Source organism: Schistocerca cancellata, chromosome 2 (assembly GCF_023864275.1).
Source record: "Schistocerca cancellata isolate TAMUIC-IGC-003103 chromosome 2, iqSchCanc2.1, whole genome shotgun sequence".
Classification (NCBI taxonomy): domain Eukaryota; kingdom Metazoa; phylum Arthropoda; class Insecta; order Orthoptera; family Acrididae; genus Schistocerca; species Schistocerca cancellata.
In genome coordinates, this window is record NC_064627.1 from 1,098,346,491 (window position 1) to 1,098,634,848 (window position 288,358).

At 41.2% G+C, this 288,358-nt stretch overlaps 1 protein-coding gene across 1 annotated transcript; it reads left to right on the forward strand.

Annotated features, from left to right (window-relative positions):
* The first annotated feature begins 34,609 nt into the window (after positions 1-34,609).
* LOC126161252 (uncharacterized) lies at positions 34,610-232,435 on the forward strand. Its single transcript, XM_049916991.1, has 6 exons — positions 34,610-34,740; positions 119,533-119,725; positions 152,834-152,976; positions 159,596-159,788; positions 170,729-170,871; positions 232,284-232,435. The coding sequence occupies exons 1-6, from the start codon at positions 34,638-34,640 to the stop codon at positions 232,433-232,435; spliced, it is 927 nt and encodes a 308-aa protein (XP_049772948.1). The 5' UTR covers positions 34,610-34,637.
* The last annotated feature ends 55,923 nt before the right edge of the window (positions 232,436-288,358 follow it).

The following is a 288,358-nucleotide window of genomic DNA, read 5'->3' on the forward strand; positions in this document are numbered from 1 at the left end:
CAGAGTTAACACTACCAAAGATCCTACACACTTTGATTCTTCACACGACCTATCGACGTAATCGTTCGATAGCAGTCTTCTCTAGGCAAGACCCAGCGTAAAAATACAAATAATATTTACGAAACAAACCAATTATACATCGACATAAATGTATAAATATATATATATACAAACAGTAAAACAATTACAATATACAAAGAGACTGAAATGTCATATCTTGAGGTAACAAAGCAAGGAAAAAAAATAGTACAATAGATGGAAATAGGAGGCTATGCATTTCCGGCGTTACACGTGCCCCACATTGTCTGAGGATGTTCGTGTAACGTAAACAGACTCAGAAAATGTCCCAAAAAAGAAACAGAGGAAATGCATACGCTCAAAACATCAAAAAAATTTAGCATTCGTCTAATTAATCATAAACCAATTTTTATACAATAATAATTGAGTGGAGATACTCCTAATCTTATTCCAACTGTCATCTTGCACAAAATAAAACAGGTTGACAACATATCAAAATTCATAGAAAACATAGAAAAGGGTTTAGCTATTCCAAAATCATTAAAATTCGTAACACTATAAGAAATGGAATACTATTTGCAAAATTAATCAGAGTACATGGTCATGAAAAACAGGTATATCAAAGGACGCAAATTAATGATTAATTACATAGAATACACATTTTTATGTAACCTTTTCATAATTAATTTTCTCGTCATGTCCAATTAACGCTAAACAAGAAAATAATATACAGCAGATCGAAAAAAACATAAATATTGACAGTTGAATTCTTTCAGCTGTCCAGGAAGAAAAACAGTTCCGCCTTCCGTACCCGCAAGTACAAAGAATGCCGACAGCGGCACAAGAGCCGACAGCGGCACAGAGCCGACAGCGGCTTCGCCTCGCAAGTATTGTTGCGCCCGCCTGTGCGGCACGCTTGATCTCACCTGCCTGTGTGACGGCATTTCCAGAACGTCCGTTTCACTGAATTCTTTCGGAAAAACTCACTCCCGAGTAATCTCAAGGAGTCCATAAACACTATCACAGCGGATAACTCAACACTGTCCATCATGACACGCATGTACTAGCCTGAAACTTAAACCAGCGTCTAAGTACATCGGCAATGCCTAATAAAACACACATTCATGAAATCTGACAGCTAGTTACAAAAGCATATTTACATTCCTTAATCTACTGTGACTCAGCTGAAAACTTAAACTAGCAGCTTAGATTTTTCAGATGATTACTAATCAGTTACTCTTAAATCATTTAGTCAAAATTAATTTCTTATTAATTAAAACTTCTTTAATGTCCTCTTGGTCAGGCAAAAGCATGGAAATCTAGCAAATCGTGAAATATTACACTCTATATTTACATACTGTACAAATTACCCATTCTGTGGTATTAATCAATCCTAGGTTGGTACAATTTCAAGTCTACAATGTTCCGTATACCTAATAGTTTTCCAGAGTTTGGATGCTCTAAGCAATAAGCATTTGTGTGAGGTATACCAATGACTTTATATGGTCCATTATAAACAAACTTAAATTTAGAGATTTCATGGTCTATCTCGCTCGATTTCTCATGAGCTTTTACAAGTACTAAGTCTCCGATTGCAAACTTAGCAAAACGCGCTTTAGCGTCATGACGACGTATGCGAGCATCGGCTTTTAGCTTCATTACTTCTCGCAAACGATCCTTTTTCACACCAATACTAATGTCAATCCGTGGAGGGAATTTGATTATCTCTTCCACTAAACTTTTACTTCTGTCATCCAACAGGATTTCCTCGGGAGAAAATCCCGTCGATTCATGTCTCAAGGTGTTCATAATTCTCTCAAATACTGCTACATATCTGCCCCATGCCCTATGGTTGTGATGGCAATAGGTACGGCAAATTCGGCCTCGTCTTTGTTCGTGTGTTACGTTTGACACACCGTCTACAATACTTTCCAAATCACTTTCTACAATATTGTCAGTGCCGAAATTCCTCACGTTACGGCAGTTCAAATTCATTCCTACGTCAATGTCATCCGGCCAGTTAACAATGTGTATAGGCTGGTATTGCCTATGCACACCGTCTCCTGCCTCGTCAAAACTAACTACTATTGTTTTATCTTGTGACGTACATGTCAAAGTTTTGCTTTCGCAATTAATCACTGCACGGTACTTTAATAGCCAATCTAACCCGATAATTACTTCTGTAGTCAAGTCTGGCACGACGACAAACTCTTGTTCAAATCGTGCCCCACATATCTCGAAGTTGACAAAAATCTGTTTTGTGACCGGTTTACTGGCCTTCCCAGTAGCAACGATAATTTTCACTCCTGTTACTGGCATAACTACGATGCCAGGTCTGTCTTTCAGTAACTCAAATATTTTCCCAGATACAGCACTCAATTCTGCACCGGTGTCAATCAACACGTTTAGTTGTAGGTCGTGCATATTAACAGACACTACTATCTGTCTACACTTGTCCTCGACTGTTTCTTTATTTTCCCACAGTAAATCCTCGTCTATATCCAGGTCATTCCAGAAAAACCCATCCGGCTTTGACCCTAAATCCGGCTTATCTGGCGGCTTTTTCAGCCTCTGTTCAAATACAGTTTTAATTTCAACACGTTTGTCCTGAGGCTTAGTCTGTAGCTTCGCCTCCAATACCGAAACCTTTTCCTGTAACTCGTCAACTAGTGATTGTCGCTTTGCTATCAATTCATTAACTGTCACCTTCGTTGATTCCTCTTTGGTCAGATTGATCTCATCTGCCAATCTACCTGGAGAAATGTGCCCAGTAGTATCTGCAATTACTTCCTCTAGATCTGCGCAACCCACACTGCTATCGTCTGACCGTATAATGTCAGCTCTAACCTCATACCCGCTGTAATCTATGTGCTTTTCTACCAATCGTGTCCGGCTATCACTAAAATTTTCGCAATATTTCTCCTTAATACTCTCGCAATGTTTAAACTGGAGTTTTGCGTCGGATGGGTCGGCTACTTCTACCACTATAACTTTCGGTAAAGTCTGCCGGTTAGGGCCAGAACTTTCCGTTACTACTTCAACATCCAACTCTTGCAGGACGAAACACGACGAATCTTGCTCGTGCTCCCCATTAACATGAACTATTTCTGGTAAAGTCTGCCGGTTAGGGCCAGAACTTTCTATCACTTCACAAACACTATCTTCCTGCGGGACGAGACGCGGCAAATCCTGCACGCGCTCCCCATAAACACTTCTCCCATACAGGCCCCTATAATCTCTTAGTTCGTCGTATAAGCGACCGAACTGCCTTAACCAGACCTCATCCCTCTCTGCATCCCCTCGCTCGATGACGGACGTTTTATCCGACATCTGATCTTCTCTCAACACTTGCGAATCATTCTTAAACTCAATCTCCAGTTCCGCTGTGGGTATTACAGCTGCCACTTTATAATCAATTTCCGGAACACTACTTAAATTGTTCTCACTGACAGTGAATGTACTTCCTACTGCCATGTATACAGCTGATCTACTACTTGTGGGCGCACTCCTTTCTCCTAACACTGGCACACTCTCCCGCCGTTGATTATTCCACACGGAATTTTCATAACGGCGACACCTGGGTTTTCTCCTGTTATTGGGCCGCCAAAATTTCTCCACGCCCGGTCGGCCCCTCACCGGCGCGGCTAATGGTTTCCCTGTCTCGTCCCAGCAGATACGGTCCCCGGATGCTGCTGAGGCGGCTGATCACACCCTCTGGCGTTATTACTATTCTGTGAAGCCCGTATCACGTTAGTACGATACTGGTTTCCGTCATTCCTGTTATTATTTGCATTGTACCGATTGTTATTACGGTCCGAACCATTATTGTTATTGCTGCCATGGTTGCGGTATGCATTATTCCCATGGTTATCGTTGTTGTGGTTGCTGTGGTACCCGTTGTTGTTACCACGGCCTCTACCACTGTCGCGATTATTGCGCCAATTGTCCTCGTCCTCAACTCTTTCCAGGAAATCATTGATTGTCCTGTAATTGCTTCCTACGTAGCGTTTTGTGTCATCTGGAAGCTTCCTGTAGAGTTCCCAGACTATTTCGGATTCTGTGCGGCGATCACGCAAGTATTCCAACTTGCGGATCCAGCCCTCACAAAACTCCTTCATCGAACCGCGCGAATTCGCATCGAAAGGCCTCGATACGACAAATTCGCGCCAGACACTTTGCTGTTTTTGATCTGACCAGTATTCAGCCAGAAACAAATTTTTAAACTCGTTAAAAGTCAGGTTCGTAATGTTGAGGTTTAAGCCCCAACGCTTGGCATCACCAGCCAACACATCAATAACCGCATTAATTTTTCTCTGATTAGTCCATGATCTGGGTAAAACTCTTTCACAATTTTTAATGAAATCCGTCGCGTGTATACCGCCTTTTTTCAAGAGGTCGAACCGCTCCTCTTTCGTCAACAATTCCGAACTATGTGCATAGATTGGCACATAGCTCTGTTTTTCGTCAAGTTTCCTTTCTAATTCCGACACTCTCGTAATTACTTGGCAAGTGGTTGTCGCAAGCGTTTCTACTTCCCTTTTTTTCTCTTCGCAGGTATTAGCCTGCTTCGTCACTTTGGTATCTACTTCGGATACTAAAGCCTTTAATCCACCTTCTTTTGATCTTCTTTTTTCACTAATTGAATTTGTTCCGTCACCTTATTCTCGATGATCGGAGCAACTGCTTCTCCTACACTTTTCTCGATTCTGCTAATTTCGGAATGAAAACGAGTATTTACGCTCGCAATTTCCGCCTGAACGCTTACCATTTCCTGTTTAAGATTACCGATTTCGGTATTAATCACAACAATATCTTCCTTGATTTTATCAACTTTTGTGTTAACAACTCCAACCTTGTTGATAACAACGTAAATAGCTTTGTTCTGATTGTCTAGCACCCGTTCAATTTTTTCAGACTGAGCTTCTTGCTTGGCAGCCTGATCTTCTTGCTTGGCAGACAGAGCTTTAATTTCTGCCGATTGACTCTTGATTTCGTTAATCAAAACATTCAATAAATCAGTTAAATTCCCGGAAACTACCGGTTTTACTTCCGTAGCGGCTTCCTCTTTAGTTGTCCCCCGTATTCGTCATCAAGGGATTCAGATTTGATTTTCACTTCCGATTCCGAAACATTTTCTAAAGTTTGGAATTCCATTTCTGCTCTTTGTTGCGTTTCGGCGGTCGCGTCTTTCATGCTAGCCGCCTGCCCCTGAACAATGGGTACCGCGGTGCGCGTTTCCCACTGTTCGACCGATTGTTCCGTACCCAAGTCTACCAAATTTTGACAATTGTTGCCTTCACTCATTTTAATAATTTTCAATATAAATGCCAAATCTCAAATATAATTAGGATTACTCACACTACTTATTCTCGCTGACATAACGGCCTGTACGTAACCAATACTTTGTTACGAGATTTGCACAATGCAAAATTCGTGTCCAGAACAACCTCAAATCTGAAGATTGTCCTGTCACCAGGTCGCCACGTGTAACCTCCCCCTCACTTACCGACCTTAATGACAGTGAAAAATGAAACCGCGTGTACCTAATGGGAGTTTTGGAAAAGCAATCGTCACCGAAGTTAACCTGTCGGTAAAGAGGGAGGAAAGGGTTACATCTAAATGAAAGGAAATGTGCTAATGAAACTGGTGGAAATTAATTTTGAAAAGGGGTAAAGTTAATAAAGAAAGTAAATGTGCAGCCGTTACGTTAACAATTAACTAGCGGTAATTAGGTATTTGAGATTTGGGGGAAATCACGGTCGCCAGTCCTAAGGACAATTACTATAGTAAATGAAAAAGAAAGGTTATTACACATATAATTAGCACTAGAAGCGTGGCAACTGAAGGTTGACACGTGTAGTGTGAAAACTGAAAGTTTGTCAGAAGTAATAAATTTCGCTACACCCTGACTTAATTTAGCAAAAGAATTAATAAAACCGGAAAATCGAAAGTTAATTTAGTGACTGAAGTTAATAGTGAGCTTTCTTTCTGAAGCACATCGAAATTCAGTAAAATACGGTTAGTCTTGGACTACCTCAACAATCATTTAAAAAACTACTTGAATCTACGCAATTTAGAAATAAGAGATTTAACTTTGAACTTGAATTAAATGATTCCAAACAATTAACAATAGTAAAATTTAGTACGTACCAAGCTGAGCTGCAGTCACAGGTAAGCTAAAATATGGTAACAAAACTCGCACTCTTAATTTGTGCTTGTGTAATCTAAATAGTGTAGCCAGCTATAAATACTTTAACCGAATTTTGAAACTAAAGCAGTGAAAACGAGTTAGCTATATTACTTTAATGCTGGCGTTTGAATTTCAACGACACTCGGGTTCATTTCGGAAAAGGAAGGGACTCTGCTTGGTAATGCAATTGGGACAATGAGCAACAAACGTTCATGCTAAGTTGCTGTAATTATAGTGACGAAAATGGAACAGTTTGAAAAGCTGAGGTCTGCCATACAGTTCTAAAACTTTACGTGCGTCCAGTCTTCCTTGTCGGTTGATTGAAGGTTTGAAGCCGTCGGTCGAGGAGGTGGCGACAGTCACTCATTGTCGGCCGTCGCTGTTGCAGAAGCTGGATGTTGGCGTGCCTTCTTCTCGACATGGTCACCAGACGAAACGGGCTCTTGATGTGCGCTAGTTAATGTTTCCCGTCCGCGACACCATGTCAGAAACTATCATCGCAAGTCGAGCGCAATTACATGCTGCCAAACCCCGAAAGCGCGGCAACTCGCGAGAGCGTCACACAACACACCTGCTCCACTCGCTACTCCCGCCACACTCCTTCTGCTCAGCCCGCGCTCCACGCGGCAGAGTTAACACTACCAAAGATCCTACACACGTTGATTCTTCACACGACCTATCGACGTAATCGTTCGATAGCAGTCTTCCCTAGGCAAGACCCAGCGTAAAAATACAAATAATATTTACGAAACAAACTAATTATACATCGACATAAATGTATAAATATATATATACAAACAGTAAAACAATTACAATATACAAAGAGACAGAAATGTCATATCTTGAGGTAACAAAGCAAGGAAAAAAATAGTACAATAGATGGAAATAGGAGGCTATGCATTTCCGGCGTTACAAACACACACTGGAAGCGTGTACTCGTCAGCGCCATACTGGCGTATCATCCGGCGTGATGGTATGGGGTGCCACTGGTTACACGTCTCAGTCACCTCTTGTTCGTATTGACAGCACGTTGGACATTACATTTCAGATGGTTTACGACCCGTGGCTCTAGCCTTCATTCGATCCCTGCGAAACCCTACATTTCAGCAGGATAATGCACGACCGCATGTTGCATGTCCTGTATGGGCCTTTCTGGATACAGAAAATGTTCGACTGCTGCCGTGACCAGCACATTCTCCAGATCTCTCACCAAGTGAAAACGTCTGGTCAATAATGGTGGCCGAGCAACTGTCTCGTCACAATACGCCAGTCACTACTCTTGATGAACTGTGGTATCGTGTTTAAGCTGCATGGGCAGCTGTATCCGTACACGCCATCCAAGCTCAGTTTGACTCAATGCCCAGGCGTATCAAGGCCGTTATTCCGGCCAGAGGTGATTGTTCTGGGTACTGATTTCTCAGGATCTATGCACCCAAATTGCGTGAAAATGTAATCACATGTCAGTTCTAGTATAATATATTTGTCCAATGAATACTCGTTTATCATCTGCATTTCTTCTTGGTGTAGCAATTTTAATGGCTAGTTGTGTTAAACACTTAATTTGCCGCACTGCAGATGTGTATCAGCCAAGAGCTGAAGCCTCGCTACACAGTTCATTCTCTTGTGTGTCTTTAACAGTGTTCGTCTTTACGTTCTAGGTTGCAAACGTTGCTCAGTGTGGCGACCATATACATCGACAGCAGCCCGGGACCGTACTAGAGCTGCAATTTCACAATTGTTCGCAGCAATATTCGAACAGTGGACCACGGAAGGTCAGCTGTCGCGACACATCCCGCTCCCTGCTTTAAGATCGTACATTGCGTCCAGCAATCTCATCCGTGGCGACAATAACACCTTCAGCAATCTGTGGCGAAATAGGCCGTCGGCCTCTCCCAGGAGTATTCCCAAATCGCGAGTTAATTCCAACTTCCGAATCATGTTCTTCAGCAGCAGTACAGAATGAGAACCACTCCATATGCCTATAATGCGTTGATACTCTCAAACAGCATCAGCTCGATTGCTATTCTATTCATAAAACGACTCTCAGAGTAAGGCCCCGCTAACGTTGTCTAGACTCACGCTGACTGTCTGCACCTTTAATGCACACCGTTGCTTGTGTTTGAACCCTACATCGCTGTACCAGAACCGGCACCTAACGGCAAGTGGTGACACTAACAACGCACATCCTGCGACGCACAATCTGAACATCATTCCATTAAAATTAGGTATCCATCTGGTAAGTAGTTCTCCGTCTCCACTGTCGCAAGTAGAGAAAGTGGAAATATAACCACACTCTCTATAGATATTTTCTTTCTTCACTTTACCGAATTTTCTCTGTTTGATCTTGAATGGGTGATCATTCAAATGTCCCTCGGGGTAAGACGCAACTTTTGCATGGGAATGTCTCATACCATTGTTTCTGGACTGAGTTATTTGTTTTCTAAGGATATTTTCGAGTAGTTCTGAATTTTCAGTGTCACGGACTTCTCTTGTTAGTTATTCTATATGTCTCTTGTCCTTAATGTTTGCACCGTTATCTGACTCATAAAAACATTTCGGTCTTTCAGTTTAGCAGCTGTTACTGCCTCAACGTAACTGTGATATTCAGACTCTGCCTGCAATCCTGAATGTTTTCTTTAAACAATTTTCCTCATTCAATCATACCTTCAGATACATGAATTTATCTTCTCACGGCTTTGTCGACACGGTGTGAATTGCCTTCCTAGAGAATACGGTGTTGCTAAAGAACATTTACATAATTCCGTTTCCTTGCATAATTTCTGTTTAGAAGGTAGAATAAGTGCACATCAATGTAAGATATATTAACTGTGGCTTTGAATATCGAACAACCTGCTCCAGCATCCAGTAACTGTATGTGACTTCATAGGCTTTCCCAGTGTAATAATTCTTGATACTCTTCTCGAGTTTGCTGCTGGATCCTGAAAGCAACATTATTCGATATTTCGACGATCTATTTGTCCTCTATCTTGAGGAGCACGCTGCTGCTGCTGAGTCTCAGTGAAAACTGATGCCAAGCCTGTTTTTTTTTTTCTTTATTGTTATTTCATCGCCCACGCCCCATATGGGGGGGGGGGGTCGGGTGGCAGCCAGTGGCACAATACTCTGCTCTTCAGCCAGGAGCATTCATAATATATAGAAAGAAGAGGGAAATTAATGTGAAGACTGTTTATGTTTTAAACTAAAAAAATTAATGACGAACAGCTAAAATGATGAAAAATGTATACAATTTAAAGAACATAATTGCAATGAGTTGATACTCTTCTATGAGAAAAGCAGTGTAGCTTTGCACTTTCGCTTAACATCTAAAGGACCAGCACTAGGTGAGAGGAATTGTGGGAGGAGACAAAATGTTACATAGGGGTTAAAGGGTTTGGGTACAGAGATACGGGTCTGTTAGGTGGATAAACTACGGAGATGTTACGTAGGAAATGAAGTGGATAGTGGAAACACAGACGGGGGGAAAGGCAGAGGGTGAGAAGGAGTAGTGGTGTATGACGAGGGCAGTGGTACAAGAAGAAGGAATAGGGGTGGGTGGAGAGAGAAAAGGAGAAAGGAGCCCTTATGTGGAGTGGGAAAGATGGGGAAGCTTTTGGGGTGGCGCCCGCATCTCGTGGTCATGCGGTAGCGTTCTCGCTTCCCACGCACGGGTTCCCGGGTTCGATTCCCGGCGGGGTCAGGGATTTTCTCTGCCTCGTGATGGCTGGGTGTTGTGTGCTGTCCTTAGGTTAGTTAGGTTTAAGTAGTTCTAAGTTCTAGGGGACTGATGACCATAGATGTTAAGTCCCATAGTGCTCAGAGCCATTTGAACCATTTTGGGGTGGCTTACCAACACAAATACAAGGATAGTGTACCAATAGGAACAAGATTGGAGGCATGAAGGGCGCCAAAAACAGAAATATTAATCACCCATTTATTGCACCATTACACACGCACATCATGATTTATGAGACATTATAATTGCCATACTCAAATCTATTATGACAAACAATATGTATCACGAAGGGCACACACAATGGAGTTTAAGAAATTACAATGGCACCTCAACTCCGCTCTGACGAACAGTGTGCATAATGAAGGTCGCACAATTTTACTAATGTAAGAAATTAAAATTATACTAGCATAAAATTAACTAAAATGCCTTGAAGAAAACGTTTATGAGAAGAACACGACGGGGCCGCAAGGGAGGAGGCAACACAATACTTAACTCAGGTGCACCAAAAACGAACAACGGAGACCAGGCCGCGCCAACAACGGACACGTAAGGCACACAACTATTCTCTCCGTTGCGTTTCTGCGCGTCCCACCCAAGTAATAGCTACCTGAAACATTTTAATACTTGGAGCAGTACAACAGTGATCAGCAAATTAAAAAAAAACAATAACATGACATAAAAATACAATAATTCAAGAATATCACATCATATGACTATGAGCTTAAGGTCTTTCGGTAATTAACAGATTACGAAACAGGTAAAGGGGCATGTGCCACTATTAAATCTTCCGTAATTACACTACTAAATTTCTCAGTGCCAAAATTGCAATTAACGCAACAAGAATTAAATCATTTAAGTGATAATGTTACTTTAAAATAATAATAAAATCAATTCATACAGCAGAGGACCAAGAATGGCCCGATCAGTACTCCCCAGTGAAGCAGTTCACACAAATGCTACCCCACGGCTCCGAGCACACAGCCCCATACAAAATGGAACACAACCACAGCGACCCGGCGTACTAACAGAACCACCAGGCAGTAAACCAAAATCGTACTAAGCCGAAACAAGGACCGACTTTTAAAATAACGAGACCTAGCCCGGGCCGGACAACCGACCAAATGCCGGGAAATCCATAAGAAACCTCAGTCAACTTAATACCAAAACAACAAATTTTGAACAACATGCAAAACACAAGACCTCTCCGTCCAAAGGCTTCCGTTTAGTCGCGAAGGTGGCTCCGATCCGCCTGCTGAGGTGCCAAGCGTCGTACGGAGTGCCGAATCAAGCTTAACCTTCGTTATCGGAAAGCGGAAGCACCACAATACGAAATAAACTCCAATCTAACTGCGCAAGGCAAACTCTAAGGAGTACCACTCGAAGACTATGCACTTGAAGATCAAACGTAAAGCACCCAGACTAGCGTGCCGCTGAACGACACACTTCCATCACCAGAGTCTAGTAGAGTACGGAGAGCAGCGTACCCCATCGATATACATCCATGGGACGGTAAACGAGGATAGCAATCCCAGCGACGAAGAGACAGGAGGACGAAATGACATCGCGCCACACATAGAAGGTATTTCAAACTCAGGCTCGACAAACTACAACAGGCGAGGTTTTGCTCCCCTTGCGAATCAAGTTAAACGGCACACCACGCCGCTGTCCACACTATTAACCGTAAAATCACGGTCCGGTCTTCCCAGCGGGCGCCACTCGGCGTCCAGACGCAAACAACCGCAGCCGAGCCGAACTGTCTCCACGCCAAGGCAGCCACCTCTCTCCTCCTCACACGTCTCCAGCTAAGCTGCGGCGAGCGATGACACACGGAAACAACCGCCTAACGCCAAAGCGCCTTCTGAGTGAAAACTCAGCACTAAGATCGATACGGACTTGGAAATAAGCGAGCACCGTAACAGGTTTAAAGTCAGTAAGAGGGATAAATAGGGCAGATCTCATTGCCTAGGGGAGGGAGTTGGTTGAAGCTGCGTTGAGATAGAATATGGAAGTGTAGGGATGGAGGTTTGTGTTTGAGAATGCGTGGCAGCATACCAAGGTTGGTGATAAGAGACTACACAATGGGGTTATTGGAATCTAAATTGCGGATAATATAGGGGATGAGGTGGTGTTCAGTGTGGGTGAGGAGGGATGAGGACTTGACGAGATGGTAAGGGATCCATGTGGGGGAAGGTAAACAGATGCAGGCAGCAAGACAGAGTGCATGGCATTCAAGGATCTGGAGGGACTTATAGAAATATGGTAGGGCAGATTCTCATGCATCATTTGCATAGTAGAAGATGAGTCAGAATAGTATTTTTTAGGTGCAGAGAATAGCAGAAGGATGTAATTCCCACGTTTGGCCAGTTAATAGTTTTAGTCTATTGTGCGATTTCTGTCGGGCTGTTAGTAGGTGAGGCTTCCATGTTTGTTCCCAGTCAAGGGTTAGTCCAAAATATTTTAATGCGCTAGTTGACTGGATAGATGGTCATAAATGGTGAGGTAGAAGTCATGGAGGCGAAGGTGTAGGTGGTTCATCCTATAGTTAGTGCTTGGGTTTTGGAGGGGTTGATCTTGAGAACCGATTGGTTACAACAGCATGTAAACTCATTGAGGTGTATTTGGAGGTATTGTTGGGACTACTGGGGTGTAGTGCAGAAGGTGAGGAAAGTGGTATCATCAGCATACTGAAGGAGATGGACTGTTGGGGAAAGGGGGGGCGGGGTGTATATCAACAGTGTAGATGAGTTAAAGGTGAGAAGAGAGGTCGGAGTCTTGGGGCACTCCTGCAGTGGGACAGAAGGTACCAGAACTGGTTGTTGCAAAGGATGGGCTAATAGATAGGAAATACGCAATAAGGTGAACATAGTTAGTTGCAACTGTGTACGTCTGGAGTTTTAAAAAGTGACCAGAATGCCATACACAGTTTTAGGTATTCTATTTGTCAGAGGCCACAAAAATAGCAGATTTACGGATACATCAGTTAGGGTTTTGTGGGGTTTGAAGAAAAGTAGGATTTTGGAGGTTTCCTAGAGCTCAGGGTAGTAACGTGTGGAGGTGATAGTGGTATGAAGGTCGCAAGGGTGACAGAGTAGGAGAGGGATCATTCTTTAAGGTATCGATAGGTGATGCAGTCCTGACCAAGGGATGTGTTGCGTTTTCTGTGAAGTATATGCGCTGTGCTGTGTATTTACTTCTGTTTGTGGTATGCTGCCCAAGTACTAGAAGCTGGAAGTCAGGAGTAGGGCAGCAGTGTTAGTACATTCGTGGATGGCATGCAACAGGAAGTAATGAAAATAACAGTAATCAGGAATGGAGAAGACGTCGGAGATATAGGATGCAAAAGGTCAACTTTCCTCAGGCTATCAGGTGAGGGATTGTTGTTGTGGAGGATCAGATAGTGAGGTATGGGGTTATTGCTTGTGAGTCGATAGAATGCTTCCCAATACTTGGAAGAGTTTATGAGGAGTATAACGTACAGTCTGGTGCATGTCTGGCACCAGTCCCGGCTTTTTTGCATTTAATAAATTCCTAATGTGTCTCTGCGTTTGCCGTTGTCGTGTGAGCGTATCCCAGTCACGAATTCGCAGGAAGGAGAGGTACATGCGATGGGATTCTCCAAGGAGGATTAGGGCGTATGGGAGAAGGGTGGGACGGAGATGATGCAGGCTCTTTGTAGGAATGTGGATAGATATTGCCTCCGACACGGTCTGCCTCAGGGAGGATGTGGCGTGAGGAATATCGTCAAGTTATAGGAAGGCCTTGGGGTGACTTCCAGTCTGGGGTCTATGAAGTCCCGGTAGGCATTTCTGTTGGTAACGGGAGTAGTCTTGGATAACTCTTGGGTGGAAAGTTAGATGGGGTGCACAGGAATGAGATTGTGTGAAGGAGATGGTGAGGAGTACTGGTAAGTTGTCACTTCCAATCGGATCGAGGACTTCTGCAGTGAGGCGTCAAAGGAGATTGGAGATGTTAGGATACCATCGAGGTGGTGTTGCTTTCATGATGCCAAGGCTGTAAATCGTCCTATATAGCCCTTCGCACCTTAACATGTGTAATATTTCTGGCTTAGTCAGCCATCATATTAGGCTCCAAGAAGCTGTTCCCAGAGCAGTGGAGATGCAAGAAGTATACAGATGACGAAATGTGGTGTGAGGTACCAGTAACAGATGTTAGATTCGGTACCATTCCCGTGAGAAAGACCGCCTGCATAATGCTACTGCTCTGTGATTGGCTGCTGTGTTCGGAGCAAGGGCGCGAAAACGTTAAAGCATAGTTATTATTATTAGTTAAACTACTCATTGGAATGACTTCACTTTTTAATATATATATCTCTCAACAGTTGACTATCAATCAGTCATTTTAGAATTATTAAGAACAATTTAAATCAAAAACAAAAGACTGACGAAATTTCAGACGAAGCACTTCGGAAGCGTTCCGGTCACGCCTTTTCTGGTATGGCGCGCGAAGTGTTTCGGGCTGTTCGTCACTCTGGAGTAGGCAGTCGAGAAGGACAGACATGTTGTCTGTCGTAGGATGTGTTTCCAATTTTTATTTAAGTTCCTGTTCGTCACTCTGGATTAGGCAGTCGAGATGTACAGTCATGTTTTCTGTGGCAGGACGTGTTTGCCAGTATTCAGTATTAAAAGATTCACTCCGGTGGTCATGAGGCACAGACACGTGCCACAAATACTGTAAAGATACATTTTCGTAAACATTGTGTTTGATCATGTACTTTGCTGTATCAGAAGGTGTTGTATTAAGATCGTGTAGTCATCTCGTGTGGCTATATTAAAATACGCGAGTGGCATCCCAAAGAAGAGATACATTATTTCAGAACAGAACCTCGCTAAAAGTCAGTTTCAGCCTCAAGATACAGAACCTACGACCTGCGTGCTGTTTTCTACACTGGGGACATCAACTTGAAGACAGCAGGTTAGTGAACTATAACAGAACCTTCGTATTCCACACAGTGCAGTGGAAACAACTAGGCGCCTCACATGTACTGCATGAACAGAACAAATGTGCTCAGTGACACGTCATCTGCAATAATGCAGAGGAGGTAAACGAGGATGATCGTTATTAACACCAACAATCAATTCATTCTTCCTTTCTTGCCGTACATGGAACATGCGATGCTCACCACAGTTGCCGCACTCCAATATTGGACCGGTCGCACCGCCATTAGAAGAACACCGCCGGCAACGGAATATTGTACTCAAAGATTATTTTCGAACACTGGCTGGCCGCAGCGAAAAACGTTTTTGATGCGGGACAGTACAGCGTTTCACGTCCTACTAAGAGCAAAACCACTGTCTCTATTAATTAGATAAATATATACTTCCTCTCCTCAGTACTGATGTTTTTAATTCTCTGTATATTAACTTTGATAACTTTCTTTTCTTTCCAGGAGCAACTGACACGGAAACTGCGCCCTCGCTGCAGGAGGAATTTGCATGCTGACAAATGCTTTTGCAGTCTGTGAGTCACGCAAATGTGCGAAAGCAGTGAAGGGCGAAGCGAATACCTCATTTCGTAGAAGAGGAGCTGTAGGCCTGATTTCGCCAATATTTTAGAATACAGTCCAAAAGTAAGGTACTTGTTTACGGGGTTCTTCCTGTGCGATTTCGTTTAACTGTTCTCATTTTTGAATGGTAGCTGATGATAGTTAAAGTCGTCTTTCTTTGGAGAGATAATTAGAGATGAATAACAACGTCATGGCAGATACAAAATGCATTGTAAACAGTAAAAGAAATTGGAAATTCGTGGGAAGTTCCTATGGGACCAAACTACTGAGGTCATCGGTCCCTAGGCTTACACACTACTTAATCCAACTTAAACTAACTTACGCTAAGGACAACAGACACATCCGTGCCCGAAGGAGGATTCGAACCTCCAAAGGGAGGAACCGCTCGAAGCGAGGCAAGGCGCCTAAACAGTGGAACAGTACGCGTTGCTTCGATGATAGTTCGTAGAGTTTTTGACAACGTGGAAGCTGCACTAAAAAAAAAAAAAACCTCGTATTGAACTATCAACTGTAATGTAGAAGTCAGACGGTGACATAAATTCATGTGCTGTTAACTAACAGAAAGGGAGCCTTTATGGATAGCTGATCTTGCCTGCTGCAATCCGCATGATGCACAGAAAGTTAACTCCTGAGGGTTGCTTTGAAATGCACCTTGCACCCTGTCAACACGTGCTTGAGATAGAGGGGGAGACCCGTATCTAGGCGGGTCATTGACACTGCCTGTCTCTTTACAGTTTTTGACTCATCTCACTGTATTTGTTTACTGACGGTGATGACCTTCCACACTGATGTCGAGAACCTGCGTACCAGATGAGACACTGCGCTTTCTCCTGGTCTGTACCCGTATTGATGCACAACAAACCAAACCCGCAGCAAAAATTAAAGAAACTTCCAGCTCTACTAACCGTTTAACAACAAACCACTGTCTCCATCACTAATAGTTCCCAAGTTAGGACTTTCTGAAGTGATAAAGGGACTTTTTGGAAACCCTGTACTGCGATCCCTACAAAATGCTACAGAATTTCAGGATTTACTTTTTTAATGCGAAACAAAAATAGTTTTCCACGAAGAGATTTTTCTTCTGCAATGAACAAATGTAGCTGTTTTCAGCAATTGCAACGTCACCCAGAAGTATTGGCTTATCTATTTTGTTACGTCTAACAAAGTAAATAATGGTTGCTGCCGATTTTATGTCTTTGGATGCTACCATTGTCAAAACACCTTGGTTAAGTTTTGAATTCAGTTCTGTGTGTGTCGAAGTAGCTGAATTGTGTGTCGAGATAAGTGGGTTTTGTGTCAGAATCGTTTCTTGCTTTTTGATCTTAATATAGGTACGGTAAATTTATGTTTTTACGCGCTCTGTAAGATAAATTGGAATGAAAAAAGCGGTAATCGCAGATAAGGCAGTTGATGGAAAACAGTTTAAAACGGAAATCTATAAAGAGTTGCACTTTTCTAACTCTATACTGTTAACGGTAATTTAAAATGGAGATCAAGTTGCGGCAGTATGTTCAACCCAAGGAGAAAACATATGAAAACGTCTACAAACGAAGACGTGCAGAGGGAATGGAATAGTATTAAATAATGTTTGTAGTAAAGCTGTTAACAAGTTTCGCCACTGTGACCAACCACTGACGGGTTGTAGTCTACGTTGCATTTAATACTTGGCGCCAGGGAAGGGAAGTGGTGGAGCACAACGCTGCACTGGTACTAAGCATTAGGATCCGAAAAACTACCTCTATTTGTCATGAGGGAAAATATGACTGAGCCAATTTAAAATTTAGGAACGCCGGCAATCAAATATACAGCGAGAATACGAGGTGTGACAATAAAGTAATGAGACTGATTTTCTTTGCAAGATATGGCAACCCTGCAGGCTTGCGTAAGCACAATATCTTTGACCTTGATCTATAAGCTGCTTCTAGTCCAAGCGACACATCGATGCAACTGCTCAGTCGTGAGTTGTACTGTAATAAGTTAACACGTGTTTGTGTCTCTCGTCACGAAAATGGAACCGCATAATATTGCGCAACGGTATGCCATATCTTTTTGCGTTAAATTGGCTGAAAACGCGACGACAACTTATGGTAAGCTTGAGAAGGCTTTTGGAAAGGAGGTTATGCCAAGAGCTCAAGTTTTTAATGGCATAAAATGTTTAGTGAAAGCAGAAGGAATGTTGAAAATGAAGACCACAGTGGACGATGGTTCAAATGATTCAAATGGCTCTGAGCACTATGGGACTTAACTTCTGAGGTCATCAGTCCGCTAGAACTTAGAACTACTTAAACCTAACTAACCTAAGGACATCACACACATCCATGCCCGAGGCAGGATTCGAACCTGCGACCGTAGCGGTCGCGCGGCTCCAGACTGTAGCGCCTAGAACCGTTCGGCCACCCCGGCCGGCACAGTGGACGACCATCAAGCTCAAGGACGGATGTCAACTTGGCCAGGGTGCGTGAACTCGTACGATCTGATCGAAGATTATCCGTGAAAATGATTGCTGAAGGACTGAACATCAATCGAGAAACAGTTCATCTAATAATAACTGAAGATCTTGCTATAAGAAAGATTTTTACAAAAATGGTCCCCAAAAATCTCACACCACAACAGCGAGAAACACGGGAAAATGTGACAGACGACCTGTTAGAGCAAATGGAAATCAATGCAGAATTGTTGAGCTGTGTTATCACTGGTGATGGAAGTTGTTTTTTTTTCAGTACGATTCAAAGACAAAACGCCAGAGTTCGCAATGGTGCTCAAAGGGATCACCCAGACCAAAAAAAGCTCGCATGTCAAAGTCAAAAGTGAAATGTATGCTTGTGTGCTTCTTTGATTCCAAGGGAATTGTTCATAAAGAGTGGGTGCCTCCTGGGCAAACAGTTAAGCAGTATTACTACAAAGAAATTTTAGAAAGACTTCATAAAAGAGTTCTTCATGTCCGTGCCAACACTGCTGATAATGGATTCTGCATCACGATAATGCGCCATCCCATATGCTCTGTCAGTACAGCAATTTTTAACCTCAAAACAAATTTCAGTACTACCACAGCCACCTTATTCACCAGATATCGCTCCGTGCGACTTTTTTTCTGTTTCCAAGAGTCAAAACGGCGGTCAAGGGACACCATTTTCAAACAACAAAAGATGTCCAAAAAGCTGTGACGAGGGTCTTGGGGGATATTACAGAAGATGAGTTCCAGAAATGCTACGATCAATGGCAGAAGCGCTGGAAAAAAGTGTGTGCAATCAGAAGGGAACTACTCTGAAGCAGATAACACTAAACTTGACTAAAACGGTAAGTAACAATTTTTTTTCATATCAGTCTCATTACTTTATTGTCGCATGAAGATTTTTGTGTACGTAGTGGTGATGGTCCAAGTATAGCAGTTTAACGATAATCCTGTGCGGTACACATCTGGGTGTTCCATATTGGTCACCATGCAAGATAGTCCTCTGCGATATGCATTTGCATGTTCCATGTTGGTCATCATGGATGCTGATGATGACTAAGTGCCTGTTTTCAGATGAAGCAGGTTTTACACTTCTGGACATGCGAATCGACAAAACAAAAGGGTCGCAGGCTCCGAAGACCTACATGACACCCTTAATCATATCTGTTGCGGTCTAATGCACGTTAGGGTGATGTATCCATATTTCTTAGCTGAAAAAGAAACCATAACGGGAAGTGTTTACCTGGTCTACATCTACATTTCTACATCTACATTTATACTCCGCAAGCTACCCAATGGTGTGTGGCGGAGGGCACTTTACGTGCCACTGTCATTACACTTTCCTGTTCCAGTCGCGTATGGTTCGCGGGAAGAACGACTGCCGGAAAGCCTCCGTGCGCGCTCGGATCTCTCTAATTTTACATTCGTTATCTCCCCGAGAGGTATAAGTAGGGGGAAACAATATATTCGAGTCCTTATCCAGAAACGCACCTTCTCGAAACCTGGACAGCAAGCTACACCGCGATGCAGAGCACCTCTCTTGCAGAGTGTGCCACTTGAGTTTGCTAAACATCTCCGTAACGCTATCACGCTTACCAAATAACCCTGTGACGAAAAGCACCGCTCTTCTTTGGATCTTCTCTATCTGCTCTGTCAATCCGACCTGGTACGGATCCCACACTGATGAGCAATACTCATGTATAGGTCGAACGAGTGTTTTGTAAGCCACCTCCTTTGTTGATGGACTACAGTTTCTAAGGACTCTCCCAATGAATCTCAGCCTGTCACCCGCCTTACCAACAATTAATTTTATTTGATCATTCCACTTCAAATCGTTCCGCACACATACTCCCAGATATTTTACAGTAGTAACTGCTACCAGTGTTTTTTCCGCTATCATATAATCATACAATAAAGGATCCTTCTTTCTATGTATTCGCAATACATTACATTTGTCTATGTTAAGGGTCAGTTGCCACTCCCTGCACCAAGTGCCTATCCGCTGCAGATCTTCCTGCATTTTGCTACAATTTTCTAATGCTGAAACTTCTCTGTATACTACAGCATCATTCGCGAAAACCGCATGGAACTTCCGACACTATCTACTAGGTCATTTATACATATTGTGAAAAGCAATGGTCCCATAACACTCCCCTGTGGCACGCCAGAGGTTACTTTAACGTCTGTAGACGTCTCTCCATTGAAAACAACATGCTGTGTTCTGTTTGCTAAAAACTCTTCAATCCAGCCACACAGCTGGTCTGATATTCCGTAGGTTCTTACTTTGTTTATCAGGCGACCGACCAATTTCTGCTACTGCAGACCGAAGAGCTGCAGCCATTCATCGTCGTCCAGAGTGATGGTGCACCCCGACATTGAACTTTGAATGCGTGGAACGTGCTGTATGAGACACTTCCTGAAAGACGGATGGATCGTGATGGTCTCGTTGTATGGACCCGCTCTCTCCCGATGTCAGTTTTTGTGAGGTTACGTCGAAGAGTGAGTGTACAATCAGAACCTTTGATTCACCACTGCTGACGCGCACAAGGGCAGAACACGAATACCGCTTTGATGTTCTACGAGCGACGAGTGGGGCACGGATTGCAATTTTGGCATAACAGAAAAAAAAAACAATCTGAGTTGCTAAACATTTTACAACAAACCACGATATGGGAACGAAGTATTCTTGTCGCGTCAGTTCCGGATAAAATCTCGAGCTTTCGACGATTACCTCCATCGTCATCGTCAGGAGCTCACTGTCATCGCTGCTGCTGTGGTAGCCTCTATATAACCCGAAGACGGCTTCTGATTGGTCGGCGATTACGTACTGCTGTCGCAGACGGTGTCACTGTGTGCGCCGGTGGCGCCACCGCTTCCGCTGGAACGTAAACCGTGGAAGGAACGTCTCTGCTGCTTCTGTGCATCAAGCGCTCGTTTCCATGCACAGCTCAGATGGTATCCGCTATCGAGGTTAAAGTTCTTCTTTTGGCTCATTCTTATTTCAACAGCCTCCTTAATAACAGTATCCCAGTAAGTGGAGGCATGGGACAGAATTTTAGTTTCATCGAACAATATTTTATGTTTGTTCGTGAGGCTGCGCTCCGCAATTGCCGATTTCTCCAGTTCTCTATTTTTAATATGGCGTTGGTGCTCTGCACAGCGGTCGGAAACGGTACAAATCGTCTGACCTATATAACTGCTTCCACACTCACAGGGTATATTATAAACTCCAGGGACCCTGAGGTCGAGATTGTCCTTAACAGGGCGCATAATTCTCCTTAATTTTCTTAGGAGGTCGAAAAATCGGTCTTTTACTTCGTCTATCCAGGACTCTTCCTATTTTGCTGGAAAACGCGCCACAAAAAGGAAGAACCGCAATCGGTGTTTCATCCTGTGAGGTTGCAGCATTTTCACGTTTCCTTCTTTTGGAGAACGCTGCCTTTATATCTCGTGCACCATAGCCATTCTTTCAGAACGCGTTCTTCAGATGGTTAATCTCGGACCTTAACTGCTGGATGTGGTCCTGTGGAATGGCTTGCCATGCCATTTCCACCTGGCGCCTTAGTTGGACCAGCGTTCGTGCTGGACGTGCAGACCGCGTGAGACGACGCTTCATCCAGTCCCAAACATGCTCAATGGGGGACAGATCCGGAGATCTTGCTGGCCAGGGTAGTTGACTTACACCTTCTAGAGCATGTTGGGTGGCACGGGATACATGCGGACGTGCATTGTCCTGTTGGAACAGCAAGTACCTTTGCCGGTCTAGGAATGGTAGAACGATGGGTTCGATGACGGTTTGGATGTACCGTGCACTATTCAGTGTCCCCTCGACGATCACCAGTGGTGTACGGCCAGTGTAGGAGATCGCTCCCCACACCATGATGCCGGGTGTTGGCCCTGTGTGCCTCGGTCGTATGCAGTCCTGATTGTGGCGCTCACCTGCACGGCGCCAAACACGCATACGACCATCATTGGCACCAAGGCAGAAGCGACTCTCATCGCTGAAGACGACACGTCTCCATTCGTCCCTCCATTCACGCCTGTCGCGACACCACTGGAGGCGGGCTGCACGATGTTGGGGTGTGAGCGGAAGACGGCCTAACGGTGTGCGGGACCGTAGCCCAGCTTCATGGAGACGGTTGCGAATGGTCCTCGCCGATACCCCAGGAGCAACAGTGTCCCTAATTTGCTGGGAAGTGGCGGTGCGGTCCCCTACGGCACTGCGTAGGATCCTACGGTCTTGGCGTGCATCCGTGCGTCGCTGCGGTCCGGTCCCAGGTCGACGGGCACGTGCACCTTCCGCCGACCACTGGCGACAACATCGATGTACTGTGGAGACCTCACGCCCCACGTGTTGAGCAATTCGGCGGTACGTCCACCCGGCCTCCCGCATGCCCACTATACGCCCTCGCTCAAAGTCCATCAACTGCACATACGGTTCACGTCCACGCTGTCGCGGCATGCTACCAGTGTTAAAGACTGCGATGGAGCTCCGTATGCCACGGCAAACTGGCTGACACTGACGGCGGCGGTGCACAAATGCTGCGCAACTAGCGCCATTCGACGGCCAACACCGCGGTTCCTGGTGTGTCCGCTGTGCCGTGCGTGTGATCATTGCTTGTACAGCCCTCTCGCAGTGTCCAGAGCAAGTATGGTGGGTCTGACACACCGGTGTCAATGTGTTCTTTTTTTCATTTCCAGGGGTGTATATATATATATAGTCGAGGGACGTGAAAGGGAATCATTGGTTGGGAAGGGAGTGAGACAGGGTTGTAGCCTCTCCCCGACGCTATTCAATCTGTATATTGAGCAAGCAGTAAAGAAAACAAAAGAAAAGTTCGGAGTAGGTATTAAAATCCATGGAGAAGAAATAAAAACTTTGAGGTTTGCCGATGACATTGTAAGTTTGTCAGAAACAGCAAAGCACTTGGAAGAGCAATTGAACGGAATGGACAGCGTCTTGAAAGGAGGGTATAAGATGAACATCAACAAAAGCAAAACGAGGATAATGGAATGTAGTCGAATTAAATCGGGTGATGCTGAGGGAATTAGATTAGGAAATGAGACACTTAAAGTAGTAACGGAGTTTTGCTACTTGGGGAGCAAAATAACTGATGATGGTCGAAGTAGAGAGGATATAAAATGTAGACTGGCAATGGCAAGGAAAGCGTTTCTGAAGAAGAGAAATTTGTTAAGATGCAGTTTAGCTTTAAGTGTCAGAAAGTCTTTTCTGAAAGTATTTGTATGGAGTGTAGCCATGTATGGAAGTGAAACATGGGCGATAAATAGTTTAGACAAGAATAGAATAGAAGCTTTCGAAATGTGGTGCTACGGAAGAATGCTGAAGTTTAGATGGGTATATCACATAACTAATGAGGAGGTATTGAATCGAATTGGGGAGAAGAGGAGTTTGTGGCACAACTTGACTAGAAGAAGGGATCGGTTGGTAGGACATGTTGTGAGGCATCAAGGGATGACCAATTTGGTACTGAAGGGCAGCGTGGAGGGAAAAAATCGTGGAGGGAGACCAAGAGATGAATACACCAAGCAGATTCAGAAGGATGTAGGCTGCAGCAGGTACTGGGAGATGAAGATAGAGTAGCATGGAGAGCTGCATGAAACCAATCTCAGGACTGAAGACCACAACAACAACAGATACACTATCTGATCAGAAGTATGCAGATCCCTCTGTGTAATGCGCAAACGACCACTACGTGTCAACCAGAGGCGAAAGCGCCCGTATAATACGAGGCAGGGACTATTGTGTCAACAACAGAGAAGCAGTAACAGAACAGTGGGTCGCTCAGTAGAGCCCAAGTGTCTTCGAACGTGTACCTGTCATCGGATGTCACCCATGTGACTAATTCACCGGGGATACATTCAACCCTTCTAAAACTTCCAACGTTGGTGATATGACTGTGAAGTGGAAGCGTAAAGAAACATTCACAGCTAAACGAATACAAGACTGATCTCACGTACTGACGGACAGCAACCGTCGAGCGTTGTGGAGGGTGGTTGTAAGAAATCGCATTGAATCAGCAGAAGAAATCACTCGTCAGTTCCAAAGTGCTGCCGGCAATCCAGCTAGTACGATGACTGTTCCTACGGAGCTAAAAAGGATGGAGCCCAGTGGTGGATCTCCGACTCATGAGCCACACATTCCTGCCGTCAGTGCTAAGCGTCGCTGGAAGTAGCGTAAGGTGCGAGCTGCTGGACACGGGGTGCTTGGAAACGAGTGATTTGGAGTGACGAATCACACTGTATCCTATGGCAGTGACATGGAGCGGTAGGTGGATCCAAACAAAATGTCGAGACACTCCGTGACCACAATGGTACTGAAACAAAGGATGACAGGCTAAAAGCCGAAATACTAAATGTCTTTTTCCAAAGCTGTTTCACAGAGGAAGACTGCACAGTAGTTCTTCTCTAGATTGTCGCACAGATGACAAAATGGTAGATATCGAAATAGACGACAGAGGGATAGAGAAACAATTAAAATCGCTCAAAAGAGGAAAGGCCGCTGGACCTGATGGAATACCAGTTCGATTTTACACAGAGTACGCGAAGGAACTTGCCCCCCTTCTTGCAGCGGTGTACCGTAGGTCTCTAGAAGAGCGTAGCGTTCCAAAGGATTGGAAAAGGGCACAGGTCATCCCCGTTTTCAAGAAGGGACGTCGAACAGATGTGCAGAACAATAGACCTATATCTCTAACGTCGATCAGTTGTAGAATTTTGGAACACGTATTATGTTCGAGTATAATGACTTTTCTGGAGACTAGAAATCTACTCTGCGGGAATCAGCATGGGTTTCGAAAAAGACGATCGTGTGAAACCCAGCTCGCGCTATTTGTCCACGAGACTCAGAGGGCCATAGACACGGGTTCCCAGGTAGATGCCGTGTTTCTTGACTTCCGCAGGGCGTTCGATACAGCTCCCCACAGTCGTTTAATGAACAAAGTAAGAGCATATGGACTATCAGACCAATTGTGTGATTGAATTAAAGAGTTCCTAGATAAAAGAAAGCAGCATGTCATTGTCAATGGAGAGAAGTCTTCCGAAGTAAGAGTGATTTCAGTTGTGCTGCAAGGGAGTGTCGTAGGACCGTTGCTATTCACAATATACACTCCTGGAAATTGAAATAAGAACACCGTGAATTCATTGTCCCAGGAAGGGGAAACTTTATTGACACATTCCTGGGGTCAGATACATCACATGATCACACTGACAGAACCACAGGCACATAGACACAGGCAACAGAGCATGCACAGTGTCGGCACTAGTACAGTGTATATCCACCTTTCGCAGCAATGCAGGCTGCTATTCTCCCATGGAGACGATCTTAGAGATGCTGGATGTAGTCCTGTGGAACGGCTTGCCATGCCATTTCCACCTGGCGCCTCAGTTGGACCAGCGTTCGTGCTGGACGTGCAGACCGCGTGAGACGACGCTTCATCCAGTCCCAAACATGCTCAATGGGGGACAGATCCGGAGATCTTGCTGGCCAGGGTAGTTGACTTACACCTTCTAGAGCACGTTGGGTGGCACGGGATACATGCGGACATGCATTGTCCTGTTGGAACAGCAAGTTCCCTTGCCGGTCTAGGAATGGTAGAACGATGGGTTCGATGACGGTTTGGATGTACCGTGCACTATTCAGTGTCCCCTCGACGATCACCAGTGGTGTACGGCCAGTGTAGGAGATCGCTCCCCACACCATGATGCCGGGTGTTGGCCCTGTGTGCCTCGGTCGTATGCAGTCCTGATTGTGGCGCTCACCTGCACGGCGCCAAACACGCATACGACCATCATTGGCACCAAGGCAGAAGCGACTCTCATCGCTGAAGATGACACGTCTCCATTCGTCCCTCCATTCACGCCTGTCGCGACACCACTGGAGGCGGGCTGCACGATGTTGGGGCGTGAGCGGAAGACGGCCTAACGGTGTGCGGGACCGTAGCCCAGCTTCATGGAGACGGTTGCGAATGGTCCTCGCCGATACCCCAGGAGCAACAGTGTCCCTAATTTGCTGGGAAGTGGCGGTGCGGTCCCCTACGGCACTGCGTAGGATCCTACGGTCTTGGCGTGCATCCGTGCGTCGCTGCGGTCCGGTCCCAGGTCGACGGGCACGTGCACCTTCCGCCGACCACTGGCGACAACATCGATGTACTGTGGAGACCTCACGCCCCACGTGTTGAGCAATTCGGCGGTACGTCCACCCGGCCTCCCGCATGCCCACTATACGCCCTCGCTCAAAGTCCGTCAACTGCACATACGGTTCACGTCCACGCTGTCGCGGCATGCTACCCGTGTTAAAGACTGCGATGGAGCTCCGTATGCCACGGCAAACTGGCTGACACTGACGGCGGCGGTGCACAAATGCTGCGCAGCTAGCGCCATTCGACGGCCAACACCGCGCTTCCTGGTGTGTCCGCTGTGCCGTGCGTGTGATCATTGCTTGTACAGCCCTCTCGCAGTGTCCGGAGCAAGTATGGTGGGTCTGACACACCGGTGTCAATGTGTTCTTTTTTGCATTTCCAGGAGTGTACATAAATGACCACGTGGATGACATCGGAAGTTCACTGAGGCTTTTTGCGGATGTTACTGTGGTATATCGAGAGGTTGTAGCAATGGAAAATTGTACTGAAACCGGCCGGTGTGGCCGTGCGGTTCTAGGCGCTTCAGTCTGGAACCGCGTGACCGCTACGGTCGCAGGTTCCAATCCTGCCTCGGGCATGGATGTGTGTAATGTCCTTAGGTTAGTTAGGTTTAAGTAGTTGTAAGTTCTAGGGGACTGATGACCACAGCTGTTAAGTCTCCATAGTGCTCAGAGCCATTTGAACCATTTTTTTGTGCTGAAATGCAGGAGGATCTGCAACGAATTGACGCATGGTGCAGTGAATGGCAATTGAATCTCAATGTAGACAAGTGTAATGTGCTGCGAATACACAGAAAGAAAGATCCCTTATCATTTAGCTACAATTTAGCAGGTCAGCAACTGAAGCAGTTAATTTCGTGAATTATCTGGGAGTACGCTTTAGGAGTGATTTAAAATGGAATGGTCATATAAAGTTGATCGTCGGTAAAGCAGATACCAGACTGAGATTCATTGGAAGAATCCTAAGGAATTGAATCCGAAAACAAAGGAAGTAGGTTACAGTAAGCTCGTTCGCCCACTGCTTGAATACTGCTCAGCAGTGTGGGATCCGTACCAGATAGGGTTGATAGAAGAGATAGAGAAGATCGAACGGAGAGCAGCGCGCTTTGTTACAGGATCATTTACTAATCGCGAAAGCGTTACGAAGATGATAGATAAACTCCGGTGGAAGACTCTGGAGGAGAGACGCTCAGTAGCTCGGTACGGGCTTTTGTTGAAGTTTCGAGAACATACCTTCACCGCGGAGTCAAGCAGTATATTGCTCCCTCCTACGTATATCTCGCGAAGAGACCATGAGGATAAAATCAGAGAGATTGGAGCCCACACAGAGGCATACCGAAAATCCTTCATTCCACGAACAATACGAGACTGGAATAGAAGGGAGAACCGATAGAGGTACTCAGGATACCCTCCGCCACACTCCGTCAGGTGGCTTGCGGAGTATGGATGTAGATGTAGATGTAGATTTGTGTTTGGCGATTTCCTGGAGAACATTAACCGTGTAGACGTCATGTTGCGGTATGGGGTGTCTTCCGTGGTCAGTTTGTGATCCCCTCATTATGCTAAGGGCAAAGCTAAATGTGGGAGGGGATGAACCATTTTACAGTGCTGTGTACTACATCTAGCAAAGGAATGGTTCAGTGCTTGTACCACTATGACAGTGCACCCTATCATTACAAGGTGCTACAAAGTAGTGGGCGGACAGTAAAATTCCTGAAATAAAGTGGCTACTTAAGAGCAATGTGTTAGAACGTCGACTTCGCTTCAGACCCCAACATCCGATCCACTATCTTCTCTGGTTTCGGCTCTTGAGGAAGAATGGGCTGCTATTTCTCCACAGACAATCACTCTTTGAACATTCCCCAGGAGAGTTCAAGCCTTCATAAAGGCGAAAGGTGGACAAACTTCATATTATTATCCACTACAAGTTGTCCGAATGCTTTTCTTCGTGGTATTATAATTTCTTTGGGAAATGCTAGTCCGACTTCGCTGGACGAAGTGCCACGCTGAATAGTGTTCTCTGAACGTCAAAGGAGCCTCTGCCGGCAGCGATAGAGCGCACTGAAGGCACTAACCACTCTTGCCCCTTGGGTTCAGAGACCAGCCTCGGTTCCCACAAGCGGATGGCTGATTTGGTGAAGACAGCTAGATTCACCCGGGGGTGGAAGCAGAGCGATGGTTTTGCAACACTGCTTCCTGAGCAACCGTGGCCCTCTGGTTTGGAGCAAAGTCGAACGTAAAAATCAGAAGCTTGCATGATTCTGCGACGGTTTTGAATGCAAATTTCTTGACATCCGCTATCGGGTGGAGAATTTTAGGGTTCCTTATAACAGGTCAGGCGTGCACTACACGTGGGAAGCTGTTACTGCGGTAGTGGAGTATGTGTGGCGTGCACATGTGAGTCTTTCAGGACAGAGAATTCTCTCCACAAGATCGATAAGACTTGTTCTGATTCGTCAAACAAAACAAAATGTTTATACAAATGCACCTATGCAAAGGTCCCAGAACTATTCTCGCTTATAAATGTTAATAATGCACCCAAAGTACAAGGGATAAAAAGTTACTCAGTCGAGAAGGCAATAAAATGGATAAGATCTATTGTAGCACAACTTATACGCATAATAGTCTCGTTTATTTACTAAATTTCAATCAGATGAAGTAACTGATGATTACCAGTAGGTGGTTCTAATGCTGTAGATTGTGACACAGCCTAATTTGATGATCTTGTACGGTGCCACTGGTAGAGCGAACGAGAGGGTGATCGTCTGGGGACACAGTGCTCGACCCTTGGAGAATGCGGGATGAGAGAGAGGTGTCGCACACGTCCGCATGCTTGAACAGTGTTCTTGTTTCAGTGCCAATACGAATCATCACTTCACTAAAACTGCGATTCTATTTCGCTTTATTTGGTTGAATCATATAGCTACACTACTGGCGATTAAAATAGCTACACCAAGAATAAATGCAGATGATAAACGGGTATTCGTGGACAAATATATTATACTAAAACTGACATGTCATTACATTTTCACGCAATTTGGGTGCATAAATCCTGAGAAATCAGTACCCAGAACAACCACCTCTGGCCGTAATAATGGCCTTGATACCCCTGGGCATTGAGTCAAACAGAGCTTGGATGGCGTGTACAGATACAGCTGCCCATGCAGCTTCAACACGATACTACAGTTCATCAAGAGTAGTGACTGGCGTATTGTGACGAGTCAGTTGCTCGGCCACCTTTGACCAGACGTTTTCAATTGGTGAGGGATCTGGAGAATGTGCTGGCCAGGGCAGCAGTCGAACATTTTCTGTATCCAGAAAAGCCCGTACAGGACCTGCAACATGCAGTCGTGCATTATCCTGCTGAAATGTACGGTTTCGCGGGGATCGAATGAACGGAAGAGCCACGGGTCGTAACACATCTGAAATGTAACGTCCACTGTTCAAAGTGCCGTCAATGCGAACAAGAGGTGACCGAGACGTGTAACCAATGGCACCCCATACCAGCACGCCGGGTGATACGTCAGTATGGCGATGACGAATACACGCTTCCAATGTGCTTTCCCCGCGGTGTCCCCAAGCACGTATGCGACCATCATGATGCTGTAAACAGAACCTGTATTCATCCGAAAAAATGACGTTTTGCCATTCGTGCATCCAGGTTCGTCGTTGAGTACATCATCGCAGGCGCTCCTGTCTATGATGCAGCGTCAAGGGTAACCGCAGCCATGATCTCCGAGCTGATAGTCCATGCTGCTACAAACGTCGTCGAACTGTTCGTGAAGATGGTTGTTGTCTTGCAAACGTCCCCATCTGTTGACTCAGGGACCGAAACGTGGCTGCACGATATGTTACAGCCATGCGGATAAGATGCCTGTCATCTCGACTGCTAGTGATACGAGGCCGTTGGGATGCAGCACGGCGTTCCGTATTACCCTCCTGAACCCACAGATTCCATATTCTGCTGACAATCATTGGATCCCGACCAACGCGAACAGCAACGTCGGGATACGAGAAACCGCAATCGCGATAGGCTACAATGCGACCTTTATCAAAGTCGGAAACGTGATGGTACGCATTTCTCCTCCTTACACGAGGTGTCACAACAACGTTTCACCAGGCAACACCGGTCAACTGCTGTTTGTGTATGAGAAATCGGTTGGAAACTTCCCTCATGTCAGCACGTTGTAGGTGTCGCCATCGGTGCCAACCTTGTGTGAATGCTCTGAAAAGCTAATCATTTGCATATTACAACATTTTCTTCCTGTCGGTTAAATTTCGCGTGTGTAGCACGTCATCTTCGTGGTGTAGCATATTTATTGGCCAGTAGTGTACAACACTTGAGCACATTCCAAATGGAATTGCAGAGATGACTACGATTTTAGGAGAGCTTCAAGGTGTAGACGTCCACGTGGCTGCAACTGATGCTAGACGTTTTCCCAAGTAACGTCACTATTCGTCATCTGACTGACATAGCCTGGAGGTAGTTACGTCGTGTACGTCATAGTAATGGATGCCGGGAAAATTATAATCGAGTCGTAGCCGTTCTTGTTGTGGTACAGCTATATCCTCATATTAGTTCACGACAAATTCAAGCTGATCTAGTATTATCGAAGTCTAAGGTTCAAATGGTTCAAATGGCTCTGAGCACTGTGGGACTCAACTGCTGAGGTCATTAGTCCCCTAGAACTTAGAACTAGTTAAACCTAACTAACCTAAGGACATCACAAACATCCATGCCCGAGGCAGGATTCGAACCTGCGACCGTAGCGGTCTTGCGGTTCCAGACTGCAGCGCCTTTAACCGCACGGCCACTTCGGCCGGGTGAAGTCTAAGGTTCTCAGAATCCTAAAGGCGCAGAGATTTCATCCATTCCACATCATAATGCCGCAAGAACTAACGCTTCGGAAGCTCGAAGAATGCCTTGCATTTTGCCGCTGAGCTGTACATCATCAAGAGGTGTTCACGTCCTTTCCAGATGAAACCTCATTTACAAATTCCGGTGAATTAAACAGGCACAACTGTCATTATTGGTCGGATGTTCATCTACATTGTACAGAACTGTTAACAATCAGCATCGTTGGAGCCTTAATTTTTAGTGTGGAATTGTCAGAGGCTATCTGAGAGGTCCATTTTTTTTTAATTTCTTAGAAATCTTGACAGACCATTTACCGCGCTTACTTGAAGATGTTGACTTACAGGTCAGACAAAGAATTTGGGGCAGTTCGATGGTGCACTGACACATTACTCACCGGATCTAAAGGACATTTTGAAATGAACGATATCCGCACCAATGGATTGGACATGGTCGTACCACTGTATGGCTCGCTTATTCACCTTACCTAACTTCCCTGATTTTTGCCTGTGTGTATATTCAAAAAATATTTGTGACGAGCAGCAGCCAACGACAAGAGAAATCATGACCAAAACTGTCCTGAGACCTTGTGCAGCCATTCCAAGAGATATGCTGCTTTCCGCTGTCAGATATTTCTTACGGAGGATTATTTTATAATTTGAAGCAAACGCTGGTCACTCAGAGCATATATTCAATGGTTAATTTCCAGGTGCAAAGTGAAAGGGATGGGAACTCTTTAAATTGAGTATCACGAGGAATGAGAGGCGACAGGACTCACTCGACGTCTTTTAAACAATTATCTACGTTTTATTTGTTTCTTCTGTCTCACAAATGTCAGAATAACATTTAGGCGTTGTGATGTGTTGATTTTTGCCAGTAAATTAGTTAATTAAAACTTAAAGTTCAAATCTCTCTTCACTCTTTCTAAACCAGATGCCACAAATAGGGGTCACTATGAAACAAAACTCAACCTTCGAATAACCTCCAGTAGTCACCTTTAACATCATGGTTATTGGTAAGATATATGACTCCTTATGACTCTTTCAATTTGTATCTAACATTGTATTTTGCTGTATCCCTCTTGTATTTCGAGTTAATCCTTACTAGAACTAAAACCATATTTGCTCATTTGACCTTCATTGGAACTTGCTATGACTTTGAAAAATGTACGGTTTTATACGTAAAATTTGACACTCTTTCAAATCTTAATCAATACAAGGGTTTCCGTTTTAAAAATCACTTTAACCTCCGAATCACTTTGGCACGGTACTTATTATCAGTGCGTGCCCCTCTTTGCCACCTACAACAAACATTTCGCTGTATCTCATCTCTGCCACGAGTTTCTCATCACTATGTATTAAAATGGTCCACCCCGTATGTAAATTAAATAGTAACAACATCTGGACTTATATGAGGCTTTTCATGGATTATACTGCTGCTTACAGAGAAGTCGCTAGTCCAGAAAATTGTAGCGAAATTCAGGAAGACATGCAGAGGGTCAACGTTTGGTGGAACGCGTGGCAGTTGCCCTCAGCATAAACAAATGTAGCGTGCAGGTATTGCGACTACTTAGACAGAATGACTCTTCATTGTATGATTAAACGATTGCAAAACAATCAGTGGAAGCAGTTGCGTCCATGAAATAATAAAGAGTATGCGCATGGTGCAATTTAAAACGGAACGGCCACATAAAACTAATAGCAGGAAACGCTGATGCCAGGCTGAGGTTCATTGGAAGAATCCTCAAAAAATATAGTGCATCAACAAAGGAGGTATCTTACAACACTCGTTCGACCAGTACCTGAGTACTGCATGTCATTCTAGGATCCGTAACAACAGCACTGATAGAGAAAATAGAGCAGGTCCAAAGAAAAGTAGCGCGTTTCGTTGCAGCGTCATTTACTAACAAGGGAAGCTCCCCATCGCACCCCCCTCAGATTTAGTTATAAGTTGGCACAGTGGATAGGCCTTGAAAAACTGAACACAGGTCAATCGAGAAAACAGGAAGAAGTTGTGTGGAACTATGAAAAAATAAGCAAAATATACAAACTGAGTAGTTCATGCGCAAGATGGGCAACATCAAGGATAGTATGAACTTACGAGCGCCCTGGTCCTGTGGTTAGCGTGAGCAGCTGCGGAACGAGAGGTTCTTGGTTCAAGTCTTCCCTCGAGTGAAAAGTTTATTTTCGCAAAGTTATGATCTGTCCGTTCGTTCATTGACGTCTCTGTTCACTGTAATAAGTTTAGTGTCTGTGTTTTGCGACCGCACCGCAAAACCGTGCGATTAGTAGGCGAAAGGACGTGCCTCTCCAATGGGAACCGAAAACATTTGATCGCAAGGTCATAGGTCAACCGATTCCTCCACAGGAAAACACGTGTGATGTATTCTATACGACACTGGTGACGGCATGTGCGTCACATGACAGGAATATGTTGTCGACCCACCTAACTTGTACACTTGGCGAATGGGTAAAAAGATCCTTCTACCTTGCCCGATTTAGGTTTTCTTGTGGATGTGATGATCACTCCCAAAAAAGTGATGAAAACATAAGAGTTTTTCACATAAACTGCAACAAATGAATGCAACAGCTTCACAGTCGCACAGTTTTCCCTGTGCTCTGTCAAAACATATGTTTTTAACGTTTTCAAATTTTTCCGTGTGTATACCGTCAAATCCTGCATGTGTCCAAGCAAATCTGAACATGTCCTGGAATTTTGGAGAGCGAAGTTAATTATGTGTGAGTGCCTGTACGTTAATAATTGTCTGCAATTAAAAAAAATTAAACTTTTCACTCGAGGGAATACTTGAATCAAGTACCTCTCGTTCCGCAGCTGCTCACGCTAACCACGGGACCAGGGCGCTGCTGAGCTCACATTCTCCTTGATGTTGCCTATCTTATGCATGGACTACTCAGTTTGTATATTTTGCTCATTTTTTTCATAGTTCCACACAACTTCTTCCTGTTTCCTCGATTGATCTGAGTTCAGTTTTTCAAGGCCTATCCACTGTGCCAACTTATAACTAAATCTGAGGGGCCTGCGATGGGGAGGTTCCCTTGTAAGCACTAAAGTGTCTCGCAGTAGATCAACCAATTCCAGCGACAGGCCCTGTAAGAGGGGCGTTTTGCATCGCGGTATGGCTTACTGACGAAGTTCCGAGATCATACGTTCCCAGAGGAGTCAGAAAATGTAATGTTTCCTCTTATGTACATCTCGCGGAAGGACCATGAAGATAAAAGTGGATTGATTCAAAACCACACGGAGGCTTTTCGGCCATCGTTCTTCCCGGGAATTACTCGCGACTGGAACAGGAAAAAGAGGGAAGTGTCGCTGATACACAAAGAATCCTCGCTCACACACCGCAAGGTGACTTGCTTAGTATAGATGTAGATGTATATTTACGTATAGATGAAGAGACAACCTGTGGAAATAACAACTAACCCTGTACCGGAATCGCGAAGATCACGGTGATAGGAAGGTAGTGTCACCGGCAGTGAGACAGAACGGTTTCTGAGGAGCTGCACCCCAACAACAAGGCTGGTACTTCCGGGTGGTAACGGGACAGCTTTCTACACGCGTGAGCGGGCTTCAAAACTGTGACGTCAGCCCAGTGCGCAGCCACCAACCGGGTACCGTCTGTGGGGCGCTTCAGTCGGCTGATGACATCCGCGGAGTACGACGTGCCATGTACACGTTCGGTTGTTAGCGATATGACAGCGCGACGTTTTCTCTCCCGAGCGGGGCCCTCGATGTGGCCGTCTGCTACAATCGTGCTTTTGCTCCTCGTAGCGGCAACCAACGCCGGAAGCAGTGGTGAGTCTATATCTGAATCCACGAATAATTAATGTTCTTGTGTGTGCATATGGCTAAACAGGGAGAAAATGTGACGCCTGTCACTAACGCGATATGTGAATATTATCACTGCGCTATGGTAATGTTGACTGGAATACTCTCTTTCAAATTCTAAAGGTGGCAGGGGTAAAATACAGGGAGCGAAAGGCTATTTACAATTTGTATAGAGACCAGATGGCAGTTATAAGAGTCGAGGGCCATGAAAGGGAAGCAGTGGTTGTGAAGGGAGTAAGACAGGGTTGTAGCCTCTCCCAGATGCTATTCAATCTGTATATTGAGCAAGCAGTAAAGGAAACAAAAGAAAAATTCGGAGTAGGTATTAAAATCCATGGAGAAGAAATAAAAACGTTGAGGTTCGCCGATGACATTTTAATTCTGTCAGAGACAGCAAAGGACTTGGAAGAACAGTTGAACGGAATGGATGGTGTCTTGAAGGGAGGATATAAGATGAACATCAACAAAAGCAAAACGAGGATAATGGAATGTAGTCGAATTAAGTCGGGTGATGTTGAGGGTATTAGATTAGGAAATGAGACGCTTAAAGTAGTAAAGGAGTTTTGCTATTTGGGGAGCAAAATAACTGATGATGGTCGAAGTAGAGAGGACATAAAATGTAGACTGGCAATGGCAAGGAAAGCGCTTCTGAAGAAGAGAAATTTGTTAACATCGAGTATAGATTTAAGTGTCAGGAAGTCATTTCTGAAAGTATTTGTATGGAGTGTAGCCATGTATGGAAGTGAAACATGGACGGTAAACAGTTTGGACAAGAAGAGAATAGAAGCTTTCGAAATGTGGTGCTACAGAAGAATGCTGAAGATTAGATGGGTAGATCACATAACTAATGAGGAAGTATTGAATAGGATTGGGGAGAAGAGAAGTTTGTGGCACAACTTGACCAGAAGAAGGGATCGGTTGGTAGGACATGTTCTGAGGCATCAAGGGATCACCAATTTAGTATTGGAGGGCAGCGTGGAGAGTAAAAATCGTAGGGGGAGACCAAGAGATGAATACACTAAGCAGATTCAGAAGGATGTAGGTTGCAGTAGGTACTGGGAGATGAAGAAGCTTGCACAGGATAGAGTAGCATGGAGAGCTGCATCAAACCAGTCTCAGGACTGAAGACAACAACAACAACAACAACATGGTAATGTATGTCAGTAGTCGCTCATATGACTTAATAGGATTGTTAATTAACGCACTGCAAACAACCGTGGTACCGTACTCTTCTTCTCTTCTTCTGTAGTGGTCAATCGAAGGATGGTTTGCAACAGCTACAATGGCAGCTTGTCTCCATTCTGTGCGTCTTTCAGCTTTTCTCTTCATTTCTTTATAGGTGTTACATCCCACATCTTTCACGATTTGATCCATGTACCTCAGCCGTGGTCTCCCTCTTGGTCTTTTTCCCTCGACACATCCCTCTATGATTGTGGTCAGGAGTCCTTTATGTCTTAATAGATGACCTGTAAATTGCAGTCTTCCTTTAACAATGAAACTCCAGACGCTTCTCTTCTCACCTGCTCTTTCCAGAACCACTTCGTTTGTGACCTTGTCGATACTTTTGATTTTGAGCATGCGTCTATAGCACCGCATTTCAAAAGAATTTAGCTTCTGGTCTTGCTCTGTCCCGAGAGTCCATGTTTCACACCCATAGCCTGCCACACTCCACACATATGATTTCAAAAAATTTTCCTGATTTCAAGGCTGATGCTCTTAGATGTTAAGATGCTGTTAAAAGCAGCCTTTGCTTGAGCAATTCTACTTCTCACTTCTGCCTTGCTCCTTCCAACCCTGGTAATATTACTGCCCAGATAAGTAAATTTATCAGCTTGTTCAAGCAGTTCATTGCCTACATGAACTTGGACTTTCACTTGATCTTTTTTGTCGCATGCAATTACTTTTTTTTTTTTTTGCTTTATTAATTCTCACATTATATTCTTCCCCCATAACTTTATCCATTGTATTCAGCAGGACTACAAGATCTTCTTCACTTTCAGCTAGGACAGCTATATCATCGGCATATCTTATCATATCTATTCGTTGGCTATGAATTACTACACCTGTCTGTGAATTTTCCCTTACTTTTTTCAGCGCCTCTTCAATGTATAGGTTAAAGATAACGGGGGATAGTGCGCAACCTTGTCGGACACCTTTCCGTATCTGCACTTCTTCTTGTTTTGTCTGTCCACGGATAACTGCTGTGTCGTTTTTGTGCAGGTTCCATATCATTTTTCTATCTTTATAGTCTATTCCTACTTTTTGAGTACCTCAAACATCTTATCCCATTTAACATTATCAAAGGTTTTCTCTACGTCTACGAAAGCTACGTATGTTGTCAGGTTCTTATCTAGTCGTTTCTCTCTTATCAGTTTTAGAGCAAATATTGCTTCTCTGGTTCCTCTACTTTCCGGAATCCAAACTGGTCTTGGGAGAGTGTAGCTTCGACTTTTTGTTCTATGTGTTTTAGGATAATTGAGGTTACTATTTTAGAGGCGTGAGTAACTAGGTTGAGCGTCCTATAATTTTCACATCTTCTAGCATTTGCCTTCTTTGGAATGGGGATCATAATGTTTTTCTCAAAGTCTGTAGAAATTTTACCCTGCTCGTACATGTCGAAAACAAGATTATACAGCTCCTGATTCAGTTTCGCTCCTCCAGATTTCAGAAGTTCAGCTGGTATATTGTCTATACCAAGCGATTTGTTGTTTTTCAATTTTTTCAGAGCTAGTCCAAACTCTTCCTTTAATACAGGTTCACCTATGTTGTGTGCATCTACTTCTGTTTCTTCTTCCGTGATGTTTTCAGGCAGTTCTGGTCCGCTGTACAGTTTTCCTATATATTGTTTCCATCTTCTTGCAACTTCATCATCGTCATCCCACATATTGCCATTTTCATCCATCACAGCCCTACACTTGTGTCTTCTGTCTCCAAAGAAATGTCTCACACGTTCATAGGCCTTGCCAAAATTTCCATTTCTCATGTTGTCCTCAACTGAAATACAGAGATCATCAAGATATTTTTCTCTTGCTTGTTTTGCCTCTCTGTTGATTCTGTTTTTCAGACTCTTGTATTTCTCTTGGCCTTCCCTCTTCACAGAATTTTTTAATTTCCTTCTTTCTTCCATCATATTTAGTAGGTCATTAGTAATCCATTCCTTCCTTTTCTCTGTCCTTTGTTTTCCTATTACTTCTTCTGCTGCTTCGAAAATACCAGTTTTTATTTTTTCCCAGCTGCTTTGGATGTCATTGCAGCCCTCTGTATTTGTTTTCTTGTCTATTTCTAGTTGATAGTGCTTCAGTGTACCGTACTCTAATGCAGTTTAAAAATAAGGGCTTACACGTAGTAGAATCGACCTCGCCTTTTTGTGTGTGGGGGTGGGCTGCGGAGTTGTGGGGGGGGGGGAATGAGAGTGTGGCAGTGGGTGAATGATCGAAGTGTCTGGGGTAAGTTCGGCAGATTTTCGCGCTTTATATTTCGCAGTATGTAGCCCTGGAGACAGCCCAAACAAATTAATTTCATCACTCCCTTCATGCGATGCCCATTGTCGAGGGAAAGTGCCTGTTTGTTTCCCATTACAAAGAAAGTGATTTTTAAAGAGGTACTTCAAGTGCCCATTCAGATTAGACTAGTGCGGTATTTGTTTTATCTGTGTATTAACAGGGCAGTAAAACACGAACTGACGCGCGACTACTTCAACCGCCACGGAAGAGTGCTGTTCAGTTACTGCTGGATTACTGGTCATTTTTACGGTTTTGCTGCCCTGTTAACACATACTGATAAAAACAAATACAGCAGTAGACTACTGAATGGACGGTAAAGCTTCGCTTTAAAAACCATCTGTAAAAACCAATTTGTTTGTAATCGAAAACATACCCATGTTTTCTGTCGTCATGGACGTCGCATTAAAGACGTAGCGACGCCAGCATCATGTTACAAAAACGAAATTGCAAATTTTGAATGATTTATACAGCTAAATGGTTACAAATAACTGTCGAAACATCAGAGTAAATGCGCATGACGATTCTTAGAAGGAACATCCTGTATATTTTTCTTCGCGTTAGAAGTGGATTGAAACGTTCTTAGGCTGTCGTAAATATTTTAACTTCTGCCGCATTTTATCTATGCGCTTTTTGCATTTACCGATAGTCTGAGGACCAAAATGGATTTCATTGTATGTTTTAAAAGTTTAACATTGAAGGTACACAAACTCTTCGTGCTAGTCACTCAACGCTTCATGTTAAGCTTCATATGTCTCCTACGTGATCAACGAACTGATATCTAGCATCGGGATGAATATTTTCTCATAAACGAAACGTGTGTATTTTCGGACTCTATCAGTTCACGCTTCAACCAAATTTACTGGTATGTTTATGTGTCGCTTTGCAGAATTTTATGGATATTTCCATCAGTTTACATTTACTATTTGATGTAAGCATCATCTAGAACGTCTGTAGTCGCCTCAATCCAGGGAAGATGGTTTACAGCACTTAGACAGCTCACTTACCTGCTCGTAGCGTCAAAAGCAACGGTCAGTGACAAACATATGCCTCGTAACTCTGCGTCATTCGTTATATTAGCAATCTTACTTAATAGCTCGAGGGGCTTCGTTCAAAACTGGCTCTGAGCACTATGTGACTTAACATCTGAGGTCATCAGTCCCCTAGAACTTAGAACTACTTAAACCGAACTAACCTAAGGACGTCACACACATCCATGCCCGAGGCACGATTCGAACCTGCGACCGTAGCAGCAGCACGGTTCCGGACTGAAGCGCCTAGAACCGCTCGGCCACCGCGGCCGGCGATGGGCTTAGTAACATGCTTCTTCCAGTTCAAAGAGTCATCAGTATGTTCACCTAAAAATTTGGAGCATTCTGTCCTATTTATTGACTCCAATAATGCGCTTTATCAATTGTTGGTCGCCCTCTCTTCGTTGCAGATAAGTGAATATAGTGCTTTTGTTCAAAATTTAGGGAGAGTGCATTTTCTGAGAACCAGTCAATAATTGTTTGGAAATCATGATTTACAATCTCTTCTGTTGCTCTTCAAAGCTTGTGTTCAATTATGTAAAGGCTATAGTTATCTCCGTTCGCTAAATGTTTTGTATTTGGTCTCTGCAGTTGGCCATCGCTGTATTCTGAAAAGGTCTGGATTCAGAGCACCGTCTCTAATGACATCTACACCCAAAAGACTTTAAATTCCAGTCTTCCTTTTCCAACTAAATTGGACGATAGCATTAACATTCAGCTCTCAACAAAAAGTCGGAAGTTCAACAGTTGCTTGTGTAAAAAATGGGAAAAGTAAGGTATAAAAACAACATTTTGTGTGAAGTAGAATTAACTGCTTTGCGACATATTTTTAATGTAAAGTAGGTCTGAAACTCATAAATGACGACTCACCTCGGTCATGCTGTGACTGTTTACTAATATACGCACTACTGCAAACTCAACTGTCGAAATCCTTAAACTACTGCAAAGCGACTTCGAAACGCTTAAAGCGGAGATTCCAGCATAAAGAAAAAAATTGGGTAGCATAGTTTCTCCCGAAGTACAAAATTTTCATTGCCGCCAGGTGATGTCGACAACCGCCGATATTTCGACTGGAGCACACACTGCCATTTACAAAGCAAAACTGAAGCATGTAAGCGCTGTGCAATCGCATTTAGTAACTCGGTTTCAAAGAAACTACGTAAACATCACACACTGCAAGTGAATTTAGTACCTTGGATTTCATAGAAACTTCGTAAACATCACTCACCCACGCACACACAAAGACACGCGCGCGCGCACACACACTTGTGCTCCAACTTACCGTAAAGTGAAACACCTTGTTACCTTATAGTAGGTTGTGTGAGTACCACATTAGGAATTCTGCGACTTTCTTACGCCGATCAGAGGGAAAGCTTTTGAATTACTCTGATATTCTAGTAAGTTTTGACGTGGTATCTCTCTTCACTCGTGTTCGTATGTCTGACCCGTTACGGTTGATTGAGGTTAGGTATGGAGCTGAATTAACGGACCTATTTCGACATGGCTTTACTTCCACTTACTTTTTAATCAATGATCAGTACTACGCGCAGACAGATGCAGTTGCGATGAGAAGCCCGTTGTCACCTATACTGAGAATTTGTGTATGGAAGATTTCGAGAAACGTGCCTTGGAGTCGGCGTTTTGAAACCTTCATGGTTCTTTTTTTCAGATATGTGGACGATACTTTTATTGTTTGACCTCATTGCAGCGAGATTTTGAACGACTTTTTAGAACACCTGAATTCAATCCACTCGGATATTCCTTTCACGATGGAGGTGGAAAAGGATGACTATCTTCCCTTCCTTGATCTGATGGTCAAGAGGAAGGTAGAGAGAACGTTGGGACATGCTGTTGTAGGAAGCCTACTCACACTGACTTGTATCCGCAGGCAGACAGTTGTCACCATCCGGCTCAACGTTTGTGAGTACTTCGTATCTTGGTTCACAGGCCCCAAGACAACTCGAACCCTGAAAGTTTGTCAGCTGATGTTGCCCATCCCGAAGGCACCTTTCTTCAGAATAGTTAGAGTGAAAGACGTGGGTTGCATTGTCGACCAACTGTGCACCGGATGTGTGATAATAATATCGAGGTGGCACCAAAGTCTACAGTCTTTTTGTCTTACGCAGGGAGTATTTCGAACAAGATTGGTCGTACTTAACGGAAATATGATGTGAAGTGTGTTTTTTGACCACCATCTAAGATCAGAGTACTTTTAAGTTTCATAAAGGATGATCTTTGTTTGCGTTAGGCGGATGTCTACCTATTCCTTACAGTTGCGGCATGTTGTATATTGGTCAGAGTATCAGGACTGTGGAGGACCGGTGTACAGAGCATAAGCGGCACACACGCTTACAACAGCCGAGCAGATGCGCCATTGTAGAACATTGTCTTCGCACCGGTCATCGTATGGAATATAACAATACGGACATTCTGGCTTGCGCTTCCAGCTACTGGGATAGTGCTATTAAGGAAACTGGAATATCTTTGAAAACCGAGGTTTTACATTCGCTTCTACAGCGCTTACTTGCTGCAGATTTGCCTTGAAACTCGTGTAGTGTGTTCCTGTAGAAATATCGGCGGTTGTCGACGACGTCACCCAGCTGCATTCCTGTATGTTACTTGAATACAGAGAAAAATGATTAACTACAAAAAAAAGTTCATAGATGCCATTTAGTCCACCTGTGCTGAACCTCCATGTTTCGCGTTCTTCCTATAACCCACAACACGTTCACAAGTCGTTTATTTGTTCCTTCGACCTGTTGCCCGGTCGTATTAAGCCAGTGACGGGAACTTTTATTTTTAGTGTACAGCAGTGAGGATAAACTTGTATCTCGCCGAAATTACTACGAAAGACTACAATTTCTCAATAACAGTATCTACAAAATACTGAAGATGGCTGTAAATTGCGCTAAACGCATCCTCTGAACCTCTGAACATTATTTCAAGCAGTTAGTTCATGAGGTCTCTCCCCCCCCCCCCCTCCCTCCTGTCTGTGGTTTAGAATGGACCCTAGGTACTCCTGATTTTCGTAAGAGGCGATTAAAAGGAGTCTCGAACCTTTCGGCTTGCTAAGTCATGGTCCCCTTTCCGGGTTTGACCTTCATCATACCAAATTTTTCTGAAGTGTAGGTTATTTGGGGAGGGCACCTTACATGGTGCATCTTATGTCCCTCATGCATTAAGATCCCTACACACATTATTGTCATGGCACTGACTCTCCACCAACATTCCAGTTATCTGGGCGAGGACCCTTATGTGGTGCACAATTTCCATCCATAGGCTATTGGCCTCTTTTGGTGCCTGGAAATACTGGATTTCTACACACTCAGTATCTAGCTCGGTAGCCAGCCCATCATGGTGGGGTCGTTATGAACCCTCTTTGTGGCAGTACCATGCCTGCACAGGGATCACAATACTGATGCCTGAGCTGCTCCTTGCCACATACGCCAAGGAATAGATTTCCATTTTCTTGGGGCATCGGGACTTCCGGCCATGTCCATAGCACTAGGTGGGCTTTGCTGTGGCTGGGTGACGTCTATGGGGAGAACCCCTGATCGGAGTTGGTGATATCAGAGAGGATGACCAGCAATGAGGCAAACAAAGTCATCTTTCGCTGGGGATCGAATGGGCCCAGCAGTCTGGAAGAAAGGGAAGCGAGAATACAATGCTGCGCCAATGACTCCAAGTCGTTCCCCTCCCTCGCTACATCACGGGACAAAAGTGGGGCTACATAATGATGAAACCATGTACGCCTCGTTATTTAGTGTGCAGCAGAACCAATGGGAACTCCTTTCTGGATACAAATAATCTATTCTTTATTTTTTATTTTTTATTTTTTTGAGCAGCTGGAAGGTAAGTTTGGGTAAGTGACAGTCCTGTCCAAAATGCGCAATGAATCAGTCCTGATTCAGATGTCATCCCCAGCCCAGTCCAGGCGTTATTCACCTGTGACAAGCTGGGTGATATTCTTCTGTTTCTGACACTCCCCATAAGAGCTTCAACATGGTCCAGGGCATTACTTTTCATCATGTCTTCCTGTTGCAGTCCGACGTCTAGCTACATGCCAATTTAGAACAACAGGGCGTTCACTTCGTCCAGCATATCTATAGCGAGCCTAGAGACAATAGGGTTGCCCAGTGCCTTCATTTGGCCTTTGAGGGTGATTCGTTACCTGAAAAGGTCAAGTTGATGGTATACCTATGTGATGTCAAACCATATGTCCCTCCCTCTACATGGTGTTTTATGAGCTGAAAATTTGAGCACATGTCCTCCCAGTACAATTCCAGCGCCACACGTAGAGACTGCAGACGTTCGCTGCATCCAAATACCCCTTTTGCACCTCCTCCCTCCTGTGTCAACTGTAGTGAGCACTACACCCTCTGCTCGCCAGATTCCTCGGTATTCCAAAAGGACCTAAAATTATGGAGTACAAGACCCTAGACAGGCTGTCTTACCATGAAATATGAAAGGCTGTACCCTGTTTGAATGCTATCGTCTTATATTGCCATTATGATGGCGCTGCCAAGATTGATGCCATTAAGTCCCTTGTCTAAGCTTACTCCTGTGGGTTCTCAGGACCACCCATCTTCATCCCCCATCCTGGTGGCTGGGGACACATCTTCTTCTGTTGCTCCCAGACCTTCTACTGTGAGACATCTTCCCCCCCCCCCCCCAAACGCCAGGGACATCAGTCCCCTTCCCCCAGCCACATAAGCAACAGCCTCCTCTGGCTCCTCCGTGGAAGTGGTCCCTTCGAACTCTACCTTCTGCAGTCTCCTCCCATGGTCAAGCTGACACCAGCCATTGGCTGAAGCAACCACTAGCTGCTGGTTGAAGGGCTTCATGGCCTTCCTCTGTCCCTGAAGCTCCTTCCAAGAAGCTCTCTGAGCAAGGCCCTAAAGAGCAGCTAGATGTCAAACAAACAAAGAAGAAGTCTGTTAGGAAATGGGAGACTCCAGTGGCCACAGCACCACCACTCGCTAACATTTCTGTGTCCAAGGACTAGGTGGAGATTCTTGCATCCTCTGAGGACCTAGATCCTGGTGACGCCTCAGACGCAATGGTACTGGTTGCGAAAACTCAACCAATGATGATGGGTGACCCTGAGGCGTAATCTGCCTCCATGGTCCCTTCATGCCTTCCCAGATGGCAGAAAGCGTCGTTCTCCAGTGGAATTGCGGTCGTTTCTTCTCCCACCAGGCTGAGTTATGATAACTTTCAAGCGTAACACCTGCTCATTTCCTTGCCCTTCAAGAATCCTGGTTTCCCATGATGCACTCCCCCGCCCTTTGTGGCTGTTGGGGGCACTACAAAAAATTGTAGTGACTGTGACAGACTGTCAGGTGGAGTTTGTGTCTATGACCTTACCTCTGTCTGTAGCGAACCTCAGTCCTTTTAAACACTTTTAGAAGCTGTGGCTGTCAGAGTGAAGACAATACAAGAAATTACGATATGTAACATCTACTTCCTTCCAGATGGTGTATCGCAGCACCATGTATTCCCTACACTAATTTCCCATCTCCTCCCAAGTTTTCTACTTCTATATGATTTTAATGCCCATACTCCTTTGTGGGGTGGAACCAAGATTATTCATTATGGTAAAGATGTGAGGACCTACTAACTCAACTCAATGTGCGCCTCCTCCCCCTATGGGGCTCACCACTCTTTGGAGGGGTCGTGCTTGGCTAGCACAAGCCCCAGACTTTGCAGCATCTTTTCCCTCCCATGATGCATGTCTGTCCACTTGCTATTCTTTTTCCACTCCCTTGAGGAACATGTCTGTGGTGTTAATGGAATGTTCGATATTACCTGTCGCTGATATAAGAACAGCCTCACCACTGTCTTTCATTCCATTTTCCTTTCTTTGTCCCCGTTCTCCTCTCGTTCCTCCGCTTTGGCGTTTGAAGTTCCTCCTTTTCTTCTTCCTCCCTGTACACTCCTGACGGACAGCCCACGTGTGTGATGCATAACAGGAGACTGGGTAATACGAAATTCCTAGCCCCGGGTCGGCAGGTAGGGTTCGCACCCCATGGTTCAGGCCAGGCCCCGGGAGGGGTGAATGCCTGAACTGCTATCTTCCCAAATTACCGCTTGATTCCTCTGTCAGGTGTTCAGAAGGTGTGACCTGAGGTGTGAACAATCACCTAAGGCAGTATCGTCTCCTTGTGAAGGGGTCCCCAGTTGGAAGGAGCTTGCCATTTGAGATGCTGGCAATCATGGTGGATTTTCTCACAATGAATCAATCATCTTGACAATCAGCGTCTACGAAACGTAAACGGAATGAGGCTAACGATTCAAAGACCCATCTAGTTGCACCATGATTCCATGTCATTTCACGTACTGAAGACTGTCAGCCCTTTGCAACGGTAAATACATTAATTATTCAGAAAGGTGTAAATGCTATTGCTGGCTCTGTGAAATCCTGCTCTCGTTTATGGAGTGGTACTTAGCTTTTGGCGACTACTTCTGAATCTCAAGCCCGACAACTGCTTGCTGCCTCGCTTCTCATGGCTATTCTGTTCATGTTGAGGCCAACAGAACTCTGAATTCCACGCTAGGTATTATTTACACTAAGCTGCATGATGGTCTGACCGAGGCCGAAATCCCGTCTTACCTCTCTGATCAGGGTGGTATTACCTTTCAGTGGGTGATGAAAAATGTATATTCCTCCTTAGTCCTCACCCACACTCTTTTTCGCGCCTTTGATAGAGTGGTGCTTCCATCCAAGATCAAAGAAGGCTATGAAATTATCGCAGTCCAACCGTAAATTCCAAACCTGATGCGCTGCTACCAGTCCCATCGTTTCAACCACGCTAGAACATCTTGTCGAAACTGAGCAAAATGTGTCACCTCTGGTAGGGATGTGTGTGAGGGTGACTGTCCACCTCCTTCTCCCTGCTGTGTCAACTGCAATGGTGGCCATGCCGCCTCTTCTCGGGTTTATCTCGTGTATCTCGATGAGCAGGCTGTCCAGGAGATCCAGATAAAGGGAAGAATGTCTTACCCTGTCCCCCGCAAGTTATTTTCTAGTTGCTAAACCTGTATCCCTCCGTCTGGCATTTACAGTTCTGTTCTTGCTACCTCTTGCTCCATGAAGGACATAACCAAGCATACATTCGACCTCAAATTCAGCTCTGAGATTGACAAAACTCCAAGTGTCAAGGTAGCATCGCCATCCCCCCATCCAGCTGTACAACAAGCCATCAAACTCTCGCCTCAAGAGGTGAAGCCACCAGCTACACAATTGGTAGGCCAAAAAGGACAGAAGGATTACGCCTGTGAAGTCTTCCTATGTCCCTCCTGTCAGACAACACCTGAGTCTTCCTCTGCTAACCCGAAAGACTCGAAGAAGTCCAACAAAGGAAAATGGTCTTCTCCTTCACTGACTTGAATATCCTCTTCAACGGTGTTGTCACATGAAACCTTAGCCTGGCTGGCCTCCGTTTTTCTATGTTGGACTCCACAGACCGACAACATAGGCAAGCCAATCCTTCTGCGGACTTCTTTGAGCAGGATCCTCCTGCTTCAGTTCCCTGTAGCAGCGAGTCTTCCCAGACTGTCACTCGGCAGCCGCCGAGACGACCCCTCTTCTTCCTCCTCAGGACTCTTCTCCAATGAAACCTTCGCGGCCTTTGGTCCCACAAAGAGGATTTACAGCTGCTTTTAGCATTGCAGCGTCCCCTTGTACTCTTCCTCCAGGAAACAAAACTGTGTCCTCATGACCACTTTGAGCTTTCACGTTTCTTCCCAATTCGTTTTTGACCTTCCACATTAGGTTGGTATGAAGCCGTTATGCTTCTCATGTGGGATAACATTTATAGCCAACCTATCTCCCTGACTACCCATCTTCAACATCTTGCAGTTCGCCTTTTCCTCCGTAACTTGACGTTATCCCTTTGTACCATTTATATCCCTCAATCATTCGATGTCACCAGGGCAGACTTCCTTCAGCTTATTGGGCAGCTACCTCACCCATTTCTGCTACTTAGTGACTTTAATGACCATCATCACCGTTGGGGTTCTCTGAGAACCTGTCGGAGAGGTGCCTTCTCGGCTGATCTTTTTAATCAACTCACCTCTTCTGCCTTAACATTGGAGCACCTATTCTCATTGGGAGCTATCCTTCTGCACTGCCCAGCTTGCCCACCATCTTGAGTGGTCTGTTCTTTCTGACATCTACTCGAACGACCATTTTCCATGTGCTATCCATTTGCTGACTCCTACCCCATCTGCGTGCACACCCAAATGACAGATTACTAAGGCTGACTGGCGGCTTTACTCCTCCTTGACGACCTTCAAAGAACAAGATTTCCCCACTTGTGATGACCAAGTGGAATATCTCACAAACGTTATCCTTACAGCTGCAGTGCGTTCCATTCCTCCCACTTCCTCTTTACCACACAGTGTTGCAGTCCCATGGTGGACTGACACATGTCGTGATGCAATTTTTAACCATCATCCTATGAAGGCAAACTCAGACGTGTGCAAAGTGTCGTCACGTTCTATGGATAGCAAAAAAGCTAGCTGGATTTCATTCATTAGTTCTTTATAAATTCCACCCCTTTCTCTGTTGTGTGGACCAACCTCCGATGGTGCTCTGGGACCAATATCCATTCGCCAATTTCCTGCTGTAGCGGACTATGTCACCGTGAACCTATTGCTGTCTCCAACACCTTGAGTCGCCATTTTGCGGGAATTTCTCAGTATTACCCTGCCTCCCTCCATCGCAAACGAGTGGAGGAGGCTCAGTCGATATCCTTCTCTTCTCAGAATCATGAGTGCTACAATGCCGCCTTTACTATGAGGGAGCTAGATCATGCTCTCAGTTCACCGCGATTCTACGCCCAAGAGCCAGACGCTTTCCACATTCAGATGTTGCAGTACCTTTCCCTTGCAGGCAAGCACTATCTGATTAATATGTAGAACTGCATCTGGGCAGAGTGAGCATTTACTGGACGTTAGCGTGAGGCCACTGTCATACCCACAGCTAAGCCCAGTAAGGACACAAACCTTCCTTCTAGCCCATCTCTCTCTCAGCATCTGTGTCTGCAAGATGAAGGAACATATGACTCATGCCTGGCTGGTATGGTGGCTCGAGCCTTGCAATTTACTGAAGACTGCACAATGTGGATGTCGAATGCGACGTTCTTCACTTGACCATCTCGTCACTTTACCTACCCATGTCATGAATCGCTTTCTGCGGAAATCCCAGAATGTGGCCGTGTTTTTCGATTTGGAGAAGGCCTACGACACCTGTTGGTGAACTGGTATCCTCCACACTCTTCAGATGTGGGGCTTCCGTGGCCGCCTGCCCTGTTTCCTTCAGGAATTTTTAAAAGTCCGAGTTTTCAAGTTGTGTGTGCGTTCTACCCTGTCAGACACCTTTATCCAGGAAACCGGTGTACCTCAGGGTTCCACCCTGAGTGTCATCCTCTTTGCTATCGCAATTAACCCTATAATGGCCTGTCTCCAACCAGACATCCCCAACACCCTTTTTGATGACGCTTTTGCCATCTATAGCAGTCCTCCACAGACCTGAATCGCTGAGTGGCGTCTTCAGCGGTGTCTTGATCGTCTTTACTCCTGGATCATCGACAACGGCCTTCGTTTTTCCACTGAAGAAACCGTCTGTATGGATTTCGGGCAGTGCAATTGGTTTCTCCCGCCTTCTTTACATCTTGGGCCCGTTGCTCTTCCTTTTGTAGATCTACAAGATCTGGGTTCGAGTCTTGGTCGCAGCACAAATTTTAATTCATTTCTTCTGTTTCGATTATTCTTAAGAAATCGCAGAAACTGGGTGACTATGATATCATTATATAATTATAAATTTTCAAAGTTGCTTTAGAGGAAGACAGAGATTGGAACACATTCAGCAAATAACTGAGGACATAAACTGCAGGCGCTACACTGAGATAAAAACGTTGGCACAGAATGGGGATTGGTGGCTGGTAGCGCCAGACCAGTCAGTAGACAGATGACTAAAGAAAAACGAAAAAATTACAAGCTGTACACTCGCTTGTATAACGCTTCTGTATCGAGTACGTACGTAAGCATGGTAGACAAAAAATGGTTCAAATGGCTCTGAGCACTATGCGACTTAACTTCTGAGGTCATCAGTCGCCTAGAACTTAGAACTAGTTAAACCTAACTAACCTAAGGACATCACACACATCCATGCCCGAGGCAGGATTCGAACCTGCGACCGTAGCGGTCGCGCGGCTCCAGACTGTAGCGCCTAGAACCGCTCGGCCATGTGAATGAAAATTCCCTTAATATACGCATGTTTTTTACTGTCCTGATCAGTGAATCTAAATCAGGCCGGTGTGAGAGAGGTTTTTAAATTTTAGATCCCACAAAAAATATTAAATCTGGCGACCGTGACAGGCGACCTCTCTCACACTGGCCTGATTTAGGTTCACTGATCAGGATAGCAAAAAAACATGGGTATATTAAGGGAATTTTCATTCACAAAGCAGGCTTATCACATTCACACAGTTCAATACTGTTCTATCCTGATTAAATTGAGCTTAAATTAAATTCCATAAGGCAGTGAAGCAATTTCGAAGTCTCGGTGCGACGAAAATTGTCAGTCGAGCTCCTGAAAACATTTGTAATAATTATTAACTTTCGGTGATCATATGGAGAAGACCGGAGATCTGCTGGTAAGACAGTGTTAGCCCATTTATTGAAAGTAATAAATTGGCTATCTTGACCATACAAAACGGCAGGTTTGTCCAGTGTAAATCAGACGTTCCCGACTGATCCCGTGCAACACAGCGTAGTAAGCAGACACTGTCAATAATAATCAGTAAAATAATACGCGAACACACTTACTTTAGTTCACGTATTAAATTCCTTCTCATACAGAGTCTCATCAAGATGGCGACTAGCTCAACAATACATACATATACATCTTCGTTCTTTCACGGCTAATCGGCACGATCCGAATCCTTGTTTTCATAAGAGAAAACATACATAGCAGATAAGCTATTCCATGGAGTAAATGGCCGCTCCAAGGAATAATAGGGCTTGAAACTACTTTGCATTGATAATCATCGTATATTAAAGTTTAGGAATCGGTAAGATAAGAAGAGATATTTCGAGATATGTACTGAGTTATAAAATTTATAAAATTTCTGAAAATATCGCGGAGAGACATCTGCAAGAGACATTACACTCTCTCCCTCCCTCCCCCCCCCCCTCCCTCTCTCCCATCAATCCTACCTTGTAAGGATCCCATATTGATGAGCAATGCTCAAGAATAGGTCGAACAAGTGCCTTATAAACCACATCCTTCTTGGACTTGCTTATGATTCTTCCTTTGAATCCGACTGGTATCTTTTTCTCCTAGCATATATTTTGTGTCGTCATTCTTCACAAGTTCGCTCTGGATAGCTACTCCTAGATATTTTACGGCATATATTGTTTCTAGTACTTTCTCTTCAGTAGTGTAATAGTACATTAGTGGCTTCCTTTTCCTAGGTGTCGCAGTATGTTACATTCATTTGCGTTCTTAGTCAACTACCAGAGCCTGCAGCATTCAGAAATCCTCTGGAGGTGATGCAAATTGATACTGTCTTCTGGCGTTGCTACTTTGTCGTAAACAACACCGGCCGCGAACAGTCTTAGAGGATTCGACGCTTTCTGCTAGATCGTTTACACAAGTTTGCAATACTAACGGTCCAGAAATTACCCTAATATCTGTCGGTTTTGTTTCTTTGAGAGCGGCATTTTGAGTTTTATCTCCAAGGAAGTCTTGAATTCGGTCTCAGATTTGGTCCGATACTCCGTAAGACCGTATTTTATTCACTAAGCGCCACTGCAGGACGGTGTAAAATGCTTTCCTAAAGTCAAAACGAAATCAACCTGAGCGCTATTGTCTACATTGCTTAGGGACTCAAGGAGCAAAAGTGCAAGCTGACTTTCTCAAGATCTCTCTTTGCGGAATCAATGCTGATTTTTATAGTGGAGATTTACGTTCTCTAGAAACGTGATGATTTTTGGAGGTAAAACATGTTTCATAACCCTACAACAGATTGGCGTCAACGATACAGGTCTTTAATAATGTATGCACCTATCCTTCTTGAAAACGGGAATGACCTGTGCTTTCTTCCAGTCTCTAGGTACCCTTCGTTACTCCAGCGGCCTACGATGAACTGCTGGTAGAAGAGGAGAAAGTCCTTTCGCATCATTTTCGTACAACCTTATAGGTATTTCATCTGGTCCTACTACTCACAAGGGAACCTCCCCATCGCACCCCCGTCAGATTTAGTTATAAATTGACACAGTGGATAGGCCTTGAAAAACTGAACACAGGTCAATCGAGAAAACAGGAAGAAGTTGTGTGGAACTATGAAAAAATAAGCAAAATATACAAACTGAGTCATTCATGTGCAAGGTAGGCAACATCAAGGAAACTGTGGGCTTACGAGCGCCGTGGTCTCGTGGTTAGCGTGAGTAGCTGCGGAATGAGGGGGTCTTGGTTCAAGTCTTCTCTCGAGTGAAAAATTTAATTTTTTATTTTCAGACCATTATCAAAGTTCAGGCACTCACACATAATCAACTTCGCTCTCCAAAATTCCAGGACATGTTCAGATTTGCTTGGACATATGCAGGTTTTGACGGTCTACACAGGGAAATATTTGGAAACGTAAAAACACGTTTTGACAGAGCACAGGGAAAACTGTGCGACTGTGAAACTGTTGCATTCATTTCTTGCAGTTTATGTGACAAACTCTTATGTTTTCATTACTCTTTTGGGAGTGATTATCTCATCCACAAGAAAACCTAAATCGGGCAAGGTAGAAGAATCTTTTTACCCATTCGCCAAGTGTGCAAGTTGGGTGGGTCGACAACATATTCCTGTCATGTGACGCACATGCCATCACCAGTGTCGTATAGAATATATCAGACGTGTATTCCTGTGGAGGAATCGGTTGACCTTTGACCTTGCGATCAAATGTTTTCGGTTCCTATTGGAGAGGCACGTCCTTTCGTCTACTAATCGCACGGTTTTGCGGTGCGGTCGCAAAACACGGACACTAAACTTATTACAGTGAACAGAGACGTCAATGAATGAACGGACAAATCGTAACTTTGCGAAAATAAAGAAAGTAAAATTTTCACTCGAGGGAAGACTCGAACCAAGGACCTCTTCTTTCGCAGCTGCTCACTCTATCCACAGGACCACGGCGCTCGTCAGCTGATAACGTCCTTGATGTTGCCTATCTTACGCATGGACTACTCAGTTTGTATATTTTGCTTGTTTTTTCATAGTTCCACACAACTTCTTCCTGTTTTCTCGATTGACCTGTGTTCAGTTTTTCAAGTTCTATTCACTGTGTCAATTTATAACTAAATCTGAGGGGGGTGCGATGGGGAGTTCCCTTGTAAGTGATTGTAGTTGCTTTTTTGTTCTGCGATCGGTTATCTCAGTATCCGCCATTTCGTTGCACGAACGATGATTGACAGAAGGGACTGTGTTACGATCTCCAACGGTGAAACAATTTCGGGAGACAACACTCAGTATTTTACAGCCTTCTCTCTGTTATGTTCCTTTCTGGTAGCAGTGTAGTAACTGAGTGAATGAATAGATGATTTCGACCCGCTTACTGATTTCAGTTTCGACGTGTAGTCATCGTTTCCCTCTGGACGACAGCAGCTGCTTATAGAGAAAGAATACTTTGATGGTCTCATCGAAAAATTTTAGTACCGCCAATCCAACGACCAGTCCACCTGCCTCACGAAGATGCGTGAAGATTACTTTACCGAAGAGGTAATTGTAGCAGCGCTTAGGAACATGTTATTACTTTCGAATATATTAGTTCAAGAACAGCCGTCTAACCGCGGAAAAAAGCAATGCGCCCTGCAGCGTTGAAAAAGAACGCCAACGGATATCAAGACTTCATAGTTCACCAGCTTGATCTAGTACTCATGCCGAGAACTCTCGCTGTGGGCTTGGACGAAATAATCTTGATAAATTTTGAACTCCACAGTTGACTATTATTAATGATTTATGAGAACCACCACTTCTGTATTGATATTCATTCCGTCACAAACGGTTGGCGGTTTGTGCCAATATAATTCAAGAGGTGTAGTTGTCTTATGCAACGTTAGTGGCAAAATCGGAATATGACGATTATATAAACATTCTCCTTAATGCCTCGCAGAAGGTTTGCGACCAGTGCCACACTAGAGATAAGAAACCTATAATGTAGTAGTCTGATGTTGCGGGTTGCATACATTAGAAATCAAGGCTGAGCTATGACGTTAGCGCTATAACGGCTTCCTTCCCTCCCACCCCCGTAGTTCAGCTAGTATGACAAGTCCGGTAACTGGCGCTGGGGTTGCTTCCTACTCGGCGATTATTTCTCTCTTACTGGAGTCTGCAGTAGTGAACGGCTAATCGTTACTTACTAAGACCGACTGTCGGGATCAGATGGCCTCTAACGAAGCTGATATAAGATTAAATCTACTTTAATAATAAGTTGGTAAAACCGCCGGGTCCGTCTATCTTTGAGCACGCTAATATCCGAAACTACATCCTAGACGGATTTTTATGAAGTTTCCACTGTTAAGCGTAGGAAGGTGCACCGTATATTTGACCAAAATCGGATCGCTGAGAAAAGATATTCATAAATGTCACAAAAATGTGTGTATATATGCTCCACATGTCTTCCGAAACCACTTGACCGGATTCAACCAAATTTGGCAAACATATCGTTTACTGTCCAAAGAATCCCTGTGGGGGGTTAGACCACCAACATATCAAAAGGATAAGGGTCGAGATGAGAATTTGTAGGCCACGAGGCGCGAATACCCAGATTTTATTCAACCAGTATTTGGGAACGAAAGCATTTAGTGACTTGAAACAAATTTTACACATAATTTCAAACCTTTACGAGACTATTTCTGGTAACAACTTCCACATAATGAAGAAAGAAAAAAGTTTATCTCTTACTATGTTTTCGTAGTTCGTGTAGAGAAACTGACCCATGAGGCAAGATGTTTTAATTTATTATTTCTTTACTACTAATTGTATACGCGACAAATTTTGCAGACTGTGTCCACATATAGCACTGAATGTGCCTCCAAATTTATATCAACACACGACATATAGTTCAGGATATGACGTCACAAACGTTGAGCTGAGTGAAAACGAAACTGCAGTGCCAAATTCGCTACAGATTATAATGGTCGCCTAGTCGTAGATATTGCTATAATCGCACTATTTCACTCCCATTTACGGAGCTTGTTAGCACTTGATGTTAGGTTGGCGCCATTAAAATGCACTATGGTAATCGCTGCTGCTTGCTGGATCGATGCTGTGTCTCGATGCTAATGTTGGCTCTAAATCTGGTTGTCTAGGGGTAAAAAGATGAGGTCCCGTGTTTTTGATGTGCTTTTGATGATAAATAATGAGCGAAACCAACAAATATTTAAACTTCAAGTATTTATTACTCTGGTGGCTATCTTAATTCCACTGTCAAGCAAAGACAATGACACAACACAAAGTAACACTTCTTTTACATGTTCTTTGCAACGTTTATCCACCTCGAACAATAACACGCATACACTTTACCAAAGTGACATTCAGACTCCGCTGCCGACCCTTCTTGCTGCTTGTATTTATAACCTTGTCAAAGAACTACTAAAAAGAGATATAGTTTATAAGTCACATGTACATCTGTTATCGTAATTTGTGCAGAAAAAGTTATTAATTTATATCGAGTGACATAATTTAACAGGTTATTAAAATGACAGACAGATTTGTTGACTTGACAGAATAATTCTTTGTTACAAAAAGGCCGTTTTTAGAAGTTTGTCAACTGACTTCTCTAATTTGCATAAATAAGTAAATAACATGAATTATTAAGAATTACATTGGTTTTCGTCTAAACTAGGAGTGTTTACGTGAATACTGAGTGAAAACGGTCCTAGTGAACAAATAGGTTTCACTGGGTGATTTTTATTTAAGGAGTTCCAAAATACGTAAGTTGGCTACTATTTTTCGTACTTCATATTAATTATTTAAGATGAACTTAGTGTTTTTACATGATGACATTTGCTGTATCAGTGGTCAAGTGATATTAACTTTTGTGTGGGTCAGTTATTCAGTATAATTTAATGGGATGACTGTTTATGGAGACATGTTATGCAATCATTGTTAACATACACAATAACTTTTCTATAATCATAAATACTCATTAAACTGGTTGAATTTGGAGGGTATCGCATACTTCGGTAAAGTAAAGCCTTTAATAGGTTCCGTTACAAGATACACTGAAGTATTTGAACAAATATGTTATTTACGAAATACATGTGACAAGATGGTGCACGGGAAAAGCCATGGGTGAAAAGCTCCCCCTAAACCCCTGGGTCGATTTCAACCTAACTTGGTACATGTACTACTCACTATCTGGAAAGAAATACTGTGTGGGTAAGAACCAGGTGGGGATAATAATGTGGACAGACAGAGAGGGAAGGAGGAAATGGACAGAGAGAGTTTGGAGACGAGGAAATGGACAGAGAGAGAGGGGAGTAGTAGCAGTGGTGGTGTGGTGGTGTGGTGGTAGTAGTAGTAGGAGGAGGAGGAGGGGGAGGAGGAGGAGGAGGAGATGGACAGAGGGGAGGAGAGGGGACGAGGATGAGATGGACTAACAGAGGGTTGGAAAAAATAAGTACTAAGGGAACGCCAGGTACCTAGCTAGTTGATAAAAAGTAATCGTTACACCCAACAGTTGCGTACGTAGTGGCAAAACAGCGATCCGCGGTTGTAACTGCGAATTTGTGTATTCGTCCCCTCTATAAGCTGGCAGAATCCACTTACACTCGATATCAGAGTGACGAGTTTTCGTTTAAACATGCAACGGCAGGACTTGAGAGTCAAGTCTTCGAGCATACAGAAAAGGCAAGTTGGAGACGATAGCGAGTTTGAAGTAAGTATATGGAGGTCATTCCTGATCTCTATGCGACACGGCGAAGACTCCATGACAAGACAAGGTGTAACAAAAGGTATGGCTGTACTTTGAGGAAACTTTCCTCACACGTCGAGGAAAGACAAATAGGTACTATATGGACATAGGTCTGGTAACGCTTTATTACCCTTTTAGAGCTTAGTTACTACAACTTTTCAACACGTTATCTACTTTGAATCGAAGCCTCATCCGTAAACAGCACATCTGCTCTAAAGTGAACGTTGACACATTACTGAATGAACCATTCGCAGGAGGGTGCCTGGGCGGAAAAATTATGCGCTGGTAGTGCCTGCACGAGCTGTACCCGGTGAGGCTACAGCAGGCTCTCACGTAGCACTCTCCAGACAGACATGTGGTCAGTATCATTTGTTGCAGGTAATACTCTTACGCTGATATTAGGATTGTCCACAATTTCACGAAGAATTTCCTCTTCCATCTGAGGTGTCCTTGTCATACCAGCCCTCCCCCAGTTGTGAGTAGCTGGTTTAAACATCCCTTGATCCCTAAGACGATCATCAACTGCATCAAAGGTCCTCCTGTAGGGACACTGTCCTTCTGGACACAAGTGTTGAGCGCCATGGCCATTGCGGTATACTAAGCCCTACAGCGAAAGAGCATGTGCCAACTGCGAATTTGAGTACACTTCCATTGCAGTGTACCGGAAACCAAGTCCATGATGAACTCTGACGGTGAACCTAAGAATTACAATTTTCTACACATTCTAACCAACCGTAACCCCCAAGAGGATACTACGAAAAATTTGATGTGACGAAACGTTTCATGTAATTGTGATACAATCTGTTTCTGTGTATTTCCCATGATTAATGTGATTATGAAGAGAAATAGGAAATTAGCTTTAACATGGAAATTAAGCATTTCTGGATCATTTTTCTGTATAACACACTTTATTCCTCTAGGGCTTGGTTCAAATGGCTCTGAGCACTATGGGACTCAACTGCTGAGGTCATTAGTCCCCTAGAACTTAGAACTAGTTAAACCTAACTAACCTAAGGACATCACAAACATCCATGCCCGAGGCAGGATTCGAACCTGCGACCGTAGAGGTCTCGTGGTTCCAGACTGCAGCGCCAGAACCGCGCGGCCACTTTGGCCGGCTATTCCTCTAGGGGTGAGGAATGTCTTCTGAAGGTTTGCCGATACCTTTATTACTCCGCTTATGACTGAGAAGTAGGATCAGTGGCCACTAGTTAATACCGTGGAGGCCTGCTGACTCAACAGAGAACAGTTTCGTGGCAAATATTACTGAGCGCCAAATTGGGACTGAAACACGGTACATCGCCATTCACGGGCACTGCTCTTACCAAGGGAACTATCTAGGAACGACTCATACTCAGCTCTCACAGCTTTATTTCTGAAAATATCTTTCTATACTTCGCAGATGCACTCCTTGAAGAAAGGATGTTGCAGAGAACCTGCATAGCAGCAGAATAGAAAATTCATTCCAAGACGAAAATTTTACTCTGCAGCGGAGTGTCGGCTATTTGGAAAATTCCTGGCAGACTGAAACCTAGCGCCAGACCGTCCATCGACCCTGGAACATTACCGTTCGTAGGAAATGCTGTTACCATCTGAGCTACCGACGCTAGCCACTCAGATCTTCACTACTGCCATATCTATGTCCTCCTCTCCAAGATCTCCACTGTACTATGCTGAATTAGCACAAATGCAGGACGGAATGTCATGGACAAAACACAGAACCGTTGCCTAGAGGTTGTGAGTGACGCCTGTATACCTCGATCAGTAAGAACACTGACTGCGAAGGCAAGGTTTCGAGTTCCAGTTCAGCCTGCATTCAGGTGTAACTTGCCGGTAGGGTTTATAAAAGCACAGTGATAAAGATTCATCCTGGAAAACACTTCTTAGCGGTGGCTGAGATACTTCTTCACGACATCTTTTCTTACACGGGGTGCTAATTTTAATCTGCGGGGAGTTTCCGGTCTTACACTGTAATGTGTTAGCACCTAACTTGCAAACTTCAGTGAGCAATACTTTATCCCCTATAGAAGTGTGGAAATAAAATTGTTTTTGACAAGAATCGTCCTGAGCCATTGTCTGCAGTACTAGGACTCTAACCCAGGCACTTTACTTCTGCGTCAAATGTTTTTCGTAAAGCTCTTCATGCGGGAATCGAAAGCCGCTCTCACATTTGCAAAGATCACACTTTCCTCTCCCCAATGAAAGAATCGGGCCTCAGTTTTTGTGTCTATGAAAAATTAACCTTTAAATTACTTATTACAGCAATGGAATATTTGTGTCCTATATAAATGATAATATCTGACGCAACGATATGGGATATTGTTGCTAGAAACTGTAGAGTGTTATCAACCTGCTGAAGATGCGTACAAATATTACAATATTATGTTTCACATCTGACGTGTTTTACGCTTTGGCTTAGGTTCATTATATTCGACAAACAGATATGAGGGGTACCGTTAAGATTTTCTCAGACTCTGGAAGTTGGATAAAAATGTGACTTTGCAGCCACGGAACTCGCCTCGCCGCATTTTGTACAGTACAGGAGAAGTGTGAAGCGTTCTTCGCAGATATCTTCAGCGTTAGAGACTCGTGAAGGGAATTGTGAAGTGGATTTATCTGATCATCATCACTCAAATTACGATCTACAGTACTGTTCTCGAAAATTTCAACACCTATACAAGTGGTTACAATGAAATTTATTCCACAGACTGTGGTTCATATACGCGTCTGACCACCCAGATGTAGATTTTCCGTTATTTTCTTAAACGGTTCCTTTGAAATGGCACGGCCAAATTCGTTCCCCATCCTTACGGCAATCCCAGTTTGGCTCCGCTTCTGACGATCTCGTTGTTGACAGGAGTTTAACCGCTAATCTTTCTTCCTTTCTTCCTTCCTTCCTCAGATTAGGGCCAAGGCAACTGAAACTTTTGAGTCTTTCTAATTTGTGCGTGTGCAATGTGCTAGTGACGCGCTAGGTCTACGGAATGGAGTGTGCAACCTGTCTACCATGCTTACGTACGTACTCGATACAGAAGCGTTATACAAGCGAGTGTACAGCTTGTAATTTTTGTTTTGTTTTTCTTTAGTCATCTGTCTTCTGACTGGTCTGACGCTGCCAGCCACGATCCACATTCTGTGCCAAATTTTTTATCTCAGTGTAGCGCCTGCAGTTTATGTCCTCAGTTATTTGCTGAATGTGTTCCAATCTCTGTCTTCCTCTAAAGTATCTTTGAAAATGAGTTTAAAAATATCAGTATGTCGCATAAATATTACAGATCCAGATGGCATCGAATCCTTTATTGTGTTCATGACGCATTTCGGGCAAAGCTCATCATCAGGTGACCTGTTGACAAAAACGAAAAAAGAGAAATGCACATAATGATATCATACAACACAGCTTTACCAAAGAAATAAGCTTATATAAATCTCAAATGAAATTGATTCTGCACAATTTTGAAGAACATATATACATACCATCTGAGAACATTACATGCATTGGCAAGGACGTTGAATAATGTACGTGCAAAGGCGAAGCAAAACATATGCTGCCGTGTACTAGAAGTAGACTTAACCAGCAGTTGAATACAGTTACAATGTCAGTGAACTGCTAACGGAGCCGTAACGGAAACTGGTACCGCTAGAGCGCAGCACTCCTGATGATGTGTACAGTAGAAATAGTTATATAAAATAATGAAGCTCAATCAACACAAATGTACGAGAAGTTCATTTGTAAATATAGTATGATAGTGCAGGACATTCCGTTTACAATAACGTGATACAAAGCCACATACGGTCTGATTTGCTCGTAATTGCAGTAGAGGGCGTCCCATCCGATACAAAGTTAATTTTATTTCTCAATATAACAAGTTAATTACATAATTACTACCAACACTGTTCTGCAAGAAAGTCAACCCCTCTGTGGGTTCGGGGTTAGAATAGGACCGAGATATTCTTGCCTGTCGTAAGAGGCGGCTAAAAGAAGTTTCACACGTTTTGGCCTTTCTGTGATGTTTCCCTGTTGGGTTTGACCTCCATTCTTCAAAATTTTTCCGAAGAGCGAGCCAATTGGATGGTGATTCTTAAAGCCGCCGTAGGTTCATTTTGATGTTACTGCATCGCCACTCGGGAATCATACAATAATTTTAAAAGATTCCAGTATTTATTGTTCACAAACAGTTTTATTGCACACGCTAGATGTTCGGCGGTGAACTACATGCGTAAAATTGACTTAATACTGTCTGACGACTAACGTAAGATTGACTTCAAACTGAACTGAACTATGGCGGCGTACAAGTAGCCTCTATTTATATGATTTTAAATAATTACTGGCGTTGTTATATATTAAATTTGCATATTTAAAAATTAAAACTTTTACACACATTCTCAAATTACACAGAAATTTACGTGAAATAAAAGTGAATAACTTCGTACAAAGACAGGAAAGTTTCTGTTTCTATAAAGAATATAAATTACAAGTTTTTCATTACAACAATATATTTCGTTAATTTTCATATATTATTTTACTTACTCAAAGGATAATCACCCTATTATTTTCAGGTGAACAGAGGGACTAGTTTCTTTGAATGAAAGGCCTAGGTTCAATTAATTAAATTTTGTACGAGTAAAATTTTACATTTCTATACAGTCGTAATTACAATTCCATTAACTAACACCAATTAAAGCATCAGTATGCTTAATTCTGTCTGGAAAATTATCATGTCATTTTTCTATTAGTGATACAATTTGTTTTTAGCTTGAATACATAAAAATAGCTGTCTTTCGATGACTAAAAACATTGGAACTGAACTCGTTAATTACTCCATAATTACAATAGCAAAATTACTCCTACCATGTGCCTGAAGTTTGTATAATGTACAAATTGTGATGGTACATCAACTTTTAATTCAACATGTTTCCTTTATTCTGCACACTGGTGAGGCCCACCGTAAACAATATCAAAACAATAGTTGAAATTAGTGCAAATTACAATTTGCTGCAAAAGAAAACCTTTAATGTATTCGAATCCAGATAACCAGAAAAGACAAAATCAAAGAAGCAGCTAAAATTTTGTAGATTACTGATATTACACATATGCCCTCTTTGGGAGAGTGGGGATGATACTTGAAAAGGATGCAGGATCCCAAAAGGGTTGTGGTATTACACCGTCTCCCTGGGGCATCGGGACTCCCGGCAATGGTCATCCTGCCAGGTGGCCTATGCTGAGATTGGGTGGCGCCTGTAGGGAGGGCCCCTGGCCATTGTGGGTGGCATCAGGGTGGATGACGTGAGATGAAGTGGACGACATCATCTCTTGCTGGAGGTCAAACACCAGCAGTCTCTAAGGGTTCGAGGTCTCACTTTAATGGTCTGAAGTGTGACTACAAATCATTCGCCTCTCTTGCCACGCCATGGGAGGAACGTCAGACTATGGAAGCGAAGCTTATTGGCCCCAGTATCTAGTATGTACGAGAGGTAATGGGGAATCCTTTGTGTCTATGTAGCCTCCAGTTTTTTGTGAAGCATTTAGAGGATAATTATGGGGAGGTGGAGGGACTGTCCAAAATGCCATCTGGGTAAGTCCTGATAAAAACAGCATCCTCTGCTCAGTCACGGGCACTACTCGCCTTTACAAGCTCGGGGATATTTCTGTTTCCATCACGGCTCATAAGAGCTTAAATACAGTCCAGGATATTATATTCCACAGGGATCTTCTTTTCCAGTCTGATGATGAGCTCCGCGCCAACTGAGAGTGACGAAGTGTTCATTTCAACCAGCACGTCTGTAGCGGTCCAGAGGATAATCAGGATGTCACTAGTACCATCATATTGGTCTTTGAGGGTGACACAGTACCTGAGAAGGTCAAGGTTATGATATATCGCTATGATGTAAAGTCATATATCCCTCCCCTGATGTGGTGCTTTAAGTGCTGGAAGTTCAGGTATATGTCTTCCTGCTGTATCTCCAGCGTCACATGTAGCGATTGTGAACGTCCTTCACATCCCAATACTCCATGTTCCCCGCCTCCCATCTTTGTCAACTGCATGGAACACCTTTCCCCTTGCTTGGTGGACTGCAGGATTCTCCAGAAAGAAACGAAAATCATGGAATACAAGACCCTGGACCGACTGCCCTAGACTGAGGCCAAGAGGAAAATTTGAACAGCTCCATCTTGTGTACGACATCATCTTCTGCCACTGCTACAACAATGGTTACAGTCCCATCAGTTCCGCCGTTTATAGTTGGCTCTCAAATCTGTACGACTACACCTACCCCCTTGATGGTGGGGGGCACTTCTATCACTGTTGCTCCCATCCCACCTACTTCAGAAGCAATGCTCCCAACCATCAGGGGTATCAAATGGTTCAAATGGCTCTGAGCACTATGGGACTCAACTTCTGAGGTCATTAGTCCCCTAGAACTTAGAACTAGTTAAACCTAACTAACCTAAGGACATCACACACATCCATGCCCGAGGCAGGATTCGAACCTGCGACCGTAGAGGTCTCGCGGTTCCAGGCTGCAGAGCCTAGAACCGCACAGCCACTTCAGCCGGCTCAGGGGTATCAGTCCTCACTTCCCAACCAGAGAAGTGTAAGTCTTCTTTGACTCTTCTTGCTAGGAAGGGGTCCCTTGGGTCTCTTCCTTCCCAGGGTTCTACCAGTGGGAAAGAGGACACCCACCAGTGGCTGAGGCACCCACAGGCAACTGGCCATAGGGCTTAACGATCCTCCTTAGTCTCTGAGACTGAAACAGTGAGTCCCTCCCAGCCAGAGAAACCTAAGGAAGAGTGAGGAAAACCTATAAAGAAAGAGACTCCCAAGAGCCAAGACATTGTGGTTGCGCCCACACCACTGCTCCCTAAAAGCTCTGCATCTGAGGATGGGGTGCAAATTCTGGTGTCCCCTGATGATCTAGATCTCGCTGGACCCTCAGACACAATGGATATTGATTGCACAGATACTCAGTCGGTTGCAGCAGGTAACCCTCAGGGGTAAACTGCCTCCTTGAGCGCTTTGTGCCTTCCCAGCCTCCCGATAATATCATCCTCCGTTGGAATTGCTGCGTTTTTTTCCACCACCTGGCTGAGCTATGACAACTGTTAAGCTTTACACCTGCTTTCTTCATTGCGCTCTGGGAAGCCTGGTTGCCAGCAATAGGGACCCCTGCTCTTTGCTGCTACAGAGGATATTACAAAAGTCGAGGCGAATATAATAGAGTGCTGGGTGGAGTATGCATCTATGTTCTGAACTCAGTATGTAGCGTACCAGTGCCCCTTCAAACTAATCTCGAAACTATGGCTCTAAGGATAAGGACAACACAGGAAATAACCATGTGCAATGCATATCTTCCTCTGGATGGTTCAGCACCCCTGAAGATATTTGACACATTGATTAATTAACTCCCTAAACCTATTCTAATTCTGGGAAATTTTAACCTCCATAACCCCTTGATGGGTGACACCATGCTTACTGGCCGAGATAGAGATGTCGAAAATTTGTTGTCTTAACTCGACCTCTGCCTCTTAAATACTGGGGCCCACACACATTTCAGTGTGGCTCATGGTACTTACTTGACCACAGATTTATCGCTTTGCAGCCCAGGATTTCTCCCACCTGTCCACTGGAGAGCCCACAATGACTTGTGTGGTAGTGACCACTTCCCCATGTTCCTATCAGTGCCCCAGCGTCACTCCCCAAGACACCTACCCAAATGGGCTTTAAGCAAGGCAGATTGGAAAACTTTCACCTCTGCCACCACCACTGAGTCTCCTCCACGTGGTAACATAGGTGTGGTGGTTGAGCAAGTAACCAGAACAATCATTTCTGCGGCGGAAAACGAGTACCCTTCTTCCTTTTGGGCCCTCAGGGGCTCAGCATTTGTTTGCTGAGTACGGGCTTGGCGACCTCAGAGTTCCTGCGCTGGGGACTGGTAAGCGCCGCCAGTCCTCTGCCACCATAAGCTCTGAGCATGCTACAGCGACGACGATGCGGCGTGGCAGTGGAACGTTTTGTTTCAATGGGGATGGGGATGTTGGCTTGACTGCCCGGGTCATGAGAATGGAATAAACCTCTACAAAAAAAAACCTCAATCTCAAGATGTGCTTCACACTGATGAGATGTAGGGATGTTGAGGTGGAGCAGTTGCTAGCGGGCCACCTCTGGGAAACCTGCCGCACCTCAGTTGTGTAAGGCTTACCCAGGCATGCGGGGCTCTGTCTGAGTGGACCCTAATATACATAGCTGCTTGTGGGACCGAGATGGAACCCTCGAAATCTTCTCCTCCCAGTGGGAAGGGTGTACTGCCTGGGAGTACTCACACGCAGTCATAAAAAAGAATGAGGGAGGCTAGTGCTCCTGATAATCAACTTGTTGTCAGTAATGGGGCTCAAGGAGCCTTGAATCACAATGCCTTTGTAGTGATCAAGAGTAAGGATGGGACGTTTGAGAAAGTGTCCCCCTTCTGTATCGATAAAGTTTTAGAAGGGCTTGCTGGTACCCTAAAGTCTATTAAGCGGTTGTGAAATAGGTCCTTGCTGGTCGAAACTAACTGGGCTAAGCAGGTGGAACTACTTAAGAAGTCACAGAAATTGGTTGAGTATGACATCATTGTTGAGTTATGTAACACCCTTAACTCCACCAAAGTTGTGGTAACCTGCCGTGATATTATGGACATAGACATTGTTGAACTAAAAAAAGAATGGGCACCACAGTGGATATTAGAGGTGGAACACAGGACACGTAAGAACAATGGAGAGGTTGAGAAGACTGCCACCTTTATTGTGACCTTCAATTCTCTGACGCTCCCTGAACACATCATGGCACGTTTCCTCCGACTTAGAGTTAGGCCCTATGTACCTAACCCTATGTGCTACTTCAAATGCCAGCATTTTGACCATAGAACGCTGAATTTCAAAGGCGAAGTGACTTGTGGGAATTGTGGAAAGCTAGCCCATGAAACTGGGACTGACTGTCCATCTCCAGCATTCTGCATTAACTGCTCTGGGAGCCACACAGTCTGGAGCCGAGCTAGCCCTGTTTTTGCAGTGGAATGCAAAATTCAGGAAATCAAAGTGACTAAGCGGATCCCCTATGCAGAAGCCAAAAAGGACTGTCAGGCGATGTAACCCCCTGTCTTTGCCACTTTTTATGCTTCGTCGATGCAGAAACCTGTTACTAAGGTCGACGCTTCGACTCAGACGACGCCCAGTGTACCATTACCCACCTCTAGCACTTGTACTTGCACCTGTATGTGCCAAAGCAAAGTGAAAGACATAGCTTTCTAGGCACCTACGACGGAAGAGACCAGTAATGCTTCTACAGTTTGGAGCCCAAAGGCACCCCAAAAGCAGAATGCCCCTCAACGTCAACTTTCTTCAAAGACAAGTGGCTCTCAACGTCCCCTTCCCCCCCACCCTTGCTAGGAAAGGAAGCAGGGAAAAGACCCCAACATTCGGTTCGAAAGCTGACCCAGGCACCATCAGATGTCATTTTGGTACATCTGACAGATGATGAGGACATCATGGATTTTGATGCTTCATCACCAGATCCAGTCAGCCCCACCACCCCACCTCACTTTACAAGCGCCTCATCACCCTGGCGCAAAGACAGGGGTAAATCAAGACCACATTGACGAAATGGCTCCTATACTCCAATGGAATGTGAATGGATACAGGACTTATCTGAAGGAATTGAGACTCCTTGTACAGTACAGATCCTTTTGCCTCTGCCTTCAAGAAACTCATTTTAAAGAGACAGACATGCCTGTACTTGGAGTCTATCACCCTTATAGAAAAGACGACCTTACTGGTGACTGGGCTAAAGGTGAAGTTGCAGTTCTATCCCCTTAATAACAACGCTACAAGCGGTTGCCTGATGGAGCAGATCCCAAATGAAAGCCACCGAGATGATTGTTCAAAAAGGATAACTGGCTGCTTTACAGGCGGTTGACTGTTTTTGAGGAGTGTGACGGTGTACAAGACTGGGTGGATGACATTACAGCTGTGATTCACCATGCTGCTGATGTATCCATCCCAAAGTCTATGGAAACGCCAGTCGCTTGGTGGAACGATGAGTGTCGTTTTGCAAACTGGCACAGGAGGACAGCTATGCACAGAGTGCATCGATGCCCTACAGATGGGAATCCTGTAAAATTTGGAATAAAGGCGAGGAGAATAATTCGGGAGAGTAAGCAGAGGTCTTGGCAAGAGTTCCTAAACTCCATTAATAAGTCCACACCCGCTAGTAAAGTATGGGAAGCCATCAGGAGGATCTCAAGGCACAACTCTCGACCACCAATAGCAACTGTACGAATACAGGGGTCTCTTCTAACATCGACAAGGGATATTGCTCAGACAATGGCTGAATCATGTAAATCCATTACGGCCAATTCTATCCAGGATCCCACTTCCATCCCTATCAGAAGGCACCGGAGAAGGCTGATGTTGATTTCCGTTCCACCAACATGGAAGAATACAACCAGCCTTTCTCTCTGTGGGAGCTGGATTCTGCACCGTCTGTTGCTTGTGATACGACCCCTGGAAACGACCTGATAACCTACAGCATGTTGCAACAGTTAGACCAACGATCGAAGGAGGTCCTCCTTCAGGCTTTCAATAAAATTTGGATAATGGGTGACTTTCACAACTCATGGAAAGAATCTATTTTAATCCTAATTTTAAAACCAAGCGTCAAACAGACCCAAGTAGTTATCATAGTATTAGCCTGACAAGCTGCGTAGGAAAGACACTGGAATGTATGGTCAACCGGCGCCTAGTGTGGGTTCTTGAAACCAGGTCCCTACTCCATCAATCCCAGAGTGACCTTGCTCCAAGCTGCGATTCAACATGCTTTCCTTCGTAAGCAACACCTTATCGATGTTTTCTTTGATTTGGAAAAAGCCTAAGATACTACATGGAGGCATACTATTTTGTTGCAGCTCCGTCAGTGTGGATTCCGTGGACGTCTACCGACCTTCACATAGTCCTTTCTCTCGGACTGATATTTTAGATATAAGGTTGGGAATGTTCTGTCTGACCGTTTTAAGCAGGAGAATGGTGTCGCTCAAGGGAGTATTTCAAATGCCACGGTTTCGCCATTGCAATCAACAGTATTACGTCCAGTACTATGTTCCTTGTTTGTGGACGACTTCTCCATCTTCTGTTCATCCTCCAGCCTCGCCACGATTACTCGGCAATTGCAGCTGACGATCAGATGGTTGGAGGAATGGTCTTGCACCACAAGTTTTAAATTCTCATTAGAGAAAACAGTTTGTGTTGATTTTAATCATTCTCAATTTTAAGGAAAAAGTGAAGTATCTGAGTCGCAATGTGCTTCCACGGCTCTAGTGACTACTGCTTCCCAATATATTTGTACCTTAATGAAATCTCTCATTAAATTTTTTTGAGTCATCATTCTTCTTAGTCGTTTGATGTGGCTCGCCACGAATTCGTCATTTGTGTTAATCTTCTCATCTTAAAGTAGCACATGGAACCTACATCCTCAATTGTTTTCTGGATTATCCCAATCTCTGTCTTCCTCTACAGTCTTTACCCTTATAGCTCCCTCTAGTATTATCAAAGTTATTCCCTGATGTCTTAATAGATGTCCGTTAATACCACCCCTCCTTCTTGTTAGTGTTTTCCATGTAGTCCTTTCTTGCTAATTTGTAGGGAACCTACTCATTCCTAACCTTATCAGTCCAACTAATTTTCAACATCCTTCCATAGTACATCTCAAACGCTTCGACTGTCTTCTGTTCCGCTTTTCTGACAGTCCACGAGTTGGACAGTAGTAGGTATTTGGATGCAGACACATCTCGTGTCACGTTACACAAGTAGTGTCAGGTTACACACTGGGGCTCCTTGAGGTCCCCAGTCCCTCTCCCCAACAGAACCACTGGGATCTGATCAAGATCACTCAGGAGAATTTGTGCGACTTATATTCAAGTTTATGACGTAACTCTGTAATCATCATATGGCATAAAATGTTGAGAAACCTCTCTCAGCCAGTGAGAGCACAATGAAATGGAGGGATATCCCTACTCTCACCCTGCACGTCCCATCTCTCTCCATCATCTTCTTTTATAGCAGGAACGCTTTACTTTTTGTAGTTAACCCAGGAGCGGAGCACCATAGGGTGAACATCTGGATGTGTATATCCGTTAATACCAATTTAATATTTCCTCATCTGAGACACCAGCAGACACCACAATCAGGCAGTTATGTAAGTATGTCCATTTATTCACATTTTCCACAATTTTATGCATTTTGCCCTGTTCAGAGAGTTGTGCGTGAATGTCACGTAGAGTCACAAGGTTGTATCAATGTCAGCACCATGATGTTGTCAGCTAGTCACAATGCAGTATGGGTACCGATTTATTCATCATTACTAAACCACCACTCCACCACTTGTGTGTGTGTGTGTGTGTGTGTGTGTGTGTGTGTTTTATCAGTTTCCCTAATCACTACCAATTTCTAACAGTAATTATTGTATGTATAAAAGAAATACCACACTACACTAGATAATACACCGCTGTATTACTACACTCTGTGACGAAGGATTAAAATTCTGATACTTCGATTGAAACATTCTTTATGTATAGCACTGCGCTAGAAAATATGCCTCTGGAGTAGCTAGTAGTACTGCAACTACAACAACGAATAACATGTCGCCTACAGAATGGCCCATCCCTCAGACTTCGACATGTAGGATGCAGCCGTGAACTCTGCTACCCGTCACCTGCCCCTCCCCCCCCCCCCCCCCTCCCAGTCAAAAAAGAAACATCACTGGCTGAGAACATTGTTATGTTTTCCTCTACGGCCTGGTGCCTGACAGTGCTGCTGTATCTGGCCGAAGGATCTCCCACCTGCTGCAACAACGCCAGACGGACCCCAAGATGTCGGTGGAAATATCAAAGACTGCTACAAATACATGGGTAGATTTCTACGAACTCTCACCAGCATTCGCAGATTGAATGAGCCACGTCAGATGATTGCAAGGTATGGAAATCGTAGAGCAGCCATGGACTGCCACCGAATCCATGACTACGAATGAGAGACCTCCACGTGCTGACCCAATACTGGCCAGATCTTCTCCCCAAGCATGGTAGAGAAATTTGTGTTATTGAAACAATACGTATGTGTAATCATCTCTGCGGCACAGAAGACAATAATTCAAGGAGGGAATATCTCACCACTGGAAACTGTCTTAACTAGCCTAGCCTTTTGGACATAAATTACGTCAACATTCTCCTCTCCAACTCCTTCCTCTTTACACCAACCAGAAACAAACTCGTCCTGCTCAAAAATGGTTCAAATGGCTCTAAGCGCTATGGAACTTAACTGCTGAGGTCATCAGTCCCTTAGAACTTAGAACTACTTAAACCTAACTAACCTAAGGGCAACACACACATCCATGCCCGAGGCAGGATTCGAAACTGCGACCATAGCGGTCGCACGGTTCCAGACTGTAGCGTCTAGAACCGCTCGGCCACTACGGCCTCCTCACCCCAACTATCAGTCTTTTAAAACTTGGGCGTGTAGCTCCATTTCGCAGCCAGCCAGCACTGTCAGGTGGAATAAAGACACACAAATATAATCACGATGTCTAAGCCAAATAAACCCTGCAATGATATTAGTATATGCTACATTACTATGAGACGTTAATTAACTATAGGAAAGTCCGAGTATGGTCACTGGTATTAACGTATTTTCGACTCATCCGCGGAATTCCAAAGACACAGGCTGGATAGAAAACACATTATAGTATTTGGCGATGTTACAAAACCTGTAAATACAATCGTGCAAGAACACTGACTGGACTAGATCTGTCAGAAAGACTATAAAGACGTTTAACTCTTGCAGTGTTAATGTATGAAGTCACTACGAAACTCGTAACTAGATGCAGAAATCATCTGAAGTACATGTTTCCTCGCCACATACAAACGATATTCAGAAATGGCTACAGTACAACAAAAATAAACTCTTCCTGCGTAAGACGTGAGATTCATGGAGGTCACGATGCCTATCTCGATATATGACAAACAATGACCTTAGATATAGAGCACCGGTTACACAGGTTACATGTACTTGATAACAGTGCTATCATTCCTATGATGTCGAGCATTTCTATCGATGCTAACAATCCAGGGCTGCAGGTGGTGACTCCTGAGGAAGCTGGACCCATATTATAAGCCGACAGGGACATCCATCAGCCCTTCTGCCAATCCCAGAAAAGAGCAATCTCATTGGCTGCAAGTTAGGCCGGAAAAATGGCCTACACAAACTGATAAATGGGGAATCCCCAACCTATGAGAGTCCATCGAGTTAACGGACAGAAAATTCCACCCCCCTCCGCCCACGATCGGAGTGTTCAGACGACTGTGGTCGCAGTGCAGTCGTTAAGAAGTGATTTGTGAGCAGCCCCCACACGGTAGCCACAGCGACGGCGCCTGTAATCGCCAGGCTACCAGCGTGGCATCTCTCGAAACGCGAAGCAATGAGAGGTGTCGGCATGAATAAAACCATTCCAATATTTTTTTATTGCGCTCTTGTCAGCTGCTGGATTTATCCATACAGTCTTATTTACAAAAATGCTTCATGTAGTAGCGAAAACACGCACTACTTGTACTGGTTACAGTAATGTCATCAGGTGTATGGTGTTGGACATCAAGATTTTTCGATGAATCCTCCTCCCTCCAGATTCCGTAGTATCTTTAGAGCTCCGACAAAAGCCCATCTATGACATAGTTCTCTATGACGAATCGCATATCAGGCAATATTGGAGTAACGTTCAGTGTTGGATGCATCTGAGAGAGGAAAAAGGTTGTAGAAAGGATGTTGCTAAATGTTTTTATCGTTCCCTTTTAAGATGGTTCATCTACCACACCTATTAAGCCAACGTGGTATCGGTATTAGCGTAACAAGGAAACCCCATAATGTGGTTTTATAAAATTTCTGATCTCATTTCATAGCAAGCTATCCTTTGTCACTGTAGTACACAACTTATTAGAAGTCGAAGACTTTTCCAAAAAATACCGATGACGTAATGCCAAACTTGGTACCAGTAGCTTTGGTCAACGTGCTGGTGTTGTGTAAAGTCAAATCGGACTACGTACTTTTTATGAATAAACATTATCGAAGAAGTGACATTTGTAGACATTGCACTTTTGGCATAAGGTAAATAAAACAAATTAGGGATCGTCAGAAATGTTCCTCTGTAGCATTGTTTATTTTTACAATAGCTTGCATTCAAATTGTTTAGCACACAGACAGATACAGATGTCTGGACGACCCTGACGATTCAGCTGCGAGATACCCTTGACCTACTGTACAGCCCTGTAGAGAGGAGCAAACACGAAATGGCAGTCAGGCAGACAGCTCCTGAGGAGTCGCCCATCTCTCCTCCAAAGCACTCAGTTGTACATGTGTTTAAAACAATAATTTTCTCGCCACAGATATCAGCTGAGGGAACAATAAAGAACAAGTTTAAATCTACAATAAAAATTTAAAAATTAGACAAACACCAAGCAATATTATTAGGAGCTAATGAAAGTTACATAGATAAAAGTTATGCTATCCATGTTTTCCAAGGAGCCTCTACTTATCGTCTATATGAGAAATTCTCATTATTTCCTCTGTGTAATGTCAATAAGCAATCAGTCTGTTTCGATTCTTACACATCTCAAGTCGTACCTGTTCTGGCGTTACATCAACCGCCGGCACGTCGCCACGGAACGATATGGCAGAGAGGGCTGTTTGACGACGTCGGCCAGTAGCACGCTGACTAGAACGACACCACGACAGCAGCGGGCCCTATACGACGAGAATATAAGCGCCGCTCCGTCTAGCCGACCCCCCCCCCTCCACTTCGTTTTTCCTCTCCTTCCCCCCTTTTTCTTTCCCATCATCTGTCAAGGTTCCCCCCGTCTGTCGTCGGCTGTGGTATGTCGTATTTGTGGCAACTTTTTAGTGCAGTGTTCAAGTGAGTGTTCAGTGTTGAGCGTCTTTCCAAAGTGTTGCGAACAGAAACCAGACTGTCACGGTATATTTTAATTATCCGTCTATTATTTTATCTGACTGCGTTTGTTAGCACCATCAACCCTTTGTTTTATGTTTTAAGTTCCACAATTTTCCGCCATTTTACCATTTAAGTCACCGATTTTATCGCCTGCTTTTGCTATTTATTATCTTCATCTTTTTAACACAAATTTCTGTGGGCTGAAGAGCAGCGTACTAAGCTGCTGCCAGCCTGCCCCCCACGGGGGGAATCGAAACGCAACAAAGTAAAAAAAAAAAAAAAAAGGAAGCCGCGGCCGCATCGGAAGGCGAGCCGCAATCCTAACATGTTAGCAGGGGCTTGTGAACTGTATTATTCGCTTGCATGGAAATTGCATATATTGGTGGACATTGATTATTTGCATGTCGCCATTTGCTTGGGCCCTCTTTGTAAATAAGGAAAGTTAGGTACAAGCCAAGCTGTACATAAAGTCTGGGAACACTTTCAATTATTTAATGCCCAAGAACCAAACATTGTACAGATATACAGGGTGTCCCAGCTATCTTGTCCACCCAAAATATCTCTTCAACAATAACAGCTATTGGGAAACGACTTTCACCGGTATCAATGTAGGGCTGGGGCCCATGAATGTACATATTTGGAAACATTCTAAAACGAAAGCACATGTGTTTTTTAACACAAACTTATGTTTTTTAAATGGGCTTCCTATATTTCTTCTTCAGCGGTCCATAGCATGGCAAAGCCCATACACAATGGCGTTGATTGCATCGCATTATTCCCATTACATCCCGAGATATTAAGACGCGAAGTTGACGCTTGCAACACCCGACATGCACTGCTAGCTCACGTCCTGAGGCTCAGGCGTGAACCCCATGCTGCCCGTAATCGCGATGTGATTGACATGCGTAATCACACTTCCATACTTATCAAGAGGTACGAAACGAATAATACGGTCTGCTGTCATCCTGTATTAACGTCGTACATTCCAGCAGGTATTTATCCCATAGGCTAGGGGTGATGCGGTTCTGTAACATATCTGTGTACTGCAACGTTAGTCACAAAGTTAACTTCGCTTATCGTTAATCCGGTACTAAAAAGGTAATGCCGTTCAACGTTAAAACATTACTTTACTATAGATCTAGCGCAAGTGACAGTTAACCATTCACTCGTAATAGTAAAATTCATGTTGATGGTTTTAATGAAACGAGCACGTGGACTAAAAGCTTTACCGTTGTTTAGGTAAAAATGTTTTGATTTGGAAAGTTCAGGTAGGACATAGAAGATTAATGTAAACATGTTTAACAAATTAGTTTTATTATCACATAATTATCAATGTTATGTTTATCTAATGCGTTAAATGACAAATTGTTGCAAACAAATGTTTCTTAACATCACTGGTTAAAATGGCCCTTTGTAAAAACTTCCACTGTGATACCAGCACTACATACTAAACATAGCGTTCACATCTCACGCTCAAAGTGATGCCCATTGGCTTGCATACATAGGGTCACTCTGCAGATGAAGGATGCCCTACTTCGTGCTACTGTTTCCTCTTTGATGGCTGTACAAGCATCAATAATGCGTTGTTTCATGTCCTCTGGTGTTGTTGGTTCATGTTGGTAAACAGCATCCTTCACTGCTCCCCAAAGAAAATAATCCAGCGGTGTAAGGTCCGGAGATCGGGCAGGCCACCTAACTGGGCCACGTCGTCCAATCCACCTACCAGGGAACTTACGGTTCAGAAGTCGTGCTCGTAAGGCGTTATGTGCAGGGCATCCGTCATGCTGATACCACATGACCATTCTCCGGTTCAGAGGTACGGTGTCCAAGAGAACAGGAAGATTGTGTCGTATAAGTCTGGATTATTGTCTGCCATTTTGGATGCCATTTATAAAGAAAGGTCCGATAATGGTATTTCCAATAATCCCACACCAAACATTAACTTTCCACGGACATTGATGCTCTACCTGACGGAGCCATTTTGGATTGTCTGCGGACCAATAATGCATATTCCTCATATTGACAATTCCTTTGTTGGAGAATGATGCCTCGTCGGTAAAGAGAACATCTGCAAAAAAATTTGGATTAGTCAGAAGTTTTTGCTGAGCCCACCGACAAAATGTTACCCTATTGCGGAAGTCATTTCCATGAAGATACTGGTGTAAATGAACATGGTAAGCATGAAATTTATGACGTTTAAGAATACGCTGTGCACTTGATTTCGACACACCAACTTCACGTTCAATTTGACGTGTGCTGATTTGAGGATTCACAGCTATGGTAGCGAGCACAGAAACTTCAGCACGTTCATCTGTGCGTGTTCTAGGACGATGTCTAGGTCTTGGATTTAAGCTTCCCGTTTCACGTAGACGAGATGTGAGACGACCAAACATCCGGCGCGAAGGCGATGGCTTGTCAGGGAATCGTTTTCTGTACAGTCGTTCTGCCAGAACAGCATTTCGTCTACCTACAACAGGGTACAGTACAGGTATGTAGAGTAGGGTAGAAAACAGGCATATTATCTTAATAATCATAAAGTTCGCTAACAGTACTATCAACAAACAAGCAATCTCATAACGTATTTCCCGTCAACGTACATTCTACACAGATCAGCAGCATTTCTACCATTTCTTCATGTGTACGTTATACTGTACAGTATAAGTTCCACAACACAACGTTTATTCACAATGTGTACTACCTCCGTGCCGTCACTAGATTACTCTGATGCACGACTACACTGGCAAGCGGTGTACTGCACGCCAAAGCAACAACAAATGGGATGCTCGGAGGGTGGTGGAGTACAGGAGTTTGCATGGGTCGCAAATCATAAACAAGGCGAAGTGGTAACTGTGACAGTAGTGGGAACTACGTTGGACACTTGACTAGGTAGAGCCAGGCCCGGCGCGACAGGCACAATGGGTCATATAACGCATTAGATAAACCTTATTTTGGATGTGCAGGATAAATAAGACAACCTGACGGGTGTACACCCCGATCGGTACTGGTTCATACTGTGTACGTAGATGCGTAAAACGTGCAAGAGGGAAACCATTATGTGCTTATGAGAGTTGATAGCAGCAGACCGTATTGTTCGCTTCGGACCTCTTGATAAGTATGGAGGTGTGATTACACATGTCAATCACATCGCGATTACGGGCAGCATGGGGTTCACGCCTGAGCCTCAGGACGTGAGCTAGCAGCGCATGTCGGGTGTTTCAAGCGTCAACTTCGCGTCTCAATATCTCGGGATGTAATGGGAATAATGCGATGCAGTCAACGCCATTGTGTATGTGCTTTGTCATGCTATGGATTGCTGAAGAAAAAATATAGGAGGTCCATTTAAAAAAACATAAGTTTGTGTTAAAAAACACATATGCTTTCGATGTAGAATGTTTCCAAATATGTACATTCATGGGCCCCAGCCCTACATTGATACCGGTGAAAGTCGTTTTCCAATAGCTGTTATTGTTCCAGAGATATTTTGGGTGGACAAGATAGCTGGGACACCCTGTATATACGTCATTTTGAAGAGAAACCCTGAAAGATCTTTTTCCGTGTATACCGCAAGAGCGTAGTTTTTCCGCCGACTGTCAGCGCCAGTCGCAAACATGGCGAGTTCAGGTGCGGAGCGAGCTTTCTGTGTGTTGGATTTCGACAAAAGCAAGTTTGCTACAGCTGTTCAACGGATGTTTAGAACCAAGTACGGTAAGAAGCCACCAACAAGGAAGGCCATTTACCACTGGCACAACAAATTCGGTACGACGGGTTGCTTGTGCCCGGCAAAGAGAAGCAGAGTGTGAGTGAAGTGAATGTGGAGCATGTACGAGAGACATTCATAAGGAGTCCAAATAAGTCGGTGCGTCGTGCTTCCCGTGAATTCGAAATGGCTACAATGACAGTGTGGAAAGTTCTTGTTACAAAAGCTGTCTATGAAACCACTCAAATTGGAGCTAGTGCAGAAGCTCAATGACGACGACAAAGACAAGCGTTTTGAGTTTTGTTCGCAGTTGTAACAACTGAATGAGAATGGGGATGGCATTGTTGATCGCTTAATTTTTAGCAATGAAGCCATTTTTCACACTAATGGGAAAGTGAACGGGCATAATTGTCCTGTCTGGGGTGCAAAGCATCCACTCGAATGCATTGAATTTGAGTGTGATTCTGCAAAGGTAAATGTTTTCTGCCCCTTGTCACGTCGAAAGCTGTACGGGCCATTCTTCTTCGCCGAGAGCACTGTCACTGGATATTCCTACTTGGACATGTTGCAGCAATCTGATTCTCCGTTCATCTTTCAGCAGGATGGGGCCTCACCCTATTTTCATCGTGAAGTTCATGGGTACCTGAACACGGAACTGCCGCATCGATGGATCGGCCGTGCTACAGAAGGGGGACAACTGTTTCATGAAATGGCCTCCCCAATCACCAGATCTCACTCTGTGTGACTTTTCTCTGTGGGGACACATTAAAGTTCTGGTGTACGTACCGCCTCTACCACGTGATGTAGCAGAGTTCCAGGAGAGAATACGGGAAGCGACTGCCACAGTTGACGATGCCATTCTGGGACGCATATGGCAAGAATTCGATAACCGTATTGCCTCTTGGTTCGCATATCGAATGTTTGTAAGAAAAACTTTCGGAGTTTCTCTTCTAAATGCAATATGTATGACATCTGTACAATGTTCAGTTCTGTACAATAAATAACTGGAAGTGTTCCCAGACTGTATGCACACTCTGCATTGTCAGTTTAATTTACTGTAATAAACGCCATTAATAAGATTTGCTTAAATGTGTAGCTATCTGAGAAAACAGCTACCTAGGCACCCTGTATTAGACGAGAGGGCAGGACACGACAATATCACATTATGAAATGTATTTGCAGTTGTGAATACAAGCACCCATCAGTTGTATAATGAAAGTTTGTGACCGACAGGGACTTGTATGTGGATTTCCCGCTTTACACGAGTGGTCTCCTCAACTGCCTTGGCTATCCATGCACGGCTCGTAGCCAAACCAAACTCCCATATGTCGTTTCTGCATCACAACCTGTACTCGTACACATGTTACGTAATTCCCAACACAGATACAGGGGACAGCATTTTTTGACCGAAAGTTGCTGCCCGGTATCGGCGGATAAATAGAATATTTCAGTACCTGTGTTGTTAAGAACAACGATACAACGTTCCTTTGGACATGCGTGCATGTCGGAAGGAACAGACACTGTGGCGACTGCAGCAATTACGAAATATACGAAATTATTTGCAGTTGCAAATACAAACAACGATCAGCTGTGTAGGGGAATGCATACGTGACCAAAGAAACATTGCATTGTTCTTCTCAACAACACAGGCACTGCAATATACATACCACTTTATACTGCATCCAAATCTTTTTTATGATTCCAGATAAATATGACTTGGTTGGAGAATGCCACAGCATTCTGAATATAATAACACTACCGTTCCCTCACACACAAACGGAAGTAGTGGATGTATGACAATCCCATTTTGTCTCTCAAAAATTCACTATTGTTCCACTGCTAAGACATATGTTCTGTCACTCCCCTCCTCTATCTATTCATTACAGTCCTCAACTGATTACCACATCGGTATAATGATTCCGTTTTTACTAAGTATATCTCTGATGTGATCTATCCCTCCCTCTATATAAATTATAAAATCCACATCTTTCTTCCAAGGGCCTCTTGACAAGCCACCCCCCCCCTCTCTCTCTCTCTCCTCTCTCTCACTCTCTCTCTCTCTCTCTCTCTCTCTCTCTCTCTCTCTCTCTCTCTCTCTTTCAACCTCCTTCAGCGCAGAGCTCTGTAAATTTTACATTTACATTTCATATTTATATATGGAAAAAATGACATGTATCAAAAAATGAAAAGATGACAAATTGGATATAATTTTTTGATACAGTATGGTCACCCAGGATACCTGCAAATGCTTAATGCAGTCGAATTGTGACATAAGCACTAGATCAGAGTCTGGAGAGATCTCTTCGATGCTTTCCTAGAAAACAACATGTATGTGTGGCTTATTACAATCGCAGCACCATCTGCTTCTGGAGGGAGAAAGAGAGAGAGAGAGAGAGAGAGAGAGAGAGAGAGAAGGAGAGGGAGGGAGGAGGGAGGGAGAGCTAGTCATAGGCCTCTTGGAAAAATACATCGATTTTGTAATTTATACAGAGGGAGCGATAGACATGGCATCACTACATGCTTAGAAGAAAGAAAATCATCTCGCAGATGCGATAACTGGTCGAGAGGGTGTGTAACGAGTAGATATGAGAGAGGGAGCGATATCACTAAGGCCTTAATAGTGTAACAATGGTGCGTTCTTGAGTGACGAGACGAAATTTCAATAATCTTACTAGCTTTGTGCTTCTGTGAGAGAACAATAGTGTTGTTTCATTCCGAATATTGTGACATTCTCCATCCAATACGCGTTCGTCACAAGTGAAGTGTATTTGGAATCATAAAGAAAAAGTATTTTTATGCAGTATAAAGTGGTATGATTCCAGAGGCGAAAGAATCGACACACATTACTGCATACTGACGTTACCACAGACGAAATAATGGAAAGTTTGCTGACAGATGATAAAACGGGACGCTCTGGACAACGTGGATAGCATAATTTTTATCTACATAATTTATATTAGCTTCTAATAATGTATCTTGGCTCTTGTATAATTTTTAAACCCGTTTATCATACAGTGGTATCAGTTGTGGAAAATTGACAACTTTCAGTACAAATACAAGGAGAGAGTATATCTGAGATGTTGTCAGCCCGATTGCCATTTGTCAAATCTCCCTCTTCAGTACTATCAAAAGTACAATCCAACGGTTTCTATTTATTTTAATAGGAAATGCATGTCCAAATGATTTTATTTATAAGTAGCTTAATAAAAAATGTGAATAGTGTGGTCACAGACATTTTAAAACACAAAAGAACTAGAAATAGTTCTCTATTTCTTCAGAATTTAGTACAAGATCGCCACGATTGTAGAAATGTGGAATTCTAACTTGAACAAAAGTTACAGTTATACGGTTAGAAAGGGAGTATGTAAGAACTGTAGTACTGAAATAGCAACGCTAAACGAACGAATTTCAAGATTACAATTCATAGTCAGTGCTTTAAGAAGAGACATTCGCACACTCAAGAAACAAAATCAGGATCTGCGATCGAAGCCAACAACAAGTGAAATTTCACAAGTCAAAGGTAATATATCGTCAGAGTAGATAAAAGTGTCGCATGAAGATAGTTTTTCAAATGCAGAAAGAACAGACCTGGCAAAAGCTGTTACTTTTTCCTATAAAAACAAATATCATGTTTTGCAAAAAAATTATGGTGATATCAACTATCCAAACGCTTGTGAGGCTGTAACAATCAGTGAGCTGAAAATGAATGGTGTTCTTGCAACTACTATGCATAACAAACACGAATCATCAATGGAAAAGGGTAGTGTACTTTCACTAACAGACAGTCATGGCAGAAATCTATCCAGCATTTTTCGAGACAAAAATCGTGACATAGAAGTGACTAGTGTAGTGAAACTCGAAGCGGGATGTGAAAATGTTGTACACACTAACATACAGACGAAACTAATGCAGGAAAATGACTTTAACGTCTGTATAATGGAATAAAATGATGCGGAAAAAAATGAAGCTGAGGTTTGCGTGAAAGCACTGCAGAATTTTTTAGAAGCTAACAGATTTAGGAACACAACAGTTGGCACACTGACTCACAGCCACGGTCTAATTTATAGTTCATTTGTAAAGAAAGAATTTCGGAAAGCAAACTTTAAAATAAGGAAACTGTATACACAATACGACAAGTGCAGCATAATGGATGCAAGCAAGCTGCATCAGAATCTGCTCACAAAGCAAAATATGCATTTAACCTGTGAATGGCTGAAGTGAAAGCTGCTACCCAAGTAGCAGAAACTTGTAAAACAGCTTTAGATCAATTTCTAGTCAAGAAAGGTTTACACAGAACATCAACAAAAATTTTCAGAGCGAGACTTAGTGACTGTCTTGCTCAAATATTAAGCTTGAAAATGAAAGGTAGTGTTATTAACAACATGTCTTTAAAAGCCACAAGTAAAATGTATAATCAGGATAATGTAAACTACTTCAACATTTTATTACAGAAAGAAAAATGGTCACAAGTATAAAAAAAACTAATGATTTCCCTGAAAATTTCAAGGTTTTCATTGATACAGTAACCCATTTGATTCAAATTGCCGTCCCACTGAAAACTGTATCCATAAGGAGGAATTCTAGAACAAACAGCTGGATCACATAGGGAATAAGGGTTTCATGCTAGAAAAAAGATTACTCAATGAAAAGTGTAAATCAAAAAATTCCGGGTGCATGGGGTGGGAGTGTGGTCTGAGGCATGAGGCGTCTTGCCATGGTTCATGCAGTTCCCCCCATTATAGATTCGAGTCCTCCATCAGGCATGGGTGTGTGTGTACTGTCTTCAGTGTAACTTAGTTTAAGTTAGATTAAGTAGTGAGTAAGCCTATGGACCTATGACCTCAGCAGTTTAGTCCCATAGGAACTTACCACAAATTTCCAAATTTCAAAAAATTCCTCACTTGACATTCAAATATACCATAAAAATGCTCCAGCATACTGAGAAGAGTAACAAGAGCAACAAAAATAATGCATAATGGCAAATACATTTGAATTTCAGACAAAAAAGTGAATCCTATGTGGAATGTTTTAAAAAAAGAACCTGGTGAACACAAACCATCCTGCAAAAATACAACACTCACAAAAATAAAAAAGTGACAAATGCCTTAAAAGCAGCTAACACTTTTAACAATTTTTTCACATGTGTTGCGGATAATATAGGGCAATCAGACTTACATAAGAACACCCAAGCCAATGAACACAAAATAAGTGCTTGCAGAGTGTCAGTATACAACAGTTCTGTGTGACAAGATGAAGTAGATAATGCAATAAAAGGAGAAAAAAAAATCCAGCTCTGCTAGCTTTGATCGTGTCCATGCAACAATCTTGAAGAACAGTGCATCAAACCTAACTGAAATACTTACACACGTACGTGACTGCTCGCTTCAGGCAGGCACTTCCTCTGACATATTGAAATCATCTAAAGACATTCCAGTACATAAAAAAGCGAGAAAGATCATGTAAATAACTACAGATCCACCACAATTTCCTCCTGCATTTCAAAAGTATTAGAAAAAATATATATTTAGCAAGCCATTGAAATTTGTAAATAAAAGCAATTTGCTATGCAATGAACAACACTGATTCAGAAATAAGAGGTCGGTGACCACTTCTGTTTATGAGTGGATCGATTCCCTATTAAGCCTGATATACAAAAAACAGGAAACAATTTGAGTATTTATTGACCTGTCAAAAGTTTTTTAAATGATGGATCATAAGATTCAGCTTTCAAAGATTTAAAAATATGGTATTCGAAGTCTATCTAACAACTGGATCCGTTCTTCCTGAGTAATCATAAGCAGACAGTGTCCATCACACACACAGATATCCACCTAAAACTGTATCTGAAGAATTATCAGACTTCAAACAAATTTAATATGGTGTACCCCAAAGATCAGTAATGAGACACCTTCTGTTCCTTGTATATATAAATATCTCAACTTCAATGTGGATGCATATAAAACAATTATATCTGCAGGCAACACCACAATCTTCAAAAAGGAGACAGTAAAGAATAGTATTAAAGCAATCAGTAAACACTGTCACAAAACAACTTAGCAGCTGGGCACAGAAAAATCAGCTTGTAATAAATAGTAAAAAAAAAAAAAACATTGCCCAAAAATTCCACATTGCTCCAAACAAAGACATATTTATCCCATTGGTCTCTATCAGTGATGAACTAGTTACTAACAGTACTGAAACCAAATTCGATGGACTTTGGCTGCAGAGCAATGTTAAGTGGAAAAGCATATTGAACACCATAACGCAGAACTGCACAAGATATGTTACATTCTTCGCTCACTAAAATCATGCTGTACTAAGAAAACAGTATGAATGCATACCATGCTTACTATCATTCTCTCCTTAAATATGGAGTCACGTTCTGGGAAAGTCTAAAATAGCTAATAGCACTTTCAACCTACAAAAAAGGGCTCTTAGAATCACATTTTGATGCAAACTTAGAGATTCTTGCAAACTTCTGTTTAAGGTATCTGATATTATTTCATTAATATTTGTATATGATATGGAAACCCTTGTGTTCATTAAAGTAAATGTAATAGGTAAGGAAAGCAGACTTAATTTTACCAGAAAAAAACAAAAATTTACATATAACCCGAATCAACACATCTTTACGCCACAAAGGTATTTTCCAAGTGGAAGTTACGCACTATATCAAACTTCTGAAAACATTAACGTTATTACTGAGGTCAAAACCTTTGGAAAATCTCGAAAGCCATATTTATGGCATCACTTCCTTTACTACATTGAAGAATATTTAAATTTATGAAGAGTGCTATATAAATAAATAATGCACAAAGTGTTTTGTTGTAACCTTAAATACAGATGCCTGGAAATCACTTTCAGTAGTGTCCAATGTGTGTCCACTGTGTTACGCAAAAGCTGCTTTTGTAGACAACAGGAGCAATAAATAGAATACAATATGTCTGCCTGCATTTCCTAACATTAAGTTTCATGACACACTATGATAATAACCAATATGATTACAGATCTAAATTAGATTACGGAACTAAATAAAATGGATCTTGTAAAGAAAATTCATTATCATAAAAACGATTTATTTCCTTGGTTTTAATGATTTTAATAGACAATTTATGAAAAGAAACTTAGATAATCTAGTCCCTAGAAGTCTGTTTCTTTGCTGGGTGATGGTTGCCCCAGCCTCTGACAACAAGCGTTCACTCGCCAAAAATGTGGCAATGTTGGGAATACCTTTGAAATTTTTTCAGCTTGCGAGAAAAGTGACTTCATTGTCTTCTATTTTGGTGTACTAAAGAGACAAGAGGCGGAACAGAACCTCATTTTCACCAATGTTTCCAGCAGATTGTGATAACTTACTCGTCGTAATTTTGTGTCCCAACTACTTGCGGTGTTTCCAGATGTCCGACTCTGAATTTTCTTTATCCGACACATCTGATTAGTAATTCTTGATCGTAAATACGTTGAATTCTTGTACATATTTATTTAAATGACTAATTATCTTCGATTTAGAGATGGCATCTTTGAATGCATTCGTATATGAATTTTACTGCTTTCATTAACCCCAAAGTTAAAGCCTGTTTAGTTTTTCCGTTAATTGCAATATATTCAAAATTACAGTCCGATACCTTTATCCATTAGTCACACGCGCGGTCAAATTTCCCGAATCCTCTCAGAGGGTAACATAAGTTTGTACCACAGCAGGCTAGTGTTATAGCTGTTCGTAGCAATATTGCCGTGCTATAACGTAATCCAAGGGCTTGTTCTACACTTCCATGATTAATATGGCTGATGGATTTTAGGTCTAAACTGACATCTTCCAGAGAATTAAAGTAAATACTGCTGATTTCTGTGGCTGTGCATACATTCCACATAATCAGAGTCGGTATTTAGTTATAATGTTATGCTCCATAGTTTTAATTATGTAACCTGGAAATCGATCACAAGAGTCACCAACCTGCAATGCTGACAATTCTACTGTAGATTATAATGGTATGTAGGTTGGATGACTGTCTATGCCTCATACCTGTAAGCAAACCTTCCTAGTGGTTTTTTGAAAGTGTTAAAATATGAAAAATTCTTGCGAGATAAATATGAGAACACACAGGGCAACTATATGGCTCTAGAAGGTCTGACTGTATGGCTGGCAGTAATACAGAACAAATTATACTTTCGTAATACATGAAGGAGGCAGTGTGGTTGAGCCAACATGTTAAAATTATCTAGTATGTAACCCTAAAATCGTTCTGCACTTTGTCTGCTGGTGAAGTAGTACTAGCTCAGATGGTGTTGACCACGATGTCTTTTTTGTTTATGGCTCCTAAAATTCGAACACGTTACTGTTATATATTTAACTGGTCATGTGAACCTATGTAAGACTGTAGTTTTAATGGTTTATTCGGAAATGTAATACCTCGATACTCCACTTACAAAAAGACAACCAAGACATATAACTGTCTATAATATTATAAACTGGATGCCAACAAATGGTCTGTGAACCAATTATCATTAACCACATACATAACATGTTTAAGACTTCCGAGGTGTGTTACGACATAATACGCGATTTATTCGACAGTCTGACACACTTACCAGGTTGATGTGAATGCTGTGGGTTTTTATTATTGCAAGCACTACTTCCATTGAAACTTATTATTTTGACAGTCTGGTGTTTACATACGCATACATAAACGTGAAAAAAAAGTAATGGGATAGCCATATGCACGTATACAAATGGCGGTAGAACTGCGTACAAAAGGTAGATAAGAGTACTCCATTGGCAGAACTGTCATTTGTACCCAGGTGATTCACGTGAAAAGGTTTCAGACGTGATTATGACCGCTCGACAGAACATTGAACGTGGAGTAGTATTGGAGCTGGACGCATGGGACATTCTGTTTCGTAAAGTGTTAGGGAACGAAATATTACTATTTCCATGGTATCAAGAGAGTGCCGAGAATATCGAGTTTCAGGCATTACCATTCGCCACGGACAACACTGTGGTTGCTGGCCTTCCCTTAAAGACCGAGAGCACTGTTGACAGTGTGAACAGATAAGCAACACAGTGTGAAATAACAGCACAAGTCAATGCAGTACATGCGACAAACGTATCCGTTAGGACAGGGCGACGGAATGAAGTGTCAATGAGCCACGGCTGCAGACGACTCAAGCGAGTGCCTTTGCTAACAGCACGAAATCAGCTGCAGTGCCTCTCTTGAGCTCGTGACCATATCGATTGGATCCCAGACGATTGGAAAACTGTGGCCTTGTCAGATGAGTCCCGATTTCAGTTGTTAAGAATTAATAGCAGTTTTCAGTGTCGCGCAGATCTCATGAAGCCATGGAAACAAACAAGGCACTATGCAAGCCTTTCGTAGCTGCGTGCTGTTGTGTTTACATGAAATGGACTCCGTTCTCTGGTCCAACCAAACTGATCGTTGTCTGGAAATGGCTATTTTCGGCTACTTGATGGCCATTTGCAGCCATTCATGGACTTCGGGTTCCCAAGCAGCGAAGGAATTTTTATGGATGGCAGTGCACCATGTCAGTGGGCCCCATTTGTTCGTTGCCAGTTTGGAGAACTTCATGGACAGTTCGAGCGAATGATATGTCCATCCAGATCACCCAACATGAATCCCATCGAACATTTGTTAATGAGCTATGGCAGCAGACGACTCACGTGAGTATCTTTGCCAACAGCACGAAATCAGCTGCAGCGCCTCTCCTGTGCTCGTGACCATATCGGTTGGACCCCAGACGATTGGAAAACTGTGGCCTTGTCAGATGAGTCCCAGGTCAGCTTAATGACAATATCCTGCTCTTGCAACAATTTCGCAATTAATGGTAGCTGTAGGGGCTCTATTAGTCAGTACTTTCGCAGATGACTTCCAACGACTCGTTGAGTTCATGTCAGGTCGAATTGCTGCAATATACTGGGCAAAAGGTCTGACACAATATTAGGAATTATCCCATTACTTTCTTTACCTTAGTGTGTGTGGTTTCCTTCAGACATGAACCAGACTTGCATAAATTCTCCCAATAAACCAAAGTCGTCCATTCACACTCTCGTTCCATTTCGTATCACTTTGCAACCCTATTTCCAGATATTTAAATGACTTGACTGTCAAACACAACAGTACTAATGCTCTAACTAACTAACAACTTTGTCTAAGACATCTTGTGTCACCCTAATCTTCCAGACTCATCCTGGAAAGAAATTTCAGTAAAACCCCTCCATGATACAGAATGCCTCTTGTAACGTCTGGTAAAGGACTTTGTTGAGAACTTACTAACACTTTCACGCTAACTAAACGATTCGAACGGACGACACTTTGCTCTCTCTCTCTCTCTCTTTCTCTCCCTCCCTCTCTCTCTCTCCCTCTCCCTCCCTCTATCTCCCCCTCCTAACTGCTCTTCCCTCTCCCCCTCTATCCCCCAATCCCCCTATCCCCCCACCCTCTGCCCTCTCTCCCCCTCTCTCCCCCCAATCTCACCCTCAATCTCTCCCCCTATCTCTCCCCCCATGTCACGTCCCCTATCTCTCTCACACCTCCCATCTCTGTCACCCACTTCCCTCTCACCCACTTCCCTCTCACCCACTTCTCTCTCACCCCCGCTCTTTTTCACCCCCCCATCTCTCTCATCCCCTTCCCTCTCACCTCACCCCCAATCCCTCTCATCCCCCATCTCTCTCACCCCCATCTCTCTCACCCCCCATCTCTCTCACCCCCCATCTCTCTCGCCTCCCTCCAGGGCCCCCCTCCTTGGCCCTCCTGTCGCCCCTTCTGGTGCCCTTCTGTCACCCCTCCTCTCACACCTCCTCTCTACAATTCATAAATCCTCTGCAGGTCGTTCACTATCTTCTGGCATTTCTATTTGTTTATATCTAGTCGCATTTGATCAGTCTTATCGAGTATCTGGTGCTTTCTAATAGATCATTAACAGAAATTGTAAACAACGATGGTCGTATTATACTTTCTTGGGGTGCTCCAGACGTTACCTTTACACCTGTCGATTTTGTTCCGTTAAGAGCAACGGTTATAGTCTGTCTCCAATGCAGCCTTGAATCGAGTTGCAAATGTGGTTCGATACTCGACAACCTCGTATCCCTTTTTTGTATTAAACAGCAGTGCAGGATGGTCTCAAATGCCTTACTGAAGTACAGGAACATGACATCGCCCAGAGCTCTGTTCTCCATAACGCTATATTTGTTCTCAAAAACCTTAGTATTCTCGGCCATGAATATAATCCATAAGCCTATAACAGTTGTAGTTGCTTTAATATTCAGCGATGGGTTATCTCAATATTTGCCATTCCTACATTCCTACGATGATTGATAGGAGGGACTGTGTTATAATCTAATGTGGTGAAACAATTCAAGAATTTCTGTTATTTTCGGTTTCAGTGCCAGTATGGTCTATGAATGAATGAAAAATTCATTTCAAGCCACTTAATGATGTTGTATAAGAGCGAAACCTCTTAGGGCTTTTACTCATATTGGTTAGCAAAATTTTACTTTCACAGCCACTGGACGTTTCTCTCGTGCCTCTCCTTGCGCTCATTTTCACTTCTTTCAGCTTTTGGCAGTCAGGTAGACCTTGACTTCCCTTGAATTTAAGATGAAGTTCTCTTTGTTTATGGCTATTAAACCATGATGGGTCTTTCGCATCCCTTAAGATCTTGAACCTCAAATGGCTCGCAACTTTTTGGTGAGTTCATGCTTGGCTATCAAGGGTGCCCCAGCCTTTGCAGCATCTTTTCCCTTCCGTGGTGCACGTCTACCCTCTTGCTATTCTATTTCCCCTTCCATGGGGAACATGTTCAGGATGATTTTTGGAAATACATTATGCATTTTCAGTAGCTGATATTATGACAGTTTCTCCATTGTTTTTTGTTCATTTTATTTCCTTTGTTCACCTTCCAATATCCTTCCTCCACTTTGGCGTTTGAGGCTGCACTTTTTCTTCTTCTCCCTGTGTGCTCCTCAAGACCAGCCAACATGTCTGATGTGTAACAGGTCACTGGGTAACACGTAATTTCAAGCTGTGGGTCGATAGGTAAGATTCACACATATCTCCTGGTAAGGGCCAGGCCCAGGCCCAGGGAGGGGTGATTGCCTGAGCTGTTACCTTACTAAATTGCCGATTGGTCCCTCTGTTAGGTGTTTATGAGGTGTGACCTTAGGTGTGAACAATCATTTAAGGAGGGAGCGCACCATTGGAGATGCTAGCAATCATGGGGGATTTCCTCACAATGACCAATCACCTTCTTCACAGTCAACGTCTACTAAATGCAAAAGGAATGAGGTTAACGATTCAAAGACCCTCCCAGCTGCACCACAGCTCCTCAGGATTTCACACACTGAAGACAGTCAGTCTTTGCTATGGTAAGTCCGTTCATTTTTCAGAAAGATATTGATGCAACTGCTCGCCCTGTCAAATCCTTCTCTCAGTTATGGAATGACACTTTGCTTTTGGAGATTACTTCTGATTCTCAAGCTTAACAACTGCTTGCAGCTTCGCTCCTCCACAGCTGTCTCATTTGTGTCGAGGACCATCGAACACTGAATTCTTCCATATGGTGTTATTTACACCAGGCTGCTCGGTGGTCTGACTGAGGCAGAAACCCAAACATAACTCTCGGATTGGGGTGTCATTGCAGTCCATCAGGCGACAGAAAAGATGTATCCTTTGTAACCACACACACTCTCGTTTACGCTTTCGACAGAGTGGTGCTTCTCTCAAAGATGAAAGTGGGCTATGACGTTATCACAAACCGACTGTACATTCCGAACCTGATGCGTAACTGTCAGTATCGACGTTACAGTCACACTTGAATGTCCTGTCGACACCTGGCCAAATGAGTTACCTGTGGTGGAGATGCTCACGAGGGCAATTGTCTGCCTCCCTCTCCCACTGTACCAATTGCAATGGCGATCATTCCGCCTCATCTTAAGATTGTTCCATGAATCCCAATGACCATACCGTTCAGGAAATCTGGGTGAAGGTAAAAGTACATTACCCAGTCGCCTGCGAGTTGTTGGCTAGTCGGAAACCCTGCATTCTACCATTTGGCACTTACAGTACTGTTGTTTTTACATCTCCCTCAGTGAAGGACATGGCCACCCAGACATATGACCTAAAATTCAGCAGCACGGTTGTAAACTCTCCCAATATGTTGGTAGCGTCCCCATGTCCTCCTGCAGCTGCCCCACCAAAGTTCGCCTCATGCGACAAAGTCATCCGCTACACAACAGACAGGTCAGAAAGGACAGAAGGAATACCCCCCCCCCCACACACACACACATAAACACTTCTTACTTCCCTCCAGCCAACAAACATCTGAGGTCTGAGTCTTCTTCTACCAACAGAAAGGATCGAAGAAATCAAACAAAGACAAACGATTTCTCCCTCACCAAATCAGTGATCCTCTTCGATGGTGTCACCACGAGATACCATCTCCTGCCGACCACTATATCACTGGTGTGCACCTCCACTGATGCATGTGTAGATATCACAGAACAGGATCCTCCAGCCTCTGCATCCAGTTGCAGTAAGTCTTCGAAGACTGGCACTCAGCAGGTGCTGAGGTAACACCCCTTCATTTTTTCTCTACTCCCCTTTCCTCATCATGTCTCTCCTCCAATGGAACATTCAAGGCCTTTCATCCAACAAAGCAGACTTGTGGCAGCACAAGGAATTGCAGTGTCCACTTGTTTTGTGCCTCCAGGAAACAAAATTGCCTCCTCAAGATTGCTTTGAGCTCTTCTATTTCTTCCTGGTCCATTTTGATCTTTCCCCTGAGGATGGCCAATCTCAAGGGGGAGTCACGCCACTCATCCGGGATAACGTTCATAGTCAACCAATCTCCTTGACTATCTGGCTTCAAGCTGTTGTAGTCCGCATCGTGCTTCTTAACTTGACCTTTTCCATCTGTACCATTTGCATCCCTCCCACATTCGGTGTCACAAGGGCAAACTTCCTCCAGCATTTTGGGTAACTCCCTCATCCCTTTCTACTGCTATCTCCAACACCTTGAGTCGCTGTTTTGCGGAGATTTCGAGCTCTGCCTTTCTCTTGTGGGCAAGCACTTTCTCTTTCAGTTGCACAATTGCATCTGGGCAGACAGCGCATTTCCCAGATGCTGACGAGAAGCCACTGTCATGCCCCATACCAAAGCCCAGTAATGACAAACACCTCACTTCTAGTCATCGCCCCATTTCTCTCACCAGCCGTGTTTGCAAGGTGATGCAACATATAATTCACACCCGGCTGGTATAGTGGCTGGGGACTTGCAATTTGCTAACCACTGCCCAGTGTGGATTTCGAGCGCACTATTCTGCAGACCACCGTCTAGTTGCTTTGCCCAACCATGCCATGAGCAGATTTCTGCGGGAACACCAGACTGTGGCCGTGCCTTTCGATTTGGAGAAAGTCTGTGACACTTGCTGGAGGCCTGTTGTCTTCCATAGTCCCTACACATGGGACTTTTACGGCCACATGCCCCTTTTCCTACAAATTTTAAAAAAAGACCAAGTTTTCGAGGCATATGTGGGTGCTGCTTTGTCAGACACCGTTATCCAAGAAAACACTGTTCCTCAGGGTTCCGTACAGGGGGTCGTGCTCTTTATTACTGCCATTAACCCTATTATGGCCTGTCTCCTGACAGGCATCTCTGGCCCCCTTTTTGCTGATGATGTTGCGATCTATTGCAGTTCTCCAAGGACTTGTCTCTTTGACCGGGTCTTCAGCAATGCCTTGATCGTCTTTACTCTTGGAGCATTGACAGTGGCTTTCGCTTTTCTACTGACAAAACCGATTTTGTGGATTTCTGGATGCGCAACTTGTTTCTTCCGGCTCTTTTCGTCTTGGGCCTGTCGCTCTTCTATTCGTTAAAACTACGAAATTCCTGGGGCTCATGCTCGATAGGTAACTTCATTGGGTCCCCCATGAATTTTACATGGGTGCCCACTGAACACAGTCTGTCAGTGTGCTACATGTCCTCAGCGGTACTTCCCGGGGATGGATGAGACCACCATCCTCCGTTTCTACCGGTTCCTTCTTTGTTCGAAACTAGACTATGTGCATGTTGTTTATGCATATGCATGTCCATCCCTCTTACGCCACCTGAACTCTGTCTACCACCTTGGCGTCCGTTTGGCCAGTAGCGTCTTCTGCAGTACCCTGGTTGAGAGTCTGTATGCAGAAGCTGCTGAACTACTGCTGTCATACCGCCATGACTTCCTCCTCAGCAGATACACATGCCGTTTGTCTACCAAGCCTCGCCACCCATCCTTTGCCTCCTTCTTCAATGACTCCTTTCATCACCAGTATGGGGCGCATCCCTCTTCTGTTACCTCCTGGAGTTCACTTTTGGGTCTTGGTCTGGCAGCTTATCTTCACGCTACCTGCTACTGGCGTATCGTCGCTACTGTACGACTCCAGAGAGGAGTAAATTGGACTTTGATTCCAATGATTCTGAAACTTACAACTCTTCTTTCTCCATGTGGGAGCCGGAATTAGCTCTGTCTGAGACTAGTGACACAGCGTCTGGTCACGACCAGATCCAGTACTGCATGCTAAGATATTTGTCAACAGCATTTTAAAAAATCCTCCTTGAATGTTTTAATCTTATGTGGTAGACGGGTAACTCCCGCAACTGGTGGAGAGAGGACATTTTGATACTTTTCCTCAAACCAGGAAAGGACCGTTATCAGAATATCGCCATAACGAGCTGTGTAGGAAAACCCGGGAGCAAATGGTTATCTGGCATCTGGTCTGGCTGTTGGAGACCACGCAACTCCTTAGCCGCTCTCAGTGTGGATTCCGAAGATTTCGGTCTACTGTTGACAACCTGACTCTGCTCCAGGCGGCTATTCAGCAGTCTTTCCTACGTCTACATCACTGCATTGGAATATTCTTCGATATCAGTAAGGTGTAGGATACTACTTAGCGACACTGTATTCTCGCTCAACTGCGTCACTGGAGCTTTGATGGCCGTCTCCCCACCTTCATTCGGTCCTTCCTGTATCAGCAATTTTTTAGGACCTGAGTTTGTGATACGCTGTCTGACCGGCTTGAGCAGGAGAATGGTGTCTCTCAGGGCAGTGTTTTAAGTGTTGCAATAGCCATCAATAGTATCACGTCTACGGTACAGAGTCCAGTACAGCGCTCCTTATTTGTGGACGATTTTTCTGTTTTATGTTCCTGCTCCAGTGTTGCATCTGCAAGCCGTCAGTTGCAACTTACTGTATTGCTGTTACAGGACTGTGCCACGAAGACAGGTTTCCAGTTTTGTGGAGATATGAGTGCCTGTGTTCATTTTAATCGTTCTCGTAGTATTTTTCATTTATCTGCCTTGCAGATGAGCAATACCTTCCTAAATTTTAGAGATTCTGTGTGGTTTCTGGGCCTTATTTTAGACTCCAGATTGTCGTAGTTGCCACACCTGTAAGACCTTAAAGTCAGAACCCTACTGAATGTGATCAGGTGCCTTAGTCACAGGTCTTGGGGAGCAGACAGAGAGAGTCTCCTCCAGTTTTATAGGCCTTTCATGCGTTCACAGCTGGACTTTGGGTGCACAGTGTACGGATCAGCGAGGTCCACCATGAGGGGCTTTGGCTGGCCAAGGGCTCTTATCGGACAAGTCCCATGCACAGTCTCTGTGCAGAGGCAGGGGAACCGCCACTTACCAACCGGCGGCAGCTCCTACTGGTGCGCCAAGCGTGTAAGTTTCTCGCAGCTCCAACTTCACCTGCTCGCCATATTGTTACTCATCCGCCTCTGGACCGTCTTTTTTCCCACCATCCCCAGGTTACGATGCCGTTTGGGATCTGTGTGCACTATGTGCTGGAGTCCCTCAGTGTGGAACCCGTACAGCCCCAAATCCAGGGTTTTAACCACCTGTCATCCTGGTTACTGGAGAGGCCCAGAGTGATTTTAGATTTGGTGCGGTACAAGAGAGATTGTACTCCTGCTTCCGTTTTTAATGCAACATTTTCTGGCATTTTACCCGAGCACCGCGACTATGTAGCAGTTTTTATGGATGGGTCGAAACAGGGGGATTCTGTTGGTTACTCTGTTGTTTTTCCAGATTGTGTCATCAAGGCCCAACTGCCTCAAGCAGTTACTGTCTTTGATGCAGAATTATATGCGATCTTGCAGGCACTGGACCAGATGAAATACTCTTTCCGTCTTACATTTCTTGTCTGTTCCGATTACCTCGGCGCCCTTCACTCGTTGCAACGTTTGTATCCAGCAGTTAAAATGGTCCAGACCATCCAGGATGGCCTCCTCCAACTGCAACGACAAGGGAAGGAGGTTGCTTTCTGCTGGGTTCCAGGGACATTGGCATTGCTGGAAACGAAAGGGCAGATCTCGCAGCCAAGGAGGCGTGTCTCGATCAGCAAGTATTTCAGTGTGCCAACCCCCTGCACGCTCTCACCTCGCTGTTGAGCTCAAGAGTCTTGCGTCAGTGGAAGGGTGAGTGGCTGGAAGTGACAGACAATAAGCTACGTTTACTCAAGTCCACAACGCGTGTGTGGTGTACTTTCTTCCAGCCACATAGACAGGATGAGGTTCTCCTCACTCGTCTTCGGGTATGCCACAGTCCTCTGACGCACGGCTTCTTGTTCCGGCGGGAGGACCCTCCAATGTGTGGTGCATGTGGCGTCCAGGTCACTGGGAGCCACGGTTTTTTCATTAATTGCGTTTTAGTTTCTGACTAGCAGGCTGCGGCTGGCTTGCTGGCGGATCTGTTATCTCTTTCAGGAAATATTCAGACGAATGTGGTTTAAGTTTTCAATTTCCACGACTTGTCCAATGTTTTTACCGAGATTTTAGGGAGAGGGTTTTAATTTGTTCGCAGGGTGACTGGCTCGCCCATATTTTATGTAAGTTGCCAGGCAGTAACAATTTCCTGTGGCGTCCTTGACGCTCCCTTCTCGTTTCACTTACGTGTTTTTCTCTTGTACAGCATTTCTTGTCTTTTCCCGCTTTCTTTGCGTGTATGCTCCCGTTTTACAAATTTTGTCAACATTCCTTTCTTTTAACGTGTGTCAGGGTGCTGATAACTTCGTCGTCGAGCACCTCTAAGCGCTAACACACACACACACACACACACACACACACACACACACACACACACACACTCATCCAGACACACACGTACCTCAGCTCGCTACTTCTTCCATTCCCTCAAATGATTTCTGTGTTGCCGTCTGTCAGCAGGTGGTGTCAGTTTGGTATCACCACTGGTCGGCCCCTCATGGGAGCAAGCTCCAGAGAAATAAGCCTCTCCCATCGTCTTGGACTGCCTCCTCTCGGCCCTCTCATCATGAGGTTGCGTGTTGGGCACTGTCTTTTTAGTCATCGCCGTCTGTTAAGTGGTGCTCCCTCACCACTTTGTGCTCCTTGCCCTCAGCATTTGACAGATCGCGGTTTCCTAACGAAATGCCCTTTTTTTTAACCATCTATATTCTCATTTACAGCCGGCCGGAGTGGCCGGCCGAACGGTTCTAGGCGCTACAGTCTGGGACTGCGAGACCGCTACGGTCGCAGGTTCGAATCCTGCTTCGGGCATGGATGCGTGTGATGTCCTTAGGTTAGCTAGGTTTAAGTAGTTCTAAGTTCTAGGGGACTTATGACCTCAGCAGTTGAGTCCCATAGTGCTCATAGCCATTTTTTCTCATTTACGTCTGTTGTCTAAGTTATTGGCCATTTTGTCAATCGTGTTTTAGTTTTATCTGTCGTAGAAATATAGCGAAGGAAATTTTAATTTTTAGTTCAGGACCTTCATTTCTCTAAGGGGTATTTTACAGTCCTTTCTTCAAGTCCGTGATTTTATCTGTCCTTCCTTCCATCGATTGGGCTTAACATGTAGTCGTTTTTAACTTCTTTTTTGTCTTCGTGTTCTGCAGTTCTGACATGGGTGCATATGACCCCAGTTGTTTCTGCGCCCTAAAACAAACTTAAATCCTTGCTCGGAACATAATTGTCTAAGGCATATTAAACAATCCTTTTGATTTTTTTTCAATTTGGCTTCACGTTTTCGTCCTCATCACTGAATATATGATGCTGACTATTCAGATTCCCTGCATCCTGTCAAACTTTCTAAGCAGAAATGAGTTGGTTCTCGGCCGACCGTTGTGGCCGTGCGGTTCTAGGCGCTTCAGTCTGGAACCGCGCAGGTTCGAATCCTGCCTCGGGCATGGATGTGTGTGATGTCCTTAGGTTACTTAGGTGTAAGTAGTTCTAAGTTCTAGGGGGTCTGATGACCACAGATGTTAAGTCCCATAGTGCTCAGAGCCATTTGAACCATTTGAATTGGTTCTCGACTATCTGCTTCAAGTAATTTTCGGACAACATGTTCAAAACAATGTCACACGAATCGCTCTCGCTGCTACCAGTTTTGGTAGCATGACCCTCACAGTCTATATACGCGGTAAGTTGACGTCACCAACAGTTACAACAGAATGATCAGGAAAATTACTAATGATATTCCGTAAGTTACCTTTGAAGCGCTGTATCGGTACAGCTCCTGACCCAGGCTGTCTATAAAAGCGTCCCATTACCAGTTTTGGCCGATCTTTAGTGGTAAACATTACCCAGATTTATTCACATTCGGAATCCATGATAACCTTGCTCAATATTATCGAGTACCTTATTGGAATAAATACGCCACCACCTCTAGTGATTATAATGTTAGATTATTGAAATGGAATGATCGTATGGCATTGTTGGCAACGAGGCCCCATGCGGGGGAGCTCGGCCGCCGTATTGCAAGTCCTTTCTAGTTGATGCCACTTCGGCGACTTGCGGGTCAACGATGATGAAAATGATGATGATGGACACACAACACCCAGTCCCCTACCGGGAATCGAACCCGGGCCCCTTGTGTGGTAGGTTAGATTACTAACTTCATGCAACAGTTCCTGTAATTCTTTTTCACTTCCATTGAGGATAGCCATGCCATAAGTGAATATTGTCACTGATGTCCTTTCATCTTCAATTTAAATCGCACTCTTCAGCTTTTCTTTGATTTCCGTCATTGTTTCCTCAGTGTCTAGATTGAACAGCAGGGGATGAAGACTACATCTCCGTCTTACACTTTTTTTGCAATCCACGGACTTCGTTCCTGGCCTTTCAGTTTTATTGTTCCTTTTTGGTTCCCGTTCTTGTAATACCGTCTTTCCACATAGATTACCTCTAATTTTCTCTGAAATTTGAACATCTTGCACCATTTTTCGTTGTCAAAAGCTTTTTCTAGGTCGACAAATCGTGTGAACGGGTCTCGGTTTTTCTTTGATCTTGCTTCCATTAGCAGTCACAGCACTACAACTGCCTCTCTGGTGCCGTTGTCCTTCCCAAAGCCAAACTGATCCTCATCTATCAGATGCTCAGTTTTCTTTTCCATTCTGCTGTATATTATTCTTGTCGCTAACTTGGATGCATGAGATTTGAAGCAGATTGTGTGAATTCTCCCACTTGTTAGTTCTTGTACTCTTAGGAAATATATGGATAATGCATCTCTGCAAGTCTGATGGTACTAGGGTGGTTTGAAAAATTCTCGGAATGACCAGTCAAAAACTCCCGACCATGTTCCAAAACTTTACATTTTAGGAGATAGCCACAGCCACGGTATTGTCTCAGGCATAAATAAAACTTCAGATGTGAAATCGATGAGCTTTGTAAAGCCTAGGGCGCCCATCTCAGAAATAAGAAAACTAGTTTTTTCTGAACAAATTAAAAAGCTGTCTTCGAAAGATTTTGTAGTTCTTGTAACTGCTGTAATGTAATATTTGCGGCAGTTCCCAAAAGATGTTGCTTGACGATATTTAGTCTAATTTTAAATCACCAAGAACACACGCCACTTTGCCTGCTTAAGACTTCTTTATTGACTTCTGCTTAGCAGCCATCTCAGAATCATCACATCTTTGCTACCAAAGAATAAACAAAAAATAAAATAAAATTTTAAAGATATTACATCATGTTATCAGTAATGAACTATAGCTATTAATGGTCTTGGCAACTTCATAAAATATAAAAATTCCATTTAGATTCATCACTGTTGCCTGTACACTACTTCCCCACCAGAAACATGGTTACGAATTAATACATGGTGATGAAGGACTTTTCTTTAAAAAATCAGCACAACATTAACATAAAACAATTAAAAAAACGTATTGGAATGACAAAAGATATGATACAAAATAATTACAAAAACTTTTTACAATGTCTAGTATGATATTTGATTAATTCTCCACAGAGACAACTGCTCTAAGAATCAAGGTGGGAACCTTATAATCCGTCCTGACCTGGACATTCTGATATTTGGAGATGGTTCCTCTGTGGGATGTTGTGGTTCAGTGTCCTTGGAAAAGTTTATAAGTTCCTTCTCTGATTCCCATTTTTCTTGAAGGAGATAAGCTGGTTTAAGTCTGTCCACTGACACATTTATGTGTTTGCACTTCCTTTTAATAGTGAAATATTTTTCATGTCTTGAAATGACAGGAAAGGGACCATCATATGTAGGTTCTAATGGTTTTATAACTCTGTCACATCTCAGGAAGACATGGGAACAGGTTTGCAGATCTTTTGGAACAAATACTTATCTTGATTTGCTTTGTGTACGCCTACTAGGTTTCAGATGAAGCATTTGCTTTTGCAAATTAGATGCAAATGAATCAAGGTCAATCTTTGTAGCGGGCTCTTCAAAAAATTCACTAGGAAGTCTTATATTTTTTCCATATACCATCTGTGCAATGGAATGGTTCGGTGTTTCTCGCACTGCAGTGAGCAACCCCAATAGAACAGTAGGCAGAATTTCTGTCCAATTAAAACTGTTATGGGCCTTGATTGCAGACTTCAAAGTTCTATATAGTTGCTCAATTTTACCATTGCATTGAGGATGATATGGCGTTGTGTGCTGAATTTTCATTCCACATACTATGCCCAAATTATTAAACAACTGCGATTTAAACTGTGTTCCTTGGTCAGTGATCACCTGTGATGGTGCACCAAATCTTGCAATCCAGTGCTGTTAGAAGGCTGTTGCCACTTTTTCAGCTGAAATGTCTTCAAGTGGTATGACTTCCATCCAAGATGTGAAACGGTCAATACAAGTTAAACAACAAGTCATGCCATTAGAAGGAGGAAAAGGTCCGATGAGGTCACTGTGTACAACACTGAAACGTTCATCAGGTTCTTCAAACTTCTCTAGCGGTGATTTTGTGTGGCGAGTGACCTTGGTTTTCTGACAACTGATACGGGATTTAGTCCACTGTCGCACATCACTTTTGATGTTTGACCAAATGGCTCTGCTACTCAACAGTTTCACTGTTGTCTTTATGCCAGGATGAGCTAAACCATGAAAATGATGAAATATTTGATAACGAAAAGGTTGACGAATGTAATGTCTGATATTTGCAGTGGATGTGTCACACTACAATGTTTTCCCTGATGGAAGTTGATATGACTTGAAGTTTAAGGAGTTGTTCCCTGTTCGGAGTTGCTGTAGTTCTTGATCTTGTTCCTGGTTTTTGGCAATTTCATTATAGTCCAGTATTACTACTTCATCAACTCTGGATAGGGCATCTACAACAATATTGTCATGGCCACTGACATGACTAATATCGGTCGAAAATTGTGAAATGTACTGCAACTGTCTCATCTGCCGAGCAGATGCCTTATCATTGTTTTGCTTGAAAGCAAATATGAGTCACTTATGATCAGTGAAGATTATGAAGTCTCTTCCTTCCAGTAAATGCTTAAACTTTTTTTTACAGAAAGGTAAATTCCCAATAATTCTCGGTCATAGGTACTGTAACCCTTCTGTGATTTACTCAGATTCTGTGAAAAGAATGCAACAGGTCTCCAATTTCCATTTTCCAGTTGCTGGAGCACAGAACCAACAGCAATATCAGATGCATCTGTACATAATGCTATCGGTAACTCTGAGTTAAGAAAAACCATTAATGCAGCATTTGCTATATCTTGTTTAGATTTCTCAAACATTTTCTTTGCTTCTTCAGTACACTGAATTTGTCTTTTATCCTTCTTTCTTGCTCCCTTAAGATAGTCATGCAAAACAGCTTGAGTCTGTGCCGCATCTTTAAGGTAGCGACGGTAGTAGTTGACAATGCCAAGAAATCTGCGGAGCTCATGCAGCTAGTCAGCTAATTTATACTCTAAAATTGCTTGCACTTTCTCAGGTAGTGGACGGGATCCCTCTGACGTTATCCAGTACTCCAGGAATTCAGTTTCATTTACTCCAAAGGTTGATTTTGAAATGTTGACTCGAAGTCCATGATTAGACAATCGATCCAGGACCAGTTTCAGGTGTGTTCGGTGTTCTTCAATACTGGATGAGGCAATTAAAATGTCATCGAGGTAAGGAAACACAAAACTTCATTAATGAATCGCTGGAATGTTGAAGGTGCATTCTGCAGGCCAAAGCTCATGACATTAAATTCATACAGTCCAAATGATGTGATTACAGCTGTTTTGTGCTTATCTTCTTCAGCAATAGGTATTTGATAATAGGCCATACAGAGACCGATTTTAGAAAATATGTTTTTGCCTTGAAGAATACAATGGAAATCTTCTATTCTAGGTACAGGATAACGGTCTGGCATTGTTCTTTCATTTAGCCGTCTATAATCTCCACACGGACGTATTGAGCCATCCTTCTTAGGTACAATATGGAGAGGACTTGCCCATGCAGATTTAGATGGTCAAATGATGCCATTGTCTAACATGAATTTAAATTCTGGTTTTGCCATCGCCATGCGCTTTGGGTCTAATTGTCTTGCCCTAGAAAACACAGGTGGGCCTTCAGTGCTACTATAGTGTTTACAATTTATATGGTGAATCACCATTAACATTTGCGTGAGCGGGAATTACAGAAACATCCGCCCCACTGTCGACTAAAAATTGCAATCCCGTTTTTTTGTCGGTTACAAATAAGCGGGTTTTGCGGCAATGGACTTGGGCAGCAGAACTTGCCGCTAATTCAGCTGCTGGGTCTCGTTTCCCTTTTCAGTCCAGCTGCATGGAGGTGTGCATTTTACAGGCTTGCAGTTCTGCCCAAAGCGGAAGTGGTAATAACAGTACTTGCCCTTCGGGTTGTACTTATTTCGAGACTTGCTACGACTTCTTTTACATTGACGCTCACAGCTTCTGTTACGAGACCTGCCTCGATAACCAGTTGACAACGCGGCCATTTGTTGCTCTAGCCCCGAAATTCTTGTCATCAAGTCACTCATGGTTGTCGAAAGATCCTGTTGGCTACAAGCACCACTTTTTGTGATGAACAATTCGTTACGGGGACTTATTTCTGTTATTGTATCAGCCATTGTAGCCACCTTTTCGGGTCCCTCTTCACTGACAATTAGAATGTTCCTTATAGAATCCGGAAGTTTTTCTAGCCAAAGTGTCTTTAGGACTTTTTCTGACACATCTACTCCTGGCAAAGCTTGCATTTTGCGTGATAACTGACTAGGTTTTTGGTCTTCCAAATCAATGCCAGTAACTAATCTCTTAATACGCTTATCTTCACTTTCTTTGAAAATATTCAGTAGACGTTCCTTAGCCAACGAATATTTTTTCGCATCTGTGCCGCAAATAATGTCCCAAATATTCACGATGTATTTTGGTTCTAATTGTGACACAAGGTGGTTAAATTTAGTTTCTTCTGTGACAATTTTGCAAATGCTGAACTGTGCTTCTACTTGATAGAACCAAATTTCGGGGTTTTCACTCCAAAAAGGCGGAATTTTGATGCTAACATTGTTTGCTTCCAGGCGATCTTCGGAACTCCCGTTTGTCGTCATATCTTCTTGTTATCACGTCGGGGTCACCAAATATAAATGCTGTAACGTAATATTTGCGGCAGTTCCCAAAAGATGTTGCTTGACAATATTTAGTCTAATTTTAAATCACCAAGAACACACGCCACTTTACCTGCTTAAGACTACTTTATTGACTTTTGTTCGGAATCATCACAGCTTTACTACCAAAGAACAAACAAAAAAATTTTTTAAAGATATTACATCATGTGAAATATAACTATTAATGGTCTTGGCAACTTCATAAAATATAAAAATTCCATTTAGATTCATCACTGTTGCCTTTACATTCTCTTTGGTGGGATCTAATGACATTTACCAAAATGATACATCTAAAGCCTGCTGCGAATTAAAGAAGTGTTTATCGGAACTAAGTCATACAAATGTCATCCTCGTAAATATACCACAAAGGTACGAACTGATGCCCTTGTCGTGTGTAAACAAGGAAATTAGTGCTGCCAATTAACTTTTTTCCAGTATATGCAAGCAATATAGAAACATTTTTATTGTTAATATTAATACCATTGGATGCAGATTCCACACTACTCATGGCCTTGGAAAGAAACTTGTTACATTAAAACTAATGTAAATTATTAAGAGACTGCAACACTCACGAACAACATCATCAGGGGTACCAGTACCATCACAACAGAAAGTATCTCCACGAATGACTAAGGCAGAATCAGATACAGTAACAGAAAATGCAGCAGAAGTACCTGAGGCAGCAATACTAACAGCAGTAGAATCAACAGCAGAGTCATAAGAACCACCAGCAGTAACAGCAGAAGTAACTCCTCCAGCACTAGAACCAGCTCTACAGCAGCAACACCATCTCCCACACCAGCAGTAGCAGAACAAACTCCTTCACCAGCAGTAGCAGAAGAAACACCATCAGCAACAGCAGAAGCAACTCCTCCACAAGCAACAACTAAACCAACTTCTCCACCAGCAGAAACAGAATCAGCTCCTCCTCCATCATCTTCAGGGGTAGCAGAAAAGAATAGACCAGTCACAGTAAGTACGGTAAAGTATCATCTTTGCCTCAAGATGAAGCGGTACCAAATGATTTGGGAAAACAAGTTCTTATAAAACTTGTTAACAGTGAAGTGAAACAAATTTCCAACTCTGTTTCATGCAGGCTCAAAAAATCAACAAAGAGCAATGAAGATTTTTTATGGTTTATTCCAAGGAAGTCCAACTGCCACCTAACATAGATTCCAGGGCTGGAAAAACAATTAAATGTTCTCCGTTGCCCCATAATACTGTACTCCTCCCCTCCTCTGACAGAAACTATATCTTATTTCTGCACTTATATGTCACGTCTCTGAAAAATAAAGCTGATGAGCTTGGTGTTGTTGTTGTGGTCTTCAGTCCTGAGACTGGTTTGAAGCAACTTTCCATGCTACTCTATCTTGTTCAAGCTTTTTCATCTCCTAGTACATACTGCAACCTACATCCTTCTGAATCTGCTTGGTGTACTCATCTCTTGGTCCCCCTCTACGATTATACTCTCCACGCTGCCCTCCAATACTAAATTGGTGATCCATTGATGCCTCAGGACATGTCCTACCAACCGATCCCTCCTTCTAGTCAAGTTGTGCCACAAACTTCTCATCTCCCCAATCCTATTCAATACCTCCTCATTAGTTATGTGATCTACCCATCTAATCTTCAGCATTCTTCTGTAGCACCACATTTCGAAAGCTCCTTTTCTCTTCTTGTCCAAACTATTTATCGTCCATGTTTCACTTCCATACATGGCTACACTCCATACAAATACTTTCAGAAATAACTTCCTGACACTTAAATCTATACTCAATGTTAACAAATTTCTCTTCTTCAGAAACGCTTTCCTTGCCATTGCCAGTCTACATGTTATACCCCCTCTACTTCGACCATTATCAGTTATTTTGCTCCCCAAATAGCAAAACTCCTTTACTACTTTAAGTGTCTCATTTCCTAATCTAATTCCCTCAGCATCACCCGACTTAATTCGACTACATTCCATTATCCTCGTTTTGCTTTTGTTGATGTTCATCTTATATCCTTCTTTCAAGACACTATCCATTCCTTTCAGCTGCTTTTCCAAGTTCGTTCCTGTCTCTGACCGAATTACAATGTCATCGGCGAACCTCAAAGTTTTTATTTCTTCTCCATGGACTTTAATACCTACTCCGAATTTTTCCTTTGTTTCTTTCACTGCTTGCTCAATATACAGATTGAATAACATCGGAGAGAAGCTTCAAACCTGTCCCACTCCCTTCCCAGCCACTGCTTCCCTTTCATGTTCCTCGACTCTTATAACCGCCATCTGGTTTCTCTACAAATTGTAAATAGCCTTTCGCTCCCTGTATTTTACCCGTGCCACCTTCAGACTTTGAAAGAGAATTTTCCAGTCAACATTCTCAAAAACTTCCTCTAAGTCTACAAATACTAAAAACGTAGGTTTGCCTTTCCTTAATCTAGCTTCTAAGATAAGTCGTAGGGTCAGTATTGCCTCACATGTTCCAATATTTCTATGGAATCCAAACTGATCTTCCCCGACGTCGGCTTCTACTAGTTTTTCTATTCATCTGTTAAGAATTCGTGTTAGTACACTCCTGGAAATAGAAAAAAGAACACATTGACACCGGTGTGTCAGACCCACCATACTTGCTCCGGACACTGCGAGAGGGCTGTACAAGCAATGATCACACGCACGGCACAGCGGACACACCAGGAACCGCGGTGTTGGCCGTCGAATGGCGCTAGCTGCGCAGCATTTGTGCACCGCCGCCGTCAGTGTCAGCCAGTTTGCCGTGGCATACGGAGCTCCATCGCAGTCTTTAACACTGGTAGCATGCCGCGACAGCGTGGACGTGAACCGTATGTGCAGTTGACGGACTTTGAGCGAGGGCGTATAGTGGGCATGCGGGAGGCCGGGTGGACGTACCGCCGAATTGCTCAACACGTGGGGCGTGAGGTCTCCACAGTACATCGATGTTGTCGCCAGTGGTCGGCGGAAGGTGCACGTGCCCGTCGACCTGGGACCGGACCGCAGCGACGCACGGATGCACGCCAAGACCGTAGGATCCTACGCAGTGCCGTAGGGGACCGCACCGCCACTTCCCAGCAAATTAGGGACACTGTTGCTCCTGGGGTATCGGCGAGGACCATTCGCAACCGTCTCCATGAAGCTGGGCTACGGTCCCGCACACCGTTAGGCCGTCTTCCGCTCACGCCCCAACATCGTGCAGCCCGCCTCCAGTGGTGTCGCGACAGGCGTGAATGGAGGGACGAATGGAGACGTGTCGTCTTCAGCGATGAGAGTCGCTTCTGCCTTGGTGCCAATGATGGTCGTATTCGTGTTTGGCGCCGTGCAGGTGAGCGCCACAATCAGGACTGCATACGACCGAGGCACACAGGGCCAACACCCGGCATCATGGTGTAGGGCGCGATCTCCTACACTGGCCGTACACCACTGGTGATCGTCGAGGGGACACTGAATAGTGCACGGTACATCCAAACCGTCATCGAACCCATCGTTCTACCATTCCTAGACCGGCAAGGGAACTTGCTGTTCCAACAGGACAATGCACGTCCGCATGTATCCCGTGCCACCCAACGTGCTCTAGAAGGTGTAAGTCAACTACCCTGGCCAGCAAGATCTCCGGATCTGTCCCCCATTGAGCATGTTTGGGACTGGATGAAGCGTCGTCTCACGCGGTCTGCACGTCCAGCACGAACGCTGGTCCAACTGAGGCACCAGGTGGAAATGGCATGGCAAGCCGTTCCACAGGACTACATCCAGCATCTCTACGATCGTCTCCATGGGAGAATAGCAGCCTGCATTGCTGCGAAAGGTGGATATACACTGTACTAGTGCCGACATTGTGCATGCTCTGTTGCCTGTATCTATGTGCCTGTGGTTCTGTCAGTGTGATCATGTGATGTATCTGACCCCAGGAATGTGTCAATAAAGTTTCCCCTTCCTGGGACAATGAATTCACGGTGTTCTTATTTCAATTTCCAGGAGTGTATTTTGCAGCCGTGACTTATTAAACTGATAGTTCGGTAATTTTCACATCTGTCAACACCTGTTTTCTTTGGGATTGGGATTATTATATTCTTCTTGAAGTCTGAGGGTATTTCGCCTGTCTCGTACATCTTACTCACAAGATGGTATAGTTTTGTCATGACTGGCTCTCCTAAGGCCATCAGTAGTTCTAATGGAATGTTGTCTACTCACAGGGCCTTGTTTCGATCCAGGTCTTTAAGTGCTCTGTCAAACTCTTCACGCAGTATCATATCTCCCATTTCATCTTCATCTACATCCTCTTCCATTTCCATAATATTGTCCTCAAGTACATCGCCCTTGTATAGACCCTCTATATACTCCTTCCACCTTTCTGCTTTCCCTTCTTTGCTTAGAACTGGGTTTCCATCTGAGCTCTTGATATTCATACAAGTGGCTCTCTTTTCTCCAAAGGTCTCTTTAATTTTCCTGTAGTTAGTATCTATCTTACCCCTAGTGAGATATACCTCTACATCCTTACATTTGTCCTCTAGCCATCCCTGCTTAGCCATTTTGCACTTCCTGTCGATCTCATTTTTGAGACATTTGTATTCCTTTTTGCCTGCTTCATTTACTGCGTTTTTATATTTGGTCTTTTCTTCAATTAAATTCAATATTTCTTCTGTTACCCAAGGATTTCTACTAGCCCTCGCTTTTTACCTACTTGATCCTCTGCTGCCTTCACTACTTCATCCCTCAAAGCTACCCATTCTTCTTCCACTGTATTTCTTTCCCCCATTCCTGTCAATGGTTCCCTTATGCTCTCCCTGAAACTCTGTACAACCTCTGGTTTAGTCACTTTTTCCAGGTCCCATCTCCTTAAATTCCCACCTTTTTGCAGTTTCTTCAGTTTTAATCTACTAATATATTGTAGTCAGAGTCCACATCTGCCCTTGGAAATGTCTTACAATTTAAAACCTGGTTCCTAAATCTCTGTCTTACTATTATATAATGTCTCTGATAGCTTCTAGTATCTCCAGGCTTCTTCCATGTATACAACCGTCTTTTATGATTCTTGAACCAAGTGTTAGCTATGATTAAGTTATGCTCTGTGCAAAATTTTATCAGGTGGCTTCCTCTTTCATTTCTTACCCCAATCCATATTCACCTACTACGTTTCCTTCTCTCCCTTTTCCTACTCTCGAATTCCAGTCACCCATGACTATTAAATTTTCGTCTCCCTTCACTATCTGAATAATTTCTTTTATTTCATCATACATTTCTTCAATTTCTTTGTCACCTGCAGAGCTAGGTGGCATATAAACTTGTACTACTGTAGTAGGCGTGGTTTTTGTGTCTATCTTAGCCACAATAATGCGTTCACTATGCTGCTTGTAGTAGCTTACCCGCACTCCTATTTTTATTTTTATTTTTTCATTATTAAACCTACTCCTGCATTACCCCTATTTGATTTTGTATTTACAACCCTGTATTCACCTGACCAAAAGTCTTGTTCCTCCTGCCACTGTACGTCACTAATTCCCACTATATCTAACTTTAACCTATCCATTTCCCTTTTTAAATTTTCTAACCTACCTGCCTGATTAGGGGATCTGACATTGCACGCTCCGATCCATAGAACGCCAGTTTTCTTTCTCCTGATAGCGACATCCTCTTGAGTAGTCCCCGCCCGGAGGTCCAAATTGGGGACTATTATACCTTGTAACCTCCCCCTCACTTATCGACCTTAATGACAGTGAAAAATTAAACCGTGTGTACCTAATGGAAATTTGGGAAAAGCAATCGTCACAGAAGTTAAATTGTCGGTAAAGAGGGAGGAAAGAGTTACATCTAAATGAAAGGAGAAATGCCAATGAAAGTGGTGGAAATTAATTTTGAAAAGGGGTAAAGTTAATAAAGAAAGTAAATGTGCGGTCGTTACGTTAACAATGAACTAGCGGTAATTAGATATTTGAGATTTGGGGGAAATTACGGTCGCTAGTCCTAAGGACAATTACTATAGTAACTGAAAAAGAAAGGTTATTACACATATAATTAGCACTAGAAGTGTGGCAACTGAAAGTTGACACGTGTAGTGTGAAAACTGAAAGTTTGTCAGAAGTAATAAATTTCGCTACACTCTGACTTAATTTAGCAAAAGAATTAATAAAACCGGAAAATCGAAAGTTAATTTAGTGACTGAAGTTAATAGTGAGTTTTCTTTCTGAAGCACATCGAAATTCAGTAAAATACGGTTAGTCTTGGACTACCTCAACAATCACTTCAAAAGCTACTTGAATCTACGCAATTTAGAAATAAGAGATTTAGCTTTGAACTTGAATTAAATGATTCTGAACAATTAACAGTAGTAAAATTTAGTACGTACCAAGCTGAGCTGCAGACACAGGTAAGCTAAAATATGGTAACAAAACTCTCACTCTTAATTTGTGCTTGTGTAATCTGAATATTGTAGCCAGCTATGAATACTTTAACTGAACTTTGAAATTAAAGCAGTGAAATAGAATAATATTGCTTTAATGCTGGCATTTGAATTTCAATGACATTCGGGTTCATTGCGGAAAAGGAAGGGACCCTGCTTGGTAATGCAATTGGGACAACGAGCAGCAAAGGTTCATGCTAAGTTACTGTAATTTTGATGCGACAATTTTAAAAGTTTGAAAAGCTGAGGTCTGCCATACAGTTCTAAAACTTTACATGCTTCCAGTCTTCCTTGTTGGTTGATTTAAGGTTTGAAGCCGTCGATCGAGGAGGTGGCGACAGTCACTCATTGTCGGCCGTCGCTGTTGCAGAAGCTGGATGTTGGCGCGCCTTCTTCTCGACACAGTCACCAGACGAAACGGGCTCTTGATGTGCGCCAGCTAATGCTTCCCGTCCGCAACACTATGTCAGAAACTATCATCGCAAGTCGAGCGCAATTACATGCTGCCAAACCCCGAAAGCGCGGCAACTCGCGGGAGCTTCACACAACACACCTGCTCCACTGCACTCCTCCGGCCAGACTCCCTCTGCCCGCGCTCCATGTGACAGAGTTAACACTACTAAAGATCCTAAACACTCTGGTTCTCCACACAACCTATCGACGTATTCGTTCGATAGCATAGTTTTCCCTAGGCAAGACCCAGTGTAAAACACAAATAATATTTACAAAACAACCAGTTATACATCCACATAAATGCATATATATATATATATATATATATATATATATATATATATATACAAACAGTAAAACAATTACAATATATATAAAGAGACAGAAATGTCATATCTTGAGGTAACAAAATAAGGAAAAAAAATTATAGTACAATAGATGGAAATAGGAGGATATGCATTTCTGGCGTTACAACCTCCAGAATATTTTACCCAAGAGGATGCCATCATCATTTAACCATTCAGTAAACCTGGATACTCGCAGGAAAAATTACATTTGTAATTTCCCCTTGCTTTCAGCCGTTCGCAGTACCAGCACAGCAAGGTCGTTTTGGTTAGTGTTACAAGGCCAGATCAGTCAATCATCCAGACTGTTGCCCCTGCAACTACTGAAAAGGCTGCTGCCCCTCTTCAGGAACCACATGTTTGTCTGGCCTGTCAACAGATACCCCTCCATTGTGGTTCAAAAATGGTTCAAATGGCTCTGAGCACTATGGGACTTAACATCTTAGGGCATCAGTCCCCTAGAACTTAGAACTACTTAAACCTAACTAACCTAAGGACATTACACACATCCATGCCCGAGGCAGGATTCGAACCTGCGACCGTAGCACCTCCATTGTGGTTCCTCCTACGGTACGGCTATCTATATCGCTGAGGCACGCAGGCCTCCCCACCAATGGGAAGATCCATGGTTCATGGGGGGCGGGGGAGGGGGGTGAAAGAGTTTGGTATACTATTAAAAAGTAACAAAAGAATGATTTGATGCATAAACGAATATTGGTTAAAGGAAGAAGATATATACTGTATATACCATCAGGTTTCAAATTAGCTACTTACTACTGCAGACCCAGTGAATCTTATGGTGGTTCATCCATACATGTTAGCAATGATCTAGGCTTAAGGTTTTCTGTTCTTGAAGTTAGTGACTTATGCATTAAAGGTGTTTTTGAAGCAGCTGCTTTGATTATACCTAGCATACAGCTCATAAATTTTTCTTTATATCACACTCCTGAAAGTAATGTAGAACAATTTCTAGAATGTTTAGAAAAACTTGCCATCAGTATAGAAAAGAATGCTAAATACAAAGTATTAATTTTTGGGGATCTAAACATAGACATTAGGAAAATAAAAGCCAGTAATGTTAATTTAATAAATATGTTAAGATCCTATAATCTCTTCTGTGCTAATGAAGTCCTACAAGGCATTTCTCCTGTCTTGACAATCTAATAACAAATGTATACAAATGTCATTTCGAGCTAGGCTTATTTAATATCGATTACCTGTCGTACCATAGAGGTATATGGGTGAAACTAACTACTGCAAAACCAAAAGAAGACCAGAAACTAACTCAGTGTGTGAGACTATTTACAGATAGAAATATTAGCAAGTACAGAGAAGAACTTAAGTCTATAGATTGGAATACTGTTATACATTCCTCCAGAAATGTGGATGAAGCCTTCAGCACATTCCTCAAAATGATTTCTGAAATCTTCCATACATGCTGTCCACCATTTAAAAAACAAAAAAAAAAAAACAGTCAGGAAACCTAGCCACTCAACTTAAAAGAAGTGGTTTTCACCTCAATTACAAAAACTAGGACTATTGGTAACTACTTATCACGATAAGGTCAAAAAGGGAGCAGTAGATAAAGAAACTTACAAAAATCTGAAAAGAAAATAGAGATCTGAAATTAAAATAGCCAAGTGTAAAGCAAATGGTGATTTCAATAAAATATCACACAATAAATGTGAGGCTCCATGGAAAGTAATAAAAGCAGAGCTAGGTATTGATATAAACTATAAAGACAACACAGATGCTGCTAACATCACTGTTGATGATTTCAATCACTTTTTTGTCAACTCTGCCAAACTTAGTCTCTCAACTCAGGACAACCAGAACTCCAATTCTACACATACACCTATCTTTCAACCAACATCTGGCAGAAGTTTTCAACGAAATGTTACAAACCTACTTTCAGCTTGTAAATGGAGAGAAGTACAAGTAATTCATATAATTAAAGCAACCTCTAAATTAGGATACTCTATATCTGAAGATGTTTATGGCCTGTCAAACTTTACATTAAAAAACTTGTAGATCTTATATCATATTCTCGTTGTGTACTGATAAACTGGATGCTCTCTAGTGGAAACTTTCCAAAATGTCTCAAAGTCAGTTGTCATACCGTTTACAAAAAGGATGACAGGTCGTGTATCAATAATTATTGCTCAATTTAGCTTGTGCATATTCTCTCAAAAATAATAGAATATTGCATACTGCAGCAAATATGCATACACCTATCTGACAATAATATATTAAATGATTCTCTGTATGGATTTAGGTCCAACTCACCAATAGTCAAGCAGTTGTACTAAGTTGTACTAAGCTCATTCAAGTCAGAATTATCTGCTGAAGCCATTCTTATTGACTCAGTTAACCACAAATTATTATTAGATACTGTGTTGCTATGGAATCAGACACTTGGAACTCTCACTAATTGAATCATACATCAGCAACAGAAAACAAATTGTAAAACATAATGGCCAAAAGTCACAGACTCTAAGTATAAAATGAGGTGTTCCTCAGGGCTGAGTGCTTGGCCCTCTAGTATTTATATTATTTGTAAATGACTTTCCAAGTAACTTACCCTGTAAATCTATCCTCTATGCTGAAGAAAGTGAAGATGTCTCAAAATATCTAATATATGGTTCAATGCTAACGAGTTAACTATGAACCATGAAAAGACTGTCAAGATAATCTTCAGTCTATCAAATAGCAACACTGAGTTATCATCTGTTAAACTACTAGGGATATACATTGACTTGCAGTCAACTTGGGACACACATACAGATTATGTGTGTCGAAAGTTATCACAAGTTATCTACCTACTACCCAAACTACACACATGTGTTACACAAGATTTATTACTTCATTCATACTACACCTTCTTTCGCTGTCATCTACATCGTGGCATTCTTTTATGGGGTAAGGGGTAACTCCCTAGGAGCCAAAAATATTTTCACTTGACAGTAAAAAGCAATTAGACGTCTTTATGGAATCAATGACAACAAGACCTCATGTACACCTTACTTTAAGGACTTAAAAAATTCTGACAGTCCCATCTCTTTACATATATTGTTGCCTATTAAACAGAAAACTTAAACCACTTCACTATAAGGGAATCTGTTCATCAACACAATACTCAACAAACAAATACGATTGATATACCCACAACCAGGCTTAAGAAAACCCAATCTAGCTATGACTACACAGGCAAAAATTAATCAAACTTTACCCGCACAGGCTCAATTGGTTTCACTGGATATTTTCAAAACTAAAATCAAAGTTTGGGTGAAGGAAAATACTTTCTATAGTACAGAAGAATTTCAGAATAGTTGTAAAGATGACCTAATTTATTGATAAATTAAGAATTACTGTTGTGTATAGATATGGGTGTAGAGGCAGCTGTAATCTAATAGGGTACAACACTGCTATATTTTTTATCATGTAATATTTTGTTATATGAAACATAATGTACAAATAGCTATAATTCCTCTGACGACATCGATTGCATGTTAATGCTGACAAATTAAGGCTTACTGTTGTGTACAGATATGGATGTAGAGGCAGTTATAAGCTAATAGGATAAAACACTGCTATACTTTTACCATGTAATATTTTGTTATGTAAAACAATGTACAAATAGCTGTCATTCTTCTGACAACATCGATTGCATACTAATGCTGAAAGATGGATAAAATAAATAACAGAGTTGTTCACATGATATTCATTGGACTGTTGCCTGTAAACACGTGCCACATCAGTGCTCTTGGAAGAGAGCTGTGGTGGTGACATCACTTTGTTCTAGTTCCCGTGTAGAGTTTGCAAAGATGGAAAATAATTAAGTACTTCGTAAAGAAAGGTATGAAAGCAAAGCACATTCAAGCCTGTTTCCAGAATACACTTGGGGAGTCTGCTCCTTCTTAGTTAACTGTTGCCAAGTGGACAAATGAATTTAAATTTGGTCAGGATAGCTTAGATGGTGATTCGCCAAGTGTTCAGCCAAGATGTGTCACTACTCCAGAAATAATTGCAAAAGTGCACGAAACAGTCATGTGCTATAGCCAATTGAAAGTGCATGAAATTGCTCACATTTGCCAAATATCATCTGAAAGGCTACATCACATTTTAACTAAAGAATTAGAAATGAAAAAATCATCTGCAAGATGGGTGCCATGACTCTTCACGCTGGATCAAAAACGCATAAGAATGGACATACTGGGACGATGTTTGGTCCGTTTTAGCAGAAACGAACAAGATTTTTTGCGCCAGTTTGTGACCACAGTTGAAACTTGGGTGCACTGCTATACCCCAGAGACAAAACACAGTCGAAGGCAGTGGAAACATGCTGATTCTCCGCCACCAAAGAAATAAAAGGGAATTACTTCAGCAGGAAAGGTCATGGCATCAGTGTTCTGGGATGTGAAGGGAATTCTGTTTGTGGATTATCTCCCCACTGGGCAAACAATTGCTGGAGAATACTATGCTAACCTCCTGGATAAACTGCAACAAAAAATACGCCAAACAAGACCAGGTTTGTCAAGGAAGAAATTCATCTTCATTAAGACAATGCGCCCACACATGTGCTATCGCCACGGAAAAATTACACAGACTAAGGTGTGAATTGTTACCTCATCCATATTATTCACCTGATTTGTCTCCGTCAGTAGTCCATCTCTTCCCAAAACTGAAAATTTTTCTTGGTGCACGAAGATTGACTTCATACAAGAATTGATAGCTGGAGTTGACAATTATTTTGCAGGCCTGGAGGTAACTCATTTTCAAGATAGGATCAAGGCACTGGAACATCGTTGGACCAAGCGCATTAATCAACAAGGAGACTACATTGAAAACTAAAAAATGTTTCAGTGATGTAAGTACTTTTTTCTATTCCATTCCGAAAACTTTTTAAACTACCCTCGTATATCGACAGTCTCATACATTCTACACACCAACATAAATAGTCGGTTTATTGCCAGTTTCCCAGTGATTTTAGAAATTTCAATGCAATGTTAACTGTCTCTTTTGCCCTGTGTGGTCTTAAGTGTTCAAACCTCTGTTAAATTCTGATTCTAATACTGGATCCCTTATCTCTTTCTTATCAACTCTCATTGTTTTTTCTTCTATGATGTCATCATATAAATCTTACACCTCACAGAGGCCTTCAGCATACTCCTTCCACCTATTCATCCTCTCCTTTGCTTTTAACGGAGGAAACCCCAATGCCCTTGCTTTTAGTTTCACCAAAAGTTATGAGTTTTATTGTACGCTGGGTCTGTCCTGAAAATGATTTCTTTTCGATATCTTCACTTTTTTTTCATGCAGTCATTTCGCTTTAGCTGCCCAGCACTTCCTATTTATTTCATTCCTTAGTGACTTCCCTTAAGTTACCTGAACGTTTTTGTACTTCCTTCTTTCGTTGTTCTAGCGAGGGTACCGACTTTCCAAAATTTCTGTGGGTGCATACCAGGGGCAGAATGTAGTATATCTTTTCTTGGGAGCCTCATTATTTTTTTAAATGACTACCTTTCATTTATAATCTTTTATAAACACTGCCTGTGTCATGAAGAATTGTGCTTTGATCAAGTAAAATATACCAGTACTACAAGCTGCTCTTGCTCAGTCAGTATCACAGCTGACTTTCAAACAACAAAAATGAGATCAAACTCTGGTTCAAATGTATTTGGACGAATTCGACACAGGCCCACCTGCAAAAATAAATTTCCATAAACCGGAATTTCCAAAATATGAAATCTACCAACTGGCAAAAAAATATGGGCATACAATCGTCAGGCTGCCACCGCACCTCTGTCACTTGAACCCTATAGAGTTGATGTGGGTCCAAATTAGAGGTTGCATTGCCAGGAACAACCAAAAATTTACGCTCTCCGCGGTAGAAGCACGTACTAAAGAATAGCTCACGTTATCTCTGAAGACTGGAAGAAAGCCGTCAAACACACACGCAACATTATGGAAAGAGCATGGCGGGATGAAGGTGCTTTGGAGACTTCAGTGGAATAAATGATTAACTCTTTAAATGACAATAGTTACAGCGAAACTTCAAGTGTCTGTAATAGCGACGAGAATGATGTCAATGGAGTTTTACCATTATCCACATAGAGATGCAGCACAAACGGATTCAGCTACACGTTTGGAGTGCGCAGTTTGCACTTGTAAGTACTGGCATAACAAAATTAATTCACACTAAGTTTTGAAATTTGAATATGACGGCGTTATCAAATATTAATTCCAAAGAAAGTACATTTCTAGAATTCAATCTGTGCATACATTTTACAGTATACAAAATAATATCTGCACTACTTTTGTCGTTTTTGTATTGTTTTTGTTTCTCAGAATAGATGTTGTCCAATTTAAGATACCAAACAAACATTATTTTATTTTTTGTTGTGCTGGAAATAAGGATGCATATAAGAAGTATATCAGGTGTTTACAGATATAGAGATCTGTTGCCTATCTTTACTGTACGCAAGCAGACGTTTGTCTTCATATTATTTACAGTCGTGTATCTCGCGTTAGAGATCTTCGACACAGTTAATGTTTGAAACAGCTGAAAATTTCATGTTTTCTTGACATTTCATTCGCATGTCGAAAATTTGATAACGTCATCGAAAAGTTGTTTCTTGAAAACTGTCGTTTTATTGTCTACATAAACATTTTAAAAAACTAAAAATGAAACCATCTCATAGTGAATCTATTTCACAACGAGCTACCATCGGCTCCACATTTAAAGATCTAATACTTAGCGTGTGTGAGCGAGTTGAATGAAACATGCGATTACGCAGAAGTTCCGTGCGGGACTTAGCAACTCTGTCCCAGGCTCACCAGTGCTACTTCCGAACTGTCAATCCTAAAGTAATTCTGAATGCACTATAGCTATTAATGTGTTAACAGCCCTTCAGTCTACAATATTACCTACTGTGTCCTCCAAAGTCATCGTCTCAGCAAACAAAACAACAAGAGTCCAGATTACGTGAAAACGATTTCACTGAGATCAAAAATGTCGCCGTTGTTACGTTACAAAAAATTACTATTTAGGTAGCCTGTAACAATCGGCTTCCATATATCTCAGATCATTCCTTATTATTGCCCATTTATGGCAAGCAGATATTTTAAAACAATCGTTGGTGAATAAAGTCAGCATTTGTAACATGCCACTTGAAAGGAAACATGAAAGCAAGCTGAAAAGATGGAACTCCAATCATGGTACAGTGCAATTGTTATTCTTGGGAGTGCCTCCATCTTGGCCAGAGAAAGGCTTGGTTGCATGTGCTCAATGACATCTCAGACAGACAGACATGTTTTAGAGGGCAGGAATTTTCACTTCCATGTCAGCATTTTAATAGTTCATTACGTTTTGAGAGAGACACATGAGAAATATTTATGTTATTTTGTTTTTATCTAACTAAAGATTTTGTGGATGTGGTGCACCCACAAGATTATGTATGCAGATGCCCAAGCCCAGGCGCACCCATGTAGTCAGCACACATGTGATCAAGTGAAGTGGTTATTCTGTTACTCATGGTTTCTTTGCAGTTCCCTTTCTTGGACCTATGCTCTTCTTTCCAACTTCTGTGACCACTTTTTTGGAGATGTCCATTCCTCTTCAACTGAACTGTCTATAGGGCTCTCTGTTATCTTGGGGTCTATGGACACAGAGGTATGAAAGCATGTGTCTTCATTCCTTAATACTTTCATATCTCACTTCTTTGCACATTGATTCTCCCTAACTAGTCTCTTGAACTTCAGCCTCTTATCATTATTAATAAATAGTGATCAGGCTCTGTATCTGACCTGGGTATGCCTCACAATCCAGTAGCTTAGTTTGATATCTTTGCCTGATCAAAACACATTCTACGTGGAATCTTTCTGTCTCTCCTGGCCGTTTCCTGAGTATTCACTGTCACAAGCTAAAATGTATGGCAGAATTCAATTAGTTTTTATCCTCTCTTGTTTCTACTGCCAAGCCTATATTCTCCTATAATCCTTCCTTCTACTGCTTCCCTACAACTGCTTTCCAATCTCTCATGACTATTAGACTCTTATCTCCATTTACATGCTGAATTACCCATTCTTTACCTTCATACTCATTTTCTATCCCTTCATCGTCTGCTTGCAACATCAGTATATATACATGAACTATTGTTGTTGGTGTAAGTTTATGTCGATTCTGATAACAACCACACTGTCACTGAACAGTGAATGATAACCCACCCCCTGGCCTACCTTCATATTCATAATGAATTCCACTTCCGTTATACAATTTTCTGATGCTGTTAATATTTTCCTGTACTCATCTGATGTAAAATCTTTGTCTTCTTTCCATTTAACTTCACAAACCCCACTATATCTAGATTGAGCCAGACGTTTTTTTTTTTTTTTTTAACTGAGCGAAGTGGTGCAGTGTTAGCACACTGGAGTAACATTCAGGAGGAAGGAGGTTCAATCCTGTGTCCAGTCATCCTGATTTAGGCTTCTCGTGATTTCCCTAAATAACTCCAGGTAAATGCCGGGACAGTCCCTTCGAAAGGGCACAGTCGATTTCCTTCCCCATCCTTCAATCCGATTAGATCGATGACCTTGCTGTTTGGTCTCCTCCCCCAAACAACCCAACCCAGATTTCTTAGCTTCCTTAGCTTCCCTACCATTTAAAACTTCTGACATGCTGATGTTCCAAGCTCCAGCTCTTAGATTGTTATCAAATTGTTTATTATTCGCTGTTTTTCTCAAGGTCAACTCCCTCATGGCGTTCCCACTCCCCCCCCCCCCCCCCAGAGATCCGAATGGAGGGCTAATTCAGAATCTTTTTCCAATGGAGAGAGAATAAATACAGGGCTATTACAAATGATTGAAGCGATTTCATAAATTCACTGTAGCTCCATTCATTGACATATGGTCACGACACGCTACAGATACGTAGAAAAACTCATAAAGTTTTGTTTGGTTTCTGCCGCCAGAGCGCTCGAGAGCGCAGTGAGACAAAATGGCGACAGGAGCCGAGAAAGCGTATGTCGTGCTTGAAATGCACTCACATCAGTCAGTCATAACAGTGCAACGACACTTCAGGACGAAGTTCAACAAAGATCCACCAACTGCTAACTCCATTCGGCGATGGTATGCGCAGTTTAAAGCTTCTGGATGCCCCTGTAAGGGGAAATCAACGGGTCGGCCTGCAGTGAGCGAAGAAACGGTTGAACGCGTGCGGGCAAGTTTTACGCGTAGCCCGCGGAAGTCGACAAATAAAGCAAGCAGGGAGCTAAACGTACCACAGCCGACGGTTTGGAAAATCTTACGGAAAAGGCTAAAGTAGAAGCCTTACCGTTTACAATTGCTACAAGCCCTGACACCCAATGACAAAGTCAAACGCTTTGAATTTTCGGCGCGGTTGCAACAGCTCATGGAAGAGGATGCATTCAGTGCGAAACTTGTTTTCAGTGATGAAGCAACATTTTTTCTTAATGGTGAAGTGAACAGACACAATGTGCGAATCTGGGCGGTAGAGAATCCTCACGCATTCATGCAGCCAATCCGCAATTCACCAAAAGTTAACGTGTTTTCTGCAATCTCACGGTTTAAAGTTAATGGCCCCTTTTTCTTCTGCGAAAAAAACGTTACAGGACATGTGTATCTGGACATGCTGGAAAATTGGCTCATGCCACAACTGGAGACCAACAGCGCTTACTTCATCTTTCAACAGGATGGTGCTCCACCGCACTTCCATCATGATGTTTGGCATTTCTTAAACAGGAGATTGGAAAACCGATGGATCGGTCGTGGTGGAGATCATGATCAGCAATTTATGTCATGGCCTCCACGCTCTCCCGACTTAACCCCATGTGATTTCTTTCTGTGGGGTTATGTGAAAGATTGTGTTTAAACCTCCTCTACCAAGAAACGTGCCAGAACTGCGAGCTCGCATCAACGATGCTTTTGAACTCATTGATGGGGACATGCTCCGCCGAGTGTGGGAGGAACTTGATTATCGGCTTGATGTCTGCCGAATCACTAAAGGGGCACATATCGAACATTTTTGAATGCCTAATAAAACTTTTTGAGTTTTTGTATGTGTGTGCAAAACATTGTGAAAATATCTCAAATAATAAAGTTATTGTAGAGCTGTGAAATCTCTTCAATCATTTGTAATAACCCTGTACATTTAATTATTTATTTGCTGGCCTTTTGTCCTATGGGTGCACATTGTGTATCTTTAATGCAGCAGTTTCCATTGCCTTCTGCATTCTCAGGCATCTGATCAAAGCTGTTTCTTCTGCCTTTTAAGTGCAGTATCCTATCCCAAGGTTTAAAGAGTCACTGAACCTTTCTCCATATCCATCCTCTTTGACAAGTCTTTTCGCAGATTGGGGGTGACTTATTATTCTGGAAGCCTTTAGCTACCATTGCTGATGATTTTATTCAAAATTTAAGCAATTGTGGGGTTTGAAACTGGGATGAAGGATGTTTTGATAGCTAGTCAAAGACATTACCCCTAGACTACAGGTCTCTCTTCAAACCAATAGCTCATTTCAAGGAATCAGTAAAGTCATTTACTTTAGTCCAAAAAGGTGTCCAGTTTCAGTAACTTGCAGGTAGCCACAAGAAGCTTAACTACTAATAAAGTGCAGTTTAAGAGGTGTGTAAAGGATTTGTTGGTGGCCAACTGCTTCTGATCCGTTGATGAATTTCTTAGTAGATAAAACTGCTGTGTATATGTTACTAATAATATCAAATAAGGCTGTATTACATCAGCTGGAAGCATCTTGCAGTTCAGGCAACAGTCACAATAGAACAAGCAAGAGTCAACATACATATTTAGTTTACATTAATACAAGTACTAAACTATCTCCGTATGCCAGCAGATGTGATAGTCATATGGTTTGTGAGTATTGTAACTGATGCATTGAGTGTTAAAATATACAAAACATAAAGTGACAGTGCACTGGGTACTCCAACCTGTTGCTGATTTCCAGATTATGACAGAGAACTGTGTGGTAGCTATCAAAGTTTCATATTAATGTAGTTGAAAATATGTCAAAGCGCTTCCAAAACTATAAGAAATTATGGCATGTTGTAGTTACCAGTGACAGCTTACATCAATTACATTAGTGGTTCCTACCCTATGTATCACGTAGCTATTGCAAGGCAACATTGTTTGATGATCTCTATTGAAATTTGGTCCACAGCTGTGTTGAATTATTTATGATTTATGATTTACTATTGCATGAAGCTGTCACATTCTTCATTACTTTTGATGCAACTGCACAACTTTCATCTTAGCCCTTAATTAAATGTATTAACAAAACATTTGTTGATGGCACATAGTCATAATCAAATTCATATCCCTAGCATCGTTAGTAATGGTGATTTGTACAATGAACAGAGAAAAAGGACAACTGAAGGTGGCTTTAGATCATTTAAAGGAGCATTGTTACTTCAGTTGCACCTATTTTTATTGTTACAGAAGATAAACTGTGCCAGCCAAAGAATGGAGGCTCTGGGAAGTGCATGCATATCAGTTTATGTCCATCAGCTATCCACAAGGTGTTCCAAGGTATCATGCCAGACATATGTGGCTTCCAAGGCAGGGTAGCCATAGTGTGTTGTGAAGATTCTGCTGCCTCCAATCAACCAATCACAGGAGATCAACCATCCAGGTAGAAAACCTTAACTTGTAACTCTTTTTACATGTTGCACCTCACTGTTGTTAAAAGAGTGAACTCTAGTATATATTAGTATAACTGAGTGACAGCTGACACAATTAAGTACATCATGTGCAACACTCTTGGTGGATGTGAATATCCTGCATTAAAATTATATCCTGGCTGCAGGAAGATACAATTGTATTAACAGTGCTGACAAGTTGTAATGAGTACTGTAAGCATGATTGACACACCAGTGCCATACATCAAAAAGGCAGCTCTGACTAAATATTGCTGCTTACTTGATACAACATGATGGTTAGGTATCTCTTGTACCATAATGTTCACACTGCAACATATTTACTGTCTATTGTGAACATAAATGCTTTCTCAGAGTACAAAATCACCAAGTCTACATTATTTCTCATTAAATCTTCATTGATTGAGAAGACCCTTAGGTAGGAGTAGGAGCTAGAAATGTGCAGCATACTTAAGCTGATATTAGAAAGTTTAGAGATGTTCAGAGTGTTGGGAAAAAGAAAGTACTCCTCTTAGACAGTAGGCATGACTGAGGTTCAGGTCGTCAGATGCAGGAAAGCTTAAGACCAGTATACAAGGGCACCAGCATTTTCAAATGATATTCAGGAGTAAGTCAAGTGATAGAGGACTTAGCGTTTTTATGTAAGGATTTTTTGAAAGAAGACCATATATTGATAGTGAGTGCGCTGGAAAATCAGATAATACACATAATGTGTCGTAAAGAAAAAACAACCATTCGGAAAGTAACATGAAACATTTTGCAGACTAAATAATCTGTCACCAAAACAAAAATTCAATAAAAAGTAAAATACAACAATTGGAAATTGAACTCCAATCTTTGAACTGCACAGTAGTTAGTGAGTTAGTGTCACAGAAATACAACATATAGTGTTATCATTCTAAGAAAAGACAGACTTACTGAAGGACTATTTAAAAGGATGGAAGACCATGCATTTATGTCAGAAAAAAAAACAGTTCAAATCAAGGCATGAAATTAGTCCTGTAAGTGGAGATTTAAAATATCAGCTGTGGAATTAAAAGGGCTTGATACTACCAAGACATTGATGGTGGCAAATAGTAATGGTAAAGTTGCTAACTTCCGTAAAAACTCGTGTCTTGACGGGGAAAAGTGTAAAAAAATGTGGAAAAGTACTGAAAACCGGAATCACTTGCAAGGAATGTAATAACTCGTATCATTTTCGATGTGTAAAAGTGGAATCATCTGTGAAAGAAAATAATGAATTTGTGCGGATCTGGATATTACGTATGGTAATATCGAAACCAATATTAAGTATTCGCTCGTTTACAATGAATTAACTTTATTTTGATCATGTCGGTACAAACACATCCGCTCGAATACAGAGTTTGGAACACAGTCTAACATAACAGTCGATTTTGTTGCCTACAGCACCAGCAGCGCCCCAAGCGGCCGGTAGGTTGAACTGTGAGTTCAACAGGAAGAAGACACCACAGCCGTCTTCTTTTAGGTTTCCTAAGAATCCTGAGAGATATATACCTTCATGTTACTAAACTGTATCATCAGGCTTCACTTGCAAACTATATGTGTGTAAATGATGAATGTTTCGATTTAGAAGCAGGAAACGGCTAGTTAATAGGAGACGAGAAGACCTTATGAAGAAAGACCCAGTTTACCTGTATAATAATATTAGGTTTTGTTCGCTACATTTCGAACATAACCATTTCATGAACGCAGACAATAACAAACTCGTGTAGAATGCAGTACCCACACTGTTTGCCATTCCAAATAAGCGACAACTGACAATGAAGAGGAAACTGCCACAAAGAATAGACCGTTAATCTAAAGCTGTAGAACAGTCCTATGACACAGAAGCAGCCAGTTCAACTCTCCATGTATCAGTGCCAGATCCGTGTAAATCATCCTGCTTTGACGATGAAGTGGTTAGATTAAGTGCAACTGTTTCTGTCCTACAAAAGCGTGTGAAGTGTCAGAATGTGCAGATCGCTAGACTTCGAGCGAAACTGTTACGGGACAAGGAAAGTGCCTACAGACAGATTGTTTGAAAATTATTCAAATATTTGGTTTTTCGTGAAATGTAATGTAATCAGCTCATTATAATGTTTTCAGCATATTTCTCCCACTTTCTGGCAGTTGCTTATCCCGCATAGAATAATATAAATACGAAGGTCGTACCTGTGGCAACAGGCGACTATGACAAACACAGTAGGCCTACAGAACGATAATCGTGCTGTCGATCGCTTTTGCATGTAGAGGTACATGTCTGTGCTTCTTACATGTGAATCTGTGTGTTTATATTCTACAGGCGTCTAAAGCTAGCGAAATGAGGGATGCTCAACTACCGGACCTACCGATAGATGGCTCTAGCGCGTGCCGGCAAGAGATCATATCATTGAGTGTCCGCCATATCTGAATTTGGCAAAAAACAATGATTCAAGATTCTTTATTCAAGATTCTTTATTAGCCATTGATCATGCAAGATGAAATAGGCTTCGTCAGTACATAAAATAATATTAATATTCCAGACACTATATATAAGGCATAGATATAATTAGCATATGAGTAACTTACAAATAACATAAACCTTAAGCAGGTGACTACAATGCTTAATACATATTCTTGTTTCAGATACATACAAAGGTACCAAAAATGAGTTACATTGTAGTAGCAAACACAGTAGTTACGTAACACATCATAACACTGGCAAATAAAGTAGTTACCTAACACAGTTGAAATACAAAGGTATTAAATATGAAATATTTTGTAACAGTATATATAGTAGTTAATTAAGTTAATTATGCAATTACAGGTTTATCTCTGTGCTACTCAGATCATAATATTCTTGCATAGAATAAAATGGATTGTCAGATAACCAATTGTACAAATTTTGTATAAGAATTTTTGTGGGCATGTCCCGAGCAGATTGCGGTAGTTTGTTGAATATTTTTAAGGTATTCACTTTGTGTGAGTTACTACTTTTTGTTAGTCTCTGTCTTGGTATATCATAATCTGCCTTCCTTCTAGTGTTGTAGTTATGAATTTCTTCCCTGACAACACCTTCCATACCATTGTTTTTAATGTGTAACACACAGATATAAATATACAAGTTTACAATGGTCAACAGTCTTAGCCTTATAAAGAGAGGACGACAGTGCTCCATGGGACCGACTTTACACATTATGCGCAGCATTCTTTTCTGCATCAACAAAATTTTGTTACTGTGAGAGCTGTGCCCCCATATGAGAAGGCCATATGTAATATGTGACTGGAAGAGTCCACAGTACATTGTTCTCAGAAAGTTCATGCTAATCATGTCCCTAAGTTTCCAAAGGAGATAGGAGACTCTTGAAAGCTTTTTGCAAACCTGATTTACGTGTTCTTCCCAGTTAAGTTTGGAATCAATATGCATTCCTAATAGTTTTACAGTTTTGTTTTCTATGGTTTTGGGTAACCCTAAGAGAAGCTGTTGTGTTTTCTCTGAGTTACACAGTAATTTATTGGATGTGAACCAGTGGATGGCTGATTTGAGTGATTCCTGTGTGTTATTGTCCAAAGCTGAGATGTTCTGATGTGAGGTGAGGAGGGTTGTGTCATCTGCATAGCATATGGTAGTACTATTTATGTGATGAGGTAGGTCATTGATGGCTATGATGAAGAAGAAGGGTCCCAGAACCGAGCCCTGTGGTACACCAGTACTAACTGCTGCTACAGGGGAGTAATTATTTTTAACTGAGACAAACTGTCTTCTATTATGAAGATATGACTCTATTACTGCTAATGCTGGGTTACATACACCATAAAATTCTAGTTTTGCAACCAGGGTGCCAAAGGGAATGCAGTCAAAAGCTTTGCTCAGATCACACAAGACAAGTGACACCATATTCCGGTCTTCAAAGGCTGTTAATGTCTGGTCAACAATTTCCAGGATGGCCGCAGTGGTATTTCTGCCCTGTCGGAATCCGAACTGACTATTGCTCAAAAGGTTGTGTGTCTCAAAATAGCTACTTAATTGAGTGTACATAAGTGACTCAAATACTTTAGAAAATATTGGCACAATTGAGATTGGGCGATAACTTTTAGGAAGATGTTTGTCACCCTTTTTAAACACTGGAATAACTTTGGAAATTTTGAGGGAGTCGGGAAACACTCCTGACTGTAAACATTTATTAAATATGAATGCCAATGGTTTAGCGATCGAGTCTACAGTTTTTTTTACTATGTAATTGGAGAGCCAGTAGCAGTCCATACTTTTAGAATTTGAAAATTTTGTGACTGTTCTTTTAATCTGAGCAGGTGTGATACTATACCAGTTAAAGACATGATCTACTGGTGGAAGGGCATTAAGTAAATCGCTTGCAGATGTATCTGTTTTTTCTATCTTACTTTCAATTTCTTTAATTGAGCTAATGAAGTAGTCATTTAGTTCCATTGGAGTGAGCTGAGTTTCATGTGTGTGACGTGTGGGATTTTCTTGTGCTACAATCTGCCATGCTGCCTTGCACTTGTTTGTTGCACCTTCTATGTACCCTTCATAAGCAGCCTTTTTTGTCTGTATCAGCTTAAGTTTGTAGAATTTTTTACATTTTTGGTATGCTGCATAAAAGGTGCCCTCCTGCTCTGATCTTTGTTTACATGCATTTTTATATGCTGTGTATAGTACGAGCATGTTTTTTCTTATCTGGACCAGTTCGTCTGTGTACCATTCCAGCTTTTTATTTTTATATGTTCCAGAAGAGTTGGTTTTAATTAGTGGTGAGCATGAATACCATAATTCTGTATAATTTTTAAGGAAGTTTTCAAAGGTAGTTTCAACATCAGACTTCTCAGATGAACACTTATAGACAAAGTCCCAACTTGCATCCTCTAGTATACGAATAAATGACATAATGTATTCTTCTTTTTGTCTTCTTACCCATGTCATATTGTGCACACTAGTGGAATTTGGTTGCTTACTAAAGAGATTGAGAAGCAATGGGTCGTGGTCTGCAAAGCACCCATTTGCAAGGCTAACAGTGTAGCTGCCACGGGGAAAATTCACAATAATATTGTCTATGCATGAATTTTTACGTGTTGGACACTGGATGGTACAGTACAGATTAAGGGACCTTAATAAATTAAGAAAAGTTCTTGAGGGCTCATTACTTGTGTTTACCATTTCTATATTAAGATCACCACATATGGCAATCTTTGTTTTATGCATTAGTATTTTTCTAACCAGTAGTTCAAATCTTTCAAAAAATGTATCAATGTTGCCATTGGGAGATCTGTATAGGCTTACAATTATTAGATTTTCATCAGTCATTTTTATACAACTAAATTCTGCATCTAACTCTGTACAGTAAGATGATACATATATTTTTGTAAAGTTGAAATTATCTCTGATAAAGATCCCAGCCCCACCATTTCGCCTCTGCTTTCTGCACATTATGTCTGCAGTGACGTATCCTTGAGGTACAAACATATCTACCTCATTTGCAACTAACCAATGCTCACATACACATATTACATCAACATTCTTAATCTTACAGAAATGTTCCAATTCTAACATCTTATTTCTAATACAACAAATATTAACTTGAAGTAATGTCAGCATATTATCTCCCTTTTTGTTTATCTGGATACAGTTTGACTTTGAATCACAGTTTATATTTTTTACATTACCTACGAGTGGTGTGCTTGTCAGATTGTTGATCCCCATGTCTGTTATGGTGTGCTGTTGCTGATCTGGGGCCAACAAAAATCCTGACTTCTCGCAGGTGGTTGCCTCTTGTGAATTGGTCAAAACACGGATGAAAATGTTTTTCGTTCTGCACCCTCATAAGTATTTTATATTGGATGTTCTAGATATCTACACATCAACATATTGAAGTGTTTCTAATCTAGCGAGAAAAAACAGTGACAATTCTGCTATGAAATTCCTAAATTCGAGTGTGTTTTGAAAGTTTGACAAGCTGACCTATGAATTGTTTACTATTTTATGGCTTTACTTATTAGCCCCTTGTAAAACACTATTTAAGATTCAATGAAGGTCAAAAAATTACCTTACTTACCGAAGCTTTTAACTACTGGTATAATTCGGAAAATCAAGTGTGGACAACAGTGAAGACGTCTCTTGAAAAAAAGTTGTCATCGTTTGCTTAGGGGTATCTTTACTGACAACAGAAATTACAACTGAACTATTAAAGTATTACTTACGTATAAACGGAAAAAATCGTTATTTTTTCTTTGTCTGATGTGATGCATTACCGATCTGCATATACGCTGACACTGTAATTGCAACATGCACTTACGAATTTTGCCCTCTTTGATCAGTAATTTAAATGCCATGATTTTATTAACGCCTGTGCATGACACAGTGTATTTAAACTGAGTGATATGGTAGAAGCACCAGTTTTTAACAGTGCTTCAGTCTTTGATACGAGACAATAAATACTTTTAAATGAGACAAACACAAAACCCAACGTTAAGGCCCCTCTTAAATGCATGACTTGTATCATTTGGAAGTTAAGTCTAGTAATAATATTATATTGGACTGATCCATGATGATGTACGAAGTGAAGGAACTAGTTGAAAATAACCTCAATCACAGCTGTTAATTTTAAGGTTGGGGTGTCTTAAAATTGTAATTTTCCAGTCTGACACCCAAACAATTTTAAAATTGAATTCAAACAATGTCAGTGAGCAAAATTAATTACACTTTGAATTACAATCATAGAATTCTATTTCTGTGAATCTTGGTTCCAGTCTTTGACATGGTGTCAATCACTGGAATGACTGGTTGTCAGTATACGGCCCAAGCAAAAAACAAACTTGAAAGTGAAAGCAGCAGAAGCTGGCCTTTACAAATGTCTGCTTGTGTCTGTGTATATGCGGATGGATATGTGTGTGTGTGCGAGTGTAAACCTGTCCTTTTTTCCCCCTAATGTAAGTCTTTCCGCTCCCGGGATTGGAATGACTCCTTACCCTCTCCCTTAAAACCCAAATCCTTTTATCTTTCCCTCTCCTTCCCTCTTTATTGACGAGGCAACCGTTGGTTGCGAAAGCTAGAATTTTGTGTGTATGTTTGTGTTTGTTTGTGTGTCTATCGACCTGCCAGCGCTTTTGTTTGGTAAGTCTCATCATCTGAAATTTCCTAGATTTCCACGTGTACCTGTAATCACTGTATTCTGTACTTTGTAGTGCTAGAAAGATAATTCTATATGATTATTTGCATTCTCTTGCCCCCCCTCCCCTCAATATAGGAAAATATAATAGAAAGACATCCTAGCAAAATAAAGACAAAATTCAAAAAATTAGGTTTTGCCTGACTGAGGCCCCCTTATTCTAGAATGGTTACAAAGTAATATGAATGCTTCTGATCAACTGGAACATTGTGTTCATTATTTATTTATTTATTTATTTATTGTTTGCTCATGGACTCCAGCTGAAAATCCAGCTGAGAGTATTGGGTGTGTCATACAATAGCCTATTAACCTCAGACTTGATTTCATTATATATAAATGAAACAAATAATTAAACAGAAATAGTCCATAACCATACAAAGGTTTTACATGTTTCACATTATATGTACACACAAATCCAAACAACATACAGAAATTATAATTTTTAAAGGTATATTTCAGTAATGATATATTTCAACACCATCTTAGTATTCACTCAAACTGTATATACATTTCTCTGTGAGATATAGTTTCAAATGATTTTTAAAACATTTTAAATCTGTTTCTTTTTTAATGATTTTGGGGAGTTTATTAAAAAAACCTTTTGCCTGCTTCTTCTGGGGCAGTCATAGCCAGTTTTAGATTTCTGTTTATCATGTAGTAATTTTCGTTTCCTCTTGTGCCGTGTTTGTGTACATCTTTATTTAGGAGGTGTTTATCACTTTACCTTACCGCCATTATGCTTTGGTATATGTACAGTGAATGCATTGTCATAATATTATAGTGTACAGAAGCTTGCCTACAGGTCTGTCTTGGTGGTATTTTTGCAATGCATCTCACTGCCCTTTTCTGAATTGTGAATATTCTTTTTAGGTAGCCAGCTTGTGCATTTCCCCATATATGAACTGAATAAGCAAAATAACTGATGATGGTCGAAGTAGAGAGGATATAAAATGTAGACTGGCAATGGCAAGGAAAGCGTTTCTAAAGAAGAGAAATTTGTTAACATCGAGTATAGATTTAAGTGTCAGGAATTAATTTCTGAAAGTATTTGTATGGAGTGTAGCCATGTATGGAAGTAAAACATGGACGATAAATAGTTTGGACAAGAAGAGAATAGAAGCTTTCGAAATGTGGTGCTACAGAAGAATGCTGAAGATTAGATGGGTAGATCACATAACTAATGAGGAAGTATTGAATAGGATTGGGGAGAAGAGAAGTTTGTGGCACAACTTGACCAGAAGAAGGGATCGGTTGGTAGGACATGTTCTGAGGCATCAAGGGATCACCAGTTTAGTATTGGAGGGTAAAAATCGTAGAGGGAGACCAAGAGATGAATACACTAAGCAGATTCAGAAGAATATAGGTTGCAGTAGGTACTGGGAGATGAAGAAGCTTGCACAGGATAGAGTAGCATGGAGAGCTGCATCAAACCAGTCTCAGGACTGAAGACCACAACAACAAGACAAATGTGGGAAGAGAAGTTCATAATACATTGATCTGAGGACTTTATCATCCACAGTCTTAGCTGTTTTATGCATGATGAAGATCTGTTTGTTTATCTTTTTACACAGTGCATCTATGTGCTCCCCCCATGCCAAATGTTTGTCTATTATAGTTCCTAGAAAATTTGTGCTGGTTACTTCTTTAATAGTCTTTCCACAACAACAAGACAAATGTGGGAAGGGAAGTCCATAATACATTGATCTGAGGACTTTATCATGCACAGTCTTAGCTGTTTTATGCATGATGAAGATCTGTTTGTTTATCTTTTTACACAGTGCATCTATGTGCTCCCCACATGCCAAATGTTTGTCTATTATAGTTCCTAGAAAATTTGTGCTGGTTACTTCTTTAATAGTCTTTCCATTTATATTAACATTTATATTATAATTTTCACTATGCTTGGTCTGAAATACTACGTTCATTGATTTAGACTGATTCATAAACAGGTTGTTTTGTGTTTAATATTTATTTGCATTTTCAATAGTCAGGAGTGCTTCCTTCTCAAGCTCCTCCTTTGTGTCAGCTGTGCAAATGATTGTTGTGTCATCAGCATACCTTATAAGTTTCTGATTTATATAGATAGTGAAGTCATTTACATAGAATATAAATAGTATTGGCCAAAGCACAGACCCTTGCGGCACACCGTGTTTAACTGTTTGTAATTCTGATCTGTAGTTTGTTATATTTCCCCCACTAGTATGTCTGATTTCTGTGCATTGTTTCCTATTTGTAATGTATGATTTAAGTAAGTCATAGCATTTTCCTCTAATTCCATACTGATATAATTTCATCATTAATTTTGAGTGGTTCACACAATCAAATGTCTTAGATAGGTCCATAAAAATCCCACAAGTCTTTTGTTGCCTGTCAAGTAAATTAAGAATGTGGTCAATTATATCTGTTGATGCTGTTTTTGTTGACTTCCCTTCTCTGTTGTGATGAATGCAGTATACTGTACTTTGTTATAAAACTTACAATTCTATTCTTTATTATCATTAAATAGATTTTAGCAAATGTTGAGATCAATGATATTGGCCTGTAATTTCCTAATTCATCCCTGTTCCCTTTCTTAAATAGTGGCTTCACTTTACTTACTTTCAGTGAATCTGGAAATATACCTTCTTCTATCGCAGCATTCAGCATGTGTGTCAATGGTTTTAATATACATTCCCTGCATTCCTTTATGAGATGTGATGTGACACCATCCAAGCCAGATGAGTGTTTAATTTTAAGTTGTTTTATTAGGATTGACACTTCTGCATCTGTTGTAGGTATGAAAACCATAGTATGATTTGTATGTGGGGGGTTTAACAATTTACTTACTGCATTTGTTTTATTTTGACTTATTAATTCGTCTGCTACAGTAATATAATATCTGTTAAAAGTATTGGCTACTTCGAGAGGGTTTGCGTTGCTTTTCCCACTCATCAGTGGGCAGATGACCTCTGCCCGATTTTTTACTTTCCCTCTCTCTTCATTAATGAACGACCATAAACCTCTTGAGTAGTTCTTTCCCTTATCTATAGAGATCCTGATGAATGATGCTTTAGTTTCTCTGATAAAACTACAGTTCTCTTTCTTTTTTATTTTATACAGTGTGTTGTAGGCCTCAGTATTTTTTTGTTTGGAGAGGTCATAATACACTCTCAGATTATTTCTGGCATGGATTACTTCTCCAGTCACCCAGCTTTTCTTTTTTTGTTGCTGTTTGACAAGCCTTTTACTAACAGGACATGTAACATCATAATAATAATTGAATAAAGAGTAAAACTGGTTCCATTTGGTGTTTGCATCTTTAGCTGCATATAATGTTTCCCAGTTTTCTGCCTCTAACATCTTATTTAGCAGATTTATGTTATGTGGGTAGTTCTGTCTTCTCATCTCCCATATCTTCTGCACTGAATCACTAGTCTTTATATTTATGTCTATCATGATTGCAAAATGGTCTGCTAATGTGGAGTTTATTACCTGTGTGTCACAATAGCATGTAGGAATATTTGTTATTACATGATCAACAATAGTTTCACTATGCTTTGTTACTCTGGTTGGTTTATCTATTTTTATTTTTAGATTGTATATGCACAATAAGTCCAGTAGGTTCTTAGTATTGTCTGTATTTTTACTCGTGTCTATGTTCGGATCTCCTATAATGATCAAATAAGCATATGTTTTTGAGAGGTGTTGGATTATATCTTCCAGCTCTTCAAAGAAGGTTCTAATTACACCATTTGGTGATTGATACAAACCTAATACACAACATAATTTCCCAGCAATTTTAGTTTCCAGTGCTGTAGCTTCAAAGCTCAATTCTACAGCATATTTTGTTATATTTATGGCTTTAGTTGATTTATAGTTAGAAAAAATGGCAACCCCCACCACCTTTATAGGAAGTTCTGCAAAAACTGGCTACTTTCACATAATTCTTCAAGTTGTACATTCCTATGTGATTTTCTTTTAGCCCATGTTCTGTAACTACTAGAATGTTTGGCCTATACTCCTGTAATATTACCTCTAGTTCCTCTGTTTTATTGTTTATGTATTGAACATTTTGGTGAAGTATTCTAACAGTTGGCTTTAAATGTAATAGTTCCCCTTCCTGTAATATACTAAGCACTGCACTTGCTCCCTTTGCTTCTGGTACTATGCAGTGTTTTTTTTTTTTTCAGTTTATGTCATTAAACCTGGATCGTATCTTTGTCCACTGTTGATATTCCTCTCACTATTGTCACACTGGTATTTAAGATGGACAGTTTTACTTACATCTTTTTCCATGTTATCTTTCTGCTTACTCGGTACCATAAAATATCCTCACTTAGTGTAGCAGGTCTCCTAATTCTCAGGCATCTGTCTTGACTGCAAGCTGCTTCTGCTGTTGCTCTCCCAGGCCTCAGGTACCTCTTCTGTGTGGTTGCTGCTGCTGGTGGCTCCTGTGCTCCCCGACTTGGTGACTGCCCTTCTTTGTTAGCTGCTGCGGCTAATGACCTTTGTATGTTTTCCTCACATGCATTTTCATTGCCTTGAGGTAGTATTATGGGGTCTGCTGTTCTGGATGCTGTTGCTGATGACGACAGCTCTGCTGATGATTGTGGTGATTCTGCTGCTATTGGTTTATCTGACACTGCTGCTGAGAATATCTGAGCCTTTGCTGCTGCTACTGGTGTTTGTTGTATCTCTACTGCAGATAATGATGGTTCCACTGTTACGGACAACTCTTGTTTTGGCGGAATTTGGATTGGAGACACTTCCATTACAGATGACTCATTAATAAATTTAAGTATTTCGGCACTAATAATCTTTTTCCCTTTTACGTTCATCTGGAGACCATGTCTTGTGAAGTGCTCTCTGTGAACACTGTTTATCTCTACGAAAGTCGTATTCTGGAAACCTCTACATATTTTCTCAAATAGCCTGTTTGCTGTAACAATCTCGCTGTTTACGCACGAGTTTTCCATCAGATCGTGTCTCCTGGGGATACTAACAATGTAGAAATGCACTCGAGGCATCCTTTTGATTGTTTCCTTTAGGATTGTCGTTGCACGCCAAGTTTCATTACAGTAAACATCATTTGCGCCTCCTATTATGATGCAGCTGTTACCCGTCGTTAATATGTTGTCACTGTTTTTCAGAATTTCGCGTAATGGCGCGCCTGGTTTGATGATGCCTGTTACATTAAGGTCTGGGTGATTTCTTCTCATAATTTCCGTAACTCCTCTCCCATGACTATCTGCAAAAATATATGTCTGTTGCTTGTGTCCTTGCTTATGCATAACGTGGTTGTTTACTTTTTTTCTTTACAAATATTTACCTTGTGTTTTTCTCCGTTTAATCCACTTGTATATTTTTGTGTGGATAGTTTGTTCATATTTTTATCCATAGATGCACTATTAACACTTTCTTTTGTTGCGTTTAATTCACTTGCGTCTTTTTGAGTGATCAGTTCGTTCACATTTCTAGTTACAGTTGTACTGTTTACACTTTGTACATTTGATTGTGAAGACCTACGAATTTTTTGGCTAGCATTAATGAGATCTTGTTGCCTTGACGATTCAGACAGTTCCCTTATGGTTAGTACCAAATTTTCCATCGTTTTTATATATTTTTTATAATGTCAAGTTCTTTTTGAAGTTCGTCATGCACGCTGTCTTCTATTCCCACGTAGCACTTTTCACTGGCGATCTCGCGGCCGTTACACTCTATGTCACATTTACACTGTATTTGTAAATCTTCTTGAGCATAGCAGTGTGAATGGCACCATTTATGTATAAACACGCATATCTTAATTCCATTTAGCACTGTTTCGTCACAAACAATACACTTGATTGAAATTAAGTCCTCAAAAACTGCAGAACGGTTTAAAGATACGTGTACACTTGCCGACATATAGGAAGTATTAAAACAAGAATTAACAGAGTAACAATTTTATTGCTCTTATGTTACAGAGTATCCACAAACATTACTGTTTGAAACATAGGGCCACTACAAACTCCATTAGATCACACCTATCCTGTGATTAAACTGTTTTCTTAAAGTGAAAAATTCAAGTTAACATAGTTATTGAGGGAAATATTTTCTCACACTGAAAGCCATAAGTCAAAAAAGTCTCAGAACATTTTTTTTTCATTAATTTCACACAAATCACCCGTTTTTAATGCAAGTGCATATTTTGTAACACCAAACATCTTAAAATAAGCTTATATAATAAACAATTATAATTTTGTTACAATATCTACACAGGACGTAAAGACTTAATTTTACTTCAATGTGATTCATCTTTCGAAGTTCATCATTACACAACAACAACTCTATGGACAAAATAGTTTTAAAAAATCTGTCAAAATATCACACCCATCTGCATCGAATGTCCCATTACATAATTTTTCCAATTAGAGCACTATACATGATTAAACAATATGAGTTTATTTAACTTCTGCCTTATACTTGATTTGTTGTTTAAATTTTTCTCAGCAGGCTTTTTTTCCACATGTTTTAAGCGTGTGCAGGAGTATAGGGATGCAATCTTACAAACAAGAAGTCTGATGTAAGTCCTCAATCCTAATTTCATAATGGTAATCATGACCAAGAGCAGGAAATGGGTAATCTACAAATTTATTTTTAACACAGTGCAAAATCTTGGCCTGTATATATTTCTGTCGCATATCCCCAGCAATCACAAACATCTGAAACAGTTTCTGAGTATTCTACAACAGAGTACACGCAGTCACTTGTTTTAATCAGTTTTCCCCGGTTAACAAAATTTACAAATGCTTTTTTATTGGCCATATTGGGAAAAGCATAGAGAGAATCACATTCTAATGCAGATTTAACTATTGGTGACTTCAGTATGTGAAGACAGTCTTTGCATGTGATCTGCCTTGAAAGGCGCAATGACACATACCCTGCAATATAATAGAGTATGTTTTACTTGTGAAATGAGAACTTAATCTTATCATCAAGAAGTGCACACCACTCCTCTACTTCATTTTCTGCAGCACTTTCATCACTTTCTACTACATGCTTTCTTGCATGAAAATCATAAACAGGTGGCAAACAACACACATTAAAATTTGAGCCATTCCCATTCATTACAGTGACACTGTTACCCAAGAGCAACTTTCTCATGGCACATTTGAACAGGTATGCATTTGGATTGTTGTTCCAACCACATCTGGACTGAATGCAGGGGAAGAAAAGCTCTATGTGGTCTTGTGACAGTTTATATGTTAGCAAATACTTCAAAGGAGATTCAACACGAAGCATACTTGTCAGAGCTATGTGCCTTACTGATTGTATATTGAAAATTATCCCAAAAGCAAAAGTATTTCTTGCATGGAGGGGCAGCAATGGAACACCAATCATTTTTAAGCTTTTGATATAATTTTCAGTGTGTATGAAAACACCAACGTGTTGACTGGGTGTTGTGTGATGTCCTTAGGTTAGTTAGGTTTAAGTTGTTCTAAGTTCTAGAGGACTGATGACCATAGATGTTAAGTCCCATTGTGCTCAGAGCCATTTGAACCATTTTTTTTAAATACCAAGCCAATAAGATTTGTTGTCAAGTCTCAGGGGGCTCTTATACCCTTTACCTAATGGATTTTTGGAGTTCAGAATATCAAAAATCCTATCAATATTATAAAAAAACTCTACTGTTGCTTCACATCCTTTAATATTTGGATCACCAACCCTCCTCAAAAACTCTATACTATATGCCACACTAGAACTCAAAGTCTGTGGAGCTAATGAAACATTCATTTTTCTATTTACATTAACTTATATGTTGTCCTGATAGTTTTTTGGCAAATGTCATACCTTCTTCTTGTTGTACCTTGTTCAATTGCTCAATGAAATGCCATCTAATAATGCCAGTTGGAGACTCAATAGCAGATACTTCTGCTAGAGCATTCCTGGCACACTTAATCATATGACATGTCCAAGATACAATAAACATCGTAGCTTTTAAAATCACCCTTGGAAAAATTTAAAGTACAGCCAAGTGTACGTAAAGTGCTTATATTTATATTGCAGCCATCATATGTAACACACCAAACCCTAATGCCAGAACTATGCAGCCTCTCTAAAGCGGATTTTATCAGTGTGGCCTGATTATTTGCCTGTACACCATTATTAAAGAAATTTGCAATCGGGCATATAAATTTGCCTTTAATAGAGACAAGCATGAAAACCAGAGCCTCAGATGCCTCTATTACTTTTTTTGACTGAGGCACTTCCCCACTAAACTCTAAAAAACCTGTGTATTGCTTAGTTCCTTGGTCCCAAACTACTTGCTTCCTAATTGCCACACTGTCTACAATTAGACATGAATCGCTGAACTGGTCCCTTACAATTGGGTTCGAATCAACGTACTTAAAAACATCTTTTAAGAAGCCAGTTTCACAGTCGACACTTGCCACCCATTTGGAAATCAATGATTTATGGGTCAGAGGCATTAATTTTTGCAGGTATTCATATGCTGCTGGTGAATAAAAGTACACAGTCATCGCAAACATTTTCACATTTGTTGTGTATCTATTACCCTTTGACGAGAGAGAGGTCTCCACTAAATTGCACTCTAATTCCACTTGTGTTCCTTTCTGATGATTGAGGAAGTTCTGTAACTTCTCAGGAAGATGCCCCTTCTCCTTCAATGAACTTATGATGTCATCCATGGAAAACACTTTCTTCTCTCTTCTTCGAAGTTTTTCACGGACACACTTCAGTTTACTTTTTAATTCGTGCACAATCTCTGAGAAAAAATTCCAAGTTTCGGTCGCCTTGTCTTCCAATTCTACTTACGACTGTATACCACAATCAATTACTTGAGAACCAACTGCACTCTGAAATAAAGATATAATTTCGTTATATATGATTGAAATAACTCAAGGCTTCATGAAAAAATATTATAAGAAAACTTTGGGGGTGTGAAAACCATCCTTACACTAACTTTTTCGACACAATTCGCAGCTTCGCATTGGATAAATGGGACATGCTTTCCATGGAAGAATTCTCATTGATAACATTCTCCACGCAATCACTAGCTTCTGCAGAGGGCAAATCAAGCACGGATTCCAGGACAGAACGCTAAAAACAAAAATATGGAACTGTATTACAACATTGCTTAGACCTATGTAGCCCATTTGTGTCCGTACGAAATAAATTCACAAAAGTCAAAAGCACACACATAGCAAGGAAATTAATTAGCTCCCTCAAATGGAGAAGCATTGTTGTCACTCAAAATCCTAACATGTCGTCGTGGTTGTTTATTTGGTGGCATCAAATGTGTCGGAAAGTCAAAAACTGTAGGCACTGCTTCGGGCCTGAGACGTTTCTTCCACGTTCCGGGGCTCACTACGTAATCATCTTGTCGGAAAAGGTTTCCGCAAAGAAAACTGCAAGACGTAGGTTTAAAATCTTTCCGCTTCACGGAAGTAATCCACTTCTTTAGCAGCTCTGGGCGCTTTAGAGGAAACCTGTTTAAAAACATCGAATTAGCAAACGCACTAAGTCTGTATTGTTATCGTATTGTATCCGTAGTCCTATTACCTGTGGAATGGTAAGTCACTTTCCTTACTCCATCGCTTCGTACAATTGAAAGCGGAACAAGAAATCACCATTTCGATAATCCTTAATTCCTTATACACCGTACAGACCGAGAGAAACTTCTTGGCAAATTCAAATATGGCGGGCAATACAGACTATAGTAATCAGCTGGTAGAGCCATCTATCTGTAGGTCCGGTAGTTGAGCATCCCTCATTTCGCTAGCTTTAGACGCCTGTTTATATTCTTTTGATATCAACGTGGTGAGCTGCGATTCGTCCAATGTCACAAGTGTTTCTTCATGAATGTGTTGTAGCTTGCCACTCTATTCATGGTTTTTCTCCGTACTTGTGCTTATTTTAGAATCATTTTTAGAAACAAACTCTTGGAGGCAAGAAAATAACTAGAATAATTCGGAAATTACGTAGGAAATGGATGCAAACAAACATTATACTTACGACGCGCTGACGTTCACCTTACCTACCGCTTGGAGCGCTAGTGTCGCTCCATATGTCAAACTGCAACAACTTTTACAGTAGTGAGTGACGCGACTGTTATGTTAGACTGTGGTTCGGAACACACTGAGATCGTTGTTTGTTGTTGTGGTCTTCAGTCCTGAGACTGGTTTGATGCAGCTCTCCATGCTACTCTATCCTGTGCAAGCTTCTTCACCTCCCAGTACCTACTGCAACCTACATCCTTATGAATCTGCTTGGTGTACTCATCTCTTGGTCACCCTCTACGATTTTTACCCTCCACGCTGCCCTCCAATACTAAATTGGTGATCCCTTTATGCCTCAGAACATCCCTTCTTCTAGTCAAGTTGTGCCACAAACTTCTCTTCTCCCCAATCCTATTCAGCACCTCCTCATTAGTTATGTGATCTACCCATCTAATCTTCAGCATTCTTCTGTAGCACCACATTTCGAAAACTTCTATTCTCTTCTTGTGTGAACTATTTATAGTCCATGTTTCACTTCCATACGTGGCTACACTCCATACAAATACTTTCAGAAACGACTTCCTAACCCTTAAATCAATATTCAGTGTTAACAAATTTCTCTTCTTCAGAAACGCTTTCGTTCCCATTGCCAGTCTACATTTTATATCGTCTCTACGTCGACCATCATCAGTTATTTTGCTCCCCAAATAGAAAATTTACTTTACTACTTTAAGTGTCTCATTTCCTAATCTAATACCCTCAACACCACCCGACTTAATTCGATTACATTCCATGATCCTCGTTTTGCTTTTGTTGATGTTCATTTTATATCCTCCCTTTAAGACACCATCCATTCCGTTCAACTGCTCTTCCAAGTCCTTTGCTGTCTCTGATAGAATTACAATGTTGTCGGCGAACCTCAAAGTTTTTATTTCTTCTCCATGGATTTTAATACCTACGCTGAATTTTTATTTTGTTTCCTTTACTGCTTGCTCAATATACAGATTGAATAACAGTGAGGAGAGGCTACAACCCTGCCTCACTCCATTCCCAACCACTACTTCCCTTTCATGCCCCTCAACTCTTATAACTGCCATTTGGTTTCTATACAAATTGTAAATAGCCTTTCGCTCCCTATATTTTACCCCTGCCACCTTCAGAATTTGAAAGAGAGTATTCCAGTCAACATTGTCAAAAGCTTTCTCTAAGTCTACAAATACTAGAAACATATGTTTGCCTTTCCATAATCTAGCTTCTAAGGTAAGCCGTAGGGTCAGTATTGCCTCACGTGTTCCAATATTTCTACGGAATCCAAACTGATCTTCCCCAAGGTCGGCTTCCACTAGTTTTTCCATTAGTCTGAGATCAACAGTTTTCAAAGAAGTTCATTCTCAAAGAAGAGGCGGTCGACTCTTGCAGTCGATAACCGCCACAGAGCACCCACCAGTAGTGCGGAGCACGGTAAGGATGATGAGAGGCGTGTGGGCACCCGGCCGGCTGATGGTGCAGGTGCGCATGACCGATCGGTTGTGGCAGGCGCTAGTGCGAGGCGCGATCGGACCGTTTCTCGATGTCTCGGTAGGTGCGACCAGCAGAGAGCAGGAGGTGCGGGAGGCATCCACAGGTTGAGCATGCCATGCTGTTGATGGCACGGTGGAAGCAGAAGGCGGCGGCATGTCGGTGGGGAGAACAACGTCCTGCCGAGGCTGTGCGGCACAGCGGGGTTTTGATCCGATCAAAGGCGCGGAGTGAGTCGAAGATGCAATGCGATGTATTGCCAAAGTATTGGCCGGCGAGCGCCGCGGTAAGTGCAACGTGTCCGGTAACAGTTTGTTATTCGCCATATGACATAAAGGAGCAAGCATGCTGTGGCTTAACAGGTTGTGTAAGAGATGCCGGATGAGCAACACTCGCGGTAATGACGGAGTTACAGGGGTGCTTGATGTCGCAGCCGGGGAGAAAACAGCAAGCTGCACATGACTGACCTCGGTGGCGGATGACTTCGGTGAACACGGAAGCGTCACCTCAGAGTACGTGGACGGTGAGTGTGTTACAGCGGTAGATGACAGGATGTTCCGAGTGGAGTTGACAGTGTCAGTGTTTTGATGTGCGAAATAGCCGTGATCGAAGATTGGGGGGGCATGGCTGTGAGACCTGTGCATGAGGCATGGCGACAGCGAGAGGTGGTGGAAGGCGGACGTGGTTGGCGAAACTGTGGTCGGAGCAGGAAGGCGATGAGACGTAATGTGAATGTGAAGAGGTCGAATCGGTGGATGAACAACTGGTCCGTGGCGGAGAGGCAACACAGTTCGATGGAACTGGAGCTGCGTGTGTGCTGTCGCTGTCGGCACTGTAGTCGAGTCGTTAAGGCTGCAAGCTACTCGCGTGGAACTGCTGCATGGTCGTGTGTTGGAGAGGAAACATGCTCACTAAATACTTAAATAAGAAGGCGTGTGAATTTGAACAACAGTGCCTGATGAATGAATGGAGGCCTGAACTAAATACCAAGGAAAGCTTTCCTGCCGTCATCAAACAGGTTTCAAATTCTCGATGAAATAGTGGAACAAGAACGAGTGTAGTCCGTGCAAACTAGAAGTAATCCTTGAATCAGGAAAAAAAAAAAAAAAAAAACTGTCAGTGTTAAGTTCAGAAAACACCTAATCCCAAACTCATGTGCAAAACATGAAACTGAACGTAAACAAACCGCCCAAGGAAATGGAATCTGTGAAAGTACATGCAAGAAATCGTCCCTAGAGAAAAACAGAAGAAACGACGACAATCAGAAACACAAGCAGGGCCGGATTCTATTATATGGAGGCAGCCATGGACGTGAAATAGCACAAAACATTGCAAATATGCAAGACAGCTTTGCAGCTGTAGGCCACATCGAGCCTGGAGCCCCTCTTTCTGCTGTGGTGAAGCCGTACATGCAGGATTGTGACTCCTTCTCATCCAATGCCTGTGTCATTATTATGTGAGTGTATACCTGTCCTTTTTCCCCCCTAAGGTAAGTCTTTCCGCTCCCGGGATGGGAATGACTCCTTACCCTTGCCTTAAAACCCACATCCTTTCGTCTTTCCCTCTCCTTCCCCCTTTCCTGATGAAGCAACCTTGGGTTGCGAAAGCTTGAAATTTGTGTGTGTGTTTGTGTGTTTTTTATTGTGTCTGTCTACCAGCACTTTCTCCGATGGTAAGTCACAGCAACTATGTTTTTTATATATATTTTTGTGACAGTACTTATAAATAAACAGCCCTTAGCAGAGTGACAGGATCAATTATAGTTATGATATTGCTGTTAATAATGACTGGGGTAGGCCGTATGCCATAAGAAAGTGGTTTATCACAAATACAATGAATAATTACAGAGAATTAGGTTGTATGTGACCGCCCATCATAGTATATGTCAATACATTTGTAGTTCTAATTTTGTGCCTGTAACTTGTAAATTAATTATAGTAAGTGTATTTCTTTTGAAAGGAATAGAGCGTTGATAATAAGTGATTATTGAGAACCTGATGATACACCAGTTCTGATTGAAAATGAGGTATCAGAAAGTATTCCAGAAAAAGCCAAAAATACTTTAGAAAAACTCGAATCTTGGTTCTACCAAAATTGACTAAAACTAAATGTAACTAAAACAAAAATGATGCAATTTGAAGCTAAATCAGTATAAGGACTGAAATAAAGATAACTTGCAATGATCAGGATATCACAGAAGCAAACCATGTGAAGTTCGTAGGCCTAAATCTTGACAAAAATTTAAATTGGAAGGTACACATAGAGTACTTAGTAAATAAACTGAATAACTTAGCATTTGCAATCATTATTTTGTCAGGTACCAGAAACATGGATACCAGAAAGATAGTTTATCACTACTAGTTTGAGTCAGTTATTTGTTATGGCATAATCTTCTGGGGAAATGCAGCAAATGTCACTAGGCTCCTAGTATAACAAAAGAAAGTAATTAGAAACATGTGTGTTGCAAAAAACGGGAAACCTGTCAACCACTGGTAAAAAATTTAAAACTACTTTCTATCCCCCCACTTTACAAATATGAGGTGGTGGTGTTCCTATATAAAAATAAGCATACACTAGACACTTTCTGTTTCGACCACAACTACAGCACTCACCACAGAGATAACTTCAAACTTTCAACACATCGTTTAAAGGGTGCCCAAACACCAGAGTATATGGGGTTAAAATTTTTCAATAAAATAAAAGGCAGTAATATATTTAAGATGGAGCTTCATTCACTGAAAAGATTGCTATTGAGGACAGCTTCACGGCCTGAACACAGGGATTGTATTACATGTATTATTTTATGTACATGTGTAGCTGTAACTTAGAATTGTAAAATATAATGTAAACGTTTGTATTTATCTTAAAAAATGAAAAAAAAATTCTTTTGTAAACCTTTACATGTCTCCCATACATCAAATCAAATGATTTGAAAATTGTACATTAATGAGATGAATAAATCACATATCACATGTTGCATCTAACAGTACATCATTGTTCACAGTAAATCAGAAACTTGCCTATATACATTTGTTTATAGGCCTAATTCTCGTAACGTTTTTCGAGAATCGTTTAATTGTCCTTTTTTTCATTCCATCGAGTGAAATATATGATAAATAGCGTATACCTTCGTTGTTTTAATACAGATCTCAGAAAAACAGCGGAATTTTAAATCAGAAACTTGCTTATATACATTTGTGAATAGGCTTAATTCTTGTAACGTCTTTTTTGATTTTCGGTAATTTAATTGATTTATTCTAGCTAAAGTATTATTTTTGCCATGAGTGAGAAGTGCCTGACTTGCCGTAGAATTGTTAGTTCCGGGGTTTGGTGTGATGGATGCAGTAGTTTTTTTCACTGGGGGGACTGCAGTGGCGTGGGTGTCGGGAAAGTGGATCAGGCTCATCAGTGGTTATGTAGGATTTGCAGCAGAGATAGGAAGATAGTGGAACAGGAGGGGAAAATTGCTGCCCTTCAGGCTGAGCTAGATCAGGCTAGGGAAGATCTGGACAGGTTAAGGAGGGAGAAGGGCAAAGAGAGGTGGGAAGTGGCAACAGGTAGCAGAAGGAACAGGCCTAGAACTAAGAAGTCTGACAGCTTTGTGGTGAATGTCAAAAACAAGTTTGACCTGTTGCTTCAGTTAGAAACTGATGAGCCTCAAGCAGAGGTAGGTGTAGACAGGACACAACAAACTTTCAATAGGAAATTGAAAAAGAATGTAGGAAAGTCATCGAAAAGGAAGAAAGTTTTGTTGTTAGGCAGTTCTCATGCCAGAGGTGTAGGCCAACTTCTGCAGGAGGAATTAGGACCAGAATACCAGGTCACAAATTTTTTCAAACCAAGTGCTAGTCTGGATCAGGTGACAGAGGATTTAGGTTCACTCTGTAAAGGATTTACCAGGGAAGACACCGTGGTTATTGTGGGAGGGCCAGGGAACAGCATCGACAGAGATCCTGGGTACAGTATAGAGTGTGACCTGGTAAAGATTGCGTCGGCATCGAGACACACCAATGTTGAATTTGTATCTGTCCTGAGACGCCATGACCAGCCTCATTTGGACTCTTCTGTTGGGAGAGTTAATTTGGAGTTGGAACGGCTGCTTGGGTCAGGTGCGGGGGCTCATATTGCTGTGGTTCCTGTTGATTATCTCAGTAGGTGGGACTATACCAGGCACGGCCTACATCTCAACAGGAAAGGGAAGGGGAAACTGGCTGGGGTAATAGCAGGAAATTTAAGGGGGGGAGGCACTGCCATGAATGGTAAAATACCAGTGGTTACAGGTGTTGGAGCAGCACCTTTTTTAGGATAGGTAAGACAGAAAGATGTCAAGTTCTACGAGAGGTCAGGATTGAAACAAATCTTCAGTTTAGGAAAGAAATTAAACAGCACAATTCTAGCACATTAGATCACCAATCACAGCTACCAATTATAAATTTTCACCAATCACCAGAAATTTTATCTCCACCAAGTTGTATCTCAGTCCTAGGTAATTGCATTGATGAATTAAAGTCACCCAACCCAGTTGACATAATCTGCCTCTCTGAACACCATGTGACCACTGGTATAGGAACTAGGCCTAAGCACAATGAGAAACTCAGACAGGAGAGTACTGCAAATGTTAGAATAAGGAAAGGTTCTCATAAAAGTATAATTAAAAATAATGTAAGTATATTTCATCAAAATATTGGGAGTTTAAAGAATAAAGTAGATGAGCTTCTGGTTTGTTTAGAAGATTTAGAAGCTGAGAATGAAACAGATATACTATGCCTGTCTGAGCATCACATTGTTACTGATATGGATAAGGTAAATGTAAGTGGTTATAAGCTCTCTGCACATGTAATGAGAGAAAATATGGAGAAAGGAGGAGTTGCCATATATGTCAAAAGTTATCATTGTGCAAAAAGTATAGAAACAAAAAAGTTTTGTGTAGAGAAACATATAGAAGCATGTGCCTGTGAGCTTAAATTAAATAAAGGCACATTTATAATTGTAACTGTATATAGGTCCCCATCAGGAAATTTTCATCTATTTCTGAAAAATTTGGACTCCTTGTTGTGTTATCTGTCAGACAGGGGGAAGCAAATTATTATTTGTGGGGACTTCAATGTAGATTCTCTGAAAGAGGGTAATAGGAAAAATGACCTTGAAGTATTACTCGGTTCTTTCAATTTGACACCCGTTATTGATTTTCCTACTCGGGTGGTAAAGGATAGCAGCTCACTGATAGATAACTTCTTTGTAGACCAAGATAAGTTTAACCAGATAAATGCTCATAAACAGTCCTCCAAAGTAGTACGTTCAGTCAACGATTTAACAATTGCAAATTTCAGGGAAAGCCTACAGCAGTTAGACTGGGATGAGGTGTACCATGAACCTGATGCCAATTTAAAATATAATTTATTTCATGACATTTTTGTAAATGCATTTGAAAACTGCTTCCCCAAGAAAATAGTTAAATATACTCGTAAGAAACCTTGTAACAAACCATGGCTTACTAAGGGTATAAAAATATCTTGTAACCGGAAAAGGGAAATGTATCTGACAGCAAGAAAGAGTAGTGACCCAGAAACTATCAAAAATTATAAAAACTACTGTGTTATATTAAGAAAAGTTATTAAAAAATCCAGGAGTATGTGTATCATGTCTGAAATCAGCAACTGTGATAATAAAATTAAAACAATTTGGAATATTATTAAAAGAGAAACAGGTCAACCAAGAGCAGAGGAAGACAGTATTACCATCAAATTGAATGAAAGCTTTACGAACAAAAAGTCAGAAGTTGAAAATATTTTTAATAATCATTTTCTAAATGTTGTGGATATAGTAGGATCCAGGTGTTCATTAGAAGATGCTAGGCTGTTAATGGAAGAGGCCATACCTATGCAATTTGATACTATTGAAATCTCACCCACTTCTCCCTCTGAAATTAAGAAAATAATAAACTTGCTTAAAAGCAAAAACTCACATGGAATTGATGGCATTTCCAGCAAAATACTAAAAGCTTGTTCTCAACAGATAGGTAAGATTCTCAGCCACCTGTGTAATAGCTCTCTGGAACAGGGCATTTTCCCTGATAGCCTGAAATATGCTATTGTTATACCTTTGCATAAAAAGGGGGATAGATCTGATGTCAACAATTACCGTCCAATCTCCCTTCTAACAGCTTTATCCAAAATTTTTGAGAAAGTAATGTATTCAAGAGTAGCTTCACATATCTGTAAAAATGAAGTACTAACAAAATGTCAGTTTGGTTTCCAGAAAGGTTTTTCAACAGAAAATGCCATATATGCTTTCACCAGTCAAATTTTGAATGATCTGAATAACCGAAAACCACCCATTGGGATTTTTTGTGATCTCTCAAAGGCTTTTGATTGTGTAAATCATGAAATTCTGCTAGACAAGCTCAAGTATTGTGGCATGAGTGAGACAGTGCACAAATGGTTTAATTCGTACCTAACTGGAAGAGTGCAGAAAGTTGAAATAAGTAGTTCTCGTAACATGCAAAGATCAGCACATTCCTCAAACTGGGGAACTATCAAGAATGGGGTTCCACAAGGGTCAGTCTTGGGTCCTTTGTTGTTCTTATTGTATATTAATGACTTGCCATTCTATATTCATGAAGAGGCAAAGTTAGTTCTCTTTGCTGATGATACAAGTATAGTAATCACACCTGAGAAACAAGAATTATCTGATGAAATTGTCAATAGTGTCTTTCAGAAAATTACTAAGTGGTTCCTTGTAAACGGACTGTCACTGAATTTTGATAAGACACAGTACATACAGTTCCATACAGTGAATGGTATGACGCCCTTAATAAATATAGACCTTAATCAGAAGCATATAGCTAAGGTAGAATATTCCAAATTTTTAGATATGTCCATTGATGAGAGATTAAATTGGAAGAAACACATTGATGATCTGCTGAAACGTTTGAGTTCAGCTACTTATGCAATAAGGGTCATTCCAAATTTTGGTGATAAACATCTTAGTAAATTAGCTTATTACGCCTATTTTCACTCATTGCTTTCATATGGCATCATATTTTGGGGTAATTCATCACTGAGGAATAAAGTATTTATTGCACAAAAGCGTGTAATCAGAATAATAGATCATCCTGCAGACATTTATTTAAGGATCTAGGGATATTCACAGTAGCTTCTCAGTATATATACTCTCTTATGAAATTTGTTATTAACAACCAAACCCAATTCAAAAGTAATAGCAGTGTGCATAACTACAATACTAGGAGAAAGGACGATCTTCACTATTCAAGATTAAATCTAACTTTGGCACAGAAAGGGGTGAATTATACTGGCACTAAAGTCTTTGGTCACTTACCAAATAGTATCAAAAGTCTGACAGATAACCAACAAGTATTTAAGAAGAAATTAAAAGAATTTCTGAATGACAACTCCTTCTACTCCATAGAGGAATTTTTAGATATAAATTAAGAAAAAAAATTATTAAAAAATAAAAAAAATAAAAATAAAAAATAAAGAAAAATAAAAAAACACACAAAAAAATAAAGTTGTTATATTAACTTAAGTATGTTGTTAAATTAACCTAATTATGTCATGTATTGGAAAATTCGACTCGTTCCACATCATTACGAAATATCGTATTCATGATCCATGGAACTAGTATTAATCTAATCTAATCTAATCTGATGACAGCCAAAACAGTTGCAGGATAAAGATTTATTCAAATTCTTGACCATGGTTTCAGTATATCTAAATATACCTTCATCAGAAGTAAAATACACCTGAACAGGAAGACACCATCATTAGCAAAAACTTAGCATTGGAACTGAGGAAGAAAAAAACATTATAGCTTAAGTAACTGTAGAATTACCAGGGTATTACATGCACAAAAACTTTTAGTCACTTACTAAAATCACATCCTGCAATGGAGATTCATAAAACAATTGTGACAAAGGCATCATCAGTAGTTAAAACATCATCTCCATTTATACAACATAATTATGGACAGAGGGTCGATGCAAACACAGCTTAGCATCAGTACTTCACCTATGAACTAGCGTGAAGAGGGTGTGAAGGCCCTAGGGCAGACAGTTTCACCAAGACAGGGCACTTGTGGTATGCGCAAGACACTTGCGCACATTAAAATCCATGGATATATACACAAGCACATCAAAATTATTAAAAGTTGTGCTAATTCAAACCTTCTGTCTTAACATTTATGAAACAAACTGGACCTGCTTGAAGAATTAGAGATTTTCAAGCACTACCATCATCAATACCAAATTCTTCCCCTTCCTCACAATGGTCTCTTGCAGCTATCTAATCTGACTACTTAGACCATGATCTTCCATTACAATACTCGTTTCCCCATGAATTCCACTTTTTGGTTCAACAAATGTTATTTTCATATCACCCCAGATAAAATTTACATTGGCCTTAACAATCCGGTTCATTCCTAGTATCAAGTTTTCATTCAAATCATCAAAATACTAAGCATTCTTGTATAAATTGTACATCATTAATCTTAAATTCAAGTAAGACTTGTCTGGTAATCAACTTACAGCTTTTTCCTGTTGCCCATTTTATCCTTACCCCTGTTACTGGAAATTCTGTGAAATTTTTATTTTTGATCCTGTGTCTTAGCTTTCTTGATATTCGTGTAATTGGGCTGCTTGTATCCAGAAGACAGTTTCCTATTCAATCATTAATCTGTATTACAATACATGAACTTCCAAATTCTTTACCCATTTCATTGACATCATTTTCAAACAACAAATCCTCTTCTATATCCTGAAAATTCACCCCTTTATCACAATCACTACCTTTTATTACAGATTCTACACATTTACTAACCATATTACTACCAGGAAACTGTTCCATATTTTTCATGGCAATTTTATCATCTGAGTACACGTTTTGACAAATTTCACTTTAAACCTTACACTTTTGATCACCATACTGACATTTGCTACTATAGTCATTGACTACGCTTAGTACTCTATCACTAATTAGGTCTTCTTTTCCATTTTCACCAACATCAACTGGTAACATTAATCTATCAGGCACTGCTCTGCTTGTTTCTAACTCATTACTTGAACACACACCAGAAATTCCACAATCATTCAGCATCAAATCATCAACTTTAACTTCTACATGTACCATCCCATCTAGTTCTGTAAGTAATGTATCATCATCATCTGATACACTCTCATTAGAAACATTACCAACACACTTTATATTATTTTCAATACCAAACTCATTTCTCTCTTTGCACACTTCTTCAACTATCTCAACACTGTGACTACTCTGTTCTACCACATCCTCATTTCCCTATCTATTATCTACTGCAATTTCATCTGGGATTACTCTGTCATTCTCACTTTTCATTGCCTAGCACATAAACATCAGCTTCCACACATACAGCACCAGTATCAGCATTTTCACTCATTTCACAGTCACTCAACATTCTCACTAAACCATACTCGTCAGATCTGCCAGGAAGTTTCATATCAGTGCACACTCTGCTGCAGAGTGAAAATCTCATTCTGGAAACATTCCCTAGGCTGTGGCTAACCCATGTCTCCACAGTATCCTATCTTTCAGGAATGCTAGATCTGCAAGGTTCGCAGGAGAGCTTCTGTTAAGTTTGAAAAGTAGGAGACGAGGTATTGGCAGAAGTAAAGCTGCGAGGACGGGGCATGAGTCATGCTTGGGTAGCTCAGTTGGTAAAGCACTTGCCTGCGAAAGGCAAAGGTCCCGAGTTTGAGTCTCGGTCCAGCACACAGCTTTAGTCTGCCAGGAAGTTTCATTCACAGTAATTCCATCTTAATACTTTCTCCACGTTGTGTCACTTGACAGTTTTTCTAGCCAGAGTTTGTAGTTAAAAGATGAATGCATCATAGTTTGTTGCTAGCCCACAACCCACAAACAAAAAGTAAGTCACTTCTATTGTTATACAAGATTACTGAAAATGCTTTTCTCATGAAAGGTGAAATGAAGTGTCTTTTGGTGATACTGTGGCAGAAACAATGACAGTCTGAAACAATTGATCACTAAACTCAGTGGTGACTTCTTCACAGTGACAGCAAAATTTTCATCTACTTATAATCAGTCAAGTACAGATGTATTAGATTTTGTCAAATGGGCACAGATTACACAACTGAGAACTATTTTTTCAAAAGAAATAGCCCGCCCCCCTCCCCCCGAAAAAAAATCCAAAAACTTACACTGATGAGTCGTCAGTCTCCTAGTTCTACTCATGTTCCCTAGAAGAGAATGATAATCTTATGCTAACTATACAGCCCTGTTCTTCAGACATCTTTATTATAATTTCATGAGACAAGGCCTTTTTCCTGTACCGGTAGACATACTCATGAAGAATTTGATGTTAAATATAAAATGGAAATAACCAAATCACCTCTAATAACAGATCAATTTCATTATTGTCAATCTTACAAAAATAAGTTACTTGAACTAGAATACTTGTAAAGCAGATTCCTTTATAAATCTATTGCCAGTGCCAGATAAAAGGTTTGCTTGCATACTTTTCTGCTGCACTGTTACAAATGGCTGAATGGTCACAATTAATATTTATTTAAGATGATATGGCATGGTCCGCAGTAGTTTTTGTACACCACTCTGGCATTGTTTTCTAAAACAACCATACAACACATACAGGTGATTAATGAGTCAGACACAACACTCTTCCTCAATACAAGTTGTTATGTTAGAAATGGGTGTTCCATTACAAACTCTCACTTACAGGTTCTGAGTGAGCCACCTTACCCAGTGTATATCTCCCTCCTGCTCAATGAAGAATCTGTTAGCTCTCAAAGTTATGTAGTCTGTCCCTTTTGCTTTCACATATGTCTTCTGGTGGAACTATACTTTTGATCTTTTAAACATTTTGGAAGATGGCTATTAAAACCTGTCAAGTAATGTATAAAGGCCAAATATCAACCAGTTTCAGTCACAAATTATCTTCACAGATCAGGGTTAAAAGAGTTCATGCCACATCATTGCATCTGTCATGGCCACATCTTATATGTAAAGCATATCATGAATTCCAGTATAACACACAGGACGTCTAAAGGCAGATTAGTGTGTTTGCCTTTAAAAGGCCACCCATTTCCTATAGCATTACATCATGATAGGAATATTTCATTAATACTAAATAATACATAGAGATTTTGAAGACAGTATTGTCCAATTTTATGACTAGGATCTTTGACAGTAATGTTCAAACCATGCAAGCGATCATGTAAGTGGTTTATTCTGACCACTGGAGGCCATATTGTGGCAGTCAGTCTCCATTACTATCATCAAGCAAAACTACAGTGCAAAGATCAACTTCCAAGCCACCCCATCCATTACCATGGTATCTGTGGTGAGCCTTGCCACAGTGCAACTATCAATATTGGCAAGCCATTGCTATAGCAGCCAAATATAGCTGTCTCTGCTCTAGTGAGTACATATAAATGCCCACAGGGGGCAGCCTGCATGCAATAAAACTTACAGCATGCCTGTCATTCTGTTTCTTTTAATTAAATTAATTATGACACAATTAGAATTGTGAAATTAAATGTATGTAATTTTTGTATTTATTTTTCTTACAAATTTAACTATACCAATCAATATAGCATACCTCATGCATGATGGGTTGTCAATAATGTAATATTACAGGCAATGGGCAGAGCTTACAGTATATAATTTCGACAAAAATAGTCTTATTCGGTAGTGACCTCCTTACTAATATTGATCTTGTTCCATCTGCCACCAACAGTAGCCATAATGGGTGTAACATTGTACTTCTTAATCATTGTAGCTTACATGTTAAACATGGTTTAGCTCCATTTTCAACCCTGTATACTGTATATGTATTATTACTGAATGGCAGTGGGGAAAAGCATGACGATTGTCTGAGGAAAGGGCTGAATATGGTTGCTAACAATTAAAAAATCTGAAGACCCCATCAAGACTGTTTTTATTTGGTTTTTAGCATTTTATACCAACCGCTGCTTTGCTTACAATCATGTGGCATGTAATGAATACTGCTCATTGCTGGATGGCTGCAGTGTTTCCACTGCAGAGTTGGTAGCCATCTCTCATGCTTTTGAGCCTATTAATTCCTGCACTGGTGAATCCTTCCCCATCTGTGGCGACTCCTTGAGCAGTTTACAAGCTGTTTATCAGTGTTTTCCTTATCATATCTTGGTCCTGATGATCCAGGATTCCCTTTTCACCATCAGACACTGCAGATGCATGGTGGGCTTTGTCTCGACCCTCAAGTCATGTTGAGATCCCAGGGAATGAATTCACTGACAGGCCACCTCTTGAGATTCATATACTGGCACCAAATCTTCAATCAGTATTGTGCCACCAAATTCTAAGGATTTGGAATTCTTTGGACTATCCTAACTTATTCAGCCTGCAGTGGACTCTTAATGCTCCACAGTCACTACAGTGGTATTGGCAGATGATGACTCAGTGGCTGACCTGATTTTACAGTTTCTTCATGATAAAGGTTTTTATTGTGTTCTCTAAGGGATGGTGTCAGCCCATTGAAAGGTTGACAGGACACCCTGTTGCCTTCACTGCCCTATCTGTTCTTCACTTTTCTTCTCTTTCTCACATGTTCTTGCAGTTTCTGCCTTTCAGGGCCTCTGGCTGCTCTCTGGATTGGGCATCTCACCAGCCTTCCCTCCTTTCCCTCTTTCCTTCTTCTTTGTTTTTTCCTTAGCCTTTGTTAACCTCTGATACACCTGGTGATTTTCTTCCCTTTTGTTTCATGCACTAGTCCTTTCAATGATTTGTAGTGTTGTCTTTTCTGTTCTCGGTAAGCGGAACTGATGACTTCATAGTTTTGCCCCTTTAAACATTAACCAACGAATTGAGTTGACTGTTAGATTTCAAGGACAGTGATTTGTGAACTTTACTTGATAACTGTGTCAATAATTTACTTGCTACATGTTAATAATTGTGTTTAATCACTTAAGTGCTAGGTTATTGCACTCAGTCACATTATAGGACGTTAACTGAGTGTAGTACGTGACTAGCTGTTTATCGGTGCATAAATTATAATAGACTACACTTGATCTGGCCATAAACAGTAGTTCATTCAGCAACTGAAGTGCAAGCAAAGTGTTTCAACTGCAAATCCTTTGTGGGTCACTTTACTTGTAATATACTGGCTCCACCACCAAATTCTCAGCCAATGGCATATTTGCATAGGTAAATATGGTTATGATTCAGATTCACTGCAGAAACCAAAGAAGAATGTTGAAAAAATGCGTTACAGGAATAAAACCAATCTCACAATGGAAAAACATAAAATATGGTGACCCAGCACCACAAGATCTGATGGCAAAGATACAGTTCTCCAAAACATGTAGTGAGAATAATAATAAGTGTACAAATAGAACTGTTGTTCTACAAGAAAGAACAATGTGGTCTTCTTTGCAACAAGCTAGAAATAGATCATCAATTTTATATAGTGTAAGTAAGGAAACTGCAACCATTTTCAGAGTAAAACTTTCTTCTTAGTTTCACTGTGTTAAATTTAGCTCACATAAACATAAATAGTTGATAGCAGTAAGTAATTCATTTCATAATGGCTGCTTCACTACATTTGTTTATACCTTGGTTAGTGCCAAGAACCCTATAGTCTCTTTGATTATGTGACTGTGAGAGCATAATGAAGGAATGAATGAGTGTCTGAATAGTACAGTTGCCATAACAACAATAGATATAATGCATAGAAATATTTGAAATCAAGGAAAGCAATATGATATTTGAAAATCAGTGATAGAATACAAACAACGGAATGAGGAAAGACAATAACTTACCTGATTTAAGTTTTCTGTCTCTTCCCTAAATCATTTCAGGAAAGATAAATAATCTACTGTGGAGTGACTGGATGTCTTCTCTCATATTGTCATTAAAATTGGAGAATACACTACATTACTGATGAGCAATCTAGTTATAGTTCAACATAGGGAACATTTGAACAGAATCTTTAAAATAGGGCACACACAATACCGGCATGGTATGCATTCTGCAATACTTCAGGGAAGATAATTGGTGTGACAGACAATAGCCTGTAGCACAGAAGTTGATTTTCAAATGAAATACTTTGCTCTAAACAGGTCTCAAATAATTTTATTTGTTATTCAAGTTTCCCTGGGCAACAACCCATACAAAATTATTTGTTTGTTTTCAAATGTGGTGTTAAAGGGAAACATTGTACTAATTTTTCTAAATTACTGTTGATATTAGGCTAGCATTTAACTATAAGGCAAAGTGTATTCTGTTGCAATTGTCAATGTTGAAAAGTCAAAAAATTACAAAATCTATGTATTTATCAATATTATCATAAGAAATATGCTTTTCAACAAATTTACATCTGTGTCCCATTTTCATATATTAAGTTGGATTTTTTATTCCTACAGAAAGCCTGAAATAAAACCAAATGGAATACCTGAATCAACAACCAAACCACCAAACAGCAGCCTTGGCTCACAGTTCCAGTCTTCCTCTACACAATTTGGTAACACTTCAAGTCAGCAAATTAGGGGGCGTATTAGTGAAAAGAGTAAGTTCAATTTTTCTTAAGAATTTTGAATTATCAGTTGTTGCAGTTGACTTACGGACTGACTGACTGATGGTTCTATCTATCTATCTAAGAAACAACTTACATTATAGGCATTTGAAATCAATATGGCTTAAAATTTATTTCTGATACAGTAAATGGCAATCAATTTTTTAAAATGTAATTATATTTCTTTTTCATAGTTTTAGTTAATTATTACTTCTATCTACAGTTACATAGATACTCTGCAAGCCACAGTACAGCTCATGGTGGTGGGTACCTTGTATCACTACAAGTCATTTCCTTTGCTGCTCCACACACAAATAGAGCAAGAGAAAAAACAACTATCTATACACTTTCATATGGGCACTAATTCCTCATATCTAACTTTCATGGTACATACATGCAATGTGCATTGGTGGCAGTAAAATCATTTTGCAATCAGTGTCAAATGCCAGTGCTCTAAATTTTCTCAAAAAGAATGTTGACTTCGCTCCTGGTATTCCAATTTGAGTTCCCAAAGCAGCTCCTTAACATTCTTTTTCATCAGACCTACCAGTAACAAATCTAGCAGCCTGCCCCTGAACTGCTTCAATGTCTTCCTTCAATCTGACTTGGTACGAATCCCAAACACTTGAGCAGTACTCAGGCGTAGCTAGCACCAACATCCTATATGCGGTCTCCTGGACAGGTTAACCACTATTTCCTAAAATTCCCCTAATAAACTGGTCAGCTATTCACCTTTACCACCACAGTCCTTACATGCTTGTTCCCTTTCATATTGATCTGCAATGTTACACCAGATATTTCAATGATTTGACTGTGTCATGCAAGACACTAGTAATACCACATCCGAACATTACAGGTTTATTCTTCCTATCCATCTGCATTAACTTACATTTTTCCACATTAATCAAGCTGCCATTCATTGCACCAACTAGAAATATTGTCTAAATCATCTTGTATCTTCCTACAGCAACTCAATTTTGACGCCTTACTGTAAACTACAACATCATCAACAAAGAACCAAGATAGCTGCCCATACTGTCAAGCATATCATTAATAATTTATATGTATGGGGAACAGAAGTGCTCCTGTCACACTTTCCTCAGGTACTACTAACAATATCCTTGCATCTGATGAACACTCTTCATTGATGGCCATATACTGGGTTCTATTGCTAAGAAATCTTTGAGCCACTCGCATATCTGTGAACTTAACCAATATGATCATACCTTCATTAGCAGCCTGCAATGGGACACCATGTCAAATGCTTTCCAGAGATCTAGAAACATGGAATCTGCCTGTTGCTCCTCAGCCATTGTTCACTGTGTATCGTGTGAGAAAAGGGAGAGCTGAGATTTGTATGAGTGATGCTTTCTGAAACCATGTTGGTTCATGGACATAAGGTTATGAGTCCCAAGAAAGTTTATTATATCTGAACTGAGAATATCTTGAAGGATTCTGCTGCAGACCAATGTTGGGCATATTGGTCTGTAATTTTGTGAGTCCATTCTTTTACCTTTCTTACATACTGGAGTCATCTGTGCTTTTCTCCAGTCACTTTGGACTTTGTGCTGCATGAGAGATTCATGATAAATGCAGGACTGCAAGGGGCCAGTGCTATAGAGTACTCTTTGTAAAATGGAACATGGATTCCATCCATACCTAGTGACCTATTTGCTTTCAAATATTTCAGTTGTTTCTCTGTGCCAGGGAAGCTCATTACTGTGTTATCCATATGGGAGTCTGTCTGATGGTTAGTGACAGTATGTTTGTATGATTTTGCTGTGTGAACAGTTTCTTGAATCTGAAATTTAAAACTTTGGCTTTTGTTTTGCTATCTGCAACTGCCATGACAGACTTATCAACAAGGATCTGAATGGAAGCATTAGACCCACTTAGCAATCTTATACAGGACCAGAATTTTCTCAGTTTCTCTGCCACATCTTCTGCTAAGGTGTGATGCTGGTACTCATATGCTTTGCACATAGTTCTTTTGACAGACACATGAACCTGTACTAACCATTGCTTGTCAGTTGTGCATTCTCTTCTGCTTCCTCAGCATCTTCCAAATCACATCCTTTATCCACTTACTAGTCACATAACTTTCCAGACTATGAATTCCAGTCCACTTAAACTTTACTCATAATTCCTCTACATCCATCTTACTGGAACTAAGTGATGTCAGTTCACTGTCTACATGAGATGCCAACAACTGTTTGTGTGCTCTATCTGGCAGAAAAACTTTCCTTATAATGACATTATGATTGCTAATCCTAATTTCTGTAAGACACTGTTGATTACATCCAGCATGATTGTATCTATAAGGGCTAAGATAGTTCCTTTGTGTGTGACTCCTGAGCTAACTGCTCAATAGTAGTTTTCATAAAACTAATTCAAAAGTATTTTAAATGACTGTCTGTCTATACCCCCTGCAATGAATCCATAGACATCCCAGTATATACTCGGTAAGTTAAAACTGCCTCCAACTAGCATTCCATGATTTGGGTATTTACGCACTACTGACCATGGACTTCCTTTGAATGACTTTAGAACTGTCACAGGAGAATCAGGTGGCTGGTAAAAACATTCAACAATTAAGTTGCTTTCGCCTATACCTCTTAAATGATACCAGACAATACTTTTGTCAACTGTAATATAACAAAGATATGTCTTTGCTATATACTTTCCATGACTCTGAATATCTCAGCTCTCCACTTCAGGTTTTGAACCAGCTCTTGGTCCCAAGAATAATATGAGCTTCAGAGCTTTCATGGAGACCAGTAAATTCAGGAACTTTGTTACAAATACTTCAACAATTTATGATATAATTTTGACAGTCAAAGGGCTTATATTGTGAATGCTGTCAGGCTTACATTGCTGTTTAGTGATTGGGGAGTGTTCATTAGAGCATTTCAAACTACCGTCTAGCCTAAAAAAAAACCTCACGTGCACTCCACATGTACTCTGCTACCCGAGTAGCTGCTTCTTTTGTGTAGCACACTCCTGACCTATCAAGGGAAGTCGTACAAATAACCACATGATAATGCAGGTCTAGGAATCTGAAGCCAAGGCATCACAGAGTTAATTAAGCCTTTGGCTGAGACCCTTCTTATTGTCCAAATCAAACATCCCCGATCAACTCTAGGAACAATGTGCAAATTGTAAGCTCTGCCTGCACCCCACACATTGGGCCAAAAGTCTACACCACCTCCACCAGCTGCCTGTATGAACTGAGGATGATCTCAGCACCCACACAACAGGCATCATTGGTTTTGATGTGAGGCACAACGTGCAGACGATTGTACCCTGCATGATCAATAGCTGCAGTGAACCCCCCTCCACATCTCAGATGAGGTCCCCCAGCAGACATGCGGAGTGTACATTGGGTTTCTTTCAGTCCTGAACACTATCTGCCTAAAGCTCTCCATAATGCACCTAACATTGGAGTTCAATAACTAGTAAACCCTTCTCCCTCGAGTGCCTGCTTGCACCCTTCTGAAGGACTGATGTAGTGGCCACCTGCCCACACACAGAGAGAATAGACAAGGTGAGGCAGCCAGTCTTCATACTGGTGCTGCATCTCATGCATTATGGTTGTGTTACCACCTGCCACTCAGACTGCTGTGAGGGCAGACCCAACATGTTGGGTGCACTAGGAAGTGCCTTGCAAGCAAAGCTTGTGGTCAAAATAAATGGCACCTAAGGTGTCCTATGTAATGAGCCAGATTCTCCATGCTACACCTTGAGGCAGCAGCCTGAAATTAACAGAACATGGCCAAAAGCACATTCAGCTGTCTACAAACTGCAGGGAGCTGCTCCTTCACCCACACACGTCATACACACATCCGAACCATCTGACAAGACTAAGAAGTAAACTATGAAAGCAGACTGAATTGTAGATATGCAACTTGCTACCCTCCTGATGTGTCATCATTGATGCTGATGCATTAATGAGCTATGTAGCTTGCTGTTCGGTGAGCAAATACACATTATAAACAGTAGATTAGATTAGATTAATACTTGTTCCATAGATTATGAATAGGACACTTCATAATGATGTGGAACGTGTCAGGTTAATAAAAGATGTCTGTACAAGATATTACATTACACAAAATATTGCATGACACTAATGTTTAAGTTGGTTTTTTCCCCCTCCCTTAATTTATATCTAAATATTCAGCCAATGAGTAGAAGGATTTGTCATCTAGAAATTCTTTTAATTTATTTTTAAATGTTGGTTGGCTATCTGTCAGGCTTTTGATGCTGTTTGGTAGGTGACCAAAGACTTTTGTAGCAGCATAATTTACCCCTTTCTGTGCCAAATAAGATTTAACCCTGCATAGTGAAATCATCCTTTCTCCTGGTGTTATAGCTATGCACACTGCTATTACTTTTGAACTGGGTTGGATTATTAACAACAAATTTCATAAGTGAATATAAATACTGTGAGGTTACTGTGAGGATCCCTAGATCCTTTATATACTCCTTCCACCTTTCTGCTTTCCCTTCTTTGCTTAGAACTGGGTTTCCATCTGAGCTCTTGATATTCATACAAGTGGTTCTCTTATCTCCAAAGGTCTCTTTAATTTTCCTGTAGGCAGTATCTATCTTACCCCTAGTGAGATAAGCCTCTACATCCTTACATTTGTCCTCTAGCCATCCCTGCTTAGCCATTTTGCACTTCCTGTTGATCTCATTTTTGAGACGTTTGTATTCCTTTTTGCCTGCTTCATTTACTGCGTTTTTATATTTTCTCCTTTCATCAATTAAATTCAATATTTCTTCTGTTACCCAAGGATTTCTACTAGCCCTCGTCTTTTTACCTACTTGATCCTCTGCTGCCTTTCACTACTTCATCCCTCAGAGCTACCCATTCTTCTTCTACTGTATTCCTTTCCCCCATTCCTGTCAATTGTTCCCTTATGCTCTCCCTGAAACTCTGTACAACCTCTGGTTTAGTCAGTTTTTCCAGGTCCCATCTCCTTCAATTCCCACCTTTTTGCAGTTTCTTCAGTTTTAATCTACAGTTCCTAACCAATAGATTGTGGTCAGAGTCCACATCTGCCCCTGGAAATGTCTTACAATTTAAAACCTGGATCCTAAATCTCTGTCTTACCATTATATAATCTATCTGATACCTTCTACTATCTCCAGGATTCTTCCATGTATACAACCTTCTTTTATGATTCTTGAACCAAGTGTTAGCTATGGTTAAGTTATGCTCTGTGCAAAATTCTACCAGATGGCTTCCTCTTTCATTTCTCTCCCCCAATCCATATTCACCCACTATGTTTCCTTCCCTCCCTTTTCCTACTCTCGAATTCCAATCACCCATGAGTATTAAATTTTCGTCTCCCTTCATTACCTGAATAATTTCTTTTATCTCATCATACATTTCATCAATTTCTTCATCATTTGCAGAGCTAGTTGGCATATAAACTTGTACTACTGTAGTAGGCATGGGCTTCGTGTCTATCTTGGCCAAAATAATGCATTCACTATGCTGTTGGTAGTAGCTTACCTGCACTCCTATTTTTTTATTCATTGTTAAACCTACTCCTGCATTACCCCAATTTTATTTTGTATTTATAACCCTGCATTCACCTGACCAAAAGTCTTGTTACTCCTGCCACCGAACTTCACTAATTCCCACTATATCTAACTTCAACCTATCCATTTCCCTTTTCAAATTTTCTAACCTACCTGCCCGATTAAGGGATCTAACATTCCACGCTCCAATCCGTAGAACACCAGTTTTCTTTCTCCTGATAATGACGTCCTCTTGAGTAGTCCCCGCTCGGAGATCCGAATGGGGGACTATTTTGCCTCCGGAATATTTTACCCAAGAGGACACCATCTTCAATTAACCATAAAGGAAAGCTGCATACCCTCGGGAAAAATTACGGCTGTATTTCCCCTTGCTTTCAGCTGTTTGCAGTACCAGCACAGCAAGGCCGTTTTGGTTAGTGCTGCAAGGCCAGATCAGTCAATCATCCAGACTGTTGCCCTTGCAACTACTGAAAAGGCTGCTGTGCCTGTTCAGGAACCACACCATTGTCTGTCCTCTCAACAGATACCCCCCTCCGTTGTGGTTGCACCTATGGTACGGCCATCTGTATCACTGAGGCACACAAGCCTCCCCACCAACGGCAAGGTCCATTGTTCATGGGGGTAGGCAGTTGAAAATATGTTTGAAGGCTTCAGAAATTATTATGAAACTTGTGGCATGCTGTAGTTACCAGTGATAGCTTATAGCCATTAGATTAGTGGTTTCTACCCTATGTTCATGTAGCTACTACAAGGGAATATCGTTTGATGATCTCCATTGATACTGGGTTCACAGCTGTATTGAATCATTTAAATGACTTAATGTTGCATGAAGCTGTCACAATCTTCTATATTTGCGATGCAATTACACAATTTTGATCTTAGCCCTGTATCAAATGTCTTCACCAAAAATTTGTTGATGGCACATAATCATAATCAAATCCATATCATCAGCATCATTAGTAAAGGTGAATTGTACAACAAATAGAGAAAAAGGACAACTGCAGGTGGCTTTAGATCATTTAAAGGAGCATTGTTACTTTGGTTACACCTATTTTTATTGTTACAGAATATGAACCATGCCAGCTAAAGAATGGAGGCTCTGGAAAGTGCATACATATCAGTTTATGTCCATCAGCTATCCACAAGGTGTACAAAGGTATCGAGCTGGACATATGTGGCTTCCAAGGCAGTGTAGCCATCGTGTGTTGTGAAGATCCTACTGCCTCCACTCAACTAATCGCAGAAGATCAACCACCTAGGTAAAAAATCTTACCTCACACTCTTTTTACATGTTGCACTCCACTGTTGTCAAAACTGTAGATACTAGTAAATACTAGTATAACTGAGTGACAGCTGACAGCTTTAAGTACATCATGTGCTACATTCTTGCTGGATGCAATGTCAAATAATATCTTGCATTAAAATTATGTCATGGCTGCGTGTAGGTACAATTGTACTGAATGTGCCTCAGCTGTGTTGACTAAGGGATAGTTGTAAGGAGTATTGTAAGTGTGATTGACACACAAGTGCCATACCTCAAAAAGGCATCTCATAGAATCAGGTGTACTGCTGGTGGTCTGCGACTTCCTAACACGATATTTCGATGTTGTAACTCGGCGTCTTCATCAGGTGTTCCCTGAGACCTTGTCCCATATTTATGCCTGGGTGGTGTCTGGCGCTCCCTATGCCGTCAGCGCCCACTGTGGCCATTTCTGGCAGTGGTATCAGTCACTAGACGCACCTTCTTTGGTCCATACCCATTGCGGCACCCTTCTGAGGTATTGGACAACACAAGGCGTTCCCTATTGGGTCCGCACCTGATAGGCGCGATCCTAGCACTATCATAGCTCTGTTGAAGTTCCTTATGTTGTCCGCGACCACGGCGATGTTCTATCATGGCTGAGCCATTCTCCTGGCCTTCTCAACCCAGTATGCGCCTGTGAGGTGCACTTCCTGTGGCATTCAGCTGCTGTTGGGGCTGCATATTATGACTTTGTATTCACCTTCTCCTTTTTACCGTATTCTGCTATACACTTTTATCCCGCCTATATATACTCAATAATACGTAACCCACTTCCAAACCATAACCAAAAAATTTTTTTTGCCACTTTAAACACTACCGCTGCTATAAAATCCACCGTTTCTAGTTCACAAACAGTTCCCTTCACCTTTTAAACAACCATTTCGGCTATTTCTAATAACTTTCGCTTTATTTCCATTTCCGTTTTTCCCACATCACTGATAATTTTTAACTGCTTCCCACAGGTTTTAACGTCATTATTTCTTCGTCAGACAATTGTTAGCCTCATTTTCATAATCTGCCACCACAAAACCACTCCTTTTAATACATTACACGCAGTTTTTTCGAAATTTTCCCGAATTTCTCCGTCCTTTAACGTGTTTTTGCGGCAACACAACCACCTAACCTTTGTGCACATCGTTGTCTACCAACCCAAGTCCAACATAGCCCTGCTGTAACCAACACCTTTTCGCCTTTTTCACACCAGATCTCCAGTTACTTTCCAGTTCACCTTTATCTCTCCCCATATATTTTTATTTTCATTTTCATTTCAGCCTCATGTTACACTTTCCACCTTCTAATACCATGTCACCCTCACAACACCCCCACAACGAGCCCATTAAGTTTTATTTACATTCCCTCCGCAAATATGCCTTCGCCCTAGCCAGATTACGCTCCCATATTCTATTCTCAGGCTTGTCTAACATTTGGCATTACCCCCAAAGGCCTCACACATAAAGTTCCCATCTCTGGCTGCAACCCTTCTTTCCATCAGTCCCTATACCAGTTCCAAACTGAACAATCCATTGCCCTCACCCACCAAATCCTTCACCTACACATCAACTTAGCCAATGAACACACCCGTCAACTCCTATCCTTAATAAAAGTCCTTAATCTTTCCTCTCCCACATTCACACCGGCTGTTCAGAGCATCCTCCTACAGGCCAACCGCAAATTAGAACAGCATGCCACCCTCCACCTCAAAAAACTATCCCATCTCCTGGTTTCCCACCTCTGGAAAGGCAACTCACTCACCTTTCACAACCTTTCCAGCAAACCTCAACCTCCTCTCATTGCACACAAACCCAGTCTCTCCCATCTACTCAATCTCCCACTTCCAGCTCCACTCCCTCCAAAACCTCAAAACTCCAATCAACACAATCTGGAACCACAACACCCTAATTCAGTAGTTAACCTTTACTCCAAACCTCTCTCCCAATCCGATCCATCATCATTCTTCCGGCAGACAAGGGTTCCACGACCTTGGTACTTGATCGTCGGGAGTATGTGGCTGAGGGACTGCGTCAGCTTTCAGACAACACCACATTCAAAGTTTGCCAAGGTAATCCCATTCCCGATGTCCAGGCGGAGCTTCAAGGAATCCTCAGAACCTTAGGCCCCCTGCAAAACCTTTCACCTGACTCCATCAACCTCCTGACCCCACCGACACCCCACATCCCTACCTTCTACCTTCTACCTTCTTCCTAAAATTCACAAACACAATCATCCCAGCCGCCCCATTGTAGCTGGTTACCAAGCCCCCACAGAATGTATCTCTGCCTACGTAGATCAACACCTTCAACCCATTACATGCAGTCTCCTATCCTTCATCAAAGACACGAACCACTTTCTCGAACGCCTGGAATCCTTACCCAATCTGCTACCCCCGGAAACCATCCTTGTAACCATTGATGTCACTTCTTTATACACAAATATTCCGCACGTCCAGGGCCTCGCTGCGATGGAGCATTTCCTTCCACGCCAATCACCTGCCACCCTACCTAAAACCTCATTCCTCATTACTTTAGCCAGCTTCATCCTGACCCACAACTTCTTCACTTTTGAAGGCCAGACATACCAACAATTAAAGGGAACAACCATGGCTACCAGGATGGCCCCCTTGTACACCAACCTATTCATGGGTCGCTTAGAGGAAGCCTTCTTGGTTACCCAGGACTGCCAGCCCAAAGTTTGGTACAGATTTATTGATGTCATCTTCATGATCTGGACTCACAGTGAAGAAGAACTCCAGAATTTCCTCTCCAACCTCAACTCCTTTGGTTCCATCAGATTCACCTGGTCCTACTCCAAATCCCATGCCACTTTCCTTGATGTTGACCTCACTCTGTCCAATGGCCAGCTTCACACGTCCGTCCACATCAAACTCACCAACAAGCAACAGTACCTCCATTATGACAGCTGCCACCCATTCCACATCAAACGGTCCCTTCCCTACAGCCTAGGTCTCCGTGGCAAACGAATCTGTTCCAATCCGGAATCCCTGAACCATTACGCCAACAACCTGAAAACAGCTTTCGCATCCCGCAACTACCCTCCCGACCTGGTACAGAAGCAAATAACCAGAGCCACTTCCTCATCCCCTCAAACCCAGAACCTCCCACAGAAGAACCACAAAAGTGCCCCACTTGTGACAGGATACTTTCCGGGACTGGACCAGACTCTGAATGTGGCTCTGCAGCAGGGATACGACTTCCTCAAATCCTGCCCTGAAATGAGATCCATCCTTCATGAAATCCTCCCCACTCCACCAACAGTGTCTTTCCGCCGTCCACCTAACCTTCGTAACCTGTTAGTTCATCCCTATGAAATCCCCAAACCACCTTCCCTACCCTCTGGCTCCTATCCTTGTAACGGCCCCTGGTGTAAAACCTGTCCCATTGTAACGGAACATATTAAAGGCTTTACTTTACCGAAGTATGTGATACCCTCTAAATTCAACCAGTTTAATGAGTATTTATGATTATAGAAAAGTTATTGTGTATGTTAGCAATGATCGCATAACATGTTTGCATAAACAGTCAACCCATTAAATTATACTGAATAACTGACCCACACAAAAGTTTATATCACTTGATCACTGATACAGCAAATGTCATCATGTAAAAACACAAAGTTCATCTTAAATAATTAATATGAAGTACGAAAAATAGAGGCCAACTTAGGTATTTCGGATCTCCTTAAATAAAAATCACCCAGTGAAACCTATTTGTTCACTAGGAGCGTTTTCACTCAGTATTCACGTAAGCAATCCTATTTTAGATGAAAACCAATGTAATTCTTAATAATTCATGTTATTTACTTATTTATGCAAATTAGAGAAGTCAATTGACAAACTTCTAAAAAACGGCCTTTTTGTAACAAAGAATTATTCTGTCAAGTCAACAAATCTGTCTGTCATTTTAATAACATGTTAAATTATGTCACTCGATGCAAATTAATAACTTTTCTGCACAAATTATGATAACAGATGTACATGTGACTTATAAACTATATCTCTTTTTAGTAGTTCTTTGACAATGTTATAAATACAAGCAGCAAGAAGGGTCGAGAGGCAGTCGGAATGTCACTTTGGTAAAGTGTGTTTGGTGTTATTGTTTGAGGTGGATAAACAATGCAAAGAACATGTAACGGAAGTACTACTGTGTGTTGAGTCTGGTCTTTACTGGACAGTGGAATTAAGATGGCCACCAGAGTAATAAATATTTGAAGTTTACATATTTGTTGGTTTTGCTCGTTCTTTATCATCAAAAGCACATAAAAAACACGGGACCTCATGTTTTTAACCCTAGACAACCAGATTTAGAGCCAGCATCAGCATCGAGAGACAGCAGCGATCCAGCAAGTAGCAGCGATTACCACCACACGATGCATTTTAATGGCGCCAACCTAACATCAAATGCTAACAAGCTCCGTAAATGGGAGTGAAATAGTGCGATTATAGCAATTAGCTATATCTACGACTAGGCGACCATTACACCATGCACCCTCCCACCACCACCTACTCCAGTCCTGTAATCCGGAAGGTGTACACGATCAAAGGCAGAGCCACTTGTGAAAGCACCCATGTGATTTACCAACTGACCTGCCTACACTGTGATGCATTCTATGTGGGAATGACCAGCAACAAACTGTCCATTCGCATGAATGGACACAGGCAGACATTTCTTGTTGGTAATGAGGATCACCCTGTGGCTAAACATGCCTTGGTGCACGGCCAGCACACCTTGGTACAGTGTTACACCATGTGGGTTATCTGGATACTTCCCACCAACACCAACCTATCCAAACTCCGGAGATGGGAACTTGCTCTTCAATATATCCTCTCTTCCCGTTACCCACCAGTCCTCAATCTCCGCTAATTTCAAGTTGCCGCCATTCATACCTCGCCTGTCATTCAACAACATCTTTGCCTTTGCCTCTGCACTTCCGCCTCAACTGACATCTCTGCCCAAACTCTTTGTCTTTTAATATGTCTGCTTGTGTCTGTATATGTGTGGATGGATATGTGTGTGTGTGCGAGTGTATACCCGTCCTTTTTTCCCCCTAAGGTAAGTCTTTCCGCTCCTGGGATTGGAATGACTCCTTACCCTCTCCCTTAAAACCCACATCCTTTCGTCTTTCCCTCTCCTTCCCTCTTTCCTGATGAGGCAACAGTTTGTTGTGAAAGCTGGAATTTTGTGTGTATGTTTGTGTTTGTTTGTGTGTCTATCGACCTGCCAGTGCTTTCGTTTCTTTCGTTTGGTAAGTCACATCATCTTTGTTTATATATATATATATATACCCTATGAAATCCCCAAACCACCTTCCCTACCCTCTGGCTCCTATCCTTGTAACGGCCCCTACCCTTGTAACTGCCCCCGGTGTAAAACCTGTCCCATGCACCCTCCCACCACCACCTACAGCAGTCCTGTAACCCAGAAGGTGTACACAATCAAAGGCAGAGCCACGTGTGAAAGCACCCACGTGATCTACCAACTGACCTGCCTACACTGTGATGCATTCTATGTGGGAATGACCAGCAATAAACTGTCCATTCGCATGAATGGACAGAGGCAGACATTTTTTGTTGGTAATGAGGATCACCCTGTGGCTAAACATGCCTTGGTGCACGGCCAGCACATCTTGGTACAGTGTTACACCATCTGGGTTATCTGGATACTTCCCACTAACACCAACCTATCTGAACTCCGGAGATGGGAACTTGCTCTTCAATATATCCTCTCTTCCCGTTATCCACCAGGCCTCAATCTCCGCTAATTTCAAGTTACCGCCACTCATACCTCACCTGTCATTCAACAACATCTTTGCCTCTGCACTTCTGCCTCGACTGACATCTCTGCCCAAACTGTTTGTCTTTAAATATGTCTGCTTGTGTCTGTATATGTGTGGTTGGATATGTGTGTGTAGCGAGTGTTTACCCGTCCTTTTTTCCCCCTAAGGTAAGTCTTTCCGCTCCTGGGACTGGAATGACTCCTTACCCTCTCCCTTAAAACCCACATCCTTTCGTCTTTCCCTCTCCTTTCCTCTTTCCTGATGAGGCAACAGTTTGTTGCGAAAGCTTGAATTTTGTGCGTATGTTTGTGTTCGTTTATGTGTTCTTTTATATCTTCCTTAATTTCTGTGATCCATTTAATGTCGCTCTTGCTATTCCACAATTTTTGTATTATTTTTTTACTAATTCTGTTTTCTGGAGTTCTCATCAGATGTCCAAAGAATGAGGTGTGTTTCTTCCTGATTGTGCTCATGACTGGTTCTATTTTCTTATATACTGTTTCATTTGATGCTATTCTCCAATGTCCATTTATTTTATACTGTTTATTTATACATGTCCTAATTATTCTTCTTTCTATTTTTAGTATTCTGTCAATTTCTGCTGTATTAGTTGTTTTGAAGATAGTTTCAGCTGCATATGTTATTTCTGGTTGTGTAACTGTTTTATAGTGTTTTAATTTTGCATCTATAGATGTTTTTTTTTTGTTGTTGTATGTAGTTTTGGTAATGTAATTTGCATAGTTCAGTTTTTTTATTCTATTTTGCCATGATGGCTTCTCATTTAGATTGTATGTTATTATTTTGCCTAAATATTTAAATTGATCAACAATTTTGATTTCCTGTTCTCCTATTGTAATTTTGTTTGCAAGTGGTGGATCAGTTAGCATAATCTCCGTTTTTTCAAATGATATTCTAAGGCCTACTTTCTCTGCTATTTCTTGTAGTGATTTCACTTGTTGCCTGGCTTCTTGAACGGTGTTGACTAGGAGAGCAAGATCATTTCTTTTACTTAAATTAATTATGATACAATTAGAAATGTAAAATTTTGTGTATGTAATTTTTGTATTCATTCCTGTACCTATTTTTCTTACAAATTCAACTAACCAAGTCAATATATCATATCTCACACATGATTGGTTGTCAGCGATGTAATACTGTAGGCAATGGGTGGAGCTTACAGGATATAATCTCGACTACATCTGCCTTATTCAGCAGTGACCTCCTCACTAATATTAATCTTGTTCCATCTGCTGACAACAGCAACCATAACACACGTAACATCATACTTTTTCATCATTGTAGCTTATATGTTAGATATTGCTTAGCTGTATTTTCATCCTTCTATAATAATATATATTGTTACTGAATTTCACCAGGGAAAACATGAAGATTGTCTGAGTAAAGGGCTGAAACTGGTTGATAATGAATAAAAATCTGAAGATGCGACTGAGCCTGTTTTTATTTGATTTTTAGCATTTTATATAATTGCTGTTTTGCTCCAATTGCAAAATGCTTCCTAAAATTTTAAAATCCATTTAACTTGGCCCCACTGGGGATGGGGTCTCTCTAGGAGCCCCCTACCCACTGTCTCCAGCCTGTTAGTTTGCATCAGATGTGTAACCCATACTCTGTGGACCTCAAGGCTGCTCATTGTCTTTCAGTTCCTGATAATGATACAACTTGCTCTCTTCCCAGCCACACCTCCTCTCACCCTCTAAAGGAGGAGACTTCTCATCATCCCAGGGTGTATTGGCCCATCCCTCTAATTTATTTGGACTCTATGACTACTGTTCAAATGGCTCTAAGCACTGTGGGACTCAACATCTGAGGTCATCAGTCCCCTACACTTACAACTACTTAAACCTAACTAACCTAAGGACATCACACACATGCATGCCCAAGGCTGGAGTCAAACCTGTAACCTTAGCAGCAGTGTGGTTTCGGACTGAAGCACATAGAACCGCTCGGCCCCAGCGGCCGGCACAACTACTGTCCTCCTATGGACTGTAACGGTTACTACCAATGTGAAGTTCATGATTCATATGACAGTGATCATTTTTGACCATCTTATCTTTCTTTCAGCAGCACTTGCCTGGACAGCGTCCCAGGTGAGCCTGTACTAATGTGGACTGAGTTGCCTTTTCCTTGTGTAGCATGACTGACTGGCAACTATTGCCTTTCAGACTAGCCCCATGATCAATCTCCTAATGGAGGCAGGGATTCCCCTTTTGTGAGTTCTCCGCCAGCAAGAGTTGATTGCTTATGTGTTCTGCATCTTTTGCTCCTTGGAGCACCCAAACTGCCATCCCCTCTTCTCAGCTACAGAGATATGCCTCTCACAATGAGGGCCCAAGTTTGAGGTTATGACCACCATCTGCATCCCATCCCTTTTTTCCAGAACTCCAGCTATCCATTTATCATTTCTTCTCTGAGCCTGCTCACATACATCTCCATGGTGCACCCCCATCCACAGCCCTGTCTTGACCTATCATAAGGTCTGAAAGACTTGGCTCTGCCTGAGGCCCTCAGCTGCAATTCTTCATCATTCTAGGCATGTTTTATGGTTCAGAAGTAGTCTGTACTGGTGGCTTGATGGTTGCCAAACATACTGGCTTTACTTACAATCATGTGGGATGTAATGAATTCTGCTCCTTACCAAATGGCTGCAGTGTTTCCACTGCATAGTTGGTAGCCATCTCTCGTGCTCTTGAGCATATTCATTCCTGCGCTGGTGAATCCTTCCCCATCTGTAGTGACTCCTTGAGCAGTTTATAAGGTATTTACCAGTGTTTTCCTTTTCATTTCTTGGCCCTGATGATCCAGGATTTCCTATTCGCCAACAGACAATGTGGATGCTTGGTGAGCTTTGTCTGGACACTGAAGTCACATCAAGATCCCAGGGAATGAACTCATTGACAGGCTGCCTCTTGAGATTCGTATTCTGGCACCAAACCTTCAATCAGTATTATGCCACCAAATTCTAAGGATTTGTAATCCTTTTGCACTGTCCTAACCTAGTCACCCTGCAGTGGACTCTTAATCCTCCTCACTCACTACCCCTGGTGTTAGCAGATGATGCCTCAGTGGCTGAGCTGGTTTTATAGTTTATTGATAATAGAGGCTTTTATCACGTTCTCTAAGGGATGTTGTCAGCCCATTGAAAGTTGACAGGACACCCTCCTGCCACCTCTGTCCTGACTGGGCAATGGCTGTCTGTGCCTGATGGTCTGTTTCAGACCTTGCCCTATCTATTCCCCACTCTTCCTCCCTTTCTCACATGTTCTCACAGTTTCTGCCTTTAAGGGCCTTCAGCTGCTCCCTGGACTGAGCACTTCACCAGACTTCCTTCCTTTCCCTCTTTTCTTCTTCCTTGTTTTCTCTCTAGGCTTTGTTGACCTCTGATAAACCTTGGGGTTTTCTTTTCTTGGGTTTCATGTATCCCTTTCAATTATGTGTAGTGTTGTTGTATTGTCTGTTTCAGGTACGAGGGACTGATGGCCTCATTGTTTTGTCCCTTTAAACCTTAAACCAACCAGTCAAGTTGACTGTTAGATATCAAGGACAGTGATTTGTGATCTCTACTTGCTAACTGTGTTATTAATTTACTTCCTATATGTTAATAATTGTGTCTAATAACTTAAATAATACTATGTTATTGGAATCAGTCACATTATTGGATATCAACTGAGTGTAGTACGTGGCAAGCTGTTCATTGGTGCATAAATTATAGTAGGCGACACATGATCTGGCCATAAACAGTAGTTCATTCAGCAACTGAAGTGCAAGCAAAGTGTTTGAACTGCAAATCCTTTGTGGGCCACATTATTTGTAGTATATTGGCTCCACATACCAAATTTTCAGCCACATTTGATGGAGGTGCTGGTACCAAGAGAACATTTGCATACGTAAATATGGCTACGCTTCAGCTTCATTGCAGGAAACAAAGAAAAATATTGACAAAACACGCTACAGGAATAAAACAAAAATCACAATTAACATAAAATATGGTGGCGTAGTGCTACAAGATCTGATGACCAAGATACAGTTCTCCAAAACATGTAGTGAGAATAATAATAAGTGTACAAATAGAACTGTTGTTCTGTGAGGAACAGCAATATGGTCTTCTTTGTAACAAGCTAGAAATAGATCAGCAGCAGTTATGTAGTGCAAATAAGGAAGCTGCAACCCTTTTCAGAGTCAAAGTTTCTTGTTAGTGTTACTGTGTTAAATTTAGCTCAGGTAAACGTAAATAGTTGATAGCAGTCAGTAATTCAGTTCCTAATGGCTGCTTCACTACATTTGTTTATACCTTTGTTTGTGCCAAATCCTGGTATAGTCTCTTTGATTATTTGATTGTCAGATCATAATGAAGGAGTGAATGAGTGAATGAATAGTGCAGTTCCCATAACAATAATGCATAGAAATATTTGAAATCAAGGAAAGTAATACAGTACTTGGAAATCAGTGATAGAATACAAACAATGGAATGATGAAAGACAATTACTCACATGATTTACATTTTCTGTGTTTACCTAAATCACTTCAGACAAGATAAATAATATGCTGTGCAATGAGTGGATGTCTTCTCTCATACTGCCATTAAAATTGGAGAATACAATACATAACTGATAAGCAATCTGGTTACAGTACAACATAGTGAACATTTGAATGGAATCTTTAAAATAGGACACACACAATACTGGCATGGTATGCACTCTGCTATACTTCAGGGAAGATAATTGATGCGACAAAAAAACCTGTAGCCCAGACATTGAGTTACAGATTATATACTTTGCTCTAAATAGGTCTCAGTTAGTTTTATTTGTTATTGAAGCATCCCTCAGCAATAATCCATACAAAATTATTTGTCTGTTTTCAAATGTTGTGTTAAATGGAAACATCATACTAATTTTTCTTAAGGACTGTTCATCTTAGGCTAGCATCTAAATATAAGGCACACACAATTGATATTAAGTGTCAATGCTGAGAAGTCACAAAATTATGAAATTTACATATTTGTCAATATTATAAGATACAGACTTTTTCAACAGATGTTACTCCTGTGTCCTATTTTCATAGCTTAATTTGGATTATTTATTCCCACAGGAAGCCTGACACACAACCAAATGTAATACCTGACTCAATAACCACATCACCAAACAGCAGCCTTGTCTCAAAGTTCCAGTCTACCACTACACAATCTGGTAACACTTCAAGTCAGCAAATCAGGAAGCGTGTTAGTGAAGAGAGTAAGTTCCAGTTTTTCTTAAGGTTTTTGAATTATCAGATGTTGCGATTGACTGATGGACATACTGGCTGACTGGTCTATCTTTATCTATCTATCTCTCTATCTATCTATCTGTCTATCTATCAGTCTGTGAAAGAATTTGCATTGTATGCATTTGAAATCATTATGGCTTAAAATTTATTGCTTATGCAGTAAATGGCAATCAATTCTTTTAAATCTAATTACATATCTTTCATTTAGTCTTAGTTAAGTATTATTTCTGTCTACACCCACACAGATACTCTAAAAGCCACAGTATGGTGCATGGCGGAGGGCACTCTGTACCACTACAAGGCATTTCCTTCCCTGCTCCACTCACAAAAAAAGACTATCTACACTCCTGGAAATGGAAAAAAGAACACATTGACACCGGTGTGTCAGACCCACCATACTTGCTCCGGACACTGCGAGAGGGCTGTACAAGCAATGATCACACGCACGGCACAGCGGACACACCAGGAACCACGGTGTTGGCCGTCGAATGGCGCTAGCTGCGCAGCATTTGTGCACCGCCGCCGTCAGTGTCAGCCAGTTTGCCGTGGCATACGGAGCTCCATCGCAGTCTTTAACACTGGTAGCATGCCGCGACAGTGTGGACGTGAACCGTATGTGCAGTTGACGGACTTTGAGCGAGGGCGTATAGTGGGCATGCGGGAGGCCAGGTGGACGTACCGCCGAATTGCTCAACACGTGGGGCGTGAGGTCTCCACAGTACATTGATGTTGTCGCCAGTGGTCGGTGGAAGGTGCACGTGCCCGTCGACCTGGGACCGGACCGCAGCAACGCACGGATGCACGCCAAGACCGTAGGATCCTACGCAGTGCCGTGGGGACCGCACCGCCACTTCCCAGCAAATTAGGGACACTGTTGCTCCTGGGGTATTGGCGAGGACCATTCGCAATCGTCTCCATGAAGCTGGGCTATGGTCCCGCACACCGTTAGGCCGTCTTCCGCTCACGCCCCAACATCGTGCAGCCCGCCTCCAGTGGTGTCGCGACAGGCGTGAATGGAGGGACGAATGGAGACGTGTCGTCTTCAGCGATGAGAGTCGCTTCTGCCTTGGTGCCAATGATGGTCGTATGCGTGTTTGGCGCCGTGCAGGTGAGCGCCACAATCAGGACTGCATACGACCAAGGCACACAGGGCCAACACCCGGCATCATGGTGTGGGGAGCGATCTCCTACACTGGCCGTACACCACTGATGATTGTCGAGGGGACACTGAATAGTGCACGGTACATCCAAACCGTAATCGAACCCATCGTTCTACCATTCCTAGACCGGCAAGGGAACTTGCTGTTCCAACAGGACAATGCACGTCCGCATGTATCCCGTACCACCCAACGTGTTCTAGAAGGTGTAAGTCAACTACCCTGGCCAGCAAGATCTCCGGATCTGTCCCCCATTGAGCATGTTTGGGACTGGATGAAGAGTCGTCTCACGCAGTCTGCACATCCAGCATGAACGCTGGTCCAACTGAGGCACCAGGTGGAAATGGCATGGCAAGCCGTTCCACAGGACTACATCCAGCATCTCTACGATTGTCTCCATGGGAGAATAGCAGCTTGCATTGCTGCGAAAGGTGGATATACACTGTACTAGTGCCGACATTGTGCATGCTCTGTTGCCTGTGTCTATGTGCCTGTGGTTCTGTCAGTGTGATCATGTGATGTATCTGACCCCAGGAATGTGTCAATAAAGTTTCCCCTTCCTGGAACAATGAATTCACGGTGTTCTTATTTCAATTTCCAGGAGTGTATATGCCTCCGTATGGGTCCTAACTTCTTGTATCTTATTTCATGGTACTTACATGCAATGTGAGTTGGTAGCAGTAGAATAATTTTGCAGTCAGTGTCAAATTCTGGCTCTCTAAACTTTCTCAAATTGATTCCTGAAAATACTGTTGCCTTCCATCCTGGAATTCCTGTTTGAGTTTACAAAGCATCTCCATAACATTTGTGTTAATGGAACCTACCAGTAACAAATCTAGCAGCCCAATTCTGAACTTCTTCAATGTCTTCCTTCGATTTGACCTGGCACAGATCCCAAACACTCAAGCAGTACTCAAGAATAGGTAGCACCGACATCCTATATCTAATCTTCTCAACAGGTGAACCACTCTTTCCTACAACTCTCCTAATAAACGAAAGTCAAAAATTCACCTTCCCTATCACAGTTCTCACATGCTTGTTCCATTGCATATTGCTCTGCAATGTTATGCCTGGATATTTAAATGATTTGACTGTGTCAAGCAGGACACTAGCAATACTGCATTTGAACATTACTGGTTTATTCTTCATACTCATCTTCATTAACTTACATTTCTCCACATTGAGCCAACTGTCATTCACCACAACAACAAGAAATTTTGTCTAAATCATCTTGTATCCTCCTAAATTCACTCTACTTTGATAGCCTACTGTACACCACAGCATCATCAACAAAGAACTGCAGATTGCTGCCCACCCTGTCCAGCATATCATTTATCATTTATGTATATAGAGAACAACAGTGCTCCTGTCACACTTGCCCGAGATACTACTAACAATAACATTGCTTCTGATGAACACTTGCCATTGAGGTTCCATTGTTTAATAAGTAGATTAGATTAGATTAGTACTTGTTCCATAGATCACGAATACGACACTTTGTAATGATGTGGAACATGTCAGGTTAATAAAAGGTGTCTATACAAGATATTACATTAGACAAAATATTACATGACACAATTCCCCCCCCCCCCCAGTGTAGGTTGGGAAATTACCCACTTACTATATCCAAAAATTCATCTAATGAGTAGATCTAATGAGTAGAAGGAGTTTCCATTAAGAAATTCTTTTAATTTCCTTTTAAATGCTATATGGCTATCAGACTATTGATGCTATTAGGTAAGCGACCAAAGACTTTTGTGGCACCATAATTTACCCCCTTCTGAGCCAAAGTTAGATTTAACCTTGAGTAGTGAAGATCATCCTTTCTCCTAGTGCTGTAGCCATTTACACTGCTATTACTTTTGAATTCGTTCGGATTATTAATAACAAATTTCATAAGTGAATATATATATTGTGAGGCTACAGTGAAGATTTCTAGCTCTTTAAATAAGTGTCTGCAGGATGAGCTCCAGCAATTGTTCTGATTACACGCTTTTGTGCAATGAACACTCTTTTACTCAATGATGAGTCACCACAGAATATGATACCGTACGAAAGCAGAGAATGAAAATAGGCGTGGTAAGCTAATTTACTCAGATGTATATCGCCAAAATTTGCAATGACCCTAATAGCATAAGTAGCTGAACTCAAACGTTTCAGCAGATCCTCAGTGTGTTTTTCCAGTTCAACCCCTCATCAATTCATACACCTAGAAATTTTGAATATTCTACCTTAGCTACCGATTTCTGATCGAAGACTATATTTATTAATGGGGTCATTCCATTTACTGTGTGGAACTGTATATACTGTTTTTTGTCAAAGTTTAATGAGAGCCCATTTGCAGAGAACCACTTAATGATTTTCTGAAAACATCGTTTACAATTTCACCAGTTAATTCTTGTCTGTCGGGTGTGCGGGTGTGATAGCTATACTTGTATATCCGACACACTCACATATCTGCGAACTTGACCAATATGATCATACTATGGGAACAGGATATGAATAGCCGTATATGGAAAAAACCCATTTGCAGAGAACCACTTAATGATTTTCTGAATTTCACCAGTTAATTCTTGTTTGTAGGGTGTGATAGCTATACTTGTATATCCGACACACTCACATATCTGTGAACTTGACCAATATGATGATACTATGGGAACAGGATATGAATAGCTGTATATGGAATCAACAGTTCCCACTAATATCTGCATATACATATATTTCAATTATCACATACATGCACACAGTAAAAGGTATAAGAACAGACTGAATTGACATGTCGGCTCGGATGAGCGACCTGAGTCCCAAAGATTAATGTTGTCTAACATTGATACAACCTATCCATGCCACACAGTGCCCCCCCTCCCTCGCTCTCTCCCGCAGTATGAAGTACCGCACGTGAGCTTTGAGGGAAGAATATTTTGGCATCAACACTGTTGGTAGTCATACAAGCTGGTAGATGCACAACCAGGACCTCCACCCCGACCGGGGCAGAGTGCGGACATGGAGCGATGGGAGGCATCTCCACCTCAAAGTCATTGAGCCAGCGAGGATGGACGATGCGGCAACCAGCCTGGGAGCAGGCAGGTTGAATGGCGGATGCCAGGGTGTAGGTGTGGCAAGCCCGGATGCTAATTGAGGGGTCCGGCAAGATGAAGGCATGAATTGTCATTAGCTCGCACTATTGAGGGAGGGTGAGGCTAACCACAACACTGATGTTTAACTGGTCATTGGGTGGTGGGGTCATGGTGTCTATGAGTAAAATGAGAACTTGCTCGTCGAGATTGACGATTCAAATGTCGTCCTCCTGGTGTGGGGATTTGTTGCAAGGCAGGGTGACTGTGGGAGAGGGTGTCTCTGTAGTTGATGAGGTAGCAGCAAAAACTGCACACAGGGTGGTGGGTGACGTGTCTGAGAAACCTGCGAAAGGTGACGGGGAGGCGTCGGGTGAACAAACTGGCATGGTGGCCTGAGGAGAAACATTGTTGGACTCCACAGTGGGAGGGAGACTGGCAGGAGAGTCGTTAGAAGAATCACACTGAGCCAGCAGAGGGATGTTGGGATCCATGAATGCTGGTTTGAGTCGGTGTAACGAAACAGTTTACAGACTTTCTTTGATGATGATGTCGAAAGTTGTTTCACCTGCCGAAAGACTTTAAAGGGGCCAAGATAAGGTGGTTGCAGAGGTTGTCAGATCGAATCGTCTCTCAACATTACATGGGAGCAAGTGTTGAAAGCGGTTGGCATGTAAGTGTCCAGTGGGGAGTGGCTGATAGGTGCGTGTGGGTGTGCTTGTTTGAAGTGAGTGCGCATGCGACTTATAAAATCCGGGAAAGGGGGATGTCTTCAAGTACTTGAGGCTGAATGTGTTCCCCTGGTAGGAAGTGGTTCTCCCTGAAATCAAATTCTGAGATAGTTCCCTGTAAGTCAGGCTTGAAGGTTGAATGGAGGCCGAGCAGTACCCATGGAAGTGCTTTGGACCAGAGGGAGTCGTGGTGCCTGAGCGCTTTTTGGTCGTAGGCTGTGGTGTGAATTTTCTTAATGTCACAGATGTTACATAAAGTAATCAACAGGGAAGACTCAAACTGGTCAATGGTCATGGTGGTCGGACAACCAAACCTGGCAATTCATGAGGAGATAAAACCCTTGGCCATGGTCTCGGCGGTGATGTTAGGTAAGGGGACTGCCTCTACCCAGCAGGACGTGCAGTCAATTGTGACAGAATGCATCTGTGGCCCACCGACGGAGGAAGAGGAGTGATAAGATTGATATGTACATGATGAAATCGTCCTGGAGCCAGTGGTCGGGTGGTGTGGCTGCTGATTTTGTTGCATTGGCAGGGGATGCAGCTGCATGCCCAGGTCTGACAGTCCTGTTTTATATTTTTCCAAACAAAAATCTCGGAGATGAGCAGTGTAGTGGTGCGGATGCCACCAGGGTGAGCAAGGTTATGCAGAGCATACACCTCATCCACAATGCTGGGGAATTTAGCTTTAGGAAAAGCCTCGTCAGAGGCTTGTAGGACGGCCAGGTTGGATAAGTCAATGATGCATGAAATAGTATTGATCCACGTAAAAAAATCTGTGGCAATGTTGTCCATGCCTTGATGTAGCAAACATCGGTTGTGAATTGGGAGACTAGATCAAAGTGATGGAAATGCCAAGGGAATGAGTCCTCGAGGGAGTTGTACAAAGTGTCTGTGAATAGTTTGTGATCTGTGAGGATGAAGAACGGGTGACCCTCCACATTGGGGCGGAAGTGTTTGATGGTCTCGTAGACTGCAAGGAGTTCTCTATCGAAAGTGGAGTATTTCTTCTGAGCTGTTGATAGGTTTTTAGAGAAGAAATTAAGATGGGAAACCATGTCTGCCCTGCGTTGCTGTAGTACCATTCCCACTGTGGTGTCACTGGCATCCCTAGTGATGAACAACTCAGCCAAGGGGTCAGGGTGGGTGAGTGTCACAGCGTGAGCTAAAGAAGTCTTTAAGGCGTTGAAAGCCTCCAGCATAGGTGCAGTCCATCGAACGGGTGTGAGTCCTGAAGTCTGTTTACCTGACGGTGAGTCTGTCAGCGGGACCTGCACGGCAGCGGCAGAAGGCAGGTGACAACAGTAGTAATTTATTGTGCCCAGGAAACATCAGAGTTAATTTGTAATTAGCCGGGGGTGGCAGTGAAGTGATGGCGTGCACACAAGATTTGGAAGGCTGTATTCCATTGGTGGAGACGGTGTAACCCAAGAAAGTGACGAAAGACTGGAACAACTGGAATTTTTCTTTGTGGACCTTGACGCCATTGGAGTTCAATGTCTGCAGGACCATGGATAAATGAATTTCATGTTCCTCAGCTGACTTGCTGAAAATGAGTATATTGTCCAGATATGCAAAACAAAACTCGAACTGTCATAAGTTCTTAGGCCGAATGGCATGAAGTTGTATTGGAACAAACCAAGTGGTGTGATAATAGCTGTTTTAGGGAAGTCATCTGGAACTACAGGAATCTGGTGGTAGTCATGTTTACAGTCAATAACACTGAAGATTGTAGCACCTGATAAAATATGAGTGCAATCATTTATGTTAGGCACAGGGTAATTGTCCTTGACAGTATGAGCGTTTAAATGTCTGTAGTTGCTGTACATTTGGAAAAAACCATCATGTTTGAGGACTAGGTGGGTTGATGAAGACCAGTTGCTGTCTGACAGTTGCAGGATACCTGCCTCCAAAAGCTGTTAATTTGCTGCCTGGCTGTGTGCAACTTAATAGGGTTGAGGCATCTAACCTTGTGCCTAATACTAGGGCCAGCAGTTGTAACTATTTTGTGTGTCGTTCTGTCAGTGACGGAAGAAACTGAGAACTGCACATGAGACTGATCAATGTTCTGACATGAAGTTTTTGCACAGGTAGAGCGCAACAAGGCATAGCCATTAGTGGAGTGAGAAAAGGCAGCACAAAAGTCACATGTCTAGTACTTGAGTGTGACATGCACTTGTGTGGAGAGGGCGGCTGTGCATGGAGCAGATCAGAATGCGCGGCGACTGTCTGCTGACAACCTTGAACTTGGTGCCTGGTGTGGGCGAGAGTAGTGTTGGCATTGTGTGTGGAACATCAATGGCCACTGAGTTATGTGGCTGGTGCATGAGAGAGGGGGAATGTTTATCAACACGCAGTGGGCATGGTTGTATCATGCATGCGACTGTTATTAGAAGCACTGTCTGACACATATGGCAGTGAATGTGGCCAGCTCATTGAGTTTGTGGAGTCTACCGTATGTGAATCATCACGCGCAATTAAAGTTTTTGGACTAACCTGATAAGTGTCCGAGCTGGTGTCTGCTGGATTAGGTGGCGGGACTGTGGTTTCAGCAGTGAGGTACAGCTGTGACGAGCCAGTTGTAAGTGTGTGCTATTCATTGTTTCATCTCATCATTTTCCCAGCAGAGTTGTGCCACCGAGTCGTATTCTGACAGTAGGTTAGTGACACAGGTCACAATGTTGCCCACAAGGGCAGAGCACTCGTGTATCAACTCACATGTCGCGAGAGAAACAGATCATGGAACATAAGTGCGGGAGCACAGTATCTGAGTGTTAGTGGCATGGTGTAGCACTGAGCCCTGGACTAGGTTCAGAGAGTGTTTGTAATATGACAAAAAATCCATACCGAGAATTGATTCATCAATGTCAGCAATGTAGAAAGTCCATGGAAAACACAGAGAAGGAGATAGCTGCACCTTAACTTTGACAGAGCCTGAGGTCTGTAACGTTGATGCATTGACAGCTCGTAGAAGTGACTTTGTCAATGAAAAGATGGGGCGAGCCATCGATATATGTATGATAGACACATCAGCATCTGCGTTGACTAGGAAAACGAGCCATGACGAAATGTCAGTCACATACAAATGACCCCTCGGCCGAGCAGAGGAGTGGATGAAGGGTAATATATGAGGACGCCTGTGAGGTTCCCCATACGACTCAGCGTCTTTTAGGTCCTGTGGTTGGTGTTTGGGTGCTGGCAAGGTAATTGACACTTCTTGGCATTATCGCCAAAAATCTTGTGGTACCAGCAGTATGGATGAGGTGGATGTGGTGGAGGTTGTGACTGCGGCAGCAGAGGAGGCTTGTCCTCGTTGATTTGTTCTGGCACGTATACCGGCACGTGTGGTGCGTGGGCAATCCTGGAGTGCTCAGACATCAGAGAGAGCAGGCGGATACTGCCAGGCGATGTAGAAGGCACAGAGGTGGAGCGAGCCCTGCCCCTTCCAGCAGACTGCCGATTAGCAGGAGCAGTTGTGCCCACTAGTGGTGGGTGGTGAGCTGGTTGGTGTTGTTCTAGCAATGAATACAGATGATCTGTGATGCAGAGACGAGAGCCGATTGACTTAAAGGAGTGTGGATCTGTAGGTCAGTAGGCAATTTGGCACACCACATCGCCCACAGAGTGATGTCCGGCATGGTATGCTCACTCACAAGTAACTGAAGGCGGCACCAGAGTTGTGACGGGGTTCGGTCCCCCAGGTGTTCCTCGTACAAACTCTTGATGATTAATTCTTGTGCTGAGCAGGCGAGTCATTCCATGATTGTTTTCTTCATGAACTCATACTTCAGTGGAGGCGGTGGTGAGAGGAGTAGATCGCAAATTAAATCCGAGTGACCGTGGAGGTGTATGAAGAGACGCAGGAATTTAGAGTTGTAGTTGGACACGTGAAGCAACTCGAAAAGATGCTCAACAATCGCAAACCGTGATACAGGGTTGTCTTTATATAAAGGTGGCAGCTTTGGTAGACAACCTGGGGATGGGGACGAAGGCAGCTTCGGTGTCCCTTGGAAAACCAGCTGGTCCATGGCAGGAGAGACAGTACAGCAGGCTGGCACAGTAGACGAGGGTGTGTTACTGGCGAGAATGTCTGTAGCAATGGCGGGTTGCATTGTGCTTGATGTGTCATGAAAACATGACACAGCTGGCACAGTCGGTACCGTGGGAACGAGCGGTTGCACGATACGTGAAGGGGTCCCGTAAACTGGACCGTAGGTTACAGGTACTGATTTGAATTTGATCACCTCAGAAATAACGCGGAAGGCTGGCACAGCAGACACAGGGGGAGAGCGGCTGAGTGGTCGGAGTCAGGGCCCCCTGTGTGTGCGTGGGAAGGGTATGGGTGGGGGGGCTGGTAACTCCTGTGACAAAAGTGTGAGTTCTCCACGCATGTTGAAAGCACACCCCGTGGGGTCAGTTCGGACTATAAATTACTGGTGGAACTTGCAGAAGATCACTGTGTGTGGTAAGACATACCTGTAAGGTGAAATGCTAAAGGATGTACTCGAGCCCATGTGGTCGAAAAATTGAGCAACAGGTCTGGGGGGTGAGTGAAAAGAATTTTGCGCACGGAAATGTCCATCATTAGTCTGCAAATGAGGCAAAACCAGAACAGGCCACAATTGATAGAGGCCGAGTGCATTTTGTACAAATGGCGGCATTGCACACAGCATGACAGTAACTGTTGTTGCAGCCCGTTGAGAGTCAAAGTACGTGTGCAAATGTAGAGTGCTTTGAACATTATACGATCGACTGGTAGGAACACAGTTCTGAATATTAACCACTTCACACGTCACATGTTGGCAAGCACAGTCGGGCAACATGAAACCTGAGTCCATTGTTTGAGTTAACGGTTTACCACTCGACCATTGTACAACAACAAAGTTTGAGGTTAAAGTGGTTGGAGATTCCGAATCACTATGGTGTAATGGAGAGCCGGCCATTGGTGAAGGATTGAGGGGGCCCGGCAGTCATAGTTTGGGCTTCCAAATCTTTGACCAAAGTGTTGGGTGATTTAGCCATGGCGGCGTGTGCATAATCTGTTGATTTACAACACCCTGTGCAAAAGTTACAGAAGACATAGGAACTTCGCAGTCATCAGTATGGGAACAGGATATGAATAGTGGTATATGGAATAAACTGTCCCCACTAATATCTGCAAACACACACAAACACACACACACACACACACACACACACACACACACACACACATATATATATATATATATATATATATATATATATATATATATATATATATATATATATATATAATAGAAGGAAACATTCCACGAAGGAAAAATATATCTAAAAACAAAGATGATGTGACTTACCAAATGAAAGTGCTGGCAGGTCGACAGACACACAAACGAACACAAACACACACACAAAATTCAAGCTTTCGCAACAAACTGTTGCCTCATCAGGAAAGGGGGAAGGAGAGGGAAAGACGAAAGGATGTGGGTTTTAAGGGAGAGGGTAAGGAGTCATTCCAGTCCCGGGAGCGGAAAGACTTACCTTAGGGGGAAAAAAGGACAGGTACACACTCGCACACACACACATATCCATCCACACATATACAGACACAAGCAGACATATTTAAAGACAAAGAGTTTGGGCAGAGATGTCAGTCGAGGCAGAAGTGCAGAGGCAAAGATGTTGTTGAATGACAGGTGAGGTATGAGTGGCGGCAACTTGAAATTAGCGGAGATTGAGGCCTGGTGGATAACGGGAAGAGAGGATATATTGAAGAGCAAGTTCCCATCTCCGGAGTTCGGATAGGTTGGTGTTAGTAGGAAGTATCCATTTAACCCGGACGGTGTAACACTGCGCCAAGATGTGCTGGTCGTGCACCAAGGCATGTTTAGCCACAGGGCGATCCTCATTACCAACAAACACTGTCTGCCTGTGTCCATTCATGCGAATGGACAGTTTGTTGCTGGTCATTCCCACATAGAATGCATCACAGTGTAGGCAGGTCAGTTGGTAGATCACGTGGGTGCTTTCACACGTGGCTCTGCCTTTGATTGTGTACACCTTCCGGGTTACCGGACTGGAGTAGGTGGTGGTGGGAGGGTGCATGGGACAGGTTTTACACCGGGGGCGGTTACAAGGGTAGGAGCCAGAGGGTAGGGAAGGTGGTTTGGGGATTTCATAGGGATGAACTAAGAGGTTACGAAGGTTAGGTGGACGGCGGAAAGACACTCTTGGTGGAGTGGGGAGGATTTCATGAAGGATGGATCTCATTTCAGGGCAGGATTTGAGGAAGTCGTATCCCTGCTGGAGAGCCACATTCAGAATCTGATCCAGTCCCGGAAAGTATCCTGTCACAAGTGGGGCACTTTTGTGGTTCTTCTGTGGGAGGTTCTGGGTTTGAGAGGATGAGGAAGTGGCTCTGGTTATTTGCTTCTGTACCAGGTCGGGAGGGTAGTTGCGGGATGCGAATACTGTTGTCAGGTTGATGGTGTAATGCTTCAGGGATTCCGGACTGGAGCAGATTCGTTTGCCACGAAGACCTAGGCTGTAGGGAAGGGACCGTTTGATGTGGAATGGGTGGCAGCTGTCGTAATGGAGGTACTGTTGCTTGTTGGTGGGTTTGATGTGGACGGACGTGTGAAGCTGGCCATTGGACAGGTGAAGGTCAACATCAAGGAAAGTGGCATGGGATTTGGAGTAGGACCAGGTGAATCTGATGGAACCAAAGGAGTTGAGGTTGGAGAGGAAATTCTGGAGTTCTTCTTCACTGTGAGTCCAGATCATGAAGATGTCATCAATAAATCTGTACCAAACTTTGGGTTGGCAGGCCTGGGTAACCAAGAAGGCTTCCTCTAAGCGACCCATGAATAGGTTGGCGTACGAGGGGGCCATCCTGGTACCCATGGCTGTTCCCTTTAATTGTTGGTATGTCTGGTTTCCAAAAGTGAAGAAGTTGTGGGTCAGGATGAAGCTGGCTAAGGTAATGAGGAAAGAGGTTTTCGGTATGGTGGCAGGTGATCGGCGTGAAAGGAAGTGCTCCATCGCAGCGAGGCCCTGGACATGCGGGATATTTGTGTATAAGGAAGTGGCATCAATGGTTGCAAGGATGGTTTCTGGGGGTAACGGATTGGGTAAGGATTCCAGGCGTTCGAGAAAGTGGTTGGTGTCTTTGATGAAGGATGGGAGACTGCATGTAATGGGTTGAAGGTGTTGATCCACGTAGGCAGAGATACGTTCTGTGGGGGCTTGGTAACCAGCTACAATGGGGCGGCCGGGATGATTGGGTTTGTGAATTTTAGGAAGAAGGTAGAAGGTAGGGGTGCGGGGTGTTGGTGGGGTCAGGAGGTTGATGGAGTCAGGTGAAAGGTTTTGTAGGGGGCCTAAGGTTCTGAGGATTCCTTGAAGCTCTGCCTGGACATCAGGAATGGGATTACCTTGGCAAACTTTGTATGTGGTGTTGTCTGAAAGCTGACGCAGTCCCTCAGCCACATACTCCCGACGATCAAGTACCACGGTCGTGGAACCCTTGTCCGCCGGAAGAATGACGATGGACCGGTCAGCCTTCAGATCACAGATAGCCTGGGCTTCAGCAGTGGTGATGTTGGGAGTAGGATTAAGGTTTTTAAGAAGGATTGAGAGGCAAGGCTGGAAGTCATAAATTCCTGGAAGGTTTGGAGAGGGTGATTTTGAGGAAGAGGAGGTGGGTCCCGCTGTGACGGAGGATGGAACTGTTCCAGGCAGGGTTCAATTTGGATAGTGTCTTGGGGAGTTGGATCATTAGGGGTAGGATTAGGATCATTTTTCTTCGTGGCAAAGTGATACTTCCAGCAGAGAGAACGAGTGTAGGACAGTAAATCTTTGACGAGGGCTGTTTGGTTGAATCTGGGAGTGGGGCTGAAGGTGAGGCCTTTGGATAGGAGAGAGGTTTCGGATTGGGAGAGAGGTTTGGGGGAAAGGTTAACTACTGAATTAGGGTGTTGCGGTGCCAGATTGTGTTGATCGGAATTTTGAGGTTTTGGAGGGAGTGGAGTTGGAAGTGGGAGATTGAGTAGATGGGACAGACTGGGTTTGTGTGCAATGAGAGGTGGTTGAGGTTTGCTGGAAAGGTTGTGAAGGGTGAGTGAGTTGCCTTTCCGGAGGTGGGAAACCAGGAGATTGGATAGTTTTTTGAGGTGAAGGGTGGCTTGCTGTTCTAATTGGCGGTTGGCCTGTAGGAGGATGCTCTGAATAGCTGGTGTGGATGTGGGAGAGGAAAGATTGAGGACTTTTATTAAGGATAGGAGTTGACGGGTGTGTTCATTGGCTGAGTTGATGTGAAGGTGAAGGATTAGGTGGGTGAGGGCAATGGATTGTTCAGTTTGGGACTGGTATAGGGACTGATGGGAAGAAGGGTTGCAGCCAGAGATGGGAACTTTAAGTGTGAGGCCTTTGGGGGTTATGCCAAAAGTCAGACAAGCCTGAGAAAATAAAATATGTGAGCGTAATCTGGCTAGGGTGAAGGCATGTTTGCGGAGGGAATGTAAATAAAACTTAATGGGGTCATTGTGGGGGTGTTGTGAGGGTGACATGGTATTAGAAGGTGGAAAGTTTAACATGAGGTTGAAATGAAAAAGAAAGATAGAAATATATGGGGAGAGATAAAGGTGAACTAGAAAGCAATTGGAGATCTGGTATGAAAAAAGGCGAAAAAGTGTTGGTTAAGTTGATCTTGTGGTGAACTTGGGTTGGTAGACAGCGATGTGCAAAAAGGTTAGGTGGTTGTGTTGCCGCTAAATCACGTTAAAGGACGGAGAAATTCGGGAAAATTTCGAAAAAACGTATTAAAAGGACTGGTGTTGTGGTGAAAGATTACGAAAATGGGGCTAACAATTGTAGAAAAAATGACGTTAAAACCTGTGGGGAGCGGCTAAAATGATCAGTGATGTACGAAAAACGGAAGTGGAAATAAAGTTAAAGTTATTAGAACTAGCCGAAATGGTTGTTAAATACGTGAAAGCAGCTGTTATTGAACTAGAAACGGTGGATTTTGTAGCAGCGGTAGTGTTGAAAGCGGAAAATAAAATCTTTTGGTTATGGTTGGGAAGTGGGTTACGTATTGTTGAGCATATATATGGCGGGATAAAATTGTATAGTAGATTACGGTAAAAGGGGAAGGTGAATACAAAGTGAAACTACTGGTAAAAACAGAAAGAGAAAATAAAGAGAAAAAAGAGAAATAAGACGACAGGAAAGATTTCGAAATGCAAAGGCGACAATAACAAACGTAATTGTTGGGTTCAAATTAATGATATGGTTATAATAGAAGGAAACATTCCACGAAGGAAAAATATATCTAAAAACAAAGATGATGTGACTTACCAAATGAAAGTGCTGGCAGGTCGACAGACACACAAACGAACACAAACATACACACAAAATTCAAGCTTTCGCAACAAACTGTTGCCTCATCAGGAAAGAGGGAAGGAGAGGGAAAGACGAAAGGGTGTGGGTTTTAAGGGAGAGGGTAAGGAGTCATTCCAGTCCCGGGAGCGGAAAGACTTACCTTAGGGGGAAAAAAGGACAGGTACACACTCGCACACACACACATATCCATCCACACATATACAGACACAAGCAGACATATTTAAAGACAAAGAGTTTGGGCAGAGATGTCAGTCGAGGCAGAAGTGCAGAGGCAAAGATGTTGTTGAATGACAGGTGAGGTATGAGTGGCTGCAACTTGAAATTAGCGGAGATTGAGGCCTGGTGGATAACGGGAAGAGAGGATATATTGAAGAGCAAGTTCCCATCTCTGAAATTCGGATAGGTTGGTGTTAGTAGGAAGTATCCAGATAACCTGGACGGTGTAACACTGCGCCAAGATGTGCTGGTCGTGCACCAAGGCATGTTTAGCCACAGGGTGATCCTCATTACCAACAAACACTGTCTGCCTGTGTCCATTCATGCGAATGGACAGTTTGTTGCTGGTCATTCCCACATAGAATGCATCACAGTGTAGGCAGGTCCGTTGGTAGATCACGTGGGTGCTTTCACACGTGGCTCTGCCTTTGATAGTGTACACCTTCCGGGTTACTGGACTGGAGTAGGTGGTGGTGGGAGGGTGCATGGGACAGGTTTTACCCCGAGGGCGGTTACAAGGGTAGGAGCCAGAAGGTAGGGAAGGTGGTTTGGGGATTTCATAGGGATGAACTAAGAGGTTACGAAGGTTAGGTGGACGGCGGAAAGACACTCTTGGTGGAGTGGGGAGGATTTCATGAAGGATGGATCTCATTTCAGGGCAGGATTTGAGGAAGTCGTATCCCTGCTGGAGAGCCACATTCAGAATCTGATCCAGTCCCGGAAAGTATCCTGTCACAAGTGGGGCACTTTTGTGGTTCTTCTGTGGGAGGTTCTGGGTTTGAGAGGATGAGGGAGTGGCTCTGGTTATTTGCTTCTGTACCAGGTCGGGAGGGTAGTTGCGGGATGCGAAAGCTGTTGTCAGGTTGTTGGTGTAATGCTTCAGGGATTCCGGACTGGAGCAGATTCGTTTGCCACGAAGACCTAGGCTGTAGGGAAGGGACCGTTTGATGTGGAATGGGTGGCAGCTGTCGTAATGGAGGTTTTCTTGCTTGTTGGTGGGTTTGATGTGGACGGATGTGTGAAGCTGGCCATTGGACAGGTGAAGGTCAACATCAAGGAAAGTGGCATGGGATTTGGAGTAGGACCAGGTGAATCTGATGGAACCAAAGGAGTTGAGGTTGGAGAGGAAATTCTGGAGTTCTTCTTCACTGTGAGTCCAGATCATGAAGATGTCATCAATAAATCTGTACCAAACTTTGGGTTAGCAGACCTGGGTAACCAAGAAGGCTTCCTCTAAGCAACCCATGAATAGGTTGGCGTACGAGGGGGCCATCCTGGTACCCATGGCTGTTCCCTTTAATTGTTGGTATGTCTGGTTTTCAAAAGTGAAGAAGTTGTGGGTCAGGATGAAGCTGGCTAAGGTAATGAGGAAAGAGGTTTTAGGTAGGGTGGCAGGTGATCGGCGTGAAAGGAAGTGCTCCATCGCAGCGAGGCCCTGGACATGCGGGATATTTGTGTATAAGGAAGTGGCATCAATGGTTGCAAGGATGGTTTCTGGGGGTAACGGATTGGGTAAGGATTCCAGGCGTTCGAGAAAGTGGTTGGTGTCTTTGATGAAGGATGGGAGACTGCATGTAATGGGTTGAAGGTGTTGATCCACGTAGGCAGAGATACGTTCTGTGGGGGCTTGGTAACCAGCTACAATGGGGCGGCCGGGATGATTGGGTTTGTGAATTTTAGGAAGAAGGTAGAAGGTAGGGGTGCGGGGTGTTGGTGGGGTCAGGAGGTTGATGGAGTCAGGTGAAAGGTTTTGTAGGGGGCCTAAGGTTCTGAGGATTCCTTGAAGCTCTGCCTGGACATCAGGAATGGGATTACCTTGGCAAACTTTGTATGTGGTGTTGTCTGAAAGCTGACGCAGTCCCTCAGCCACATACTCCCGACGATCAAGTACCACGGTCGTGGAACCCTTGTCCGCCGGAAGAATGACGATGGACCGGTCAGCCTTCAGATCACGGATAGCCATGGGTACCAGGATGGCCCCCTCGTACGCCAACCTATTCATGGGTCGCTTAGAGGAAGCCTTCTTGGTTACCCAGGCCTGCCAACTCAAAGTTTGGTACACATTTATTGATGACATCTTCATGATCTTGACTCACAGTGAAGAAGAACTCCAGAATTTCCTCTCTAACCACAACTCCTTTGGTTCCATCAGATTCACCTGGTCCTACTCCAAATCCCATGCCACTTTCCTTGATGTTGACCTTTCTCCTGTCCAATGGCCAGCTTCAGATGTCCGTCCACATCAAACCCACCAACAAGCAACAGTCCCTCCATTACGACAGCTGCCACCCATTCCACATCAAACGGTCCCTTCCCTACAGCCTAGGTCTTCGTGGCAAACGAATCTGCTCCAGTCCGGAATCCCTGAAGCATTACACCAACAACCTGACAACAGCTTTCGCATCCCGCAACTACCCTCCCGACCTGGTACAGAAGCAAATAAACAGAGCCACTTCCTCATCCTCTCAAACCCAGAACCTCCCACAGAAGAACCACAAAAGTGCCCCACTTGTGACAGGATACTTTCCGGGACTGGATCAGATTCTGAATGTGGCTCTCCAGCAGGGATACGACTTCCTCAAATCCTGCCCTGAAATGAGATTCATCCTTCATGATATCCTCCCCACTCCACCAAGAGTGTCTTTCCGCCATCCACCTAACCTTCGTAACCTCTTAGTTCATCCCTATGAAATCCCCAAACCACCTTCCCTACCCTCTGGCTCCTACCCTTGTAACCGCCCCCGGTGTGAAACCTGTCCCATGCACCCTCCCACCACCACCTACTCCAGTCCGGTAACCCGGAAGGTGTACACAATCAAAGGCAGAGCCACGTGTGAAAGCACCTACGTGATCTACCAACTGACCTGCCTACACTGTGATGCATTCTATGTGGGAATGACCAGCAACAAACTGTCCATTCGCATGAATGGACACAGGCAGACAGTGTTTGTTGGTAATGAGGATCACCCTGTGGCTAAACATGCCTTGGTGCACGACCAGCACATCTTGGCGCAGTGTTACACCGTCCGGGTTATCTGGATACTTCCTACTAACACCAACCTATCCGAACTCTGGAGATGGGAACTTGCTCTTCAATATATCCTCTCTTCCCGTTATCCACCAGGCCTCAATCTCCGCTAATTTCAAGTTGCCGCCACTCATACCTCACCTGTCATTCAACAACATCTTTGCCTCTGCACTTCTGCCTCGACTGACATCTCTGCCCAAACTCTTTGTCTTTAAATATGTCTGCTTGTGTCTGTATATGTGTGGATGGATATGTGTGTGTGTGCGAGTGTGTACCTGTCCTTTTTTCCCCCTAAGGTAAGTCTTTCCGCTCCCGGGACTGGAATGACTCCTTACCCTCTCCCTTAAAACCCACACCCTTTCGTCTTTCCCTCTCCTTCCCTCTTTCCTGATGAGGCAACAGTTTGTTGCGAAAGCTTGAATTTTGTGTGTATGTTTGTGTTCGTTTGTGTGTCTGTCGACCTGCCAGCACTTTCATTTGGTAAGTCACATCATCTTTGTTTTTAGATATATTTTTCCTTCGTGGAATGTTTCCTTCTATTATAACCATATCATTAATTTGAACCCAACAATTACGTTTGTTATTGTCGCCTTTGCATTTCGAAATCTTTCCTGTCGTCTTATTTCTCTTTTTTCTCTTTATTTTCTCTTTCTGTTTTTACCAGTAGTTTCACTTTGTATTCACCTTCCCCTTTTACCGTAATCTACTATACAATTTTATCCCGCCATATATATGCTCAACAATACGTAACCCACTTCCCAACCATAACCAAAAGATTTTATTTTCCGCTTTCAACACTACCGCTGCTACAAAATCCACCGTTTCTAGTTCAATAACAGCTGCTTTCACGTATTTAACAACCATTTCGGCTAGTTCTAATAACTTTAACTTTATTTCCACTTCCGTTTTTCGCACATCACTGATCATTTTAGCCGCTCCCCACAGGTTTTAACGTCATTTTTTCTACAATTGTTAGCCCCATTTTCGTAATCTTTCACCACAACACCAGTCCTTTTAATACGTTTTTTCGAAATTTTCCCGAATTTCTCCGTCCTTTAACGTGATTTAGCGGCAACACAACCACCTAACCTTTTTGCACATCGCTGTCTACCAACCCAAGTTCACCACAAGATCAACTTAACCAACACTTTTTCGCCTTTTTTCATACCAGATCTCCAATTGCTTTCTAGTTCACCTTTATCTCTCCCCATATATTTCTATCTTTCTTATTCATTTCAACCTCATGTTAAACTTTCCACCTTCTAATACCATGTCACCCTCACAACACCCCCACAACGACCCCATTAAGTTTTATTTACATTCCCTCCGCAAACATGCCTTCACCCTAGCCAGATTACGCTCACATATTTTATTTTCTCAGGCTTGTCTGACTTTTGGCATAACCCCCAAAGGCCTCACACTTAAAGTTCCCATCTCTGGCTGCAACCCTTCTTTCCATCAGTCCCTATACCAGTCCCAAACTGAACAATCCATTGCCCTCACCCACCTAATCCTTCACCTTCACATCAACTCAGCCAATGAACACACCCGTCCACTCCTATCCTTAATAAAAGTCCTCAATCTTTCCTCTCCCACATCCACACCAGCTATTCAGAGCATCCTCCTACAGGCCAACCGCCAATTAGAACAGCATGCCACCCTTCACCTCAAAAAACTATCCAATCTCCTGGTTTCCCACCTCCGGAAAGGCAACTCACTCACCCTTCACAACCTTTCCAGCAAACCTCAACCACCTCTCATTGCACACAAACCCAGTCTCTCCCATCTACTCAATCTCCCACTTCCAGCTCCACTCCCTCCAAAACCTCAAAATTCCGATCAACACAATCTGGCACCACAACACCCTAATTCAGTAGTTAACCTTTCCCCCAAACCTCTCTCCCAATCCGAAACCTCTCTCCTATCCAAAGGCCTCACCTTCAGCCCCACTCCCAGATTCAACCAAACAGCCTTCGTCAAAGATTTACTGTCCTACACTCGTACTCTCTGCTGGAAGTATCACTTTGCCACGAAGAAAAATGATCCTAATCCTACCCCTAATGATCCAACTCCCCAAGACACTATCCAAATTGAACCCTGCCTGGAACAGTTCCATCCTCCGTCACAGCGGGACCCACCTCCTCATCCTCAAAATCACCCTCTCCAAACCTTCCAGGAATTTATGACTTCCAGCCTTGCCTCTCAATCCTTCTTAAAAAACCTTGATCCTACTCCCAACATCAACACTGCTGAAGCCCAGGCTATCCGTGATCTGAAGGCTGACCGGTCCATCGTCATTCTTCCGGCGGACAAGGGTTCCACGACCGTGGTACTTGATCGTCGGGAGTATGTGGCTGAGGGACTGCGTCAGCTTTCAGACAACACCACATACAAAGTTTGCCAAGGTAATCCCATTCCTGATGTCCAGGCAGAGCTTCAAGGAATCCTCAGAACCTTAGGCCCCCTACAAAACCTTTCACCTGACTCCATCAACCTCCTGACCCCACCAACACCCCGCACCCCTACCTTCTACCTTCTTCCTAAAATTCACAAACCCAATCATCCCGGCCGCCCCATTGTAGCTGGTTACCAAGCCCCCACAGAATGTATCTCTGCCTACGTGGATCAACACCTTCAACCCATTACATGCAGTCTCCCATCCTTCATCAAAGACACCAACCACTTTCTCGAATGCCTGGAATCCTTACCCAATCCGTTACCCCCAGAAACCATCCTTGCAACCATTGATGCCACTTCCTTATACACAAATATCCCACACGTCCAGGGCCTCGCTGCGATGGAGCACTTCCTTTCACGCCGATCACCTGCCACCCTACCTAAAACCTCTTTCCTCATTACCTTAGCCAGCTTCATCCTGACCCACAACTTCTTCACTTTTGAAGGCCAGACATACCAACAATTAAAGGGAACAGCCATGGGTACCAGGATGGCCCCCTCGTACGCCAACCTATTCATGGGTCGCTTAGAGGAAGCCTTCTTGGTTACCCAGGCCTGCCAACCCAAAGTTTGGTACAGATTTATTGATGACATCTTCATGATCTGGACTCACAGTGAAGAAGAACTCCAGAATTTCCTCTCCAACCTCAACTCCTTTGGTTCCATCAGATTCACCTGGTCCTACTCCAAATCCCATGCCACTTTCCTTGATGTTGACCTTCACCTGTCCAATGGCCAGCTTCACACGTCCGTCCACATCAAACCCACCAACAAGCAAGAAAACCTCCATTACGACAGCTGCCACCCATTCCACATCAAACGGTCTTTTCCCTACAGCCTAGGTCTTCGTGGCAAACGAATCTGCTCCAGTCCGGAATCCTTGAACCATTACACCAACAACCTGAAAACAGCTTTTGCATCCTGTAACTACCCTCCCGACCTGGTACAGAAGCAAATAACCAGAGCCACTTCCTCATCTCCTCAAACCCGGAATCTTCCACAGAAGAACCCCAAAAGTGCCCCACTTGTGACAGGATACTTTCCGGGACTGGATCAGATTCGGAATGTGTCTCTCCAGCAGGGATACGACTTCCTCAAATCCTGCCCTGAAATGAGATCCATCCTTCATGAAATCCTCCCCACTCCACCAAGAGTGTCTTTCCGCCATCCACCTAACCTTCGTAACCTCTTAATTCATCCCTATGAAATCCCCAAACCACCTTCCCTACCCTCTGGCTCCTACCCCTGTAACCGCCCCCGGTGTAAAACCTGTCTCATGCACCCTCCCACCACCACCTATTCCAGTCCTGTAACCCGGAAGGTGTACACGATCAAAGGCAGAGCCATATGTGAAAGCACCCACGTGATTTACCAACTGACCTGCCTACACTGTGAAGCGTTCTATGTGGGAATGACCAGCAACAAACTGTCCATTCGCATGAATGGACACAGGCAGACAGTGTTTGTTGGTAATGAGGATCACCCTGTGGCTAAACATGCCTTGGTGCACGGCCAGCTCATCTTGGCACAGTGTTACACCGTCCGGGTTATCTGGATACTTCCCACTAATACCAACCTGTCAGAACTCCGGAGATGGGAACTTTCCCTTCAACATATCCTCTCTTCTCGCTATCCGCCAGGCCTCAATCTCCGCTAATTTCTAATTTCAATTTGCCGCCGCTCATACCTCACCTGTCTTTCAACATCATCTCTGCCTCTGTACTTCTGCCCCGACTGACATCTCTGCCCAAACTCTTTGCCTTTACAAATGTCTGCTTGTGCCTGTATATGTGTGGATGGATATGTGTGTGTGTGCGAGTGTATACCTGTCCTTTTTTCCCCCTAAGGTAAGTCTTTCCGCTCCCGGGATTGGAATGACTCCTTACCCTCTCCCTTAAAACCCAAATCCTTTCGTCTTTCCCTCTCCTTCCCTCTTTCCTGATGAGGCAACCGTTGGTTGCGAAAGCTAGAATTTTGTGTGTATGTTTGTGTTTGTTTGTGTGTCTACCTGCCAGCGCTTTTGTTTGGTATATATATATATATATATATATATATATATATATATATATATATATTGACAGTTATTATACACGTGCACACAGTACAACGTATTAGAAAAGACTGAATTAACATGGCGGCACAGATGAGCGACCTGAGTCCCAAAGATTAATGTTGTCTAAGGGCGATATGACCTATCAACACCATAACACCTTCATTAACAGCCTCCAATGGGGCATCATGTCAAATGCTTTTCAGAAATATAGAAACATAGAATCTGCCTGTTGCTCTTCATCCATTGTTTGCAGTATATTATGTGACAAAAGGGCAAGCTGAGATTTGCACAAGTGATGTTTTCTGAAACAATGTTGCTTCATGGACATAAGGTTATGAGTCTCAAGAAAGTTTATTATATTTAAACTGGGAATATTTTCAACGATTCTGCAGCAAGCTGAAGTTAGGGATAATCATCTGTAATTTTGCGGGTCCATTCTTTTACCCTTCTTACATACTGGAGTCATCTGTGCTTTTTTCCAGTCACTTATGGCTTTGTGCTTGTTGAGAGTTTCATGATAAATGCTTTCAAACATTTCAGTTATTTCTCTGTGGCAGGGATGCTCGTTACTGTATTATCTGTTTGATGGTCAAATGACAGTATTTTTGTATGATTCTACTTTGTGAACAATTTCTTGAATGTGAAACTTAAAACCTTGGCCTTTGTTTTACTAACTGCAACTGCCATTCCAGACTTATCAACAAGGGTCTGAATGGAAGTGTTAGACCAACTAAGCATTCGTACATAGGACCAGAATTTTCTTAGGTCCTCTGCGACATCTTCTGCTAAGGTGTGATGCTGGTAGCTGTATGCTTTGCACGTAGTTCTTTTGACAGATGCGTGAATCTGTACTAACCATTGCTTGTCAGTTGTGCATTCTCTTCTGCTTCCTCTGCATCTTCCAAATTTTATTATTAAACCCACACAATTGGGTTAGCTGTGTGGACAGTTGAGACTCAAACTGCCTCCCCCTGTCAATTGTTATATGGAGAGAGCAACCCAATCTGGCAAGATATGTTGATGTGTAATCTGCTGCTAGCGTTTCAGCTGAAATGTTGTCAATAGGTACTGCTTCTGGCCAACACGTGTACCTGTTGATCATCGACATTAAATAGCGATTGTCATCTGAGGCAGGCAGAGGTTATGGAGGTTATTGAACACTCCAGTTTAATGCGGTCAGAACATATGTTCATGATCTTTCGTGCATTACATCGCGGTAGACCTTGCCAGTTTCACCTGGAACTTGCAATTTTAGCAAAGTTTTGTCATTGCTTATTATTGCTTGAATTTCAGGGTCTTCTTCCTGCATGACTGCTGGCTCTGTCGTGTTTAATTGTTGTGAAACACCAGATACCCTGGATAAGCAGTCAGCCACCATGTTGTCAATCTGGAAATGTGATGCAAGTCTGTAGTGAATTGGCTTATAAACTAGATTTGAGAGTACTGTGGTGAGCATTTGTCACTGTTCTTACTGAATGTGTATAAGCACAGTTTGTGACTGGTACAAACGGCAAAATCCCATGCCTCGACCTGTGATCTGAAGTATTTGATCAATTGGTAGATGGCCAACAGCTCCCGACTGTATGCACTCCATTGCTGCTGTGAAGATGTCAATGTATGTGAAAAATATACCAGCAGCTGCCATGCACCATCCATACATTGTTGTAAAGCTGCACCAATTGCAAACTGGCTGGTGTCAACCACTAAGGTGAGTGGAGCATCAAGTTTTGGTGAGCGAGTACAGCAACCTGGGCAAGGCTGTCTTTCGTTGCTTTGAATGCCATACCTTTACTCTCATTCCATTGTGTTGGAGCATTACCTTGTACCTTTGTGCCTGATAGTGCTGCATTTAATGGCACTTGTTGCTCGGTGGTACGTGGTAAATGATGCTGGTAAAAATTCAGCATCCCGTGGTATCTGCATAGCTCTTTTATGGATGTAGGCTTTGGCAGTTGTAAGATTGCCTCTACTTTTTCTGGTAGTGGTGCAGAACCAGAGGACAATATGTGGTGTCCCAGAAATTCAACTTCAGACTAGCTAAAAACGCATTTCGCAGTGTTTAAAACTATGCAGTACTTCTCCATTCATTTAAAAACCTCATGTAAGTGACTGTGGTGCTGTTTTTTGGTTACCAAATTGACCAACACATTATCCAGGTATGCATAGCAGAAAGGTAGCCAACACAAGATGGAATCTATAAACTGCTGCCAAGTCTGTGCAGCATTCCACAACCCAAATGTCATAAACTTCACCTTGAACAATCTGAAGGGTATAATTATAGCCATCTTGGGAATGTTCTTGGGTATGATTGGGATCTGCGTGTAGGCCTTCCCACAATCAATTATACTAAATACTGTTGAGCCATAAAGAGCATGATCATAGTCATGTAATAATGGTACCAGGTAGCAGTTGGCAATAGTCCTGGCATTCAGTGCTTCATAATTGCCTTATGGTCACCAGGCTCCAACTTTTTTAGGTTCTACATGTAATGCTGATGCCCATGGACTGGATGATGGGCAAATAATTCCCTCCTCCAACATAAAATCAAACTCTGCCTTTGCTATTTCAAGGCGTCCCAAATCTAATCTGCATGGGTGACATGACACAGGTGGTCCATCTGTAGTATTGATGTGGTGGACAATGCCATGCAGCACCTGTTCTGATGTTTCCGGTGGTCTAGTTAAGGCCAGAAAACCTTGTAAAATTGTGCAGTGCTCTTCATCTACAACTTGCACAAGCTTGATGCTACTGGTTCTAGTATTGTGGTGATATCCAGTGGTTGTCAGACCAGTAAGGCTGTCCACAAGGCAAGTATTAGATACATCACGCAAAAGGTTGAAATATGCTAATAAGTCAGCAACTATTATTGCCTCAGCCACATACACTACTGTGAAATTCTATGTAAATTGATTACACAAGCCTAGATTCACATCCTCACACTGTGTATCATAAGCTGGGATCTCTGTTTGTTAGCAGCTCCTAAATTGACTCCCGTGAATGGCCTGCAGCAGTGGAGTGACTTCCTCAGTAAAGTACTCAGATCAGATCTAGTATCCATTACAGATTTCCTTCCTGAGGTCTGAATCATTATAAATAGGTGTCGAGAGGTGTTGTGGCAGTCAGTGGCACCTACTGATGACTGCCTTTCCCATTTGGGAATGTGCATGGGTTTGTACACTTTTCCACTTGCTTGCCATATCTCCAATGGTACCAGCAAACTGTGGGGCCAGACTCTGATGTGGTATTTGAAGTGGAGTGACTCCTTGAATGTTGTTGATTATGCCCACTATGCAGCTCGTATTACCACGTGAAAGCAAAGCTACCGTCTGTGTGCTTAAGAGATCCACCTTGGCGCCCAGGGCATCATAATTGGCATGTGACACCATAGGGGCTATGGACATAACACTGGAAGGAACAGTTGCTGTACTGACCTGCGAGCATGGTGTGATGGCATCTTGAATGCGGTCAGCAGGTTCTGCAACCACATCCAGTGACATGTTAGACTGCGTAACAATGACGGCTTTTACCTGGGCTGGCAGACGGTTGCTCCAAGTCATGTGCAGGAGGTTGTCAGGAATGGTGCCAATGTCCACATCATTGTAAAGATGGAGAAGGTATTACTAGGGTTTCATATTTCTCATTTCTTATTCAGTCAATACCTGGTGAATGCAATCTTCCTGTGTAGCTGCTATATGATTTATGGGCTCTACTTTTAATCTATCACAGGTGTTTTCTGTCAGAGGAACTGTTATTATGTCTTGGATTTCCATAGCACATCGCTGGTCAAGCTGGCTTATGACCTAAGAAAATGTTGTGTTATCAGCAGTTATTCTGGTGTACGAAAAGCTTGCCTACATTTGAAAAAACCATAATATGGGATTGTGAGGCCAAAAGGGTGGAAGGCACACTGCCAGGTATGATATTGTAGATGGTTCCATCAATGTTTCCTAATTCTGTACTGCAAAATCACATCAGGGACACCACTGATGTGTGGTATAACTACATGAGAAAACCCCACACTTGATCTTCCATATGATCAAAGACGAGATGTAATATCAAACAGACTTTTTAAATCTCCAAATTTGCAGTTGTGTGTAAGCATTACTATCAACAACAAGAGTCACAGAATCTCTACAAACAACAAAGAGTAAAAAATTGGTAGTTCCTCTGCTATTATAAGTGCAAATGTGGCACATCGCTGCAGGCAAATGACCACGCCCCTAGCAGCAAAAATGTTCAGCACAAGGACAGCATTCTTCTGTCTTCATTTTGCACTTGCTCCTGAAATTGAATGTTAGTGACTATCATGTGTGACAACTGTGTTGTCAGTGTGTAGCAGTCACTACAAACTCATTACTTTTTACTTCACAGAATATTCATCAACATAAATGCATTTTCTTTGTTCTTACTCCAGCCACTTTAATATTTACAATTTGACTGAAGTGGTCAAATAATCCTAGATCTACTACATCCACACTACAGTTTTCTTTAAGTACATTTGTTAACACATGATCAATAGCTGTTGCTGACTGGTCTTTTATTCTTGTTGCACTACCAAATATTGACACTAAATAGAATCTTTAAGTGAGGCCTAAGAAAATGTTAAAAGTTGCATCAGAATTCAGTGTATTTGTATTTATATTTAAGTCTCCACTTATGAGGATGTTGCCCTTTGGAATGGATATCATATCAAGAACCCTATTTAGTTTACACAAAAAGATATTCATATTCCCACTAGGACATCTGTACAAAAATAAAATGGTTAACTCTTTTACCCTTGTATTGGTCCCTTACGGTAACTCTTTTGTAGTTTACTCAAAATGGTTCTCTTCACTGATTCCTCATAGATAACTTCTAACATTATATAGAAAGTTTTATTTCACATAGATACAACAACCTCCACACCTCATACATGTTCTACTACATGCACTAAGATTACACGATTAATTTCTGATTCTTTGCACCAATGTTCAGTGATACAAACAGAGCCTTCTATGACCTCCAGTCCAACCTTTAGTTGTTGCAGTTTATTTTTTAGGCACTGAATACTTTATTGTGTGATTGTTAGTTTATCTTTATTAAATTCAGTACTTTCTCTCCTCCTTGTTCAGTTGTCCTTTTGAATGCGTTCATTGTCTCTAGATTAGATTAGATTAATACTTGTTCCATAGATCATGAATATGACACTTCATAATGATGTGGAACGTGTCAGGTTAATAAAAGATGTCTGTACAAGATATTACATTACGCAAAATATTGCATGACACAAATGTTTAAGTTCCCCCCCCCCCCCCCCCTTAATTTATATCTAAAAATTCAGCCATTGAGTAGAAGGAGTTGTCATCTAGAAAATCTTTTAATTTATTTTTAAATGTTAGTTGGCTATCTGTCAGGCTTTTGATGCTGTTTGGTAGGTGACCAAAGACTTTTGTGGCAGCATAATTTACCCCTTTCTGTGCCAAAGTCAGATTTAACCCTGCATAGTGAAGAATATCCTTTCTCCTGGTGTTATAGCTATGCACACTACTATTACTTTTGAACTGGGTTGGATTATTAACAACAAATTTCATAAGTGAATATATATACTGTGAGGTTACTGTAAGGATCCCTAGATCCTTAAATAGATGTCTGCAGGATGAACGTGGGTGGGCTCCAGCAATTATTCTGATTACACATTTTTGAGCAATGAATACTTTTCTACTCAATGATGAATTGTCCCAGAATATGATGCCATACAAAAGCAGTGAATGAAAGTGAGCTTATTTACTGAGATTCTTATCACCAAAATTTGCAATAACCCTAATAGCATACGTAGCTGAACTCAGACGTTTCAGCAGACCATCAATGAGTTGCTTCCAGTTTAGCCTCTCATCAATGGACACACCTAAAAATTTTGAAAATTCTACCTTAGCTACAGACTTCTGTTCAAAGTCTATATTTATTACTGGAGTTGTGCCATTTACTGGGCATAACTGTATATACTGTGTTTTATCAAAATTTATAGAGAGTCCGTTTGCTGAGAACCACTTAATAATTTTGTGAGAAACATCATTTACAATTACAACACTTAGTTCTTGGTTTTTGGATGTTATTACTATACTTGTATCATCAGCAAAAAGAACTAACTTTGCATCTTCATCAATGTGGAATGGTAAGTCATTAATGTATATCAAGAACAGTAAAGGACCTAAGACCAAACCCTGTGGGACCCCATACTTGATAGCCCCCCCAGTTTGAGGAATCAGCTGTTGTTTTAACATTACATGAACCACTTATTTCAACTTTCAGCATTCTTCCAATTAAGTATGAATTAAACCATTTGTGCACTGCCCCACTCAAACCATAATGATTTAGCTTTTCTAAAAGAATTCCATGATTTACACAATCAAAGGCCTTTGAGAGATCACAAAAAATACCAATGGGTGATGTCCGGTTATTCAGAGCATTTAATATTTGATCAGTGAAAGCGTATATAGCATTTTCTGTTGAAAAGCCTTTCTGAAAACCAAACTGACATTTTGTTAGTACTTTATTTTTACAAATATGGGAGGCTACTCTTGAATACATTATTTTCAAAAAAAATTTTGATAGGGCTGTCAGAAGAGACATTGGGCAGTAGTTGTTGACATCCAACGGATCTCCCTTTTTATGCGATGGTTTTACAATGGCATATTTCAGTCTATCGGGGAAAACACCCTGCTCCAAAGAGCTATTACATACGTGGCTGAGAATCCTACTTATCTGTGGGAAACAAGCTTTAAGTACCTTGCTGGAAATGCCATCAATTCCATAAGAGCTTTTACTTTTCAGTGAGTTTATTGTTTTACTGATTTCAGAGGGAGAGATTGGTGGAATTACAGTTGTTTCAAACTGCACAGGTATGGGCTCTTCTATTAGTAGCCTTGCCTCTTCTAGTGAAGATCTAGATCCTATTTTCTCCACAACATTTAAACAATAATTATTGAAAATATTTTCAATTTCTGATTGTTTGTTAGTACATTTTCATTCAGTTTTATGGCTCTAAAGTCTTCCTGTGCTCTTGGTTGCCCTGTTTCCCTTTCAATAATATTCCAAATTGCTTTAATTTTATTATCAGAGTTACTGATCTCAGACACAATACATATGCTTCTGGACTTTTTAATAATTTTTCTTAGTACCGCACAATAGTTTTTATAATATTGAACAATTTCGGGGTCAGTACTCCCTCTTGCTGTTAGATACAGTCCTCTTTTACGGTTGCAAGATATTCTTATTCCTTTAGTTAGCCAAGGTTTTTTATATGTTTTCTTGGAATTATGTTTAACTATTTTCTTGGGAAAACATTTTTCAAATGCCCTTAAAAATGTATCATGAAATACATTATATTTCAAGTTTGCATTGGGTTCCTTATACACTTCATCCCAGTCTAGCTGCTGTAGGCTTTCCCTAAAGTTTGCAATATTTATATTGTTAATTGAACGCACTGCTTTGACAGTCTGATTTGATATACTGCATGGAGCTATGTCATGTACAGTAACAAGCTGTGCACCAAGATTTAAAAGACCATTCTCAACAGGATTAGCATTTATGTCCTTAAACTTATCTTGGTCTATAAAAAAGTTATCTATCAATGTCCTGCTGTTCTTTGTTATCTGAGTAGGAAAATCTATGACGGAGCTCAAATTGAAAGAACTGAGTAATACTACAAGGTCATTCTTCCTCTGTCATTTCAAACATATTCATGTATTTCATTTTCACAGGACATCTGGTTTATCAGCTGCTTCAGACTCTATCAGTTTCCTTATTTTTAATTTTTCTCTTACAAAAATTCACAAGTATTTTACTAAAAATCACTGAGCCTAGTCTGTTTAAGTGTGTGCCATCCCTCCCCCAACATTTGTCACTCAAAATCTGTTTGGACCAAGTTATACTGCACCAAGCTTGTAACTCTGTTGTCCAATATAATTGTTTATTTTGTTTATGTAAGTATTACTTGCTGATTTTCTGTATAAAATTGCACTAATTACCAGCCTTGAACTTGTATACACTCCTTTAGTTGTGCAAATTAAATTTTGTATTTTGTTTTCAATTTATTCCTGGATGCTGCTTTGAATTGAGTTTGTTCCAACATAAATTATAACACCTTTGAACTTTGTCTCAGAATCATTTCTATTTTTGTAGTTGGGGTGCTTTCCATTAATGATATTTTGAAAATGTTTGCACATTGGCTATGGTCAGATGCCAGGGTGATCATAAATACCACTGTTTGGAACCTCCACTTATTGAATAAGAAGTTGCCAATGACAAGAAATTTATTTCTGTTACCATGTCCAGACAAATCACTTCCACATTTTTCCTTTTGCTTGTATGTCACTATTGTCCTGCCATATTTACTTATGGATTTTCCAAGTTATAAGTCTTCTGCATCTTTTTTTGCTGCAACTTGTGCATGAGAATTTTCACAATTTTGTGTTGCACTTGGCAATGGTTTTACACATACACAGTATGTGGAGTCACTTGCTAGCTTGGCATTTGCTTTGTTCAGCAGTTTAATCTCCTCCTCAGAGATCCAGTATCTCTTTGTAGCAGTTTTATTATTTCACCTTAAGACTCCATTGTACTTACTAGTTCAGTTGTTGCACACTGTAAACAGACAGATCAAGACCAAGGAGAATTGTCACTTATCAATATTAAATACATTTCTGTCAAAATGAAACACTGGAAATCCCAGGTAGAAACATCAACAATAAAGGAATAGACAGATGGTTACTTACCATAAAGAAGACACATTAAGTTTGCAGATATGCACAATTAAAACACGTTTACATGAAGCTTCCAGCCACAGCCTTCAACAAAAAAGAGAGACACACATTATTCATATGCACAGGCAAGCACACCTCATGCACACATGACCACCAACTCCAGCATCTCAAGCTGGAATACAAATATCATGTGGGATGCAAGCAGCAATCTGGAGGGGGCAGGGAATGGGAAGAGGTAGTACTGTATGGGTGAGGGGGGAGAGAGAGAAAGATGAATGCTGTCTGGTGAACTACACATGAATTAGAATGCCAACAGATACAGTGCCAGGACGTTGTGGAGCAGTGAGGTGGGAAGAAAAAGGAGCAAAAACGGAGAGGAGCAGGAAAAGACAAGCAGAGATGCATTGGCAGTTGGTGGCAGATAAAAATGATGGGATATGAGAATCAAGAGTAGATGATAGGACAGAGGGGGTGGAAACTATTGGGTGGAGAGTGTGGGGACTGTCTGTTACTGTAGGTTGAGGCCGGGATAATCACAGGAGTAGAGAATGTGTAGTAAGGATAACTCTCATCTGCGCAGTTGAGAATAGCTGGTGGTGGAGGGGAGGATATAGATGGCTTGGGTAGTGAAGCAGCCATTGAAATCAAGTATTTTATGTACAGCTGCTTGTTGTGCCACAAGATGGACTAGTTTGTTCTGGGCCACAGTTTGGATGTGGCCGTTCATCCTGGTGTACAGTTGGTTGGTAGTCATACCAATGTAAGAAAGTGTGCTAAGATCACAGGAGAGATGGTAAATAGCAAGGCTGCTTTCACAGGTGGCCTAGGCCCTGATAGAGTAGGACAAACCTCAGACAGGACTGGAATAAGAAATGCTGGGTCAGTGGACCAGGCAGGATTTGCCCATGAGTGTTCTACACGGATGTAAATCTTGTGGCAAGGGGTTGCGATTTAGAGTGGCGTAGGATGGACTAAAGTGTTGTGGAAGTTTGGTGAGTGACAAAATGCCACATAATGAGGGATGAGAAGTATCTCAGGTAGGATACAACTCATTTCACGGCAAGGTGGTAGGTAATAAAAGCCCTTGGCAAAGGATGTGGTTTAGTTTTTCCAGTCCAGGATGGAACTGGTTGTTGAAGAGGACACTCATTTGTAGCTGGAATTTGGGGTTCTGGGAGGACTGGGGGTGGGGGATTTAAGGTGAAATGGCATGTGAGATCTGTCTGAGGACTTGGTCAGGAGGATACTGCCTGTCTGTGAAGGCCTTGGTGAAATGCTCTGCATACTGAGCAAGGGAGTTTTTGTCACTGCTGATAGGCCAGTCCTCAGTTTCCAGGCTGTATGGGAGGGATTCTTTACTGTGAAAGGGATGAGAGTTAGTGACGTATGCCTGATTTATTTCTTCATTGATTGTCCTCAGTGCTGATTTACTGCATTGCTTTGGCTGAAAAATAGGGGGACGGAAGTTCGAAACTGACTGCATCAATTATGCAGCTGACAGTTGTACAGATGTGTTTCAAAATTCTTCACTTTCACTCTTCACAACAACCCTCCCCTCACCCCACCCTCAACAATACCCAGTTATATGGCCAGTGCACTACTGGTTAACTTCTGATAACCCTCACTAATACTTTGCAGGCGAACACCAATATACTCCTAAATAGTTTACTGTTGAAAATCTACAAGCAGTAAAAACCTAACCACACATTTCACAGTCTTTCAACTAAATTGAAGATTAACTGTCATTGTTTTAACACACGGCCTATTGGTGTATCATTTATTTCACAGTTAAGTTGATGCAATGTGGTCAATCTAACCAACACAGGTTTCTTGTCGAAACTCGACCATGGACTGACTGTCTTGGGAACAAAAATCAGGCCCTTATATATCCTAACAATAATAGGGACTGAAACCACACATTGTTTGATGTTTAATTTAAGAAATTACAATTAAAACGTAACTCATAATATTAACTGAATACATTGAAAAATTGCATCTTTTTAACAGTTTCTTCTACTACAACAGTTAGGCAGAATTATTAGCTTAAATGATGAAATTAACAGATATCAGAGAAGGAAAGTTGCTACTCACCATATAGCAGAGATGCTGAGTTGCAATAGGCACAACAAAAAGATTCACACAATTAAAGCTTTTGGCCATTAAGGCCTTTGTCAGCAGTAGACACACATACACACAGGTGCACACACACTTATGCAAGTGCAACTTGCACACACATCTGCAGTCTCAGAGAGTTGAAACTACAATGCAAGCAGCAGCACCAGTGCATGATGGGAGTGGTGACTGGGTGGGGGTAAGGAGGAGGCTGTGGTGGGAAGGGAGAGGGATAGTATGGTGGGAGTGGCAGCCAGTGAAGTGTTGCAGTTTAGGCAGAGGGCAGGAGAGAGGGTGTGGAAGGGGGAGGGGGTAAGTAGCGGAAAGGAGAGAAATAAAAAGAAATTAAAAGACTGGGTGTGGCGGTGAAATGATGGCTGTGTAGTGCTGGAATGGGAACAGGGAGGAGGCTGGATGGGTGAGGACAGAGGCTAACAAAGACTGAGGCAAGGAGGGTTACGGGAACATAGGATATATTGCAGGGAAAGTTTCCACTTGCACTATTCAGAAAAGCTGGTGTTGGCGGGAAGGGTCGATATGGCACAGGCTGTGAAGCAGTCATTGAGATGAGGGATATCATTTTTGGCAGTATGTTCAGCAACAGGGTGGTCCACTTGTTGTTTGGCCATAGTTTGTCGGTGGCCATTCATGTGGACCAACAGCTTGTTGGTTGACATGCCTACGTAGAATGCAGCACAGAGGTTGTATCTTAGCTTGTAAATCTCATGACTGGTTTCTCAGGTAGCCCTGCCTTCGATGGGATAGGTGATGTTAGTGACTGGACTGGAGTAGGTGGTGGTAGGAGGATGTATGGAACAGGTCTTGCATCTAGATCTATTACAGGGGTATGAACCATGAGGTAAGGGATTGGGAGCTGCAGTTGTGTAAGGATGGACGAGTATATTGTATAGGTTAGGTGGACGGCGGAATACCAGGGCAGGAGGGGTGGGAAGGATAGTGGGCAAGTCATTTCTCATTTCAGGGCAGGATGAGAGGTAATTGAAACTCTGGCAGAGAATGTAATTCATTTGCTCCAGTACCAGATGGTACTGAGTTATGAGGGGAATGTTCCTTTGTGGCCAGACAGTGGGACTTTTGGAGGTGGTGGGAGACTGGGAAGGGAGGATAATTATGGTCAGTGAAGGCTTCAGTGAGACTCTTGGTATATTTTGAGAGTGACTGCTCGTCACTGCAGATGCGACGACCTCAGGCGGCTAGGCTGTACGGAAGGGACTTCTTGGTATGGAAAGGGGGGCAGCTGTCGAAGTGGAGGTATTGCTGGTGGTTAGTAGGTTTGATATGGATGGAGGTAGTGATGTAGCCTTCTCTGAGGTGAAGGTCAACATCTAGGAAGGTGGCTTGTTGGGTTGAGTAGGACCAGGTGAAGCAAATGGGGGAGAAGTTGTTGAGGTTCTGGAGGAATGTGAATAAGGTGTCCTCACCTTCAATCCAGATAGCAAAGATGTCATTAATGAATCTGAATCAGGTGAGGGGTTTAGGATTCTGAGATTTTAGGAAGGATTCCACTAGATGGCCCATGAATAGGTTGGCATAGGATGATGCCATGTGGGTGCCCATAGCCGTACTGTGGATTTGTTTGTAGGTAATGCCTTAAAAGGAGATATAATTGTGGGTGAGAATATAGTTGGTCATGGAGACTAGGAAGGAGGTTGTTGGTTTGGAAGCCATAGGGAGTCTGGAAAGGTAGTGTTTGATAACAGTGAGGCCATGGTCATTAGGAATGTTAGTGTACAGGGGCCTGGCATCAATAGTGACAAGCAGGGCACCGTGTGGTAAAGGGACAGGAACTGTGGAGAGTCAGTCAAGGAAATGGTTGGTATCTTTTATATAGGAGCATAGGTTCTGGGTAATAATTTGATGGTGTTGGTGTATGCAAGCTATCCTCCTATAGAAAAGATACCAACCATTTCCTCGACCGACTCTCCACAGTTCCTGTCTCTTTACCACATGGTGAGACATGTGAAATATGTAGAGACAAGCACAAACATGCACATATAAGAAAAAATACACACAGATACGCAATAGTATGCTCAGGTATGTAGAAATACACACAAATATGTAAAAATACGCAAAAAATAAGTTTAAAAAGTCTGAAACACCAAACACTTCATTCTCCATCTCTCCACAATTCTCACCTCTTCATCTCGTGGATCCCTACTCATCACTGTTGATGCCACTTTGCTATACACCAACATCCCTCATGCCAACTGTTTTATGGGTCACCTAGTAGAGTCCTTACAAGCCTCCCAAAACACCAAATCCCTAGTCTGATTCAGCTTCATTGATGGCATCTTCATGATCTGGACTCATGACCAAGACATCCTATCTTCATTCCTGCTAGGGACAGAGTGTATGCAGTGACAAAAATTCCATTGCTAAGAATGCCTCCACAGATGGACACTATCTCCCAGCCTAGTCTGCTAATAGATTTCCCATGCCAATTTCCCCTCACACCCCCCAATTCTCCCCCCCCCCTGCCTCCCACCCCCCAAGTACCCACCCATGAAGGAGTTTCCCCTTCATCACCAAGCACCTAGCTGGACTGGAACAGCAGAACTACATCCTGTGTCAGAGCTTTGACTACCTATCATCAAGCCATAAAATGAGGGACATCCTAGTGCATCTTACACCACTCTCAATCACAATCAACAGGATTACATTCCTGTGGATGACCCATGTGCAAAATGTACCCAATCCACCCACCCATCATTTCTTATTCCAGTCCTGTCTGAGTATTATCCTACCCCATCAATGGTTGGGTCACCTGGAAAGCAGCCATGTCATTTTTCAGCACTGCTGCAGTCACTGAACACTTTTTTACATTGGAATGACTACCAACCAGCTGTCCTCAAGGATGAATGGCCACATCCAAACTGTGGCCAAGAGCCAAGTATTCCATCTTAAAGTATAACATGCAGCTCTACATAACACACTTGATTTCAATGTCTCCTTCACTATTTGAGCCATCTGTATCCTTCCCTCTGGCACCAGCCATTCTGGACTGCGCAGATGAGAGTTATCCTTCCTACACATTCTCCACTCCTGTGATTATCCCGGCCTCAACCTACAGTAACAGGCAGTCCTCATACTCTCCACCCAACAATTTCCACCCCCTCTCTACCCTATCATCTCGTTTTGATTCTTATCAGCAACCCTGTTTATTTGCCAACCACTGTCAACGTATCCACCGTATTTTCCTGCTCCTTTCCTCTATTGCTCCTTTTTTCCCCACCTCACTGCCCCACAACATCCTGACACTGTATCTGTTGGCATTCTAATTCATGCACACTCCACCAGACAGAATTCATCTCTCTTTCTCTCTCTCTCTCTCTCTCTCTCTCTCTCTCTCTCTCTCTCTATCTATCTATCTATCTATCTATCTATCTATCTATTTATCTCTTTTCACCCATTCCCTGTTCCCTCCAGACTGCTGCTTGCATCCCACATGATAGTTGCATTCTGACCCAAGATGGCGGAGCTGGTCATCATGTGTGCATGAGTGGTGTGTGTGTGTGTGTGTGTGTGTGTGTGTGTGTGTGTGTGTGTGTGTTAGTGTGTTACTGATGAAGGCTGTTACCAAAAACTTTATGAAAGTGTCTTGTAATTGCAATTTAATGTGTCTTCTTTATGGTAAGCAGCCATCTGTCTTTGCCTACATTGTTGAAATTCATTTTTGTTCACTTTTCATGAAGCCAAATGTTGCACTTTGCAAAGTTTATGCCTTTTGTAATATATTTACTGCACTGCTTACATGATGAACTGTATGGTTTTTTTTTTCTTTTTGTAAGACAGAAAAGTACCTTCACAGTGTTTAGTACTTAAAGTATTGTTAGTTAGTTATATGTTCCATAAATAATATGAATGATTCTTTTATTTAAATGATATGGAACAAGTCTATTTACAGGATATGTGTACATGCTTAGTATTACCATTAAAAACCAATTCATTATTTTTAATCCTACTCATGAAACTACACTTCTTCTTTCCTGGTTACCAGTTTTAAGTAGATATTCAGTAGGATAGAAGGTGTTGTCCTGAAGAAATGATTTTAAATTAGATTTAAAACTTGCTTCACTGCTTATCAGACATTTCATCATACTGCAAAAATACATTCCATTTACAATAGGACATTCATCCCCATCATTCAGAGTCATCAATCAGATTGTCTGATTTATAGCCACTATCATTTGCAGAATCAGTCCAAATTAAGTCCTTCTGTTCAATTACAAAATTACCCTCTATAGCTTTGCTTCCAAGCACATCACTCCCCGGTTGTCCATTATCATTCACCACACTATCTTCTTCATTAAGGCCACTCATCATGTCTCACTTAATATAAAACAGTTTTTGCTATGAAATTGCCTTATTCTTATTCACTAACCTCCTGCTGCTCTGCTGCTGCATTTTTTACCTCGATTTGTCACCTACACGGCTGGTGAAATTTGTTATTCTCTCGACAAGGCTTCTTGTTTATTCCGGTCAGCTGTGTCCACCTGTGTGCTGATTGGCTGGTCCTGTACTCAATGGCTGCTGTCATACTGTAGCCATGAAACCCAAGCACTGATTGGCTCTTGCAACACCGTACTCTAAACTGCTCTTGAGTTCACTGTTTTTGTGAGTCCTAGTTTATTGTGCTTACATGCAATATTCCTCACCCACAAGAGCACCATATGTGACATTTGCCCACTTTATTCCTTCATTGATTGTACTTGGTGTCAACATGCTGCGTAGCTATAGTGGCTGAAAAATACGGCCGTGGAAGTTCAACACTGACTACATCAATGATGTAGCCAACAGTTGCACAGATGTGTTTCACAGTTCCTTACTTTCACTTTTCACAACTCACCCAACTCACCCCCCCCCCCCCCCTCCCAATAATACACAGTTATATGGTCACTACACTATTGTTTAACTTTTGATAATGCTCAATAATACTTTGCAGGCAGACATGAACATACTGCTACAACAGTTTACTGTTGAAAGTCTACAAGCAGTAAAAACCTAACCACACATTTCACAGTCTTACAACTAAAGAAATAAGTGTAACACTTATTTCGCAGCTAAGTTGATGCATAGTTGTTGATCTAACCAACGCAGATTTCTTGTGTGAAACTCAGCCATGGCCTGACTGTCTTGGGACGAAAAATCAGGCTCTTATATGTCCTCACAACAATAGGCACTGAAACTACACATTTATTTGCTGTTTCGTTTAAGAAATTACGATTAAAACTTAGCTCATTAAATTAACTGAATACTTCAAAACAGTTCATCTTGTTAACAGTTTCTTCTACTGCAAGAGTTTGTCAAAATTATTTGCTTAAATGTCGAAATTAGCAGATACAGTTACACAAACAATACTTTTGAGAAAACTGGTAATTACTTTGGAATTAATTAAGAGCTGGCTTTGCTAACACGTTTTTGAATAGAGCCAAATAGATTCTTTAAGAATACCATTAGTTACTCCTCCAAAAGTTTATAATTATTATAGAATTTATATTTGTTTATAAGCCAACAACAGAATTTAAGTTGCGAAACAGTTGCTGAGTTTTACCCTAAAACAAAAGATACTAAGCACGTGTAGTTAAAATAAATTAGAAAATCAATTATATACATGAAACTAAGCACTAAATTATATCTTGTGTTATATTCTTTAAAACTGATGGCCAACCTTTCTCTTTTATGAAAATGCAGATTATACTCACATATGTTAATGGTTATTAGTCAGCTATGAAAAAATGAATTTTAATGAGGCAGTTTTTTTTTTCCAGTTACTTGTTCATATCTAAGAATTCACCTATTGAGAGGAAGGTGTTGCCATTCAGAAATTCTTTTGATTTGCTTTTAAATGTTGGTTGGTTATCTGTCAGACTTTTAATGCTATTTGGGAAAAGACCAAAGATTTTTGTGGTAGCATAATTCACCCCTTTACGTGCCAAAGTGAAATTCAATCCAGAATAGTGAAGATCGTCCTTTCTTCTAGTGTTGTAGCTATGCACTTCACTGTTATTTTTGAATTGGTATGGGTTATTAATGACAAATTTCATACATGAATATATGTATTGTGAAGGAACTGTGAATATCCCAAGTTGCTTAAATAAATGTCTGCAAGGTGATCGTGGGTGGGCTCCAGCTATTATTCTCATTACACACTTTTGTGCAATGGAATACTTTCTCTCTTAATGACAAATTGCCCCAAAATACTAGGTATTTCCACAAAGTAAGTTCTGTTTGGTTATATAAAACAAAGGTGTACAGATACAGAAAAAAATATTTACTGTACAAAAATCTACAACTGTTAATCTACTTTTTTACATAGATTCCGAAATTTTGTAGGCACTTGTCATAGCGTGGCACAAGTTTTTGTATGCCTTCTTTATAGAAGGTTGACACCTGTGTATTCAGCCATGTGATAACATGTTCTTTCAGCTCATCATCATCATTGAAGTATTGACAACCGAAGACAGATTTTAGGTGTAAGAAGAGATGAAAGTCGCTAGGAACAAGGTCCAGTCTGTATGAAGGATGACCAAACGTGTCCCAGTGAAATTCCTGTAAGAGTTTTTTGATAACATTCGCTGTGTGCTGTTGGGCATTATAATGGAAAAAACAACACCTTTTGACAGTAATCCTTGGCACTTGTTATGTATTGTGCAGCACAATTACTTAATCATCTTGCACTAACCATGTGGATTGATTGTTTGTCCTTGTAAGAAATCAATCAGCCAAATGCCTTTTCTGTCCCAAAAAATGGTGTACATGACTTTTCAAGTTGTCAAGATTTGCTTAGGCTTAACCTTCATTGTGGATGAAGTGTGTCTCCATTCCACAAGTTTCATTTCCCATTACTATATGAGAAAGAAAACCATCACCTTATTCATTGTAGCATGTCAGAAACTGAAGTTCACTGCCCACCCATTGTTTTTTGTGTTGTTCAGTAAGAGTTTTGGGTATCAAACATGACAGAAGTTTTTGAAATTTCAGGAATTAGTGATCGTGAGATCTGTGGAACTTCCATAGCAAGGGTACTAAGTGTGAACTTGAGATTGTGCTTAATCTTCTCTTCAGTTGTGTGAACCATTTCATCAGTAACCAGCGACAGGTGTCCACTTCATTCTTCATTGTACACTTGATCACATCTTTCATTGAACAGTATGACCCATCTTCTAACCATTGAATCAATCATAGCATTTTGTCCATAAACCTCACAGATTTTCTGATGAATTTCCTTTGGTTTAACTTCCTTTGCATTTAGAAAACGAATCACAGATCTGGCTTCAAACACGGTGACATTTTCGATTACAACTGACATGATAAAGAAGCTCTACAAAGCATATGTTGGCAGCAGTGATATGAAAATGGTGTACATGTCTTCTCCTTGAGTCAGAATAACTGCCACACATGCTTGGAACTGTGATCGTAGTGCTGCCATGGATAGAAATAGAAACAGAACTGACTTTGTTAACGATCCTCGTATGATGCCATATGAAAACACTGAATGAAAATAGGCATAGTAGGCTAATTTACTGGTATGTTTATGACCAAAATTTGCAATAACCCTAATAGCATAAGTAGCTGAACCTAACTGTTTAAGCAGATCATCAATGTGTTTCTTCCAATTCAACTTCTCATCAGTGCACACACCCAGAACTTTTGAGTATTCTGCCTTAGCAGCAGACTTCTGTTCATAGTCTATATTTATCAATGGTTTTGTGCCATTTACTGTACAGAATTGTATAAATTGTGTTTTTTCAAAATTTAGTGAGAGTCCATTTGCAGAGAACCACTTAATAATTTCTGAAACACATTATTTGTAATTTCCTCTGCTGATTCTTGCTTGATGGGTGTGATTACTATAATTGTATCATCAGCAAAAAGAACTAGCTTTACATCTTCATGAATATAGAGTGGCAAGTCATTAATATACAGTGTGTTACAAAAAGGTACGGCCAAACTTTCATGAAACATTCCTCACACACAAATAAAGAAAAGATGTTATGTGGACATGTGTCCGGAAACGCTTAATTTCCATGTTAGAGCTCATTTTAGTTTCATCAGTATGTACTGTACTTCCTCGATTCACCAGCGGTTGGCCCAATTGAAGGAAGGTAATGTTGACTTTGGTGCTTGTGTTGACATTGCTCTACAGTACTAGCATCAAGCTCATCAATATTTAGCATCAACAGGTTAGTGTTCATCACGAATGTGGTTTTGCAGTCAGTGCCATGTATACAAATGTGGAGTTGGCAGATGCCCATTTAATGTATGGATTAGCACGGGGCAATAGCCGTGGCTCGGTATGTTTGTATTGAGATGGATTTCCAGAACGAAAGTGTCCCAACAGGAAGACGTTTGAAGCAATCGATCGGTGTCTTAGGTAGCACGGATCATTCCAGCCTATGACTCGCGACTGGGGAAGAGCTAGAACGACGAGGACATCTGCAATGGACGAGGCAATTCTTTGTGCAGCTGACAATAACCCTAATGTCAGCGTCAGAGAAGTTGCTGCTGTACAAGGTAACGTCGACCACATCACTGTATGGAGAGTGCTACGGGAGAACCAGTTGTTTCCGTACCGTGTACAGCGTGTGCAGGCACTATCAGCAGCTGATTGGCCTCCACAGGTACACTTCTGCAAATGGTTCATCCAACAATGTGTCAATCCTCATTTCAGTGCAAATGTTCTCTTTACGGATGAGGCTTCATTCCAACGTGATCAAATTGTAAATTTTCAGAATCAACATGTGTGGGCTGACGAGACTCCGCACACAATTATGCAGTCATGTCATCAACACAGATTTTCTGTGAACGTTTGGGCAGGCATTGTTGGTGGTGTCTTGATTGGACCCCATGTTCTTCCACCTACGCTCAATGGAGCATGTTATCATGATTTCATACGGGATACTCTACCTGTCCTGCTAGAACATGTGCCTTTACAAGTACGACACAACATGTGGTTCATGTGCGATGGAGCTCCTGCACATTTCAGTTGAAGCGTTCGTATGCTTCTCAACAAAAGATTCAGTGACCGATGGATTGGTAGAGGCGGACCAATTCCATGGCCTCCATGCTCTCCTGACCTCAACCCTCTTGACTTTCATTTATGGGGGCATTTGAAAGCTCTTGTCTACGCAACCCCGGTACCAAATTTAGAGAGACTCTTCGTGCTCGTGGACGGCTGTGATACAATACGCCATTCTCCAGGGCTGCATCAGAGCATCAGGGATTCCACGCGACGAAGGGTGGATGCATGTATCCTCGCTAACGGAGGACATTTTGAACATTTCCTGTAACAAAGTGTTTGAAGTCATGCTGGTACGTTCTGTTCCTGTGTGTTTCCATTCCATGATTAATGTGACTTGAAGAGAAGTAATAAAATGAGCTCTAACATGGAAAGTAAGCGTTTACGGACATATGTCCACATAACATATTTTCTTTCTTTGTGTGTGAGGAATGTTTCCTAAACGTTTGGCCATACCTTTTTGTAACACTCTGTATGTTAAAAACAATAAGAGACCCAAGACTGAACCCTGTTGGACACCATTCTTGATACCACCCCAGTTAGAGGACACTGCTGGTTTTCGCAGACAATATGTACTGTTAATTTCAACCTTCTGCATTCTTCCAGGTAAGTATGAATTAAACCATTTGTGCACTGTCGCACTCATACTACAATACTTAAGATTTTCTAGAAGAATATCATTATTCACACAATCAAAAGCCTTTGAGAGATCACAAAATATCCCAGTGGGTGATGTTCAGTTATTCAGCACATTTAATATTTGATCAGTGAAAGCATATATAGCATTTTGTGTTGAAAAGCCTTTCTGAAAACCAAACTGACATTTTGTTAGTACTTCATTTTTACAAATATGTGATGCTACTGTTGAATACATTACTTTTTCAATAATTTTGGATAAAGCTGTCAGATGTGAGATTGGGCAGTAATCCTTAGCATCAAATCTATCCCCACTTTTGTGCAATGGTTTAACAATAGCGTATTTCAGTCCACCTAGAAAAATGCCCTGTTTCAATGAGCTACTACATATGTGGATTAGAATCCTACTTATTTGTTGGGAACAAGCTTTTGGTACTCTGTTGTAAATGCCATCAATTACACGTGAGCTTTTACTTTTGAGTTAATTTATTGTTTTCCTAATTTCAGTAGGAGAGGTGGACTGAATTTCAGTTTTATCAAATTGCATAGGTTCTGCCTCTTCCATATACTGCCTCAAATTTTCTAATGAATAGCTGGATCCTATTTTCTCTACAACACTTAAAAATGATTATTAAAAAGTTTTCTACTTCTGTTTTCTTGTTAACAAACTTTTTGTTGTGTTTGATAGAAATACGTTCTTCCTGTGCTCTCGGTTGCCCTGTTTCCCTTTTAACAATATTCCAAATTGTTTTAATTCTGTTATCAGATGTGCTAATCTCAGACATAATGCATATACTTCTGGACTGTTTAATAACTTTTCTTAATACAGTGCAGTAGTTTTTATAATGTTTCACTGTTTCGAGATTATCACTCCTCCTAGCTATAAGATACCTTCCCCTTTTCTGTTTACAAGATTTTTTTTACTTTTAGTAAGCCATGGCTTTTTATATGGTTTCTCGTACGCGTGGATCCAATACTGCCACTGTTTTTACTCATGGCCTAATTGTTTAACGGTTGTTCCACAGTTAAATTTGAAGCATTTTTGTTGTTTTAACCAACACAGGTTTCTCATCTGAAACTCGGCCATGGACTGACTGTCTTGTGACCAAAAATCAGCCGTTATATATCATCACAATAATTGGTACTGAAACTACACATTGTTTGAAGAAAATTTACAGAAATTACAATTAACACTTAACTCTCTCAATTAACTGAATACAAAAATACATCTTTTTAACAGTTTCTTCTACTATGAGGTTTAGACTGAACTATTTCATTAAATCATGAAATTAACAAATATAGTCATGCAAACAGTACTTTTGACTAAACTGTTAGCTACTTTGGAATTAATGAACTGCTGGTTTCGCTAACGTGTTTTTGAATAGAACTAAATAGTTACTTTAAGATTACTAGTACTTCACCTTCAAATTCTTTACAATTATTACAGAATTTATACTTGTTTATACGTCCACAATAGAATTTAATTTACGAAACAATCACGGATTTCACCCTATAACAGATGATACTATCTTGGAATAGTCAAAATAAATTGGAAAATCAATTACATTTATAAAACTAAGCACAAAATGAGATTTAGTGTTACATTCTTTAAAACTAAGGGCCAGCCTTTCTCTTTTATGGATATGCTGATTATATTCACGTATGTTAATGATATGTAATTCAGAGTAACAAAAAAGAATTTAAGGATGCAGATGGCAAAACAAGAGGGTGAATTAAAAGTATTCCAATTTGCTTTGTTACATCACCCCCCATTGGATTGACCAGACAGATATTGCTAACAGCTAACTGGACAGTTCAGTGACCACTAGTGGCGCCAGAAATTGGGTTTAAAATCTACACACACACAAAAGTATTAAAAATCTTATCAAAAACTACAGGAAATATGTTTTTCAAATTCTAACTTGTGTGAACTGGCCATACAAAATCCAGTTCGTAGAGCAAGATTAGGCATTGAAAAAGATAAGTATCAGACTGTTCATAATGCTTATATTCTAATAACAACACATTACATGTATCACACTTAAAGAGAGTGTATATCAAGAGCAAAGATGGTCTACTTGTCATACTCGTCTTATACAAACAAAAGAAGCATGGAGCTAAAGTACCAACATAACACCACTACTTAATGTGGCGACCATTTCAGTTTATGAATAAGATACTTGTTTTGCTCTCTGGCAAGCAGTGTAGTTAATACATCCACAGGCATTTCCATTGACTGCAAATACTTAACAATAAATTCATTTCTTTTAACACATTGTCTGATAAAATGTCCTTTAACACAAACATGTTTTAATCTAGAATGCAACACAGGATTTTGTGACAGTCTAATGGAACACTGGCTGTCATGGAAAATGATTACAGGATTTTGGTGCATATTATTTAACAATTCACTTATTAGACACCTCAAGTAAAGTGCCTCTTTGGCTGCAGAATTCAAAGCTGCATATTCAGCTCCAGTAGTTGAGGCTGCTACATCCTTCAGTTTCTTGCTCTCCCATGAAATTATGGTTTTTGCCCAAAAGAAAAACACTTCCGTATTGTGACAACCCTGTAGTTAAATCATCTACAAAATTTGAATCAACAAAACCAGTCATATTTAGATCCTTGAAATCTCATTTGTCAAACACAATGCCATAATCAATAGTACCCTTGAGATAATTGAGATAATGAGGCACCCTTTTTGCTGCCTTCCAGTAAGCACTAGTAAACGTACAATTATACTGGCTTAAAACACTTGCTGCATAAGATATGTCAGGTCTTGTGTTAGTGCTGATAGACAGAAAACAACCTATAAGTTCTTGATATGGCACTTGAACTTTATCACCCCGCATATCCCAAAGCTTTAATCCAGCTTCCATTGGTATTCTAACAGGAGCACAATCGACCATGTCAAACCATTTCAGCACATCTTCAGTATAACCCTTCTGGTTTAAGTTTTAATCTACCTTCCTCCCACTTTCTGGTTACACACATACCCAGACAGGACTTTGCTTCTCCTAGGTCTTTAACTTCAAATTTCTCAGATAATCCCTGATACAACTTGTCTTTCATCAGAGTGCTATTTCACAAGACGTAAAAATCATCTACGTACAGAGCAATAATTGCAACATTTTTACTTGACCGTTTAATGAACACACAATCTTCATCGGTATTTGCAACATAACCTAGGTCTAAAAGCATACATTTTGCTTTTCATTCCACTGTTTGGCCGATAGTTCCAAACTGTAAATGGCCTTAGTTAGACTTTACCTTCAATCCCTTTTAAAACAAAACCATCTGGTTCCTTCATGGGAAGAGTTTCCTCCAAGTCCACATACAGAAAAGCAGTCTTGATATCAAAATGATAAATCTTAAGACCAAGATTTACAGATAAACTAGGGAGAGCTCTAAGAGAACTACACCTCTCAACAGGTGAGAAAGTCTCACAATAATCAATACCAAATTTTTGTGTAAGCTCTTTAGCAACAAGTCTAGCACGGAGGAGTGCTGTACCGTCCATATTCCTTTTCACCTTAAATACCCACTTGTTTCCTACAATACTTTTATTACTCTGTGGTGAATCCACAAGTTCCCAAACACCATTGTTCTTGAAACATTTAATTTCCTCTTTCATGGCCTTTATCCAGTGTTATTTGTCACTCCTCAACATGGCATCCTTCAAGATCACAGGATCCTCTCCCAAACTAGAAAAATCACTAACAAAATAGGTGACTTGATCTGGGTACTCCTTGGGTTTGGGTACGCAGGCTGACCTTGCTGACTGATTGATCTTCTGAAGCATCAGGGTCCATCCAGTCTCTTCTGTGTCTGCCACAGACTGAGCATCTGTGATGTAGTGTGGGTCTTGTTGATCCCTGTCACTTTCAGCACTGCTGACTTCCTCTTCTTCCTCTCTGTCTCCCACCAGTCTATAACCTTTGGTCATTTCATCATAACCTACAAAAACAAGTGCTTTAGCTTTGGCATCTCACTTTCTTCTGTTTTCAACTGATATATGGAGAAGAACTTGACAACTTTAAATGGTTCAAACAAGATACTTTTCCAGTCCATAATTCCTGTAGAGTTCTCTGTGTGGAACATGGTTCTTTATGTAAACAGTTGTACTGCATGCCTCTGCCCAATACTGCTTAGGCAGACCAGATTCAAATAGCATGCACCATACCATTTCACAAATTGATCTGTTGATCCTCTCCATAACCCCATTCTGTTCTGGGCTATAGGGCACACTAATCTGATGCTATGTTCCATTCTCTCTAAGCAATAAATTAAAATTTGAGTTCAAATATTCACTGCCATTGTCAGATATAATTGATTTTATCTTTGCACCAATTCTATTTTCTACCCAAGTTTTAAACTCACAGAAAAATTCAAATGTCTGATCTTTACTCTTCAGAAAGTAACAGAATGCCCTTCTGCAATAATCATCCACTAGTACATACACTTGTACCATGTGACGTTTGCTCCATGTGGCCACATAAATCCATATGCACAAGGCCAAGCAACTGAGATGCACATTGCTGTCCACGAGGATTAGTGTTTAACATCCCGTCAACATCAAGGTCATTAGAGATGGAGCACAAGCTTAGATTAGGGAAGGACGGGGAAGGAAGTCAGCTGTGCCCTTTCAAAGGAACCATCCCAGCAGTTGCCTGGAGTAATTTAGGGAAATCACAGGAAATCTAAATCAGGATGGCAAGACATGGGTTTGAACCATCGTCCTCCCAAATGCAAGTCCAGTGTGCTAACCACTGCGCCACCTCGCTTGATCACTGCTGTCCAGTCTTAGGAAATGGGAATTTCGACATCTTACCTAGTACACATGATATGCATTTGTCAAGAGTCTTTCAAAGTCACAACATTTCAACTTCATGACACCACTCTGTAAACATAGCTTAAGTCCAGTGTCAACTCTAACATGACTACATCTACGGTGCCATAAGTTTTCCAGATTACTAAAATTGTTAACAGCTAGAGCATGTTCATCTGACAACACAGGTTCAACATTTTTTAATTTATAAATGATGTTTGACTCTGATCCAGAACAAAGTATCTCACCACTTTTGAGCATCTTACATCCATCTTTGTCAAAACAACATTTATGTCGTTCTCAGCTACAGCAGAAACTGACAGCAAATTAGTTGCAAAGCCAGTGACAACAATAACATTCTTTATTGGGGACATATATGGTGAATTGATAATAACATCACCTTTCTGTTCGCTCACTATTTCAACATTATCAGCACACTTAACAATTTTTTGTTTGCTCTTTTCTGTTTCAAAATCTTTAAGCCTTGCCTTTCTTGATGTAATGTGTGACACTGCTCCAGAATCAATAATCCATGCATTCTTGTTGAATCTGACATACCACATGCACAAAACAATGACTTTTTTGTTCTCCTAGGAGATATCCAATACCCAGTAGCAGAGCATGCCCTCCAGCATAATTCTAGGGATCTAGGAACCTGCTACATCGTATGTGCCATTGGGTTTCTCCCACCCAACATCAGTCCCTTGGAACTGCCAGGGATGGGAACTTGCACTCCAACACATCCTTTCATCCCGCCATCCCCCTGGACTGAACCTACATTAACCAACCTCACTCCCATTTACTCTTCAGTCTTCTCCTCTGTCCCTTTCCTCTTTAGCTATTCAAGCATCTTTTCATCCTACATACTAGTGTTTATCTTTATACTATATACCTCCTTACTTCTGTATGCATCCTCTTTGGTACCAAGGAGGTAACAATATGAGGAGTTGTCATGATGTCACAAACTTGTAGCGGACCCAAGTGAAGATCCGCCATGTTAGCTACCCCAAAACATTCGCTTCTGGTAGTTTGATTCCGTGTAGTCGTGAAGTGTTTTGATTAAAAAAAAAAAAAAAGTTTCATATCAGCGCACACTCCGCTGCAGAGTGAAAATCTCATTCTGGAAACATCCCCCAGGCTGTGGCTAAGCCATGTCTTCGCAGTATCCTTTCTTTCAGGAGTGCTAGTTCTGCAAGGTTCGCAGGAGAGCTTCTGTAAAGTTTGGGAGGAAGGAGATGAGATACTGGCAGAAGTAAAGCTGTGAGGACTGGGTGTGAGTCGTGCTTCGGTAGCTCAGATGGTAGAGCACTTGCCCGCAAAAGGCAAAGGTCCCGAGTTCGAGTCTCGGTCGGGCACACAGTTTTAATCTGCCAGGAAGTTTCAGTTTCAGGTTAGTTTCAACTATATTTTTGAGTGTAGTAGGCAGTCACAATTTTCTTCTGTATTTTAATATATATATATACATACTACACAAGCAACCAAATGGTGCATGGCAGAGGGTACCTTGTACCACTATAAATCATTTTATTTCTCGTTCCATTCACAAATAGAGGGCAGAAAGGCTATCTATATGCCTCCATACGAGCCCTGATTTCTCATGCCTTCTAAATTTTCTCAATAGTGTTCTACAAAAAGAACATTGTCTTCCCTCCAGGGATTCTCACAAGAGTTTGCCAAACATCTTCATAACACTCACACAAAGTTTGAAACTACTGGTAAACTATCTAGCAGCCCGCCTCTGAGCCACTTCAATGTGTTGGTGTAAACCAACCTGCTGGGTATCTCAAACACTGGAGCAGTGCTCATGAATGGGTCTTACAAGTGTTCTACATGGTGGTCCAAGCAATCTTCACCTCATTACCTATCTTGCAAAACATATCCATCTTCAGAGAGGAAGGAACTAATGATCCTGAAAGCTAGAAATAGTTTTTTTTTTTTTTTTTATTCAAGTGCTGTTTTTCACTCATGCTTCATACAAACCATTTCGTAATTTTACAATGCGTACTGTCGGCCTTACATATAACAGTAACATTACAATCCTGTTTAATATGAACCTTAGTGTTAACAAGCATATGCGTCCTTGAGTTGAAACATTATGCTGAATTATAATTAATTTTAGAAGGAGAGGCTAATAAAATAATTTTCTACTATGTATTTTTTTAATATCTTAGGATTTTCAGTTTTCTGCCTGATGTGTAGCAGCTACCTGTTACAGACTTTTGTATCAGAATGTAAAATTCCATTCTGAATTGTGGGCAGGAATGCATAGTCAACACAGACATTATTTTTACTTCCAGTATTTTGCTAGTTCATTTCACCAAACAGAGTAAAATTACCTATATTATGAACAACAAATACTATTAGGGAGTAAATATGTTGACATGTAAGTGAAAGACTTCCAAGGACCCTGAAGAGACTTCTGTAAGAGGCTGAGCTATTGATTTTACACAATAATTTTACTCGCATGGATAAAAAGTTCTGTTAACTCACCGTATCAAATTTGTATAAAATCGCAAATTTTCATAAATACCTCCATCACCACCTCCAGTAACGGTACCAGTATGGCAAGTTTTTTCACAATTTGAGTACGATTATTCACTGATGCAACTAGATCAACACTGCATTACTGCTGAGAGTACAAGATTTGTTCATGTTTCGCTGTATTAATGTCTTCTGAGATTTTGTCAGCTAACCTCACTTCACAGTTGTCACAAACTTATTTTAAATGATCTTTTCAGCACTTTAGAATGCAATCTTTGCCTTTGGTGGGTGAGCCCCACACATTCCATGTGAGTCGATTTTCCACACCACAGTCACACAAAACACTGAATTCCTTATTTTTAACGTTTTTCTCGCACTTACCACAAAGGATGCTTTCACTGGACGCCCACAACTGCCAACATTCTGCGGTACCAGTGGCGGTACTAACAACATTCCAAAGAGTTTACAAAGCAAAAGAGCTTACATATTTTCTTGACAATACAAGAATCTTCACTAAAATATATTATTATTTTCTAAATGAGTCAAGAAATAAATTTAATAATTAGCATCAGATTGCGCAATTAATCATATGAATTTCAAATATTTTTAAAATAAGATCAATTTTAACTGTACATGCAGAGTACTAACAAATTAATTTCTTTCTACATATTTTAGTCTGAAACATAACACATTATATACAAAATCATATGAAATTCATTTAATTAAGCAACTGAGATAATGTTCACCGATACAAGAATCAATAGTATAAATGATATCAGTTATTTCTATAAAAAAAAGTAATGTTAGAGGAGAGTGTCCCATTACACCACCCATTCCATCTCCCTCAACTCACCTAAACAGGGTACAATGCAGCATATAAAATCCGTTTGCACAACACCTCACTTTCCTTTCTTGTGTACTGACAGGAACGGGTTCCTTCACTTCTGGCACATCTTTACTCCCATTCCTTGTGTAGTGCCTTCTCTCTATTTAAAACCAATAAAACAATCCTGTTTTATTGCTCACACATCTGCATTTTCAGTTAATTAGTTTCTTGCTGGATGGTACTATTATCTACTGCTCATTATGACCATGTTAGCACATCATATTTCAGAATGTTGCACTGCATACAGAGAACAACAGATGTGTTAAGCTTGAAGAAAGGAAGAAGATAGCCCCAAAAGACAGAATCCCTTACCATCGTCCACCCCTAGTAATTCCAACTTCAGCTAAACTTCTTTGTTGTGACACCAGAATGGACTAGTCACAAGTGCACCATGACTGACCCCCAAAATTGTCCAAATCAAATATTTGTTTTAACAGTGGAGAGTAAGAACAATAACACATGAAAGAAAGAAAAGAAAATAGTAAATAGTCGATTACCATTGACACAAGTCGTTCTGTCTATTGTCATATCTATCAACTACTAATACAGAACCTCCTGTATAATGCCAATAGAACTGATACCATTCTGTATTGTTCATCTTGAACAATATAGAACCCCAATTATGCTTAACAGTACACATAGATAATGTATGTATGTATGTTTACCTGTAACAACCATACTACATATTACTAATATTTTTAAAAATCTGGTCATTCCAATTATCTGCACAGTAGTTTTTAGTACTATATTCTTGCTTTCATAAACAATGATACAATTCAATTATTTAATAAGATGGAGTAGTAAGAGGTCCAGAATAGGGTAAGGGGAAGTAATGTTTTTGGTGAGGCTTTCCTACACCTTTATAATAGTTATTTAAACAATTGATGACTGTGGTTGTATTAGCTTGCTTGATTGGGTAAAGTGTTACATAGTTTTACCAACACACTACCAAAACAAAAATTTAAGTCACACTCTCTCCACCACTAGGTAGATGGAAAAAAACCACTAAATCCTTCTTCGACCTTTTGACATGTAGTACAATCTGTAATAGTTTAATTACTTTTTTACTAAGATTCTTCAAATAATAAAATTTATTCATACATTGTATACAGTTACATATTCCAAAATTTCCTTAACATTTGTGTGTAAGCCATATTAATTTAGCCCCAGTTCTCTGAGGTATGCATAATTTCCAACATGGAGTATATCAATGTGCTTTCCAAAATAAAATATGATGTATCATTTTTATTAAATTTGTTCTAATGACAGCAGGGAACCCTATTTACACTAAATTTGTCACTGAAGTAGTAGTAATCTTTTATTTATTGTTTTATCTTAAGAACTAAGATGCATACCTCATTATTAGTGTAGCTAAAGCCTAACAAATTAATTGAGAATAAAACCCCATGGCCCTTAGAATACTTCATATCATTCACCTAATTGTAGTTTAGTGTGGTCACAAGTGGAGCTTAATATTACCAAATGCTTCTGTTGTACCTTTATTCCATATCCATTTTGCTTTCTGTTTCAACAAACATTCTTGCACATAGTTCAACTTATGTAAAAGGTTATTTACTTTGAAAGTAACGCTTTTTTTAATAAACATGGGCCATTTATAACATGTCTGTGTGCATATCAAAGATAAAACTCTGCTAGTCCAAAGAACGAATGTAATTGCCTAATATTGTGTGGTTGTGGACAATCATTTGTAGCTCTTACATTATCAGGGTCTCACTTCATGCTATTTATCCTCACCAAATGTCTCAAGAACTCTAGTTTTTCCTTGCCAAAAGGAAATAGCTTTTTCATAAAACTACTGTATGGTTTTAGTTAACAGCATAGAATGTTCTCCCCATGTTTCTGATGCTAACAGAATATCAGCAACATACGTAAGTAGTTCATGTAGTAGTTCTCTTCCTGAAATTTGATCCAGATCTCAAATAAAAATTGACACAGGGATGTTCAAACCAAAAGGTATTACGTAAATTTGATAAGATTTTCTGTCAAATATAAAAGCTGTATATTTCTTCAAGCACCAATTTCTTCAAGTGATAATACCTAGCCATCAAATTCATTGAGCTAAAATATCGGGCCTGTTCAAATTTGTTAAACTGTTTGTAGATACTTACAAATCAATCCCTTTCCACTTCTAATGACAGTATTAGAAAAGGATACATTGCTGATCACCATATAGTGGAGATGTGAAGTTTCTATTGTAAATTTTTTTCCATTCCATTTCTACTTGTTTTATTAAAAGTGTGGGCGTTTGAAACTAAACATACACCTCCTGCAGGTTTTTAAACCACACTAGTACTCCCTTCAATACATAATTACCAACCATCTTGTTAATTTAGTCCTGTAACTTAAGAGTACAGAATAATATTTGCAAAAGAATTTATTACTATTCTTGACCAAAATTGACAAATGTAATGTTCTATGATTCCTGGCTTATTGAAGAACGCATTTTTGTAATAAATTTACTTTATGTCATGTCTATGGTCACAAATTTTTTGTCCTCAGACTACTGGTTTCGGTCTATAATGACCAACTTCAGATCAGTTTTATAAAACATGTCCTAATAGAGATTTGAAGATGGTCATTATAGACTGGAACCTGTAGTCTGATGACTCACAGTAAAGGAAATTTATTCTAAATTCAGATCACTGTTCAATTTCTGACCATGTCGCAGTTTGTGACAAGTTTGTAATTCAACAGAATATGACATAATGCCATTTTATGATTGTCTGTTAAGAGCTTAGACTCATAAGCTTCGAAACATTCCATGTGGGATATATATATATATATATATATATATATAGAGGGAAACATTCCACGTGGAAAAAATATATCTAAAAAGAAAGATGATGAGACTTACCAAACAAAAGCGCCAGCAGGTCGATAGACACACAAACATACACACAAAATTCTAGCTTTCGCAACAAACGGTTGCTTCGTCAGGAAAGAGGGAAGGAGAGGGAAAGACGAAAGGATATGGGTTTTAAGGGAGAGGGCAGATGCTGTTGGCAGATGCTTGAATGAGCACTATGTGTCATTGTATATAGCACATTTCCTTTGCAATTTAAGTTATTTTCGTTTTTTTTACCAATGGTTACTTCGTCAGGAAAGAGGGAAGGAGATGGAAAGACGAAAGGATGTGGGTTTTAAAGGAGAGGGTAAGGAGTCATTCCAATCCCGGGAGTGGAAAGACTTACCTTAGGGGGAAAAAAGGACAGGTATACACTCGTGCGCGCGCGCACACACACACACACACACACACACACACACACACACACACACACACACAAGCAGACAAAAAATGTCTGCTTGTGTCTGTGTATGTGCGGATGGATGGGTGTGTGTGTGTGTGTGTGTGTGTGTGTGTGTGTGTGTGCGCGCGCGCGCACGAGTGTATACCTGTCCTTTTTTCCCCCTAAGGTAAGTCTTTCCGCTCCCGGGATTGGAATGACTCCTTACCCTCTCCCTTAAAACCCACATCCTTTCGTCTTTCCCTCTCGTTCCCTCTTTCCTGACGAAGCAACCGTTTGTTGTGAAAGTTTGAATTTTGTGTGTATGTTTGTGTTTGTTTGTCTATCGACCTGCCAGCGCTTTTGTTTGATAAATCTCATCATCTTTAGCAGGAGAGGCACCACAGGACATTTCAATTTCTACTGTCCTGAATATAGTTTGATCGCATCCGTAATTAAAGATGCACGTTTAAATTCCCCAGAGCGAAATGTAATGACGTGCGGTAGAAGAATGCTTTATGAAGAGGCGTGGCACTGCACTTTGGCATACTTAAGACAAAATGATATGTCTTACATTTCCATTAACACACATGTTGTGTGTTTCAGACATTTCAGAAAGACGTGCGCTACAAGATGAACATATTTTTGAAAATTCGATCCTTTTTAGTATTGACCCGGTTTGCAAATATTGTAGATCCGGGGCTGATGCTGGCCGGGAGCTATCAAGTGAATTCAAATACATTCACATAATTACGGAAGGCCTAAATATGTCATTAGCTTCAGATTTTATTTTATTTCCACCTTTCTGACAGTCAAGCATTAATCACCTTGCGAAAAAATGAAGTTATTTTTGTCTGTTTGCTAAATAAATTTGACTTTTATTAACCTTTTCCACAGAGGCTGTCAATGGATTTGAAACAGATGTTTAATTCCACAGTACTGGCTAGCTTCAACTGTTTGCTGCATTTCAAATTTTCTATAATGTATGGCATTATGCCATAATAAAGAACCAAACATGATATAATACAGTACTGGTTCTCCAAGAAAACTTACATCTCGAAAACCACATTGAAAAGCTTAATGTCAGGTCGAGGTCTACTTCATTGGGAATCTGGACATACAAATGTGCACTTTTAAGTATACACTTTAAATGTGCACATTTTAATATGGTTCACGAAATTCTGATGCTCTTGGAGTATCCTGTGACGTCTTGTTTCTTTTAAGACATAATGTATGATCTTTCAATGTTTTAACCACTGTCTAACATAACAGTCGCGACACTCACTGCTGTGGAAGTTGTTGCCGTTTGACAGATGGAGCGACACTAGCGCTCCAAGCGACAGGTAAGGTGAACGTCAGACGCGTCGTAAGCATAATGTTTGTTTGCAACCATTTCCTTTGTAATTCCCGAATTATTCGAGTTATTTTCTTGCCTCCAACAGCTTGTGTGGTATCAGAAGACATATGTTTCTAAAAATGATTCTAAAATAAGCACAAGTATGGACAAAAACCATGAATAGAGTGGCAAGCTACAACACATTCGTGAAGAAACACTTGTCACATTGGGCAGAATTGCAGCTTACCATGTTGATATCGAAAGAATATAAACACACAGATTCACATGTAAAAAGCACAGACGTGTACCTCTACATGCAACAGCGATCGATAGCTCGTTTATTGTGTACTGTGTTTGTCATTGTCGCCTGTCGCCACAAGTACGTCCTTCATCTTTATATTATTCTAAGTGGGACAAGCAACTGCCAAATAGTGGGAGAAATATACTGAAAACATTATAATGTGCTGATTACATGACATTTCACGAAAAACCAAATATTTGAATAATTTTCAAACAATCTTTCTGTAGGCATTTTCCTTGCCCCATAATAGTTTCGCTCAAAGTCCAGCGATCTGCACATTCAGACACTTCACACGCTTTTGTAAGACACGAACAGCTGCACTTAATCTAATCACTTCATCGTCAAAGCAGGTCTGTGTTGATGATTCACACGAATCTGGCACTGATACATGGAGAGTTGAACTGGCTGCTTTTGTGACATAGGACTGTTTTACAGCTTTAGATTGACTGTCGAATCTTTGTGGCAGTTTCTTCTTCATCGTCGGCTGAGGTGGCTTATTTGGAATGTCAAACTGTGTGGGTACTGCATTCCACACGAGTTTGTTATTGTCTGCGTTCATGAACTGGTTTTGTTTGAAATGTAGCGAACAAAACCTAATATTATTATACAGGTAAACTGGGTCTTTCTTCATAAGGTCTTCTTGTCTGCTATTAACTAGCCATTTTCTGCTCCTAAAATGAAACAGTCATCATTTATACACATACAGTTTGCAAGTGGATCCTGACAATACATTTTGTAACATGATGGTATTTATCTCTCAGGATCCTTAGGAAACCTAAAAAAGACAGCTGTGGTGTCTTCTTCCTGTTGCTGCTGCAATTTATTGCGTTACAAACGCTCCCGATGGTAAAAACCATTGTATAAATCAAAATAAACAATTACTACTCGGAATGAGATTTTCACTCTGCAGCGGAGTGTGCACTGATATGAAACTTCCTGGCAGATTAAAACTGTGTGAATGACCAAGACTCGAACTCGGGACCTTTGCCTTTCGCGGGCAAGTGCTCTACCATCTGAGTTACCGAAGCACGACTCATGTCCGGTACTCACAGCTTTATTTCTGTCAGTACCTCGTCTCCTACCTTCCAAACTTTACAGAAGCTCTCCTGCGAAACTTGCAGAACTAGCATTCCTGAAAGAAAGGATATTGCAGAGACATGGCTTAGCCACAGCCTGGGGTATGTTTCCAGAATGAGATTTTCACTCTGCAGCAGAGTGTGCGCTGATATGAAACTTCCTGGCAGATTAAAACTGTGTGCCCGACCGAGACTCGAACTCGGGACCTTTGCCTTTCGCGGGCAAGTGCTCTACCATCTGAGTTACCGAAGCACGACTCACATCCGGTACTCACAGCTTTACTTCTGTCAGTACCTCGTCTCCTACCTTCCAAGGTCCCGAGTTCGAGTCTCGGTCGGGCACACGGTTTTAATCTACCAGGAAGTTTCATATCAGCGCACACTCCGCTGCAGAGTGAAAATCTCATTCTGGAAACATCCCCCAGGCTGTGGCTAAGCCATGTCTCCGCAATATCCCTTCTTTCAGGAGTGCTAGTTCTGCAAGGTTCGCAGGAGAGCTTCTGTAAAGTTTGGAAGGTAGGAGACGAGGTACTGACAGAAGTAAAGCTGTGAATACCGGACGTGAGTCGTGCTTCGGTAACTCAGATGGTAGAGCACTTGCCCGCGAAAGGCAAAGGTCCCGAGTTTGAGTCTCGGTCGGGCACACAGTTTTAATCTGCCAGGAAGTTTCAATTACTACTCCCTTTCACGATCGTGCCGAACTCACAGTTCAACCTACCGGCCGCTTGGGGCGCTGCTGGCGCTGAAAGCAACAAAATCAAGGCGAAGTGTCGCGACTGTTATGTTAAGACTGTGGTTTTAACATACGTACATACGGGTTTCCTACGTCATGATAACTGCGCAAGCGCGGTGTCGCCTGTTATCTGCCCTCTCTGGTAACTGCTGAAACGAACCTATTTCTAATAGGTCGCAGACATTTGTCTGCTTGTGTCTGTGTATATGCGGATGGATATGTGTGTGTGTGCCCGTGACTGTATACCTGTTATTTTTTCCCCCTAAGGTAAGTCTTTCCGCTCCCGGGATTGGAATGACTCCTTACCCTCTCCCTTAAAACGCAAATCCTTTCGTCTTTCCCTCTCCTTCCCTCTTTCCTGATGAGGCAACCGTTAGTTGCGAAAGCTTGAATTTTGTGTGTATGTTTGTGTTTGTTTGTGTGTCTATCGTCCTGCCAGCGCTTTTGTTTGGTACGTCTCATCATCTTTCTTTTTAGATATATTTTTCCCATGTGGAATATATGCCACTTCCTTATACGGCTGGCCGCGGTGGTCTAGCGGTTCTGGCGCTGCAGTCTGGAAACGCGGGACTGCTACGGTCGCAGGTTCGAATCCTGCCTCGGGCATGTGTGTGTGTGATGTCCTTAGGTTAGTTAGGTTTAAGTAGTTCTAAGTTCTAGGGGACTTATGACCTAAGATGTTGAGTCCCATAGTGCTCAGAGCCATTCCCACTTCCTTATACACAAATATTCCACATGTCCAGGGCCTTGCTGCGATGGAGAACTTCCTTTCACGCCGATCACCTGCCACCCTACCTAAAACCTCTTTCCTCATTACCTTAGCCAGCTTCATCCTGACCCACAACTTCTTCACTTTCGAAGGCCAGACATACCAACAATTAAAGGGAACAGCCATGGGTACCAGGATGGCCTCCTCGTACGCCAACCTATTCATGGGTCGCTTAGAGGAAGCCTTCTTGGTTACCCAGGCCTGCCAACCCAAAGTTTGGTACAGATTTATTGATGACATTTTCATGATCTGGACTCACAGTGAAGAAGAACTCCGGAATTTCCTCTCCAACCTCAACTCCTTTGGTTCCATCAGATTCACCTGGTCCTACTCTAAATCCCATGCCACTTTCCTTGACGTTGACCTCCACCTGTCCAATGGTGCCTTTCGGCCTCCTCTAGTAACACGGTGTTGGCTCTCCTGCCAACCACAACAGTTTCTGTGCAGGCCATGCTTTGTGAAATGTTCTCTCACTGATCTTGTTGCTTCAGCAAATGTAACATTAGAGAAACAGCTACATACCTTCCTGAATTTTCTGTTTGTGTTGACAATTTATCTGTTTACACATGAAGCTTCTATCAGATCATGTCCGTGTGGAATGCTTATGATGTATACATTGGAATGTATAAGTTTTCTAACGATTTTCTTGGAGCTCTGGTTGTATTTACACTTTCGTTCTTATAAACATCGTTTCCTCCTCTAAAAATAACACATTTGGAACCATATGTCACTGTTGATTCACAGTCTTTTAGAACTTCATTTAGAGGGGCACCCGGACAGGTAAAACCAGTTACTTTTAGTTTATTTTGCATAGTGGCCATGATACCTGCTAAGCGTTTTCCATCGCTAGTTAAAAATATGTTAACATCACCTTTCTTATTTTTCTCACTTGGCGCAATATTTCGCAAATGTTTAATATTTTCTTGCTTCTTCCAGGTACTTCTTGGAGATGTGAAATCATTTTTCTTATTTCCCTGGTTGACTGTATCTTCATTTTTATCTAGCAGATCATATTTGTTCATTGTTTTTAATTTGAAACGTTTTTCATTTTGTTTCACACGCCAGCTTTTTGTAGGCCTAATAGAGGGCTCATTTTCCACTTTTTGTTCTTGTTTGAGTTCATTTATTACTGTTTCCAGATTACTTATATATTGTTTTGCACACAATAAGCCCTGTTATAATGTAGAAACTACGTTTCCTTTGTGTACACTACCATGTTTTTTGTAAATACACCATTTACAAACAGCAGTTAATTACACCACAGGCGCATTTCGTGTTTTCTTTGTCGAAATGTGAGATACACTTTGAATGAATCCATTTTTGGCACACTGAACATAGTCTAATACCATTTAAAAGTCTTTCACTAAAAACAATGCACTTTATATTCGCAATATAGGTGTTTTGCACAGAACCACTTACTAAAACTTCTGTACGAGCCGCCATCTTTCGGAAGCATCTTTCTTTAATAGCAGAACTACTTTGTCACCTACAGCACAGTGGTACTGCAATAACATTCCATGACCTGTTTTGTCGACCTTCATGGCAAGCCATCTTAGGCTCACATTCCAGTGAAGTCATGCCTGCCTACACATGGTGAGAGTTTCTACTGCTTTTCTTAATGCTTGCCAAACCCCACCTTGGTCAACAAGGTTGCCAGATCTCTCTCTCCAGCTGAGAATGTTGGGAGCATTATGGATAGGGCCCTCCAACCATCTCAAGATTTTGATGATCTAATGCACCATTTGGACAGAATTAGGCACGATATCCTTCAGGAGGACATCCAACAACTCTGTCAACCAATGATAAGCTGAATTACTGCTTGCATAAGGGCCAGAGGTGGACCAATGCACTATTGAGTTGCTCAAATTGTGAAGCTCTTTCACTTTGATAAATCATCCAATACTTCTGAATTGTAATCATTTGTTTGTACATTTACACACATCTACCAATTCCCATCCCATTTGAATAATTTTATTTGTGTGTGTGTGTGTGTGTGTGTGTGTGTGTGTGTGTGTGTGTGTGTGTTTATTTGTTTCTAATATGTACTACTTAACAAGAATGATTTCTGATTTCTGTATATGTGAAGATTCCCGGAGGCAACAAAAATGCCAAGAAATTCCAATTTTCCATATTGAGTAATAAAAAACTAACAAGTTTAGAAATAGAAATTTTTGGAGTCAGAAAAATCAGGCCTAAGAAACTGTGGTACTGAAATTTGGAAATAATCATTATTTATGATTGGAACTACAGAAGTTTTTAAAATTTGTTCTCCACGTCATTTACATGTATAGTAAATCATCCAAAGAAAATATGTTCATAATAAGTGAATGTGTCACTATCATCAGTAGTCTGAAAACTCTCCAGTGAATAATAAATTTCAATTAAATAAAGCTTGAATAAAAAATTAGCTGTTTTATGTGACTATTGTACATTTGTTCTTAACAAAAGAAGACAAAATAAAAAAAAAAATGTTGACGTATGGAGTGCTGTAAGAACAGATAGGAGAGTCCCACACTTCTCCGTTAAATAACAAGACTAGTCACCTGATACTCTGCCACTCTCTCTGCACTGTTATCTTGCACACTTAAGATGTCAGCATTCTATTTTGGTGCACTTCATTATAATCCAAGATAAACCAATATCTAACTTCAATTTTATGTGCTGTCTTACTTGGATTTTAGTCAACTTGTGTATCATCCAAATTTATTATCAATATTATGAAAAGGGTATTTGCTTCTCACCACACAGTGGAGATGCCCAACAAGGCCTTTGTCAAAAATAGAACACACACACACACACACACAAATGCAAACACAACTCATTCACACAAATGCAAACACAACTCATTCACACATGAGTTGCATTTGTATGAGTAGGTGCATGTGTGCGTATTGTCAAAGGCCTAACTGGTTAAAAGTTCACTTTCTGACAGTCGTTTTGTTGTGCCTGTCTCTGACAGTATCTCTGCTATATAGTCATTAGCAACTACTCTTTTCATAATATTTCACATTCCATCCTGAATTTTCCATTGTTTAAATTTATTATCACATTTTCATTGAGATTGTATATGCATAACACATTTCTACATCCTCCTTTTCAGAATGTGATGAGTATAAAAGGCCTTTGGAAGAGGCAGCTAAAATTCCTTTTCCATCAGTTCATCAGTTCATTGTTGGAGGTAAGAAAGCTGCTGTTGGAGAGTTTCCTCACATGGAAAATATACCAGTAGTTAATTGTTGCATTGGATTTTAAATTAACTTTTCTTGCAAAATTGCGAAGGCACAGATTGTCTGAGCAGTACTTAATTTTAGGAGGCAGAATTCCTGTGTATTTAAAAGTGTAAACACTAATTGCAAAGGCACAGATTGTCTGAGCAGTACTTAATTTTAGGAGGCAGAATTCCTGTGTGTTTAAAAGTGTAAACACTAATCATGACTTCCAGAACAATGGGTTCCTTCCACAGGTGAAAAAACAGGATAGGCTGGGGAGCAAGCTAGGATGATGTGCCAATTGGCAGTAATGAAATTGTGCTGCTCTGTACAAGTATCAGCTAGCCATTGTATCTTCTCTGTAATTTTATAACTTTCTCAAGCAAACTTTACTTTTGATTAAATTTACTTTGCCGGCCGCAGTGGCCGAGCAGTTCTAGGCGCTTCAGTCCGGAAACATGTGGCTGCTATAGTTGCATGTTGGAATCCTGCCTTGGGCATGGGTGTGTGTGGTGTCCTTAGTTTAGTTAGGTTTAAGTAGTTCTAAGTCTAGGGGACTGATGACCTCAGATGTTAAGTCCCATAGTGCTTGGATCCATTTGAACCATTTGAAATTTGCTTTATTGTTATGTTTATGCAGGAAATAGGAAAACATTCACTATGAATAACTATGACGCAGAATATGTTCCATATCTGCAGTCAACTCTAGTATTCAACACTGTAATAAGTGAAAATCATAAATTATTACTACACAGAGCCATCACCAGAATTTTGAAGTGAATGATTTTATTAAAATGTCAACAACATAAGCACATATTACCTCAAATTCAATCATTCTTCTCCCAACTATAAAGTGAAAATGAAATGAAAATGATTTTGAAACTCTCAGTAACACATTCAGTTTGGAAAGAATAAGCTAAACACACTATTAGTAATAGAGCATGCTACTAATATTTTTCATTTGTTCATACATGATCTAAGGCATCTGACATGACCACTGAATTGCTTGGTGTAAAAGAAGAGCATGTAGTTGTAGGGGTGAACATCACATTTAATTGTAGGACAGCACCACTTCTGAAACCAGTACAAAAATGTAGCACTGCTACTGCAGTACAAGCAACTTGTGGATATGGAGAGGTTGAAGCCTGTAGTAATGGATAGGATGTCATAATGTAGTTGGGCTGTCTCAGCACTGAGTAGAGTTGCTGATAAGAGGACAATTGAATCTATTTACTGTAAGTTGTCATAGGAAAACTTAGATGCCAAAGCAGTGGGCACAGTTCAGGAGGAATAGAAAACGAAATCAGTATTTGCAGTGACTTGCACAATCACAATTAAAAGTGTACCTTGAGTCAATGTACAGCAATATATAAATGTAGCAGCAGCAGCAGCTGAATAAGGTAAACAAGGAATTAAGCACACTGACATATATATCTGACACTAGAGTTTCAGCCACAGTGTTAAAGTTGGCTGTAGAAGTAACACATAATAGTCATGTGACTTTTTACAGTTGAGCAATTGCATGGAGCCATATCAATGTGGCTGCACTTCCCAGTTAGGTAGACGATGGCTATCCCAGATGGTGTACTACCACTAGGTTAGGACAATAGTGTGAGGTTGGCCTTGCGTGGAAGAACGTTGTTCCCTTGTAGGACAGAGTCAACACCTATAACACTAGCAGGTGGACATAATTAATTACACAGCACAAATGTCATTGCTATAGGCTCAAGCAGTTGCAGGAGATTTTGACTTACCCAAAGATGTCATTTGACTCATAGGCATTGTAGTGTTGAGAGGCATTCCTTTGTATATGCTTGATAGATGATAATTGCTTTTGGTTTTTTGCAAAATAAAAACATATCTGACAGATTCCCATGTTCACTGACAACATATCTGCATAATGAACTGGCTTCATTGATGTGTGTTCATTTTAGCATACTCAATGGAAATGCTTCCTCTTGTAATGACGTGTCACTGGTACACAAATGGCTAACTGCCTCATGTACATACTATCTTTGCAAAGTCTTCTGACCATGACATTAGTGATTAGATTATCAGTAGATTAGCACTATATTAGTATAACCACTGCCAGACTTACTCAAATTGTTCTCATGCTGAGATTAAATTTTCACAGTTCTGCATAAGTTTTCACATGAATCCATTTAGTATATAACTTACTATTTATGAAATAATGAAATTATTGCTTAGTATGGCAAATTTAAGGAGAGCAGAGTAAATTTCTCATTACATTCCGTTATTTCATAAAGTAAATTTAAAATTTGGAACTTCTCTACCTGCTCTGGGTAGCTCAAGGAGTTGGCCACTAGTAAGTAAGGAGTGTAATAAGCATATAAAGGCATTTAAATTTAGAAACTTTCAGAGGCAGTAGCTCCTTCTTCTGGCAGAAGGGTTGTAGGGGAAGGTAGAGTGCTTAAGGGAAAGGACAGGTGAGATTTAGGAAATGGAGAGAGTTCATAAAAGTCACCCAGATCTCCAGATCAGGGAAGACTTAACAGACGGTATGAGAAGGATGGTCTTTCCTACTTTGTTTACATAATAATTTTGTGATTTCTCTTCTTTAAATACAATATTTTTAACAAACGTAACTATACTATTAGTTTCAGCATACTAATGACTAAATACTGAATAATAACCTTCAAATCAAAACATTCTGTTTTTTTATTAATTTTGGATATTATTTATTTCATATTTAATAGATTGTATGATAGAAAACTACAGTATTAAACATGTAGGTAGGTTTTCCTATGTATTTCTAAGTACCTCTTCTGTTTCAAAAAAACTGATAAAATGAAATACTTTTTTTCTTATATTTTACAAATTTGTATTGCAGGTGACAGTAACTTGAAGGTAAGAGTTACAATACACACTGAATGAAATGATTACTTGTACATGACCATCTATACAACGTCATACATAAGTAAGTGTGACGTCATGTACACTGGACTGCTATTGAAGTTGCTCATCAATATTTTATAAAGTTTTTGTCTTCAGTTACTTATTTTAAAGTTAATAGTGTTAACATTTGCTGTAAACATAAGTTGTTAGTGGAGTTCCATGTATCTCAGTCTTTCTTCCTGTGTTATTGACTAGAGTGGTCTGTTATTTGTGAGTGTGCTTAAGTCATTCATCCAAGTCTCATGTCTCAGTACTGTGCTTATTACATTTTTTGGCGTGCAGTTGTAGCTGTAGCCAGTATAAATCTAAGCACTGACAAAGTTATTTGCGCACTGTAATGCAGTTATTAAATTCAATAGTTTTCAGTGGTGTTTTGTGCTGTTTGTGGCAAAATAACTTCAATAAACTTATGGAAATGTTCACTTGCTGTGTTTTTTAGAGTTTTCTGTGCATTAAAGTTGTTTAGTAAATTTCTTGCTTTAGAAGTAGGGAACTTGCAGCAATTAGGAGGCCTTGGTTAGTTGCAAAGTCAAACAGAAAGAAGAAAGTTCTGCTACTAGGTAGTTCGCACAGTAGAGGTGTGGGCCAGCAGTTGCAGGAGGTGTTGGGGAGTGAGTACCAAGTCACCAGCATTTTGAAGCCTAGTGCATTTCTTATTGTTTCTAGTGAAATATTTCAGTAAAATTTTCATTCAGTGTTTTAACTTCGTTGAGAGTTCCAGTTGCCATTTGAATTTTTGGTTTTAGCTGATAACTTTGTGAAGTTTTGTTAGTATTGGCATTAGCTGTGGTGTAGTAGTATTAATACAAGTAATTGCTTTCTTAGTAGACAGAGAATTTTGAGATTCCTATTGTTGGTTCTATAAACAGTTCCATTGGTTTAACTAAACTTAGGTAACATAAACATATGGTTTTTTTCTGTAACTGCAAAATTTTATCATGAGTGAAAAGCATGGGCTCTGTCATAGATTTGTGATTAGTGGATTATGCTGTGGCATTTGTTCATAATATTTTCGTTGGGGGGAATGCAGTGGGGAAGGCAGTTGGCATTCTAGTGAGATCCTCTCCTGGGAATGCAGAATCTGCAGTAGAAATAAGTTGACAGAGGAGCAGGAGCGTAAGATCTGTGCCATTCAGGTGCAATTACAATGCGCAAAGGAGGAACTAGATAGATTGAGGAGGGTGAAGGATAGTGGGGAATGGGAACTGGCAGTTGGGAAGAAGACAGCTAGGAGGAGGAGGAGGTGTTCAGACAGTTATACTTTGCGTATATGTAATAGAGTTGACCACCTGTCAGAGTTGGGTGGAGAGGAGCCCCGTGTAGCTGTAGATGTAGGAAACATGCAGCAGTCCTCAGCAGTTAGGAGGCCTAGGTTAGTTGCAAAGTCAAACAGAAAGAAAAAAGTTCTGCTGCTAGGTAGTTTGCACAGTATTGGGGAGGGCCAGCAGTTGCAGGAGGTGTTGGGGAGTGAGTACCAGGTCACCAGCATTTTGAAGCCTAGTGCAGGATAGGTTCAGGTGACTGACAGCACAGGGGAGTTATGTAGGAATTTTACAAAGGAGGATCAGGTAGTGATAGTGGGTGGAGCAGGGAACAGTCTTGATATGAACGGAGAATATAATGTAGGTGGCCACCTGTAAGGATAGCTACTCAAACTGGTGGCACTAATGTGCATTTTATGCAATTGTTTCAGCATCATGATTGGAATCATCTTAATGCGGCTGTTAGGCATGTTAACATGGGGCTGGAGGGGTCACTGATGGCAGAGGGCATGGGTCACATTTCAATAGTGCCACTTGAGTCTATCAGTAGATCAAGTTTTACTAGGCATGGCCTGCTCCTCAATAGGTATGGGAAGGGGAGGATGGCAAAGCTTTTAGGTGACTGTAATGGGTGGTGGTGGGATCACTCATGGAAAAAATCCTGTAGTGGTTGGCATTAGAGGTACACCATTTTTAAATTGAAGCCAGCTGATAGGTATACCTGCTTAAAGGAAGTCCCTCTAACTAAGGACTCACCTTCAGAGGATGTCATGTTCCCAAGTAGAGAAGGATTTAGCATAGTTCATCAAAATATAAGAAGTATTAGAGATAAAGTTAGTGAACTGCTTATAGATGTTGACTCTGAAATTATTGGTATGTCAGAACACCACTTAAATAATTTGACAATTCAGAAGCTTCCTTGACATGGGTACTAATTAGCTGGCTGTTTTTCATGGAGTTCCTTGCGGGGTGGGGGAGTGGTTATGTACATAAAAACAGTATTTCATTTGAGTCCATAGATCTATCACAGCACTGCACTGAACAGATATTTAAATGTTGTGCCAGGGCAATTGAATTTAGTGAATCTAAACTTCTAATTATTGTTGTTTACTTGTCCCCTGACTCCAACTTCAGAGCATTTCTGCTCAAGCTAGAGAGGGCTCCTGATTCACTTTGAAGGAAGTACCTGATATCAGTTATATGTGGTGAATTAAATATAAATTTTGTGTATGATGGTGCAAGAAAAAGATGTTGGTAGATTTCCTAAATTCATTTGATCTGATGCAGATTGTGTATTTTTTTCAACTAGGGTGCAGGTGAACAGTATCACAACCATAGACAATATTTTTATTCATTCTTCATTACTAGATCAGCATTCTGTTAGTAAAACAGTGAATGGCCTTTCAGACCATGATGCACAAAATTTAACACTAAAAGTCTTTTGTACCAAACAAATGTTATATATAATTAGAAACTATGTTGGAAAGCTAATCCAACAGCAATAGAGAGTTTTTTTAAACCTTGTCAAGGAAAAAGAATGGCAGCATGTTAATAGTGCCAATAACATAGATGACAAATATAATGCTTTCCTTAACACATTTCTCATGGTCTTTGAGAGTTGCTTTCCATTAAAACATTCTGAATGGGGTACTAACAGTAATAGGCAGCCCGGGTGGCTGACTAGTGGGATAAGGATATCATGTAGAACAAAGTGGGAATTATATCAAAATGTAAGAATTAGTCACAATGAAGCTACAGTAGCCCATTACAAACAGTATTGTAAGGTGCTTAAAAATGTTATTAGGAGGCCAAAGAGTTTATTTATTATTTATTTATTTATATACTTGTTCCAAAGATCTGTACATGTGAGCAAGTCACTCAGATGTGGAACGTGTCAATGTACATAATAAAATACATAGAATAAAGACATTGTTATAGTATTAATAACAGTGCACGAAAGTCACACTTATTAGCTTAAAAACTAGTCAACATAAGTGTGAAGATAGCAGTTTCATATTTAGGGCATTATTGCATCTACACTCCTGGAAATTGAAATAAGAACACCGTGAATTCATTGTCCCAGGAAGGGGAAACTTTATTGACACATTCCTGGGGTCAGATACATCACATGATCACACTGACAGAACCACAGGCACATAGACACAGGCAACAGAGCATGCACAATGTCGGCACTAGTACAGTGTATATCCACCTTTCGCAGCAATGCAGGCTGCTATTCTCCCATGGAGACGATCGTAGAGATGCTGGATGTAGTCCTGTGGAACGGCTTGCCATGCCATTTCCACCTGGCACCTCAGTTGGACCAGCGTTCGTGCTGGACGTGCAGACCGCGTGAGACGACGCTTCATCCAGTCCCAAACATGCTCAATGGGGGACAGGTCCGGAGATCTTGCTGGCCAGGGTAGTTGACTTACACCTTCTAGAGCACGTTGGGTGGCACGGGGTACATGCGGACGTGCATTGTCCTGTTGGAACAGCAAGTTCCCTTGCCGGTCTAGGAATGGTAGAACGATGGGTTCGATGACGGTTTGGATGTACCGTGCACTATTCAGTGTCCCCTCGACGATCACCAGTGGTGTACGGCCAGTGTAGGAGATCGCTCCCCACACCATGATGCCGGGTGTTGGCCCTGTGTGCCTCGGTCGTATGCAGTCCTGATTGTGGCGCTCACCTGCACGGCGCCAAACACGCATACGACCATCATTGGCACCAAGGCAGAAGCGACTCTCATCGCTGAAGACGACACGTCTCCATTCGTCCCTCCATTCACGCCTGTCGCGACACCACTGGAGGCGGGCTGCATGATGTTGGGGCGTGAGCGGAAGACGGCCTAACGGTGTGCGGGACCGTAGCCCAGCTTCATGGAGACGGTTGCGAATGGTCCTCGCCGATACCCCAGGAGCAACAGTGTCCCTAATTTGCTGGGAGGTGGCGGTGCGGTCCCCTACGGCACTGTGTAGGATCCTACGCTCTTGGCGTGCATCCGTGCGTCGCTGCGGTCCGGTCCCAGGTCGACGGGCACGTGCACCTTCCGCCGACCACTGGCGACAACATCGATGTACTGTGGAGACCTCACGCCCCACGTGTTGAGCAATTCGGCGGTACGTCCACCCGGCCTCCCGCATGCCCACTATACGCCCTCGCTCAAAGTCCGTCAACTGCACATACGGTTCACGTCCACGCTGTCGCGGCATGCTACCAGTGTTAAAGACTGCGATGGAGCTCCGTATGCCACGGCAAACTGGCTGACACTGACGGCGGCGGTGCACAAATCCTGCGCAGCTAGCGCCATTCGACGGCCAACACCACGGTTCCTGGTGTGTCCGCTGTGCCGTGCGTGTGATCATTGCTTGTACAGCCCTCTCGCAGTGTCCGGAGCAAGTATGGTGGGTCTGACACACCGGTGTCAATGTGTTCTTTTTTCCATTTCCAGGAGTGTATTTTAACCTTGAACAGTAATCAAAACTTCCCACTTTGGGTTTAAAAGTGACCCAATAATGGAAATGAGAAAAACAGGAATTTTTACATTAGGGCATTATTACATTAGTTTAACAGTAAACAGTGTCAAAAAATTTAAAAACATCTTTCCAATCTGGGTTTTACTTATTTCTCTGAAAGAATTCCTCTAGTGAATAAAGTGAGGTCTCAAGTAAATGATTTTTCAAGCTACGTTTAAATACTGATGTACTACTCCTTATACTTTTGATGCTGTTGGGTAGGGAATTGAAAATTTTTGTTCCAGCGTACTTTACCCCTTTCTGAATAAGTGTCAAGTTCTTTAACTCACAGTGGAAATCCTCTTTTCTTCTGGTGTTATGTTCATGATGTGGGCAATTCGTTTCATACAGAGTGGGGTTATTTATTATGAAGCACATCAGTGAATATATGTACTGAGATGTTGCTGTCAGTATTTCAAGTCGTTTAAAAAGATTTTGACATGAGGTTCGTGGAGGTACACCACAAATGATTCTTATTGCTCTTTTTTGTGCTGTGAGGATTTTCTTTGCGGCACGTGTATTGCCCCAGAAGATGATGCCGTAACACATGACTGAATGAAGATAGCCAAAGTAAGCTGACTTTGAGATGGTAATGTCATTGAAGCGTGACAAAATTCGTAAAGCAAATGTTGCCGACGTCAGCCGTTTTAGTGTTTGTAGAACGTGATGTTCCCAGTTCAGCTTACTGTCCATGTATACGCCTAGGAATTTTGATAAGTACACTTGCTTTATCATCTGATCATTCTGTGTGATAACTATTTCTTTTGGGTTTTTGTGGGTTGTCTGGAACTGGATAAAATTGTTATTTTTTTTTTTTCAGGTTTAATGAAAGGGAGTTAATACTAAACCAACCAAGAACTTCTTTAAGGATATCATTGACCTCGGATTCTAAGTCAGTAGTTGACACATTATCCACCACAATGCTCGTATCATCAGTGAACATTGTAAATTTACACTGCTTATTGATGGATAAAGGCAGGTCATTAACATATATGAGGAACAGCAAGGGCCCAAGCACTGATCCCTGTGGCACTCCATGCTGCACAATTCCCCACTCAGAGTCCACTATATATTGTGATACACTATCTGAAACATCTAGAATAATCTTCTGCTTCCTATTTTCAAGGTACGATTTTAACCAGTTCCCTACAGGTCCTGTAATTCCATAATGACAGGCCTTCTTGAAGAGTATCTGGTGATCTACGCAGTCGAACGCCTTTTAAAGGTCGCATAAGACACCAATTGCCAGCCTATTGCTGTTTATAGACTCTAGAACATCATTTGTGAATGAGAAAATTGCGTTATCTATTGAAACTCCCTTTTGAAAACCAAACTGCTGACTGTTAATGATGTTCAGGTCACCAAGGTGTGCCACAATCCTGTTGTACAGAGCTTTTTCTAGGACTTTTGAAAATGTTGTTAATAGAGAGATAGGGCGATAGTTTGACACATTTGTAGCATCTCCTGCTTTGTACAGGGGCCTGACAACAGAGTATTTCATTCTGTCTGGAAACACTCCTTGTTGCATGGATGTGTTGCAGATGTGAGACAAAACTTCGGTCGCTTCACTACAGCAAGCCTTCAACAGCTTGCTTGAAATATCGTTGATACCAGCAGAATGTTTATTTTTCAAAGACTGTATGATTTTTTGATTGTGGTATGCAAATAGAATAGCTAATTCACAAGATAAATTTAAAACCATTATGGTCAGTTGTGAACGAAGTGTCTAGTCAGCAGCACAAGATCAACCATATAAAGTCAGTTTGCAGTAAAAATATTTCTGTTATTGATAAATCACATATATGTACAGTATTTAACAATCATGTTCTGAGCATTGCTGGTGAATTAAATATAAATTTAGTTCCTACAGGGAATTATTTAACTTTCTTGGCAAACGCCTTTCCGAGATTGATGGCTGAAATACTCCTCTGTGATACAGACAAGGGGGAGATTGAGTCAATAATTAAATCACTGAAGATGGATATCTCATGGATATGATGGAGTACCTAGCAGAACATTAAAGTACTATGCTGCACATGTTAGCCATGTACTTAGCCTTATTAGTAATTTTTCCCTTAGTAATGGTCAGTTTTCTGAACAATTAAAGTAGTCAGTAGCAAAGCCTCTTTATAAAAAGGGAGAAAGGGATGATGTAAACAATTTTAGAATTATTTCTACGCCATCAGTGTTTGCTAAAGTTACTGAAAAGACTGTGTATGTACGGATACTGATCATTTTATATCACACAATTTGCTATCAAATGTCCAATTTGGCTTTAGAAGTTGCTTAATAACAGAAAATGCTATATTTTCTTTTCTCTGCGAGGTACTGAATTGGTTAAACAAAAGGTTTCAAATGCTAGGCATACTTTTTTATTTAACTAAGGTGTTTAATTGTCTTTATCACAAAATATTGCTCCAAAAGTTGGACCATTACGGAATATGGGGCATAGCTGACAATTGGTTCACCTCTTACTTTAGCAACACACAGAAAAAGGTCATTGTTCACAGTGTTGAGAATGGCTGTGATATGGGGTCTGAGTGGGGTACGATCAACTTGAGGGAGGGGGGGGGGTGCCACAGGGGGGTTGGGGCCACTCCTTTCCTTCATATAAATGATATGCCCTCTACTATTACGGGTAACTTAAAATATTGCTGTTTGCAGATGACACTAGCTTGGTAATAAAGGATGTTGTGTACAACATTGGCTCAGTTTCCAATAGTGCAGACCTAAGTTCATGGATTATAGAAAATAAACTAATGCTAAATCACAGTAAGACTCAGTTTTCACAGTTTCTAACACACATTTCAACAAAACTTGACATTTTAATTTCACAGAATGGGTGTATTATTAGTGAAACTGAACAGTTCATATTTCTAGGTGTTCAGATAGATAGTAAACTGTCATGGAAAGCCCATGTGCAGGATCTGGTTCAAAGAAGTAATGCTGCCATTTTTACTATTGGAATGGTATCTGAAGTGAGTGATGTGCAGGATCTTGTTCAAAGAAGTAATGCTGGCATTTTTACTATTGGAACGGTATCTGAAGCGACTGAGCATTCAATGCAAAAATTAGTCTACTTTGCTTATTTTTATTCACTTATGTCCTATGGTTTATATTCTGAGGTAACTCTTCCCATCCATTCTAAAAGGATATTTTTGGCTTAGAAAAGGGCAGTTCACGAAATAAACAAAATAAATAAATATATATATATTATGCCCCACTTGTGACAGGATACTTTCCGGGACTGGATCAGATTCTGAATGTGGCTCTCCAGCAGGCATACGACTTCCTCAAATCCTGCCCTGAAATGAGATCCATCCTTCATGAAATCCTCCCCACTCCACCAAGAGTGTCTTTCCACCGTCCACCTAACCTTCGTAACCTCTTAGTTCATCCCTATGAAATCCCCAAACCACCTTCCCTACCCTCTGGCTCCTACCCTTGTAACCGCCCCCGGTGTAAAACCTGTCCCATGCACCCTCCCACCACCACCTACTCCAGTCCTGCAACCCGGAAGGTGTACACAATCAAAGGCAGAGCTACGTGTGAAAGCACCCACGTGATCTACCAACTGACCTGCCTACACTTCCCGCAGGATTTGAGGAAGTCGTATCCCTGCTGGAGAGCCACATTCAGAATCTGATCCAGTCCCGGAAAGTATTCTGTCACAAGTGGGGCACTTTTGGGGTTTGGTGGGGCGGCTGTGGTTTGCGAAGGCTTGAATTTTGTGTGTGTGTTGGTGTTTGTTTGTGTGTCTATCGACCTGCCAGCGCTTTTGTTTGGTGGGTATCATCATCTTTCTTTTTAGATGTGTTTTTCCCACGTGGAATGTTTCCCTCTATTATATTCATATCATTAATTTGAACCCAACAATTACGTTTGTTATTGTCACTGTTACATTTCGAAGTCTTTTCTGTCGTCTTATTTCCTCCTTCTGTTTTTGCCAGTAGTTTCACTTTGTATTCACCTCTCCTTTTTACCGTAATCCACTATACAATTTTATCCCGCCGATATATACTCAATAATACGTAATAATACGTAACCCACTTCCAAACCATAACCAAAACAATTTTTTTCCGCTTTCAACACTACCGCTGCTATAAAATCCACCGTTTCTAGTTCACAAACAGTTCCTTTCAGCTATTAAACAACCTTTTCGGCTAGTTTTAATAACTTCTGCTTTATTTCCATTTCCGATTTTCTCACATTTTTAGCCGCTTCCCACAGGTTTTAACGTCATTATTTCTTCATCAGACAATTGTTAGCCTCATTTCCATAATCTGCCACCACCAAACCACTCCTTTTAATACATCCTCAAGTAGTTTTTTCGAAATTTTCCCGAATTTCTCCACCCTTTAACGTGTTTTGTCGGCAACACAACCACCTAACCTTTATGCACATCGTTATCTACCTACACAAGTTCACCACAGGATCAACATAGCCCAGCTCTAACCAACACTTTTTCGCCTTTTTTCACACCAGATCTCCATTTGCTTTCTAGTTCACCTTTATCTCTCCCTATATATTTTCATATTTATTTTCATTTTCATTTCAGCCTCATGTTACACTTTCCACCTTCTAGTACCATGTCACCCTCACAACACCTCCACAACGACCCCATTAAGTTTTATTTACATTCCCTCCGCAAACATGCCTTCGCCCTAGCCAGATTACACTCCCATATTTTATTTTCTCAGGCTTGTCTGACATTTGGCATCACCCCCAAAGGCCTCACACTTAAAGTTCCCATCTCTGGCTGCAACCCTTCTTTCCATCAGTCCCTATACCAGTTCCAAACTGAACAATCCATTGCCCTCACCCACCTAATCCTTCACCTACACATCCACTCAGCCAATCAACAAACCTGTCAACTCCTATCCTTAATAAAAGCCCTCAATCTTTCATCTCCCACATCCACACCGGCTGTTCAGAGCATCCTCCTACAGGCCAACCGCAAATTAAAACAGCATGCCACCCTCCACCTTATAAAACTATCCAGTCTCCTGGTTTCCCACCTCCGGAAAGGCAACTCACTCACCCTTCACAACCTTTCCAGCAAACCTCAACCTCCTCTCATTGCACACAAACCCAGTCTCTCCCATCTACTCAATCTCCCACTTCCAGCTCCACTTCCTCCAAAACCTCAAAATTCCAATCAACACAATCTGGAACCACAACACCCCAATTCAGTAGTTAACCTTTCCTCCAAACCTCTCTCCCAATCCGAAACCTCTGTCCTATCCAAAGGCTTCACCTTCAGCCCCACTCCTAGATCTAACCAAACAGCCCTCGTCAAAGATTTACTGTCCTACACCCGTACTCTCTGCTGGAAATATCACTTTGCCATGAAGAAAAATGATCCTAATCCTACTCCTAGTTATCCAACTCCCCAAGACACTATCCAAATTGAACCCTGCCTGGAACAGTTCCGTCCTCCGTCACAGCGGGACCTACCTCCTCTTCCTCAAAATCACCCTCTCCTAACCTTCCAGGAATTTCTGACTTCCAGCCTTGCCTCTCAATCCTTCTTAAAAAACCTTAATCCTACTCCCAACATCACCACTGCTGAAACCCAGGCTATCCGTGATCTGAAGGCTGACCAATCCATCGTCATTCTTCCGGCAGACAAGGGTTCCACGACTGTGGTACTGGATCGTCAGGAATATGTGGCTGAGGGACTGCGTCAGCTTTCAGACAACACTACTTACAAAGTTTGCCAAGGTAATCCCATTCCTGATGTCCAGGTGGAGCTTCAAGGAATCCTCAGAACCTTATGCCCCCTACAAAACCTTTCACCTGACTCCATCAACCTCCTGACCCCACCAACACCCCGCACCCCTACCTTCTACCTTCTTCCTAAAATTCACAAACCCAATCATCCCGGCCGTCCCATTGTAGCTGGTTACCAAGCCCAAACAGAACGCATCTCTGCCTACGTAGATCAGCACCTTCAACCCATTACATGCAGTCTCCCATCCTTCATCAAAGACACCAACCACTTTCTCGAACGCCTGGAATCCCTACCCAGTCTGTTAGCCCTGGAAACCATCCTTGTAACCATTGATGCCACTTCCTTATACGCAAATATTCCGCATGTCCAGGGCCTCACTGCGATGTATCACTTCCTTTCACGCCGATCACCTGCCACCCTACCTAAAACCTCTTTCCTCATTACCTTAGCCAGCTTCAACCTGACCCACAACTTCTTCACTTTTGAAAACCAGACATACCAACAATTAAAGGGAACAGCCATGGGTACCAGGATGGCCCCCTCGTACGCCAACCTATTCCTGGGTCACTTAGAGGAAGCCTTCTTGGTTACCCAGGCCTGCCAACCCAAAGTTTGGTACAGATTTATTGATGAGATTTTCATGATCTGGACTCACAGTGAAGAAGAACTCCAGAATTTCCTCTCCAACCTCAACTCCTTTGGTTCCATCAGATTCACCTGGTCCTACTCCAAATCCCATGCCACTTTCCTTGATGTTGACCTTCACCTGTCCAATGGCCAGCTTCACACGTCCGTCCACATCAAACCCACCAACAAGCAACAGTACCTCAATTACGACAGCTGCCACCCATTCCACATCAAACGGTCCCTTCCCTACAGCCTAGGTCTTCGTGGCAAACGAATCTGCTCCAGTCCGGAATCCCTGAAGCATTACACCAACAACCTGACAACAGCTTTCTCATCCCGCAACTACCCTCCCGACCTGGTACAGAAGCAAATAACCAGAGCCACTTCCTCATCCTCTCAAACCCAGAACCTCCCGCAGAAGAACCACAAAAGTACCCCACTTGTGACAGGATACTTTCCGGGACTGGATCAGATTCTGAATGTGGCTCTCCAGCAGGGATACGACTTCCTCAAATCCTGCCCTGAAATGAGATCCATCCTTCATGAAATCCTCCCCACTCCACCAAGAGTGTCTTTCCGCCATCCACCTAACCTTTGTAACCTCTTAGTTCATCCCTATGAAATCCCCAAACCACCTTCCCTACCCTCTGGCTCCTACCCTTGTAACCTCCCCTGGTGTAAAACCTGTCCCATGCACCCTCCCACCAACACCTACTCCAGTCCTGTAACCCGGAAGGTGTACACAATCAAAGGCAGAGCCAGGTGTGAAAGCACCCACATGATCTACCAACTGACCTGCCTACACTGTGATGCATTCTATGTGGGAATGACCAGCAACAAACTGTCCATTCGCATGAATGGACACAGGCAGACAGTGTTTGTTGGTAATGAGGATCACCCTGTGGCTAAACATGCCTTGGTGCACGACCAACACATCTTGGTGCAGTGTTACACCGTCCGGGTTATCTGGATACTTCCTACTAACACCAACCTATCCGAACTCCGGAGATGGGAACTTGCTCTTCAATATATCCTCTCTTCCCGTTATCCATACCTCATACCTCACCTGTCATTCAACAACATCTTTGCCTCTGCACTTCTGCCTCGACTGACATCTCTGCCCAAACTCTTTGTCTTTAAATATGTCTGCCTGTGTCTGTATATGTGTGGATGGATATGTGTGTGTGTGTGTGCGAGTGTATACCCGTCCTTTTTTCCCCCTAAGGTAAGTCTTTCCACTCCCGGGACTGGAATGTCTCCTTACCCTCTCCCTTAAAACCCACATCCTTTCGTCTTTCCCTCTCCTTCCCTCTTTCCTGATGAGGCAACAGTTTGTTGCGAAAGCTTGAATTTTGTGTGTATGTTTGTGTTCGTTTGTGTGTCTGTCGACCTGCCAGCACTTTCATTTGGTAAGTCACATCATCTTTGTCTATATATATATATATATATATATATATATATATATATATATATATATATATAAAAGAAAGATGATGAGACTTACCAAACAAAAGCGCTGGCAGGTCGATAGACACACAAACAAACACAAAGATACACACAAAATTCTAGCTTTCGCAACCAACGGTTGCCTCGTCAGGAAAGAGGGAAGGAGAGGGAAAGACAAAAGGATTTGGGTTTTAAGGGAGAGGGTAAGGAGTCATTCCAATCCCGGGAGCGGAAAGACTTACCTTAGGGGAAAAAAGGACAGGTATACACTCGCACACACACACATATCCATCCGCATATACACAGACACAAGCAGACATTTTCATCATGAATTTGAACCCAACAATCGCATATATATATATATATATATATATATATATATATATATATATATATATATAGAGAGAGAGAGAGAGAGAGAGAGAGAGAGAGAGGGAAGCATTCCACGTGGGAAAAATATATCTAGAAACAAAGATGATGAGACTTACCAAACAAAAGCTCTGGCAGGTTGATAGTCACACAAACATACACATAGGATTCAAGCTTTCACAACAGACAGTTGCTTCATAAGGAGGGCGGGAGGGAGGGGGAGGGACGAGGGGATGTGAGTTTTGGGGGAGAGGGTGGGGAGTCGTTCCAGTCCTGGGAGCGGAGGGGTTTGCCTTTGGCCGGGGGGGGGGGGGGGGAGTTACAGGTGTGCACTCACACACACGCACGTATCCGTCCGCACATGCGCAGGCGCAGGCGTACGTTTGTGGGGGCAAAGAGTTTGGGCCAAACTCTTTTCCTTTACAAATGTCTGCTTGTGTCTGTGTATGTGCGGATGGATATGTGTGTGTGTGCGAGTGTATACCTGTCCTTTTTTCTCCCTAAGGTAAGTCTTTCCGCTTCCAGGATTGGAATGACTCCTTACCCTCTCCCTTAAAACCCACATCCTTTCGTTTTTCCCTCTCCTTCTCTCTTTCCTGATGAAGCAACTGTGGGTTGTGAAAGCTTGAATTTTTGTGTGTATGTTTGTGTTAGTTTGTGTGTCAATCGACCTGCCAGCGCATTTGTTTGGCAAGTCTCATCATCTTTCTTTTTAGATATAAAAACGAAGATGATGTGACTTACCTAACAAAAGTGCTGGCAGGTCGATAGACACACAAACAAACACAAACATACATACAATATTCAAGCTTTCGCAACAAACGGTTGCTTCGTCAGGAAAGAGGGAACGAGAGGGAAAGACGAAAGGATGTGGGTTTTAAGGGAGAGGGTAAGGAGTCATTCCAATCTCGGGAGCGGAAAGACTTACCTTAGGGGGAAAAAAGGACAGGTATACACCTGCACGCACACACACAAATATCCATCCGCACATACACAGACACTGTATGTGTATGTGCGGATGGATATGTGTGTGTGTGTGTGTGCGAGTGTATACCTGTCCTTTTTTCTCCCTAAGGTAAGTCTATCCACTCCCGGGATTGGAATGACTCCTTACCCTTGCCCTTAAAACCCACATCCTTTTGTCTTTCCCTCTCCTTCCCTCTTTCCTGATGAAGCAACCGTTTGTTGCGAAAGCTTGAATTTTGTGTGTATGTTTGTGTTTGTTTGTGTGTCTCTACCTGCCAGTGCTTTTGTTTGGTAAGTCTCATCATCTTTGTTTTTAGATATATTTTTCCCAGGTGGAATGTTTCCCTCTAATATATATATATATATATATATATATTTAAAAAGAAAGATGATGAGACTTACCCAACAAAAGCGCTGGCAGGTCGATAGACACACAAATAAACACAAACATACACACAAAACTCTAGCTTTCGCAACCAACGGTTGCCTCGTCAGGAAAGAGGGAAGGAGAAGGAAAGACAAAAGGATATGGGTTTTAAGGGAGAGGGTGAGGAGTCATTCCAATCCCGGGAGCGGAAAGACTTACCTTAGGGGGAAAAAAGGACAGGTATACACTCGCACACACACACATATCCATCCATACACACAAGACACAAGCAGACATGTCTGACGAGGCAACCGTTGGTTGCGAAAGCTAGAGTTTTGTGTGTATGTTTGTGTTTATTTGTGTGTCTATCGACCTGCCAGCGCTTTTGTTGGGTAAGTCTCATCATCTTTCTTTTTAAATATATTTTTCCCAATTGGAATGTTTCCCTCTATTATATATATATATATATATATATATATAGAGGGAAACATTCCACATGGGAAAAATATATTTAAAAGGAAAGATGATGAGACTTACCCAACAAAAGCGCTGGCAGGTCGATAGACACACAAACAAACACAAACATACACACAAAACTCTAGCTTTCGCACCCAACGGTTGCCTCGTCAGGAAAGAGGGAAGGAGAAGGAAAGACAAAAGGATTGGGTTTTAAGGGAGAGGGTAAGGAGTCATTCCAATCCCGGGAGCGGAAAGACTCCTTCCCCTCTCCCTTAAAACCCAATCCTTTTGTCTTTCCTTCTCCTTCCCTCTTTCCTGACGAGGCAACCGTTGGTTGTGAAAGCTAGAGTTTTGTGTGTATGTTTGTGTTTGTTTGTGTGTCTATCGACCTGCCAGCGCTTTTGTTGGGTAAGTCTCATCATCTTTCCTTTTAAATATATATATATATATATATATATATATATATATATATATATATATATATAGTCATTCATTGTTTAGCTTATTCCTAAGAATAAGCAATTTTCTCTCAGTTAATACTTGGCAGAAGTCAATCTTGCATTTGGATTTGTGCAGTAAGGTGTTTAGTATAGTGCTGCATCCATTTTCAATAAGCTACCACACGAAATCCTCGTTTTCAAATTGAAACTGAAGAGTTTCCTCACGGGTCACTCCTTCTATTCTGTCAAGGAGTTCCTTGAAAAAGTAAGCTGATTCTTGTTGTGTTGTTGATGGCGTCTACTTAAACTTATGGATTGACTTTTTTTTGGTTTGTTACTTTTATGGAGTAATTTCATATACTGACATGTTCCATGACCTTGGAGATTTGCTCCTCAATTTGCTCCTATAATAAAATAAGTTTCTATCATGAAATGTACCAGAGATTTCGATCAACTACTTCAGTAAAGGAGATTACGTACCCCCATACATATTTCAAATGCAAGGAAAGTGTAGTCACATGCTGTTGTGCACTTTTCCACATGCTTGTTTTTTGTGTCTCTGTGTGTGTGTTGGGAGGGGGGGGGGGGCAGGAAGGTTTACATGTGTACTAGCTCCCAGGAGTGTAACATTAGAAAACTTAGTCATAATTCCAGTTATGTTTATCTGCCTGTCAAATTTTCAATCATATCCTAAATGGTTACCATGACTCTTCACATTATCTCATTATATATATTCCATACAGCATTTTCCAGTATCATATTAATATTAAGAGCAGCAAAATTTGATCTTATAAACAAAAATAAAAACTGATATTTTCCTGACTAATTAAAATTGTGTGCCAGACTGGAACCTTGTCTCTTCCATGCTGTGCTCTTACCTGCTGAGCATTTATATGCATCTTGTGACAGCCTGAGGCTGTGAGTATCTAGTTTTGATTGTCAATGTACAGTTTGTGAAGTTTGGTAAGTACGAGAGTTGTAGTGGAAGAAGTAATGCTATTGATTGGCGACTCCATGGAGTGTCCTGTGCACCACGACCAGATAATGGATATACTTAGAAGGAGAGACGGCATTGGTCATATTTGTTTGTTTTATTAACAAAACAAAATAAAAAATATATAAAATTAATAAAACAAAAAAGTATGACCAATGCTGTCTTTCCTTCTAAGAAGTAATGCTGTTAAAGCTGATAATGTCATGACTGTATCACTTAGTTGGTAAGAGCATAGCATACGAAAAGCAAGGTTCCAGGTTTGAATTCTGGTCTAATGAACAGTTTTCCTCAGTCACGAAAGTTTTTAAATAGCTCACGCTTCACTGCAGACTGAAAGGTTCATTCTGGGAAGAATCAAAATTGCACTCTTCTTTCACAATAAATTCCTAAATATACTGCATGTCACCAGTTTCAACATATATTGTTCTCTTATTTTCTATTATACGTCGACTGAAATGCAACCAGTGCCAAGACACAGTCAGTACCTTCTCTGTGTGACGGCAGTGGTAATGTTATCAGTGACAGTGCTAATGAAGTAGAGTTACTAAACATGGCTTTCCAAAATTCCTTCAGCAAAGAAGACAAAATAAATATTCCAGAATTATAATCAAGAACAGCTGCCAACATGAGTAACTTAGAAGTCGATATCCTCAGTGTAGCTAAGCAACTTAAATCTCTAAATACAGGCAAGTCTTCAAGTCCATGTTGTATATCAACTAGGTTTCTTTCAGAGTATGTCAACACAATATTTCCATAGCTATCATATATAACTGCTCACTCCCTGAAAGATCTGTACTTAGGAACTGGAAAGTTGCACACCAATACTTAAGGAAGGAAAAGAAAGTAATCTGCTGAATCACAGGCCCCCATCACTAAAATTGCTTTGAACGCATAGTTTGTTCAAAGAGTATGAATTAATTGCAGAAAATGAGCATTTGGTACATAGCACAGACACAGAAAATATTATTCTCATGAAACAGAGGTCTCTTTGTTCACGTGGAATAATGAATGATACCAACAGTGGGTCTTAAGATAAGTCCATATGCTTAGATTTCCAGAAGACCTTAAACACAGTTCCTTATGGGTGGATTCTAATTATATTGTTTGCTTAGAGAGTGTTGATACAGTTGTGCAACTGGATTCATGATTTCCAGCCAGAAAGGTCACAGTTTGTAGTAACTGATGGAAAGTCAGTGTGTAAATCAGTCATGATGTCTGGTGTTCCACAAGAAACTGTAACAGGCCCTCTACTGTCCCTAATTTATATAAACATTTAGAAGACACTCTGAGCTACTTCCTTAGATTATTTGTTGATGATGCTAACACTTATGGTCAAATAAAGTCATCTGAAGATCAAAACCAATTGCAAAATGATGCATAGAAGATACAAGTGAGATGCAACAAGTGGCAATAAAAACTGTGAGGTCATCCACATGAGTAAAAAAAGCAAATTCATTAAATTTTGGTTACATGGTAAATCACACAAATTTGAAACCTGTCAATTCGCTAAATAGCTGGAGTTACAATCACGAACAGCCTAATCTGGTGGAATGCTCACATAGAAAACGTAGTTCAGAACCAAAGAGTGTATTATGTTGGCAGAATACTTAGATGATGCAGAATATCTACTAAAGAGACTGTCTGCATTATGCTCACCATCCTCTCCCGGAGTTTTGGTGCATAATGTGGAATCCTTACAGAGATAACATTAAAGGTGGGCACTGAGTAAGTTTAAAGAAAGGCATTATTGCAATAAAGGAAGAGAATAGTACACAAGTTGGGCTGACAATAATTAAAACAGTGTTTCTTATTGCCCTGGGATCTTCTCATGAAATTTCAATTACCAACTTTCTCCTTCAAATGTGGAAATATTTTGTTGGCTTTCACATACGTAAGGAGAAATGACTGTTGTGATAAAATAAGAGAGATCTGAGCTCACACAGAGAGATTTAAATGTTCATTTTTCCTACTTATTATTTAGTTTATATTCTAAGTGATGTTTTTAGTTGATATAAAGTTTTCTGACTTTATGTGAAGTACATTTTTGTTGTTACTGCAGTAATGTGAATTCCAGGATGAAAACCACAGGCAGAACATAGGAAAGGAAACCACTCACCTACAGTTCAATGATGTGGGTGCACATCAGAAAATCTCAATGATCTGTTAAATGTAACTTTGCTCTAGCATCACTACCATTGTGGACGTGGACACCATACTAACATTTACTTATTCTTTTAGAATAGCACTTGCAATGTGCTTTCTCAACTGTTTACTGAATGTATTCTGGTCTCTGACTTCTTCTACAGTTTTTTATCATCAACGGTTCCCTCTAGTAACATGGAAGCTATTCCCTGATATATTCCAAAGATTCATTTACTCAGTTCTGTGGAAAACCACCTCATTCCTTACATTATTAGTCTACTTATTTGCTAACATTCTTCTGTTGCACCACATCTCAAATTCTTCAGTTCTCTTCTGTTCCATTTTTCCCTGTGTCCATGATTCACTACCTAACATCTCTATGCCTGGTTCCTTTCATTCTGCTAGTCTGCTTTTTATGTCTCCCTTGTTTCATCTGTCATGAGTTATTTTGCTTACAATGCACCAGAATTGCTTAACTTCATCTGCTTCACGATCATCAGTTTTTATTCTCATTTTTGCTATTTATCATTATGTTTGTCTTTACCCAATTTGTTTCAGCTCATATTCTTTACTAATTAGACTGCTCGGTCCATTCAACAGTTTCTGTACATATTCTTCAATTCCACAGAGGTTGCAATGTCATTACTGAATATTAACATTGATGTACTTTCACTTCAAGTTTTACCTTTCATAAATTCAATCTAATAATCATCTAACAGATTTTCAGTTTTATTTTTGTCAGCAACTCAGATACATGAGCTGTTAAGCTGATTGTGTGATAATTCTCATGCTTGTCACCTCTTGCTTTCTTCAAAATTGTGTGGATAATGTTTCTCCAAAAATATACCACCAACCTCACATATTCTACACTCTAACATGCATAGTGGTTTTGTTGTCACTTGCTCCAGTGATTTTGGGAATTCCAGTGGAATTTGAACTATCCCTTCTGCCTTATCTGATCTTAAGTCTTCCAAAGCTGTTTTCAGTTCTGATTCTAATACTGGGTCCCCTAGCTCTTCCCTGTCTATGCCTGTTTCTTCTTCCAACACATCAGCAGACGAGTCTTCCCCCTGTAGAGGCCTTCAATATACCCTTTCCACCCATCTTGAATTTTCATTGCATTCTTAATGTCAGCTTGCTAGCTTTTAATTTCACCAGTGGTTGTTTTGGCTTCCTGTAGATGGAGTTAGTCCTTCCAACAATTATTTCTTGTTCAATTTCTTCACATTTTTTTGTTCAACCATTTGGCCTTATTACCACGCACGTCCTATTTATTTCATTGCAAAGTAACTTTTATTTCTGTATACATGAATGTCCCTGAAAATTTTTGTACTTTGTTCTTTTGTTGATCAACTGCAGTATTTCTTCCATTACCTTTGGTTTCTTCACAATTACTTTCCCCGTAGCAAGGTTTTTATTTTTACCTTCAGCGACAGCTCTTTTTATAGGTATCCATTCCTCTTCAACTGAAGCACCTAATGAGCTATTCACCATGACAGTATCTACAGCTACAGAGATTTTCAAGTCTACCTCTTCATCATTACTGCATTGTGATCTGAGTTTATATTTGCTCTTGGGTATGCCTTGAAATTCAATATCTCATTTTGAAATCTCTGCCTGACCATGACGTAACCTTTCTGAAATCTTCCCATACCTTTTGGCCTTTTCAAAATGTATCTTCTCCTCTTGTAATTTTTAAGACAGTATTTGCTGTTAAAAGCTGAAATATATGGAAGCATTGAGTCTTCGTCCTTTTATTTATACTGCCAAGGCCATATTCTCCCATGATCCTTTTTTCTTCTCCTTCCTCTACAACTGCATTTCAATCCCCCAAGACTACTAGATTTTCATCTGCTTTTACACACTGAATTACCTGTTCAGTATCCATATACAGATTTTCTCTTTCTTTGTTTCTTGCTTGCAGCATCAGTATGTACACCAGAACTATTGTTGTTGGTGTTCATTTGTGTCAATTCTGATAACAACCCTATAACTGAACTGTTGATAGTAACTCACTCCCTGCCTACCTTCCTATTAATGAATCCTATTACATTATCTTTTGTTGTTGCTGATATTATCCTATTCTCACCTGACAAGATTTTCTATCTTCCCTACCATTTTAAAACTTCTCTTCTACTACTACTTAGCTACATATGTGTGATAAACAATGTATGTTAACAGGCTGCTATTGGTTATCAAGTTGATGGTAATCTGGAATGGAACTGTGGGGGATCATTAATCAGTGAATATTATGTCCTTACTGCTGCACACTGCACACACATTGGAAAGTGAGTATAGACCTCAGCACAACTAGGATTGTATTCTGCTAACCATTATTGCTGTTTTAGATATTAGTCAAAGGCACAATGGAACAAAATAAAAGTGTTCTCATGAATATTGTCTATTAGTGTTACTTGTAAATTTAATAAAATTAAACAAAATGTCACCGAATACAGTTACTGATCCCATTGACACAAAACATCAAATTAGAAAGGTAATGACTTACCTGTGTATAAATGATGAATAGCACAAAGATTGCACTAAATTGTGAATTAAGTTCAAAATTAGTCACCATCAGCTGTATTACTGTGCATTTGTTGCTGAATGTACCTGCATTAACACTTCAGTGTAATTCAACTTAGGATCACCATCACCCTCCACATCCCCTTGTGCCTCTTCCATACATGCACTACACACATGATGTTCATTGAGATCACATTTTGAAAAGACATGCACAAAACAATTACAGTAGAGCTCAAGATACTTTGGAGAATTTAACATTTATTTCATTAATGTGGTGTGGAAAGTCCTGGCAGAATGTAAATTTTTTGAGACTGAAGGTAACAGCTCACCAAACAGTAGAATCCAACAATCCATGATGCCCCACTGCAGCTGTTTACTGTGCTCCCACTAAAAGATATTGTGCTCCTGTCAATGAACACCACTAACCAGTTGCTCATGTTAAAGATATGAACCACATCCTTCACTGAAACTCAACAATTCCCACTCCATTACCACCTGGGTCCATACTTATCACCGTTCATTCCATCTCCATAGACACAAACATCCCTCATGTCCACAGCCTTGTGCTATCAAACATTACCTCTCCAACAACCTTCCAACTCCACACCCCTATCCTCAGTCTTCCACAGCCCTGACACCTTCTCTCCTACTCACTTCACGTGGTCCTTCTTAGCTCAATGCACCACCTTCCTGGACACTGACTTCTGCAATCCTGATGGCTCCATGCATACTTCTGTCCATATTAAGCCCACTAACCAACAACAGTACCTGCATTTTGAAAGCTTTTATCCATTCCACACCAAAAGATCACTTCCCTATATTCCGACCGCCTGTGGACGTCGTATCTTCAGTGGCCAGAATTTCCTTGCCCAGTGTGCTGAAGATGCTACTAAGGTCTTCTCACTGGCACTGTCCCCCAAACCTAGTTCACAAACAATTTTCCCATGCCATCCCCTCACACACATCTAATCCTTCCACAACTCCAAAGAGACAGCTGTAAAGGAGTGGACCCCTTGTAACCCAGTACCACTGCAGGCTGGAACAACTGAACTTTGCCCTTCATCAGGGTTTTAACTATGACAAGAAACCAGGAACATCCTACTCACAATCATTCCCATGCTTCTAAAGTGGTTGTCTGCATCTCACCCAATGTAAACAGTAACCTAGTCTATCCCTATCACTATGTCACATCCACTCTTAACCTCTTGCCTCATGGGCCATATCCTTATGAAGGACCCAAGTGCAACACCTGCAAGATTCACTCACCCAGTACATCCTACTCCTCTCCTATTACAGGTCTGTTTCCCCATCAGAGGGGGGGGGGGGGGCTGCCAGTGAAAGCAGACAGGTTATATACCAGCTCTGCTGCAGTTTCCGCACATTTTACATGAATATGATCACCAGCCAACAGTCCAATCAAATAAATGGTTTATTGGAAATTCTATTTCTAACAACATTCAAGAATTTGTAAGACATCTTCAAACACTGAAGACAGTGTATGTAACAGCAACATCTTCATAGGCAGGGGAGTTATCTTCCATCAATAGGATACAATTTTATTTAAGGCACATTAATTTTTGTTAACAGTCATTACATCTGAGCTGCTAAAATGAAACATTTTATTTGCAGTGTTTCATATGCAAACTGTGAACCATACTGATGTCAGTTATAGAAAATGTTACTAACTTGTCTTTAAACACATTATTTTTACTTATTTCTTAACAAAAAGGTGCTTTAACAAATTACAGGTATCCTGCAGTAATAGTTCGTCTTGGTGAGCATAATCTGAAAAGTGATGATGATGGAGCACTTCCTGTGGATTATCACATCACAGATTTAGTGCGCCATCCTGAATACAAAGGACCAAGCAAATACAATGATATTGCTCTGTTACGTCTTAGTGAGCGTGTGAATTTCACGTGGCCTATACGACCTGCTTGTCTCTACACACATGATAAATTCTCAGATAGCGAGGCAGTTGCTACTGGTTGGGGTAAAACTGAGTATGGTGAGTATAAAAAGTGAAATGCAATAAATTAAAAAAATACACCCTATTGCAAAAATGTAAGAGCAAAAAAATTATTTACCGGATAATTTGTATGAGTAATGTAACATGAAGTTGTAATGAACTGCCTTGCATAATACTTCAAAAGTAATCAATTGTTACCTAATTCGAAAGTACAAAGTGTTCCAAAACCACATACAAAATATATTGCAGAAGATACCTGTAAGAATGAAGGGAGGATATAATAGTGTCCAGAAAGCTCATCTAATGTTGCTACAGAGCATCACAAATATAGGCACCAATGTGTATCTGCAAATTTATAAACCCATTGAACTGCCTCCTCTGTAGGTATTCAGTGAGTGTCATTTATGACAGCTTAATGTAGTCAGATAATAATTTAGGTGGCAACATACATAGATTTTATTTGTAAAGATCTGTCTTGATCATGTAAGTTGTACAATTTGCAGTTTCAGCTGTTGCAGTCTTCAGATCTGTTATGAACACAACAGTGGGGTGACAGACTCGTCCAATTAAATGAAGATAATCTATAAAATGCCTAGAAATACTTAAGTGACAAATAAACAGTAACATGACTAAGAACCATGCATACCAATAATACATAATGACACAAAACAACTGCTGTGACATTATCTGAGGTACAGAGGCAAGAGAGAGTGCTGAGTTCACTACTACCAGAGTCACATCAGCATAATGTGTCTGTGCTTAACATACAAAGGATTACAAAATAATCTAAGAGTAAAATTAAAGTTAAAAATACTTTAACAAACTTTGTCAGTGCGTCTTCAGTCCTGAGACTGGTTTGCTGCAGCTCTCCATGCTACTCTATCCTGTGCAAGCTTCTTCATCTCCCAGTACCTACTGCAACCTACATCCTTCTGAATTTGCTTAGTGTATTCAACTCTTGGTCTCCCTCTATGATTTTTACCCTCCATGCTGCCCTCCAATGCTAAATTGGTGATCCCTTGATGCCTCAGAATGTGTCCTACCAACCAATCCCTTCTTCTAGTCACGTTGTGCCGCAAACTCCTCTTCTCCCCAATCCAATTCAATACCTCCTCATTAGTTATGTGATCTACCCATCTAATCTTCAGCATTCTTCTGTAACACCACATTTTGAAAGCTTCTATTCTCTTCTTGTCCAAATTATTTATCGTCCATGTTTCACTTCCATGCATGGCTACACTCCATACAAATACTTTCAGAAATGACTTCCTGACACTTAGATCTATACATGATGTTAACAAATTTCTCTTCTTCAGAAACGCTTTCCTTGCCATTGCCAGTCTACATTTTATATCCTCTCTACTTCGACCATCATCAGTTATTGTGCTCCCCAAATAGCAAAACTCCTTTACTACTTTAAGTGTCTCATTTTTAATCTAATTCCCTCAGCATCACTAGACTTAATTCAACTACATTCCGTTATCCTCATTTTGCTTTTGTTGATGATCATCTTATATCCTCCTTTCAAGACACTATCCATTCCGCTCTGCTGCTCTTCCAGGTCCTTTTCTGTCTCTGACAGAATTACAATGTCATCGGCGAACCTCAAAGTTTTTATTTCTTCTCCATGGATTTTAATACCTACTCTGAATTTGCCTTTTGTTTCCTTCACTGCTTGCTCAATATACAGATCAAATAACATTGGGGTGAGGCTACAACCCTGTCTCACTCCCTTCCCAACCACTGCTTCCCTTTCATGCCCCTCGACTCTTATAACTGCCATCTGGTTTCTGTACAAATTGTAAATAGCCTTTCACTCCCTGTATTTCATCCCTGCCACCTTCAGAATTTGTCATTTGTCAGTGTATGCTTCAGTATTTTAATGTTAACACTGAAGGTCTCAGAATGATCAAATGAATATGTTATGCAAAATATCAAATGCAAGGGAAAAAAAAGTGTCACTAACTAATAAAACTAGGCAGCTAAAATTGGTCAGAATATGGAAAGGTATATCACAATTAAAATTTACAAATCTCAGCACATTTTGATCAAAGCCATTGTTTTTAACAAAAATTGAAGGTGCTAAATATTAGACTCAGAAAGATGAAAATTTATACTTAAGCCTCAGATTCATATAAAAACAGTAACTAAGCCACATCAATAAGCTACCTCCATTAGTTTTCAAGTTATTTACTAAAAACCAAATTTGGAATGCATATGTCCTTATTCATTATAAATCAATTTTTTGTAATAGAAAGTTCCAGTTACAGCTCTCAATTACAGTAATAAAATGATGCATCTGCACCATATTTAAAAAATGTATCATAAATAACTATAAATACAAGGAATCTCAATGAGGCAGATCAGAGATCATCTTCTACTGTTGGTTACATTCTAAAAATTCTGTCTGGCAAAGTTTAAATGCAGTCAGGCTATAACTTTCTCAGTAACTAAAACAAACATAACTCTATTTATGTAATAATTAAGAAGACAGTTATTTGTTAAATGACAGACCTATTAATTAATATGGGTCTGGGAAAGGGTCCTATCAGGTGCTGCTACCTCTGTCTAGGGCACTGATAGCAAATGTTTCATTTGGTGGTCCACTGTGCCCATATATAAATACAGCTAGACAGGTACTGGTAGAAGACACTTCACTCTGAAATGGTAATTTGTTCATGTTAGTCAAATGTCTGCATGCATTGGGCCTCGGATGACATCAGAGTTGGGCAGAGTTGAATGCATTTTCAGTAACAGTAGGAAGTGAACTCATGAGGATTGTACACCATCCTGGATGACTCAGATTTCACAGAATTCTGCCACCCGTAATGTTGACAAAACTGCATAGTAAGTGGTGTGATTATTTACCACTTTTAAGGCAAGGAATTATCTTTTGGAGATTAGAAGTCAGGGCAACAGACCATTTTACTGGGAACTTCCCATAGAGGTTGCCCCTGAACTGTTAATAGTGTTTTCCCCTTAGGGATATTATTATTATCATTAGGAATATTATAGTATTTTGTGCATATGGTCTTTTATGGAATATATCAAACAATTAAAATTAAAATATATCTAAAAAGAAAGATGATGAGACTTACCAAACAAAAGTGCTGGCAGGTCGATAGACACACAAACAAACACAAACATCCACACAAAATTCTAGCTTTTGCAACCAACGGTTGCCTTGTCAGGAAAGAGGGAAGGAGAGGGAAAGACAAAAGGATTTGGGTTTTAAGGGAGAGGGTAAGGAGTCATTCCAATCCCGGGAGTGGAAAGACTTACCTTAGGGGGAAAAAAGGACAGGTATACACTCGCACACACACACATATCCATCCGCATATACACAGACACAAGCAGACATTAAAATTTAAAAAAATTATAGTCATAGTTCCTGATCTCAGTAAGTAAATAGAAAGTAGGAACACTTTCTTTCAGTGAGCACAAAGAGTAATGTAGATTTGCAGGTTAGAAATTACAGTCAATTAGGATAATTACCCACCACCCCACAATGCATAATATATAAATATCAACAATATCTGTACACACAGGTGCAAAGTAAATGCTGGTGATGTCCTGGGGACATCATATAGAACAGCACAGACCACCAAGCTAGTGTACATAAGTGAACAGTAGGGTAAATTCAGAGGTAAAAAAAATGCAATACACATAAATGTTAGTTAAAATTCTTTCCTATGGCAAAATGAGCATCTGACAATAAAACATACATTGAAATCCAATGTGTGGAAATAAAATCCATGCTTAAAAACCACTTACAATGGGCAAAGAGTAACACTAGAAAGCCATTACTCTGCCAGAGTAAATACCATATCACTGTGTAAAAGTCATAACAGCAACCTCAAATGTGCTGATAGAAACATTCTAGCATGACAAATCAATTCAACATAGCCATAGGAGAATATAATCAACAAAACAATGATTATTTAATTAAAATCTCAATAATCGATAATGCATTTGGAATGGAATCTAACTAACATGCACAATGGCCTCTCTCTTAGAAGTTGTTGTTTCCCTATGGCAGAGCTTGCAGGAGGAGGCCCAGTCTCTTTGCTGCTGGTGGCCTTTGAACATGCTGAATGCCAGGTTGCTGCTCTCAGTAGATCATAAATAAGAATTCAGATTAAACTCACTCTGTTTGTTCAGCACTTACCCTGGTTTTCAAATTCTATACATGTAACTACTGAATTACTGATAGCCTTGGGAGAGCCTGCCCTGACAAAACCCTATCATCTGGTGAGGAAGATGTGTGAGACAGACAAAATACCATCAGACTTCAAGAAGAATATAGTAATCCCAATCCCAAAGAAAGCAGGTGTTGACGGATGTGAAAATTACCGAACTATCAGTTTAATAAGTCACGGCTGCAAAATACTAACACAAATTGTTTACAGATGAATGCAAAAACTGGTAGAAGCCGAGCTCGGGGAAGATCAGTTTGTTGAAATATGTGAGGCAATACTGACCCCACGACTTATCTTAGAAGATAGATTAAGGAAAGTCAAACCTATGTCTCTAGCATTTGTAGACTTAGAGAAAGCTTTTGACCGAAATACTCTCTTTCAAAACCAGATGGCAGTTATAAGAGTCAAGGGGCATGAAAGGGAAGCAGTGGTTGGGAAGGGAGTGAGTTAAGGTTGTAGCCTATCCCTGATGTTATTCAATCTGTATATTGAGCAAGCAGTAAAGGAAACAAAAGAAACATTTGGAGTAGGAATGAAAATCCATGGAGAAGAAGAAAAAAAAAACTTTGAGGTTTGCCGATGACTTTGTAATTCTGTTAGAGACAGCAAACAACCTGGAAGAGCAGTTGAACAGAATGGACAGTGTCTTGAAAGGATTATAATAAGATGAACATCTACAAAAGCAAAACAAGGATAATGGAATGTAGTTGAATTAAATTGGGTGATGCTGAGGGAATTAGATTAGGAAATGAGACACTTAAAGTAGTAGATGAGTTTTGCTGTTTGGGGAGCAAAATAACTGATGATGGTCGAAGTAAAGAGGATATAAAATGTAGAATGGCAATGGCAAGGAAAGTGTTTCTAAAGAAGAGAAATTTGTTGACATGAAGTATAGATTTAAGTGTCAGGAAGCCGTTTCTGAAAGTATTTGTGTGGAGTGTAGCCATGTATGGAAGAGAAACATGGACGATAAATAGTTTAGAGAAGAAGAGAATAGAAGCTTCCAAAATGTGGTGCTACAGAAGAATGCTGAAGGTTAGATGTGTAGATCACATAACTAATGAGGAGGTACTGGATAGAATTGGAGAGAAGAGGAATTTGTGGCACAACTTGACTAGAAGAAGGGATTGGTTGGCAGGACTTTTTCTGAGGCATAAAGGGATCACCAATTTAGTATTGGAGGGCAGTATGGGGGGTAAAAATTGTAGAGGGAGACCAAGAGATGAGTACACTAAGCAGATTCAGAAGGTTGTAGGTTGCAGTAGGTACTTGGAGATGAAGAAGCTTGCACAGGATAGAGTAGCATGGAGAGCTGCATCAAACCAGTCTCTGGATTGAAGACCACAACAATAACATACACATAAGTTTCCATTTCATACTGTAGACTCAACATTTGTCATTTTGGGACCTTATCAGTACATTGCTGTTTTCCTGCATATTTCCTGCCACATTCTTTTCTTTATCCAAATGTTTACCGAATGCACTCTTATTTCAGTTATACATATTCTCTAAAATGATTTGTGAATTATTTCCCCATCTGATTGTATAAAACTTTCCACAGTCCTTGGGGTTGATCGTGCACATGCAGGATTCCAAATATTTGTTGCTGTTGTTGCCAACTTTGTGGCATAACCTTGAACCAACTGTACCTTTTGTTTGAAACCCAGTTTTTTCTTTTTCTGATTGCCTGTGCAACTCTTTTTGAAAGTGAAATGTTGTACGACGTAGTAACAGACTTCTTGTTATGTGAACCTATTGTCTCCTTGTCACATATTTTGACCATAACTTGCAATAAATGTTGAGTACATTATTTTCCTTATATCCATTTGACTTGGCTACCTGTTTGCCTTCAATACATGTTTAAAAAATCTGTTTTTGGACAAAGCAGTCAATCTTGTGAATGTAAAAATGACACAATGAAGTGGATCTTCAAATTAAGGATGTACTTTTTAATATTACTCGTTAGTTGAAAACAGGCATAATAAAAACACTATTGCTGAAAAAAACATTGTTTGTGTGTAGGCAAACTCAGTAACTTCAAACAAATGGACTGAGCAGTAAAAGCTAGCCAATATTCATTCAGATCAGGTCATCATGAATGTAATGATACAAAACATATAGACTCACTTAAACACCTAAATTATAAATGTACCAGGCGCTAACAAGGGGAAGGCTGCTGTCACAATTTATTATTGTGACTACATCCAAAAAACTGAAAAATTTGCATATAACTCTGATTCAGTGGGACAATATGAAAGTTCAAGACATACAGAATAATATAAAAAATCAATCATACTAAACAAAAGTAAATTATATATAGAATAATAAATTTCAGTGATTTTGTGAGAAATGATTTGCTGCCTTCCACACACGTTCCCAAATCTAGAACACAAGAAATGCAAAGTTTCATTGGATGAAAAATTATTCTAGACAACAGAAGGAGATGCTCTAATGATCATTTTTCAGTTTCTATATTCATTTTTTACACAAATATCATACCTAAAATTAACATAGAAATGACTTCATAAGGTGTTACTACTTTATTGTCAGCAGCATGGTATGGAAGGTATTTCCTACCAGTATTAACTCTTTCTCATGCCAGTGCTATGGAATCATACTGTTGTTAAATAAAATTCAGGAATTTTCAACAATTGAGACCCAGCTCAAGGTCTCATAAACATCAATCATATAATCAAAGGCTAATGCTCAACATCATTTTCCCTAACTTCCTTATATTCATATCTCATAATTTCCTACAGCATATCATCGTCATCAGAAACACAATGCATTACAAAACATAGCACGATTAAGTCTATAATATTTCATTCCCCTAACATCATTATAAAACCCATAACCTTCACATACTCTTTATAGTTCATAAGACAATAAATCTTCACATATCACAGCACTTCTTCTCAACATAAACCTCATCAACATCACATAATAGCTCACAAAACCTCATAATACTAACAGTATGCCTCAAAGAGAAAAATTGCTCTGCATTGTAATTCCTGTATTCTATTCATAATAGTACAACATGTGATATAAGCCAAGAAAAAATACATTAGTCATTAACTTCACAAATGTCTGAAAAACATCACTCTCCATTATGCCTCTGACTCATCTATGTCAAAAATTTAATTGGTACACCTGACTAATGTCTGAAACAATGCTGGAGGTAATGGACACCATGAATCCTGCAGGGCTGTCCATAAATCCATCATGTCTGGGGAATTTGGTGGGCAGCAGAGGTGTTTAATCTCAGAAGACTGTTCCTGGAACCACTCTATAGCACTTCTGGATGTGTGACGTGTCACATTTTTCTGCTGGAATTGCCCAAGTCTGTCAAATGCACGATGGACATGAATTGATGGATGCGGGCGATTAGACAGGATGCTTACATATGTGTCACCTGTCAGTGTCATATCTGGACATATCAAGGTCTCATATCACTCCAACTTCAGATTAGATTAGATTAATACTAGTTCCATGGATCATGAATACGATATTTCGTAATGATGTGGAATGAGTCAAATTTTCCAATACAAGACATAATTAAGTTAATTTAACAACATACTTAAGTTAATATAACAACTTTTTCATTTTTTGTTTTTTTTTATTTTTATTTTTTTATTTTTTATTTTTTTTAATTTATATCTAAAAATTCCTCTATGGAGTAGAAGGAGTTGTCATTCAGAAATTCTTTTAATTTCTTCTTAAATACTTGTTGGTTATCTGTCAGACTTTTGATACTATTTGGTAAGTGACCAAAGACTTTTGTGCCAGTATAATTCACCACTTTCTGTGCCAAAGTTAGATTTAATCTTGAATAGTGAAGATCATCCTTTCTCCTAGTATTGTAGTTATGCACACTGCTATTACTTTTGAATTGGGTTTGGTTGTTAATAACAAATTTCATATATATACTGAGAAGCTACTGTGAATATCCCTAGATCCTTAAATAAATGTCTGCAGGATGATCTTGGGTGGACTCCAGCTATTATTCTGATTACACGCTTTTGTGCAATAAATACTTTATTCCTCAGTGATGAATTACCACAAAATATGATGCCATATGAAAGCAACGAGTGAAAATAGGCGTAGTAAGCTAATTTACTAAGATTTTTATCACCAAAATTTGCAATGACCCTTATTGCATAAGTAGCTGAACTCAAACGTTTCAGCATATCATCAATGTGTTTCTTCCAATTTAATCTCTCATCAATGGACACACCTAAAAATTTGGAATATTCTACCTTAGCTATATGCTTCTGATTAAGGTCTATATTTATTAATGGTGTCATACCATTCACTGTACGGAACTGTATGTACTGTGTCTTATCAAAATTCAGTGATTGTCCGTTTACAAGGAACCACTTAGTAATTTTCTGAAAGACAGTATTGACAATTTCATCAGTTAAGTCTTGTTTGTCAGGTGTGATTACTATACTTGTATCATCAGCAAAGAGAACTAACTTTGCCTCTTCATGAATATAGAATGGCAAGTCATTAATATATATTAAGAACAGCAAAGGACCCAAGACTGACCCTTGTGGAACCCCATTCTTGATAGTTCCCCAGTTTGAGGAATGTGCTGATCTTTGCATATTATGAGAACTACTTATTTCAACTTTCTGCACTCTTCCAGTTAGGTACGAATTAAACCATTTGTGCACTGTCCCCCTCATGCCACAGTACTTGAGCTTGTCTAGCAGAATTTCATGATTTACACAATCAAAAGCCTTTGAGAGATCACAAAAAATCCCAATGGGTGGTGTTCGGTTATTCAGATCATTCAAAATTTGATTGGTGAAAGCATATATGGCATTTTCTGTTGAAAAACCTTTCTGGAAACCAAACTGACATTTTGTTAGTAGTTGTTTGTTACAGATATGTGAAGCTACTCTTGAATACATTACTTTCTCAAAAAATTTGGATAAAGCTGTTAGAAGGGAGATTGGACGGTAATTGTTGATATCAGATCTATCCCCATTTTTATGCAAAGGTATAACAATAGCATATTTCAGTCTATCAGGGAAAATGCCCTGTTCCAGAGAGCTGTTACACAGGTGGCTGAGAGTCTTACTTATCTGTTGAGAACAAGCTTTTAGTATTTTGCTGGAAATGCCGTCAATTCCATGTGAGTTTTTGCTTTTAAGCAAGTTTATTATTTTCCTAATTTCAGAGGGAGAAGTGGGTGAGATTTCAATTGTATCAAATTGCATAGGTATGGCCTCTTCCATTAACAGCCTAGCATCTTCTAATGAACACCTGGATCCTACTATATCCACAACATTTAGAAAATGATTATTAAAAATATTTTCAACTTCTGACTTTTTGTTCGTAAAGTTTTCATTCAATTTGATGGTAATACTGTCTTCCTGTGCTCTTGGTTGATCTGTTTCTCTTTTAATAATATTCCAAATTGTTTTAATTTTATTATCAGAGTTGCTGATTTCAGACATGATACACATACTTCTGGATTTTTTAATAACTTTTCTTAATATAACACAGTAGTTTTTATAATGTTTGATAGTTTCTGGGTCACTACTCTTTCTTGCTGTCAGATACATTTCCCTTTTATGGTTACAAGATATTTTTATACCCTTAGTAAGCCATGGTTTGTTACAAGGTTTCTTACGAGTGTATTTAACTATTTTCTTGGGGAAGCAGTTTTCAAATGCATTTACAAAAATGTCATGAAATAAATTATATTTTAAATTGGCATCAGGTTCATGGTACACCTCATCCCAGTCTAACTGCTGTAGGCTTTCCCTGAAATTTGCAATTGTTAAATTGTTGACTGAACGTACTACTTTGGAGGACTGTTTAGTATTGCTGAATGGAGCTATGTCATATATTGTAACTAGCTGTGCACCATGATTAGAAAGACCATTCTCAACAGGCTGAGCATTTATCTGGTTAAACTTATCTTGGTCTATAAAGAAGTTATCTATCAGTGAGCTGCTATCCTTTACCACCTGAGTAGGAAAATCAATAACGGGTGTCAAATTGAAAGAACCGAGTAATACTTCAAGGTCATTTTTTCTATTACCCTCTTTCAGAGAATCTACATTGAAGTCCCCACAAATAATAATTTGCTTCCCCCTGTCTGACAGATAGCACAACAAGGAGTCCAAATTTTTCAGAAATAGATGAACATTTCTTAATGGGGACCTATATACAGTTACAATTATAAATGTGCCTTTATTTAATTTAAGCTCACAGGCATATGCTTCTATATGTTTCTCTACACAAAACTTTTTTGTTTCTATACTTTTGGCACAATGATGACTTTTGACATATGTGGCAACTCCTCCTTTCTCCATATTTTCTCTCATTACATGTGCAGAGAGCTTATATCCACATACATTTACCTTATCCATATCAGTAACAATGTGATGCTCAGACAGGCATGCACCATTCTAGAACCATCCTGAACAATCCCCTGCTGACAGGCAGGACCCATGGATTCATGAGGTTGTTTACATACCCATACTCACCCATCCACTTGATACAATTTAAAATGAGACTCATCTGACAAGGCAATATGTTTCCAGTCATCAACAGTCCAGTGTTAGTGTTGACGGGCCCAGGCAAAGTATAAAGCTTTGTGTCATGCAGTCATCAAGGGTACATGAGTGGGCCTTCAGCTCCAAAAGCACTTAACAATGAAGTTTTGTGGTATAGGTCACACACTGACACTTGTTAATGGCCCAGCATTGAAATCTGCAGCAACGTGTGGAAGGGTTGAACTTCTGTCACATTAAGTGATTCTCTTCAATCATCATTGGTCCCGTTCTTGCAGGATATTTTTCCAGCTGCAGCGATGTCTATGATTTGATGTTTTACCAGGTTCACGATATTCATGGTACAGTCATGAAATGGTCACATGGGAAAATCCCCACTACATCACTACCTCAGAGATGCCGTGTCCCATCGCTCTTGCCCCCACTATAACACAATGTTCAAACTGACTCAAATCTTGATAACCTGCCCATTGTAGCAGCAGTAACCCATCTAACAACTGTGACACACACACACACACACACACACACACACACACACACACACACACACTGAGACAATAGACGACAAACACAAGCAAAAACAATAAATCAGATAGTCAATTTGGACATAGTAGAAAATTTTTCACATCTGAAGTAGCAGTGATTTCACCTCTATTTATCATTTCACTGTACACTACAATCTGCCTACATTGTTTGATTTCTACTTTCCTCCAATGTCATTCTTTACTTAATATAGCTGGTAACTATTTTCTATTTTTTTATATAGTAGCTCAGTTAAATTATTATTCCATATGGTTCTATACTTTGATGTTTTCAAAACTCAGCTTAAATTTTACTTTGACTCTTACCTTAGATTCCTCCATTAACTACTTTCTCCTCCTGCAGATACTTAGCAATAATGTTTTACATGGTTTCCTGGTTGTAAATTACTACCATATGTAATACAAACTTTCTAGTTCATTGCTTCCTCAACATAGTTCTCCACAGTACACCATCATAATCATCATTATTATAATTATTCTCATCATAAACCATAAGACATTTTCATTAATTCTGACCTCTCACAAAATATTCTCATTTTACAATTCACCACTAACCCTTAACTCATGAGGTGACTTTTCTGTAACGTATACTATGAGATGTGGTCTCTGAGCACCCTGTCTTTAAACTAAGATTTAAACTGTAAATCATTTGAAAATTCAATTTATGTTATATAACATTTATGTTTATAACTATATAAGTGTTGTTTAAATACTCCTTGATGATTTTATTGCACTAAATAAGGCCAAAAGCATTTTATTTTTGTATCAAGCAAAAACCAAATACTTTTGTGATGCTTTCTCAGTAGTATACAAAACAAACTGTCTCTGTGTTCTGTAAAATTATGGTATCTCTGTAGAAGCAAATTTTCACATACAACTAATTTCTGGGGTTTAAACTTGCATGTAGAAACTGAACTCAATAGCCAGAAAATGAAAAGCTGCAAAATTCATGTTAAGTACTGAAATATACATCTTTTTTACCACCATTCAGAACACATTTAACTAACACTAAGTATTTTGTTGGAGAAACAAGAGGTCCTCATCACCATTGTCTTGAAGTTCTTCCAATGAATGGTCCTCTTGTTCGTTAGCAGAATTGTGATCACTGGCTATTGAAAAATCTTTGTCTTCTTTGTGTACTTCTTGCTCTATATGATTGACATCATTCACCATCCAATGACTAAAAATTTCATTGAACTTAGAGTGTGCAAAATTGGCACAAACTTGCTAATACATTTTGTACTGAACTGACGAAAGTGTGTGCATTGTTCACAAGGCGCGGTCTACGAGACCCCATCACATGTTAACAACAATCAAATAAAGCAATAATGCAACTGACAATAATAATTTGTAAGGTTGGTGATTAAAAGTGTGTAGGTGGTGTATAAAAGCGTTCCGCCATAACTGACCTACGAGAGTGACGTGGAAAATTCTGGTGCAGTCTGAGAGACCACACCTCGTGAGTTAAGGGCTAAACATCATCAATAACAATAAACTCACTTGACAGAAACATCATGACAGTAGCATAACATTCATTTTTTCATTACCACGTTACAAATTCCAAATCCAGCATTATGACATTCAACATATTATATGTCACAAAAAAAATTACCTTAAGAACTAAATTAAATGCTCAGGGATTGATTGAAACTTGTAGTTCTTGAAAGAACATAATAAAATATAAATCATGACCTCTTTACAACCAGTAGAAAAGTAACACTGCACATGCCAAAGTAATAAGTTACCACATTCAAATGCTTTGTGGAACAGATACATATAACTTTTTTTCTTTTCTTTCTCATTTTGCTACAACTGTGTTTGCTTTTCAGAAAGAAAATTGTTACCATTTACTCTATTCTGTTCCTTCTGATGATAATTGTTACCACTGTGATTATGGTGTACTCTCCTGTTGTGATTATTACTCTGACAATTTTGCTTAGTAACACTTTCAAAATCTGTGTGTCTATTGTAGTTGTATTTATTTGTTTTCTCCAACTTTGACCAAAATATACTTAAAAATCCTCTCTCAGAGTCTGCATAAGTTTTGCCTGTTGGGTCATTCAAACAAGACACAGTCAGGGCAAAAGCACCGCAGGTGCAAAGATGCTAGCTGATGTCAGTGCCACATAGACTTGCCACTTACACCATGGACAGCACTGATGATGAGGATATAAACTTCACCTCAGTGAATTGCCGGGCGAGTACAGTCCGCTAATGATCAGACAGCAATGGACAGAAGCCTACTTGGAAGATAGAAGAGCAGCTCTCACTTACTTGGTTATAGACCATTGACCAGGGCTGACTTAGACAGAGAACATCATTTAATGAACTCTTAGAAGTGGACAGACGGTTGTGAAAAGCATTTTCTATGTACTGAGGAGTTGATCTTCGATTATTTGCACTTAGCCATTGAGGGCCTTTTTGTGTTACATTAATGCAGTGTTGCAGACTTCATTATTAAACAAGTTGCAAAGATAAGTAAACCTTTTTAATTCATTTGTCTGACTTTGTTACTAAATTTTTCGAGTGTTGTAGAACTTTCATTCTCCTGTCCTGTTACTTGACCACAGGCATAGCTTGTGTAATAGTGGCAGGGAGTAATTATCTTAGTGGTGTACTGCACCAGAAGCCATTTCACGAACTCACAAACTCAGCCTACTGTAACAACAGTGGCAACTTGGCCTCCACAGCAGTAGCAATGAGACCTTCAGAAAACTGGCAATGAGGGTTTACAGAACTGGTGACAAGGGTTTGGCAAACTGGTGACAAGGGGTTACCACACCATCATCGTTAGTACACTTATTTGTCCAACTTAATGCTTCACCTTCCAGAAGCTTTTCAACAAACTTGATTTTCATAGTATCTGTCATATTAGACACAAAATTATCTCTGCAATGCTGCAGAAAATCTGCAGGATGTAAATTACCTTCACTTGAAAAATTTTTCACTGGAATGTTGCAAAACATTGTACCAACACTGTTAACACAATTTTGATTAACTACATCACCAGACAAGTCTTCAAATTTTTTACACAAACAGAAACACTACTTTCGAGGGTGCTAGTTTCGCTTTTACTTAATTTTGCACTTTCTGTTAGTTTGCTGTCTACTGTTTTCACCTGTTAACAAAACTGCATTCAACAAGTACCAGTTTGCTATCAACATTTGTTTTCAAAGTCCAAATTCGACTATTTACAGTTTTGTCAACAGTTTTCACTTCCTCATGCACATTTTTGAAAGCAATTTTGTTTTTCTTCCTATCTTCAGTGATCTCATCTTTGACATTTTTAACTTCTTTGTTAAAGTTACATTCAATTTCTTTCATTTATAACTCAACAGATTCTATTCATACGTCTAATCTACCATTTTTTTTGATTAATATTGTTTATTTGAGCTGTATTTTTACCAATACAATCAAACAATGCCCAGGAGAGTTGTTTGATTGTATCGGTATTCAATAAGACTTTTAAATGACCAATTTCTGTTAACTGCTTCTTATTATAGAATAGAATAGAATATTTTTATTAGCCTTTCAGTATTTTTCATACAATTGGCTTCGTCAAACTTTACAGAGGGTTTTAGTTTCAGTACGATATTCAAATAGTTACAGAAAGGGGAGAAAAGGAACTACAGACCTTTCCTTCAGCATTATGTAAAACAATGTTTTATACAGTAATTAAATACACACATAAGAAAAGAATCACAGTAAATAACTAGCTTATATAATATCAAAACATTTTCTTCATAACTTAGGTAAAACATATATTTTGATGATTAGTTTCTAAGAATTCTTCAGTTGTATAGAATTTGTTGTTTTTTAGCCAGGTTTCCAATGTATTCTTATATTTATTTAGTGGTACTGTACGAGCTGAGCATGGTAACTTATTGAAAAATTTTATGCTTAAATACTTATAGTTATTATGGACTACAGCAAGTCTTGTGGAAGGCAAGTCCAGCAGGTGACTGTTTCTTGTACTGTGTGCATGCACATCACATCTCATGTTCAATTTTTTCAGATTTTCTCTGGCAGATATTAGACAGCTATATATGTACATGCTTGGCACTGACATTACGCCAAGAGATTTAAAATAATTTCTGCAGGACTCTCTGGGTGCTAACCCCTCATGCACCTGGTTGCTTTCTTCTGCCATCTGAAAATACATTCAGCCCCTGGGGAGTTACCCCAAAGCAATATTCCATATTGCAGTTGGGAATGAAGAAAAGCATAGTATGAGTGGAGAAGCAATTGTTTGATCACACTGTTTCTTAATTTATACAATAAGAAAAGTACTTGTGCTAGTTTACTACATAGATAATTGGTGTGTCCTTCCCATGAGAGCTTTTGGTCTATGATTAGCCCAAGTAATTTCACTGTTTTGTTTTCATTTTTAGTTACTTTGAGATTAAATATTATTTCTTCTGTTTTTGTTTGATTTATGCACAGCTGGTTAGCCTGACACCAGTAATTAGCCATTTGCATAGACAATGAACAGAAAAGGTCCAAGAACAGAGCCTTGGGGTATTCCTCTTTCTATAGGGAGTACTTCTGACCTCTGCCTATTTGCATATACAAGTTGTAACCTATTGCTTAGATAAGATCTGAATAGTCAGAGTGTGTCATCTTCAATGCCATAGTATTTTAACTTCTTGATGAGTATGTCATATGACACCGAGTCAAAAGCTTTACTTAGGTCAATAAGTGTTCCAGACATTGATACCCTTTTTTCATACCCTTCATAAACATTGCTTACCAAAGCTTCTACTGCTTTTACAGTTGATAGGTGTGACCTGAAGCCAAACTGTTGTTCATTTAAAATTTTGTTGGTTTCAAAATACCTGTATATCTGCTTATGCACACAATTTTCTCCTAACTTGGATATGATTGGTACTATTGAAATGGGTCTGTAGTTATTTGGGAGGTTTCTTTCACCTTTTTTATACACAGGCAATGTAACTATGAGCTTAAGACAGTCGGGGAATATTCCTTCATCAAGTACCCTGTTTGATAGTGAGAGAAGTGGCATTTCAATTTCTTTTGCAATACATTTAATGATGAGATTACTGAGTCCATAATAATCTTCTGTTTTGGAATTACTTAATTTGTTTATTGACTTATGAATATCATTTAATGTGATTCGGGTCCAAGTGAACTTCTCACTTCTTGTCTGTTTTGCACAAGTGAGCAATGCTTCTGCATCAGAGACAGAATTGATGGGTGGGTGGTGACGTTATTTACAAAATATTCATTGAGAATATTGCAGTCAATAGGGATACTCGTTTCTTTATTGGTATTATTTATTTCCCTTTTAATGACAGTCCAGTCAGCTTTACATTTATTTTTAGAATTTAAAATATATTCATCAATTGCACAGCACTTAGCATTTTTTATTTCTAATCTGTGAAGGTTTCTCATTTTAGTGTAATTTTCCGTGTCCCTATCACTGTTATGAGATTTGTCTTTCATAATCATCAGTAGTATTCTGAGTTTGTTAAGTTGTGGGGTGTACCACTTGTTAGTATTTTGTTGCTTATGAGTAATATTACTCTGGTACCTTTTGGTTACCAAGGGGCATGTCATTTCTACTATATGCTTGATCTCTCTCAGGAAAATGGAAAAACATTTATTAATAGTTTTCTTGTTATCCATTACATGAGTCCAATCCATTTCTTTTAACTGGTTTATCATTTTGATTACGTTGGATTCACCTAGGATTCTATATGTCACTTCTCTCTCTGCAGAACTGAAGGCTAACTTTTCTATTTGAAGCCATATCCCTGCATGATCTGATATTCCTAATTCTATTACATCACATTGTATGGAGTCTCTTTGTACATTGCTAATTATGTTATCAAGGCATGCGTTCAGTCTAGTGGGTTTTCCATTGAGACAGTAATAGTTTAATGACTTCAGAGTGCTAATCATATGAATTAAATTTTTTCTCTTTGCCCTTATCTCTATGTTAATATCACCTACAATTACAATTCTATGCTGTTTATATTTTGACAACAATATTAAAGTATTAATTTTTTCTATAAATACTATCTCATCAGAGCCTGGGATTCGATAGATTGAGACAGTTACAGTTTTCTGTTCGTGCATTACCACACCAGCTACTTCTATTGTAGCTTCAAGGCATATTCTACTAAGGTCTATAACTGAGTAATGCAATTCAAGGTCACTTTTGACATATATTGAGACCCCACCGTGTGTAATACTTTTTCTGCGGTAGCTTGTAACCAACGAATATCCAAGAGGAACATACAAGTCTATTTCAGTGTCTTTCATCCAGTGTTCATTGATGCATAGAACACTGTAGTTGATTTTATCGAGCCAGTATTGTAATTCATTGATTTTACACCTAAGAGATTGTACATTTATATGAAGGAGGAGGAAACTGTCACTCCTACATAATGGTATTCTACTTTCACAGAACCTTCTGTATTCATTTATTTTCGCTACATGATCTAGGGTTTCACAATTATCTGAATGAATAGACTGCTGCAGTTTCCACTTAATGTGGTTTCTAACTTTCCTTCGTCTGTAATGTCGTTTTCTCTAAAAAAAAAGAAAAGGAGGTGTACAGTCATGCTCTGTGAGACTGTCTTTTAAGACAAGGCTGTTGCGTGCTCGTATTTCATTTACAACTTTGTTTATCTCCTGACACAAAAATGTTTTCCCACGGTAATTTAGATGCTCACCATGGTCAGTGTCCAAATTTCCTTCAAGTCTGCTAATATTCACTGCATTACATTTAGCATAAATGGAACATAGTTGTTTGATTTTAATATTTGTTTTACGAATCTCTTTGTTAACATATGAATTATAGATCAAGTCATGTCTATGAGGTATCATCACAACAATAGTGTTTTCCACCTTACTTACATCTAAAACATTTTTTTAACCTGTTATACACTTTTTGGCTTCATTATGTGCTACATCATTTGCACCAGTCACACAAACAACAAAGTCACTGTCCCTTGTTGTATTCTTGTGTTCTGAGATGCCTTCAACAATACACTCCTGGAAATGGAAAAAAGAACACATTGACACCGGTGTGTCAGACCCACCATACTTGCTCCGGACACTGCGAGAGGGCTGTACAAGCAACGATCACACGCACGGCACAGCGGACACACCAGGAACCGCGGTGTTGGCCGTTGAATGGCGCTAGCTGCGCAGCATTTGTGCACTGCCACCGTCAGTGTCAGCCAGTTTGCCATGGCATACAGAGCTCCATCGCAGTCTTTAATACTGGTAGCATGCCGCGACAGCGTGGACGTGAACCGTATGTGCAGTTGACGGACTTTGAGCGAGGGCGTATAGTGGGCATGCGGGAGGCCGGGTGGACGTACCGCCGAATTGCTCAACACGTGGGGCGTGAGGTCTCCACAGTACATCGATGTTGTCGCCAGTGGTCGGCGGAAGGTGCACGTGCCCGTCGACCTGGGACCGGACCGCAGCGATGCACGGATGCACGCCAAGACCGTAGGATCCTACGCAGTGCCGTAGGGGACCGCACCGCCACTTCCCAGCACATTAGGGACACTGTTGCTCCTGGGGTATCGGCGAGGACCATTCGCAACCGTCTCCATGAAGCTGGGCTACGGTCCCGCACACCGTTAGGCCGTCTTCCGCTCACGTCCCAACATCGTGCAGCCCGCCTCCAGTGGTGTCGCGACAGGCGTGAATGGAGGGCCGAATGGAGACGTGTCGTCTTCAGCGATGAGAGTCTCTTCTGCCTTGGTGCCAATGATGGTCGTATGCGTGTTTGGCGCCGTGCAGGTGAGCGCCACAATCAGGACTGCATACGACCGAGGCACACAGGGCCAACACCTGGCATCATGGTGTGGGGAGCGATGTCCTACACTGGCCGTACACCACTGGTGATCGTCGAGGGGACACTGAATAGAGCACGGTACATCCAAACCGTCATCGAACCCATCGTTCTACCATTCCTAGACCGGCAAGGGAACTTGCTGTTCCAACAGGACAATGCACGTCCGCATGTATCCCGTGCCACCCAACGTGCTCTAGAAGGTGTAAGTCAACTACCCTGGCCAGCAAGATCTCCGGATCTGTCCCCCATTGAGCATGTTTGGGACTGGATGAAGCGTCGTCTCACGCGGTCTTCACGTCCAGCACGAACGCTGGTCCAACTGAGGCGCCAGGTGGAAATGGCATGGCAAGCCGTTCCACAGGACTACATCCAGCATCTCTACGATCGTCTCCATGGGAGAATAGCAGCCTGCATTGCTGCGAAAGGTGGATATACACTGTACTAGTGCCGACATTGTGCATGCTCTGTTGCCTGTGTCTATGTGCCTGTGGTTCTGTCAGTGTGATCATGTGATGTATCTGACCCCAGGAATGTGTCAATAAAGTTTCCCCTTCCTGGGACAATGAATTCACGGTGTTCTTATTTCAATTTCCAGGAGTGTATTTTCTGTCCTCACACCAGGTTTTACGATGCCAGTTGCATGAAGATCCGTATTCACATCCTGTAGAATATTTGCTAGCGTTCTTCCATGGCTGTCCGCTAGAAAAAGCACATTGTGTTTCTTTGTTCGCTGTTTCTGGCTGTTGGCGATGTTTTTGCAGCTCCTTACAATGTTTTTATCTTCACGTTGGGTGGCTTGTTCACTTTCAATGTTTATGGGGTTGCTGCTGCTTTCTGATAACACACTGAACTTGTTTGTGCACATGAGATTAAGTTTATTCCATGTATTTCGTTGTGAGCAAGGCACTTTTTTAGTCACTTTGTTTGGCGTTACACGAGAAATAGTTTTTTAATTGTTTACACGCTTTAGGCCACTGTTTTCACTTTGAAGGGCATTTGAGTTAGGCCTATTTACGCAGTTTTGACCGTTACTTTCACTGGCATTTGAGTTCGGCCTATTTACGCAATTTTGCCCATTACTTTCACTGGAATGCGTATTTAAGTTGTTTATGCTCTTTTGGCGTTTACTGCTCGCAACCAATGTTTTTAACTCACGGCTTTCGTTCTCAAGTTTAGTAATATCTCAGTATATCAGCAACTAGCTGAAGACTTTTTAATCATTCATTTAACTTTTTGATTTCTCCTTTACCGTTATTACAAACACTATTTTTTACAACGTGGCTGTCGCTTTTTGTCTCGTTTATATTACTCACTTCTGCACTCGACGCGCTTTCCGTTAAATATTGTACAGCTTCCCAATCCGTTGTAGTTCCTACCTCTTTCGTCAGCTGAACATGTAAGGCAGACTCGCATGCTTCACAACAAAACTCAATTCGCTCTTTCGAATTTCTTACGAGACGTATTTCACTGTTGCTTAGACCAACACAATCACTGTGAAACTGTTTTCTACACCATAATCCACAGATCACGAATATTTCCGTGGTTTTTATTAATTTATTGCGCTTAAGACACGATTTACTCTTGTCACTAGCCGCCATCTTGACAGGGGGTAGAAGTGCAATATACTGACCATAACAAAATCAGCTGCTACTATTCAGGATGTGAAATATGGTCAGGGTGTACACGACCCGGGAGATCCGGGAAAAACCCAGGAATTCTTTCATCCAGGAGAAAACCGGGAAAAACCCGGAAATTTTCTTAGAATTCCTGGAATTTTTCGTTGTGTGAGTTTTCAGTTAAATTTTTGTAATTTTGACTGGTAATAATCGATTATCTAACGAAGGATATTACTGTATCGCGCTATTGCAGAATAATACTGCAACAATAAAATGTGAACGAGAAAAAAAAGGAAAATAAAACATTAAGTGCAAAGGAATAGTGCCATACACAACAAAACACAGTGCTCATACAAGCGTTTGCCAACAGCAAATCATTTAATTTTGCTGTATTTTTACCAACACAATCACATAACATTCCTGTTGACTGCCTGAATTTTGTGAACTGGTCATTACTCATTTTTATTAACTGACACTTACTATCACTGATCATTTTTATTAACTGATCCTTATTATCACTGCTAATTTTGATTAATGGTGACAGCATGATACTTATGTCATTATCATCATCTCGTTTTAATTCATCCCTTAGTTTTTGCTGTTACACAACTTCGTCACTAATATTTTCCTGTTCTTGTTTCACTACACTATTTAAGTCTCTCATATCTGTGTTATTTCCTATTGGTCCAGATTCTTCATTACTGTCATTATTAATAATTACACAATGAAGCACTTCACCAAAAAATAAATAAATAAATAAAATATTTCCAGTACTTAACTTTGTTGTTGGATGTCAATGTTGTTAATTGTTCACCTCACTTTTTTTATTTTTTCCATCTTTTTTTGCGTCTTGTTTGGAAAATCCTTTTTTGCTGTTATGTTGCTGTTTGATAGCTGCGGTTCATATCTGGCTGATTGTTCACATAAAATTTTCACAATATCTTTCAATCTGCAAGATGAAAAATAGTCCAACACAGTATTCACATTTCACTTCCAGAAAATCATGGGCAATGCCACCATATTCTGACCATCCCCAGCCTCTTGTTGTCCAGTGTTGAACTTAGATATGTTTGGAGTAAGTTAGTAATTTTGGCACTTGGTCACATTTTCACAGCACTTGCCACCATGAGATAGTGACACACTGCAGTGAGTGACAGGGACAGTTGAATTTTAACTACCAGTTCTGTTAATAAAACAATACTCATATTTTTAGTTGCTCTTCTTTGTTGTACATTGATGGCTCCGTGTACTCCTCCTTTCTGTGATTCATCTTTCTATAATTGTGTCGAGGGTGATTGGGTTACTACTTCAATTACAATGTGAAATCTGATGGACTTTCTGCAGAATTACACATCTATTTTCAGTCATTTCACTTCACAATACAAATCAATAAAACCCACACAACTCGTTCATCCTCACACTTCCGACTCACGCAAGTTGCAACCAACTAAGGTTTTCCTCTAACAACCTGCAGCAAAACCGTTACTATCATACATCGATCTATTTATGCAAAATAATATTTGGGGCATACATTTCATCAATAAAATACAATTAATTGTTTATCTTTTTGAGAAGTCCATAATCATCATTGTAATTATATTAAGTATTTGTAAACATTGACATTTAAACATTTTTGCATAGTTTTGTAGTAGTGGATTTTTGTTTTTTACCTTTTCATCACGGTATCATTCAGTTCATTTGATCAAATATTGGGTAGTACATTTATCTCACTATAACCAGTTATGTTAGAAGGGAACCACACAACACACAGTGCTACTCTCGATGAGAATCCCACAGAAACCCACATGATCCCAGCTACAGTCATGCTTGCTGCACAATAAATCCTCTGATGGAAAAATTTTGAGAGAACAATCTAATTATCCTAGAAGTTAGCAGATGCAGCAAAACCATTACAAAAGAATTTGGTGAAAGCAAGCAAGACAGCTCCCAGATCTTTATAAAGAGTTCAAAGTACTGTAAAAATTTGCAGTTAGCTTTAAATGTTACAACTGTAAAATAGTACACCTCAAAAAGTAAAAACATGAAGTATCCTATGATGAACAATTCAGTGAATCACAATTAAAACCAGTAAAGTCGTGCAAATAATTTCTTATAACAGCTGGTAGGGATATGAAATGGATCGGCTGCATAGACTGTCATAGGAAAAACCACATGGCACTCTTTGGTTCATTGGTAGAATACTAAGGAAATACAATGAGCCTACAAAGATGATTGCTAACACAGACACATTTGCCTTATTTTACAGTAATTCTCAACTATGTGTGATCCGCACTAAATAGAACTAACATGAGATATTGAACATTTGGAAATAAGAGGAGCATGAATGGTCACTGTTGCTTTCTTCATTGCCATTTTTCTTTTTAGCCATGGAAAATTGGCATGCAGATGCTGAAAGAACTGCGCTAGCAAACGCTTGAAGATGGACACAAACTATCCCATGAAAGGCACTTAGTAAGTTTCAGGACCTAGAAATATGCAACTGCCTACATGTAACACAGGGAATGAACTGGTTTGAGGTGCACAGAAACATGTAATAGAAAACAGTTGCACTTGCTTTAACACACACACAGTTGTGACTTGACTGATAATTGAATATCAGTTACTAAAAGCAGTTGTCTGGGTAGATGGAGGTGGGGATGGTCAGGGTAGGACACATGAGCCAAGAAGGTTGTAGCAGGGTTGTGAGAGGCAGGTCTTTCACGAAATGACTCAGTGGCTGCACAATAAGATGAACGGAGATCAGAGGTTAGAGCATATAAGGGGTAGAGAGGAAAAAAGGGGGAGAGAGAGAGAGAAGGGGCAGGAAGGCAAGGAATGGAAAGTGAGGTAGTGATGAAAAAGGAAGGAGAGGAGTAGACAGGTGAGAGAAGGAAAGAGCTAAGGTGAGATAGTGGGAAACACATTAGTGGAGGTTTAGGAGAGGGGGACTGCAAGAATGAAGGATATGCTAGACACACAATTTCCACCTATATAGTTGGAAGGGATATCCAAATGGCACACAAAAAGTAGTTGTTAGTCATATTTGCAGATTTACAGGCTCACCACCATTTGGCAAGGGCCATTCATGCAAGTAGACAGTTGGTTGTCTATTTTGTTATTATATTCACAGGGAATGTTGCACAGTAACTGCAACATAGCTGGTATGTCGCATGGCAGCTTTCACATGTCACCTGTCCTTTACAGTGATGGAAATGCCTCTGTCTTAACTGCAGTAGTAGAAGGTAGCAGGACACTTTCCATCTTGAGCAGACACTGAGTCATCAATCCTGGCTGATACTGATTCGCACTATACCAACAACTCATCCTTGCATCACGCATTATTCCCTACCCCTTCTCCAGGCCCTCAACCCAGGGAACTGTGCTCTCAACAATCAATAGTCAGTGCCACCATAGCTGTGATTGTGTACCTTTGGATCTCAGTGTACTTCTGTATGTTGATGAGTGTACTTGCTACTAGAACTGGTGTCAGAGATATTGAAAGCTACTGAACACATTGCTATGTTATGTGAGCCTATGCACCACACATCAGACTGCAGTATGTGTCAGTACCTTTCCTTTTTTTACATATTGAAACAAAAATTATAATACCTAATTTCATACAACAGTTTTCAAAACTGTTGAAGAATAATGTGATGAAAACATTTTGGGATTACATGTTGTTTTCATGTTTCAAAAATGTACAATATCACCTTTCGTGTATAGATTGCATTGACATGTTACTTTTATTGACAAGTTGTTAAAAGTAGGCTTTTGACTTCATTTGCTCTTCTCGTGGTTCATACTGAAACAAATCATATTTTACACAGCTATTCAACTTGACAACTCTTGATAAAACTTACAAATGTTCAGGATGTAGCCATAATAAAAAAATAATTTGCAGTGGAATGTAAAATGACTCATTCCATGTTATTATGATGTATCAAACAAAATGATCCATGTAACATGAAACTAACCAACCAACCAACTTTCAGGTTTGTGACTGCTTTGCCATTACATAATTCTAAATTTCTTTAACAAGCACTACAGTAAAAATTAGCATTTATTTGGAACCAAAAAGTAAAGTATTTACTTGGCAGAATATCCATGGCAGCTCAGATATGCATACTGGATCAAATCCCAAAGTTGAACCTTCACCCTGATACTATTCAGCATTTCTAGGATATCTGATTTCAGACATCAGTTCAGCAGCAATACATAACAGTCATAAGCATCCAACAGTAAGCACAGTTCTGCATTTCAATTATTGTGCCAAGCGCTTGGAAGTTAAATACTATTTATCTAGTTTTTAACTGGATATAACAAAAAAAATCTATTCACTAAATGGCGGCAGGAGACACATACACAAGTTAATTAAATGTTCATACTTTCAGAAGCAGTGGCTCCTTCTTCTAGTAGAAGGGCTGAAGGGGGTAGGGAGAGGGATGAAGGAAAAGAACTGGAAACTTTTAGAAACTAGGGAGAGTTACAAAAAAGTCACCCAGAACCCCAGGTCAGGGGATACTTATCAGACTTGCTTCTCATCCCTTGATCTGCAGTTCTGGATGACCAGTCCTTTCCCTTTATCCTTCCTTCTTCCCCATCATCTCTTCAGCCAGTAGGAGGAGGCACTGTCTCCAAAAGCTTGTATATTTTGTCGACTACTGCGTGTGTTCTCCTGCCACCACTTGGTGAGTAGATTTTTTTTGTCTATCCTTTTATATTATATTTTCGAAAATTGATTATTTTTGTTCATTTTTTTTAGTCTATATTACACTGTTAATGCACATACATACCTAGCTATAACTATATTCTCTGGGTACTGACACTACCACTGCCTTCACACTTAAATGATATTTAATGATGAAACAAACATCTTGACTATTGTGAGTAATATGTTAAAAGCCACACCTAAAATAAAAGTCTTACTGTCAGATATTGTTGTCATTTTTGATGGCATTCTGTCTTGCAGCTGGAAAATCAAGTGACATTTTGCTGAAAGTTGATCTTGATATAGTAGATAACGAAATGTGCAATAACTTATGGAAAAGTCTTGGCAAGATTACATCTCTGCCTCATGGAATTGCACCATCAATGTTATGTGCCGGGGTCAGTGCAGGAGACAAAGACACTTGTCAGGTATGCTACTGTAATATGCTTTACTTCTGCATGTATGAAACTTCAAACCCAGGTATTCTATTATGTTTGCAGTGTATAATAGATCTGTTAATGTAGTAAGGACTTCAATGAATAAAAATTGAATTCCAAGTGACAGTTTTCTTTGTAGAGTTCTCTCTCTCTCTCTCTCTCTCTCTCTCTCTCTCTCTCTCTCACACACACACACACACACACACATCTTTAGCATTTGGTTCAATGGCTGAACAACTGTCACATATTATACATGAAAATATCTTGAAGAGACTAAAGGAAATGGTAACTAACTATCTAAACAGACATTGTACAAGGTTGCACTTCAGCTGTTGTTTACCTGTATTTATTTAAATATTCATGATGTCATGGTTGTGGTACACCACATCAAGAAAATTATTAATTAGAGGAAAATAAGAACCCTTACCACGTATCAGAAAACAGAAGTACAAACACAATTTGATGCAAATACCAACCTCTGGTGCCAGATGTTCTTCTAGCCAATGAGATAGTGACTAATTTGGGGGAATAAAAATGCTCAGATATGAGGAGAGAAGTTTCCTGGAATACATTAAATTCATTATTGACCATTAAAATTTTATCACCATGAAAACAACATCAAAAACATGTAAAGTGTACTACATACTTGGATATAAAGATTATTAACATTTCAGTGCAGGATAAAAATTGGTGGGAGTAATGCCATCCACATTTTGCGTATTAGGAAAAATCTCACAGAAGGTTTCTCATTTTCAAATTGCATTTAAATGTTGATTGTTTCCAAAAACATTGTGTTATGCTTTGCGCAAGAAAGAGAAAAATATATCATGTGATGGAATTCAAATTCAACAGTACCAATTGTTGTCTGTCAAGACTGCATAGTGTGACTGCTTGTTGGCGTTAGTGAGTCAGTCAGGCAGCAGTAGCCGACCGCAACAGATACAGCAACTGATAAGTAAACCGCTTTTGTGACATTTATGAGTTCCTAACCAGGAGCGAATTTTATTATATCATCTGTGTGCTTTAATACTTTAGTTTCTTGAGTTTCTGCGTGTAAATTTAAAATCTAATAGCCACAGTTCTCGCATTTTTGTTTGTGTCAGAAAGTAAACCAATTTTATGATATATTACAAGTCCCTTATAAGGGTGAAATTATTTAGTTTCACCTGAGTGCTTCAGTAGCTAGGTTCTTGAATATCTGTGTATTACTAGACGCAGTTTGTGCGTTTTCGTCTGGGTCTACAGTAGAGTTGTGCAGCACGTGCCGACAGTCAGTTTATCTGGATAGTTTAGTTTTCCACGGTCTTTGGTATGGACAGGGACTGCGATAGTTGTATGTGGATGCGAGCCGAGTTTGTGACACTTTGCTCTCAGCTTCAGGCTGTGATGGCTTCAGTTACACAGCTTGAGGCTGCAGTGGATGGGCACCACTGTTGTGGGCCGGCCGTGGGGATCGAACTGACGTCCAGCGCATTAGAATCTTCTGACCGGTCCTCACTGGTGGCCAACCCAGTTACTGCTCAAACTGAGGCTGACCCCTTACGTTGGTCGAGTGGTAGGTCGCCCCGGGGCAAAGCAGGGGGCGAAAGACTTCCCAGGCGGTGGCACATAAGGCCTCCCCAGTTTGTCTGACAAACAGGTTCCAGGTGCTGTCTGTGGCTGACACTGTCACTGGGCCGAATGCTGTCGCCTGTCCTGTTTCAGAGTAAACCACTCAGCCTGCAAGATCCGGGCAATTGTAGAGGGTGGAACTATTGGTAGTTGGGAGCTCCAACGTTAGGTGCATTATGGAGTCCCTTAGGGACTTGGCTTACAAGGAGGGTAAGAAAACCAATGTGCACTCTGTGTGCTTACTGGGTGGAGTCATTTCAGATGTGGAAAGGGTCCTCCCGGATCCCATGAAGAGCACAGGGTGCAGCCAACTGCAGCTGATTACTCATGTTGGTACTGATGATGTGTGTCACTTTGGATCAGAAGAGATTCTCTCTGGTTTCGAGTGGCTAGCAGAAGTGGTAAAGACTGCCAGTCTTGCTTTGAAGATGAAAGCAAAGCTGACCATTTGCAGCATACTCAACAGCACCAATTGCGGACCTCTGGTACAGAGCTGAGTGGAGGGTCTGAATCAGAGGCTCAGACAGTTCTGCAACCGTGCAGGCTGCAGATTCCTCGACTTGCGCCAAACGGTGGTTGGGTTTCGGGTTCCGCTGAATAGGTCAGGTGTCCACTATATGCAGGAGGTGGCTACACGGGTAGCAGGGGCTGTGTGGTGCTGACTGGACGATTTTTAGGTTAGAGGGTCTTGGGAAAACTCAAGATGGGCTACAGTCACAAAGGGTGCAGGCTGAACACAGGAAGAAGGATACAGCAACCATTGGTATAACAGTTGTAAATTGTCATAGCTGTGTTGGGAAGTACCCAAAACTCCAAGCACTAATAGTAAGCACTGATGCTCAAATCGTTATTGGCACTGAAAGCTGGCTAAAGCTGTACATAAGCTCAGCCGAAATTTTTGCGAAGAACCTAACGGTGTTCCAAAAAGATAGGCTAAATACAGTTGGCGGTGGCATGTTTGTTGCTGTTAGAAGTAGTTTAACTTGTCGTGAAATTGAAGTAGATAGTTCCTGTGAGTTAGTATGGGCAGAGGTCATTATTGGCAACCGGAATAAAACAATAATTCGATCCTTTTACTGACCTCCCAGTTCAAATGATACAGTTGCTGAAAGGTTTAAAGAAAAACTTGAGTTTGATTTCATACACGTACCCGACTCATACAGTAATAGTTGGTGGTGACTTTAATTTACCCTTGATATGTTGGCAAAAATACATGTTTAATTCTGGAGGTATGCATAAAATGTCATCTGAAATTGTGCTAAACGCATTCTCTGAAAATTATTTCAAGCAGTTAGTTCACGAGCCCACACGAATAGTAAACGGTTGTGAAAACACCCTTGACCTCTTAGCAACAAATAATCCTGAGTTAATAACCAGCATCAAATCCGATATAGGGATTACTGAACACAGGATTGTCATAGCGAGATTGAATATTGTAATCCCCAAATCCTCGAAAAATAAGTGAAACATATACCTATTCAAAAAAGCAGATAAAAATTCACTTGACGCCTTCCTGAGAGACAATCTGCACTCATTCCAAATTAATAATATAAGTGTAGACCACATGTGGCTTAAATTCAAAGAAATAGTATCGGCAGCAATTGAGAGGTTTATTCCAAATAAACTAACAAATGACAGACCTGATCCTCCTTGGGACACAAAACGGGTTAGAACACTGTTGCAGAAACAGCGAAACAAACATGCCAAATTTAAACAGACGCAAAATTCCCAAGAACGGCAGTCCTTTACAGAAGTTCGAAACTTAGCGCAGAGTTCAATACAAGACGTCTATAACAGTTTCCACAACGAAACTTTGTCTTGACACGTGGCAGAAAATCCAAAGAGGTTCTGGTCGTATGTGAAGTATGTTAGCAGCAAGAAACAATCAGTGCCTTCTCTGCATGATAACAATGGAGATACTATCGAAGAAAGTGCTGCCAAAGCAGATTTACTAAACGCAGCCTTCCGAAATGCCTTCACAATAGAAGATGAAGTAAATATTCCATAATTCGAATCGGGAACAGCTTCCAACATCAGTAATGTGGAAGTAAATATCCTCGGAGTAGTGAAGCAACTCAAATCACTTAATAAAACCAAGTCTTCTGGCCCAGACTGTATACCAATTAGGTTCCTTTCAGAGTATGCTGATGCAGTAGCTCCATACTTAACAATCATATAGAACCGTTCGCTCGACGAAAGATCCATACCCAAAGACTGCAAAGTTGCACAGGTCACACCAATATTCAAGAAAAGTAGTAGGAGTAATCCACTAAATTACAGGCCCATATCATTAACGTCGATATGCAGCGGGATTTTAGAACATAAATTGTGTTCGAACATTATGAATTACTTCGAAGGACACCGTCTATTGACACACAGTCAACATGGGCGTAGAAAATGTGGTTCCTGTGAAACACATGAAGTGCTGAGTGCTATTGACAAGGGATTTCAGATCGATTCCGTATTCTTGGATTTCCGGAAGGCTTTTGACACTGTACCATGCAAGTGGCTCATAGTAAAATTGCATGCTTATGGAATATCATCTCAGTTATGTGACTGGATTTGCGATTTCCTGTCAGAGGGCTCACAGTTCATAGTAACTGACGGAAAGTCATTGAGTAAAACAGAAGTAATTTCAGGTGTTCCGCAAGGTAGTGTTATAGGCCCTTTGCTGTTCCTTATTTATATAAACGATTTGGAATACAATCTGAGTAGCCATATTTGGTTGTTTGCAGATGACGCTGTCGTTTTTCG

Excerpts from the sequence above, each read along its gene's own strand:
- LOC126161252 (XM_049916991.1), top strand. The coding sequence starts at position 34,638 with ATGACAGCGCGACGTTTTCTCTCCCGAGCGGGGCCCTCGATGTGGCCG. Across the intron at positions 159,789-170,728 it reads GCAGAAGATCAACCACCTAG|GAAGCCTGACACACAACCAA; the intron begins GTAAAAAATCTT and ends TTATTCCCACAG. Across the intron at positions 170,872-232,283 it reads GAAGCGTGTTAGTGAAGAGA|AATGTGATGAGTATAAAAGG; the intron begins GTAAGTTCCAGT and ends CCTCCTTTTCAG.